Source organism: Dermacentor silvarum, chromosome 2 (genome assembly GCF_013339745.2).
Source record: "Dermacentor silvarum isolate Dsil-2018 chromosome 2, BIME_Dsil_1.4, whole genome shotgun sequence".
In the NCBI taxonomy this organism is placed as follows: Eukaryota; Metazoa; Arthropoda; class Arachnida; order Ixodida; family Ixodidae; genus Dermacentor; species Dermacentor silvarum.
Genome location: NC_051155.1, coordinates 107876113 through 108145841, shown reverse-complemented (window position 1 = coordinate 108145841; position 269729 = coordinate 107876113). Strand labels below are relative to the sequence as shown.

Genomic DNA, 269729 nt, shown 5'->3' with positions numbered 1-269729 from the left:
CTCTATGTTCCTCCAATTACCCTGCCTTGCGCTAGCGTATTCCTACTTGCGCCTGCAAGCTGGAATACGCTTGGAATACAGGAATAATTGGAGATCGCAGGGAGAGGCCTTCGTCCTGCAGTGACCATAAAATATAGGCTGATGATGAAGATGATGATGGTAATGATCACTTCTCACCCGCCGCGGTGGCTCAGTCAGCTAAGGCGTTGTGCTGCTGAACACGAGATCACGGGATCGAATCCCGGCCGCGGCGGCCGTATTTCGATGGAGGCAAAATGCAAAAACGCCCGTGTGCTTCCGTTTTACTGCACGTTAAAAAACCCCAGGTGATCAAAATTAATCTGGAACCCTCCACTACGGCGTGTCTCATAATCAGAACTGGTTTTGGCACGTAAAACCCCCAAAAGAAGAAGAATGTTCACCTCTCTTCAAATTGCTTTGCGTGCTTTTTTTGAACAATGCTAACGACTCACAAAAAAAAAACTACGAAAAACTGTTCTAATAATTTACAACATTTATTAGGGATGGAAACATCCCCACATGCCTGCAGCGGTCATAAATAAAAATAATTTACTCAGTCACCGAAGTGTGGCTAAGCCGGATTCACTCGCAATCAGAATCAATAGCCGCCATGCGCAGCAGCACTTATACTCGCACTAAACGTAAAATAAAGAAAAAAAGAAAGAGGCGCAGTGTCGCCCCAACGGCGAAGCATCGATTGCAATAGAAAATTAGTAGACAGCTATATGAAGTAAGGATAGTAGTTTTATCGGCCGTATAAACTTGCAAACATTTGCTTACTAACTGAATTATCAAGCATGTTGTCAGCGCGCCCAAGCAAACATGAACACAGCACACTCTATGACCTCTGACACTAACCATCAAAACGCTGGCGTATGTGCGGCACCAACAGCAGCAAGCAGTGATCTTCGTACTGTCTATCGCTTCAACGGAAACTGAGCGGCAAAAGCACAGCGCGTACAAAGGTATTAGCAGTCTGCGGATCGCTTTAAGATACCGCGCGCAGATTACCGCCAAAATAAAGCGCGCGACCCGCGTATGTAGTACTCCCCAGGCGCACGGACAGCCGCAGTCACTACAAACTAGCAGATACGCGCGCGCTTGTCCCCCCCCCCCCCCTTTTTTTTTTTTCAAAGCGCACGCTTTATCGATAAAGTGACCGCGCGTTCAAGACTTGTACTCTGCGCATGCGCCGCTGCCTTCTCCTCTGAGCCTTGCAAGAACCCTAAGCTTAGCGCGCTGCCACTGCGCCGTCTATAGTGATGTCTTGTGAGCATTAGCAGGAGGCACCTTCGCGTTTGAGCAGGTGGAGAATCCGAGATAGGAGAACCAAGCGAAGCGCCATTGTGTCCGTTGTGGTTTTCATGCGCACAACTTTGGAAATGCAGAGGACTTTAAAACGCTCGCTGGTTTTTCAACGAGGTAGTACCATCGTGTCCAGGCCCTTTGGATGCTGCCTCACTCGTCTCACTTGTGAAATTAAGCGAGTGCCTGCCCATACAGACAAGTTGACAACTGACGTCTGCGACCTGATCGGTCCGAACAGGTGAGTGAAGTCTTCCATTATTAACGCATACCCCTTCGAATACTCGACGTCTTTAGTAGAGGTTCACTGTCGCAGTAAGCGTCGACCGTCAGCACGAAAGCAATGTGAAGTGCATCGTCATGATACTTTGACTTGCGTGAACTATAATACTATACGCGCGCGATCGTACATGGTTCTTTATGGCAGCCTTGCACATCTGGCGGCGTCAAAGTCGGCTACCACGTCAGCAGGAGCGCAAGTGCCCGCGCTTAAGCCACCCAGAGTGACCAAAAGTGGTCGGCGCTGACTGATTCGGAAAATTGTTCGATCTCGTTCTAATGGAGGGGTGCGTCTTTATGAACATTGCGTGGCGGTAAGTTTTAATAAAAGGAAAAAGTGGGAGCTATCGCATAGTTCTGAGCCGTTCTGTACCAGGACGGCAGTGTTACAGAGAGAGTGCTCCTACAATAAGGCATGTACGAGGTATTCAGTTGGCAAAACTTATCAGGCGCTAATACGAGCCGAGGAGGCAGTGAGGGAACCTTCAGGAACAAGTGAAAAGTGAACGTGCGTGGTTTTGATTGTGTAAGGTAATTACTGTGTAAAACAACTACTGTGTTTATGTAAGGTTCGTGTAGGCGCGGAATGCTTGATCGCGTAGAGAATCGGCCTTTGAGGATTATTCGTTCTCGCAAAATTGGTTCCCAGTGGCAGATCTATTATTCCAGTTTAAGAAATTGAGAGAGTAGCCTTTAAAAAATAGCAACAGTTTGCTCAAGTGGCAATAGGTTGAAAAAATGGCTTTGTATGTAGTTTGAATAATGTATTCCAAAATGTATGGTCATGCTGCACAGCGTATTCACAAACATGCTAACAGCCGCACAACTTATTTCTATTTTCACAACTGCCGTGATCTGCACCTTTGTGGTAGTTCTTTAACGTGTGACACTTTGTTCAGCGTCCTCATGCCGCTCCCGCGCCCAAAAAGTCATTCCTGTGTCAAATTATGAGCCCGAGCTCCTTCGCAGTGAAGCCAGCACACATTGCCATGACGAAAGTTAAAACGCGCATGCGAGCGCCAGCAACGAAAGTGGGTAGACACTCAGGCGTAAGAAAAAGCAAGCTGCATATTCGCTCGGCGCATCGCTCATCGAAACAATTCGTTTTCGCGGCTCTCGGCAAAAGAAACGCGCCGACTGCGGTTTAATGTATACCGCGGTGTCACGGCGCCTGTAAACAAAGTAACTGCACCGTCTGCACGCCTGTGAGAGATCTAACGGGGCAATCATGGCCCGGTGGCACTTTGAGGGACTAGGAACAGGAGATAGAGCGTGTTATCTTATGCCACCGTCGTGCGGCAGTGCGCTCAAAGAATTAAAATAACATGACGTGTGGATGTAGTTCACAAATGTAGCGCCTGCATCTTCTTTTTACATGAAACGTCTTATCTTCTTTATATTTTTGTTTGATGGCAATAATAATGTAGCTGCAGAGATCACAAGTGCCTGGTTATTCGCGACCGATGATTACACCGTGATATTTTTGTTTGTGTTCTGCTTCTCTTTTATTTCAAAAAGAGAAAAGTTAATGGCGCAGTAATGATGACATCGCAAGTTGGACAGCCCAAACAAAAATATCGCAGTATAGGGGGTGCATCATCGCACAGCACGATCAAACCGGACGTGCGCGCCTGTCAATGGTGACAACTGGACTGCGCGCCCTATGCCTTCAGGCTTGTTATGCTTCGGCCACGCGCTCCGCTGTTCGCATTTCTTTTCATCGTGATAGTACGTATATGCCATGTGTATTCGCGTATAGCTTGTAGACAAATGTAGGTTGATCGTCCCATATTCGTTGCCACGTGAGGGTATAAAATTATTCGCATGCTGGTCGGCCCAGATACTGAAGAAATGTATTTCTAATTTGAAGAAGACACATACCTTTATTGCAGCGCGCACTAAATGATATTATGGGTAGCCGAAAATTTTTACAGCTCATTGCCACAGGCGGCGCCGTCATTCAGACTTGGCAAATCCCTTTTTTTTGTGTGTGTGTGTGTGTGTGTGAAAATTGGGTTTTTTTACCGCGGGATAATTCTTCATGCTTCCAGAAATGGTCAAGATTATTTTGTCTTTTTAAAAATTGACCAGGGTTCCTACGCGCTTGACCAACTCTGAATATGAATATTATACCAAACTTTGTATGTTTATGCGAGCGTCTATTCAGAATGTTATTCATTTCCCTTGCAGACTGTTCAAAAGCAATGGAAAAATATCTGATCAGGAAACGGAAAGCCCCCGGTGAAGACTGCGAGGAGAGCCGTCCCTCATCCAGCATTTCCAGTTCAGTCGCTGAAGCTCCACCGCGCGCTGATGACACTAGCACACCAAGCTCTGTGTGCCCTGTGCACTGCAGAAGCCGGTCCTTCCAAAATTCGATCCATCGGCGAGGTTTCTGATGCACCATCTACAGAAAAACAGGGGCGGCGCTTCCAGCCTACCTGGAAAAGTACCTACAAGTGGTTATCTTACAATGTCCACAGTGACAACGCGTTTTGCGAGACCTGTTGCACAGCATCAGAGATGAAACAGCCGCTCCCTAACACTTCCCAAGACAAGGATTCTTACCTGGCATTTGTGAAAAATGGTTTCTCAAACTGGAAAAAGGCAATTGACATATTTAAATCCCATGAGAGGTCTAATTTTCATAAGGAGGCATGTAATTCCGTCGTAGCTGCAAAAGGCAGCGCGAATGTGGCATATGCTTGCGCCAAGGGAAAGGCGAAAGAAATGGACGACGCCCGACAGGCTCTCCTAGCAACACTGTCGTCACTACTGTACCTGTCGACCCAAGGCTTAGCAATACGTGGCCACGAAGACACAGAGAGTAATTTGAGGCAGCTGCTGGAACTCCGGGCTAATGATATTCCTTCATTGCGATCGTGGCTTTTAAGAACCAAATACAAATGAATTTCTCACCAGATTTTAAACGAGATGGTGGAACTCATGGCACATGACATCCTTCGTTCACTCACAGACGAAGTTCGTGCGGCAGAGCACTACGCTGTCATTATGGACGAGACAGCAGGCATTTCTGGCAAATAACTTTCAGTTTGTTTTCGGGTGGTCACAGAAAGCCTGGAAGTAGAGGAGCTGTTCTGTGGGTTTTTCAACACGACGGACACCACAGCGACGAGCCTCTTTGCTATATTGAAAGACATTCTTTGTAGATTTAATCTGCCCATTGAAAAGTGCCGCGGGCAGTGCTATGATGGTGCGGCAAACATGAGAGGAAAGCACCGAGGAGTACAAGCTCTCATACAAGAACAGGAACGTCGCGGGCTATATGTACACTGCCTAGCGCACATCCTGAATTTGGTTTTGCATGATGTCGGCCAGAAAGTAGACATGTGCCGTGATTTTCTTTACGCCGTCACTGAACTGATAAACTTCGTGACCTGCTCTCCAAAGCGCGTTGCTTCTTTTCAAGAGATTCAGGTAAAAGAGGATGTGAACTTGCGAAAATTCTGCCCGACAAGGTGGACGCTAAAGGCTTCATCACTGCGATCAGTTCTTTCAAATTATAGCAGTCTCATAACGTTTTTCTCTGAAACAGCATCCGAAGAGCGAACTGAGGCCGGTGCGAAAGCCAGCGGATTTTTAAGGATGCTGTTCAAGTCTGAATCGTTTTTCATGGTGACGCTTCTGACAAAAGTGTTTTCACGAATGGAAGCACTGAATACCGCCTTACAAAAAAAGAACGCTCAGGTTTGACCAAGCGAAGAAAATGGTGAAATCCGTCACTGCAAGCGTCGCTGAACTGAGGCAAGTTTTCCCTTGGTTTGGGAGGAGGTGTTGGCAGAGGCAGGAAAAGTAGGAGTTGAGGACCCGTGTGTTCCAGCTGCTAGGCGAAAGAAAACTCCACATATCAAGAAGGTTCCTCAGCTCACGTGTTCACATCAGCGGAGGACATGTACCGCCAGAGGTACTACGAAGTACTTGACACTGTACTGTCCTCGTTAAGCGACAGATATCCACCTGAGATGTGGCAGCATATGTCACACATTGAGCAGTTTGCCACAGGAAAGCAAGACGAAGCATACATAACAAAGTTCTACGGCGACGACCTTGAACGAGGACGGCTGATTTTGCACAGAGACATGCTCATTGACATCGTAAGCCAACAAAAGTCGGCACCATTGCATACATTCGAGGACGTCGTGCAGATGTTTTCGGGGGAGAAGGGCGAACACCTGCGAAACCTTTTGCCAGAAATGGCCATGGAAGCTAACAAAAATTGCGTTAACCATACCGGTCTCGTCAAGCACATCCGAGAGGTCCTTTTCTTGTCTTCGGCGACTGAAAACGTACATGCGGTCGACGACTGGACAAGCCCGTTTGAACCATCTGGCCATTTTGCACACTCACAAAGAACTCTCCCGCAAAATCAATTTAAATAAAATTGCCGACGACTTCATAGCTAGAACAAGTGCCCGAATGAACACATTTTCCCTCAAGGTGAAACCATCCCATCAGACAACGAAATGATGTCTTTAATAGGAAAGAGAAAGTTGCCAACTCACAAGTTAAAGCTAACCATTTGGCTAAGAAAACAAAGCAAAAAGTTATTTCCAGGAACGAAAACGGGGTGCATGACAGGGCAAGTAGGGTGAGGCCTTTTGGGTACGGAAAGACGCTTCGTTGCGCTATTTCTAAAGCTTCCCAGTCTATGCTGTGCTTTTTCCTTATTAATATTGCCACGGGGATATGAGTAGCAAAAGGGATAGGAAAATTATATTTACACGATATATACAAAGAGAGACGGCTGCAGGCAAGATGGCAGAACAACAACACGAGCGCTGCTCCGATCGTCGTCTTCACCGCCTTTTTGGCGCATTCTTCCATGCTCGGCATAGCGCGTAACATAGAACCCCCGCCGTCGAGAGCGCCGTCTCGGCGCTTAAGGAGCAGTAGGATCTTGTCCGGCAACATAAGGCTTAAGGCGGGATACGTGCACGATATCAGTGGCGGACGCGGTAGATGAGCGACTGTCCAATGGAGTGATCTCGTACGTGACGTCGGTGACCTGGCGTAGGACCTTGTAAGGCCCGGAGTATCGGGAAAGAAGCTTTGAAGACAAGCCAACGTGGCGGCAAGGCGTCCAGAGGAGGACCAAAGAGCCCGGAGAATAATTAACGACTCTGTGATGGCTATCGTAGCGGGCCTTCTGGGACAGCTGGGAGGCAGAAAGACGATCCCTGGCAATCTGGCGAGCCGTTGCAGCCCGAGAAGCTGCATCGCGGGCGTAGTCGGTAACAGGGCGCACAGGTGATGGTAAAAGCGTCTCGAAGGGCAATGTGGGATGGCGGCCAAACAAGAGGTAAAAGGGGGAAAGCCAGCGGTGTCATGGCGTGACGAGTTGTAGGCGAATGTCACATAAGGCAAGGTGCTGTCCCAATCACGGTGGTCTGAGGAAACGTACATGGAGAGCATTGTGGTCAGCGTGCGGTTGAGGCGCTCAGTAAGCCCATTGGTTTGCGGGTGGTAGGCAGTGGTTAGCTTGTGACGGATGGAACACGAACGAAGAATGTCGTCGACGACTTTGGACAGAAAGGAGCGACCACGGTCGGTCAGCAGCTGTCGAGGAGCGCCGTGGTGAAGAATAACGTCGTAAAGTAGGAATTCCGCAACGTCAGTGGCACAGCTTGTCGGTAGTGCCCGCGTGATAGCGTATCGTGTCGCGTAGTCCGTAGCGACGGCAATCCACTTGTTCCCAGTCAGAGATGTTGGGAATGGCCCGATGAGATCAAGGCCGACGCGGTAGAACGGGACACCGGGAATGTCGATGGGCTGAAGAGGACCGGCTGGCGACAAGGATGGATGCTTGTGACGCTGACAAGACTCGCAAGAAGCAACGTATCGGCGCACAGAGCGGTGGAGGCCTGGCCAAAAGAACCGACGCCGAACGCGATCGTACGTGCGAGTTGCTCCGAGATGTCCAGCTGTTGGGGCATCATGAAGCTGTTCGAGGACAGTGGAACGGAGTGTTTCGGGTACAACTAGTAGAAGCTCTGGGCCATCGGAGCTGGTGTTGCGTCTGTATAAGATGCCGTCGCGAAGCACGAATAATTGTATGGACGGGGCACAGTCATGAGAGTGTAGACGGTGGATAATTGACCGCAAATGGGCATCGCTGAGCTGTTCGCTGCGTATGTCGGATAAAGCGGATATCGCGAAGACACAGGCGTCCGAATCGTGTGCTGACAAGTCGGGAGGGTCCACTGGATGACGGGATAGGCAGTCCGCATCCTGGTGCAGTCTGCCAGACTTGTAAGTGACGTCAAAGCTGTATTCTTGCAGTTTCAGTGCCCAGCGACCAAGTCGTCCAGTCGGATCCTTGAGGGAAGACAACCAGCAAAGCGCATGGTGGTCGGTGATGACCGAAAAGGTGCGGCCAAACAAGTATGGTCGAAACTTGCCGACAGCCCAAACTAGTGCGAGGCACTCGCGTTCAGTGATCGAAAATTTGCACTCTGAAGAGGAAAGAAGGCGACTGGCATAGGCGATGACGCGATCGCGACCTTGTTGCTGCTGGGCGAGAACAGCGCCGATGCCATGTCCACAGGCGTCGGTGCGAAGTTCAGTGGGGGCTGACGGGTCAAAATGGGCCAAGATGGGTGGTGACGTAAGTAACGTCGTGAGCGTGTGAAACGCAGTGGCCTGTTCAGGACCCCAAGAAAATGGCGTTTCCGTCTTCAAGAGTTCCGTGAGTGGGCGGGCAACGTCGGCGAAGTTCTTGACAAAACGTCGAAAATAGGAGCACAAGCCTACAAAGCTCCGGACGTCTTTAGTGGAACGTGGTATAGGGAAGTCTTTCACAACACGAATTTTTTCTGGGTCAGGTTGCACGCCTTCAGCACTCACAAGGTGGCCAAGCACAGTGATTTCGCGGCGGCCAAAACGGCATTTGGTAGAGTTGAGCTGAAGGCCTGCTCGCCTGAAAACTTCAAGAACTGCCGACAATCGGCTAAGGTGACTGTCAAATGTCGGTGAGAACACGATGACATCGTCAAGGTAACACAGGCAAGTTGACCATTTGTATCCACGGAGGAGGGAGTCCATCATCCTTTCAAATGTGGCTGGGGCATTACACAGTCCAAACGGCATTACCTTAAACTGGTAAAGTCCATCAGGCGTAACAAATGCGGTTTTTTCACGGTCTTGATCATCGACGGAGATCTGCCAGTAGCCTGACCTCAGGTCGATAGAAGAGAAGTATGCAGAGCCGTGTAGACAGTCGAGAGCGTCATCGATCCGCGGTAAAGGGTAGACGTCCTTGCGCGTTACCTTGTTTAGGTGCCGGTAGTCGACGCAGAAGCGCCAGCTGCCATCTTTCTTCTTCACCAGGACGACTGGTGATGCCCATGGACTACATGAAGGCTCAATGACGTCCTTGATGAGCATCTTGTCGACTTCACGCTGTATCACTTCTCGCTCGGCATGGGACACGCGATAGGGACGTCGTCTGATTGGGCTGGCATCCCCAGTATTGATCTTGTGAGTGACCACAGATGTCTGCCCCAAAGGACGGTCATTGAAGTCAAAGATGTCGCGGTAGGACTTCAATACGCGCCGCATATCGGCTGTCTGTGCAGGAAGGAGGTCAGACGCAATCATCTTGTCAATATTACCGTCGTCGAGATTGTGCGAGAAAGAGGAAGGGGCAGAGGATAAAGAAGCGTCGGTGACGAATGCAGAAACGGCACACTCATCGATAGAAGCAATGTGGCCTAGAGTCATGCCGCTTGGGATGAGTTGCGTGCACCAGCTAAAGTTCAGTATGGGTAGAGACGTGTGATTATCTGCAACTCTGATAAGGGTGTGAGGAAGAGCGACGTTTTTGGCGAATAAGACGTCAACGATCGGGGTCAAAATGTAATCGCCATCGGGAATGGGCGGACAAGACCGCAAGTTCACATACATAACGGCTTGAGGAGGTAGCCGAACGTAATCCACTGAGCACAAGCGCGGCTGGCGTGTAGTAGGAGCGTCATGGTAGCACGGTAGGTCTAGCTGAAGCAAGCCGGTTCCACAGTCAATAAGGGCAGAATGGGCAGACAGAAAATCCATACCGAGAATGAGGTCATGGGAGCATTTCTCGAGCACGGCAAGGAGTACGTTTGTGGATCGGTCGGCAACACTTATTCGCGCGGAGCACATCCCTAGCACGGGAAACGTTCCGCCATCGGCGACACGAATGAGCGGTACTGTGGGTGGTGTTAGGACCTTCTTAAGGCGGCGACGAAGCTCCGAATTCATCACTGATATCTGAGCCCCAGTGTCCACTAGAGCGACAACATGTGCGTCATCCAGTTTAACGTCTATCAGGTTTCGTCTGGTCTGCAGTGTGGTCAGAGGATTTGGCAGGCGGGTCGTCGATGCAGCATCACCTCTGGGAGCTGCATCGTCTAGTTTTCCCGAGGGAGTCGTGCAATCGGCGACGTAGGGCGGCGGAATTGGGGCGAGCGAGACGATTGGCGACGCGACAACGGCGAACGGGACTGGTGACCACGTGGGGATGGCGAACGACGATACGGCATGGGGGGAGCGTCTTCAGCGGTGGTTTGGGGATGCTCGTGGTAGGGCTGAAATCGGCCATGATCCATGTCGGGGTGACGGTTGTTACGGTTGTTTCCATAGGGAGCCTGATACCAATACCACCGGCTGTTACAATGGCGGGCCACGTGTCCAATACGACGGCAGTTAAAGCAAATTGGACGGTCATCAGCAGTCCTCCATTCGGCTGGGTTGCGAGTACGGAAAGGCGGCCTTTGACCTTGGGCGTGCGAAAGTGAGGGACGGCGGTCGATCGGCTGCGAAGGAGCTGCGGCGCACACAGAGTCCAGGCCAGCATTGGAGAGCTCCCGATGAACGATAGCTTGGACTAGTGGCACCATCTGGGAACTATGATCACAAGTACGGCCGCACGTAGAAGCAGGAGACGCAGCATCAAGTTCACGTCGGATGATCTTCTTCACGTGTTCCACGGTGAGCGGCGCCGACGGCTCAGGTACGTCTTCGCAGGACCACGTTGCTGCCGTGTTCGGAAGTCGAGCGAAGTTATTGGCAATGCGTCGACTTTTGGCGGCCTCAAAGCGCTTGCACTCTTGGATGATGGCATCGATGGTGTCGCAGTCCTTGCAGATTAGCAGGTTGAAGGCATCATCTGCTATGCCTTTTAACACGTGGCCTACTTTCTCAGACTCCGTCATGCTGTCGTCGGCTTTGCGGCAAAGGGCAAGCACGTCCTGTATATAAGTCAGGTATGACTCTGTCGCTGTCTGCGCACGAGATGCCAGCTCCTTCTTTGCTGCTGCCTTTCTCCCTGTGGACTTGCCGAACAGGGAACGCATCTTTTCCTTGCATGCATCCCAGCTCCCAATTTCCGCTTCATTATTCTGAAACCACACCTTCGCGGTTCCCTCGAGATAAAATAGTATGTTGGCCAACATGATCGTCTCATCCCAGCGATTATTCTTACTTGCACGCTCGTACAGGGATAGCCAGTCCTCGATGTCGACGTTGTCAGTCCCGCAGAATGTGCCTGGGTTCTTTAGCTGAGCCAGGACGACCGTTGTCGTTTGTGCCGCCTCGGTGGGCGCAGACACCTCTTCCGCCATCGTGGATAAAGCCAAGCGTCGGCCGCTGCGGAGCTCCGTTGTACCGTGTGGGTACCCCGCACCTCCCACCAAAATGCCACGGGGATATGAGTAGCAAAAGGGATAGGAAAATTATATTTACACGATATATACAAAGAGAGACGGCTGCAGGCAAGATGGCAGAACAACAACACGAGCGCTGCTCCGATCGTCGTCTTCACCGCCTTTTTGGCGCATTCTTCCATGCTCGGCATAGCGCGTAACAATATTTATTTGTCATATGCTGCATTAGCTGCTCAAAAACGCCATCCACGCTCTTACTACTTCCTCTCGTGCCCTTTCCCACTGTTGAGATATCGTTGTGTCTTATTTATTATTTGTTAATATTGTGAGGGCGGGGCTGGGGCGAGATGCTTGAGGCTTGACACGAAGGCAGTAACGTCGACGCAGGTCGACGTCTTTATTAATGTAGGCAAGGCATACAGAACAATACAAGGGCTAACGCGCACGAGCGCGACTCAACACAACCGTCCTACATGACAGCGGGGCAGACACCATCTCAGCTCTCCACTCCAAGCTAAAGGCGGGAAAGCAGGGGAGAATGCCAGACAGGTGCTGTCATCTGTCGGGCGGCTGGCAAAGTGGACGTGGGAGTCTCGGAGGTATCTCACATCCGGCCCCACTTTTATGATCAAAGTCTTCTTTGATTACAACTGTTAACTAAGGCTAGGCAAATGGGAGAAAACGCTAGACATGGACAACAGGCAATGTATGGCAATACTAGGCATGAATAGGTGAGGCAGGAAAATAGGCATATGACAGGCAAATAGCAACAGACAAGGCAAGGCAATAAATGTTCTACATGGATTAAAGTCAAAATTGCGATGACAAACTCTAAAGGCAAAGACAAACTCTAAAGAAATTGCAACAGGCACAAGCACAGCACTTTCAAAAGTCCACTTCATAGTCCTGAAGATGGGTAGGCGGTCTGCGCTGTCTGACTGGGCGCTGAGCGTTCAGCGGCAAAGCAGATGCAGTTTCTGAGCTACGTGACACACTGCTGGTTGATTGCTGCAGGCTGGGCGGTTCGCACTGCTGAGGGCATGAAGGCGAATCTTGTTCAGAGGACGAAGACAAAGTTGACGCTGTGTCTTTTCCAGGCACTTCACAGGCAGTGGCGGCACATAACATTTCACTTGTGAAACGTGCACTGTTCTTGGCTGAGCAAAGTGCCTGGTGGATGGACTTGAAACCTGGATGGCCCTAAATGTGGCAGGCGTAAGACGTTCTGCTAGGCGGTAGATGTCTGTGAAGCGAGGGGACAGTTTCTCAAGCCCTTGAAGCACAGGTTGTTGGCGACGGACCCACACAAAATCACCGACACCGAATGTATGCGGACGGTGTGTTCTGTCATAGATGTGCTTCCTACGACCTTGAGCTTCGCAGTTAGCCATGGCTTCGGTACGATCTGCTTGGACATCCAGAAGATAATCTGTGAGTGAGGAGTTGCTCACTGGCCGGTAGCCTTGGGATGTACCCGTAGAGTAACTCAAATGGACTGAAGCCATTGCTTGTATTGAGTGTAGTGTTTACAGCGAATGCTGCTTCCTCTAACTTAGTTATGCATGACTGACTTTCTGGGGAGGCCTTGCGGAGGACAGATAATAATGAGCTGTTGCTGCTCACACAACTGGAGAAGAAAAAGAAAAAGTACAGCACTAGCAATGCAAAAAGACAGGCAAGTCGACACAGACTTCGGCTGTACGGCACGGCATCGGGCTCTAAGTCTATGCAATGTTCCACACCTTTGAAATGGCCCATGTCATCCTCATCACGAGCAAATGTGAGATGATCTGAAAGGGTCGTAGATTGAGCTACTTGCTGCATCTCTGATAAGTCCTTTGCCACAAAAGCGGGAGGACGATCAGGATGAATTGTTATGGCTACTGTACCTTCTGGAGCAACAGTGGCTTGTTCTGGCAGGCTTTTGCACAAAGGCTTCCAAAGGGGCTCCATTCCTGGGAGAGGTGCTTCCTGGTGATCGTCTGAACATGGCACTTCAGTACATTGAGCTAGGAAAGACTGCCGAAGACTTACTGCGCATGAGGCACGTGGATACAGCTTCTGGTGTGCCTGTATGACTGTACCAGAGGCCAGATGGTGGATTTCAGCTGGATTTGGAGGCTCGAACACGAGTCTTGTATTGCTGGCACGAAACCAATCTTCACCCAGTATCACTGGCAAGACATTATTGCTGATCACAGCGGCTTCCACTAGAGCTGTTATGGGGCCCACTGTAATCTTCAGGCAGACCGTGCCTTCGGGATGCACACTTGATCCACCAACAACGGTTAGGGGCTCGCGTGTCCAGGGCATCAGAGGAAGATTCTTGATTGCAGACTTGGTCACTATAGTTATCTTGGACCCTGTGTCCGGGAACGCATCGTAGGAGCCCAAGAGTGCAATGTCAGCTGTGAAGAAGGAACACTCCAGATGGGAGCCATGGACGTCGTCCAAAGGGCTTGTGTGCAATGCAGGGGCTGCTCCATGAAGTGATGTTGAAGCTGTGGCTGGCTGCTGTGTGAGTCTCTTGCTTTGTTGGGCATTTTGATGCTAGGTGGCCCTTTTCGTGACACTTGAAGCAAACAGCTTCGCTCAATGACTGTCCTGGGCGAAACGCAGGGACACCATAACACTGTGACAGAGCCGAGTACCGAGCGTCCTGTTCAGCAGGCGGTAGATCTGCTATGCGACGGCTATGTGGAAGACTGGCAGGGCGGGACGGGGGCACACGACTTTGCTTGAAACTGACAACTGTTGGAGGTGCCACTGAAGGCATTAATGATGCAGAAGAGACTTGTCTGGAAGGCGTTGTCCCGTTATTTTGACTCCGAAGAGTCTGCTCAGGACGATCAGCCAGGTTGCTTGCGATCTGTATATGTTGCATTGCCCTGTCAAGCTGGGTGCATATATCAATGAAGTTGGATACTGACGATGGGCGTTGCGCTGCTATGCTTGTTGCGGTTCCCGCACACTGAATGCCGTGCAGGAGATATTCCACCTTCTGAGGCTCTGTCAGTGGCGCTGGACATTTCTCTATTACTCGAAGCTTTGCATAGGCATAGTCGCGAAGTGACTGAGAGCTGGACTGTACTTGGGACATAATTTGCTGCTGCCATTGCAGTAGAGTCAGCTCGTCGGCGAATGCGTCCAGGAAAGCTTTACGCCACGTATCCCAAGTCGGGAACTGCGCGCCAAGAGTCAGGTGCCAGTTTTTCGCAGTGCCTCTCAACTTGCTTGCGGCGATGAGGCGGGTTGTTTCTGGCGACCACGAAGTTAGTTGCTGTGTTCGTAGAATCTCCTGAATCCACAAACGCGCACTTTGCTTGTGGCAGTCCTCGAACAATGGTAGTGTAGACGATACGTCGGGCATCGTTGTCACTTGCAGCTGTGGCAAGGAAGGGGCCTGGTACTGCGGTGACATTGGCGAAAATGGCGTTTCAATTAGTGGCTGGGGGTACCGTGGAGCCGTTACAAAGCTGGGTGTTGTTACAAACGGCTGCGGTTGATGTGGCGGCGAAAAAACTTCATGCGCTGGCATGGCTGCGGCGTCGCAGACTGCGGGGGGTAGGACGTGCACGGTGGCGGTGGGACGTACGAGGCGGGCGCATACACTTGCGACGTTGCACCTGGTATTGCTTGACAAACCGTCGGGGGCGAGGCAGGGAATTGCACTCTGGTCGAGGAAGCTGGCGCTGAGGCTGGTCTCGGTGCTTTCGGAATCGCTGCACGAGCTTCCTCCAGGCACGCTGTCAAACGTTGAATCAGGTCGTCTCTTGTACCCGGCAGCATCGATTCCGCGGCGAATGAGCTCAGTTTGCAGAAACTTAGTGCTGAAGCATGCGACGGTGGCAGCGTCAACTTCGGCCCAATTCAATCCCGGCATGGCGCTTACTTGGCGGGAGCAGGGAGGTAGACAATGGCGGCGACACGGCGGGCTTGGCGGGAGCGAACGGCGAGGCGAGATTCTTAGTCGACTGCGCCAAATGTGAGGGCGGGGCTGGGGCGAGATGCTTGAGGCTTGACACGAAGGCAGTAACGTCGACGCAGGTCGATGTCTTTATTAATGTCGGCAAGGCATACAGAACAGTAAAAGGGCTAACGCGCACGAGCGCGACTCAACACAACAGTCCTACATTACAGCGGGGCAGACACCATCTCTCAGCTCTCCACTCCGGGAAAGCAGGGGAGAATGCCAGACAGGTGCTGCCATCTGTCGGGCGGCTGGCAAAGTGGACGTGGGAGTCTCGGAGGTACCTCACAATATGACTGTATTTTTGCGCCTGATAATTTATTACTCTATAATCATTTATTCCGCCGCCGGGAAATAAATGAAACCAGTGGCATAAGGCATGCTTTGACAAGTAAATAAAGTATTGTGTCATGGAGTCACGTTGTTTTATGCTAATAATTGTAGTCATAAGTTGTGTACAGAAATTGGTATATATTGTGTATGTTTTATATATGTTATGTCTTATCTTTTCAACTGACCTTTAGTCAGGAAAATATTTCTTGAATGTGTCTTTGTATATTAAAACTTTCACAAATCGTTACATGGCTGTTTTCATTTATGTGTAGTTGTGGCACAAAACACACATATCTCCCTAACGTGAATAACTGAATCGGCTTTTCGCATAGCTCATACGAGAGACGCGAGTTGATGCGAGGGGACTCAGGTTATGAAATTGAACTATATATATATATATATGACCGCTTAGGCAAGCTGGTCGGGCCCCAGCCCCCCAACCCGGGCAAATGAAAACTTTCCGCCTATTGGCAAGACGGCTTCTGTATTCCACGAGTCCCGAAGATACGCATCCTCGGCATGCATATAGCAGCCAACAGGTCAAACGCAGAAGCTATCCGCAAGATCGAAGGCAAGGTTACAGCGGCTACCCGCCTGATCGAGCGCATTACAAACAAGCACACAGGCATGAAGGAGGACAGCGTCATGCGCCTCATACACTCCTTCGCAATCAGTCGCATTCTTTATGTGGCTGCCCTCCACAACTGGAATGTCACCGAAAGGGAGGAACTCAACACCCTTATACGCAAGACTTACAAGATCGCCCTTGGCCTACCGGAGTCCACGAGCACTGCTCGTCTGCTACAGCTGGAGGTATACAACACGCTTGAGGAAATCGTGGATGCGCAAAGAGCCTCGCAACTCGAACGCATGTCCCTGACAGCCACGGGTCGGCACATCCTGCAGAAACTCGTCCAACACGGTCAGAACAGGTCATTCCACCCGACATCAGTGACACGCTGATCGTCGCCCCTATCCCTCGAAACATGCACCCCGAACATAACGGAGGCCGCGGTCATATCTCCGCGGACATACGCCACCGCATGTACCGGTACAGTAGCACCGCGTAACCAGATCTCGAGACCTATAAACACTCACAAAAATATGTGGGCACTTTGCTCCATACTTTAAGATGTAGGCTTTTCAGGCGGAATGATGACCGCAAGCGAGCATTTTTTCACGATAGAAGCTCGCTGACAAGACCGGACAAGACTGCAAGCACCCACGTCAATGACGTCACCCAGTCGGTATGCTAGTGCTAGTCATGGGGTAAGGGTCAATTAAGAAGACGGCGTAAACGCCACACTCTCCCGCGCAGGACCGAGCCACACCGCGTCCTGGCGGCGGCGGAGGAGGGAGACAAAAGGCCACATAGCATCATGTAGCTGCTATGTAGGACGGAAAAGTAGGCAGAAAACAAAGCGAAAAAATGCTTAGCCAAAGACATGCAAGCAGAAGAGGCTATCGACACGGACAAGCACAAACTTTCAACTAAATTTTCATTCTGTCAGATGCGCACATATGAGGACTTACGCTCACATGCACAATGAAGCAACAAAGATAAACCCGTTGAAATATGAGCATGATCATTACGTCACCGCAACATTCCGCGCTTGAACCTTTCTTCGCTGCTAAACAGATAAATAAATAGAAGTTTCACTAACACATGCCTTCCCGCTCGAGGCAATATAAAACGCTTCTATCAGCTCTCTGTCAGTGGCACGGAGCAAGAATAATTGCTTTTTTTTTTTTTTTTCTGTGGGCAGCAGAGAATCTTGATCCTCCGAAGCCGCGGAGCGCACATGCAAACTCTACACTGAGCCGACAAATGCGCAATACCGTTGTTTCTTGCAGAAATTGCAGAAAATTCCACTGCACGATCATTAAAGCAGCGGTCAGTTTTCCCCTGCTTCCAGTGCTGCTGGGGGTGAAGTGGAAAAACGCCCGCATATCCACGTATAGCACCAAAGAAAAACTATAGAGACTGAAGACCTTGCGGAGACTATCGTTAGTTTAATAACTCCACCGTTCCTAATCGTTATCCCTAGTCCGGCATACAATACTTTACTTTTGCTGTACACGGCACCACCATCATCTCAGGAAGGAATCTTGTCTGCGCTTACCATCTGATTCCGGTGGCTGAAGACGTCCACAAGGCGGGTCACCACCCTTTTCGGCCTCCCGGTTTGTGTGCCATTCTGCGTGCGTAACGCCGCATGGTGATTTCAACGTTTCATCGACTCGGTGACACACCGTCAACCATTCGTTTTCGTGTACGTTGACGACGTCTTGGTGACGAGTACATCTCTCAACAAACAACTGCAGCACCTCCGTTGGAGCAACTGTCCGCACATGCATGGTATCGTCATCACTGAGGCAAAGAGTGAGTTCCGTGTCCTCGCGACGTCGAATTCCTGGGTCATCCCATTTTTCAGTCCAATTGTGATCCGCCCTAATCTATCCAAAATGCCGGCCGCTGCAGATTTTTGCAAGCACAGCACCGTCAAGACATTTCGGGCGTGGTGCGTCATACTGGGTTGTTCAACTTGTCCCGCCACCTTCGTCGCTCTGTTGAGCCGCTTGCTCAGCGTGAAGTAAAACGCGCTCGCTCTGCCTTAGGATTCAGGCGCCTATGAGGATTCATAACGTCAAAGATTCTGCGCGATATAAAATGTAAAATCGCGACTTGAGGCAAACGGAGATCAGCTGAAGCGCTGACGAAGACGATTAATTAACCGATAACTTTCAAGTGGGGGCTTTTATTACAAACGCGAAATATAACACCCGCTCTTACTTTTTAATTTTTCTCTATTTTTTATTTTTTGCCTGCGAAGCGCTTTTCTGCCTTCTCGTGTGGATTTCTGAAGAGGAGAAATTGCCTGCGCCACATGAAATAATAATCAGGGAGATAATTAGACAAGCTTACAGATTTTTTTCTTTAATTATTCACTTTATTGTACAAGTTATAATAGCGAAAAAGAACCGGAGCAGTAGCTTAGCGCCACTTTTCAATCCACGATTTCAGATTTAGCGCCGAGCACTGCCGTTGTAGCGCTCATCATCGGAGGTATCTCGGGTGCCTCGACGCCAGCGCCGTATAGGTGTTCAAGGCGTTCGCTTCCGCACAGCTATCCAAGCTGTTTTGCAGTGTAGATAGCCAACAAACCAATTCTAAAGTATCATTCTGTTCAGAAGAAGAAACGGCAAACCGACAAAACCGGCGACAGCTTGAACGCACACTTCGATTGGCGTTGACAACGCCTTGTAAAATACCAACGCCTCCTATAAAGACAATGCCTGGAAAATGAGCCGTGAACTCGCTGCCCTACCCTCGGATTTTTCTCTCCCCCACTAGTAGGTAGGCGAGCGCCCCTGACGGGCGATCCTTGTAAACATGCCGGCGCGCGGCGGCCGGGAGCCAAGCAGCTGGCTTGTCGCGAGCAGACGACACCTTGCCGACCGCGCGTGGTCACCGCTGCTATATGCAGACGATTACACTCAAGTGGTTTCTTTATCGCTGTTCTGAGATCATGCGAGTCACCTTACAGGGCTTTTTGTCGCTGGTCAGTTTGTTTTAGTACAAAAATTTGCTGGAGAGCTGCAAATGTCCGCGCGGCGTCAGCGGCGCTGAAACTTACGCCGACGTTTTTTTTTTCTCCAGGGACGCCAGCGGGAGCTCGCGCTCTCCGCCGGCGGACAGCGCGCTGCCGACTGCTCCCGGCTACGCCATTGGCTAAGTTGATGGTGTCACGTGACCAGGCAGTAGGTAGGCGAGCGCTCTCGCACGGCGCCTGGTGACAACACGCGGCAGGGACCTCTCTATGGGAAAAAGAGCGACGTTCCAGGCATTGTCTTTATAGGAGGCGTTGAAAATACGCACATTCGTCGGCGTCGGTGGTTCAGTGGTAGAATACTCGCCTGCCACGCGGGTGGCCCGGGTTCGATTCCCGGCCGACGCATTTTTTTTTTTTTTTCTTTTTGCATTTTTTTTTTCTGCAGCATTTTCGCTGAACGCAGCGACTTTTTTCCCCTTTCTTTTTTTTTCTTATTACCACTTATTTCCTTCCGCAGCACCAAAACAGTTCACCATAAGAGTACTTCACGACCTAATATGCTTCACGACCTAATAGTTGGTTATACTTCACTGGTGCGTCCACTACTTGAATATGGTGATGTCGTTTGGACCCGCACACTAAGACTGATACAGATAAGCTGGAAAAAGTACAAAAAAGAGCACTCAGGTCCATTTTTAATGCCTACGGAAGACAGGTGTCACTATCCGATCTCCGTTCAAGGTCTGGTCTTCCAACATTGGAGGAACGCCGTAAGTAATTACACCATCTCAAGATGCTTTACACGATAGTCAACGGCCAAACTAAAATGAATTTTGACAAATACTTATAGTTTAACACGTGTAGAAGCACCCGCGGAAAGCACGAACTTACCCTTATTGTGCCCCAGGCTAAAGATGTCGCTTATCAATTTTCATTTTTTCGTAGAACGATAAGAGATTGGAACAGGCTTCCACAAGAGGTAACGAACAAGCGTACTGCGCCGACTCTTTCTTATCAGCTATTTCTCAGATGTGAGCGAAGCACGCAATTCCTTTCGTACCGAATTTTTATTTAACTCGTGTCTTTAGTTTCGCTGGTATTGTTCTGCGCAGTAGCGTACAAGTATGATCTGTGCTGCACTGTGTATGATCTTGCTGTGTTCGAATTTTATTTCGACATTTTCTTTGCTTCAATAACTGAGGCTAACGGGGCTTATAATGTATTTTTAGACACATTCGCGAAGATTGTATTTCGCTCACTTACCTGTTTGAACGTGCAGAAATCACAGAAAGCTGTACTGAAAATTTCTTAATTCACGTTCTTCCGTTGGCTGGGCTATCTTTAAACTGTATCGCATTGAGTTGAGCGAAAAGCTGTGAAGAGCAAGAACAGAGTATAATTATTTTTAATCTTGATATATCCCGCATGGTCGCCGCGACATACTCTGCACCCGACTTAACACACTGCAACATTCCCATAATTTTCACACCCAACCATTAAACATGCTTGTTGATGGCAAAGAGTTATCTGGAATTGAATTGGCTGAAACATTTAACGACTGTCCTACCAGTATCCCAGCGACCAGTGGCTTGCCTGACGCAATTGATTATGTTCGTGCTCACGCTGATAGCTCTATATTTGTAAGAACTATAGACTACATCACGAAAAATTGCATGTGTTATCCAAAATTTGAAAATTAACGCTATCTGTGACAGTCAAGGACTCCAGGAATGACCTGTTAATTATGTAGCCACTATAATTGATCCAGTTCTCACAGATATTTTAGCACTTGTATAACGGTTAGCATTTTTTATAGAAACTGGGGTTAGCCCGAATCTCTGTTTTTTAATAAAGAGGAAGATCAAAATGGCGTAATTATAGACCAATGTCCATTTTGCCAATTCTTTTTCAAATATTTCAGAAAAAAGAGTTGGACACTCGACTTTACAAAGTTATTGATAAGCACACAATACTTACGCCCCCTCATCATGTATAGGCTTAATAAAAATAAATTAACGGAGTTAGCGTTGCTGCACCAAGAAGAATGTATTCTTCAGCACTTTGAAAATAAGTTATTTGTAATCGATGTTTTCGTTCACTTTTCAAAGGCCTGTGCCCTGGTGAACTATGATATAGTGCTTGAGAAGCTCCAATTATATGGCATTCATGGTCATGCTTTAGAACTATTGAGAGGTTAGTTGTGTATAACTCGCTGTTCTATCCTTATCTAAATTATTTTCAATTTCTATGGGGAACAGCAACATATTCTAGTTTGCAGCGGATTCATTTGGTTAAAAAAAAGTTGTGTTCATATTTATAACACAGCACATGTGTACCAGCCTATGGGCACTAATAGAAAACAAATTGCTCAAATCGCTAACTCAATTTCTAATGTTAGACAAATTTCTTGTGGGGTGCTTCAAGGTAGCGTTTTAAGGCCTCTGTTATTTAACTTATACTTTAACGATATTGCACGTAATAATTACAAAGCAAAATTTATTATAGATGCTGATATTAGCATTTCTTGCAACAGATGTCGAAGAGTTAGTATCACTGTGTGATGAAACAATGCAGTCACTACAGCATTGGTCGGACTCGAACTGCATGGCAGATTAATGAAAGAAAAAGTAAAATAGTACTATTCACGGTTAAAAAAAAACCAATTACACCCACCACACCAAGCAATCGTTCTTAACTCTCGTAATATTTCAATTGTTGACAGTTTTAAGTGTCTCGGAGTTAAATTTTCGTCTAATATGTCCGTGGAGAACCGTGTAAACCACTTCGTTAAAAAAAATTTGCTCAAGTCACGGACGCAGTAGATCTTGTCAGATATCAGCTAACTTCAAGAACAAAACGAGTTGTGTATAACTCGCTGTTCTATTCTTATCTAAGTTATTTTCAACTTGTATGGGAAACAGCAACATATTCTAGTTTGCAGCGCGGATTCCTTTCATTAGAAAAGTTGTGTTCGTCATATTTATAACACAGCACATGGGTACCAGCATATGGGCACCAAGCGCCGATCTTTTTTTTTTTTTCAAATGTTCCAGATGATTAGCAAACATAATTTACACAAGTGTCGGCTAACTGTAAAATTTAAACTAAAGACTCAACATAACGCATATAGCCTGGAAGGTCTGGCACACTTAGATCAAAATATATTGCATTGCCCAGCAAGACATGGTGAGCCTTGGGCTTTATGCACATATCATCTGAACTTCAGCAAACAAAAATAAAGAGGCAAGCGTGAAAGGTTTGTTAATGATTATATTAAATTTATCGTTCCACTGTGACGCGTACAGAACATTATGCCGCCTTGAAAACATAGTTTGAATTACTTGGGTGGTAGATGGCACATATTGGGGAAGGCAGCTTGTTCGGACCACAATTTGGGCCTCTGCGAAAAAAAAAAAAAACTGGCTACATGCCACTTATAGGCTATTGCAAGAATTGAAACCGAAATCAGACCGATGATCGGTTGCACTATGCCTATCCGACTAGGTCGACTAGCGCACTCTACAGATACACTGAGAGCAACACTAAATCAGTTTAGGCTGGCAAAGTATTTTTCAGCGCCCTATTTACATTCATTTGGCGAGAATTGGTTTACTACTCCTAGAAAACGTTAAGGCCAATCTTCCCCATTATTATGAAGTTTGGCTTAATTAGTCCTTCGTTCCTTTAGAATGCCACGCCAAAGATTCTTTCTTTTACCGAAGAACACACTACACCCCAACAGATGATCTCAAAGTGCACGGCGAGCTGGCGCGGGATCTTAAAGGCGGCGTCGCCTCCAGTTTCTGCATTTCCCGCCTTACTAAGCCTCCTCTGATGATAACAGCGGCGTTTGTTATGTTGCATAGGCGTAATACCAATACATTCTAACGTAATATTCTAAACAGCAGATTCATTTTCCCGACGAATAAATACGTGTAGATAAACTGCATGGGCTGTTTTACGCTGTCTTTCTTTTTTCTGGTTATTTCTGATCAGAAAAATGCAGCGGCGTGTGTTCCTCAAAGAAAACGCATATTCATGCGCCAGAGAATCGACGACCTTGACTTGCATTTTCGCGAAACTCTTCACCATCCTGCCAATGAACGGATTTTGTGTGCGTCAGTTGTGAGTGATACTCGTGTCTGTGAAGGGATCAATCGGGCCATTCCATTTTTAGGAGCAAAGCTCCTTAGGCTCTCACGATGTCCGTTGTCGCCGTCGTCGTCGTAGCTCCCCGTCGCGCACGCAGCGCGCATACCGACGCTCCGAAACCCCTCTCCGAGCAAGCTCACGACGTCATGCGCAGAACCGTTCGCAGAGCGCATACCGACCGCGCGCAAGTATTGCGCCGGCGCCGCGCCGCTACACTTAGCACTGCAGTATGGAGAGAGAGAATAAAACATTTATTATTGAAAATTAACAGCCGTTTAGTGGCGAGGAGCGCGAACGTAAGCGCAAACGTCGTGGCTCTGATCCTACACTTCGAGAACGAGACGCGGCAGCCCAACGGCAACGCCGCGAAGCTAACCCCGAGCTGCGAGCACGAGAAGCAGCAGCACGCCGGCAGCAACGGCAGCAAGACCCCGAATCGAAAGCTCGAGCAGCAGAAGTAATCGTCCAAGGAGCTTCGCTCGATCATCAGCATTCACTTCGTGGATCTGCTGCAATTTTTTCTGGTACATCGGGGTGGTGGCATGCAGCCACGAACAAGTCGGGGGTGAAGGTGTATATGTCCTTAGAGAAGGTGCTTTGTGCCCGAGATCGCTGAAATCTCTCTTTATCTCCTTTTATTGCGATATATGGACACTCGATCCAAGCGAAATTTTGTCGTCCTCGTCACCGTTTAGTTCCGTATATATTTAGGTATATGTATGCTATATGTCATGCCATGCTATGTGGCATGCGGTATATGTGGGTTGTAATGCAACACCATTCTATCACTAAAGTTGCTAATACCAGCTAGGTCTTACAATCTTAAAAATTATTCCTCGGAATTTTGAGAATGGCAGCCCACAAACACATATCATGAAACAAAACACCGACAGCGCATGCCTTTTATCTTAAATCTTCTAAGACTTCAATATTAAAAGTGCGAAACAATAAAAGAGCTAGAACCTGAAAATTATGCAATTTTATTGGCACGGCTGTGCACTATACCTCCGGGATCGGCCCAGAAAGGAGGTTTGAAACATACCCGATACGGAAAAGTGGGGGTAAAGTCACTTAGAAAGATGTTGGCTTTAATTAATGAACATAAATGAAATTGTCTGATGGCAGGGTCCAAACAGTGGACCCCTAACACAACAACTCGTTTTTACTTAGCTTACGTTTACTTCAATTCACAGTGCCACTACGGCTACGAGTCTTATACTTCGTGTAATATTCTAGCATGTTGCTATCGCATCCATTGCTTCGCCCTTATGGCGAAAATATGATTTTTTAGACGACCCAGTCATCTGTCCTCGTCACACACTTGGCGATTCTTCCAGTTCGTGCAGTGGTGCGTGCAGCGATGGACCTAGCACGGGCGCGGAGCGATAAAGGATAGCCGCATCACACTTTTTTGGGAGGAGCTTTACGTTGCACAGCAGAGCCGCAGAGAGAACGCCACAATGCAATGCACAATTCGTCATAAGAAGGATAGCCATGCAGTTAATTGCACGCGCGACGCGCAGCTCGAGTGGGCGCCGTTCCCGCGTCGCCACATCGCGCAGACCAACAGCGAGGACGACTGCCTCTACCTGAACGTGTGGCAGCCTCTGCTCGAGGAGAAAGATGGCGGCAGCGCCGAGTGCGGCGTCTGCGGCCACCCTCCACTGCTGCCGGCCGTGGTCGTGCTGCACGGCGGCCGCTTCCAATATGGCGGCGGCGGTGGGCCATACACCTTCTACGACTGGCAAGTACCTCGCCGCCGCCTGGCGCGCCGTGGTCGTGGTGCCGGGGTACCGAGTGGGCGCCTTCGGGTTCCTCAACGCCGCGCTGCAACCCGACGAGGCCCCCGGCAATGTCGGCATCAGGGATCAGATGGCCGCACTGCAGTGGGTGCGCGACAACATACATCGATTCGGAGCCTCACCCTTCCAGGTATGTATACTGCGTGGGGCCACGCCTGTGCGCGCAGAAAATACCATAAGATGTAGACATCACATGGACATGGCATTCAGTTCTACTCGCAGTTTGTGTCAGAGGTTCGAGAACCAGCAAAACCAGCGCAGCACTACGCGATAAAGAAACTACTGAAACGCGAAAGCGCGGGCGGCGCGGAGTGGAGATAGAGAAACATTTCTACCGCCCACGTAGTTGTCAAGGGTAATATCAGTGAGTTCTTTTTTTTTTTTTTTGCTAAAAATCAAGTAGAAGTACACAAGCAGCATTTTTTTTTTCGTCTTATAATGCAATTCAAATATATTTTTATTACGAGTGGTTGAGTGCTAGTGACAAATTTATAATGAGGAGTGCCTTCGTCATCGGGCTATAGTACTTGAATGTCCCGGGGGAGTCTCTAATCGCGTCCTGCATTTGCCGCAACTCCTCGATTACTAAGCTCTGTTCACGATAATTTTGACGCTTTAGACGTTCTCGAGCACTAATCTATCACTTTATAGCTTGACTTAATATTTGCCTTGAGTGTGCATTTACTCTTCTACGTACGCGCAAACCCAGAGGGGAAGTATAATGGTAGAGAGAATGCAGGGAGATGAGGTCGAGAATGGGTATAACCGACGCAGTCGCGAAACGAGTGAGGCTTGCCTTGCCACTCTTCGCTCGCAGTTTCCCATACGGGGGAAGGGGGGGGGGAGGGGGAGAGGACAAAGGTGACGTGAGAAGGATAGGGAATGCTACTGCTATTGACCCTTTTCTCGGCGATCCCGTGGGCGCTGCCATGTTTGATCACGTGGTGACGCGTCCATCGCTTGCCTCAACCGCCTCCGTTGCTTCCTTGTTTACAATGGAAGTGTATGACGCCGGCGCCGCTTAGAAAACCTCTGTTTTCTGAGATATTGTAGACTGTGACTAGGTGGACGACACGAAGCTTTGTTCACAGCTTCAGAGAACATGCAAAAGCGCTTTCGGAGCTGATTAAGCCATGTCTAAACGGCGCAAGCAGCGTATAAGGTGCTTGTTCTAAAAGTGGGGCTAAATATGTATTCCAAGCTATCCAAACATTCCGCTCATGAATTCACTCAGGATTAGTGTGTTTTGCTCTTTGTTCTTTATTCGGCAAATATATTGAAGCAGTGGCTTGTCAGTTTCTGACTCAGTGATGTTCCTCGGTGCGGCAACTATTTGATCATTATCTGCCTAATCGCTCGCGGGTGTGCCCAGTTCCGATAGATTTGTTCTTGCTGCGCACAAGGCTTGAAACATAGCTGTTTTGTACATTGTAATACCTTGTAGCAAATATATATTACAGCTAGCAACTCGCTTACTCTTGTGGACAGTCCCGAAACATTCAGCTTCGACCATTCGTGCGCCATCGATGTAGTCCGTCGTTTATTGTGCGTATATACAGTGCGCATATATTCAAGTGTGCGCCCATTCACTTATTCTTTATACGTCGGCGATAGAGTGGGCGTAGGTTTTCCTGCCATTTATGACAGATGTGTATATATAACGTGTGCGGATCTTACTATGACAGGAAGCGGCGCTACTCCCTTTGTCATTCTTTAACGAGTGGTACTCACTCTTGCCGATGTTCTGGGGATGAAGCCCTTTCTTTGAAGGTTAGCGATACAAGGCTGGTGGATGAGCAAATTTCTGTATCCTCGAGGAAAGCCGTACATCACAAAGTGCCGGTAACACGTTCGGACAGTTGCAGCAGCGGTCCGCGAACTTGGCCACACAGATTCATTCTATTCCTTAACATGCCAGTCACTATTTTTGCAGCCGACTACTGTACATGTCTTCAATCCACATCATTCAATCTAGCCTGATCGGAGCACAGTGTGTTAGCGAAAACTCAGTTGCATTTCCGACAGCTGATCGCACAGAGGCAAGGTAGAAGCGGTAATGGTTTCGTATTCGTGCGCGGTCGCTGAGGAGAGGTATGGCGCGCAGCCGTGAGCGCCATCTCGTTTCTCTAAAACAAACTGCTCCGCGAAAAGGGTCAATAGACACGACAGCGGTTTCGGGCAAACTGAAGGTACGGTAGGGTACGTTTCTCCTATTTCTACAAAATAAACGTTATGCAAATTTGTCAAGCGGACAATTGACACTGGGCGTGCAGACTCATAACTGCATTAAAGCACCGTAGGGTGTAGGCGACACTGCGGTAGCGGTCGCATGTCAAATCAACACTTCTGTGCCCGCTGCGGCAGCTCTGCGGCTATGGCATTGCTTAACGTCGCGGGTTCGAGCCCGACCGCGGCAGCCGCATTTCGACGGGAGCGAAATACAAAAACTATATATCGTTCACTTAAATTTGGGTGCACGTTAAAGAACGCCACGGTGTCAAAATTAATCCGGAGTCCGCCACTACCGTGTTCCTCATAATGCGATTGTAGTTTTTATTTTTTATTTTTATTTGTACATACTGCAGCCCTATAACAGGGCTATTGCAGGAGTGGGTTAATACAGGGGTGAACAAAAAATAAGTGAACCTGAACAAATAATCTTACAACATTAGCAAATTCAAATATTAGTAGAACACGTAAAGCACTGGAAAATTATTTTCTTCAATACAGAAAGCAGCGAAACACTGAAATGCATACACAAAGCATAAATCAAACGTAACTCAAGCAGTTGCACACGCTGCTTTTCATAAAGAGCACTTTCGAATTCGCTTATCGGGAGTGAGCGAAGACACTCCGAGCAGCTCAATAATTCAATTAAACTTTCACACTTCTGCTACGATTTGATGTGCCATATGAGACAATGACAATGCTAAACCGTCTCAGACACAGCGGCAAAGCCTCAAGCAAGCACGTTTCCCTTTGTGTTCTCTATACTACTCAGACAAACAGTGGTGCACGCATGGTAACGTTTAACATGAAATCAGCACTCTCGTATTGGACTAAACATTGAAGAAATTAAACATTCGCTTTCAACATCACCGCTAATTATTGTCAATCAAAGCGAACAGCACAGAAAGCTTCACTTACATCGATTCCCACAGTGCATGGGACCCACTTTTTTTTTTTTACAAACGTTGTGGAAGATAACATTATGAGTAGGTGCAACCCAGCATCATACAAGAACTTCAGCAGGATTCTGTAGTGAACACAGGCCTCACTGAGCGATCGCAGTCCTGCTGTACGTGCTACTGTCTGCATGAAATGCTAATTCTCTCCCTCTTTCTATTCCCCTTTGCCTTACAGGGCCCCGTGTTGGGTAGCAAACCGGACGCTCTTGTGGTTGACCTCCCTGAATGTCTTCTCCTTGCTTTCTCTCGTCTCTTGAACCGAACTGTTAAAGTCAGCAGGCCGGTCACTGTGGACTCGATCCATCCTAGCTCCGATCACTTAGGGCTGCCAGATATATGGTGCATGAGTCTACAGCAGGCGATGCACGTCCGGGTTTTATGTCAGGATCGTACAGCTGCAGCAAGTGGCGTCGACCTTGAAGTCCTGCCACTTGCTGGTGACAGCATGAGTATCAAGCTCGGCAGATGTTACCACCCGAAAGGAAATAATTTGGAGGACGCTTTAGCTTCGCCTTTAAAAGTGGAGCGTGCTATCATTCAAAGATCCTTGACTGCTTCTCGCGCTATCTGGCCACTCCAGCTTATGTAACCGTAATGTTTACCGGAAATGCTGGCGGTGAACGCTATGCACGAAGGCACGCTTTTTGGTAGACACGCGGGCTCTTGCGTGGGCCGATTTCCTGTTATTGTTTCGCACTTTTAATATTTCCGTCCGAGATTTAACACAAAAGGGATGCGCTGTTGGTGCTTTCTTTCGATCATGACATTAGTGGGCTGTCATTCTCAAAATACCGAGGAATAACTTTGTAAAGAATGTAAGACAAAGTGTGAGCAACTTTAGAGGTAAAAGAAGTATATTTACAGTGTCTACAGAGGGCCTGCGTGGTTGTGGTTCGGAATGATTGTTCGCCAAACGACGATCGGCGCCAACACCGTATTTTTTTGTGATACGGAGCCCTTAACGCTATCGCGCTAATAATGCAGAGTTGCTTGCCATACTGCCGTTGTGCAGGTGACCCTTCTGGGCCACGAAGCCGGAGCTGCGTCCGTGGGCTACCACCTGCTGTCCAACCGGAGTGCCGCGTACTTTCAGCGGGCGGTCATGATGGCTGGTTCACCGTACGCTCCTTACCCCGACAACAGCGGCAACGCCGCCGAGCGCAACGTGCGCGCCTTGGCCAGGGAGCTGCGTTGTCCGGATTCATCGGCCGGAAGGGCCGCCGTCGACTGCCTCAGGTCACGCTCTGTCAGGGCCACGCTCGAAGCAGCCGACGGCGCCGGCATCGAGTTCGGGCCTAGTTACCTCTCCCCACAAACAGGCACGCACATTTTGACGATTGCACTCTCATTTAAGCATCCGATCATATGTAGTGGATAATCCGACTGTGAATCCAACGTCTGCTGTCCTTCGAAAATTTAGAAGACACTCCGCGAACTCATCATGGCAACATTCACCTTGTCTGGTGCCCTGAACCTCTGCAGAGGACGCCTCTACTGCACTTCTCAAACTCACGGATTTCAAAGCAACAATTAGAGCCCCAGTACGGCGGCAATGCAAGTTCGGCCTCGCGCGCCATGGCAGCGAAACTTCTTGCATATTGTATACCCGGTGTCAAAAGTGTAGGGACCGCCCATTGTGTGAGTGTATGCGACTCAATACCGCGTTATTAGTGTTTGTTGCATGGCCACGTTCCAAAGTTCCATCAGCATTCAGGATGCACGCACGCGCCAGGTACAACTGCAGTGCCCCTACATTATGTGAGTGATGTGGACAATTTTCGGTGCTTGGGATTAAGGAGATCACAACACAGCAGACACAAGGAATTATATTTGATGCTCTAGCCTTAAAGAGAGCCTGAAACGATATTGATGATTTTGTACAAGCGTACTGAGTCGTTAGGGCAGGTCCTTCTGATCATTAAGTTACACATTTAAGCGCTCCGCATAAAGCGTGTAATTTATTACAGTATTTTAAAAATGTGCATCGCTACCGATCACAGCGGCGCCGCTCCCCGGAGTTTGCAGCCTCCCCATCCCAATTGATGCGTTTGGCCCAACTGACGTCAGTTCGGCGAGCTATCCGATTGGCTACCCAGGTCGCGTCATCGATAATTTTTGCAACTTTATGGTGAACAAATGTTGTTCGTAATAGTTGGAATGTTGGCTAATTGGTTTCTATAAACAATATAACAAAGAGAATACACATCGACAATTCATCACTACACTCAAGCATTTCCGGCACACAGCAAGTGGCTGCTGTGTTACAACGTGCTCCGTGTTGACGCGGGCTGCGCGGTCAATGTTGTTCTCGAGCTTTCTTTACGCGAGCACCATGGTTCGCCCATATTGCGTTGTGGGCTGCTAACGTAGCGATCGGCGATGTCAAGCTGTGACATCGTGTCCCTCTGCAAAGCAACAGACAAGTGCATCGGAATGTCGGTATCCGAATCGGCGCCGGGATCTACGCGTTTGCGGCCGTCACTTCACGCCGGAGGATTAGTACAATAAGAGAGCTTTAGCATAGCCTTAGCGTGTCCGGTGTTCGGGTAAACGCAAGCGCAAGAGGATTGGGCGTTTTAGTGAATGAGCGGAGGCGCAAACGTGAACGGCCTGCACGGTGCCCAGCTGCCTGGTGGCACAGGGCGCAACCAGACAAACACAAAGCTAATATAGCAGTAACCAAATGTGTTGTACTTTGCTGCTGGTGTAAATGTTCGGCAGGAGCGCAATCGTGAACACGTTGTCTTTTTAAATGTTTAAAATGTTTACACTTGGTTGCAACAATAGTAACTCTGTGTTTGGCTGGTTATAAGCTCTGCTCCACCATGTGGCTATACCGTGCAGGCCTCTCAGGGTGCTCACGTTCACGATAAAGCCCTTCCTCACAGCGGTAATAGTATGGAGGGGCTTTGTTTTACGCATCCGCCCATCCGCCAAAACGCCCAGCTCGCCTGCGGACCCCAGACACGCTCGGCGCTAGAACAGAACGATCGCAACGCACGCTGCTTGGATAGCTCTCGCGGAGAGGTTGCGGAAGCTTCGAGCGCTGGCTTCATGACAACCGGAAGTACGACGTCACATCATTACGTAGAGCCAATGAAGGCGGAGCTTAGCCCCGATCACTCGGTGAACGAGTTCAGTAGGAAAAGCATGGCTACGGCGGCTTTAATCATCCGTAGCTCTCTTAATACGAGACACTTAAACAAATATTTTAAATATTGTGTCATTCTTTCTCAATGCATTCTTCATTTCATAGTACACCTCATTAGTCATTGCCATGATTTTAGTGCATGTATGTTTTACGCATTTTACAGCTATTATTTTTAGGCCACTTTACAGCCACACTTCATCTACTTCTCAGAATTTATCGCTCCACTGCACACTCACAAACACTGGCATGGCGCTCTTTGGCCATAACTGGCCCTTGCGCCATAAAACACCATACATCATCATCAATACGAGACACTTCGCTTAAATCGTGGCGCTAATGTTTTACTGTAGCTGTAACCTGTAACCAATCGACATTATGGCCAACGTTGTGCAAAAGGCCGGGCGTATGTCCGTAAAATATACCCAGCATGTCCCCACAATATCCCTCGCGGACATGCAAGGGATGTCCGCAGGACATGGAAAGTGCGGTCAAACGGTCATGTCAGGGATGTCCGCAGGACGTATTGACCCTTTCATAGGCTATCCATGTTCTGGCAGTGCATGTCTATAGGACATCATATATTTGTCATTGGGGTGTTTAGCAACAGCCAATATAATACGAAAACTATTTAGGCCTATAGCGCTCGACTGCGGCAACCACACATATTTCACACCTTTTCACCGAATAAGCGTGATGAGAAAAAGTTTATGCCAATCTTATATTCAACAACAAAAACGAGCACAAAAGAATCCCAGCACACCTAAGCAATTATGAGTTGTGAATGCGAAAGCGTTAATGTGCAATTGAACGCCGATGAGCGGTCCTTCTAGTTATGAACTCCTCGCGGGCAAGCGAGCACATTGAGGCGCTTGTCCAACGCCTCCTAAATAGCACAAGGCCGGTGCACATCATAAAGAGGCGCTGGCTTAGCCCTGTGGGTAAGACACTCGGCTTCTGATCGTAGGGCCGTAGGTTCCAAACTCCTACCGCCAATGTTTTTTCTTTCGAATTTATGTTCGATTTTACAGCGAAGCTGTTAAGGGCTAGTTCCCCCATGATCGTGTCCGCGTGTAGAAAAAAACTATCATCATCAGCATTTCGACTCCATGTGCGCAGTGGCGTACCAACTATTTTCGAGTGAGGGGGCAAATCGCGATCGATGTGACTCTCTCCCTCTCTCTCCCTCTATTATATATATATATATATATATATATATATATATGTTTGAATTACTATTCTACTAAGCGAAAACGCCTGGAAATACTTCTGTCAGTTATGTCTATGTTAAACTAACATAGACCTCTTTATCAATCACACATGGATAACCATCGAGGAGCAAATACTCATTTCAATTTGCATTTACTTCTTGACACACTATAAAATTTATGATACAGGGACAAAAGGTAGTGGGTACCCAGAGGTCCCTGATCCTGCCCAGGAGCAGCAGTGCAGCGCACGTAATTAATTATGGCGCTTTACGTGCCAAAACCTCGATCTGATTATGAGAAACGCCGTAGTGGGGGACTCCGGAATAATTTGGACTACCTCGGGTTTTTTAACACGCACCTAAATCTAAGTACGCGGGTGCTTTCGCATTTCGCCCCCATCGAAATGTGGCCGCCGTGGCCGGGATTGGATCCCGCGAACTCGCCCTTAGCAGCCCAACAGCCACTAAGAAACCACGGTGGGTCGTGCAGCGCACATAAAAAATGCACATTTGTTGGAGGAAATTTTACCAATTAAACAAAAAACTGTACCTGATGTTTAAGTCTACAGCACGAATGTATCGCAATCGTATTGTCGAGGTCATACGCAACGAAGTACAATCCACATAAATGACGTGCAATATTCACAAAAAAAAGGCAGCAGACGTGTGCGACCTTGCAGAATTACAACAAAATTTTCAGCGAAGCTGTTTCTTTCGATCAGTTTCACTAAAAGTTTCCCTCACCTGCGATTATACCGTATAGTTTAAAAAGTTGCCCGTATATGACTGTGTTGTTTGAAACCTTGCCCGTATGTAATGCTTCAAAGCACTTCTTGTTAGAAATTCTCAAAAAGCCAGTAATTCCTGAACAAATCTAACTTCACAATAAAATTTACTGTTTACACCTTGCTATCCCCCCCATTGAAATTTCGCTAGCTTTGGTATATCGCTTGAGTTCACAGTTCGCGCAGCGCAGCAGGCTCACTTCTGCTTTGTTCGTAACACACATTCATAGAGCTCCGGATCGCGTGCTTGCGTAATTTACTGCAAATATCATAACCAGCCCCCTGTCTTTGAAGTTTACTTACGTAGTGCCCATACAGCGCCCTATATTTTCGCCAATTATAAACAAAGTGTCTTGTTTAGTTCACCGAGGACATCGATGAAACCAACTAGGAACCCCTTATGACGCATGAAAATAGGGGGAAACACGACGGCTCAGTAATTATTTGCAATGCAATTCTAACTGAGCCAGGAACGCGAAAGTTTCGTCCCACATTGCACTTACCCTGACCCCCTTCCTTTTTCCACGAAATATAAATCTGTTGTAACCTACAGCTATATCGGAACACTGGGAAGCATAGCTGGAAGCGACCATATCACACGCTCTGGCACTTGAATAAGATTTTTTTTGTTTACAAAGGCCATGTTTGATCCAACCTCATTTAACTTCGCTCAGAGAGTTTTCATAGCTAGCGTATCCCAAATTTTCGATAAATTTGGTCTTGGTGGCGTTTATAGTTCTGTGAGGGCTGTGTGCTCAATTCTGCCCCTTAGACAGGCTCATAAGACTCTAGGGCGCTGCATACGCAATTTATTGCGAAAGCCCCAATTACCCATCTATTTTGAACTTTACCTACACATCAAACATTACCTGGTCCTCTGAGTCACAAAACATAAAGAAGCTGCTTCCTTTAGTTCAGTGAGGACACAAGGTCAGCCCAATATATCAAGCATGAAAAAATGAGGGTTCAATAATTATTCGTAACGCTCCTAATTAAGCCAGAAACGTTACAACTTCGCGACACATTCTGCTGAAAATGCTACCTCTTCTGCCAAAATATAAAATATCTGAAACGCAGAGTTCTCTTGGGACATTGGGAAACCTAGCTAATAATAGCAGTGTGATACTTTCGAATACTTGCTTACAGTTTTTTTAACTGCATTTCATCAACATACATTTACCATCGCACATACACGCATTTTACCATCGCACATCCCACGGTAAAATTGGCGAATTGTTCCCCCTAAGTTCGCAAAATTTAACCTCAGTTGTAGTTAAATCTACGACAGTGAAGTCGTCTATTCTATTGGAAAAAGGCAAATTTAACCCACTCATTTGGGACATTACCTACATATTGCCCATGCTATGCCCCTAATTTTCCCCAGAAATAAACAAGATGCCTTGCTTAGCTCAGCGGGGACACCGGAGAAACAAACTACGCATCTAGTATGACACACGAAAGCACATGGAGAGAACGATGGTTTAGCAATTATCTGCAACACTTGCATTTAAAACGGGACGAGTGAAAGCTTCGCCACGCATTTCACTTGAAATTATCCCTATTTTCACGGAATTTCAAGTCCATATCTTGTGCAGTTGTCTTGGGAGTCTGGGAAACATTTCGACTAGCGGCAGTATGGCACTCTGGAACACTTCAATCAGCAACTTTCTACAAAAGCTGTAATGAACCTAAAGAGAATAAAGATAAATCGCTCGCCACCCAGAACATTGCTTCCTACTTCGAATAGATATAAGCACCGTGCCCCGCATAGTTTACCGAGGATACCGGGGGAAGACAACTAAATACTGTGTATACCGCAGAAAAATTGGGAGAAAGCGAGTATTCATTAACTGTTTTTAGAGCACGTAAGCAACCTCGTTGGGTACACGTCACCAAAAAGTGGGTTCCATTTCTTCAAAATATAAAATATCTGGTGTGCTTGCTCTTGTATACAGAAACAAGTAATAGTGTAGCTTCTATTTAAAAACGGCCTGAAAATGAAACCGATAAAATCACAAGTCACACAAGCCTTTAGAAAAAATTCAGTTCCGTGTTCTATTGGTATTGAAATGACTCTGCGCGTTCGACAAAGGTCATTTTCACGAAGATATATATAAGTCGTGATTACACAATGAAATTCGATAGTTTTACCTTTAATTGGTTTGATTAGATTTTTGATGGTGATAAGATACTGAGACTGCAACGCTATGTAGACTATCTCTGGACGGAGATGCAATAGTTCCAGCATTTGATAATCCAGCGATTTCATGCCGTTGCACACCAATCGTTGGGCGCGGCTGACTGTAATACTTTATCCGGACCTCTCCCTTCGCCCGCAGCTTAACTATAACAAGCCTAATTTGTTTTCAAATACGGTTAGGTGGTCCCAAAAAAGTAGGCATGATGCAAGTAACGCAAGTGTACATTTTTTAGGGCGGGAACTGTCCAGCGCCAGGCCTCTCCGCAATGCAAGCGTGTATGGAGAATCCTGCGCGTCGACCGCTACAGCGTCATGAGGAGGCATAAGAGAGAATCCTCGCTGCCCAAGCAAGGGATACTTAGTAAAGAAAAGCATTCCTTACGTCGCCACTCTAATCAGAAAACAAATTTAGCCTCAGCTGTAGTGTTGTTGGACTTTCCGGCATGCATCCGAAAGTGCCCGCTTTCAAAAGTGTGTGTCTGTGTGTGTGTGTGGGGGGGGGGGCAAATGGCCTACTTTGCCCCCCCCCCACTTGTGACAGTGGGGGGGGGGGGGGCAAGTGCCCCCCCTGCCCCCCCGGTAGATACGCCTATGCATGTGCGTGGTGGTTTGGCTCCATGTGCGTGGCGGTTTCCCGCCAGTTATGCCTTAACACAGGTGTCAAAACGGATGACTAACATGACTGATAGGTCATGACATCAAAACATCACATGCTTGTCAGTTACGTCACGATTAACGATAATAAAATCACTTGTGGTGCATACCCGCATTGGATATGCGAGTTAAAGCCCCTCCATACGCGTTTTCGCCGGCCAGGCAGAAGCGGCGGTGGCGCGTGGATGGAGGGGCTTTAATGCGAGTATGAGCCAGGGATATATGCGCGTGTGAGCCAGGTACAAGAAAGACAGGAAGAAAGAAGGAAGGAAGGTAAGAAATAAATCACGTGTGGCTCATACCCGTGTTGGATATGCGGGCATGAGCCACCGAGACCAGGAGCGGGAGAGATCTCACAGGATCCTGACGCTGCCGTGCAGTGTGCCGCGGCTAGGAACGCTGTCTCATACGCTAGTCTACGACGATGGAGCGGACTTGGTGCAGCAAACGCACTACTTGGCCATTGTGCTGGGCTAAAACAAGACGCTGGTGTCCTTGCTCTTTGACGAACGTGCCGAAGACGCTCAACATAACCAATAATGGTAATGTATAAATACACCGTAGCAATATTCACTAGAGCACACCTACCATAGTCACAGCTCCGCTGGCTTCCGTCTTCACAGTAGTGGAAGTTCTGTGATTTTTATACAATAATTTCTTTATAGTGATTACCAAGGCGAAGTTATAATGCAGGCGAGAGCTTGCACGGACAACGAACATCACTCGCTCCTCGTCAGCGTCATATGTCCATTCCGCAGCAATCACGCACGAGCACCAGCTGGTAGAGAATGCCGTGGTGCCGGAGAAGCCCCCCAACATGCGCGCGCGCTTCAGGCCTCTGGATTTCATTGCGGGCTACACCAGCAACGAGGGCGCCCCCTACGTGCTGGAGATGTTGCGACGTTCGCGACTGCACTTCGGCGACGAGACCAGCGGGCAGGACGTACTCGGCCCGCTCGCCGACTGGCTCCGGAGGCACGGAGTGCCGGAACCGCGCGAGGTGCTCGACTTCTACGGTCTGAACGCGCAGCAGTTCGCGGCCGCTAGGGGCGTCCACGTGCTTGCGGCCCTAGACGAGCTGCTGGGCGACATGCACGTCTACTGCCCTGTTAACTTCATGGTCGAAGAGGCCGCGGCACTTGGCAGCCGCGTGTTCACGTACGAGTTTGCGCACCTCCCTTACTACCGCTGGTGGACCCGCTGGAAGGGAGTGCCCCAGCTGTTGGACCTGATTTACGCGTCCGGCCTGGTGCGCGCCATCCAGGACGAGTATGGTCTCGACCACAGGGAGCTGCGCTTCTCGCAGTACATAGCCGACATGTTCGCGGGATTCGTCTGGAACGGGTCAGTGTGCCTTAACCGGTGAAACAGCTTGCGTTCCCACATTACACTGCAGGAAAAGAAAAAAAATCACTGACGATTACGGTACTCCCTAATGCGAAATTTGAGCCCAGCTGTATACGTGAAAGAAGTATGCGTGTCAATGTTTTGTATTATGATTATATATGTACACGGTTTATATTAGGAAGAGAACACAGTGGGTAGCGTAGCTGGCGCGGACAATCTGTCTTGTGCCGCACATTGCAAACGGAGGGAAGTGTGGCGCGACTGCCTCACTAATCTGGAGATCGCGAGAGGCAGCAAGTGGGTGACGCGTGGACGCGATTCACAACAGCCGCCGCAGACAGACCTCCGCTCATGCAGCGCTTTGTTTCCATATATGGTATCGGTGGACACGCTCGCCGCATGCCTTATCGATGGCGTCATCTGTGAACACAAGACAGCGCGCTACTCTGGCGCCATCTCGTAGCAGTCGTCGCCGCAGAGCCCGTCTTGCGCGGCACTACGCTTCTCACGCTTTCGCCATACCCTTCTCCTCCGCTTTCAGCCTCATGGTTCCGCTGCACTCTACTACTCCGCTTTCCTCCTCGCGTCCTCTTCGCTAACGCCGTCTTTCATTCCCAGATGTGCTCCGCGTTCACTCTTTGCTGTGCTCGTTCGCTCGGTTACGCCGACGCTCAACGCTGAAACGGGCACCTGAGAGCTGCGCTCTAAAACAATCTTAATCTGTCAGCTGTGCACGGGAATGTTTCTTCCATGGCCAGTTTCGAGAGTCATCAAAGCAGTTCAGCTAGACAAAAAAAGGCGCACTTGCTGGGCCCAGTGTGCGACTCGTCCTTAAAAGCGCGCATTTATAGTGTTACAAACACTAAAATGTCTCACAATAGAGATTTTACTGCAAAGAAGCACTTGAACTGAAAGGGTGGAGCATTGGTAGTTCAGAAAGCACGACACTCGGTCCCGTCCCGCCGACGGCATGCTCCAGCCCTGTTCGAGTGTCGCCTCCATGCAGCCAGGTCCTCCAGCACACAGAGTGATTTGAGGTTGCACTGAAAAAAAAAGGAATGTGCAGGGATGGCGTGCTCTGACGCGGAACCTTCTATTATTGCTATAGCAATTATATGGACACTCCAGGCGCATTTCCTTCGTCGGCGGCGGCGTCGCTGTGATGTTCCGTATAAAGTTCAATGTGCCATAACACCGTGGCCGCGCGCCGTATAGGTATCAGCGAAAGCGTGCGCGTATGAGCCGAGGATGGTGGCTTGATCTCGCGCGTGCATGGAAGGAAGCCGAAGAGGAAGCGTGTCGTCTTGCACCGCGCGCAAGGCACCGCGGGGGTCGTTCTACTTTGGCGGCGGCTGTGTATGGCGCGGCCGCGCGGGTCCTGTGTTGAAAGCGATCTGAGATGAGTAGAGTCAGCCGCACGACCACGCGGGCCCTATCTTGAAAGCGATCTGCGATGAGTACAAAGTCTAGGTGCGCCGAGGGCTCATAGCTTCGTGTGCGCCGTGTTCTCTCCGCTTAGTTCGCGTTGAAGCGACAGGCAGCACGAATGTCAATACGCTCGCTGATGCCGCCACTCTTCCTCACGCCAGCGTTTTGATAGCGAGTGCCCGCACTCACCAAGTGAGATGTGTTATGTTTGCCTGTGCGCGTGTGACACCATGCTTGTTAATTTAGTTAGTAAGCGAATGTTTACGAGTTTATACTGCGATAAAGCTACGTACTGTCCTTACTTCGTGTAGCTGTCTAATAATTTGCTATCACAATCGATGCTTCGCCTTTCTGGCGAAACTGCTACTTCTTTTTTAAAAATATGCACGAAAGTACCATCTCAACCGATACCTGGCAATTGAGTGCTCGTGGTTGTTGGTGCGTGTTCAGTCCATGTTGGTTTTGCACTAAAAGTCTAATGCCTCCAAACAGCATGAATTAATGCGCTTCCTTTGACAGTTGTCTGTTTCGCAGTGCTATATATACTGTTAAATGATATGCGCTGGTACATTAGTTTTATGATTGTATGCAACTTATTTCAGTGAGCCACCACCGGAGACCAACTGGACGCGCTGGGAGACCTTCCACCGAGGTCCCCTAGTCTTTGTGGGCAGCGAGAACAGCAGTTATGCGAAAGCAGCTTCGATGCCCCACGAGACAAACTGTGCCTTCTGGAGGATGTTCCTCCACCCTCCAGTCACAAGTGCAGCTACGACTATGAGGCCATAGTCTGTCCATGTGCTATATATATACCAAACACACATTGTTCATAGGTTAAAAGGCTGACCCACATATGACCGCTAAGTGTGCAGATGTAGTGGTCAAAGACAGGCTAGCTTACAGCACACTATGGATTCACTGCTCTTGGGAGGACTTACAACGGAGACGCATTATATACATGAGACTGCAGTTTACGTCAGCAGCAATGACTTTCATTTACTCATTCTTAATAAAAAAGAATACAGACCTCAGTATATATATATATATATATATATATATATATACAGAAAATTGATATCAGACAGCCGCACAATATTTGATTGGTTATGTTAGAGAACAAGGAAAGCAGTTGAAACGCCTGCTTATAGCGGTAGCGTCGTCTGCTACACTGTGCGGCGCATACAAGCCGACGAGAAAGAGGTTTGGTGGAGTTTAAACGGCCCATTAAACTACTATCCTTGCTTCGTATAGCTCTCTACTAATTTGCTATCACAATCGATGCTTCGCCTTTCGGGCGAAATTGCGCCTTTTTTTAATGCGTTTATATTCTTCGTGTACTTCACACACTTTGTGGGGGCCTATACTATGTATGTATGTTTGTATCGAACCGTTTCCCCACCTACCTGGGTCTTTGTACTGTGCGTGGTCGAGTGGGTAGCGCATCGGGCTGTTGTGCTGAGGGAACAGGGCTCGAACCCAACCGTTGGACCATGGCCTCCGCGATTTGCGCGCGCCGGCTGCTTTTCCTCCGGCCGTTCCAATCGCACGGAGAGAGCGTAATTTCAGAGGTGTGCATGGCCGGCCCCTCCTCCGCGTCGCTCGAAACCGATGGCCATTCATGCGTCGGGGAGGCTTTCAGGCGCTCTGGTACTGTTGCCGCGGCTTGGATGAGGCGAGAAAAATAATATTTTTTGCGCTGCTTTATGATGATTGTTTACTGATTTGGAAATGACGGCTCAAGGTGTACGAGGGGCGAAGTGCATAGGGGAGCCTAATTTCGGGCTAGATAGATACGTTTATAATTTTGTGAGCCAGTTTCAAAGCAGTTTCGCCAGCTGGTATCGGTGCTTGTTATAGTTTGTGCCTTTCGCGCCGTCGTGATATGGCGTGAAGCAAGACGCAGTACGACCCGCCCACAGAAACCTGCCGCAATCGCTCGTGTGCTTAGATTGAGGTACACGTTAGGGAACCGTGAGTGGCCAAAATTATTTCGGAGCTCCGCGCTACGGCGTTCCTGATAATCATATTGTTTTACCCGTACGCCCAGAATTCTGTATTGCGTTAGCGATAATATGGAAACTCCAGGCGGTGGCATCGAAATTTCCTCTGAGCTGCGCTGAACGCTAGTGCCACATCCGAACAAGGCAACAGCGCAAACGCTCATTATAAGCAGCATGCGCGGGTTACAAAAAACGTCGCGCGCATGCTGACGCTAGCTGAACCGACCAAACTCGGCACTCGGCATCGAGATTTGCTCGCTTCTCGCGATGTCGCGACGCCTGACCTTCCCCAGTGAACCATTAATGTACCATAGATGTCCATAGAACATCATGTTTGAGACATTGCACACATCCTATAGATATCTATATTTCTCCAAACAACGTTACAAATACGTACCATGGATAATCTAAGTCCCATCCAGATCACGTTGCTCTAACGTTGAAAGGATGTCGCAGCTGGACATAAGTAACCTCTAATAGATGTTCTTTTTGGGGACGCAGGAGGTCCATAGAACATCTAGTGGATCTTTCCTGCTGACGCTATAATGAGCTGTATACCTGCGAGTGCCACAGTAGATGTACTATTGAATACAAATGAAATGCGAACAGCAGAGTGTGTGGCCAAAACGTAACTAAAAGCACAGTGTGTGGCGTCGGCCAGCGATGATTGTACACATGCATGTGGTTTCGATGCGGAGTGCGGGGCTGCTTGTCCTAGTGTGTATTACGTCACCTGTATTTTGTTGGAAGCTTGTATTCTCACCCCGCCATTGCAGTGCCATTCCCATCTGCGATTACTTTTAAGGTGGCTATAGCACTGTTGTTGCACATCCAATGCAATACATTTTTCGTGCTATTCAAATTACGATTAGACACTGGCAGCTTTGATGGTGGTAACAAAAGCAAAGCAATGCACGTTAGCAAGCTGGGTGCATGCCAGCTATATCACGCTACAGATGTAGCGATGGTGCGAGTCACCATAACACTGTACTGCCAGGTGGGTATGGCACTGCCCGAGGAGAGATGAGAAAACATCTTTCGGACAAAGTATGGGTGACGTTTATCGCAATAGGGTGAGCAGCGCTGCACTCTTCCTTGAGAACTACATCCCCACGCACGTGCACAACGACTGGCCGACGACATGCATAGTATACCTTTAGTTATGCTTCAGCCACACACTCTGCTGTTCGCATTTAATTTGTCCTCGATGGTACATCTGCTGAGGCACACTAATGGCACAGTTACCCCCATTGTCGGCATGTAGCTGGTGACTTTGCTTGAAATTTTTTGTTAACGTGTGAACGTGAAAATATAAACTGCAACACTTAAGGTGAAATCCTTAGATGGCTCAATGGTTGAAAAATCCGATATACAGCTTTGCAGCACCAAAATTCAATGGCACCAAAATTGGGGATTGAACCTTCGACCTTTGGTGTTAATTAGGTCGAAGCGAATTAAGGCACAGTTCATTAAGATAGAGTTAATTGAGACACTCTAACCCACGGCCTTTGTTGGGAGTCGAAACCACTTGGAGATATGGGCGAACCGGCCACATTTCCAAATTATCTCCAAGTTGGATTCCAATTGACATGGTGAAGGTAGAGTCGAACCCACTACCTTGGGTGTTCATTAGAGCGAAGTTACTTAAGGCAAGTTAATTACGGCAGAGTTAATTAAGGCACTCGAACTCGCGAACTTTGGTGGAAGTCGAACACACGACTTTTGGTGTTAATTAAGACAAAGTTAATTCAGATACAATTAAGGCACTCAAACCCTCGACCTTTGGTGGGAGTAAAGCCCGCAACCATTGGTGTTAATTATGACGAAGTTAATTAAGGCACAGGTAATTAAGGCACTCGAGCCCGCAACTTTGGTAGGAGAAAACAATAGAAGTAACAACGCATGCGAATGACAAATAATTTAATTAATGCTTCGTGAGTGCGCAGGCTTCTGCCTTCATCCTCTTCAGTGTTTGCTAAAGTGACTGTCAACTTTTATATATAGTTCTAGCGCTCATCAAAATGCGAAAACTATGCTAAGAAAACCGTAAATCCGCATTTTGATCATTATGCATCATTACAAATCCTGCAATGGATAAATGAAAAATAGTGAGTTCAGTAAGCACTAGGTAAAGAACACCAGTGTAACTCACAATGTCATACCAATGTTACTTTTTTATTTATACAACTGATAAAGCTTTATTACAAAAATGATTGGCCCCCAGCCATGCACATGTATGAAATTATTCATTACATGTTCTCGCTGTATACAAACATGTTAAACGCGGATCAAAAAAAAAAACGTAATCAAAAACAGATTCTTGAAAATTAAACTTTATTAAAACACAAGTAACGAGTAGGCACAAAATTACTAGTAGGCACAGTGCCACAATTACAATTAAAAAGAATAAAACTGATTAGTAAGAGGTAGTATCACATACTAATTAATGACCAAAAGTGCATGGCCTGCTTGCCAGCACCTGCTTCTGGGGCCACTGGATTCAAGATAGAAAGCCAGTACTTTCTAGCTGCATTGAAAAATATATGGTAAAATAAATTCCACGCAAGCAGAATCCAGAGATGGAATGTTCATCTTGATAGGCAACTTGGTCAGGCAGCTTCTCAGATCACAATAGTGCCCATAACATAATGCTGCCAGAGACTTAGAGATAGGCATTGCAAATGAGAAATATCCCTGACACTTGAAGAGGAACGCTGGAAACCAAGCGATACAGACATGTGCGAAAATTAACCATCAAAACATTGCCTCCAGAACATTCCCGTGAGCGCTCCGCAAGGCAAACAAACGTACCACAAATAGCAGTCAGAAGCACAGCTCTAAATTTCAGCACGCAACTGTACAGTTCCGCCTAGTATATACGTACTTGGGCCATGGTCAACCGCACAAAAGTCGAAAAGACACCAATAAAGCACATGCTGCTCGCGCGCGGAACATTGCTGCGCACTTGCATCGAGGCACGTGTTGCTGAATTGATATCAGTGGCGATGCGAAGTCAAAGCTATTGCGAGTTCAAGCTTCTTTTTTTTTTTTCTTTATAAACTGTCGTAATACATCAGCAAGTTAAAGGTTACTTATTTTCAACAATGTACTAATAGATATAACTGAAAAATAAAGCATCTTTGTATGAGAAAGAAAATGACGTGACCGAGACCGAAAGCATAGCGAAAATATGGCGAATGTCCGGCAGCAACGTTACTAGACCTCCAGCAGTGCGTGCAAAGGTAGTGCTAAATTGCAAAATAATTGATTAAATGCTTTTGCTCTCCTAGCTTCCCATTGTTATGCATTAGAGACAATTTGCTTGTATTTCTGCGGCATAGTGCGTGCATCTACTCATAACGCACAATGTACGATCAATGCACGAGAGCTTTGAATGTGCAAGAGATGTCCAAATCATAAGGACATTCGACGTCCTCTGGATGACCCTTGACTGCCACGTACTAGTCAAACATACTATAGATGTAAACTGGACGTCGTTAAATGTCTTGGATATTTGGTCTTTTGTGGTACATCCAATGGATATTTGTGGTTCACTGGGTCCTCGCCTTTGTGAGCAGGGTCAGGCGTCGCCAGACCTTTCGGCGCCGGCGGTGGAAGCGAAAGCATGCTCGCATTGCCCAATGCTTCGCGCTCACCTGCGAGCGAGGCTTAATTCCCACGTTTCCCTTCCCAACTCCCTCCGTCGTGCCACGGAGGCGCGAAATGTGGACACAAACTTTTCGGAGCAAGAAGCACAGCCAGCCTCAGATTAGGGGGTCAGTGTAAGTTTGAGTGAGTCGACCCATGAGTGAGTTTGCCGACCTATGCCGTACCCACTCTCCATTGCCCACTCTCAACGCACACGCTCAGATCTCGCGCGGTCTGCCTTCTAGCGGGGCCTCCGCAGGCGTCATACGCAATTAAGGGACTTTAGTAAGCCTCCGCTAACAGTGCCCTCTCGGAGTAGCCGGGCGCACGCGCCGCACTACACTCTTTTTGCTGGGAACCGCGGCGAATGGTCGGGGTGCAAAGCTAGCTGGCGCGCGCCAATCTCGGAGGCCATGGTTGGACCAGCTGTATGCATATGTGCCGCTCTTCAACGAACCTCTCTCACGCCGACATGGGTCACTGCAGCGGAATTTCTATCTTGCGCATCTCTATGAACGCTCGGCGCCATCTAGCACCACCGCCGCGACGCCAGCATGTGGCCTCCGAAATGCATGGCGCGCCGGCGCGTGTCAACGCTGAGAAACGCGTCATGTGCGGCGAGCGGGCTCCTCTAGCTCTGGAGGAAGGGAAATAAACTTTATTGAAGACAAGGGGAGGGGGAGGGGGGAGCCGAGGTCAGGCAGAGGGGGCTAGAGTGGCGTCCAGCTGGCCGCGACCTTCGCCACCCAGTCCGCCAGCCCGGCTTGGGTTTGAGGTTTAGTAGATTTTAGTACGGAGTCCCACGCCTCCTGTGAGGGAGCTTGCCGCAGCATATTTCTTGGGGGAGGATTATTCCTGCAACCCCATAGAATATGATTCTGATCAGCTGGATCTGTGTCGCAATATTTACATTTTGAATCATAGTCGTCTTTGGATAGATAAGATAGAATTTGGGGGGACATAACAGTACATGTTTGTGCTCTGCGGAGATCCGTGGCTTGCTTTCTACTAAGGGTAGAATCCGGTGGTGGATATATCCGCCGGTCATCCCTGTACGCGTTGACAATTTCATTGTAGCTGTGACTGGGTGTCGTTCCACCTGGTAGCGGTCCCGGACATGCCTCCACCGCCCGGTTAATTAATTCTCGGGCAGCACGGTAGGCCATTTCGTTCCCGCCATTCCCAGAGTGGGCCGGCATCCAGATAAGCGTAACCTTGCCAGCCGGTTCGCTCAGTATTTCGGAGGCTCGTGGGCCTACCGACCCTTGCATGTAACTTCTAATAGCTGACATGGAGTTCGATATTATGAAGCTGTATCGCGATGCTGCTATACCAAGCGCAATTGCGGCTTCCTCGGCTTCGTGAATGGAGCCTGCGCAGCGTCCACGTATAAAGCTGGCTTGCTGCTAAGGCGGCGGCCGAGTGCCTCGGCCCGAGCCTTCCTCCTGCCTACATTGTTTTCTCCCATGTTTTTGGGAAGGGGGGGGGGGATGATAATTTTATTCCTAATGCTGTTGGGAATACGAATTCGATCCGTTATGCCGGCAACTGGGCGGAGATTCATGGCTTCTAGAATTTTGTGTCCTTGAGCAGAACATGAGAGGCGCCACAGTTGAGCAGCCTTATGTGCATCAATTATTTCTTCTATAGTGTTATGCACTCCGAGGTCTAGGAGACGCAGGCTACTGGTGCCTTTAGGGATTCCCAATGCCGTTTTGTAGACGGTCCTGATAATGGTATTGAGTATTTTCAAGTCAGATTTTCGGAGGTAGAGATATGGGCACGTGTAGGCCAGCCTTCCAATGAAGAAGGCTTGGACTAGTTTGCATGCCTCATTTTCTTTCACTCCCTGATTCCGATTTGTCACCCTTCTGAGCATAATACTGAGCTGTTGGACTGTTGGCTGTTGGAATTCTGGGCCTTTTCTTGGATGTACAAACCGAGTACTCGAATGGTTGGTACGATTGGTACCTGCGCGCTGTTGATTAGAATTTTATACTTGTCTATGGCGTTAGGGAGCTTCCTGCACTATACGAAGAGTTCCGACTTTGCCGGAGAGCACTCGAGCCCGTTCTTACAAGCATGTCGTTGGACTCCATCTGCAGCCCTCTGCAGCGCTTCCACCACCTCATCTGAAGATCCAGTACGCGTCCATATAGTCACGTCATCCGCATAGATAGCGTGTATTATGTGCGCGATTGCCGATAATTTTCTTGCAAGTGGGTACATTGCAACGTTAAATAGAAAGGGAGAAAGGAAAGCCCCTTGGGGGGTACCGCGAGTCCCTAGGGAGATCTTGTCGCTGCAGGCAGTGCCAAAATGAAGTGTTGCGGTTCGGTCGCGCAGGAAAGCCTTGATATAGGTGTGGGTTCTGTCGCCAACCCCTAGAGCTGAGAGACCCTCGAGAATATAGCTCGATGCGCCACATTATCAAAGGCTTTCTTAATGTCGAGTCCCAGAATTGTTCTGGTTACTCCAGGGATCCCTGGATCTGAAATCTCTCTCTGCAGTTGCCATAAAATATCCTGGGCTGAGACGTTGGGGCGGAATCCGACCATGGTTGGGGGAAAGAGCTGCTTCGTCTCCGTGAACTCGACAAGTCGCCTTAAGACCACGTGTTCCATCGCTTTTCCCAGGCATGATGTGATTGAAATAGGGCGAAGGTTTTCTAATTTAAGAGGTTTGCCGGGCTTCAGTATAAAGATTACTTTTGCGTCTTTCAATTCTGGAGGAATGGAACCAACGTGCCAATAATCATTAAACGGTTTGGTGATGGCGTCAATAGAAACTCCATCCAAATTCCGGAGCATTTTATTGCTTACTCTATCGTTGCCTGCCGCCGATGTGGAGCGTAGGCTGGCCAGGGCCGCACGAATCTCGGCTGCAGTAAAATCTTGATCCAGATCGGCATTGGGAGCACCTTTATACGGTTCATAAGTGTCACTATCGACTTTGGTGTTTAGGTACGTGGAGCAGAGAAGGTCCATCATTGGCTTTTCCCCACCTGGAAAGGAGTGTAAGATCTTAAGCATATTCTCTTGAGAGGCGCTCTTCGATTGGTCTGGATTGAGTAGGTGTTTTAGCAATGTCCATGGATTTTTGCTACCCAGCTGTCCATTATTCCTATCACAGATTTGATACCACTGCGATGAACTAAGGAGTGTCGAGTAGTCCTGAATCTTTTGGTCGAGTTCCGCCAGACGAAGTTTAAGCTGACGGTTATGCTTGTTTTTCAACCATTCTGCTTGTAGCGTTTGCTGTTGTTCCCAGAGGTTAATTAACTTTGAGTCCGGTTTAGGTCTCGCTATTCTATTTGGAGAATATGCAGAAGACAAAGATAATGTTCAATAGCCTGGCAAGGGAACAAGAATTCAGGATCGCCAGTCAGCCTCTAGAATCTGTAAATGAATATGTTTATCTAGGTCAATTACTCACAGGGGACCCTGATCATGAGAAAGAAATTTACAGAAGAATAAAATTAGGTTGGAGTGCATACGGCAGGCATTGCCAAATCCTGACTGGGAGCTTACCACTGTCGTTGAAAAGAAAAGTGTACAATCATTGCATTCTACCGGTGCTAACATACGGGGCAGAAACTTGGAGGTTAACAAAGAAGCTCGAGAACAAGTTAAGGACCGCACAAAGAGCAATGGAACGAAAAATCTTAGGAGTAACGTTAAGAGACAGGAAGAGAGCGGTGTGGATCAGAGAACAAACGGGGGTAGACGATATTCTAGTTGACATTAAGCGGAAGAAATGGAGCTGGGCAGGCCATGTAATGCGTAGGATGGATAACCGGAGGACGAATACAAGAACGGCGATGGGACACTGTAGCTTGCGTTCCCAGGGTTAAGGAACTTGTCCGGTTAGTGATCGTATTCTATTGGACACGCGCGCCATTAATGGCACTGCCGAGAAGTCCGCGCGCGGCACCAGACGAGAAGCATGGCGCGCCGGTGCCTGCGAACGCCGAGAATTGTTGCCTCGCTTGCCGCAGATTCAGTGCACTTGTGGCGCAGCCTGCTAATGCGTCGGGTTGCTGTTCTTGAGGAACCCTTGCGACGTGGTTCGATTCCGCTCAGCATCGAAGAAAACTTAAGGGATATATTTTTCGTCATTTTAAAGCGGGCACATTCCCAGTGGCACATACTTAGTTACCCAAGTCGGCGTCACAGACGTTCATTTAAGAGTGGCACACACCTACTGGCGCATACCCAGTGACCCAAGTTGGCATCAAACAGGTTCATTGAAGTAGGCACAGACGGAGTGGCACATAGCCATTACTCCAAGTCAGTGTCTTCGAACAGCGGTGCCTATACCCATCCCCATCGGGCTCGTTGAAGAGCGGCACGTATACGTAAACATTGGCATACATTGCCATGTGAGTAAACACATGACATGGCAATGTATACGCTCAGTGAGCCAAGTTAGTCTGCCGGTTCGCTTCGTACCGTTACCTCAGAAGTGCAGCCTGATGCGCTAACCATCCGACCGCGGACTCCCCTGTGAACCAGGTACGTATAGGCGGGAAAACGGTTAGATACAAACACAGGTACATAGAGATAAACCCCAGAAACTGAATGATGCACCCAAAGAATACTGAACAGAATCGCACCCACGCCACAAAGCTTCCTCAAGAACAGCAACGCAACGCTTTAGTAGGCTGCGCCACAAATGCACTGGGTATGTGCTGCTTTTCAATGAATGCCTTTCACACCAACGCTATGAATGAATTCTGGGGTTTTACGTGCCAAAATCATGATTTAATTATGAGGCACGCCATAGCGGTGTACTCCAGAATAACTTTGAACACCAGGAAATCTTTAACGTGCCCCCAATGCACGGGACACGGGCGTTTCTGCATTTCGACGCCATCGAAATGCGGCCGCCGCGACCTCGTGCTTTGCAGCGCAACACCATATAGCCGCTAAGCCACCGCGTCGGGTACGCTAGCTACCACAGGCTGTGCCACAAATGCACTGGGCACGTGCGCCGCTCTTCAGTGAACATCTCGCCAATTTGGGTCACTAATATGTGCCACTGAGTCTGCGGCAAGTCAGGGAACAATTCTCAGCATTCGCAAGCCCTGGCACGCCACGCTGCTCGTCCCGGAGGCCACGCGCAGACTTCTCGGCAGCACCATTAGATGGCGCAGCATGCCTAGAAAGAAACGCGAGAAAGGAGCACTGTTGCCGCATGACGGTTTCTCGGCGTGCGCACACAGTTGGAGGCCACGTGCAGGCTTCACGGTGGCGGCGCCGAGTGTTTTTAAGGAAGCGTGAAAGAGGAATCTCACCGCAGCACCCGCCTCAGACATAACTCGTTTTGACGGTGGCAATGCGTTGTGTCATTGTATTGATTTAATTCAAAACGCGTTACCGTGGAGTCAACGTGACAGTGGTTATGCCGAATTTTTATTGTGAAACCAAGGCTTACTTAATTTGCTACATAAGAGGAGGTCAGCTAGCCCTCGGGGCTGGGGGAGGGGGCAGTGCCCCTCTCCCCCCCATCAGCATAAGGTATACAAAGTTATGTTGTTGTGTGGCTCAATTAATGTGAGTGTTGCAAAGTGCATGTCAACTTCTCACGCTGCTATATGGGCAAATTACTGCATAATGGTCCCGTCATACATAATTCTTTCAAACGAAAGACGTGGGTCAGTTCCCTGAATTGGGCCTTAAACAACTTCCCTCCTTAACTAGTGTTGACACTGTCAAAGGAGAAAGGGAAAGAAAATTAACTCCCCCTCACAATAAAATCTGCGGGGACGCTCACCCATGAAATCAGATATCCAAGCAGAGGTGCCATACCTAAAAATCCGGCAGATCCCACGACCTGTGGGAATTGATGTTATGCCAAGCAGTGTGCAGGAGCCTAACAAGTTAACGAAATGACCATGAGAGCACCAAGACGTAGGCGGCTCTTTCATGACCTACATAACACGCTTGTCATGACATTCATGTCATGAGTCCTCAGGAGTCCCTTTAGCTACACCTAAGAGACATTAAGGCGAAAGCCTTAGTCATGCTCATGACTATGAGTTCGACCATCAACCTTTAGCCTTTTCCTTCACTTAGTACCACATCCGAACAAATTCCATTGGTTTTTGAGTGTTAATCTTTTTTCGCTGAGTGATTGTCATTTTTACTGAGTCATGGTACCAACATTGACCTCTACCACAATGGTTTAGTGCTTCCTTCAATTAGTGCCCACGTCCGAACCCATTTCAGTGGTTTTAAAGTGTTAATCTTTTTTCGCTGAGTCATTGTCATTTTTGCTGAGTCATGCTCATGACTATGACCATCATCCTTTAGCCTTTTCCTTCACTTAGTACTACATCCAAACCCATTCAATTGGTTTTTGAGTGTTAAACTTTTTTTGCTGAGTCATGGTCCTGACTATGACTTCTAACATTATCATTTAGTTTCTTTCACTTAGTGCCCACGTCAGAACCCATTCCAGTGGTTTTTGAGTGTTAAATCTTTTTTTGCTGAGTCATTGTCATTTTTGCTGAGTAATGGTCCTGACTGACTTTTACCAGCCTCCTTTAGTGTTTCCTTCACTTAGTACCCACGTCCGAACCCATTTTAGTGATTTTTGAGTGTTAATCATTTTCGCTGGGTCATTGTCATGACCTACATGACACGCATATCATGACATTTATGTCATGACCTATCATTTATGTTCGTCATACACACCTGTCATACTATGCCAATTTTGGTACCTACCAAGTTAACGAAACAACCATGAGAGCACCAAGATGTAGGCGGCTGTTTCATGACCTACATGATATGCATGTCATGACATTCATGACATGACATATCATTTATGTCATGACATGACATATCAGGTATGTTTGTCATATACTCTTGTGATAGTATGCCAATTTTGGTACATACTAAATTAACAAGACGACCATGAGAGCACAAAGACGTAGGCGGCTAGATAGATAGATAGATAGATAGATACTGTCAAAGTAACAAATGTTCGCCAAGAAATGCTTCGCATTTAAAAACCTCTGCTGCCATGTAAAACATTCAAGCCACGGGACTGAAGCTGTCATGCTTTATTAACACTCATTCTTTCAAATGAAAGCAAGGTGTAATACGGCAAATTTAGCCATGCACTAAACTCAAAAGGAAGACAAGTGCAATTACAAAGTGATTACAAAGCACTGTAATTACAAAACAAAGAGTTATTACAAAGGTATTACAAAGCAAATTACCACAGATATCAGATTACGAAACTGTGGAGGACACTGTTGGCCACAACAAAATTTGTAAACAAATAAATGAGAACAAAGAGAAGAAATGACTGGTGTCAAAAGTAAACTGTACCTTGAAAATAACAATAGGAACTTGACTGAAGGGCTTACATGAATATATGTTGGCTATAAATGTCTCAGTTACCCAACCAGTGACATACTTAATAAGCATGCCGTCTCTGTGGTCATTCAGTATGCAGTGGCATTTACACACAAATACATTGGAGCTTTTCACAGTACGATTACAATCAACAAAATCCAGTTAATTTGAGCTTATGCGCTTCGGCAACAAAGCTACCAAAGCAACAGGAAAACAGCAACCTTTCAAATTGTATATTTCAGCTCCACAATGTACTCGGGCCTATAGCACATTTTCTATGACACTAATAAAGCAAGAAAAGCGTGCAAGAACTCCCCTGAAGTTGTCTAAGTATGCATAAGCGTACTCCTAAGTTTCAGTTGGGCCACCCCCATATTTCAATTTCGCCAACCACCCAATTTCAAGTTGGCCCACCCCCAATTTCAAGTTGGCCCACACACAATTTCAGTCGGCCCACCCCCAAGTTTCAGTTGGCCCATCCCCAAATTTCAAGTTGACCCACCCTTACTATAGGCTTCCCCATGCATTTTCTATGGAACCCTATCCACGACCGCTCGATGAAACGCACGAGGTGCGGCCTGCCATGTTGTGCGGCGAAGTATGGGCGGAGCAGTGAAGCAAAAGTTGGCATTTGCCGCCGCTCTTTTAGGGTTGGCGCCACTGCTGCGGGACCCTCTCTCCGGGAAGGCACAGCAGGAGAGATTTCATGTCTCGCTTGCGCGCCTTTCGTCCTCATGCGCACGTGGTAGTATAAATGTGTCGAGGTCCTTCTCGTGTTGCATGTGACACTATCCCGCGCAACTGTTGCATGCCGCTGTGTGCTACTAACGCAAGAAAAGATCCATTAATCCGGTTCCATGAGTTTCCCTCTGATGTAGAATGCCGTAAAGCATGGGTGAAAAACATTTCGTGACAGGAAATAAAGTGGCAAAGGAAGCACTTGGGAATCGAGTGACAGGTTTTTGATTATTGAGTTCACTTCACTGACGGCCACACTGAGGAATTGTATAAGGTGTTTCTAAGCAAATTGTTACAGCTGCTATTGGCGAATTGGACCGGGGACCTGAATGCAACTCTGCAGCGGTTAAAACTCGCCTACAAGCCTCTGTTACAGAAGGTAGTACAATTTTAAAGCTGTTGAACGAGGCGCTTTTCCGTGGCTTCACATCGTGCGCCGTTTGGGGCTATGTGAGCCCATTAGCAGCCCAATACCAACTTCTGGGTATAATGATATCCTTGCAGGCAGCGTTGAGATTTTATTTTATATTTTGGAAACAGAAAGCACAACTCTGGCATCAAGAAAATGTAAACGCAAAGCGCGGCCGCTGCCAAAGGAACGTAGAGTTAATATATATGGCTGGAGCCATATAAACTAACTCTAAAGGAACGCTCCCACCAGTGCCTGCCCCGGAGCAGTGGCTCCGCTGCGGTGGCGCGGAGAACAAAGCGTCTTACACCGGTTTCGGGTGATGTGGCAGGCTGCACCTCTTGCATTTCATCGAGCGGCCGTGCCCTATGTATCGCTATGGTTATGCATAAATCTGATCATATGAGTATTCTCTTGGATCAATTTTGTTTTATTTCTTTTGGTTTCAATTGCTTTTATCGCTTATAAAGTTACCGATCACCTACATTTATATTATAACGATTGAATGTCTTAACTTCGCAAATTACACATTTTTTGTGTAGATACAAGGCATTACACTTTTTGCGTCACAGCCAGATATTCCTGGGGTACTCGCCAAGAAATGCTTACGTATTAAAAGTACACATGGTGCCACAGGAAACTTTGGAAACGCGGGTTGCAGGACCACGGCAGCTATAAGGACTGCTTCAGCTTATGCAATTTACTGATGACATGGAATGTAACTATTACACAGCTCTAAGTGTAACTTCTACAACACTTTAATCTTTGGTTCAACACTTATCAGTGCTGTTCAAATCAGTGTTCTAACGAAGGAGTGTGCTGGCAAGAATTGTGGTTGCAGAGCCAGATGAAAAGGAGCCTAACAAAACAGCTGAGCTCGTAATTATCTTGGTCTTTCCAAAACACAGATCACAATTTGGCAACGATAGCTGCTTTAGATAGTGCCAAGATAGCTTTTGCTCGCAGAGCTGCAGACTGCACAATTATAGCTTAATACCAAACACAAACAAAAAATTGCACTCACAGTCTCCTGTGCTCCTAATGACATCAGAAAGTGCTGATGTAGCAAAGCTGTAAACACCTGGCACACTGTGGCAAATAAACAAAACACTGTTCCTGCTGCAACAACCCTAGCAGGCATGAATGCCTATTCCACAGCCACATCTGTTAGCTCAGTCCCATAAAACCCTGTATAATGCTAGGCCATACAAAGGAAGGCCATGCACTCCTACATAAAGCTCGAGTAATGTCAGTGTATCTGCACTTGCAACTAAAAGGTCTATGGTATAGAACAAAGGACTAGCAATTGGGACTAAAGAACAGGAATGGGAGGCTGGAGACCATAAAGGGAAGCCTAGAGACCAACATCACGAATAGCAACATTCATGCAACTAACGGCAAGAATTTATATTGACATCGGTCTTCCCAAGTCGGCAACATCTTATCAACCACTTCAACAACTCCGTCTGCAAACATGCAAGTAGCCTGTAGCAAGTGGCAACAAATCAAATTAGAATACAAGCAAGTGAACTTGCTAAAAGCAGTGAAGAGGTCTGTAAGCAAGAATCATTATCCTAAGGTGTGCTTTTAGGTGTGCTAGAGGCAAATGTTATGTCAAGCTAAGGATATAAGACTAGCTTTTAAAAATGCCCAAAGCATCATGCCTTGGACAGCGCATCTGTAAGTGAGAAAATGACAGAATTGTAAGACAGAATTGGCAGTACCATTGTGAAGATATACATAGTAGTAACTCCAATGTGTAACATGACCCGTTTATAATTGGTAAATTGCAGTCAAGTGTTGATAGTAAAATAGTCATTAAGTTGCAGTCCTACAGGGAAGAAAATGCAGTTTGGCCAATATTGTTGAATTTCCTTACACAATTCACTGGTGCTACCTCTTCACACTACTTCATTGATGCTTTTTATTGGAATGCAGGGTCCTCTGCATACGGGCCTCTGACTTAAAGCAGGGAGCAACGCATGATATCCGCAATCACCAGCAATCACCAGCATTTGAATTGTGAAATAATTGTGAAGCCCTTTCAGTGTAATTACAATTCTGCAACTGAGTCATCCATAAAGTGTAAACTAACAATCTAGACTAATTCAATATTTGCCTTCAGCATCCCTCTAATGTAAGTACTGTGTAACATCACTGTACACACAAGAAAAAATGTTTTAGCACAATGCAATGCCATTTACACACCGCATGCCACATCGCAAGCAAGACTTCATTCCAAAGCACTTTAACAAGAGTTAATTCACCATGCTACTTGTTATCATCGATCATGTTTGCTTAGGCTGGCATATCTTTCTTTTGATCAGAGATTTATGTTAGCAAAACATTCAAGCAATAAAGGAACCATTCTGCTTTCTTGCAAGCATTTGTGATCCTCGCAGCCTTAAGGAACATTTTGAATAAGTGGCGCTGAGCTGTCACGCACAATCATACTGTCTACAGCTACAGTGAGCACACATTAATTAACAAACAGGCAGGGTACATAGGCTGCCACAGTAAAATTTCTGTGCTCTCAAGAAGAGAAAAGAAATGTCAAAAGTGTATTCACCACAGAGGAACGTCTCACGTGTCCCATACATATGCAAAAAGTGATTGCAAGCACACTTACTCCTCCTCTGTACAGAGGTATAAACATGAAACACAGCACTGAAAAGCTGCTAAACTAATGCATTCAGGATCAATTATCCCTGTTCTTTCACAACCAGTTTTACTCGCACACGCCACAGTTAGCAATTAATAAAAACGCCTCTGCCTACCCACAGGAAGTTTACACATCGATGATTGAAGAAAAAAAAAAACGCTTACAACATCAGTAGGAAGTCCTCGCACAGTCAAATTCTCAATTTCAGCTGTCGCTCATGTGGCACTGCCCAGCATTCGAGAAATATTTTTTTATTTGAAGCAGTTATCACTGGGTTTCACGAGAGACCTTGGAATAGAACACAAACGTAACAGCTTTACCTCATGCTTCACAATATGTGCTAACAAACTGTATCGTGCCTACCAAATGGCACAACTTAGATGAAACAGTGCCAACTTATGCGAGCTACGCATAGTCAGAGTTTTTTTCTACACAGTGTAGTTCTTTTTTTTTTTCACTTGTTTCTTTCCCAGCTATCAATGTCAATGATAGCAGAGTGGGTCAGCAACAAAAGCACAGCCAGTGGAGGCCCTAGAAAAAGTAACAGACATTTTTATGGGGCACCCATCATTGAAGCAATGACCAAGCATATGTCTAAAGGAACTTTATAATAGTCACAGAAAAAAAAAAGCCTACAAATTCTCTGAGCTGACACTTAATTATATTGCAGATTCACCACGCACCTTGTCTCCTTGCACCTCATAAACAGATAAACCATCTCTATCTCAAACTCTATTTCCATGTCATGTGCCGTACATACATTCAAGTGTCGCTCCCTTGTAGCATGTGACACGATGCTTGTCTTAACAGCAACCTCTCACAGCATTACACAAGGCAGACAGTGAGTTGAATCCTCCCTCATGCGGAATGTATCAAACCTTCAACTACCTGCAAGGCCGGTCATCACAGGACATCACAGGACATCACAGAAGCATAAGTTCTGTAGCATACACACGCAAAGCTCCAAGAAGACAACATGTTCTGAATGTGGAAGCATTTTGAGTCACCTTTAGACAAATGCACGCGAGCCACACATGAAGCCAAAACAGGAAGCACTGAATAGCTGCCGCAAAAACTGGCAAACACCTTTTAATCAAGAAACAATGAATACAGCTCCCTATCTGAACCAACCAAAGAAAAAATGATACACTAAAAAATAAAGGAGCCTCACAAGGGTACATACAAACAAATAACTACGCATGAGCAACTTTAACGAAGTCAAACTCCTTGATCGCTATTTTACGCTCACTACAGTTTCTTTGAAAGCTACCTTCAAGATATGCTTTTTGACGAGCATTCAGAGCAGCTTACAGATTAAAATAAAGCAGATTAAAATAAACAAACTTTTACTTACAAGTAACAGATGATTAAAGTGTTGAACACACTATCACCAATCAATGTTTACACTGCAAATTTAGCATGCTGTTGGACCTTCTTGCCCATTCATCCACTACACCGATTGGTTTGAGCAGTGCAAAGCAAATAGTAATCAGCAAAGCCCTGAATGTTAAGATGTGCTACTTAATCTTCACATCCAAGGATATTTTGAGTATTGAGCCAATTATAGTGACACTGGAATCCTCACTTGACTACATTAAAATGCAAAGCAACAAGAAACTACGAATAATGCTGAGAATACTGTGCATAAAGTCGTGAGATTGAACATGGAAAACATTTGGTCATCTGTTTACGTTCGTGTGGCCTTACAAAATATGTGTTGCACGTTCCTAGTACCGTAATCAGAGCATCCTTCTCAAAACATGTCAAGCCCGAATCGCGAGTGTCACGTAACACACATAAAACAATCGCCTTTGATTGTATGTTACAAGTAGTACACCAAAAGCAATCTATCACAGCATACAGAAACACAGCCTATTGCACACTAGGATCTTTGTTTCTAAATTAAAGAAGAAAACGACTTAGAAACAGAAAGCATTGCAAGACATCAATGAGTCACCATTATCATTGCCTTGAGACATAGAAATGCAACAGATAACAGTCGTTCATGTCTGTGCACCACCCACCAGCCCGACTGAATGAATGAATGCATGACCAAAACAAGCATACCACGATCGTTCAAGAAAAGGCCTACACATATGTGCTTCGTGGTCAACACATATAGGCCCCACGGCTACTCAATGCAAGCAGATAAGGCTTATGTTATTCAATTGTTATGCATAACAATTGCCACACCGAGTTAACAGGCATAAGTAATATTCATTATAATTACCAGTGGCAAAAAAAGTGTGTAGCTTCATCAAAGCTCACCAAAATAAAAGCACACCCACAACCTGTATACAGTTCAGTGCACAGAGGGTGCCCTGAGTTGAGAAAAACTGGCAGTGCAACGACAAAGAAAAGGAGCAACAAAACGCATGCATGGCGAACGAGCAAGTCTCCTTGATTCATCCAACAACACGTAAGGTGGTGCCTGCAAGTGCCACACGCGCGAGGGTAAACGCTGTCTACTTGTAGAACTTGATCTCGCTCTCGACAACATCCTTGAAGAGCTCCTGCAGCTCTTGCGTGCTCCCAGGATTGTCCAGGTAGCTGTCCACCTCGCGGATGCACTTGGCCTCCAGCTCGGTCATAAGCGCATGCAGTGCTTTGCCCGACGCATTGCCCGTCTGCATCGCCTGCAGGGCTTGCTCGTGGTGCCGGTACAGGGTGTGACGGCGGTCAACGGTGAACTCGAAGCGTGGCTTGGTCTGTGCACACAGCAGAAAGGGAAGCAGAAAGAACTTGGGGCAAGTGATGCAACTTAGTTTTGGGATCTTCAGCCAGCCTAACTGAAAGGCTGTCTATATATTGGCTATATATGGGCTATATGTGGGCTATATATTGGCTGGCTTCCAGCCCTATGCTAGACCTATGCTAGCCGTATGCTTAGCCGTATGCTTAAAGAGCATTTTCTGTGCTAGTTACTACAAGGGAATTTGAAAAAAAAACAGTTGTTCAGTCAGCCTGTCCTGTCTATGTGTCCCTTTCATTATAACTGACTGGTTTGTACTGAAATCTAGCAATTTATGGATTTGTTCCCATGCAGCATTTCAAGCAATTGTGATGGCACCAGGAGTTATTACAAGGTCACATTTTCTATTCCAGGCAAAGGCAGTTTGCCGGTGAGTGGTGGATAAAACACCTGCCTTATAGTCTACTGCGTTCTGGGGTCCTAGCACAGAAGTTTTCACGGAGCCAAGAAAGAACAAGATCCTGTCATTTCTTGGTTTCCTTTCTGTGAAAATATATATACAGTTAAACCTGGATATAACGAAATGGACAAATTCCCGAAAAACTTCGGTTATAAAGGGGATTTGGTTATATGCAGGTTCGGCGCGAAAATTCGAAAAAGAAATGCTAACCATATTTTACTCGATTCTAACGCGCCCTCAATTTACTTTACGAATTTTCTGACACGATTTACTTTGGAAACTTCAGTTAGTTGAATAAGCAAGCCACTTGTGCTTGGCGGAAGGCCAAGAAGAATGAGCTCGGAGTATATTGCACTAAAGCACTCGTGCAAGTCCGCGTAATGTGTGCACACAATCTCTGTTCTTGATGTGTGGGCGCTCTGCCCGTTGCATCTGTACACAGCGTGCACTGCAACTGAAATATACATTATAGCGAGCAATGCGCAAAAGGCACTGCCTGTAAAATGCATGCACCATGACCCCATAATATCCCTTGCGGACATGCAAGGGATGTCCCTGGGACACAGAAAGTGCGGTCAAGCGATCATGTCAGGGATTCCCGCCAGATGTATTCGACACATCCCTAGGATGTCCATGTCTCAGCAGTGGATTTCGACAGGATATCCATAGGACGTCATTGTTGTAATGGGGTAAACAACTTAATTCAGGCCTAACTTAGATGTTCTGAGGTTATACAGTTAGAGCTTTTAATTTACCTGCACTAAAGTGGGGACTGAGTACATTTACTAAGTACATTATTGCTACACTACCACATGTTTTGGGTTTGGAATGGAAAAGAAACGTAGTTATAGCGATGCCAAGTATCCTCCTAGGCTCCAACAAAATATTCTCAATCACTGTGGTGTTACAATAGTAGTAAACACTGTTTGTACAAGCTCTTAAAGGGACCCTGAAACGATTTTGACGATTTTGTACACACGTACTGAGTCGTTAGAGTAGGTAGGTCCTTCTGATCATTAATTGACGCATCTAAGCGCTCCACGTAAAGTGTGTAATCTATTATAAGGTTTTAAAAAAGTACATCACTACGGATCACAGCACGCGAATCGGCTGAGTTTTGTGACCAAGTGACACGATTTGACCATAACACGTCACTGGGCCAGCTATCCGATTGGCTGCCCAGGGTGCGTCATCGATAATTTTTCCAACATTATGGTGAACAAATGTTGTTCGTAATAGTTTAGATGTTAGTTAATTTGTTTCTATAAAAAAAAAGTAAGAGAAAGAGAATGCACAAGGACATGTATCACTAAACTAAAAGCACTTCCGGCCCACAGCAAGTGTCGTCTGCTTGTGTTAAAACGTGCTCCGTGTTGACGAGAGCTGCGCGGTCAGTGTTGGTCTTGTTCTTTCTTTTCACGAACACCATCATTCGCCCTTGTTGCGTTGTGGGCTGCAAACGTAGCAATCGGCGACATGTCAAGCTGTGACATCGTGCCCCGCTGCAAGGCAGCAGACGAGCAGAGTGGCTGCAGCGCATCGGACTGTCGGTATCCAAACGGCGCCAGCATCTACGCGTTTGCGGCCGTCACTTCACGTCAAAAGATTGCCACAATAGAGTTTAGCGTGTCCGGTATTCAGGTAAACGCAAGCGCAAGTGTACTGTCTGTTTTACCACGTTTTACATAATGAACTGAGGCGCGAACGTGAACTGCTAGCATGGTGCAGCCACCTGGCGGCACAAAGCTCAACCAAACACACAGCTAATATAGCAGTAACCAAGTTTTTTCTACTTTGCTGCTGGCTCAAATTTTCGGCAGGAGCGTAATCTTGAACACATTGTATTTTATATGTTTAAAATCTTTTACACTTCGGGACAGGAATATTAGCTCTGTATTTGGCTGGTTAAGCTCTGAGCCACCAGATGGCTGGACCGTGCATGCCGATCAGGCTGCTCCCGCTGTGGCTCACGTACGTCTACGAAGCTCCTTCATCACAGCTGTATGGAGGGGCTTTAGTTTACGCCTCTGGCTATCCATCAAAACACCCAGCTCGCCTGTGGTTACCGGAATACCGGACACGCTTGGTGCTGCAACAGAATGCTCCCAACGCACACTGCTTGATCGCACTCGCTGGGGATCGACGGCCAGGCAGCTAGTGGAGAGGTTGGAGACCCTTTGCGCACTGGCTCCAAGACAACCGGACGTAGATAACAACACGTCACAATATGACATAGAGCCAGCGAAGGCGGAGCTTAGCCCCGATCACTCGGCGAATGAGTTGAGGAGGAAATGCATGGCTAGGGAGGAGAGTAACTTGTAATCATCCGTAGCTCTCTTAATATGAGACGCTTCACTTAAATTGTGGTGCGAATGTTTTACCGTAGCTGTACCCTCCATGTCTACAAAATTTGTCCCAACCATTTCAGGGACCCTTTAAGTATTGTGAACCTGTTAGAGTGCCATGTGCAATGGTTTAACAGCAATTCCGATATCTCTTGTAAATTATTGTACAAGAAGCCTTAGTCTATAAGATTGTTTTAGTGTTTTTTGTGTGCGCGCAATCGAGCAACATGTGTGGTCTCCACAGGGAGTGTTTTGATGGCCTAAGCACTTCTTGAAATGGGAGCTGATGTGGTGAAGTGCCGAGTGAGGCTTCAAAGATGATAATGAAGTTGCGACAACATGCAAGCACATGCACCAGATCACATGCACCAGAGCATGTGCACCGTCCACAACAAGGCCGACGGCTCGCTGCATGTGCACTCATGGCGTGGGAAAAGAACCAATGAAGAAGAGAACAATGAATGAAGGAGCACCGTAGAAGGGTACGCAGCGATTCCGCAAATAGCACGTAGCTGAAGCACCCTATAGAAGAATGGAAACAGGCCATGTCGGTAGAGACCGACAGAGCTGAGAAGCAGAGCAAGGAAGACGTGTTGGCTTTGTCAGGCGTCAATGTTTGGGAGGCCAACAGCTGTCGGAGGGACCCAGTCGAGTGTCAAAGCATGAGGAGATCTCTAAACGACATGTCTTCTGTCCGTCACCTAGCAGATGTGCAGGAGTCTGCGAGAGACTGCCTAACATCTCCTTAAGCAAGCCTTAGGGTGACACAGCCACATCGGCTAGTGGCTAGTCGTAACAGCACGCTGTGCTAGTATGGACGCTTTGTAAAGACACTTTGCTAGTGTTCTGTGTCCTCGTATGCCCAATGCTTTGTGTTATTGTGACTGTCGTTTTTTCTTCGAATATATGTTTGTGTGCCGTGCCTGTCGCCGTTTCTTCCTTGCTGCCCTCGGAGGCATCTCTGACTCCTAACATTAAGCCTGCTCCCCAAACCAAATCATACCAACCGCATAAAGCAACAGAGCCCAAACACAGTGGGTGCAATAAAACACTAAGAAGCAAGAAGTACTTTTAAACTGAGGCGTCAGGATGAAAGACCTGTGTCGCCGTGTCTCCAATTTGTACACAGGCAAGACCTTCGGAACATCTGGCTGTGTAGTAATTGCTGGTCATACGTCATTAAAAGCTCTGGTTGCAGCAGCTTTGGAACGCGTGCATCCTGTCTCTGAATGAGGAGTAAACACTCTCTGGTGGTCCACATCTGCTCAGTGCCGAACCTGTCGGCTTCCCTTAGTCTCCAAAGGTGTTGCCGCGACAGTCAAAACAGTCACAATGCATGCAGTGAATGATGGCTATGATCTACATGCATTCTGTGCTCATGAGACGCATTGCCCGCCCCGCATCAGTACCAGAGGTAGGCATAAGCTTTTTAGCTTTTGCCATCAAAACGACAGTAGAAAAATTGGGCATGATGTGCCACGGATTGTCACCTTTCTAGAGGACAGCTTTGTTTACCAATGGGCCCAGCCCCGCGTGCTGGGGATGTTCATAGCACTCTGCACCCCCCGTGCATGCATATCACAAGTAGCTTCACAGGTGCATCTGGTTACCAGCAGTCAGGTTCGCCCCACTTGACCTTTCATGAAAGCACTTTGGAATCATGTGTTGCAGACGGCTAAGGTCGTAAACGCAGTACAGGTTTCTGGCTATGATCGCAGCCCTTCATGGCGTGTCAAATAGGCCAGCGTCGTGAGCCACGCGGCTGTCACGTCTCGGTGCCATACACTAGGTTAGGCACATGTCACTGACAGCCAATTATCCAAATGTGTTTATAACGCGCTCATGAAGCAGGGACCCTCAACAACACACCGCCAGTCACCCTCTACCCTTTCTTTACAGTCAGTTCCATTCGGGTGGACCGCAAAGTGGGGAAAGAAGAAAGGAAAACGTGGATCTCAAGACAAAATTAAAGATTATATTTCACTTTTCTTGCAAGAGGCTTACACTCATCATAATCATTACATGCACTGCATCTAATGCTGCTTCAGCCCTACATGCTCTCGCCAAGCTGCAGTGCTAATGGCTCTAGCACAGGTAATAACAACAAGGTTTTTCCGGGACACCCGTCATGTATCACAAGAGCTTAGCTTCAAGGCAGTACTTCCACTTTCAAATTAATTGAGTATTACATTCTTTCAGTTCAAAACACTGCGCCATCTATCTTTCTGTTCCTTTTATTTACAGTGAATGGTTTTTTTAAAAACTGCCCATGAAAGATGGTGCAATTCTGTTTTGATAGGTAAATTATGCTTCAAGAAGTGGACACTACCTGCACAACCAATTGCAATGATCAATTAGCTAACTTTTTTCTTTCTTTATTCATCGATTACCCCGCAGCGCCCAAAGGCGTTACAGCAGGGGGGTTACAACATGGAATAAAATACATCTTCATTCACACAATTCGCTTGCTGTTCACTCAACCTATTCCACTGTTTGGTTGTTCGAACAAAAAATGAGTTCGCATACATGTTCGTCTTGGCAGAGTACTCGAGGATTTTGCAACTATGATCACTTCGTTTTGAAATGTAATGAGGTTTTCGTAGGTAAATTTCCCTATTAATTCCAGTTTTATTATAGTAAATAGAATATAAAAATTTTAATCTCAGTTTATTGCGGCGAGCAGAAAGAGATTTCCATCCTAGCTCAGCCTTCATTGCAGTGATGCTCTCCCTCCTTCCGTACCGCCCCAAGACGAACCTGGCAGCACGGTTTTGTATTTGTTCTAGAGCGGCAATGAAGGTTACCTCGGTGGGGTCCCACACAACACAGCCATATTCTAAGATTGGTCTAACACAAGTTGTATATGCCATATGTTTTAAATTCTCATGTGAACATCGCAGGTTTCTCTGAATAAAATTCAAAGCTTTACCAGCTTTGGCTATGATACTGTCTACGTGAGGTTTCCACGAACAGTCAGACGACAGTAGCACACCTAGATACTTATACGTACTGCCTTGCTTCAATAGTACATTGTTCAGATGATACCGTGACTGAATTGGTTTTTTCTTTTTAGTAAATGAGATATGCACACACTTTGCTATGTTCAAAGTCATTTTCCATTTAGTACACCAGTCATGAATAAGTGATAAGTCGTTCTGACAAACTTTCACTGATTACTGTCTTAATTATTCATTTTATGGCACATAAAGTACTAATGCAATTGCAGAACTGATGTCAGGCAGCTAATCTGGTAGAAATTCTGTGATTAGCATCAGTTTCGAGATATTCATCCCCATGTTGTGCTAAAAATGCACTCGTGTACTAGCTGACTTTTTCCTGCAGTGCCTGCTAAAGCCAAGAGGGGCATGAAATCGGGAAAATAATGGCATTTTGAGCGGCGACAAGAGCACAAAACAGCTACAGTATCACAGAAAAAAAATTACCGGACCATACCTTCGCTGGGTCGTGCTCAAACACAGGCGAGACGATGTGGCGTGAGGGAACCACTTGGTCACAAAAAATGAAGGGCTTGAACACCGAGTGGGCCGGGTCAGGTGTGCCCGTGAACCAGTGGCAGCACAGCCTGTTGCTCGAAGCAGGAGTGAGGACAGAAACCTGCGAAAGGTGTCAGGCAACACAAGTAAAGCAAGCTGTACTTTGCCTGGCAAGCAATAGCTGCCCAAGTTATTGAGTACATCATCCTTAAACTCTGCAGGGCATTCTCCTGTGTAGTCCTCAAAACAGCTAACAAAAGATGAACCTGACAGATTACAGAGGCAGTACCCGTTAATAAGATCTTTTTTTAAAGAAGGCTGCAATGCTTTAGCCTCAACAAAAGCAATTAAAGTTGGCTCCTGTTAAACTGCAGATGCACAAACATCAAAATGTGCACAACACACTTTCCAAACACTGGCACCAGCCTGCTTGGATATGCAAGTCCACACAAACTTCCTCTACAGTACATATGCTTGGGAAAGAAAAACAGCAATAACTTGAACGCTCCAAACACTTGTTCCACAAGAGAGAAACTCAACATAACGTCCCCACGAGTGGCAAAAGGATGCCTGGTTAGCTCTGAGGAACACAAAATCCAGCTCCACGAAATTTCAACAAGCGTGCCAGTGAATGGTTCGATTTACCTGACTGGCAGCAGTTGGTCGCTTGTGCTTGGTGCCCCGACAGATCTCACTATCCTTATCCCTCAGCACGGTGGTCATTGAGCTCACATCAAAGTCACCTGCCAACAAGAGACAGCAACAGGGGGAGGCGACAGAATTGGTGGCACCCTTGTGATGAATTACAGTGGTCAGCATGGAGAGCTCTCTCTGCATAAAGAAATTCTAATTCCACTGGTCTATACTGACTGGGTTCGCGTCTTTCGCTGGTCATTTTGGATCAACTCAAATCCCAGTGGAGCACTTGTTCACTCCTCTGCTATCTGGCCATGGATTTGGGCAGAAATGCATGGCAAGTAGTACCGCTAGGGGATGAGTTTGTCTGGTTTTAGCGCTTTCTAAAAGTGTACCAATAACAATCAGCGTTTTTGCAGAATGGCTGCCTCTCACACTGGTGCGGGGCTCGATCAGTATTCCAAGAAGTTGAGACACAGGAACAACCCTGGTGCCATAATGATCACAAGTACGTACACTTGGGGGCAAATGGATCAGATTTCCAGAACAGGCTGCACATGACAACTTGTGCTATGATTTACTGCAGAGCAGTTTTTTAAAGTGAACTTTTCTTTGCCTCTGCTCCGAGGTGTGGCGTTCATTGCCATTTCCTCGCCGGATATATTTGTGGTTAATATACATAAACTTGGCCAACTGGGCATGTGCCTGAACAGATAACTTCAGCACTCAGTATACGTGCTACTAGGTATATGCCACTGTGACCCAAGGGATACGTATGTATTTAAATGTGTTTTGAACTTCTCTGGGCACACACCTCTCATCACCAGTTCTTCCCTCGAGAAGCATCATACATTGCCTTTGCCCTCATAACGTGGACAGCTAACAGCTATAGACGAAAAAACTGCACCCGTGTCATCCACTACTACTGCCACTTTGCTAACTAAAAACAAGCTTTGCGTCAGTTAGATTTCAGCATTGCATTGGATCGGTGTGTGTGCGTGTGGTTTTTTTTTTTCCGCTGGCACATTCGGGTTTGTGAAATTCGAGCAAACACTCGAGGATACGTCGACCGACCGCTCCAGATCAAGCAGTGGTATTCACCCTTCGGCAGCTTGTCCACCCAGCATCATGGCTACATATCAGGGCTGCCAACCTGGCAATGTGATATTTCACTCCCGGATAGCTGAAAACTGCCTTTTCCTCTCATGCACCGCAGGCAAGATTCATGGTTTCTTGTTGTCTCCCCAAGGCAATGCAAGTATTTTCACAGCACAGATGAAGGCGGCAAAACTGACACCACATGCACAGATGCATGTAACAACCGTACAGACATTTCCGAGAGAGACAGAGAAAGAGATTAAAGAGAGCTGAAATGCAATGTGAAAGTGTTGTTACTTCCGATAAAGGAAACTAAGATGACATAAAAGATGAAGGACAGTTTTAACAGCGAAGCTGTTCTAGCTAACCGTAAAAAGTGGCACCTGCTGTCATAAAACCTCACCGAGATATGACGTCACTGCGTTGCCTAGCAACCACCTTGCAGGGTGGCGTGTGCCTCGCCTCCTCTCCGTGCCGTGCACATGTTGCCTTGACATGGGACTTTAAGGAGAGGGAAGAAGAGGATGCGCGTGGCGAGTGCAATGCTCGGGAGAGGGAAAGAGAAAATGAGAGCGAAATAGAGAGAGAAATTGTAGCAGCACCAACGAGGCGATGCGCAGAGCTGCTGCCGACGCTTCCCACTTTGCATAGCCGCGCATGCGCCGAAGCAGTAGCGATGACGTCACCTCGCGTTGCCTAGTAACCGCCGGCACGGGTGCGCACTCGCCTTCGCCTGGCACAGACATGGCTCCTGCCTGCCTGCATGCGTTTGTGGCATGCCAGGAACGCTGTCGCTCGTAGGCGCCGACGCCAGCGCTAGTCACGCGAAATGTCGCGAAAGGGAAGGTACCTCCGAAAATGATTGCTCGAGAATACCTTCCCTACATGCGTCGTTAAACCAAGTTAAGACCTGTGTTAGCTGAGGGACTAGCGGCACCTGTCGGCAAGCGAGAGAAATACCTCGTGCGACTGGCGAGCGAGGCGGGAAAGAAGAGATGACGTGACGACGAGTGTTCGAGGCGTGAAGACGCGCCCGCCGAGATGCGGATCATGTAATCCAAATGCATCGTAAATAAATTAAGTTATTTTTGGTCATCGATCGCGCCATCATATGCGTCAACCACTGACATGGCGACGAGGATTCGTTAAGCATACCAACACGGACAAGCAACTGGAAAACATGCAAGATTCAATGCGAGCGAACAACGACGGAAATGGCAAGTGACATGGCGGCACAAACAAGCACGCAGCACGGCTGAAGCAACGACGGTGTGACGACAAAGTTGAACGAGGTCAACAACGCGGGACGAAAGCGAATCGGAACGTCCCTGGCCTCCACGGTGTCTGCGAACAACGTCCCATTACCGAAACGAAGCACAGCGTGCAACGACCGAACAACCACCATGACGGATCGAGACGGCGAAGTGAAGCACTCAACACTCAACGATGAGTACGGGAGTGACGAGCCATGCGGAGACGCGCAACGAAGCAGATTTTTCCCCGAAACGCCCACGACAGCACGAAGTGTAAACGCGAGCGGCACAACGGAGCTCACGATGCTCGCGACGACGATGCAAATGATGGCGCGACTGTTGGAACAACAAATGGAATCGCAAGGCAACCCAGTAAACACAGTAAACAGCAACGACGCTACACGCCAGGCCAACGAAAATGCTGCAATCCAGATCACTACAATGCCCGACCTCACAGCAACTCTCCCAACGTTCTCCGGAACAGACAACGAGAGCGTAGGTGAATGGATCACTTCAGTGGAGAGCATGCGTGAGAGATGTTCATGGAACGACATGGTCATGCTAAACGCCGGAATATCCAGACTTCGTGGACGCGCAGCAGCTTGGCATCGCACAGATGGCGTAAGCTTCAAGAGTTGGACGACTTGGGTAGCGGCACTACGAAAGGAGTTTGACAAGCAACCACTGTTTTGCGAATGGGTGGAGAACGTGAACGCACGGCGACAGAAGGAAGACGAAACCATCACTGACTACATGTATTGCCGACTGCAACGCATAAAACGCGGCAACTACGCACTAAGTGATGACGACATCGTGGACTGGTTAATTCAGGGTGTGCGATTGGAAAGTGCAAGGCCCGTGCTCGCGGCTTTCCACGACCTGAGGAAAGGGAGTGTGTCGGTATTCATCAACTACGCACGACAATTCGACAGGCGCATGGCTTCGACGAGAAGCGACGGCACACACGCAAAGACATCCCCACGGAACGAGCCACAAAAAAAGATACGAGAGATGATCACCAGCAAGGAAAGCCCACGAGACTTCCTGCGGAGATTTGCGCTCGCTGCCTGCAACGGGGCCACTGCGCGAAGGATTGCCCGAGACCCGACACACGCACCGAGGAGGAGAAGATAGCCACCGCACGATGAAAGAAAGAGCGAGCAGCACGAGAGCAGCGCACCAACCGTATCGTGACGGCGCGCTCGGAGGATAACGTAATCCTCGAACCCACGAAGATCAATGGCGTAGAGACACTAGCGCTATGAGACACAGGATCAACAGCGACTCTAATATCGTCAGCGTTTGCAGAACAGCATAACTTCGATGTTGTGCCAGACACGGAGTGCATACTCAAGGGACCATTCGGAGACTCAACAGCTCCCGTCGGAGCAACACAAGGGCACATCGCCATCGAGAACACAAGTGCAACCGTCGATGTAAAAGTGGTCAACGACTTGCCACACGATGCCGTCATAGGGACTGACTGGCGACAGTGCATCACATTTCATTACATTGAGCGATACACGAACAGAACACATACGCTTGAATGGATATCGAAAAACAGTTCACAAGAAGCGCCAGAAATGCAACGCGAGAAAGACAGACATCCCACAAAAACCGCTGCTCAAGAATCAAAACGAATAAAATGCTACAGCAGTGTGCAGAACTGTCACCACGAACAGTTGCCACAAGCAAGAGAGTCCTAAGCTTCCTTCACCGGAGGAAGTGCGACGTGCTATCTCACAAGTGCAACTGGCAGACTTCACCACGGATGAAACAGAAACGATGAGGTCAGTGCTAAATGCAAACATAATATTTTTACAAATCCCGGCAACGAACTAGGTCTATGCACGCATGCCGAGCACACGATTGACCTCAACGGCGAGAAACCAGTTCGTATGCAACCATATACGACGAGTGATGTGAACAGAAAGTTCATAAGGGAAGAAACCGAGGACTGGCTGAAAAAGGGCAACATCCGCAAGTCGAGGTCAGCATATGCCTCACCTGTGATTGTTGTGGACCAGCGACACCACGAATCGACACCGAAAAGAATGTGCATCGACTATCGTTTTCTGAATGAGAAAACTGTGAAACGGGCTTACCCAATGCCAAGAATCGACACACTACTCCGCAAAGTGTCAGGATCGCGATTTTTCTCGAAACTTGACGTGAAGAAAGCGTTTCTCAATGTCCCAATACGCGAAAACGACATCGAGAAAGCAGCATTTGTGACCAAAGACGGACACTATGAGCCGACACGCATGATTTTCGGCTTGTGCACAGCACCGTCAGCCATGCAGAGCATCATGAACGAAGGCCTGCAACCGCTCATCGACAGCGGACACGTCATTGTGTATATGGACGATATATGCATCTTTACCAACGACGCTGAGCAACACATCCGAACTGTGAATGATGTTCTGAAGACTCTGACAGACCTTAACCTTCGAGTGGACTTTAGGAAGTGCACTTTTGCTGCTGACTCTCTCAGCTTCCTTGGGTACATAATTTCAAGAGATGGAGTTGCCACAGACCCATGACGTACGAGTGCCATAAAGAACTACGATCAACCACGTCGAAAGAAACCGCCACGATGGCTGGAAGTCACAGATTGCGAGGACGCAATACATTGAAGACCCGGCCGTGTTAGCTGAGGGACAAGTGGCACCTGTTGGCAAGCGAGAGAAATACCTCGTGCGACTGGCGAGCAAGGCGGGAAGGAAGAGATGACGTGACGACGAGCACGTGAAGACGCGCCAGCCGAGATGCGGATCATGTAATCCAAATGCATCGTAAATAAATCAAGTTATTATTGGTCATCGATCGCGCCATCATATGCGTCAACCACTGACACCTGGCAGCAACCAAGTTAATACCTAGCAGTAGCAGCCAGTAAGACTTGAGGATTGACACTTTCGCTGGGCCTAAGCTTTGCACGACTGAGTGCAAACTTGCCCGCTTTTTTTAATACTATAATAATCATAATTTTAAGAAACGAAAAATCAAGTTCAGACGCATGTCCAATGTTAAAGAGCATCTATAATTTCTGACTAGTCTAAGTAAGGCAGCTGGGCCTTGATGGCTCAGACTGCATCAACATTTTTGTCCTAAGGCCCTAGGAAATCAATAATCTGAACTGTCTGTCATATCAAGCGATGTCACTGCTACTAATCACACGGTGGTATACTAATGCTGGCAGTCACCCAACACCAGCTAGTGCATGCCACAATAGTGAGTTTCAAAATGATGTGGCACCCTTGAAAACTTGCAGCGTGTGGGTGAGTAAGGAGTCTTCATATATTTAAGCCACTCTTGAAGAACCTTGCTACATATAATTGATAAAATGATGTACACACGCATTTCAGTCACGGAAGATTAGGTCCAACAACCTCCCCAAGCAAATAAGTCAACTGAACCAGAATACGGGACAAATGAATAGCATTCTGAACAACAATGAACAGACAGAACATGAGGTACGGTGAGAGTTAGCACAGTGGAAACAAACATGCCCTAAAGTGTAAATAATCATATGGGTAGGAGCATGTTGGTTGATGAACAGATGTGTTGCACATACATTACTGCGTGACGCAATAGCATTTACAGCATCAAGTACCCTCAGCATTGCATCGCAAAAGCTAACCAAAAGAAACTTTCTAAAACCATTCATGGGGATAGAGTGAACAACTTGTGCAGATGCTGCCATGCAGCTGATCAAGATTTTCCAGCCTAGTGCTCCAAGCAATATTACTAGCAGAAACTATGGCGCACACAATCACAAGCATTACAAAACACAGTTCACTTTACTGAGAGACAGTGGAAGACATATTCATCGAGGATGGAAGTCTGCTCTGCTGTAGCAACCTGCATTAAAATTTTAACCTGAAATCCTTTGCTGATGCTTCACAGTTAGATTACAAATACTGTAATCACATCAAGCAAGCCCTCCAGTTCTTGTAGCATATGTGCAGTGCCGAATGTCACAGAATTTGCAGCTATCTCACACAACCTCTAAAAAAGAGTGATTGTGCCAAAAGCATGCATAACCTACGTGACAACTTGGTGTAGCAAACTTAATTTGCTGAGGTTCACTTCTTAAGCTACGCTTCTTAAGGTACGCTTCTTAAGCTGCGCTTAAGTAATTTTCACCAGGAGGTGAAGTTTAACGACAATGTTCAAACTAAAAAGGAAAAGAAAAGAAGTAGTCTCATGCACTTGGGGGTGTACCCATGTAATTTTTGTGATGCATCCCTGAATTCTAGGTTCAGTGCCGAGGGTGTATATTCTGAACTTCCCCCTGTATTCCAAAAACTTTGTACTGCACATTATACTGCAACTTAAAATCAAAGCTCAAACCAAATCCAAGTGGTGACAACATAGTTAAAGGAGCCCTGAACCACCCCTCGGGCCTGGTGAAATGACATAGTCCGCGGGTAGCATACGCTGCTGTGAACATCTCAGCCAAGTTTTGCTGTCATACGCGGTGTGTGGAGCTCGCAAGCGGAGCCCAAAGTCGACTTTCTCTTAAACGCTCTCTTTTCAACAGAACCCATGATTCTCACTCTTTTCTGGACGCTTTATTTTGTAATAAAGTGGATTCCCATATGCAGCTTCTATTGGTAGCTGCGTTCGGCTTCTAAGCATAGATACCGCGACCGCTGCTGGTTGCCGCCATGAGTCCACTGGCTAAGCGCATTGCGGCTCGCTGAGGACAACCGCACTTGGCTTACGTTTAGCGCGTCGTAGGCAGCAAAATCGGAAGTCGTGGCATCTACATTAACATCCAAAATGAAATTTGAACTGCGTGCAACGGTGACATTTCAAAGACGGAGCACTGTAGCCACGCCCCACTCTGCCGTAGCCTTTGCAGTGCAAAGCACTGAAGAAGTAACGGGAGCACAGTGGAGGCTGTGTTTGATTGCCAATAACTCTGCCTCTGCTGAACGCATTGAAGTACTTTTTGTGGCAAAGTATTTCTGAAATGGCCTATTTTCACTTCAATATGCCCTTCTCCACTTCAATAAAATGTAGTTCAGGGCCCCTTTAAGAAACAGGGCCTGAATTCAAAAAAGATTCTTACACTATAATTATTTGTAAGAAAGAATTTCAGCCAATCCAGATGCAAGACATTATCTAGGGCGGCTGGCCAATGGCAAAGAGAACTTACAAAAGAAAAGCTTTGTGAATCTGGCCCCAGGAGAGCAAGCTTACAAGAGCAATGCAGCCTTCTTTGTATTATTGCATGAGCAATCGGTTTCAATGCTCGTATTTTGTAAATGTCCATGGCTACAACAGCTGGCAGCACACAGCTATGTGTATCAAAGGCTGTGAACAGGTGACAAAGGCTCAACAGAAAAACCAAAGAACTACTTTGCCATGAGTGCCATTAGGCACTGTATAAAACCAATGCAGCAAGCATATTAGGTTTAACAGGCACACATTGGTCAATATGACCAGAAAGCCATGTTTAAAAAGCTGGCATACGATGAAAACATAAAAGACAGTTTAACTAATATGAGTACACTGAATAATGTCAGTCACAAATGAGCACCTGTTCCATCTTGGCTTTCTCTTGTCTGTGTGTCTGCTTGCACTCTTACATATTCAATACTATCTCTGCTTTGTGTGTGTACAGGTGATTTTCTGAAAAATCTTCAATATTGAGGAAAGCACAGACCAAGCTGTGCTCACTTTTGAAAAACCCCTTGCATTCCCAGTGTCTTCTTCGGAATCGTGCAGTACAAGGTTTTCTTTTAATTGCTTTCACGAGTTTACAGGTCAGCACATCTTATGGCTTATATGGAAGCTGCTCAAATTGCATAGTGGCCATTTGGACATAGTGGACACACTTTCAAAGCAATGTACAGTATAGACCACTTATAACCGTTTATAGTGCAGGACCGATATAGTACGGTCTTTTCATACTCCCGTTAATTTTCCTATAGGACTCCATGTATACGCATACCGCTTACAGTGCAGCCGCGTGAGACGAAATACCGGTTATAATGTGGCTTCCGCGGGAAAATCTCACCGACAAGGGCAGTAGTGAGCACGCTTATGCAGTCAATAAAACTACTAACCCTACTCCTTATAGCTCTCTACTAATTTGCTATCGCAATGGATGCTTCCCCTTTCTGGCGAAACTGAGACTTTTTTTAAAATATTACTTTGTCTGCTTCATGCGAAGATCGTGGGTACTTGGACATAAACCTTTCAACGTTCGTAAATTTAAACGGATGCAAAACTCCCAGTCGCACGCTTCGATTCTTGGATACGCGCGGCTGCTTGGTCTACATGTTTTCATACGTGCAGGGCTTGAAAATCGTTGTTTTGGTTATAGTGCGGTACCGCTTATAGTGCAGATATTCACGACTCCGGCGACTTGCGTTATAAGCGGTCTACACTGTAATTACGTGTGAATGCTTGTCGTAATTAGTGACATCGGCTAATTATGGACCACACACTTTGGTGCTATTGTTGCCAACAACACACTATGTCTGAGTCTTGCATTACCAATGTCATTAGCAATGTCAATTAAGGGAGAAAGCAGGGAGCAATCTTCATTACAGTCAAGAAAGCAATCTTGCATTACAGCTCAAGGGAGCATAGGGAGCACTGTTCTCAATAGGAATCCTCTGACACTGCAGAGGATCCGTACTGAGAACATTCTTCTGTGCTCTGGTCTCCTGCAGAAAGGCAAGGGTCACAATGAAGGTATCTTCGATCGCTACAAAGCTAGGTATGTAGTGATCAGAAATCAGCTGTACCTAGATAAATCATAGAGCGGGCTGTGGCCAGCAAGACTCACGGGTTCCTCAGTGCTCTTTGCATCATGTTGGGGTCATCACCCTTGCCGTGATCACAGGCCTGGTCTGCCACATTGCATAGTTAAAGGGCAGTAGACTAAGACTATGAGGCACGATACTTTCTAATGAGAAAAGCCATCCATCTTTCTCCCAACACTAATGCATCACTCATTAGGCACAGCCAATGGTACATGTGCAGCAAAAGCATACACTAAATAGGACAGCCACAAGCTAAAGCTCCCTCTAAACCAACACAGGTTTCTCTGGTTAAAGAAAGGTCACCACACCAGCTTGACCACCTTGCCACACTGCTTGTTTCTGTACATAAGTTTGACGTGAATCTACTTTCTGTCACATCAATTCACAAGAGAAGAAAACAATTCACACCTTCAGGACCAATTAAAGTTCTTGTCACCGTCACCTGACTATACCTATGCCAGTAGAAGTTTCCACAGAGGCACCTCTTGCCTGGTACTACAATTCTAAAAACTGAGCATTACTGTAGGCAGAACGTTCTGACATGTATTTACATCGCTTTCATTATATACCAGCTTCTAGTAAGGTTTGCTTGACTGGCACCCAAATGCAAAAAAGCAGGCTGCAAAGGTGTCGTATGTACCTGGCTGCCTGTGGACACAAAGGAGCCGGAGGACATGCAAATGCCGCTACGCTTGTCTCTGAGCACCCTCATCATTTCCTGCTCTCCAATGCCTTCTTCTACGAACAAGAAAAGAAAGAACAAAATAAACAGAAGGGACGCCTCCATTACTCAAGTATATTGGACATATCCACCTGTCACGGAAGATAATGTAACCTATGTTATGCAATGCAAACAAGTTCACATGTTTGCGGTAATAAGTATGCAGTGGCTTAAATTGTGCATGTACACAAGAAGCACAGTATGCATGTGCAAATAAAAAGTTATGTCTGATACTGGACATATATGGATTCAAGCTTATGCATGCTTTTGACACAGAAGTGTGCAGTAAATACAGTTCCCAGAAATCTCTCATTCCGCTTTGTCTGAAGACATTACCTGCAAGATTTCCATAGAAGATCTTATGCAATCCTATAAGATCACTTAGAAATCCATAGTTATTGGCAATTAGATATGCAAAACTGGTCTATATCACTGTCCTTTCCTTATCACTGAGTTTTCACATGAATGACACACTTAAAAATACCCATAAGTAAGCGTGTTTCTATTAAAGATTATGGTGAAAAGAACAAACGGTCATTTCTTATTACAGGGTTTGGGGAGGAAGGGGCATATCTAGCAATTCGAAACATCCGGCTCACAAACGTGGTGTGTTCCAAGTTGGTGTGTTGCAAAAATGAACAATAACTGCCATCACATTTAGAACCGCATCTACATCAGTTCAAAACATTAAACCATAGATGAAAGCAATACAAATAGTAAGTCATAGGGACATTTGAGAACACACTGCATTAAGAGCATGCGTATGTTTTAAATAGTACCCTTTAAACCTTAGCCTATGTAAAAATATTGTGCTGATAACACTCATAATGCTCTTAATATGCATTTTTCTCCAATGCAAGCACATTCTTTAATTAATAATACTAAAATGTACTCAAAGCAGAGATCAATTTAAGCTGACTGAAACATGCAAACATGCAACTGGTAAACTTCGCACTGCTGAGATAAATGTGCCACTTTGTAGGCTTGCAGGCACCTTTGGTCGAACAACTGAGCCCATTTATATCATACTCAATACAGTTAAACCTGGATATAACGAAATTGACAAATTCCCGAAAAACTTCGTTATAAAGAGGATTTCGTTATATGCAGGTTCGGCACGAAAATTCGAAAGAGAAACTGCTTACTGTATTTACTTGATTCTAACACGCCCTCGATTGTAACGCGCACCTATTTTCCGTTTACACCGAAGCACTCATCCTTGGAATGTCACACCAGGTACTGGATGCGTGGACACGTGTCATTTCGCACAAGCGCGACGCATCGGAAACAAAGAGCGAGCGTCACGATGGCGTCGTAGCGTCGTATAGTGGTACAGTAGAACCCAGCTGTTACGTTCCCGGGTGCTGCGTTTTCCCGGCTGTTACGTCGTTTTCGGCCGGTCCCAGCACAGCTCCCATAGAACTCGTGCATTGGTAACCCCACTGTTGCGTCGCAACTGTGGGACCATTCTCGCATCATAGGTTGCACACTGCCACCCCGCGCCGGCCCGAGCGACCATTTTGGCTTTTTATATCGCTTGGCTAGGTAGCTTGATGATGGCATCGGCCGCTGAAAGTGCCGGGCGCGACAACTATGACGTATTTTCGGTTTCCACCAGCAAAAGTATGGTCATTGAGATCCATATTTGCTATCTAAAGATGGTGTCTATGACACGTTGTGGCCTTAAAATTGGTTTTGGCTCATAGATGTTCCGTAAAAAGTCCAAGGGCGATAACGCAGTCGCCGCCCTCCGTATGCTGTATGTGCGAGTGAAAACGTGCGAGGGGAGCTGACGACCGCGTCTAAATCTTGCGCGCGCAAGAAAGAAAAGCAGGGAGGCAGTGCACCTTCTTCCGTTGTGCTTGAGGCACCGGCGAGGGAGCGAGGGGGGAGGGATAGCGGGCGGCAGTTGTACTGTACTCTGGCATCAACTGAGTACTGCGTGGCGGCGCGCGGGCCGTATCTTGAAAGTGATCTGCATTGGGGCAGAGTCTAGGCAGTGTAGGTGCATCGGCGGCTCGTAGCTTTGTGTGTGCTGTGTGTTCTCGGCGCTCAGTTTGCGTTGAAGCGATAGACAACAGCATGAAGGTCACTTCGCTCGCTTCTGCAGCGGAGCTTCCACACGCCGCCAGCGTTTGACAGCGCGTGTCCGCACTCATCGAGTGTGATGTGTTACAGCGTCTGCCAGCGCGTAGGCAACATCAACTGGAAAAGGAGACGGCCGGCTTGGCGGGATAGGCCGGCTGCAGCAAGCGGCAGGATTAGGTTTGAATGAAGGGAGGGAAGAAAGCTCACGCTCGCGGCGGCAAGATAGCCGGGTCAAGGGATGCAGGCCCGCCTCGCACATGCTCACACGCACGCACACGTGCGCTCGCTTCGCATTCCGTCGCGGCGGAGAAGGTGCTTCCGGTTGCTGCTCGCGCAAAAATGACAAAATTTAGGCCGAAATCTCTAGGTTGTTGGAGGGGAAATTCGTTATTTCGAAGGGATCTCCCGCTGCCACTTCATTATGTAGAGGTCTCAAATACATGTGCTTCTATGGAGTAACGGCGGGGAATAGAAAAGCTTCGTTATATCCAGGAATTAGTTATATGGAGGTTCGTTATAAGCAGGTTTAACTGTAATTACATGAAACGCAATCCCTGTATCAGCACTGGCTTGTTATATCCAGGGCTGTCACAGTGTAATTTAAATTCATTGTAGTTCAGCGTTATTCAAATTCGGTCCTTACAGCCAGTACATCGTTATACATAAAATAATTACAAGGGGGTCTGATTGCACGTGTAAATAATCTTAGGCATGTATACTCATATTTCTCTATTCTACTATGCTGCTTTAGTTGACCAAAACAAACATAACTGATGAAAACACATGATGCATAGTTTCTTGCATAGAGTTTTCTTTCACCAGAGCAGCTCAGTAAACCAGCAGTAGAAACCTCGTTCATGCGAGGTTCTACTACTACAAGGAAAAGTGTACTAACCGGGAAAGCATACGATCTAAAGTCACTAAAAAATATGCCACATTCAACTGTGGTTGCCATCTACACAATACGAAGTGCTGCGCAAATCGCTGCAGCACGAGATGCACACCATGCTGGTGAGGACCGAGTGGTCCGAAAGGCGCGTTGTCGTTTTTGCAGCCTCTGCAAGTTTACATTTGCGACTTCTCTAATTTGGCCTGAGTCAGTAGCTTCTTTGGGCGGTGTATTTTGGCGGTAAGTTCTTACGTGCCCACTCCGCGAGAGTCGCTGTGCCACAAGGCGCCGATGCGTATACAGCTGGTAGGGCCCTAGTGGCCCGAGACACGATTTGTTGTTTTCCTATTGCATAGTGTGTTAAGACGGCGACAGAAAACTGAAATGAAACTGAGCTAGTGGCCGATGGCAGAATACAATGCCACTGGAGCGAAACGACATGCTTACGTCGCCCCGCCTGCAGCAGGGAACTGGGGCACATTTGGGCCATCGCCTATTAAAATCGTTCAGAACACTTCCAACGGCCCTACGCAACATGCACTGTGAAACAGGCAGGTGAAAATGCTTATAAATTACTTAATAAATGTTTATTCTCTCTCTATATATACAGGGTGTTTCAGCGAACACTTTCAAAAATTCTTAAAGGTTGTCTGTGGCAGATAGCAGAATTCTATTTCATAAGCTGGTCTACTCGAAGAGGCGGACATTACTTGCACAAGCAATTGAAATGCATAATTGAATAATTAACAGAAATTCACCACTTAAGTTTTTAACTAATTACCTGATCACCCATATTGCAATTTACAAATTGTAGCCGTGGAGTTCGCAAGGCGGATCCACTTGGAACGAATTCTTGGGATGACACCAGTTTCGAGATATTAATTGCCGAAATTTGCGGAGAAATGCATTGGCGTTCCAGTGCTCTCGATCGCGCGTGCCTTGCACCTTTTCTTGTTCACATGAGATCTAGCAGCCGAAAAACGTATCATACAATAGCCATTTAATGATGTACTGAACATAGGTGGCCAAAAGATCGCATTTTCAGGAAACGTATTAACCGGTAAAAAAGAAGCGTAACTGTATTGGATCTAAAAGGGTGTGAAACTGAGCTTGTTGGTACCGCTTCATGGCAAAAAACAGTGCAAGAATAACGAGACAATTAAGACAAAACAGGATGAGCACTATCTTTGTATTGGGTCATTTTCAGTGTTCTCAATCACGAACGTTGGCGCCGCGAAATAGTAGAATGAAATGGGATTGTACAAACGAGGTTCTACTGTGTTATGTCTCGACAACTAACCTGTGCTGAAGCTTTGTAAATAAACAAAACATGTTTGTTATATAAAGCACAATGCATCTTGTTAGTAAGCTGGCAAATATAGCATACCATGGGCCCTTAGATATACAACAAGTGACCTAAGGTCGCAACCTTCTCTTAAGTCAATGTCCATAAATGAAGTCAATTAAGCCACAACCTGAAATATAAGCTCATAATCTTTCATGAAGTCAACTTCCTTTGATTAAGTGACAACTTAAAATGTCTACATGGTCCAGGTAAATGTAGTGTGTTGGATACTTTGTTGTTTCTTCGGGATTTAGTATGCACGGGGGATTCTGAGGCGCCCCTGCTGGCTAGTGGCAACCACAGCATGTAGTGCCACATGCCTTGGTTGTTACCACCAAAATGCCCCATGGAAGGCTACTGCCTGTGGCTGTTGCATGTGGTGACGGTGCACGACACAAGGCTACATGACAAGTCTTTATTTTCAGAAGCTCTGCCAGCCCCACTTCGCACGCTCATTCACTGAAAATTTGGCTACCCTTAAACAACCCCGAAGAAGGTGTGCTAACGTCTGGAAAAGGCACTCAATTGACTCCCAATGATTGTGATGGCAGGTATCTTTATTTGGAAACATTTTGAAGGCCAAATCGCAACTTCCCGTACAAAGTAGACAAAAAGTTTGCTATCACATTTGGTACATAAAGCAAACCTGATGTGCAAGAAATAGGGAAACATATCTTATACCATAGACAGGTTTCTACGGCAGTTTGATACTGTTGACTTCCATAACAGTTCATTCATCCATGTTCAAAAGTCCCAAAAGGTGCTCACGCTTCTAACCCCTTAACTTTTAATAACACTCTATGGCCAGTGACAACTGTGCTTCCTCAGGTGTGCAATTTCCATGGTCTATGATAAAGCAAGGTTGCACAACAAGGTTAGCACCCTATCATCATACAATAAATAAAACAAAAGTAAATAAAAACTGACTATTTTGATGCTTTGTTTGGTGAGAAAGGATCTTTGAGGGATGGGAACCCTTATAAGCGAATTTTGGGTCATTGCAATCAGTCTTACACATTCTGAGACAGTTAAATTAACGAAAGTCTGACATATAGGCCTTTCCAACACGAGCTGCATGGATATTGCCATAATGTCATCTGCACTGTTGTGAGCCTGAGTAAGCACTTCGTCAAAAGCACAGAGGACAGCAGAAGCAGCGCATGCACCTTCTGCCTGCGTGTGACAGTCTAGAGCGAGGTGTTCTCTCTCACTCGTGGAAGGGTATATATAAAGCAAGTGATGCAGTAAAATGAAGAAACTGGAGAAAAGTTAACACTGCAGAAACAACACACAATGGCCTGCTTGAATCGGAGAGTAAGAAATGCCCAAGCTTCTACAGTAATGCTTCATGTATGCAATGTTCCAATGAAGCAGGTGTCAAAGCATCATTCAGAATGTCCAGAAGGCCCACCTTTTGCCGAAAGCTTCTCAAGAAGCTGCTTCCCACACGTGTAGCGGCTGTCGATCTCACCCGTACTGAATGCCAGACGAAAGTTCAGGTCCCCTCGGCTGTCATTCCAGAAGCCAAGCTTCTCGGCCTCCTCCTTCAGCCCTTGGCTGCACAGGTCAATCTTGGTCTCAATGGAAAGGCAGTTGGAGATGTTCCTGCAGCCACCTGAGGGGAGACGGTGATAGTAAGTGGCAGTAAGTAATAAGTAGTATAAGTAGAAAGACGGTGATAGGCAGGCGAAAATTCCCATGGGAGGAAAATAAGTAAACTTGAATGAGCAGTGGCATGAAAAATGATGAGCATAATCTCAAGAGATAAGAAAATGGCAGCACGGAAAAGACAACAATCCAGTCAAGATTAAGAGGACAGAGTGGAGTCTAGCAGGTCATGTAGTGCACAGAATAAATAACCGGTGGTCTATAAGAGTGACATAGTGGATGTCAAAAAAAAAAAAAAAGAAGGAGAAATGCAGCCAAGAGTTGATTGCAAGTTAGAGCAATGAGAGCAGGAAACGGCCAGCACAAAACGGTTTCGGCTAGTGCGTGGAGCAGAGTGGTAATAGGAGATCTCTGGGAGAGGCCTTCATGCTGCAATAGATATACCTGTCCACTGCATTTGACATACTTGTGCTGATGCCTTCATGCATGTGTCTGCTGCACCTTTCCTCTTTTTCTTCTTCTCTCTCTCTGCCTGCTCGCTTCCCCTACCCTTGTGTAAAGCACAAAAACTGATTATCAGTTCCTTTCCATTTTTTAACCCTCTCTTTCTCTCTACGTACTACGTCTATATATATATATATAAGGAGCACAGGCGAAACACAACGTAGACAAATTACATCCAGTAGGCCTGAGTTCCCGTGTCCGGAGCTTAAATGGATGCTAAAGAGACACTATAACAAATTTCTTTGCAACACTGTATTTGCATTCCTTAAATGAATAAAGATAGATTATAACTAGGGGTTAGCGAGAGTTGCGCAACCTTCCCGTAACCCTCCAGATTTCAGATTCTTTGACAGGTGGTAAATCACGCTGAACCTGACAATGAAACAGCGTGCACGGCGCCTGCCCTTTATCGTCAACGCCGGCTACGTGAGGAGTGATGATCCAGTCACATTATGCGCGGTCTCTTAGTCTGCCGTGCAGATAGGCCTTACGATAAATCAACATCCGTAAAGTTGGTTTAGCCCTTCTGTATTTTGGAGGTAAACTGGAAATAAAAACGTTCTATGCAATATATTAAAGATTTCCGCAAAACACAGGTCCACTATACTGAGAATCTAATTAGTATTCAGTACAACAGAAGGTCACTAAATGAATAGTTTCAGTGGGAAAGAAAAACACTTCATTCTGTTCGACAGAAATTCTATCGATAAAAAAATATTTTCCAGACCTTCATATACTAGAACTGAGCTGTAATCAGTGCTGGCATACCAGTTTGGTGTTCCCTTTAATAAGGGTAACCCATATTGTATATCTTGATTCCAGTGTATTTAAGATGCTGAGAGCTAGCTACATTCTTGTTATGCAATGCTAGGAGACTCCCGAGCATGTGCAGCCCCATATTTTCTGGCCCAAAATTTGTAAGCATTAAATTTTGTGAAATATTTTCTACTACTCGATATTCGATTCGATATCTGCCTTTATTTTCTTAATTAAATTTGATATTCAATTCCAACTCTACTATGCGGTATTCACACACCCCTAATTATAGCCGAAGAAAAAAAAATGGACCCAATCTTTCTTTTCGAACATTACAAACAAACCACAATACCGCTAATGTTAGTGTGAAGTTTCAGCTTTTGTCATGGTATCCTTGCACAACTGGGCCTTTTTATTTTGATCTGAAATCATCAAATGGCTCATTGATAGAAAAATTCGGCAGTGTCTGTAGCAGTGGAACGGCACCTAAATTCCCATTGGCTGCGACGCCACGTCACGAGCGCCTCGACAGAGCAGAGCAGGCGAATCGGAACACCAGCTGCTGCGATAACACGCCAGGTGTTGCGCGAGGGGAAAATGTTTTTGACAAAGAATACTTATTTTTCATTGGTTTCTAAAATTTCTAAGAATTTTGAGAATAGTCACGTTTATTAATTAAATGTTGTATTGCCTTGACCCTTCACACAAAGTGAAGCCCGTGCATTCAGTTGCGTTTCGCAAAATATAATTCGCGAACTGCAGGAATATCGCCACCGAGGAGATGCAAGAAAGGAAAAAAATAAATGACGTGTCATTATCATAAGCATTAAAGAAAATCAAATTTCCCGTGACAGATGTGTTTATACACACAACATAGTTATTGTACCACATTCTCCCTGTAAATATGTATAGAGACTGCTCATTTGCTGACTTTTCTTGTAATATACATGCACCCAGAAGAACACACTGATGGACTATAATAGTTGGTATTGTATTACACAATGTGTAGGACAAATGGGGTACGCAAGACAAGAGAGAAGACAAAAACTTATTGGTCATTTTTCGTGCTCCCGTTGTGCTACGCATCACATTTATGTGTCTAAGGTTTAATCCTCTTCTGAGGAATCGGGAAGCTGCCTTTGCAGCTGTATATGGTTGCAAGCACATGCAACACCAGAATTTCTGTGCAGAGCTTACCCAAAGTGATTCAGACCTGCGTTGAGTTGCATAACATGCTCCCACAATTATGTCAATTAAATGGAGCAGCCGTGGTTTAGACAAAACATTCTTATCAATAAAAAATAATAGACGTCCTTGAAAGAACCATGAAAATGATGTTGGTGTAACGCCCTTCTCAATTTAGTTCTTGCCTTTAGAAAATTCCGAAGATTCCTCATTCCCCAGATGACATCTTTGTACTATTGGTCTACATACTCTCTGGAAAAGTGGGGTTTGCGATAGGCCTGCACAAACCCCACGATAAACTTTGTAGAGAGCTATTGTCAGTTTTCCATGCAATAAAGAAGAAAAAAAAAAGAATTTCTGACATGATCTAGTGATTAAAGCTTCCATCTCGTGAATGCGAGGATGTGAATTCGAATTCTGCTGTGGGGTGCAGATTGTTTCAGCCTTGTTTCTTTTTTTAAACGCAGTTGTATAAATGGCTTTTCTCGTTAGCTCTGACATAAATGAATTACAATTATTGGCATTGAGCTGATTTGCACATAAAGATAAAGGTCGAAGAGAGTTCTAGAAAACTTCCTTCGAGAAGTTTTCTAAACCACTAATAATGTGGCGTTAGGGCAGCTACAGGAGGTTTTCAAGAAGTTACATACAAATAACGCTTAAACTGAGACTTCCTTTAGAAGTTTCGCTTATTCTCTAAAGATGTATTTTAGACGTTCTTCAGCTCTTTTCGTGTTTCGTGGCCGCGTTCCATTCGTTCGTGCGGGGACAGACACGAGGCTTTGCAAGCTGAGAGCCACAGCCGAATCTAGCTGTCTGCTTGTCTCGTCAACTGTATAGTGGCCGACGATCGGGCTTCATACGCGCGTGACACGTTTGCACGCGATTCGCCATCTGAGAGCGCGTTGGCACGGGGCAATTTCCACACACGCTGGCTTGTTTACACACTGCGTGCGCTTCTACGTTATCTGTAATAAGAACTTGCGACGGAAGGTGCGCGAGGCGCACCGAGAACGGGTGACGCCCGCTTTTGTTGCGATGCTTCCCGAAACTTGGTTTCTGCTCACTTTTACCTGCTTTGTACCAATTAAGACACCGTTGTCGGTGCATGGTGTGTTCAAAACACCGCACCTAGGCGCACATAGTTAGCAAAAGCGCGACAGGACAAATACAACAGAAGAATGCAGGATGAGCGGTAACGTATGTACTGGCAGGCGCGCACGTGCGTTCCCTGTGGTCATAGGGGCGCGCTATGCCAACGCACGCTCCATACCGGTGCACGCGGCCCGCGCGCACTGCCAAAAATAAATAAGGCGTCTCTCCACATGATTACGTATTACTACGGGGAGCACAGATAGCGATGACCTTGGAGGTCAAAAGTAATGCGTCAAACCGTAAACACTATATAGTTTCCTCACACCGCGGCGCTGATACGAATGCCCAAATATCAACTGGCATTTAAAGACGCTCGTTCAAAACATGAAGGGCTACCAGGATTTTTAGTCGGTTTAACCGTATTTTAATTATTCAGTAATTAACTTCAGGTGCAGGCAACCCGGCAGTGACTATAAGTGGCCCTGAGATGCGCACTGTGTCAAAATTATGTGCATGCTCCAAAACCGAGCTGCGGGGGGGGGGGGCAGAGGTTCAATTGCAGAGGGTTCCATTGCATTGCGACTGCCCCCCCCCGCCCAGTATAGACGCGCAGGGTGATACAGAGCTCTAAGCTGCAGTCGACAGCCGACCACTTCTTCTTCATCTCTCTTTTGCACACGGATCTTTCCAAATGCTCCGTAACATTATCAAGGCCACACTAAAGAGAAGCACTTAATCTGTTTAAACTGATAAAGTGTTATTTCAAAAGAATATCTTCCTTGATTTCCCGGTAATATATGTTGATTACTAAAAGAGAAAATAAAAGTCTAAGTTCCACTTGTTTCTTTCTTTTTGTATTTCGCACCCTATAGCGGCGCTATATGTCAGCGCGACGTCACGGATTTCACGGTATGTTCTTTTTTAATTTGGGCCAGGGTTGGCAGAGTAAAGGTTCCCGAAGCTTGAGATGTGAAATCTTTTGCTCCTTTAGTTAGAGCACAATGTAGTTCATTTTTACCAATAAACAATTAAGAATTAAGGCCCCAGCAGACACCGTTAAAATCCATAAAGTCACAGCGAGCTGGTGCAGAAACTTCACGGCAGTGTCGCCACCCTCCTTTCCTCTTTGTGCCTCATGTGGCTTACCAATGTAAGCCTCTTCTCGCGGTAAGAGTGGCGCTATTGGTATTGTAGGAGAGTAATTTATACTCATAAAGGTGATGTAATTGTTCTCTTCAGTGTCCCTTTAAGCATGGGTTTAACAATAACAGAAAAATAACAGCCGGCACTATCCTGCCTACTCCCCCCCCAGCAGCAACGCAACCCCATTCAGAAGAATGCACTTCCGGAGCCCCTAGTGCCATATGTGTTTAATATTCTCATCTCCATACAACATACTGCGTGCAGTCGTTCCAAATGATACATTGCGACATTCACCGAATAAGAGGCCGTACATAAACACATCAGAACCGAAATTAGGGGACAGCACTCTGCGAAGACAAGTGGCATTTCCCGAGGTCAGAAATTTTGAGTATACCTGCGATGAAGCGTATATACTTCTGGTTACACTAAACATGTCTTTCTGACCCGATGATACCCAAATTAGCCATTTCGCCCAGTTTTATCTTTGGCTTATCCTACAGCACAGTAGCTCAGTGGCTGTGGTGTTCTGCTGCCGAGCACGAGCTCGCGGTTCTGACCCGCGGCAGAATGCAAAAAAAAATTTTTTTTAAGCGTAGAACATCCTCAGGGAGTTATCTCAATGATGCGTATAAGCATTTCATAGTAACGATCGTGGTGTAACGCGAGTGCTCACACTCAACACTGTTGGTCATTCTAGCTCTGCTCAGCGGCTGCGGTCGTCTTGGCGCCATTACGGTAAATGCGACAGCGCTGCGGCGACACTAACTGCTGCGGAAGGCGGCGCAACGTGAATTGATGAGGCAAGCAAACTACTACAGGTGGCGGCGCCAGGTGCACTGATGACGTTCCAATCCAAAGCCACGGCTTCTCCATAGTTCTTGCTTACTAAAGGTGCGCCTAGTGCGTGCCTGATTTGCACGCGTCGCGTGGTCTCAGAGATGCTCTTATTCCACTGCTTGCGCATTAGTCATTGTCTAATTCCACAGTTGGCTCCGATGCCGCAGATCATGTCAGCGTTCCCATACTTCCTCTCGTGCTCGTGCTACTGCCCCTGCTGCTCACGAGTTCGTTGTCTTTTTTTTATTCATGTACCCTAAAAGCCCAGAGGGCATTACATAGGGGGGATTACAACTTCCACAACTGGCGAAAACAATGGTGTTTGTTGGCTCTATCTTGAAAGCGATCATCTTACGCGGAGGACGGATGGACGCTCGGACAGTTTTCTCGTTGGGTAACCAAATGCTTACGCATTTAAAAAAGAAAAGAAAGAGCTCGTGTACCATTATCTAAACTTTGCAAAATTATTATAAGATTCTGGGGTATTACACGCGAAAAGCACGATATGATTATGAGGCACACCGCAATAGGGGACGCCCGATATAATTTAACAACCTGGAGCTTTTTTAACGTACACGCAACGCACGGTACAAACGCGTTTTGTTCCATTTCACCCTCATTGAAATGCGTCCGCCGTGGCAGGGATTTGTTCCCGTTCCCTCGTGCTTAGCATTTGAACTTCTTGATTCATGTTACCAAGCACGATAGAAACAGGACGCAAATGGGATCGAGACGATGACATCACAAATGGTGTCTGGGTCTCCCCGTTGCATCCCGTTTCTATCACACCCGGGAAAGTAATACTATTCTAGTCTGTTTTTATTCTAAATCCACCATTATAGTCCTCCGTGATAGGTCAAAATGGCTCGAGCCATTTTCACCTATCACGTACGGAGAGCTAATGGCGGGTTTAGAATAAAAGCGGGCAGATCCCAGGCCCTGTGGGAATAGACGTTATGCGAAGCAGTGCCCGGGGAGCCTACCAAGTTAACGAAACGACCATGAGAGCACCAAGATGTAGGCGGCTGTTTCATGGCCTACATGTCATGACCTATCATTTATGTTCGCCATACACTCGTGTATGCATGTAAAGAAACGACCATGATAGCACCAAGATGTAGGCGGCTAGATTAGACAGACAGACAGACAGACAGACAGACAGACGGACGGACGGATAGATAAATAGATAGATAGATATAGATACTCTCAAAGTGGCAAATGTTCGCCAGGAAATGTTTCGCATTTAAAAACAGACTGGAAAAGTTTTACGTTATCTCGGCCCTGGTAACATAAGTCGAGACTCTTCCCATCAACTAGCAAATTTAACGGCACCACTTCCGTGTTTCGAGTCCCAGGCGGTAGAATTCGTTAATCCGGAATCACCGATGACGGCATCTCTCTCAAAGACTGTGTGCTGCTTTGGGACGTTGAACCCCACATTTTATCTTCTAATGCATGTACATTTCCCTACAAAACAAATCGACAAGAAAAAAAAAAAAGAAAAAATCCGATCTGTACTATAATGGATGAAGGTGCACATGCATAGCTTGCAGAAAGAAAGAGAGAAGCCGCTGAGTGTGGATGGTCCTCCACTCACTCTTGATGTTCTCGGCTGCCCACAGCTTTCCGGCCGTCTCGAGCACCCATGCCTCGGTGCGGTCCGCGATGAGGAAGCTGTTGTGGTATGTGAACGATGGGTCCGTGTCTGAGCACGGTCCGCCCTGGCCGTGCTTCTCCAGCAGCAACACTATGACGTCCAGTGCCGCACGGGCCGTCTTTCCCCTCTCCAGGCCGAGCCTGAAAGAGTGAAAATAAGGAATATATGCGCGCAGTTTTATACAGCTGTCGCTTTTACAAAATATTTAGGAGAAAAAAAAAACAGCAATTTTGCCAGTGATGGACTTGAAATCGAACAGTCTCGAGCACTTCCTTCCTACGTGTATCAAAGGAATCCTTGCACACATTTATTTATTTTTGAGGGAGGAGGGGGGGGGGGGGATTTGCTTTCTTGACCAGGACCAATTCTGTATGACCACACGTAAAAAGCGTCCTCTCTTCGTAAAATATTTGCCACTGTGTCATAGGCACGCACATTTTCGCATAAAGATCGACAAATAAAGCGATAAGTACGTGTACCACTGATTAACCAGGCAAGAAATGGCACGACAATCTGCAAGTCTCATCTACTGTGTCGAGGATGACAGGAGTCCAAACGTGGCGCTGCAGCGTAGCATTTCTCTGTGGCCAACTCGGTTACTTCATCACCTACTGCAAACCCTATTGTCACCCCGACAAATGCACACGTGAGCACTCAGAACCCCACACACAACGTGGCCTTCGAGATCGAGCGGTGCGAGCCGGTTGGGACACTGAGCGCCGCCTGATCTCTTAGGCCATGCGCACAACAGCACGACGCGGTGATGTCACAGAAGAAGTGCGCTCTGCGTAGGTTGCAGGCAGTGAGAGGTGCAATCGCTGCAGCCAGAGAAACGGGGCATATACAGGATGTTTCAGCGAACACTTTCACAATTTATTTAAGGTTGCCTGTGGCAGATAGCCCAATTCTAGTTAATGAGTTGGTCTAGTCGAAGAGGCAGACATTACTTGCACAAGAAATTGAAATGCATAACCGAATCGTTAACAATAATCCACTAATTAAGTTTTAGCTAATTACCTGATGGGCCATATTGCAATTTACAAATTGCAGCCAGGGAGTTCGCAAGGCGGATCCACTTAGAAATAATTCTCAGGATGACACCAGTTTCAAGATATTAATTCCCGAACTTTGCGGAGAAATCCATTGACGTTCCAGTTAATTTTGTGCTTCAATGCATAAAACGATGTTTTGTTAAGATACTAACTGGAAGACATTACTAACTGCGAGACATTTTTTCTGCCACATGATAAGATGCCTTACTTTGTGCATCTTGTCTAGTATTGCTTGTGGCACATCCCTCTGTATTTGGCTTTTTTTTTTCTTGCCTGTGCATGCATGTGCACCGCAAGTATTATATTCAGCGTGTCTTCTTATAATGAATTAGGCTGCTGGAGGTCGTGGGTTCCGTTCCGACCACCGCCGGATACATCAGTCCAGGGACCTTCTGTTGCACCATTTGTCCATTACGCATGTGGGATAAATCAAACACTAATTCTTCCCACACTTCTGCCACGATGCGATGTGCCGTGTGAGACAATGACAATTCTTCCTTTATTGAATGTCACGAAGAATGGCGCGCGACGTTCCGCGTACTACACAGACAAACAGACCACTCTCGTATTGCACTAAACGCTGAAGAAATTATACATTCACAGTCAGCATCACTGCTAATGAAAGCAAAGAGCACAGAAAGCTTAGCCTACATCGCCTCCCACCAGCGCGTAGGATTCGCACAATTTTAACAGCGAAGCTATTCTAGCTAAAAGTAAAAAGTGGCACCTGCTATCGCAAAACCTCGCCGAGCTATGACGTCACTGCGTTGCCTAGCAACCACCTCGCGGAGCGGTGTGTGCCTCGCCTCCTTTCCATTCCGTTCACATGTTGCCTTTACATGGGACATCACGGAGAGGGAAGGAGAGCATGCGCGCGCAATGCTCGGGAGAGGGAAAGAGAAAATGAGAGCGACATAGAGAAAGAAATTGTAGCAGCACCAACGAGGCAACGCGCAGAGCTGCTGCCGACGCCGCCCGCGTTGCCTAGCCGCGCATGCACCGAAGCAGTAGCGATGACGTCACCGCGTTGCCTAGTAACCGCCGGAGCAGGTAGGTGCGCGCTCGCTCCGCTCGACACAGACACGGCTTCTGCCTGCCTGTCTGCGTTTGTGGCATGCCAGGAACGCTGTCGCTCGTAGGCGCCGACGCGTCCAGCGCTAGTCACGCGAAATGTCGCGAAAGGGAAAGTACCTCCGAAAATGATCGCTCGAAAATACTACTACTACTAAGTGGTTCGTTTGAGAAAGGAAAGGTTGGCGCTACCTTCAGCAGCTCTTGAGGGAGCACGGCTCAGCGCCTTCCCTGCATGCGTAATTAAGTTAAACCAAATTAAGACATAGCTGCAACCAAGTTAATACCTAGCAGTAGCAGCCAGTAAGACTTGAGGATTGACACTTTCGCTGTGCCTAAGCTTTGCACGACCGAGTGCAAGCTTGTCTGCAGATCTTTTTTTTTTTTTTTTTTTTTTTAATCTGCGATGGAGCGATAGCTGCTCGATGGGCCAGTGTATTATCGCTCCGCGAAGAAAGCAGACGACTGAAAGCAGGGAGTATACGCATTGTTGAAATGGCGACACCCTCGCCACTTATTTCTCGAGAGCGTCGCCGCAGCCACTGCTCGCGTGTTTCAGCTCATATTGAGCGCGACAGTACGTGAATGCGAATAAAATAAATGTTTCGTTATCACTGACGCTTGAGACAACAACACATGCTTATACAGGTATTAAACTGTTAAGGGCACATATTTGCAATAAAGAGAGAGAAAAAATAACTTTACGAAGTACCGATATCCTCCAACAAATGTGTAACTGCAGAATACGTATTCTACACACACACACACACACACACACACACACACACACACACACACACACACACACACACACACAGTAGAGTAATATGTATTGACAGTAAAGAGGTGAAAAGAAAAGGAAAACTTTACGCTGCAAAAGTTCTGACACGCCAGACAGGCACCCAGCACAACAATGCTTTGACAGGTTACGCAAAAACAGAAAGAAAAGCTTCCCCCGGCGCTACATTGTACTCTGCGTTCGCACTTGTAAATGTCATGAGTCCTTTTTGGCGCTTAGAGCAGGAACTTGAAAAACAAACGGACAGAAGGGGAGATAGACAATGTTGAGACACTCGTACTCCCTGGCTTTTCTCTCTCTCTCCTTCTTTTTCAATTGTTCGTATCATCAGCTAGTTCGCATACCCCTGACGCTCTTCCGCAAGTACACGGAAAGAACTTTCCTCCGTCGATAGCTTGCCCCGAGACGCTCCTCAAATTTACGACTTGGGCTGGGCTTGCCTGGTGAGGACGTCGCGTGGTGCGGGCAGCAGAGAGAGAGCGGACGACTCGGAGCGTCCCGAGTTTTCAAGAAAGGAATTAAACGCAAGCAAGGTAGATGAAGATTATTGCTTGGGGACAAGATACGACCCAAAGGGTGTAAACTTTTTTTTTAGAGTGTAACCAAGCTGTTCAACTAAAAAAATAAAACTAAAGACCCTGGATGTGCACAATCGGTCAGCATCAGTCGTCGACCTGGTGCCGAAACTCGGGACGAGACATCGGAAACGGCGCTACACAAGTAGCGCTTGCGCGTGCCTCGTCTTCTGTCCGTTCGTTTCTCAAGTTTCCGCGCTAAATACAAGAAAAAACATGTCGTACCATCCGAAACTCAACCTTTGCAAAGTTCATTTTAAGCATCCCTCAGATTTTTCACGTCACTTCATATATCATCACCCGCCCGCTTCAATGCTAAATGTCTCAGAATCCTATCACGTACTCATAAATTGTCACAATCATCGACAGCACACCAACGCAAACTTTTATAGCTTAGTCAGTCTTTCCGAGTACGTAGAACGAAAGGGAAGAAGGAAACACGGACGCACGCGCGCGCGCGCACACACACACAAATAATAAATAAATCCCAGGGTCGGCATTCTTCCCTCATGTTGCTCAAACACGGGACTGCTTCCGTGGTACCTTCCCTAGCTATTTTCCCTCTCTTTACAGAATTCATCGGGCGCCGGATACGAGAGGCGCTAGTCGAAGCTTCTTTTTCGTCGGGCGCTGAGCCGTCATCACTGCAGAAAGCTGAAAGTGCCCTTTCCCATCAAATCTCTCTATCAGCACTACCGAAAAAAGCATTTCAAAAAAGGGGACCAATCTTTTGTTCGACGAACCGAGCCGGCCGGAGCGAGCGGCTGCCCGCTCTATCTCCCGCAGTCGAAAAGAGAGGGCGCTTTCGGAGCAGCGAGAAAAACGAGAAGGAAAAGCAGCAGTAGGCGAAGCGCCGGCTTCCCTCCCTCACGCACCCTTCCCTCTCACTATTCGGATACCTGCCCCCCCTCTCCGACAGCAGCGCAGCCCACGCAGCATCACCGCATGCCCAGAGCCCCATCGTTGTCGTCGTCCTTGCCAAGCGCATCGCCAGTGGCAGCTGCAGTGGAGCTAGCCATCGGCGACGAACCGGCCTGTTCGTTCGAAGGCACTACGCTACGAGCCGGCCGGCGAGCTGTCAACGGCGCTTCGTGGCCGCTCCCGCCGCCTCGGTCTACGACGCACGGCCAGTGTTGTCGCCCCTTTGTGTTTGGGTGCTTGGGTATACCAACTACACCGACATGTAGCAGACAGACGGTGCACCGAAGCGAGGCCAAGGCTCCTCCGCGACTCGGCGGACCGCCCACCGCATGGTGTGATGACTGTTGCGGTGTTGCAGCCGACTCGCAAACGAGCGACACCCTCCCAACTCTCGTGTGGTGCCCGCGTGAGTGTACGTCTTACGAGTTCCCGGCAAGCAGCGCTATCGGAAGCAAGTGCGCCGCCGTCACGCGACGACGACCTGACGTGTTTACCTGCCCTAAGACGACGCACGCGGATACACCGATCTCGCGTGCCGCTGCACGAGATGCGCCTCTTCCCCCCATTTCCTTCGGAGGCAGGTGCGCGTTTGTGACTGTTCGAACCACACCGTCGCCGTAAGCCCCGTCATTATTGTGTGGATGTGTACCTGTGCGCGTGCGGAGTCGTAACATTGCGTCAATCAGTGTTGGTCAGTCGTCCGCCGGCCCCAGTTTTAACGCGAATTTCGCCGCACTTGGTCTGTACTGTGTCAGTCGGCGGATGTGCACGCGCTCGAGCCATCGTCGTGGAATACGTGTGCTCTGTGAGTAGACACTTAACCGTGCTATTCCGCAATCTCCGATTGACTCTATCGGGACGATAGCTTCGCTTATTGCGTTATTCGGCGCGTCGAGTGTCAACGTAGTCATCGTGCGGCCAGGCGAGGAGCGTTCCTTTCTGCCAGCTCGAGGGCTTTCAATCCTGACCACCATCACCGCCTATGCCTAAGCCGAGACTGCATGCCTCGCACAGAGAGCACAGGGAACAGGGAGAGAGTAGTCTGGAGAAGAAGTCGCCAAAAGATCCGCACCGCCACCATCACCAGAAAAAGACAGATGTCAAGGATAAGGCGGCCGTCTTAGTGCACGAAACTTCAAGTCGCGGCCAAAGTCTGCTGGGCGGCGCCATCAGTGGTCCCACGCGTTCGGTACACGATTGCTGCGGCACCTACACAGTGCAGTATGTGAGCGGTGGAGTGCGAAGACAAGCTGAACTGAAAGTACCCGTGCTTCAGCTCATGGACGTTATTGCAGGAGAAATTAGAGTCATGACGAGTTCACAACTGCCAGGAGAGGACTCCAAGGCAAAGCAGCAAAATGCAGCTCCTGTGTGCTTGAAGCATAAAGTGCCTGCAGCTAGCGACACGAAGCCCATTCCTGTCAGAGTGACGCGGAATCATTCGCCTCCATTCTGCAAAGCTGGCCTAGCTTGCAAGAGGCTGCAGAAGAAAGTTGCTCCAAAAGAAAACAGGTTGCAAGCTCTGCAACAACAGGAGATCTATGAAGATGTTTCTGATGTTCCACTGGAAGAGTACTGTGATGCAAGTGGTAGTGCAGACTCCACACAAGCTAATGTATCAACGGGTGCAGCTGTGAATAAACCGTGCCAACCTCCACATAAACAGCACAAGGGTGCACCATTAGAAAAGGGTGCAGCTGTGAATAAACCGGGCCAGCCTCCTCACAAAAAGCACAAGGGTGCACCGTTAGAAGACTATGAGGACATCTCTGACACGCCTCTCGATGAGTATGACCCCTCGGATAAGCCGGTCCAATCTGCATCTGTTGCCGATGTCACAAATGGAAAAGTGGCTAAGGCTCATGGCAAAATCGTCGGATCGAAGCCTGGTGATAGCACAAGCAAAAAATTGGCTCCAAGCAGCAAAGTCTTGGTGAATAAGGCTGAAAAGAAGGGACCTCCAGAAGCACAGAGTTCCGTCAGAACATCAGCTGCAGAAGTGCAGCCAAATGAAGCGAAGTCAAAGCTCACTAGCAAGCCAAGTGCTTCCTCGGCTTCTGGCAAGGACATGGTCGAAAAGAGAGCAGTTAAACGACCTGGAATGCCATGCAAGGACCATGACACTAAACGAGTGAAAATTGATGCAGATGCAGCTGAAGACAAGACTGAACCGGGGGCTGGCACTGCCCAGAAAAGCAACAGCGGCTCATCACTCACCAAGAAAGCATCACTAGCCAAACCAGCAAGCAAACTATCACCTTGTGCCAAGAATATCACAGCAACATGTGGCTTAAAAGAAACTTCTACAACCAAGTTAAAGGTTGGTGTAACTGAAACAGTAGCAAAAATTAACACTGCTACCTCTAGTGTTGAGAAAAAAAACTGCCTGCAAGCATTGAATAAGGCAGAACCAGACAACCTAGTGAAGAAACCAATGTCTTGTGGCAAGAGCAGTTCTGATGTTTCTACTAGCAACATTTCTAGAAAAGTTCATGTATCATCCGCTCCTAAAACAGCTAAGGATGTGACTGAGACAAAGGTCAAGCATGCTAGTGAAGGTGCCCATGGAAACAGCACTCCGTCAGTAACTAAGAAAGTGTTGCCAAGTAAACTAGAGAAGAAACCAGCATCTTCCATGAAGGGCAACTCTGACATTCCAGCATGCAAGTCTAGCTGCTCAAGCACCCCTACAAAAGACTCGATCACTGCAAAGATTGTTAAAAGTGTGACTGGAGAAAAAGTCAGTCCATCAGTTACTAAGAAGGCACTGCCAAGCAAGCCAGTGTCCTCTCACAAAGGAAGTCTAGATGTGGCCAAGTCTAGTAGCCAAAGCATTTCTACAAAAGCTGCGTTGTCTACTCCGAAGCCTGTTAACGATAAAGCAAAAGTGAAGCCTGTTAACGATTCAGCAAAGTTGAAGGTTAGTTCTAGTACGCATGTTTCAACAATGGCAAAGGAGGCATCAAGCAAACTTGCAAAGAGACCTGTGTCCTCTGCCAACACCACCTCAGAAGCATCTGCGGCTGCATCCACCAAGGCTTTGAAATCTGCAAAAGAAACGCAGAGTTCTGACACAGCAGCCAAAGTTGATAAAAAACCTCAGTCTGATCTGAAATCCGAGCACATAAAACATGCCAATGATTCTGGGTCGTTCTCGAACAAGGGGGCTGTTAAAAATGTAAATGCAAGTGGGAGCAAAACGAAGCAATGCAGCAGGACTGTGGCACCTGCCAAGGACACTCTGGAAAGGAAGCCACCAACGTGTTCTGCCAGCAGCACTGAAGTCAAAATCAGCCGTTGCAAGCTCTTCAGCAAGCGAAAATCCCCAGAACGTTCATCCAGTTCACAAATTCAAGCAGCAGCCGGAAGGCTTAAAAGTGCTCCAGAGTGCGACGGGAATAAGCAACAGGGCACACCTGAAACTCTGGCAGCTAAACAAACTGAGCAGGTACCAAAAGCAGTGAAGACACAGCCAACAGAAAGCACTGAATCTTCTCTTAGTGTCCCTGACAGCGCCAAAACTACTTCACCGTCCAGCACTTCTAAGGGGCTCTGTGAAAGCAAAATACAGAATTGTCACTCATCGAATATCCTCAAGGTTAACGCTGCAGAAGTAACGGGAGAACAGAGTAGTTTGCAGCACTACACAGTGTACAAAGCTTCACCTAAAGCCACAGAAGTGCTAACCGAAGCGGTTGCACCAACGAAAGACCATGTAAGCAAGGGGCCCACCAGTGACATTGCAGACACTGTTTCAGAAACTGCACCATATGGCACTGACAGTACAGACAAGGATAAAAGTTATCTGCAGAACTCTTGCGTGCCTGCAGTGCAAGAAGTGCTGGCTGAAGCCCTAGATCAAAACGCTACCCTTGTTGTAGCTTCTCAGGATGTTGAAGCACATGTCGCTGGTTGTGTGGAAGACTTGGACATTGGTTCAGAAGTGAAATGCCAAGATGCCTGTCCAGCTAAAAACGAGTCGACCATTCACCAAGATGATGGACACAAGCTGCAACAAGACCCAAGTGACACTGCTGGCCAGTCACAAAAATTCACAGTGCTTACTGCTACTCCTGACGGCACATTCCCTGGTGAATCTACAGTCAATTCCACGTACCATCCATTTGGCCAGCAAGACAAAAACACTTCACAGGTGGTTCATGATGTTGCAGGTTTATTACATGAACCAGGCAATACTGAAGAAGAACAAGACAGTGCCTTGGCAAGAATCAGCACCTCTCCTGCACCTTTGCAAAAGGGCCTCTTTCAAGCAGAATGCTGCACTCTTCCATCCACAAAGATGGATGTGGATCCTCCAACCAAAACAGAATTTAATGCAGGCTCCTTACCTGAGCAAAGCAGTGTCAAACACGCACAAGATGGCAGCAGCGTTTCACCACCAAATAAGACAGGTAGTGATGCGCTTGTCTTGAGAGAATGTGACAAGGCTCGTGATGTGCTCTTGGAAGGTGCTAGTCCCCCAAGTCCTGCTGGTGACATGCCAGCTGGCACCACACGTGATAGTGAAATGCCTTCCAGTGTCATGCAAAAGGGCCTCTTTCAGACAGAATGCAGCACTCTTCCATCCGAAAAGATAGATGTCGAACCTCCGGCTAAGACAGAAGTTAGCGCAGGCTCTTTAACTGAGCAAAGCAGTGTCAATCATGCACGAGAGGGCAGCAGTGTTTCACCAGCAAATAAGACAGGTAGTGATGCGCTTGTTTTGAGAGGACGTGACAAGGCCCATGATGTGCTCCTAGAAGGCACTAGTCCCCAGAGTCCAGCTGGCACCACACATGATAGTGAAATGCCTTCCAGTGTCATGCAAAAGGGACCTCTTTCAAGCAGAATGCAGCACTCTTCCCTCTACAAAGATGGACGTTGACCCTCCGGCCAGCACCGAAGTTAGCGCAGGCTCCTTTAACTGAGCAAAGCAGTGTCAATCAAGCACGAGAGGGCAGCAGTGTTTCACCACAAAATAAGACAGGTAGTGATGCGCTTGTCGTGAGAGAATGTGACAAGGCCCATGACGCGCTCCTAGCAGGTGCTAGTCCCCCAAGTCCAGCTGGCACGACACAAAGTGATGGTGAAATGCCTTCCAGCGTCGGTCAAAGTGACTCACGAGACACAGATTTGGGCACAACTTCGTCACAGGACCCAGCAAGTAACTCTTTTGGTGCGGACAAACAAGGTGCACATGGTGTGAACAGCAGCACACGTCTGGCTAGTCAAGCTGGTCTTCAGCAGATAGACCAAAAAAGGGTCGCTTTATTACCAAAACCTCTCTGCGATGCCAAAGTGGCGAAAGAAGTTTGTGACAGTGCACCGCTTGAAGTATGTGAAAGCAGTGCCAACAAAGTGCCAAAAACAACTATAGTAGCTACGTTGAAGCTTAATGGTGAAGTGGCTATGGGCACTGAAAATCGTGACAGCTGCAGCAGCATAGCTGCCAGAGGCAGTTTCCAAGAATCGGAAGAACCAACATCAAGCCCAATCCTTCCTCAGCAGGACGATGCAGCCGAATACTTGTCACCAAGGCCAACTGGTGAAAAAGAAAACAATGAAAAATGCATTGGAACCTGCCATCCTGCAACTGATAAGGTCCTACGACAGCCAGCAGAAGATTCTGGTGCAGTTTTTCAAGAAGAGGAGTGGATCTCCGACACAGTCGCAGAGCTGCCACAAAAGTTGCACGGTGAAGTTGCTGACACAAAAAATGATAGCAATGAAGGTTGCAAGAATAGTGATCAGGTTCAAGCCCAAAAACCAAGCACAGCCTCTTCTCCCATGATCGAATTGGGTTTAGCCGTGTCCCAACGGCTGCTTGACACCACAGTAGGCGGCGGTTCCGACAGCGATCACCAGCAAAAAGAGGCATTGAAAAATGCTCTGGCTCAAGAACCACAGGGCAATGTTATCAGTGCAGCATCGTCGCTGAGACCCGATACTGATGGCGAGAAGAGTGATGGTGGAAACGCCTTTCCAGCCAGCAAGAGTGGGTCTCAGCATAGCAGATATCAAGAGCTCACATAGCAAGTGCTCAGATTAACACTGGACCAAGCAGGGGCAACACCAAGCCAAGCCATCGTAGTGATGCATTGTCAACCAATGGAATCAGTTCCACTCAGGTGGCAGACACTTCCTCAACCGATGAAACTAGCTCCGCACAAATGACAGACTCTTCGGAAGAACCAGAAAATGTCCCCGAACATGGCATTGCAGTCGTAAGTGACCATGATGCTGCAGTGTCCCAAACCAATTCCACCAAAAAAGAGAAAGAAGCGCAAGAGCTCAGGCACAAACACTTCAATGCATTCTGCGTGGCTCTTCTCACGCAAGAAAAGAGTAAAGCGACCACCAAAGAAAAAGCAGCCTCAAAAGAGCAGCAGCCAGCCCGCTGAACCATCAGTGGCAGTAGAGACCGAGGTAGTGAACAGTCACAAAGCTGCAGACTCTATGTGCTCCAGGCTAGAAGGTGTTGGTAGCACAAAGAAAAAGCCGCCCGTGGCCACTGTTGGAGAAGTTGAGGCAACATCCGACAAAGTTATCCTCAAAGGCATCAACCAAAAGCCTTCATATGCTGCCGCTGCCGACCAAGCTGTAGAAGATTCAAAATTTCACACAACGAAACCCCTCCAGCTTTCCACTGCTCCTTATGCAAAGACAACCAGCTTCTTGCAAGAGGCTATGTTGGACCTCGACATGTTCACCGGCCTCAACATTCTGGATGTGTGTGGCTCTCACACTGAGAATCTCAAGGACCTGAAGGCACGGATAACGAACCGGAGCATCACCAAAAACGAGGCTGTGGCAGAGATTGCCCAGTCTGTGCACACCGCGGTCGTGGAAGAATACTTCAAGCGCGAGCGTGCAGTCAGGACACTCAACCTTTTGGCCAGGATACCGTTCTCGCTCGACCCTCTTGAGGTGCCCAAGATACGTAATGTCACTCAATCCATTGTGGAGCAGTCACAAGTGCGTGCCAAAGTCGAACCGGGTGAATAGGTGATGATGATAATGCCATGGACATGTCTACGTATAAGTGGTGTGTGTGTGACTCGGACCAATCCATTCCGTCCTCGCATCCGTTGTGTGTGTGTCTTGCTGCTTGTTATGTTCATAATGCCAAAGATTGCCTTTGCCACTTAGTGTATGCCATGATGTTGATCTTAATAATAAACTTCCAGCAAAGGTTTCATTTTCCTAAAATGTCATTTGATGTGTTTTCAGGTACTAGGAAAAAAGCAATGGTGACCTAGGCGGGTATAATGTAGGGGTTCCTTTCACTCGGTTCCATTTCTTTCTTACCATTCACAACAGTGGGAATGCCGTTGCGTGTGGGTGCCGAGGAGAGACCCGAAGCGATCGAATCTCGGCCACGGCGGCCGCATTTCGACGGAGGCGAAATGCAAAAACGGCCGTGTGCTTGCGTTGTGTAGTGCACGTTAAAGAACCTCAGGTGGTCAAAATTAATCCGAAGCCCTCCACTACGGCGTGCCTCGTAATTGCAACTGGTTTTGGCATGTAAAATCCCCAAAAAGACGTTCAAACCAATGGCAATGCATTAGAATAGAATATGTGCAGTATCCCAGCCGTAGTCTGCCAGCCCATAACCAGAAGACAAAGCCTCGACGAAAACCAGAATGTTATATTTAATGTGTTTGTGTACACCACAAAGAAGAATGCACATTATTACTGCAATTAGCATTCTTTGGATACCTAACACACTTTCCGGTATCGCAGTGTGTCTCGTGGGAAGTGCGAGAGAGAAGCCTAACTGCAGTACCCGCCTCGTACATGACACGTTTCAGCAGTGGAAATATACAGTGTGTCGTAACATTGCTTCAATGCTAATCTCAATAATGTCGACAGTCATCCGAGATGGTTCATGCAGGAATTTATCTATAAACACTTCTTTGTCTGTGATATACAGGATTTATAATACTCATTTAAATATTTCAAACAATTTTTTTTTCACATGCTTTCTCTAAATTAATACATTATTTTTCGACTGCAACCCTGCTTCCCCAACCAACAAACCTACAACCTGCTAACTTCACCCACAGTGGCTGAGTGCATTATTTGAGGAGCAAGCAAGCACACGCACTATGATGGTCTTCACTGTGGAAGAACGCTGCTGTCACAATACATGAGTTCAGAGCCAAAGGAATCGATGAAGTCTGCCTTTCCTATTCAAGGTTTCTTCTTTAATGGCATGGAAATGCTACTGTTTTATGTTTGTGGTGAAAAATGTGCAGCTTCCCTACGCATACTCATTTGTGCATTATAATGAACAGCAGGACTCCAAAATGCTGAAATCCAGGCTTTTCACTTTGCTGTATGCGTGAATTTGTTAGGCAGTGCCATGTGCCATTGATGGCATGCAAAGAACTTTGCTTACCGATGACCCAAAAGGTGTTTTAACGTCGCTACACAGTCGAAGATAGTCTCAAATCTTTCTCCCCTTGAATGGCCTTGCTTGGCGGATAAAATAAAGCATCATTCACATAGCATTTGCTGACTAAACTATTGGCTGTTGCAAATTTGCTTTGCATTTATACCGCTGAGCATTATTCGCCTCTTACCAGAAACGTGGTAGCTAGGTGGACTCCTGTCTTGCCTCATGTGGTGTCTTATCAGAAATTAAGTCACTTTAGCATACGCCAAAGATGGTGAAGGCCAAAGCCTGCGCACTTAAGGGTCATTCGTTAAATTACTTGACATTCTCATTTCAATGTGTTGTTACTTCTTATCACTTGTTTTTTCCAACCAAAGGTCGCAGGTTCTAGAGCCTTAATTGACGCTATCTTATTTAACTGTGCCTTAATGCACAGTTAAATAATAGGTGGTGGGTTCGACTCCCACCGAAGGTTGTGGGCTCTAGTGCATGAATTAACTCTATTTTAATTAACACGATGACGCCGGTGACACGTGCACCATCAGAATTGTTGTGTGAGCATTTGCATATAGGTAAGACACAATGCCGGGTCGGTGTAGTAAGTGAATAATTACACCGAATCGTCGTCATCCAAGATTTTGCTTCGACGACACGGTTTTCGCTCAAGGATGTTGAATATCGACTGAACGATGAGACATATAAGGCTTTCACCTTAATAAAAAAAAAGTGTGTGTGGTGCTTGGATTTCACTGAGGTTCCCTCGGCACAATAGCCGGATGCACTGTTTACTAGGTGCAGGCATGAAATAAGTGAATTGTCAACCTGATCAGTCTGCCCTTGCGTTGACTAATGCTTTGACGTGATTGGCACGTTGGTCATGTTGCATAACAACACTTTGCTTATAAAAGCAAGAGCAGCTGCATGGACACTGGTTTCCCCCGAGGCGGAAAGGTGAGAACTTGGTGCTGCTGAGATGGCTGCGCAGAAGAGTGGTGGCACACCAACCAAGCGAGGCGTAGGTATGCTGTGAAGCGAGAGAGCGCCTTGGCACAGAAACACGAGGCCGAATGCTTCGTATAAGCCAACTCCAACACAAGTTGGACTTGAACAATTCTCTTTGTCTCTTCAGTTTTTTGCCAGGAAACATGACTGCACTGTATGACATTGCTTGGATGCTCTTTTTAAGTCCCATTCACTGCATGCACTCTGCTATGTCATGCTAAAATGTGCCAAATACCAGTGTTGCCAAATTAATTTTCTTTTTCCTCCACATGCTTGCAAGCATGGGATACGTCATCACCCAAGTGTGAGCTATTTGAGAGAGAGATGAGGTACACAGCCTAACAAAATTCAACAAGTCTGCAGGAAGACAATGAGATTACAAAGACTGGGGAAATCTGAAGAAAAATCAGTAGACTTGAACTAGAAGTAGAAAAAGTTAGCTCACTGATGGTGGTGGGGATTGTACACGAAATCACTGCTCACATTATCAGTTCGTATGTGCCCTGTGGGGTTTGAATTTCTCGCAAAGGTCTAACCTTGCAGTATGCTGACCCCAGCCGTGATTGTGGGCCCACGTGACAGAAGCCAACCACGGTGGGCAGCGCTTTTGCGAATGAAGGAAAGTACATGCACGTGCTTGCAAAAATTACGTTTATTCTGCTTCCTGGTCAGCTAGCCAAAACACGAGTAGTTCGTCAAACAGACCAATCTTAGGAATTCAAAATCGTCTACTTGCGCTCTAGATTAACGGGGCAGTGTAAGCTCTAATGCGTAAGTGAGGCAGTATTTGCAGCAGTCAAAGACTGAACTGCGCACATGCAAGGTTTAACCAGGGTCCTTCAATACTTTTCTCCTGGTCATGAAACTCCCGCGTAACGCTATGGGAGAGCTTCATATAGTGCCGACAGTTGCGACGCTGCGGCGCTGGCGTCGCTAGAAGGGAGACGGGGAAGGCGGCCGCTGCCGCCGGAAAGCGGAGTGTCGGCGCGGCGTGCTGTTGTGCGTGTTTGTTTTTTGTCTCGCCTGAACGTGTCTCTCCATGTAGTGACATGACACTTCGTAATTCACCATATCCGTGATGCCTAACACTTGCTGTGCACCAAGCTGCCGCTCCGAATACAAGGGCGTCGACGAAAAAGTCTCCTTATTCTGTTTACCAGCCAACCCGGAACTACGCGACAGGTGGAAGCGAGCAATCCCGCGACAAGAGACTGCCGGGTTCTCGTTTGAATCAAAGTACTTTCGCGTGTGCGAAAAACATTTTGATGCCGGAGACATTGTTCCTGCGGACGTGTGTACAGTGAATGGAAACGTTGTGTCACTGCCACACGATCGACCCAAACTGGTAGATGATGCCATTCCGAGGATTTTCCAAGGCGTATCTGTGTACTTGTTTAAGCCCAAAGAACATTCGCATGCACCGAAATGGCGCGGTATCTTCATACTGCAGACGTCACCGATGCAGCCGAAGAAGAAATTCACGGTAAGTGTGGTGCACACCTTTGGAGTATGCTACCTGCTCACTATGCAGGCAAACTGGCATCACTCTCATTACGATATTCGTTCTTGGTCACTCTTTGCAGATGAAGTACGAACTGTGAATCGCCTTGGCGGTGCTGATGCAGAGTGCCTAACTCAGCACGCCGTTTGCTTTGCCTCAGAGCTGCAAAGGGTGAAGGACCAACTTTGCAGTGTGAAGCAACAACTTCATTCGTGTCAGCGGAAGCTCGCAAAAGCGGAGGCGCAGGCAAATGAAAAACGTGGCATGCAGGAAACCATTCAGAAGCTATCGGGCCGCAAGATGCTCATTATAGATCAGTGCATCATGAAGGCAAACATAAGTCCACGAATTCAGTCCGGTAAGCCCCCATTCCTGATGTTTTGTTTTTTTGTATAAATCGCGACAGTGTCTGTGTTTTAGAGGTTTACTTGAAGCACGGCATTTGCAATGAACGTGCTTACTTTTTGCCTAATGATCCAAACGAAAAAGTGATAGCGCTGACTAAAGTGAAGATGGGCCACGCCCACTCTTAAAAATGCAAGATCTCTTTCAGCATAAAGAACCTATTGGTAACCAGGTAAACCTTTTAATAACACACACCAAAACAACTTGCAGAGTAGCTGTGCACTGTATAGAAATGTGATAATGATTATCTAACCATTCGATGCTAATGGGCATACACGTCTCGTTTTAAATGCAGTGAAGATCTATTATGCTTTCTGGTGCTTAAAATTTCACACTCATGTCATTCACTGAGTGATAGAGCAAGATATTTGTGTTTCATATTGATACCCTGGCAGTTCTTTTGGACGATATACTACTGTAGCCGGCTGAGTGCATGCAATATATCAATCGTCTGGAGTCAACGAAGGACTGCATTTTGGACTACCTTGGTGGCTAGATTGCAAGAAAGTTTGCTAAAATAAGCTGCAAGGACTGCCTCCAAACACTGAGGAGCACCTCCCGAAAGCCAAGTGCACTGACCGAAATAAAGACTAGGGAAGTTTTGGAAGTGCCATCAGATCAGCTGCTTTGCCTTCTGCAAATTGTGGACGAGCACCTAGAAGTGTGCACCGTGGAAAATACATATAGCCTGTGCCAATGTCTACATGAACATTGTTGAAGACATCCTGCTGGACGACCGTACTTCCTCGGCCAGTGTTGGCTGCGCAACACATTTTGTACGCACTACGGCTGAAGTTGTGCACTTTTTTTTTTTTATTAAGTGCCGTTTGCATTTTTTTTTACACGCGAAAGGAACAGACTATTTCGTGCTGGTGCTTGTTCATCCTGTCCAGCCACGGGAGAGATGAAAGCAGTGACAAATTATTTTTCCTGGTGTTTTGTCTCATTCCCTCTATCCACCAACTTTTCTGCCAGTCTATCAAACGCAATCTTAATTGCAACCATATGTGTACTAGTGCTTGCGGCACTTTTACATTCTTGACGCTTGCTAGTAATTACTCCCTAATAATCGTATACCATGCCTTCCATTCCGCCCTTTTACTAAGTAGACACTGTCCTGCAAGGGGTAGCGTGGTTAGCACAAGTCAAAATGCTATCCACAAAGACCTGCGCAAACTTGTTTTCTGTTAGGCAGAAAAAATAATACAAAAAATTTGGCTCTAATTGGATTAAGAAAACTGAGTATAAAGACAAACAAGAGAAACATGCAAAAAATAATATACTTATTCAGTTTGATCGGTAAATGTAGTCTTGAATGACCTAATGACGATGGAAGCTCCGAGCTGGTTTCAATCTGGGCTGGTATGTTTATAAAAAGACTTGGGGGGTGTTTTCAGTCGACTAAGTGAAACGCCAACCTTGAACTGATGGTCACTGCGACATTAAATGTGAATGGATGAAAAAAATAAAAAATACACTCGCGCAGGTTTGAACTGATCATGTTTAAATTTGTATGCGTAAATGCAAGAACTTTCGCATAGAAACCGCACATATTGCCTATATCTAACATGCGCAGTTCACAGCTGCTGCTGTAATTAGTGGCAAGATTACTTTATTCAGACGTACCTGTTCTGCGCACGAAATCCTCATTGGCAGCTTCGCGATGCCCCAGAATAAACAGGCAATTAACAGGAGAATAAGCGCTGCGGACCGCCAGCGCGCAGTAGGGTGCAGCATAACTTCTTACGCAAGCAATGTTAATCTGTGGGTCAGCTAGGCTTAGTCATAAGGCACTGTATAATTTAAGCATGATTTTAATCACCTACACAGGAATCTATAAACGTAGGTATAGGTACAAGCACAAGCGAAATTGCAACACTTGACGGGCAGCCTTGGGTGAACGATTGCTAACAATCAATGACTTGAAGTAATAAACAACTTGCATGCTATCGCATTTGGTCAAGAGTAAGCACTGCTATGTTCACTTAGCGGACACAGTGAAATAAAAATGTGGGCGAAGTGTTTTTCATGGCAAACATCCACGCGAACGCGTGACTGCCCTTCCAAGCGTGGCAGATCGGTGCCCTTCTACTCACGGCGGCGCCTCTGGTGGCAGCTTTTGTCCCTATATGAAACTTCGGCGGGAGTTTCATGACCAGAAGAAAGTATTGAAGGACCCTGGTTTAACTCACACCAGTAGCATGCTCTGAACTGAAAGGGAAACATTCCACATGTTTACGCCACAAAGCTAACTTTTGCAAGCAATGCATCTATGGAGCTCATGCAAGACATAGACGCAACAAGATGTCTGTTCAGTTCAAAGAACAAATCACTTCATTTCTTTATTTCGTGGGCTCGTGCCGGTGCACCAGCTCTAGCACTCCTCGCACTTGCTGCTCGGCTGAGACGCTCTCAGGTTGCCAATCATGCCGATGACGCTGTCAATACACATCAGTGCACACTTACCTCTTAAAGCCAATGATGAATATCATCATCATCATCATCATCAGCCTATATTTATGTCCACTGCAGGGCGAAGGCCTCTCCCTGCGATCTCCAATTACCCCTGTCTTGCGCTAGCGTATTCCAACTTGCGCCTGCGAATTTCCTAACCTCATCATCCCACCTGACTTTCTGCCGTCCTCGACTGCGCTTCCCTTCTCTTGGTATCCATTCTGTAACCCTAATGGTCCACCGGCTATCCATCCTACGCATTACATGGCCTGCCCAGCTCCATTTCTTCCGCTTAATGTCAACTAGAATATCGTCTACCCCCGTTTGTTCTCTGACCCACACCGCTCTCTTCCTGTCTCTTAACGTTACTCCTAAGATTTTTCATTCCATCGCTCTTTGTGCGGTCCTTAACTTGTTCTCGAGCTTCTTTGTTAACCTCCAAGTTTCTGCCCCATATGTTAGCACCGGTAGAATGCAATGATTGTACACTTTTCTTTTCAACGACAGTGGTAAGCTCCCAGTCAGGATTTGGCAATGCCTGCCGTATGCACTCCAACCCAATTTTATTTTCTGTAAATTTCTTTCTCATGATCAGGGTCCCCTGTGAGTAATTGACCTAGATAAACATATTCCTTTACAGACTCTAGAGGCTGACTGGCGATCCTGAATTCTTGTTCCCTTGCCAAGGTATTGAACATTATCTTTGTCTTCTGCATATTCATCTTCAACCCAATTCTTGCACTTTCTCGATGAAGGTCCTCAATCATTTGTTGTAATTCCTCTCCATTGTTGCTCAATAGGACAATGTCATCTGCAAACCGAAGGTTGCTGAGATATTCGCCGTCGATCCTCACTCCTAATGGCGGTGGTGTGGAGTGGTGGTGGCGTGGAGTAGAGGTAGAACACCCGACTTCAAATCTGAAGGTCGTAAGTTCGAATCCTGCTCCATTCCACTACATTTTCAGGCATGGAGTGGTGCCTGACACCGGCAAAGAAAAAAGATACATATTGCCGAGAGCTAGTGGGGCTATACTAGTTCAGGTGCAACCAAACTAAGCAGGCCCACTAAGCTTCATCAAAGTCACTCCCTCACCAGAACAGGAATTGGCCTCCCTGGTGCAGTATTCGGCCACTACCTCCCTGATGACTCCGACAATTAACCTAATGATGAATATGAAGTTTCTTAAATGCTTCTACTACCTATGCTGTGCGGTGGCACTAGTTTCGGAGCACTTTATCATATCTGTGTTACTACAATGAACCAGTTCTGCCATCTCACTAGTGTCAAGCAGAAAAGATAAACATCAGGTAATGAAAAACAATCAAGCATCCCTGCATGATTATAGTTTCCACACAAATAAGCCACTGGCAGTTGTGTTATTCAATTTTACTGCCAAAAACTGTTTCACAGCTAGTCCAAGTCTGACAAAATGCATAAAGTCCAAGTTTTTGGCACAACACAGCACACCATCAAGTCAAGCAATGCTTTTCACTTTGCATGGTAGCCAGAAAATGGTCACCTCAATGTGTCTGTGCTCTTGAGTATAATAGTGTCTTGCACACGCAGACACACTCCCTTTTTATTGGATACTTTCACCACCTTAACTAACTTCGCCTGTAGATACACACATACATATGCATAGACAAACATTGTGCATTTTGACGCCAGTGAAGGGCGTGAACGAGAAAAACCTTCACATATATGTATGCTAATCCAAGCAACTCGTACATCAAGCGCAGCGAAGCTGCATGAGAGAGTCCTCATAGCTTTCGAATGTCTCAGGGGTGTGCTTTGCCACTGCCCAAAATCTATTTAAGAATCTTGCCAACGATTTACTATATCCGGTGCAATTCCTTCACTATTTATTGGCCGCGAGATCGAGCAGAGTCGCCACCTGGCGAGCACTGTCTGAACCACGGATAGTGTGGATTGCACCACGCATCATCTGCTATGCTTGACATGTGTGCATAAGGCGAGCATATCTTTTAAGGCCATTTCTTCCATTGTTGTAGCATGGCTATAAAAGCTGTTCTGTAGTTTTTGCGATGTACAGAAGCATTTATCCTTGCGCTGTTGTCTTTGCACTGTAGCATGACCAGTGGCGCACCGACAGGGAGGGGTTTCAGGGGTTCTAAGCCCCCCTGAGGCCGAGTTAACCCCCCCTCCACCACGCGTCCAGCCCCACCTGTCCAACGTGTACCTTCAGTGCTCTGTTCACATTGTCATTACAATTCAGAAGGTGGCTTGAGGTCACGTGTGCTCAACGGCATTGCGTTGAATTCCACTGAAGCAGCTCTAGGCAGAAAAAAGATGCCATTTACTGACATTCCCGAGTTCTCCCACTCCATCAGTAATAAGTGACCTCCACTGCCACCACTCACTGCTGCCACGACCGTTTCAGGTAAGAGCTTCAACGGATGACCACGTGCACTGCTCTGCAGACCGGCTTCTTGGACCTATCAAGCTCTTTCAAGAGTAAAATACTGACGAAATAAACATCGTCATCATCCTTGGTATCATTATTATTATAATTATTAGGCATTTTATTTGCTGTTGGATTCCTCTGGCTAAAGCAAGGAAATTGCATATTATGCAAAGTGCTTGCTCCCACCCCCCCCCACAAAAATTCAACCGCCTCCCCCACCTCTGGCAGATTTCCTGGGTGCACTACTGCCAGTGACTGCCCCATGTCAAGAGCAAGATGTGTGACCATCGTGCCCTCTGTTCACCATGATAATATACCTATTTTATTGTCGCTTTGTGTTTCGAGTAAACCGCAGAAAGCATTTTCCCTCATTTTAAAGAAGTCAAGTGGTTGCTGTGGTACATGAATACGGCGCTTTAGCGACTTGCCATTATGTGTTGATCAATCCCCAATCTCTGAGATACCACTAAACATGTATGAGGCAGCTTGAATATCACTCAGCAGTTAAAAAAGAAAAAAAAATTGTTCGCAATGCATTATCATGCTATATAAAGTTTATATTATGATAAATGTGTAATGTAATTGTGATAATTGCATAACTCTCACATAATGGTTATGCGGGGGCCTGAGGTGTTACATTATATGTGGTTCCTATGCCACAAGAGTGAGTTTATTTTGCCTCGCAAGTAAATCATGGGCTTTGGTGTTTTGACTCACTGCAACAAACGGAAAGCTAAAATGGGTTATTGGTGAGGATCATATGCGACAGCTGTATCTAGATGCAGGATGTCATAACACCGAGTTGAAAGGCAGTTATACTATATTTTCCGTTTGCTCTTCAGTGTGGAGTTGTTAGCTGGACGGAAAACAGCGGCTATTATTAGCTGAAATAAAACAGGCTAACGAATTTAGCATTTCAAGTAATTAAAACATTGCGTGTAACAGTTGCATGCTTAAATTCTACATTTTTTGAGTAACTGAAAATACTCTCGTTTAAAGTAACCTGGCAATCCTGCTAATGTCCTGTCACTCACAGTGGCCTAGTATTGTTTAACTGAACTCATGAACTGTTTGTGTTTCGCAGCAAATAAAGAAAGAGAGAAATGGAGATGTAAGCCATTTAGTAGATGTATGCAAAATTAGTGATGTAAAGTGTGCATTTCATTGCTACTTTAACATCATTTTACAGGGATGCTGACCTTTTGATAACCACCGCAAGATTCACAGAGAATCCGGTAATAATTAAGTTGCAGAACAGTTTTAGCAGAGCAGATGGAACGCCAGTGGAAAATGCACGAAAAGTCTCCAGGAAGTGCCGAAATGCACATTGTTTGGCTGAGTGCCAGTCCTCCGTTAAACAGCAATTTGAGCTTATTTCAAGCAAAAAGAAACTTTCAGCTCATTTCGAGCAAAAATGTGGCATAGGAGGGCAATATGTAATTAGTTCACTGTAGTCAGCGCATTTCATTATCATAAAGTTGGGCCAAATCGTCCACAGCGACACGCCGCCGTCTACATTTCAATGCGTGCCACCAACTGTCTATCCGAACTAGCGCAGCAACGGTGCTACCACGTGCTTTACATATATATATCATAGTTTTGTACAGAGACCATGCATTTTCGCTTTAAAATCATCCTTTTAAAAAGATTACGGCACAAACGTCTTCACAAGAACAGATACTAAAACTGATTTTAGCCGAAAGGCCCAGACGCAATACCCACAAATTGTTTGTCGATTTGGGCTCCTCCTAGAGACGCGAGAAACAAAAATTACGCACAGTACTGGTGAAAATAATCTGTTCCAAGAAGTTGTCTATTCAAGTGAGGTATACACAAAGTAACTTACTTTATAATCATTGATAATTATGTTTCAAAGTAAATTAGGGACTTGACACAGGCAGCACCGCTGGCTGTTCTTTGACTGCCATTTGATACCGACCATGCCAGCCTTGCACCAATGGTTTTCACCATCACTGCACGAGAACCATTACGGAACTCAGCTCAACAGTTTCGCTGTAAAATAACGAGTGGCATCTATTATAGCAGAGCCAAGGAGAAAATTAGATTTGCGTGCTGCAAGCGCGACATGGTAGAAATGAAGGGTCAAAGAATTTTGGCTACTGTTGTGGGCCGTTCAGGAAGAGGCAATCAAGGCGCTGCGACTGGTCAGCTACCCTCCACAGAGATATTTATTATGAGAAAAAGCTCTTCTGCGGCTGACACTGGTCCCTGATGTGGTATTGCCAGCTTTGAACCACAGGATCCACAAAGCGATCAAGCGCTCCATGTTATAGGCCACTCAAGCTAGTACAAATAAGGTGATGATTTAGTCAATTGTGCATACTGAATTTATGGAAAACAACAGTACGAAAACAAATTCACCGACAATTACGATACTCCCTAATGCGAAATTTCAGCGCAGCTCTACATGTCTTCATTTTGCGTGTCAATATTTTGTCTTACGATTATATAGGTACACCGTCTATAGTGGGAAGATAACGCTGTAAGTCGCGTAGCTAGCGCAGACAACCTGTCTCATGTGGCACATTGCACGACTGCCTCGCTAATCGGGAGATCATGAGAGGCAGCGCGTGTGTGACATATGGGTGCGATTCACAGCAGTCACTGCAGACACACCTCCGCTAATGCAGCACTTTGTTTCCATACAGACGACACGCGCTACTCTAGCGCCATATCGTAGCCACCGTTGCTGCACAGCCCGTCTTGCGCGGTGCTACGCTTTTCTTCACACCAACGACGAGAGCAGCCCTTCGTCGCGGGGAAATCGTGCCACCAGTGTCAGCAGCAACAAAACACCCAAGGGAGAGTAACATCGAGCCTTACTCGTAGCCGCTCATCATCGCCCCTTACAGGAGCAGTGATCCCCGTCATGCACACTAGTACTGCAGACTGATGATGATGATGATAGCGATCTAAAGAAAGAAATGACGCTTGATTCTGCAACCCCATACAGACCTCGGCAGCTGACGCCGCGAACGATTGTAGCCCTCCCCACCTCACGCCACCCTGCTATCCCCTCTCCCCCTCAGAAGTGTAGATGGGATTGCCCACGCGGTGGCGGACGCCGTGGCCACTGGCAACTTAGCGCATGCTGTCTCCCCTCTACTCCTGCTCTGCATTCCGCCTCATGTTTTCTTATTTCACCTCCCGCTGCGCTCCACGTCCGCTTTCATTTTTCGCTATGCTCGCTCACTCTGTTACGAGGTAAGCGCCGAGGCACACCGACGCTCAGCACAGGAACGGGCGCCTAAGAGCTGCGCTCTAAAAGGTGTGAGTTAGCTGTGTTTGTCTTAGTTTACATTGTTTCTTTTTTTTTTCCCTGACTTCAATAAGCTTGTCTACTTGGATAATCTGTTTCTACATTCAATAACACGCACACTTTTTTTAAACCACATAGTTCCTTGGAATAAAATGTTAATACAGGATGTAGAATGTATATTTTACTTTAAGCTATGAATTAGGACTTGATCACTGGACTCAAGCTGAAATGATATCACAGTGGAAGTTGGTATGCTAACAACATGGCCTCCTACTTGGAGCCATATTCACAGAAGGTTTCAGCACATTTATACTTTGTTGTTGCCTAAATTTGTTTGGGATGTAGACCAAAGTGATACGAAACCTTACTCGAATTGTAAGCAAGATGGGAGCAAGGCCTCCCATACAGAATATAACAGTGTCTGACGTAACAGCACCACACTTACATGCTTACAAGTCATCCGCAGTGAACCACGCAGATGCGCAGCCAATTTTAATCTAAAGCAAGAGTCTTACAAACACATGACCACCGATACCCTGTAAAGGTTGCTTCCTGGTAAATTTTAGCATATGCGTACATAGTCGGTTGTCTAGCACCATAACCACATTGTCGTGCTCGACGATGATGACCACCTTCCCAATGCAGTTGTTGCAATCAAGGACAACTCAAAGTTTCATTCGGCCATATCTGACATCATTGCTCCCTGATACAATTAACTAATCAATATTGCTGTATTAACTAAACCACTGTGGGATGCCGTGTCGATGGAAGGACGCATCCCAACATGAAACATAACGACTGTTTATTAGCGTAGTAGCAGCGGCGGGGCGAGCATATCGCTGCTGCGCTCGAACGGTTAGCGAAGGAAGAATGTTTTGAGCTTGGCAGCTTGGGTTTATATCCACTGTCGGTGACGTAAGCCTCCGGTGACGCTGCGGTGGCGCTGTCCCTTATCGGAGGTGTGGTGTAGCATGCAGCCGTGTCACGCCGGGCTAGCAAGTGGCGAGGCGGAGGCTGCGCCGGTTTGTGCGCAGTGTGCCGCCACACCACTTTTGCTTCTTTGTTATTTACTTATGTATGTTTTTTTACCCACTCCCCTCTGTAATACCTCGGTCTTGAGGGTACAATAAAATAAAATTTTAAAAGTAAATAAAGGTATATATGCCCGCTGACAGCCAGATTTGCCTGTGCTACTTTGTTTGGTGTTGCAGCATACATTTGTTTCACCAGTTACATATAAATGTTTCATTCAGAGTGTACAGACATCGACAGCACAGCTAGAGATAGGAACGGAAAAATCATTGTAGCAGTACTTCGTTAAAGAGCCCAGGGCATTCACACCCTGTCATTTATTTGAGGAGATGCATTCACTGTGCTGCAGTAGGATCTAGTCATACTTCATATTGGAATGTAATCATTATGTAATTATAGTCACAATGGGAAGGTAATTTGCAGTAAAATGCCATCACATTAGCAGTTTTACTGTTTATGTCTACGAGTTTTTCTTTTTTCAGTGCCCTAGCGCGAGATTTCCCCGGATTTGGACAAATCAATCTGTTTCCCTAAACAGGACCACAGTCCCTAGATCCAGGGAAACTTCCCTAGAGTTGGAAGCACGGCATCAAACAAATGACACGACCATCTGGTGGTAACCGAATCTGATGCAAATCCCAGCATGCCATCGCCTCTGAGATTTTCAGTGCACCACAGGCACTGCCCAATCGCTGAGGTTATGCTCATGTGCCAAACTGATTCTCAATGTTTGGGATTCCATGTAATTTCTGGCGAGCAGCAATGGTAGCATTTTCTTGAGTTTAGGTACCAAAAATGTACATTTTCTTAGTTTTTTCATTAAGCATCCACATACATTCAAAACGTAAAGCTTTGTATGGAGGCTGCTCTACCTATGCACTACTCGAAACTAGTATTTTTACATGGTCCAAAGCTTTCATTGTAGTTGTCCTTTAAAGGGGCGCCGAAGCACCTTTCTAACTAATAATAGGATGGGTGCACTATTAAATGACGTCGCCTTAAGAAGCTTCTGCCGCAAAAGTTTTTTATATGCTTCAAGTATAAGCGATGTTAGGTGTAGCTATCGCACCGATGAGTGGTTTCGCTCTCTCCTTTCATCTCCACTAGCGTGCTGGAAGCTACATAGGGCAGGTGGCAAGAAGGCACGGCTCCGGCCAAAAATTTTGCGTCTCACCGGCGACGGGGCTCGTCGCAGCACCCCATAGTGGCCATGGCATCTACACGCTATGCAACACGCCGCTGCTCTCTCAGAGGCCACACGGATACGTCCAACTGTCATGTGTTGTGGGGATTGAGGGTTGCGCCGGCATGATTGCGCGGGCTTCGTCTGCTCTGCCATCCCTCGCCATCGTTCCCCGCTGGCCTTCTTCTCCGCCCGCGTTCCCGCGGTGGCGCTGCGCACGCGGCGGTTGGCGGTGAGGGCGGGGCGCTGACGTCACTACGCGGCCGGTTGTCGGCTGCTAGCGGCAGAGCGTGCCTCGGGTCTTCTCTCCGGGACCAGCGCACGGTATGTTCATGCTTTCCTCTCGTCCGCCGACACCTTTGTGACTAGGACTGGAGCTCGCGCACGGTGCCTTTGCCCGTGCGGGGAGCGCGTACTTTGTGCTGATCCTTTCCCGACGCTAAGCCGACGAGCGGTGCCATTAGTGCTCGCGCGAGGTCGTACCTCGCCGAGCCGCACTTGCCGAAAGCCTAAGCCGAAGGATATTGCCCGTGCTCTCGCGAGTTGACCCATTGGTTATCGCCAGAGCAAGTAGCATAGCCGCCGGGACTTTTCCTAGCGGCGTGTCCCAGCTTGAGCCTGTGCTCTCGCCGCGACGTGCTATAGGCGCCTGTTATTGTATTTTCGCCCTGGTGCGGGACCCCTTTGGCTCCCCTCCGTGCGGGCGTTTGTGCAGTGCTGGGGCCGACGGTTTCAGTAAACGGTTTCCGTCAACTCAGGGCTTTACTGTGTTTTTGCGTGCGTCGCTCGGTAGCCCCTTGCGGCCTCTGAGCTCGCGCGCGAGCGGTGCTGGAGGCAACGGCTGACGCGGCCCTGTGGCTCGCTAAGCTCGAACCCGCAGTGGTTGGTCTCCTGTGAGACACCAAGAACCCACACTGGAAAGGCTACAGGAAGTGTTTTGTCGGTTTGGCTTTCCGAAAAGACTGATTACGGACAACGCGTCCTATTTCACTGCTCGGGTGTTTGGTGCTATGTGCCGTTCCCTGGGAATTAATCACTGCACTACTTCGCCCTACCATCCCCAGTCCAATTTGACGGAGAGACTCAACAGAACTCTTAAACCAATGTTAGCGGCCTTTGCCGAACGTCAGAAGGATTGGGCAGACCACTTGAGTGAGCTCGCATTCGCAGTTCGAACCTCCGAGCTTCCTCAATTTTGGAAGGGAGTTGGCTAATCCGGTGACCAGTGTCATGCAATTCCAGCTCGGGGACGATGAAGCGCCGGCAGACTGTTCTGCTTACGCTTCAGCACTTCAGGACAGGCTTTGTCGGGCTCTCTGTAGAGCAAGGCAGAGTTTGGCGTCGGCCAGGGCCCAGCAGAAGGCTCAATACAACCGGAAGCATCGCCATCTTTCATTTAAGGTAGGTGATCTTGTCCTGAAGTGCAACCACGCTCTTAGCGATGCGACCAAGGGGTTCTCAGCCTCGCTCGCTCCTAAGTGACTTGGTCCCTACCGAGTAGAGAAAGCTTGGTCTCCGCTCGCGTACTTGCTGAAGGATCCCCCTTCGGGAAAACTCAGCCATGCCCATATCGCCGACCTGAAGGCCTTTGCGTCACGGTCCAACGAGCTCGCGCCAGTGCCCAGTGGCATTGTGCGCAAGCAACGGGGCACACCCGGGGCAACGGACCGCATTCGGACCACGCACCGGTACAATCTGAGGAAGCGGTAACCTGTGTGATTTCGCGCCGGACGACGGACTTTTCCGCAACCGAAGGCCCTCAGTAAAATGCGTAGCCTCAGTGGGCTAGCTTCTTTACGGCCAGTGCACGAAAAGATGCTAGTCCCAGCCCAGCATATTGCAAGTGCTGTTTATGTAGTGTTTAACAGTGTGCATTTTTTTTCTCTTCTTTTTCGAGTGCGCATGCTGAGTGTTTTTTTTTTTTAAGTATGCTTTATCTTCGCGTGTACAGCCTCTTAGTTTAATTCATTACGTGTTTTTGTTTTTTTTCTGGTACGCAGACGTAGATTTTTTTCTTGTTTTCTTTTTCCTTTTTTTTCTTTGCAGAGAAGGGGGTTGTTGATTTGCGCGGTCGTCAGGCGCGGGGGGGGACAATGGTCCCATTGACTCGTCGGTGTGAGGGGGGCAAAGGACGCTTTGCGCCTTCTATGGCGCGGCGCGTTGTGTACGGCGATGAGCATGGCGGTGTTTGGGAGTGTTGCGCAGCTTGGAGAAAACTGCAAGGAGTGTGTGCGTGCGTGTGTGCGCGCGTGCGTGCGTGGTGCCTGTTGCTCTTCGAAGCAACCAGAAGTCGCACCAACTGCAGCATCGGATCGTCGTGGACACTGAAGGTGGACGGGGTCACTGACCCTCTGACGACAGACCGAGAGCCCGGCTCTCTGCAGTCGCCGCCGCTGTGCAAACGCCTTGCAGCCACGGTTGTGGTTGCCCCTTTCATCTTGGCTCCGGCGGCGTGGCCAGCTGACCCGGCAGTGTCCTGCCCCATCCAGCTGGAGTTCGGGACCGCCACCACCACGAAAGCAACAACTCCGATCTACCAACGGTGAGCCCGTTCCTGCTATCAAGACTGCCCTCGAGACTCCTACGTCTTCGGCCACCGCCCCTAGCCACAGAACCTTACGCGCCGTTTCCCCTTCGCACCTTGGACACTGTCCCGCGCCAGCGGCCGACTTTTTTTGTTAATATTTCTTCCCCCTCTCGCGACAATTTTTTTGTATTATAGAGCGTAGCAGCTAAATTTTTTTCCCCACGATCCTTGTATATAATTATTATTATTATAGTGCATGAAAGTGTTTTTATATGTCGGAACGCGGTGTTTTAAGAGTACTTGCTGGGCTGAGGTTAGCATTTAGCTTGTGCATGAAAGACTCAATTGTCTTTGATGCATAAGCCCCTACTAGCTGTTTCGCCAGGCTGGTAGGGGGGCATTTAAGGAGAGGAGGATGTGGGGATTGAGGGTTGCGCCAGCATGATTGCGCGGGCTTCGCCTGCTCTGCCATGCCTCGCCATTGTTCCCCGCTGGCCTCCTTCTCCGCCCGCGCCGCCTAACCAGTTCCCGCGGTGGCGCTGCGCACGCGGCGGTTCGCGGTGAGGGCGGGGCGCTGACGTCACTACGTGGCCGGTTGTCGGCTGCTAGCGGCGGAGTGTGCCTCGAGACTTCTCTCCGGGACCAGCGTACGGTACGTTCATGCTTTCCTTTCGTCTGCCGACACCTTTGTGACTAGGACTGGAGCTCGCGCACGGTGCCTTTGCCCGTGCGGGGAGCGCGTACTTTGTGCTGATCCTTTCCAGATGCTAAGCCGACGAACGGTGCCATTAGTGCTCGCGCGAGGTCGTACCCCGCCGAGCCGCACTTGCCGAAAGCCTAAGCCGAAGGATATTGCCCGTGCTCTCGCGAGTTGACCCATTGGTTATCGCCAGAGCAAGTAGCATAGCCGCCGAAACTTTTCCTAGCGGCGTGTCCCAGCTTGAGCCTGTGCTCTCGCCGCGACGTGCTATAGGCGCCTGTTATTGTATTTTCGCCCTGGTGCGGGACCCCTTTGGCTCCCTTCCGTGCGGGCGTTTGTGCAGTGCTGGTGCCGACGGTTTCAGTAAACGGTTTCCGTCAACTCAGGGCTTTACTGTGTTTTTGCGTGCGTCGCTCGGTAGCCCCTTGCGGCTTCTGAGCTCGCGTGCGAGCGGTGTTGGAGGCAACGGCTGACGTGGCCCTGTGGCTCGCTAAGCTCGAACCCGCAGTGGTTGGTCTCCTGTGAGACACCAAGAACCCACAGTGTAGACAAGTGTAGACAGTGGTAGTGCAAAGATGAAATGCCTTTTCTGTCTTTTTGAGATGTTTTGAGATATATTTTTCATCTATTTACCTCAAGATTGGCAATAATAGTATTACTGAGAATGTTCTCACGATCACAAAATTAGCCAATAGCTGTTGATGGGCTTCACTGCTTGTGATTGTGACACTGCAAAGGCGAAATTCAGCTATGTTTTACTGTTTTTGAAATGAGATTGTAAATTCCCTGCTACATACAGTGCAATATTGGCTCACTGTTCACAGGAGCCCTTACCACAGATTGGCAACGTTTTCTTACTATGTTCCAGAAGTGTATCGGGGCTCCTTTAAGGCAGAATGTAAGCCTACAAACGACAAAAGTCCATGACGACGATGCGGGCACAATCAGTTGGTTTCTGCCGCCTGTGATATGTAGCGATGCGTGCAGGGCAGCGCCATCTGGTGGTGCTCCAGAGAACCGAGCTCTGCATCACCGTGACCAAACTATACATGTCCTCTCTCATTAGTGAAAGAGCATGCATCATCATGTGCACTTCAACCAAAGGAAGCACTTTCTGCTGAGCTGCCATATTTACTCACATAATGAACACAGCCCCCATTTTTCTAATGAAGAAGCGATTTTTCTTTTCCTTGCACAATGATCGAACCCTGAAGTTGCTGCCGTGAAGTAGTCTGGCAGCAACTGCGTATTGCGCAACAGAGCTTAAGGGGCGCCCACGATCACGGCTCTATCTCCCGTGTGCAAGGGAGGAAAGCGGGAAGGAAATGCGCCGTCTTTCGTCGCACGCATGGCGCCGGGGGGAAAGAGGGGGCGGCGTTGTGCTCCAGCAGCAATTAAGCGTTGCGCGGTCGCAAGAACCCTATTTTGAAAGCGATTTGCGTCGGGGGCTGAGTCTAGGTGCGACGGCAGTTCATACCTTTGTGCATGCTGCGTTCTTGCCGCTCAGTTTACGTTGAAGCGATACACAGCACGAATGTCACTTCGCTCACTGCTGCTACCGCGCTTCCTCATGGCAGCGTTTTGACAGCGAGTGCTCATGGTGATCGAGTGTGATGTGTTCATGTTTGCCTGTGCATGCAGACACCATGCTTGTTAAATTACGTAGTAAGCGAGTGTTTGCAAGTTTAAACAGCCAATAAAACTACTATCCTTACTTCGTATAGCTGTCTACGCATTTGCTATTACAATCAATGGTTTGCCATTCCGGCGAAAGTGCGACTTTTTAGAGGTGGCCACAGAATAAGAATTGGTCAAAATTTTACCCGCATAATGACTGCACCACCCGACGTTGCGCATATATTTTTGGAAAAAAAGTGTGTTCATTATGCGAGAAAATGTATTGGCATGGCTGTTAAGGTCTGCTCCTGCAAACAGCACAAAACTTAGCAGCTTGGCATCACAAACTTTCTTTCGCTCACCTCTCTCACTGTGAATGATGCCAACGGCAGGAAACTAAGCAACGAGCTAAGAAAAGCTAACGCTTTAGAAAGTGATGACCTAAATCGGGAACCTACTTTGAACACCCAGTGAATATTAGCTTTCTGTTTGAAATACAAGAAGCCTTGTTAAAATCTGTTAGATGAGTGGCGAACAGAACCACTTCTCCATTTCCAGCCCTGTACTTAGATATGAACTCCCGAGATAAAGCTTAGTCCTAATCAGAAGAAATAGCGATCTTGAGCAAACGGCAAGCAAATTTGCACTCACCTCACCAAGTCCATGCCCAGCAGTCGTTCAGTGCGGTCGTCTGGTCCGTTGAGGTGTGTAAAGATGGCCTCGTTGCCAATACAGACACCATGCTCATTCGCTCCCATCTCGGCACCCCACATCCAGGCCGGCTTGCTCAGCATGACCGCGCACGTCTCAGCCACCTGGTCAACTTCAATGTAGGTGCACTGCAGCAGTTAACCGAGAAAAAAAAAAGCCACGTAAGTCTCTGCTTGTGCTCGGAATCAGTTGTAAACAGGCAAGGCTCGTTTGTTATATCAACAACACATTGTTACGAAGCTATTTGTGGAAGAAGCTCACGCATGGCAAAGTGATGAAGCTAGACATGCAGTGCCCTACTTGAGCGAGCTGTTGGTGTACCATTATGACGTCTTTGCCAGTGTGCCTGCATGCATAAATAGTTTGTATATACAATTTCACCATCGTCTCACTTCTTGCAAAAGTTGCAGGCTCATGCAGGCAGCCTGCTGCACCTTCATCACCTTTGCCTTGCTTATAATCACTAACCTCAACTGCACGACTGTAATACAAGTTTTTTTTAACGAAGGGCCTGCTGTTCATGGCGACGTTTCTTGCGAACTCCTTAGTGGTGAAAATACATCATCGCAGACTGTCACTGTGGTGTATTTTAAAAGTAAAAAGAAAACAACAGAACGGCACTAAACAAAAGTCTTGCAGGTCAAAAGGTCAGTGCTTGCTAGACCCAACATTGATTTCTTTTTTTCATCATTGACAACTTCAATGTGTGACATCATAACAAGACGCACTGTTGGGCAACTTGGTTCATTATATTTAATGAACCCATGACACCAAATTTTCAAGCTTAAATTCTATGCATTGCATTTTAAACGACACCTGTCCCACAGGAAGCTGGCAAACTTTGAGCACATTCGGTGAGGCAGGAAATCTGTACTTGAATTTCTTTTATATGGTGATTGCCCTAGCTGTGCCGTTGAGTGCCAGAGCATGAGGAATAAGGAGTCCAGCACAGCATGCGCATGGTTTCAGGATGTTTTGTAGCGAACGACACAGTGGTGACTGCACATTTTTTGACGTCAGCCAAGCCATGCCAAAATGGCAGTTGCTGTCAGTGTATTGAGTCTTTGAGGCAGCGATTTCAAATTATAATTTCGGGTAGAAATGTGTGTTGAGACGCCAATTTCTTCTCTGTATACAGTTAAACCTGCTTATAACAAACCTCCATATAACGAATTCCTGGATATAACAAAGTTTTTCTATTCCCCACCATTACTCCATAGAAGCACATGTATTTGAGACCTCTACGTAACGAAGTGGCAGTGGGAGACCCCCTCGAAATAACGATTTTTCCCCGCTGACAACCTAGAGATTTCGACCCAAATTTTGTCATTTTTGTGCGAGCAACGGCGGCGTCACGCTAGGCGCGCTCGAATTCACGGCGACTGCGAGCGCACGTGTGCATGCGTTCGAGCATGCGCGACGCGGGCCTGCATCCCTCGACCCAGCGATCTTGCCGCCGCAGGCGTGACCTTTCCCCCTCCCTTCATTCAAACCTGATCCCGCCGCTTGCTGCAGCTGGCCTAGCCCGCCAAGCCATTTCGCGTGAAGAAATAAAGGCGCCCACTCCGCTTCGCCGACGGTCACAAACAGCCGTTCAAAGGGGCGCGGGGGCTTGGGATCATTCTGCACATGCTCCAATGATAACAGCCGATGGCGCGCGCGTCATAGTATAGAGGAGATGGCGTTTCAGCTGGCGCAGCACAACCGGCGTAGCGTGACTGGCCACAAACGACGCTGGCCCGTGCGCCGATAACGTCGGACTATAAACAGGCCTTATACGACGCCATCGGTACACGGTAAAAATCGAGTAAATACGGTAAGCGTTTCTTTTTCGAATTTTCATGCCGAACCTGCATATAACAAAATCCTCTGTATAACGAAGTTTTTCGGGAATTTGGCAATATCGTTATATCCAGGTTTAACTGTGTAACCATATTTGTCCCTCTACTCTTAGTTCCAATAATAAACATAGAATAGTTGGACGACCATGTCGTGGCCTTTTTAGAAAATTAAGAGAGAGAAAAAAATGACATGGACAAGACTGACGACAGAGCTTCCTGCATTTTGTTTGTTTTATTGCGATAGCAACTATATGGACACTTCAACCGGATTTCTGCCGTCGGCGTCGCCGTGAGGTTCCGTATAGATAAAATCTTCGCCGCGCGCCGTATGCCCCAGCGGAAGCGTGCGGGGACGCGCGCTATCACGGAGAGCGAACGCACTCAATCTCCCACGCGCAAGCAAGGAAGCGGGAAGCCAGCGCCGGAGGGAGCGGGGGGGGGGGGGGGCACCTTTCTGCCAACAACCGAGCTCGTCGCTCGCCCGCACAGTCTCTTATCTCTCCCACGCGCAAGCAAGGAAGCGGGAAGCCAGCGCCGGAGGGAGCGGGGGGGGGGGGGGGGGGGGCGCACTTCTACGCTGCCAACAACCGCACTCGTCGTTCGTTCGACCGCACCGTCTCTTATCTCCACACGGCTCTGACCTTTATGCGCCGTGCATTCGCTGCTCAGTTTCCGTTGAAGCGATAGACCGCACGTACCTTCGCCCGCTGCGCGGCGTATGCACTCGCTGCTAGCGTTTTGACAGTCGTTGGCTGCAGTCATTCAGTGTGATCTATTCATGTTTGTTTGTGCGTGCTCACACCACGCTTGTTCATTCAGTTAGTAATAGTCGGGCCACATTTTCCAACGCACGCTACACATGCTATGCTGCCCAGATCGGCAGTGCAGCGCTACAGGTGTGTCCCTTCGCACGCGCTGCCCACGGTAAGCGCTTCTCATCAACACCACCATTTCACACGCGCCTTCTCGTGGTCATCGAGTCTCTCTTCATGTCGGTCTACTTACGCCGCAGCACACCTGCTTACTTAATCAGCTCATGTTTACTACAATTCATATTGCTACCAAGGCCGCTCACCTTACTTCGTATGACATTGCTGTGTTGCTATCGCATTCATTGCTTCGCCCTTAGGGCGAAACTGTGACAATTTTTTATCCCTTGCGGCATTTCTTGCTGTACATGTGCAGACAATGGATGCCTTTTTTACTTCTTCCCAAACTAAAGCAGTTTGTAGCTCATAACCGCACTATTGGGTGTTTTGTCCGCATCTGCCTTTTTTTCGTTATTTTGATTTCTTAACTCTTTACTGCATGAATTTTTATTTTCTCTTAAAAAATTAAACGAGCCTTTGTTTAGGCCTGCTATGCCTAGATAAACCTCACTTTTTTTTTTAAATGCGTGGTTGCGATTTTGTGAGCCAAGCTTGTCACGTAGGATAACAGTACGCAGTACGGGTATATTTTATGTCCATGAATAACGACATTCCCTTTGCAGAAAACTGTGTGCCACACATCTTTTAGTCAACACACATGCATTACAATGCCTGTGCAGAGTAACTGCTAAATGATGATAAAGGAGGAAGCCAAACCATCTCTTCATTGCACATGTGTTTGCTATTGCACGTCCCGGGAATACAATAAACGTCAGCACGCAAGGCATCCTCAACTGTTGCTGTGCACATTCTGTGAGCTATGCACAGGGCTGTGAATATTTTACAACACCATCCATACATTTGTACGTACAGCGGAGGTTGTCTAAATTTTTGTTCAACACTCAGAACAGTTGCAAGGCAAACCTCACTGTCAAGCCTGAAAAATGTTACTTTGGCTTCCAGGAACTCAAGTTTCCAGGCCACGTGGTCAGCTCCCAAGGAGTATGACCAGACCCAGAAAAGCTCGCTGCCGTTGCCGAGTTTCCTCATCCTAAAGACAAGAAGGCTGTTCAGTGGTTCCTGGGCCTCTGCGCTTACTACCGTCGTTTCGTTGAAGGCTTCTCCAGGATTGCTGAACCTCTCACGAGACTGGCGCGACACGAGACCGACGCGAGTTCGTGGTTGCGCGCGCGCTCTCCGAGAACCAGCCATTTCTAAAGGCAGACGTTTTTTTGACAATCTGTCGCTGGTCAACTATTTTAGCTGTACTAGCTGGGTGACAATATAATGTTTTAATGGATTCCAGTGCACTGTGGCTTACACAGAAACGAGCTCACTGACGAAGAGACAACGATAGCCCACAATAATGCTATGCAAGTGTCCATTCCAGTTTCTCAACCAGACACTGAGGTTCTAGTGTATACACACACTATTGCACAAAAACAATGAAACATACTGGGCACTGCTGAGTCAGCGCCATCACTACCTTCACAAACTCGACCCTGGCATGATGATGATGTGTGGTGTTTTATGGCGCAAGGGCCAGCTATGGTCAAAGAGCGCCATGCCAGTGTTTGTGAGTGTGCAGTGGAGCGGTGAATTCTGAGAAGTAGATAAAACGCGGCTGTAAAGGGGCCTAAAAATTATCGCTGTAAAGTGCGTAAAATATAAATGTACTAAGATCATGGCAATGACTAATGAGGTGTACTATGAAATGAAGAATGCATTGAGAAAGAAGAATACTATATTTAAAATATTTAAGATGCAGTAATTGGCAGGAAGCACTACTGCCTAAACAGAGCCCTTGAACCACAAGGGCCTAGAGGCATGTGCTATAAAAAACTATCACAGCGGCATTCTCTATAGAGAGGATGCGCTACGAACTGATTGGGCTAATAACATGTAGCACAACATCGTTCAAAAAGCCGAGGATTGCTTTGGCGTTAAAAAGTGGTTCTTCACCAATAAACATCATGGGATGAAGAGGGATATGATAGCAGTATGCTACAGGAAAATATTTTCTTCTCTCCGTTTCGGCTTCCCGACACTCCAGCAGGACGTGGAGGACGGTCAGCCTCTCACCACATCTACCACAGGTTGGTGGTTCATCACCAGTAAGCAAAAAATTGTGGGTGCCGTACGTGTGTCTTATTCTGAGAACAAAGTTGGTCTTTGATGCCAACTTTGTAACTAGGTAGGTGAAAAAGATCCCTTAAATTTCTCCTAAACTGAGTGGAATCGACCCCCCCCCCCCCATCACAAGGGTTCCTCAAAGACAGGAACCCGACGCATTAGCAGGCTGCGCCACAAATGCACTAAGTAATGCTGACGCATTACCGTTGACAGTCATTGTTACATCAGTTCTGCCGCTTTATTTTTTTTTGGTATAGCATCATTCTATGGCCGAAAAAGCATTTGAAGCTTGCCATGTGGAGTCTTTGGCTACTTTCATTTCATTTATTAGCACCCTCAAGGCCTGAAGGCATTACAGAGAGCAGTGGTAGAATTCATAAATAGTCATAAGTGGTAATATAATATTAACCCAATATTAACAAAAACGAACAATGTCTATAGAACAAAAAATGTCCTTCATTACAGAAGGACATTTCACCAGACCCGAGTAGACACTGTCAAAACATTTGACGTCATGACAAGCTGGCGTACTTGACACACTTCCCAGTAGTTATCAATCGGTGTCTCTAACCATCTTCCCGCCAGCTTGGGTCACTGAGTAGTTCATTGTCTAATGGGTAGAGAATGGGACTGCATTGCTGAGGGAACTGGGTCCAAAACCAGTCGTCAGATCAACTTTGGTGACTGGGTATATAGCGCTCTTTGAAGAACCACTTTGACGCCAACTTAGGTCACTGGATGTGTACCAGTGCTATGTGCCACCACTTCGATGACAAAACGAATTCTTTAAGCTTCCTCCGGTGCAGGGTGGAATCATACCCGCACCAAATATATACAGGAATTTTTTTCTCAATATATTCAGAAGGCGCCACGAATGGACTTTTGCACCAGTGCTGCTAGATGGTGCAGCGTGTCTAGTATTGTGCGAAAGCTTGGCTGAATACACGCCTCGTACATGACGCATTTCGGCGTTGGCAATACGGTGTGTCGCTGCGTTGCTTCAATGCGAATTGCATTAACGTCGGCATTCATCGTCAGGTGGGTTCTGCCGAAATTTCCCTGTTGTAGAAACGTAATTCACTAACACACCTTCCCTTAATGGTTCTCTTTAGTGTCACTTTAACAGTGGCATTCAGTCTCTGCTTCAGTGGGCCTTCACAACTTCCTTTTCTTTCCACGGCTGTTGCTTTAGCCTATTACTTTTCCGCCGCAGGACAGCGAGCTCACCTGCAACTTGGTGGAAGTGCTGTGATGGGTCTTGGGCACGTACACCACCTCCTGCACCTCCCCCGCGGGACGGTCAGAGTTCTTGCCAAACACAATGCAGTCGTTGCGTGTGGCCGGTGGCAAGGCCACGAAGGTGTCGCAAGATGTAGGTCGGTTCCCAAGAACAGACTCTGCAGAGAAGAACAAGAACGGACAATCATGAAATGAACAATGACTCCCCCATGTATAGTATTCCAGCTTGGTATGTCAGAATGCTGTGATGGTTTCGCCTATTCTGTTGCATTTCAGATTAGCAGGTGACATAAATTTAGCTGCGTAAGCAATGCACATTTTACTGCGCAGGCGTACTATATGACGACATACTATATACAACGGGCGAATGGTCCTCATTTTCAAGTGCTTAAGCTTCCCAGTAGCATGGAGTATTATGGTCCTCACCACCAACAATCAACCCCCAGCATGGCATCACCATCCTCAGCTAGTGCCCACAGCATCCAATGCACAAAATGGGGCAAGCACGAGACTGTTAGTGACAGTAATAGTGATAAGATATCTGAAAACCTCATTTCATGATATTTTTGATCAATTTATATTTCCACTTGAAATGAGAGGAACTGGCACCTAGGTCTGAAAGGATGCGAGGCCAGCAAAAATGGCCAGTATAATCCATACACAGAAGCCATCTGAAAGTCAATCCTAGTATATCCAGGGATGTAGGCCACAGTACTAGTGATGAACCAATCTGCTAAAGAAGTTGCAGCAGCAACTGCTGAACTAACATATGCAGTGGCACCTGGGTTTACAAATGCTTCTGTTCACAAACAATTTGGTTCACTAACAGCGGCGTTTGCAAAATTTTACCTGGCTTCACGAACTCTACTTTGGTTAACGAGCTTATTGGGCTCACGGAGACCACGTGTGTGACATTGAGATGTTTATTTTTTTTTTCTAAATAAAAATCACTTTATTAATGACAATTTTACCTCAATACTGACTTTCTAGCTTAAAATATAATTTTGTGTTTGATGCTCCAGTCCAAGAAGAAATATTCAATTAATAGTACTATGAAGCTGGCCAGAACTTCACTGAGAAGCACCACTCACTCCAACCTAACAGTAACAAACATGTTTAAACATGATGAATCACAAAGTGGTTTTCCCATTTCCAGAGGGTTGTGCAGTACAGGAAAAAAACAAGCAACATTGAACAGATTTCTTGCCAGAACTCAGCTTGCAGCTTAAAGCCCAAAGAAGAGAGAAGGAAACCCCTGAGTGAGATCCTCATGATGTACTTATTGAGAGTGACTCTACCTTGAACTAATAACCACCTACCACCCACCTACCTGCCCGTTTCTCCCACCAGACAAGTGTAATAGCGTTGCCCTGTTCATAAGCACTGAACAGGGCATTTGTTTTCGCATATTTGTGTTCGAATAAATTTTGTTCGAAGCCCTAGAGTCTGAATGGATTAACTGCATTCACATGGCTTCCTATTAGAAAGTCTGCTTGGGTTTGCGACCAATTCGATTCGCAATCAGAGTCACGAAACGAATTAAGTTCGTGAATCAAGGCGCCACTGTATATCTTGTAGCAGACAAGGGTAGAGGCTTGGTCGTGTTGGTAATTCATCGTAACACAAGCACAGCGCAAAAGACGGGGACAAGATAGAAAGACATACACGCCACTGACTTCCGACATCATACGTTGAAAGTCAGCTCCGTGTGTGTCTTTCTACCTTGTCCCTGTCTTTTGCGCTGTGCTTGTGTTACGATTTTGTAGCAGCAGTGACCATGCCGAGTGTCAGAAGGAGAGGTACATACATTGAAATAGCTTGCGGGAATGAACACCCTTGCTCACATGTTTATGTTCAGAGAGGCTGTGGTTGATAGGAGTGTTTGCATAGCTGGGAAACCTGGCCGAAGTAGAAGCAAGTCACCGAGAGACTCACAGGTAGCATGTGCAAATAGATGAACCTGTATGTATCACTGTGAACCAATCGCTTAGGCAGTTCTAGCCAGGGCTGTAGTAGAGAATTTCGTAGCCTAGCAGCGGGTCACGTTGAACCAATACTTGCATTGCATGGCGTCACACAGACTCCATGAGATAGAGTTTGCAGCTTCCCTAAATTTACACGCAGCACACAAGATGAGGGAAAGATAGGGAGGTGAAAAGTGTAAAGGAAGATATAGCTAGGACACAAAGCTGAATATGCCACCAGCCTTGGCTGTCACCTTAGCTACATGGTGGCCAAAATGCAGAATCGGTGCAAGGGGTTGCTCTGACGACGGCAAGGTCCTAGCCGCACGGAGCGTGTGCAACGTCACCAAGCTTCTGTGGGGAAGTGTGACTTGCCTTGCTGAACTAAAGCATATGACAGCAGAGTGGTAGTTTGAACTGATGTAGTAACAGTTTTCTGTGAAACACTGCAGTTGAGTTTTGAAACACGACTGCAGTAACACACAAGTGGAGGGAGAGCAAATGTTCATTGTCCAAGTAGTATAATCAGCACATTGTGTCTTGATGACTACTGTTGAAAGGAGAACGCTGCTTGCGTAAACACTGAAAAGAATGGAGCCCCAGGATGGATCATTAAAAGACTCCAGAAAGTGCAGTAACGCTGCTGCAAAGGTAGAAAAGTGGACAGCTGAGTAGAAGGTGGGAAGCTTGCTGGAACAAGGTTTTGTAAGTGCTTGTCACGTCTTGTATCATTGCATGTCTTTGTTTGCACTTTACCATAAATGCTCGTGGTAACTTTGGTCAGTCAGAAAGGAGATTAGCCACTGGGGCACAGCACTGGAACCAAGTCTCTGGACAAGTTGCTTGGGGCTTAGTTGCAAATGAATTGCTGTCATCGAGCTAGATGACACTGCAGGTCAGCAGACAAGAGCCCACGCTGTCACTGATCAAGCAGTAGATCAAAGCAATAAGAGCATCCCATATATTAGCTCAAGCTTGAGAAACCATAATGAGAATTTGGAAGAAGCTCTAGACAGTTGAGGTGAGAACAGTGATTCATGTTGGCAATTCATTCAAGAGCTGAACACAGGGTGGATGCATTGAAAATGGGACAGTAGCAAGACATGCCACTCGGGAGACATAGGACTTGTCCTTGCCCCAGAAGACGGGAGTGATGAGGACCCTTTGCTAAGCATTCGGGGAGGACTGTACGATCAAATATAGTTTGGAAGAAAGAAGAAAGAGAGAAGCATATACGACAGACGTGCTGCAAGCAAGTTGTGATGTCCTGCATTGGGAGGTTCATGCCTCATGTCCCAGCCCGCCTAAATCGTGTGTCAGAGACTCAACCTGTATTCATGCCGATCGAGAAATGTGAAAGCTGCCACTTAACTCAATTGAAAGTTTAGCATGTGCCCCGCTGTCCTCCATCTGCTTGTATGCGTGTCTTTTTCTCCTAGGACATATTTTAGAATCAACATTCTCAGTAGATTTCAACTTTGACGGAGCGAAAGCATTTCCAATATCAAATTATATATTATTTCTGATTTATGTTTATTATTTTGCAATTACCGGCCATTATGTTAAAATGTTCTTGGTTGCCTCTCCCTGCATAATCCCTCGGGGCTTTAGGGCCAAATATGGAAATCAATGAAACAAAGTTTCATCAATATTATTAGTATTGATATTACTAAAATACTGCCACAAAATGCTAAATGAGATAAATCCACATGAGGATGATGGCAGTGGAACATTCTCTGATATTATTGCACATCAAAATGTGCATCAATTTATGCATTCCGACAGGTAGAATCATCATAAAACGCCGTTACCATTGTAAATGCATTGTTATCAGAAGAAAAAAAAAAACATACATTTTGCAACAGGTGAATGCACGCAAGGGCACGTGCACTCGTCAATTTCGAAGGTAGACTTCGCTGCACAACACATCAGTAATGCCGTGAAAAAAGAACTCGAGCTACTGATCTAGCCGTTATATCGAGATAAGAGGGCCAACGTTCTCGTGTTTTTCTATCGCACTTCTTTTTTTCATTCTGGCAAGATGAATTAACTTATAAATAGGCCAAGACATTCACTGTCAAAGAAAAATACATCCCTGGTAAAAAAAAAAAAAAAAGAACTTATAAAAACTGATAATTTGGCCGCGGCGTTGAATGAATGAAAATTATTATTATTATTTTATTTTTTTTGCACAGGTAAACAGGCGCAGGACTGTCGTAAAAATGATTTTATTTAGAATGTGTTTCTTTTTCCTGCAGCGATTGCAATTAATTACTTATGTGTCTTGCTAAATGAGAAGATACACGCTCGAGAGAACGATCACATAACGTGACAACACTTAAGCAGATTAGCACGGATCACACGCGCGAAATGGACAGCGCACGAACACTCGATTAGTGTACGGCTACATTAAGTTAACCACGGTGTATCAATTATTATTATTACTTTATTCGTATAAGCTGTCGTCGCGTTGCGGCTTTCATTGCGACGCGCATGCACGTTCTCGTAGAAAAAAAAATTGTTTTAGCATGAATGTATTATTTATGAATCCACGCGCGTTTCCAGCGCTAGTTCTGAAGCTGAGAAGCACCAACTGCCTGTTTCTGCGAATACTTTTTAAAGGCCAGGCCGATCCGCACGGACAGCTGCTCGCATGTAGTACGGGCAGCAGAACGCGAAGGAATAAACTAGCCGGCTACGTTAGCGAACTCTCTGCGGATATGCCTTTTTTGTGGACAGCGACGCCAGAAATGTAGGTCGTTTGACCAAGAAGAAAACGGCGAAAAAAATTCGACGTACGAGAAAAGAAACTGGGCCGGAAGCGTGCACGACCGAACAGTACGTCAAGAGGGAAAATGCCTGCGATATCAAAACCCTTTTAGACACGTGTAAACTGCGATTTAAATTAACAGTGAGGGACGATTACAAACACGAGGTTGCATGTTACGTCCGGGTACGCGAACTGGATCATCGAAAACGCCGGCCAAAAAAGACCGTCGAAACATAGCTGAAGTGTGAGCCGCCGTTCAAGATAATAAAACAAGAAGCTGATCGACCCCTTCAAACGCGTCGATCGGGGAGGCAGACCGCAATACATTAAAGTATGCGGTTGCAGCTGTGGTCCTCTCGGTTAGAATTGACTACACCCAAAACTCACCCAACTGTATCGATTGGTACGCGGCGTACTACACGAAAGTAAAGAAAACTGCAGACTGAATGAGATGGTCGAGTGGACGGGAGAAAAAAAAAAAAAAGTTGCTCGAAGCACGTACCCATGTTGAACAGCTTAAGGCAACTTTCTCCGCGACCGTCCGATGTTTACTGCCTGAATTTTGCGGATCTTTGCAGTGGATGACCGATTCGCAAACTCGCGAGCAACACTACACAAGCTTCGCCTCGTACGGGAAAAGCCGCTCCGCTGCCGCGCACGCAGGTGGGTTGGCACGAGACCCTCAAAACGTGGGGCACCACTCTACAACAAAGTTTTATGACGTTACAGCCGCGAAACCTCACTTTACAACAAAACTATACCCTGTAAATATTTTTTAAAATTAATGAACTTATGCGTTACCTATAAATATTTACAAAAACCAATATTAAATTTATTTACTTAAACAATACAAATAAATAGTTTATTTATATATTCATAGATGGCGCAACAATCGGTTATGACTTTTTTGAGCGCAAGTATGTTTGCAGAAGTTATGAAGTTTCAGAACGTTTTATAAACGTCTACCAAATTGCACTCAATCGATAAATAAAAACTAACTATGCAACAAAATAAAAAAAGTTTTTATATAATTTATTAACAGCGTGGTTTATATTTTCAAATCAAGACGTCTTAGTAACACATTTTTTTGAATTTGGCGTGCGTCGGGCCTCGCATTTTTGACGTACCCTACTCCTTTTCCCATCGTGGGCTTCCAAGGGCTGCTGCGACCGGCCAGTTTGGACGGTGCTTGCCTGCTAAAACTCGTGCACCCCGGCTTCCCTCCAGGAATTTTGTCGGCATGGCCCTCTTTCGGTTACTCCCGACTCGCACAGTCGTCCAAACTCAGGTGAGTCAAAAAGTTTGTCTCCACACTTCGCGGTCTCCGACCGAACGCGTCCGCTCCGCAGGCCGACCTTCGATGAGCGCATGAGAGAGCCATCGGAATGAATGACTGGCGTTGACACGGTTAAAAGTGGGCTTAATTTGCGCGGAGGGGCATTACGCTGATCTAACTGAAGATTTCATTCATCGACGACAGCTTGAAGCATATTGAATTAGACGCGGCACACACACTTTTCCTCGTTTTGAGGTCAACCAGGTCGACGCGCGTGTGTTCGTATTCGTGCTTCGCTGATTCTCCGATCGACGTGGCCTTTCGTTTCGTAAACATCCGATCTTGGACACGCGAGTTTCACGAATGGTTTAGTTTGGCCGTGCGGCGCCGTTCTTAGCGCGTCTTGGCGGGGTCAGTGAGGGGGCCGGTTCCTTTCGCCGGCTTCTCTGAATCGAGCTTCCAAGCTGGTAGCGGACCTTGCGCCGGCTCAGTGTAATGTATACCTACTCTCGTATTCCGCTTGATGTAACCGGTCATGCGTGCTCTAGACAGGAAGGAAAAAAAATTAAAAAAAAAAAACGTCCGAGTGCGAGTAGCACAATTTGCGACTAATTTTCTTGTCCCGTTAATGCACGCAGCATGGTCTCTTCTTTTTTTCCCCGCTAGAAGACCAGTCCGTGGGGCTACCCCGATGAGGAACGGGTTGAAGACTTGCCGGTGGCACGTTTCACCACATGTTCCTCCCCTCGCCCACCCTCTGTGACGCTCATAAGCGTTGCGGGCGCTCCCTTGACGAGGTTGTTGATTCCGTTATAGACGTGTGCTCTTTATAACTTTTTGTATTTTTTGTTCTTTTCCTTCCGCCGCTACATCGCGCCTGTTGAAGAAAACTCGCAGGTATACGATCTGCAGCGGAGAATATATCTCTCGACTGTCTTGCTGAAAAAAAAAAAAAAGTATTTGTATGATTGCTACGCGGTGTCGTTCACTCATAGTAATATGCGTCGTGTCATATACGCCCTGCTCTCCGGAGAACTTTCTTCTCGTGCCCGAATTGCAGAGAGTAAAAAAGAAATCCAAAAGCAAAAAGAAAGTGTTCGACCTAGCCGATAATACAGGCATCCTACTTTTGTTTACCACCTTTGGCTGAATTTTACCTGTGAATGTTTTGGTTAAATGTGTTAGTTGCACACGGCTGTTGAGTTACACATAATCTGTGCTTATCAAGCTTTGTGACCTTTAACACATCCGCTAGAAAAACCTTTGCCCATGGTACTGATTACGCGTTAGGTGTGGTAATGAATGGATAACTGTTCCACTTTTTGTGTGTGTGTCTTGAAGTAGGTCACTCACACCCTTTTTCTTTTGCTATCAGGCTTGCTTAAATATGCAATTCAGTGTCTCCTATCTCAGTTCTTAGTAGCATTGCTTGACAACAAACTCTCATCTGTATGCTTGACAACAAAATCTCATCTGTAAAGTTATCCATGTCCCAGTAATGACTAGAGCAGTGACATATGCAAAACTGTCGCAGCTTCATATGGGCCAAAAATAGCCGTTATACGGTTACGCAGCGCAAGAGTCCGAAGGGGTCGGAAGGAGGTTATTGCTTCATGCAGTGAACTATCTCTGCATTAGTTTGAGGTGGGAACGGGAAGTCCTCGGCTATCGTTTGATAAGCATTTGCGCATGTAAGCACACTGAGAATGTGGGTCTTGACGCTGCGATATGTGATGTGCACTGTAACGCCATGCAAAGACACGCACACCTGCAGTACAGTTGTTATCTTTAGTGCGATACCTGGCGTGACATTGGCTAGTGCGTGGATGCACGAGCCGCTATCTTATCTCGTGTAAGCTTTTTTTGGGTCACTTGCTACAGACTAAACATGCCTGAAGAGGCTCATGACCGTGCTAGATAGCTCTGGGACCTACCTTGATTTTTTTTTTTTTTTTTTGCCAGTGTACGGAGAGATATGGAAATAGATCCTCCTCTACAGCCAACTGGGGGTTTGCACCCTGGAAGCTGTTGGACATTATTCACTGTTCACAGATCTTGTTACTTTTGGTGATGTGAGGCTATGGCTGGTGGAGATACAAGGTCACTCGTGCAGTAACTTCTGATTAAATATATATTTTTTTCCTGTATAACATTATAAGCCATTTGCTTTTATTTTACCTGTGTTAATCCACTTAAGCACCAACTCTGCAGCAAGAATGTGCCGTGTTAACATTTTATGGTCCCAACCACCAACGAAAATAATGACCTTCAACATGCTTCTTAAAAGGAAGCTTTAGCCGAGGCCCAACTACGGTACCACCTATTCAAATACATGTAAAACGATGAAATGATTTTCGGAGATAACCCTTGCAACTATTTTAATGAAATTAGTTGCATTTGAAAGAGAAAGTTACATTCTAGTGACTGTATGAAGCTGAATTTTCATTTAGGACGCTGATTCTTTTACAAAAAGTGCTGAAAATTAGTAAGTTTGAAAAAAATGGAAGCACGAATTTTACAATTTCATAACACTGTATCACAGATATGGCAGGGCCGGTATTTTGTAGCGATGCGTTAAGGCTTATTCTGTACTAGTCTTATCATCCACTGCTCATGGCCGGCTGGTCCTGTTGATAACGTGTGCGGTCCGTTGCTCTGACCACTGAGCAAGTGCGAAAAGGCATTAGCATCGGAAAGGTATTGCTACAAAATACCGGCCCAGTTCTGTACACTCTAAAGTATCTAAAGTGGGCATATCTGTTCAAATAATTTAGTTTACATGGACTTGTTACGCTTACCAGTGTTAGTCATATATTTCACAGGGGTTTATAATACATCGATTTTGTCCGCTTTAGATGCATAATTAGGTGCAGTTTACACATTTTTTTTTTTTCAATGCCAACTGTGAGAGTTGTAAACTTGATAGTATTTCTTCTTTTTTTTAATTTTCAATTACTTTTATGTAAAAATGGCCCGTCTAGATCAAAAATACTTTTCCTGGACTCGCTAGATCTTGAGTTTTTTTATTAGGTAACATACCTCGTCAAATTTGATTTGCCGCAGGGATTGTTACCAAGAAAAGAGAAAGAAAGAAACGTTTATTGTTGAAACAGTGTCCCGAGCGAGGCCCGGTATCACCCTGAGGTGGGAAGGTTCCATTTCTCTTTTCCTATGTATTAGATAGGAGCCTCCAAGCCAAAGCTTCCTCTTAGGAATTCTCACTAAAATTGTTAATTTGGGCTGCTATATTGATCTTATTTGAATTTGTGCTCTTTTTTTTTTTTTTTTTTTGCACCTCATGAAAGTTGCAAATCTATATGAATGTGCCAGTCCAGGTCAGCTGGAACATGAGGCCACGCTAAAAGTCTCTAGAAGGCAAGCGTACCCGTCGAATTACTCCTTTCTGTTTTTTTTTTTTATTTCCTTTTTTGAACAAGAAAAAGAAAACGCATGCCAACAAGCCAGCGAAAGACATGACAGCCTACAGAAATCTTGCGAGCGACACAACCCCAAATCCCGCTTACATTAGGCAATGCTGGTCACTGTGTCATAGGATCACTTGGCTAAAATCTCTCATATCACTGATTTGGTGTTATGAAATTGGCCTTTAGTTGTAATGGTATTAAATGAGCATTGCATTTTTGGACCACTTTGGCGCATGGCGACATTTCTTGGCTATTCTGTATATATATTTTTTTTTCATTTTTCTTCAATAAATGTTTACTCCTCCCTCCTCATCACGACTTCCACAATGCAAAAAAAAAACTGCCCTGTGAAAAGGTATTGTGGCACAGTTGGCCAGGAACAAGAGTCCTTATCTAAAGCTGCCGCATGTGCAGAAAACCCATCAGTATTCAACACACGCTGCGCTCTCATCCCTGTGGCACAAAAGCAACTGTCACGCGTTAGCGTTACAGCGCGTGTTTGTTGCAGCACGAACATGTGCAAGCGTTATCTCACAGCTGGGAAAAGGCTGTTGTCCTGCCTGGAGCTTTTTTATATGGGCTAGTTGCACTCGCACACCTGGGAAACATTATATGTATATAATCTTGCACTGGTGCTCTTCATAAGCTACTGCTGTGAGCTAGCTGTTTTAACTGCACATTTAGCGGGTTGTAACTTCAAACTGGCACAAATGCCTTAGTCACATTTCTGAAATAGTCATTGCATCGTGAGAGGGCTCCTAGACTTCAACTCAATTCTAAAGTTGCGCTGGTTGTTGCATTGCTGGGTATCAAAAGAACACGGGTGCTTTTTAGCAGGACACCAAGTAGGTAACACACGCAAGCATCAACTCGTATCAGCGCTAGAGGCAGACAGCGGCAGATGACCCATATCGCTCTGTGTGATTCCGGCCAGTCAAAAGAGCAGTGTTTCATATTTTAAAATTTTTTCTGCTACTCCTAAGACTGACACATCCTCCAAGTAAGAATAGAAGTAGTCAGCCGTGCACTTTTTTATTTGATAAGCGGTTAAAGTGCTTTGCAGTGTTGAGGTTCCTGGTGTTGTACTGTGGACTACAAGGTTGCAGGTTTGATTTCTGCCCACTGTGGTGGCATCTTCAAGGAGGGGGTGTTAAGGGAACAGAAGAGCACCTATGTGAATATTTTTGTGCAAGACACGTTCCGGTCTTATGGGGAGTGCAAATCGCGCAGAAGGCAATACATTTGTTTGAACAGGTTCAAAATGACAGGGAGGGTATGCTGAACAGGAGGGTGCACTTTCGCTTGACAATGTTGCATCCGATGGCTCTTCTTTGCATACCTATGAAGTTTTATCATAAATATCATATCTTTCTCTTGTGCAACTTAAAAATGTTAAGTTGCATGATGTTTTGGTTAAAACTGACTTAAAAGTACCAATACTGGTGTTGTGGTGGCAGTTGAATGCATGTAACATACTTTCAAAACCCGATTTTAGATGCCGATGGAAAGCTTACGCGAAGTTCTGTCCTGTTATATGTAATGCTATTCCGCAATTGAAGTTGGCAAAATTGAGAAATCCAAGAAAATGATTGCCGCTTTGCAGCACTGCAGATTGATGTGCCATAAAATTGAGCAAAGCGCATGGTGCCCAACAGACACATGCGCGTGGGGTACATACATGGCAGACTTGTACGCAAAGCATTCGATTACAATTACAATTACTTCTTTCAAAAATGCAATTGAGTACATTTACCAATTACCACCCTACAAAAGTAATTGAGGAGTATTAAAAAGCAATCAATTGTTCTAAAATTACTTTTTCCATACTTCATTTCGCACACATAGAGTAAATACAGGCTGGCCTGGCTCCTTCAGTGTGTTCTCTCCAGCCCTTCACACATTGGTTGTCTTCAATAAGAATTGCATTTCAAAAGTGTCATCGGTACTTTTCGGTCTCTTCCCTCATTTTCTCACGAAGATATCTGCAGCAGTACTGAAAACTCACTCGATGTGAGCACTAGAGAAAAGGATTGTGTTGGTAAAGTACGAACACCTTGCTCATAAGACTGTGGTTTTCAAGATGTTGCGATGCTCGGGTCTGGGTCCTCTATGAATCGTAGCGCTTCATCGTTGTTCGGTCTATAAGGGAAGACGCTACTGATGGAGCGAGTGAAAAACGGTAAAATCGTCCTTAGGTAAATCCCTGGCATCAACGTTCCATGTGGTCATCGCATTCGAGCCATAAAAGTGCAGTTTGAATTTGTCGGCCAACATTTGCCGAGCCTCTTTCCAGTGCCCTTCACTGGTTAGCCATTTAGACATGAACGACTAAGTGTTGCAGATTCCAGCAAACGTTCACGTTCCTTAAGAAGGTGTAAAACCTGGAATGTAATTTAATATAAAGCTGCATATTAGTCCACCCAAAAATACTGTTCGTGTGTTACAATCACAGAAATGGGTGTGCAGTGGAAGCTCACCATCTTCACGGAGAGAGCAAAATTAGCATTCTGCAGAGCAGCACCATTTGACACCAAGCGAACCGCAGCCGATGCACTTTTATTAAGCGACATTAAAATAGCTCGTTGGTTTGCGCTGATCTTTCTTCTCTTCAGTGTCCGTAAAGAAGTTCTTCTGGAAGTTAAAAAAAACAGGAAGCCACCTTTTCCTCACTCAATCGAGCAGCGGCACGCCGTCTGTCGGTGTGGCTGAAGTGCCATAGCAACGTTCTACAACCGCCAGCACGCCACGTGCGTTTTTCCTCCAGTGTGGCTGGGGCTTAACATGTTGTTTGTGGGTTCGTTGGAATGTTGTTTAAAAGGACACTAAAGCAAAACAATAAATCAATTTAGGCTGATAAAGTATTCCTCGAAAACATGTAATTGTTAATTTCATGATAATAGGATCGATTAGAAGAGAAAATAAAGCTAAAAGTGTCGTTTTTTGAATTTCGTGCGGAAACCCCAACGCTGGTATGTCTGCCTGATGTCACGGATTTAAAAGTATCTTTTCGTATTTGGGCCTCGTTGGCTCACTGAAATTTCCTGAAACTTGCCATGATCAATCCTTGGCTCCTTTAGAACGCGGTGTAGCCAATCTTTGCCGCTAAAGAATTAACTGGGCTCTAGCAGACACTGTCACCTCATGATGTCACGGGAGCTAGTGCGCGAACTTCAAGGCAGTGTCTCCACCTGTCTTTTTGTTTCCTGACTTACCAAGCATCTTTTCACAGTAAGAGTCGTGTTCTTGGTATTGTGGAAGGGTAATTTACTGATGCAGATGAAATCATTTTTCTCTTTAGTGTCCCTTTAAGCTAGTACACTAGAGTATAAAGCTATGAGCTTTATAAATACCAGTAGGAGCCCACTTATGCAGTCGTATTATCAAATTTCAGGTGAGAACGTGATCGCAATAACAATATCAAAATGCATTGCCCCATGGGAAGTTGGCGGGGGAAAAAAAAGAAACGTATTAGCCCAGCAAACATATTAAGCAGAATCGTGTCAACGAGATTCCACTGTATATGAGCCACGTATTTATCACACAGATACATAGAAACATATGCGCTTAATGGCCCACTACTTCTGTCTACATCAGAGAAGTTGTGCATAAATGGCGTCAAATAAAGCATTGAGCTGCAGCTCCTACCGCCTATAAAGGCCGCCTAAAAGCACTTCCAGGAGAGAGAGAGAGAAACTTTATAAGAGAAAAGCTCAGAGGTCAGTTTTAGAAGAGAGATGTGTAAATCTGCAAGCCTGCCATGTTCAGACGAAGGAAGCTTAACTGCAGGACACTGATTGTGGGAAGGAGGTAACCCATGTACAAGTTTCAATCCTTTTAGACACTGGAGTTCTAGTCAAATTTAAGTGCTCAAAGTCTCGTCACCCATCATAGCTTGTTTCGTCAAAAATCGAACTAGTTACTGGTAATTGGTTGCTGAAAAAAAGCAAGAATTACTGTGAGTGTTGCATAGTCAAGAAAGTAATTGTTACATTACAAAATTACCCAAGAATGTAATTGACTGCAAGTAATTAATTACGTGTAATCTGTTAAGTACTAGTGTAATACATGGTGACATACTTCAATGAAGCTGCAGCCTTATTTTAATGGCCAGTGGGCTTCACTCTTTCTCTCTCTGTTTTTTCACAATGCTGCACAAGCAACTTGACAAGTTAACTGGCAAAGCCACATGCCCTGTCAACTGTGCATCCACCCGAATGTTGACAGTGCTTACTCCATGTAAACAACAGGCAGTTTTCTTTTCAAGCACGGAAAGTGTTTCCACAGGCTTGTGTTGGTAAATGTTAGTTGTATCATGGCTATTGGGCTTGTTTCTGCGCGTAACTAGGCTATAATAATAATGTAATGGATGTTCTTAAACTGTTTCTACGAGCAGCCTGTTTGCTTTACAAAGCAATAAAGGTAGCCAACCAGTGTTGGCTGCAACAGAAGCACCAAGGCTCTTTGTCAACAAACAGCAGAGATGAATGAGTCTGGCCCTCTTTCTCTTATCAGTGAAAGAATGGCGGGATTGCTTCATTGGCACATGCTTGGTCTGAAAATAGACTGTACTGCGTTGCCTCACGCTTTGAGTGCACTAAATCAGTCGCACAAGCGGGCGTGTTTAGCATTGGTGGTGGCTAGACTTGGTGGCCTGTACCTTTGTGCTAAGACACTTTCAGTTTGTTCAGGACGACCTCTTTTTGGTAATTTTTAATGCAATACAGTCATTATAGCAAACTGCTTGTGACCTCCAAAATTGTTCGTTCAGGGTTGTTACACCTCCTTAAAATCCTTGAAAACCCTTGAATTTTGAAGAGATATTCAAGGGCCCTTCAAGCTCCTTGAATTCCTTGAAAACTGGGGTTGTAGGCAACTTTTGAACATTCAATGTAACAAACTACACATTGGGGCTATGCCATGGACACATTTCTATCAGGAAAAGATTGTAGATATTCTCTTTCCAAAGTGTCACCAAATGGTCCAATGTGGCGTGCCCCAGCCACCAATGATAGGCATGTTTAAATTACTAGTGCCACCATGAAGCTAGACAAAGCCAGATAAAGTGACAAAGCTGTACCACTATTTTTGTTGTTTTGCTGGTTGGTTCACACCACAGCCTTCATGGCTCCATTTCCTTGGCAAAAGTTTCAGCCTTTGGGCTTTAATGTGACAAGTATCTTTGGCTAAAGCTGTATACTACTAACCATCATGCTAGAAGCCGATTGCCATTATTACAATGGCAAAGTCAAGTTTGAAAAGCTACTTGAAGAGCTGGAGGCATGTGTTATACTAAGAAATTGCAGCTAAGACGAGCAAGATTTCACTATTTTTCAGTGTATGTGTACGAATAAGGTTTTTTTTCCCCTCTTTTAAAATTTGGCCTTTGTCATCCTTGAAATCCTTGAATTGTCCTTGTATTTATAGTCAGACGTTCCGTACCAACCCTGTTCATTGTAAAAGTAACTTTATTGTCAAGATTGTGCACCTTGCCGCTCCCTCGCAATAGAGCATTCTAGGAACATTCAGCAAAAGAGGATGTTTATTTTAATCATGAACTCATGGGATACCTGATGGAAGAAGCTGCTCTCCTACACATTTTGTTAGACTGAACGTGGAACACCAGCTGACCTTACGGCATTGAGGTTCACGGCATGCTAATGCCATTCATCAATGTGTTGGTCCATTTTGCCTGCTTAGCCTATTGTTTTCTTTCGGTATTTTTCTTGCATCAGGGTGGGGTAGAGCTACACTGCTGTGGTGTCTGCACACCCTCCCGTGCAGTCTTTCTTGGAATGTCAGCTGGTGCTTCCTACGTGCACAGCAGCTCAGTGGAGGGCTGTGGCGGTGTCGCTGTGTGCATTCACTGTAAGGCAACAAATCGGCCCTTCATTGTACAGGCCAATTTGTCGCAATGTCTTTGCTGTAGTGTAATTCACAATAGATATGCAATATAGGAATTCTGCTAGAACACAGGAACTGTTTGTTGCAGAGATCATTTCATTGTAGAGGTGGTTGACTGTACTTACATGTCCAAAGGTCTGTTAACATTTCCAGCAGGGTTATTTTCGTAGCTGTTGCACAAAATTCAGAAGTTGCTGGCCTGTTGATGTTAGCCTGAGGGTTCGCACGTGGAAGTTGGAACTCGACAGACCTTAGGCATCACATGATGTTGCTTAACTGATATCTGAGCTTTGGCAAAGCAGGTGTTCTCCTAATTTCCTTAATAAATTGCTATTATCACTTTCTACCTGTACCTGTTTAGAGCTTCACTGAGATTAGCATGAAACATGGTAAGGTTAGAATTATTGAAGGTTTCACAAATCTAGTTTACTCTGTTGTTGTATGCTTGTGTCTGGGTTGGTAGTAGGTGGTGTGAATCTAGCGGAGTTATAAAAGGGTGCTGACTTAGTCCGGTGGGTGCATATTGTGGACATGAGAAAAACAGCGCAAGCACACGTACTTTGTGTCCATTTGTTTTAACCTTGCAATATTTTCTCGTGATCATAGCACAAATGGTGAGCAAATTAAAGTCATGCATCTTCAAATTCATTCTGTTCAGTGTATCCTTTCGTTTTTGTAGAAGAATTCATCTACACTGTGCATAACACAAGGACACTGTACCGACAAACTGCTGCTTCCAACCATGCAACTTCAAAACTTTGCCAAGGAGTAAAAAATGGTAAAAAGGAGCATTGAGCTTTGATAGATGCTGAAGGGACTGCCTGTAAGAAGGACATTTACCAACTCATTGGCATATTCAATAACTCCCTTTATATATATATTTTTTTTGTCAACATATTTGGACTGCTATATGCTGTTCTCTGATAGTTCCATTACGTGTCTCATAAGTTGCACTCGAAGAACCACACAAGGAACCTTTGCTATCTGTAAACGAACAAATGACCGGCATAATTGCAGCAAGCTCCCTACTCCCAGTATTGTCATCTGTTACAGGAGTTGCTTGCGGAGGTGTGTGGCTCCACCTTTTCTCGCCACTTCCTGCAACCTGCTTTCCAAATGGCCATGGCCTCCCTGTGTTTATTGCCAAAGGTGTACGCATGTGCATTAGCCAGAGCCACGAGCATTTCTCATGCCTCGTTGACAGCATACGAAAGTAGGAAGAAAAAAAAATAGAACGAAACCCCTGCTTTCTATTCTGAAGCAGCCCAGGGGGGAGGGAGCCTGCAGAGCGTCTGGCTCAGCTCCAGCGAGAGGAGTGTCGTTCGTCTCTTGTTCAAAGCCAAGTTGCGCACTGTGCATATGCACAGCTGCTGCGGCGGTGACCTCCAGTCGTCTGTCCCGCAAGCTCGAGAATACAGGACAGACGCGAGCACTGCACTGGCTTGCTCTAAACTCATTGCGTTCTTGCTGAGAGAAAACTGGCGCTAGCGACTTGTGTATTGAGGACTTTGACATTGGCTTCGTGACGCAAGCACACACTTGCGCAGCAGACGATGCTGCACCTTTCGGACGGCGACTTGTGCTGCCCTCCAGAGGTCTGTGCGTGTGACGACCATGCTGTAGATAGATGGTTCCTCCTTTCCTTCCTTCGTTATTGCCAACAGATACTCTCTCCCCTCTTTCGCATGGCCTTGTGGGAAGGTCAGACCCAGGTAGTCGGCTCTTAAGTGTTCTTGTGCATCATCTCTATAGCTTCTGTCACTTTCTTTGGGCTTCTTGTTTTTGTCTTTTGCATGCTCTGTTTTACTTAAATATAATTGAGTGCAACAGATGGGAGAACTCTTGACTAACATTTTATTTAAGCAGTATTGAAATTTAAGCATGAAAACCAAAGCTTGAGCAGAACTGCAGTCAAAAGATGGGATGTGTCTCTTGAAAGCAGACTTAAAACAAGATGCGAGGACAAAAAGACTGAACGCAGTGTTTGTGTCGTCCTTTTGCCTTTGTATCCCACTTTGGCATTGTTTTTTAAGATGTGACCTTGCAGCAGGTGGCCCAACTTCATCGCAGTGTGGAATTCTTTTTTGGATTCCACTCCTGACTGCACTAAACCTTTTGATTTATTGTGCAGGCTTGCTAGCTGCTTAAGTAAAGGACTTGTTAAGGGCTATAATAATAAATGTGCTCCTACTAGGTCTTCCTTGCACCTCGCTGAGCCATTGCATGCTTGCGAAGGTTGAGTTATAGCATGCATATTGTTGAGCTTTAATGTTGAGCACTATGTCTAGCCATTGGGTTTCAATGTCCCAGTTGCGCAGCAGATTGTGATGTTGCTGCCAATTTGTACATATTACATTTGTTCATAAAAACTGGCATTGGCGAACATAAGTTTGCAGTTTACAGGTTTACAGGTAATTCTGTCTCTGAGGGCCTTCAGGCTTGAATTTTAATATAGGAGGTTCTGAAGGAGTACATAGTTATTGGTTTTTTCCTATTTGGCTGGAGTAGGGAAATGCAGTGGCATCCACCTCTATCAACGCATCGCAAATGTGGACAGCGGTGCAGCAATAACTTGGATATGCTCTTTGATATGCATCATTTCCTCTGGAGTTTAATTTAAATAAGTGTTTTAAGCTTTGACGAGCATGTACTGTTTTCACTTCATTTTCAAGTAAAGTGATGTATTGGTAGTTGCCCCAATGCCATTTGTTAATAAGAATGACAGCTTTGAAAATGCTGTTTAAATATATGTGAGAATTGGATGAATAAATAATTATGCATCAGTTGTTTGATAACATGCCCTGAACTTTTTCTGTTTGCTTGTGTTGCACTTATGAGAGTTATAAACTTGGGCTGTGTTGTAATAGCTTGGTTTTTGCGGGTCAAGTAGAGGACACTAAGGAAATAAATCGGGATAAAATTGCTTGCAGCACTTCAAGAGGTAGCACATTTCTATGTCACGTATACTAGTTACGCAATACATAATCTAGTAGCTTAACATATGTAATGTAAACAATTGCGAAGCAATTTAAATGGCTAACAAAAGTGCATGTGCTGTTCCAAAGGCACCATTGAATTCGCTATCTTGGATACTACAGATGTCCATACTTGAGTGTTGCTGTTCTTTGCAATAGGCCTGCTTTTGCAATTTGTAAAGGAATGCTGGTTTAGGAGTTTATTTTAGATTCAGTGCCCTTCAGTGGAACAAAACTTGCCTAACTGGAACTGACAGCTGTGGTTAAAAGGGCTTTTCATATCTACTGCCCTGACCTTTAGCGGCACTCACCAACACTCCCAGGGCTAATCTTATGCACAAATACCCATGGAAGTGGCCAGAAAGGTGGTGCCACACTAGCTCAATTGGTAAAGCACCACACATGTAATGCGCGGGATGTGGGTTTGATCTCCACCTGTTGCAAGTTATCTTTTCATTCACTTTCATTTCCATTTTCCTGATTATTTTTACATTTCAATTAAACATAACAATTAACTTACCCCATGCTTCCTCTGGCTTCATATTCTGTCACTTGGCATGGTTGTGACTAACAAAACAAACGAGACGCATGGTTACCCTTATTCTTCTTGTTCGTTAAATGTAACTAGCTAACTAGCAGGTAAATGGAACATGGGCACTGAATTTGCTTTGACAGGCACAGTGGTCAGATATTTTGGTTAGACAGAACCCTTCTCTTGGTGACCAGTTAAGCAGAACTAGTGGCGAAACTATCATTACATTGCGTATAAAATGGCAGTGGATGCTAAATTAACTTAGAGCCAATGAAATTCGCTCCATCAAAACAGTTGCTCCCGCTGGGATATAACAACACCTCATTCGTGGCGTTCACTTGCGCAAAGGCACATTACTCTGCCCTTTCCATTGTGTGCTGCGATAAGAACAGTGAAATGGCAATGACACATTGCCTTATGCTTCTTATGATAACGGACATTTATCAGGTGACGATTTAGATTGTGCAGATGCAAAGTCTCGTGATGAATACCTGGACACTTTGTGTGACCCAGAGTGCACTTATTGTCAGACTAAACCATGAAGAATGGCATTGAAATTCTGCAGTATCACATGTAATTAACTTGCTCGGATTTCTTGTGCAACCGTTCGCCTATGTGTAGGTTGCATAAATGAAACTAAAAAACTTGAGCAAGGTTTTTTTTTTTTTCTGTTTAGAAAATACTATATAGGCTCATTTCTTGACGTGATATGCCTTAGTCACATGGTTAGTAAACAGAAATATGTCTGCGAATATTGTGGGAAATCTAATCCAGCAAAGTGATAATGATAGAATGTCTACTACCACCTACATTGGGAGAAGTGCTGGTCATAAGCCAAAAACTGACAATACTCATTACGAGCCGAGGTCATCAGGATCCTAGGGGCCCTGCAACACTTTTTGCAAGCCTGCATATTAGCTCTAGATCTATTCCCAGCATGTCCGAGCAAAAACCAAAAAGAATGCTATTAATTAACGCACAAATACCCAAGTTATCGCTCAGACAAACTTCAAAATACAAGCCAAATGAGTTACCCTCAAGTCGTATTCTCGCAGTTCTAGTTGCCAGATTTCACTCTCCCATGACATTGCAGGATAGCACCAATAGCAGCAGGCCATTAGCCGAAGTCATGGTTGCCGAGCCCACTCAGCCTGTTTATGCTCCGCGATGGTGCGGCGTGTGGTTCGATCATGGAAGCCATGGCATTACTGATATGGTTACAACAGCTGCCACAAGGCGACCGTTGGTGCGCCATGTGCTCGGCATGTTGATGCATCGTTCCCATGGCTGCAACACCTCACCCATGAATGTGTGCCAGCCAGGCAATACTCAAAATGGTTTTAAAACGTAATGCCATAGTTTTTTTCGCAGTACTCGCAGCATCGTGCCAACGTAAATTGCACATTACATTTGCGACTCGAGAGCATTGCAGGGCCCATTTAAGGGTACAGCGACACTTAATTTTTTCTTTCTTTTTTTCGAAGGAACACCAAAGATAAACATAGGTTTAGATAGATTGGTAATTTACATGTTCACATTACAAAAAAAAAAAAAATTCTTACCATAGGCAAACGCTTGTTAAACAAAAAAAAAAAAAAACATACATTGAAGTGACACCTTGAAGTGCTCACAGTATCTCCCCTGGGACAATATGGCGTTGTAGATTTTGATAGTGTCTACTTTGGACCAAGGCTGACGTCTGTGGTAATCCAAGTGTGTAATCTAGCAGAAAAGCTAACATTTTTATGTGGTGTCACTAACTTTTGGAGCAGCAAATTTATTACCCCACAGCTGTACACCAAATTCAGCACTGTTCATAGGATATTAAATATAGTGCCTGTTATAGCCATCTGATATAGATGTGTGCCATCGTGTCACTGGAAAAAACGAAGGATGCCCAAATATTGTAGTGCAGTTCAGAAATCGCGCAAAGCGAAACGCAGTGTTTGATAAAGCACGCAAGAAACGACTGGACACGTCTCATCTTCTGCTACCGGGCCATAATATGGTATTTATAAATGAGCACCTATGCCCGACGCTCAAGAAGCTTCTAGGCCAAACTGTTGCACGTAAGAAAGAGGTAAAATGGAAATACGCCTGGACCAAAGACGGAAAAATCTTTGCGTGGAAAACTGACACATCGCGAGTACTGCGCATCGCTTGCGTCAGTGACATTGACAAAATAGCATAAACACTTTGTTGCGGCTCTGTTTCGCGCATCCAAGTTGAAATCGGCAGATATGGCGGGGAAATTCCTAACTCCGATAGATGTATGCACGTTACACAAAACAATCAAGTCTAGCTTAACTTTTATTCATCTAAACGCACAGTCTGCGCGGAACAAAGAAGACGACTTGCATGATTTATTTTCACGTTTTAGCTTCACATATGATGTGGTTATGATTTCTGAAACCTGGTACCAAAATGATTACGAAGTACTTAAGGTTGCTGGTTACACCACACATTTCTTAAACCGAGCAGTGAAAAAAGGGGGCGGTGTATTACTCATGGCCAAGAATTCGTTGAAACTAAATATCGTTGCTGACTACTCTGAAATGACTGATGATTTTGAAATCCTAACGGTATCAAACGGTGACAATGTTTTCTCTGTTTTTTATCGTCCCCCAAATGGCAGGGTTCGCACAGCCCCTTGAAATCCTTGAATATCCTTGATATTGACAGTATAAGTTCAAGGGCCCTTGAAACTACTTGAATACCCGTGGGCTCCTTGTAATCCTTGAAAATCCCATGGGATTTGTTCCGCTAGAGCATGGGTTCTCAAAGTGGGTTCCGCGGAACCTACGGGTTCCTCAGGCCCCTGCTCGGGGTTCCGCGAGCCACTGATAAATTTTCCCTGGTCCCGCTCTCGACAAATGTCTAAAACGGCGAATGTGAGGTGCGCTTGATCCAAAGAACCTCCATTACTCATGCCCGGTGCCCGAGTGTCAAAAAGCACATCACAGTGCGTAACAGCAACGCGCGAACTGCGCAATAAATACGCAAGCAGCTTGTAGCCACCCAACCTCTGAGAACGGGCAGCGCGCCTAAGCTTTCGCACTTGAATCTCGGAGGCCGTAACTTACCACCATGCGCCTTTCTCCTATTTGTAGATAGGGTAGGTGCCGATAGCGTGCGCACTGACCTATACGTTGGAGGGGAAAAAAAAAAAAAAAAAAAAAAAAAAAAAAAAAAAAAACGCGGAGCACCGCAAATGCGCGCCGCAGAAGAGCAAGAACGGCGTAGCGTCCAACCGAAACGAAGCGGCGCAGTCCGCATCGCCGTGGTCCTCCGCTTGCACCGTGATCCGGCAATCGTACGCGGCACGTGACTGACAGCAACGCCGAAGCGCTTCGTGCCTAATTGTGCCTTTAAAGCCTCTATTCTTGCGTTTATCGCCACGCGTAACACCGTGCTCGCGGCTAGTCGCGTGCCTCCGTAAGTGCGTAGTCGCTATCTCTGATCGCGTCGATAACCACCGCAGTTTCGTCCGCAGCGGTTGCGGCAAATAGTTTCATTTTCACTCGATGCGCGCGTCGGCTGCGTGCCTTCACAACTGCGTAGTCGCCTCCCATGGCAGCGTCGATAGCGACCGCAGTTTCGTCCGCACTTCTTGCAGCGAAAGGTAGCTTCGTTTTGACTTGGTGCGTCTATCAGCCGCCTGCCTTCTGAACCGCAAGGTCGCCGTCCATGATCGCGTCGATAGCGGCCGCGGTTTCGTCGACAACGGTTGCGGCAAGCAGTAGTTTCGCTTTTACTCAGTGCAAAGCTGTCGAAGATAAAAAGCACCGGCTACATCGCGATGGACGGACAATTTGTTAGCGAGCAGCTGAGTTGCGAAAAAATAATCGGGATGTGCGCCCGTTGGTGCAAAGCGCGTCTCAGATGAAAACGCGCGCCGCGAAGCATGTCGCGAGCCCTTCGCCGCTGCTAGCGCTAATCAGTCATGAGAGAAGAGAATTTCAGCTTCCGCACTGGTCTTGTGCTAAATAGAAACAAGATTTGACGATTCATTGAGTAAATAAAAGCGTGTTGACGTAGTGCAGCATTTGTTTGTTTTCTTGATACCCTCGATAATTCGGTTAAATCGGGGGGGGGGGGGGGGGGGGGGGGTTCCTTGGCACTTTATGGAGCTTAGCAGGGTTCCCTGGGATGAACGTACCTGAGAACCCCTGCGCTAGAGGAAATTAACGATGTACCTCCGCAAGTCATGCTGATATTTAAGGCCCTTTCGCTTACGAATGCCCATGAAAACAAGCTGTGTTGACTAAAGGGCAACATCAGGAAGTTTCGGTTTTAAATCTCGCAGCCCCTACGTCGTCTGGCAACTAATATGCATTGTAAATCCAATCCAATGCGAGACATATCGCTCGCTCGGCTTGCGTATAATTATATTCAAGGGACCATAGTATAATATACGCTTGCCTAGAATATACTCTAGTGTGCCGTCCACCGAGAGTCTCCAACGCGGGACGGTGGCGCGGGCTGTGATGCCTGCCGCCGCGGGCCACCAGACGGCGATGCCTGTCGGCACCATGCTAAATCCTGCGGTGTTCGACTCGCGTTCGTTTGCGATGCGTTGATTGCTACGCGTCGATTGCAATGCTTAGTTCATTTCTCGCCTTGCTGCCGCTTTCGTTGCAGTCTTTTCTTATTGTGAGTGGGTTTTTTGCATCTATGTGTGCACTCGTCTGTCTAAAGAAACTTTGAACAGGTCGCGAAACAGCGATTTCCCAGAGACGCGGAAAGAAACGGCTCATCTCATTACCCAGCGCGTCCGCAGACCCCGAACGTATTGCGGATTGGGACAAGAACATAAGAGGCAGATCGCCGGGCAAATGGGGAGACTCTCGTCGTCTCTTGCCTGAAGTCCGCCCATGTCTCAGCATGGTCCGGCACAGTCTCGAAGTGCAGCGCACCAAGCGGCCGGCGGCGGCAGGCATCACACTCGGTGCTACCGCGACACCCGCTCTCGGCATACTAGTATGTGTCTTTTAGGTACTATAGTCGGGCCGTTTGTCGGCCTCGTGCGCGCCATTTCAGTGAAGTTTGCGTTTGCATTGTGTGTTTACTTTGACAAGATGCCAGGCGGGAAGTGCAAGTTTCAGCCTGTGTGGCTGCAACATACGGACTATCGTCACTGGGTGAGACCGGAACCAAGCGATCTTTATCGAGCAATGTGCGCATTATGTCAGAAGACGGTCGACATTGCAACGATGGGGGAATCTGCCTTGAAGAGCCACAAGAAAGGCGAAAGGCGACGAAGTTTCCGTCGAACAGCCAAAGAAAAAGAAGCGGAGATAACAGCTCTTGAAAGAGAATTAATGCGAAAATAGGGCTCCTTTCCTAAGTCATGTGAGGAAATAAAATTACGCTAACACTCCTTGAATTCTGCCTTTTTGCATCCTTGAAATCCTTGAAATGTCCTTGAATTTCCAGCCAAATATTGTGTACGAACCCTGAAATGGTAATACAGCGGCATTCCTTGCATTCCTGGATAAATTTATTAGCTGGGCAAACGAAACTGGATCAAAGCTGGTTATAGGTGGTGATATGAACATAAACTTACTACAGGCATCACCGACACAGCGTGATTTCCTAATGGTGCTCGAGTCAAATGCTTGCACTAACACTATTAATGAGCCCACTCGTGTCCAAAACAACACTGCAACGTTACTCGACCTCTTCATCACAAACAACCCCACATCCAGTTTGCTTTCGGGCGTAATTGGCGTACACATCAGTGATCGCCTCCCAATCTTTCTTATCTCTGACCTGCATAAACCATGTCGCTTATCCGATAAAGAAGAACCAATCTCATTTCAAGATATCAATCCGATTTCACTAGAACAATTCCGAAGCGATGTACTGAACATAGACTGGTCGGAAATATACAATGAGATTGATCCTGGTTTAGCCTATAACTCCTTTTTACATCTGTTTAAATCCACTTACATCAAACATTTTCCAAATAAAACGATAACACGCAACAGAAAAGTACGAAAACCTTGGATTACAAAGAGCCTTCTATCCCAAATAAAACAAAAAGATAGACTGTATAGAAAATTTTTGCAAACGAGAGACGCAAATGACTTCAAGAATTTTAAATCTTTCAGAAACAAATTGACGCATACGCTCAGAGAGGCTAAAAAGAATTATATGCACAATGTATTTAATCCACAGATAATGAAACGTAACGACCTCGCCTGGAAAAGGCTAAATGGTGTGCTAGGGAGAGTAAACCGGAATGCGCCACAGTCTTATGAAATAAATCTAAATGGCACACCAATGTCAGGTTCTTCATTAGCAAATTCGTTTAATGATTACTTCACTTCTCTTATAAACAGCCCTCATCATCCTGCTAGCTTAGACCATCTTAGATCTAATAATCCTGTCAGTGCATTTTTAACACCTACCAGTGCTCAGGAGATATATAATGTATTCTTAACTTTTCGGAACAGTAGAAGCACTGATGTTGATGGCTTGCAAGTTCGCCCTGTTAAATATGTCATAGATATTATCTCCCCGGTATTAGAGCATGTCTTTAACCTCGCATTTTTAAATGGTACATTTCCAAAAGCACTGCAAGTAGCGAAAGTTACTGTTATTTTTAAAGGCGGTGATAAGAACCTATTATCCAATTACAGACCTATATCAATCCTACCGGTCTTTTCTAAATGTATTGAAAAATTGATTAACGTTAGAATGCTTTCGTTTTGTGAAAAACACCACATCCTTACCGACGATCAATTTGGCTTCACGAAAGGACGTTCAACGGAACAGGCACTCTTAACCCAAAAAGAATTTATACTTAACGCATTTGAACAAAAGTTATTAACACTAGGGGTGTTCATAGACTTTTCCAAGGCCTTCGATCGTATTAACCATGAAACACTAATAGGAAAACTTGAAACCTGTGGCTTTAGAGGCGTATTTTTAAGTATAATAAAGAGCTATCTGGAGCACCGATGTCAAGTGGTTGTAATAGGAAATCATACATCAGATCTTAAATTAGTAACAAGTGGGGTGCCTCAGGGGAGCATTCTTGGGCCGCTATTATTTAATGTTTATATAAACGAACATAACAAACATTACTTCTGCGGCTAAATATATTATTTATGCCGACGATACCACCTTATTATTTAGGTCTGCTAGCTGTAGTGAACTGGTGACTTGCGCAAATTCAGCATTAAATAAGCTTAATACATGGTGTCAAGTAAACTCATTAACCATTAACACAAACAAACGAAAGCCATTCTATTTCAACCTAAAAATTCTAGGGCTAATATTACTGACCGTATATTTATTGGAAACTCAACTGTAGATGTAACCTCCTCAGTTAAATGCCTTGGCGTCATTTTTGATGAACATTTAACCTGGAATAAACATGTCGATTCGCTCAGCGGTAAACTTGCAGGCGTCGTGGGTGCCCTTGCAAAGGTACGCTCTTTTCTGCCCACTTCCGTCAAATTATTAGTGTATAACTCTCTTTTTTTCACACCTTAAATACTGTCACCTTGTCTGGGGAAACACAACACAGTCAAACATTACTAAACTTTCTCTACTACAGAAAAAAGCTGTGCGTGCTATTAGCAACTCGGCTTATGACGCACACACTGAACCCCTTTTTAAGAAACTTCAAGTTTGTCCTGTAAACTTGCTATTCAATGAACTGCTCTTGCAACGGTACCTCACAGAAAGAAAGCAAGGGAGTCACTTTATTGAGCACCTATCTAGCCTACGCAAGAACATTAAAAAGTTCAACACTCGTCATAATGCGACCTGGTTCATACCCCGCGCACGCACAAATTATGGAACACAGCTACTCTCCCACTCATTACCGTCCTTGTTAAATTCACTTGGTTTCTGATTACTTACTTAATTCCTTACAGTTCTGCGACAACGATGATTTTCCCTGTATTACATTGCTTGAACCACACGTTTCTCATTGTATATATTTAGACTTCTTTCCTGCCACTGTACAATGCTACCTAACAATGTCTGATTGCTGTTGCTAATTATTATTGTTTTTTACGCAATTTTGAAAGGGGCGCAGACCCCTGTCAAGCCGAATTGATTTTGGCTTTTTGTCTGTGCCGCCTACATCATGTATTGGATGTGAAATAAATTTGATTTGATTTGATTTGATTTATTCATGGTTGTTGGCGACAAAAAGCTCTTGTAGAGCAGCATTAACCTTTTCAGTGTTACTTACGTAACTGTATGTTCTCTGCTGTCTGGAGTCAGATGTGCGCAGTAACATGTAGTTGGCATGTGTCGAGATAATACCGCTATCTGTTGTATATTTCTAGAAGCGTATTTTCTTATCTCTGGGTTTGCTCAGGCTTTGTTTTTGTTAGCGTGCTGCGGAACGCACTCCTCCGTTGGCATGATTGTGCCACGCGGAACGTGCATCTAAAATGGGATTCAGACTTCGTGCACCACTACCGGGGTGCTTCTCTGTTCAAGTATTCGGGCTGTAGTGCAAGGCTACCCCTCTTGCGAGTTTCTGCCGTCTGTCGTACGTTTACAGAATTTTCGTTTCTTTTTCTTTCTCTTTTTACGCTTTCAGGACGGCATTGTCACGGACGCGTGCGTGTGAGAACGAAACTGGGTAGAAGATAGAAAACAAAGATAGGAATGTGAGGACCATACTAAGAGGGCACTTGCCATTAACCGTGTCATCTCCTTCTCTTCTGCATAACCGAAAGTAAACCGTTGTGTACGTTTCATGATATCAAAAAAAAAAAAAAACTCAACACTGGTGGTACATCACGTCCGAGAAAACCCGACACTCTGTGCCCGTCACTGAAAGGGCTAAGACTTAGAAAGGGCTATAACATAGAATGTTCTGTACATATCCTCGGTTGTGCTTGGATGTAGTGAATGTTCTTGTGCAGCTTCTGTAACTGAGAAAGTGGTGGCAGGCTGCATGTGAACAGCTTTATTATTTTTTTTATTGCAATGTGCCCATGAAAATGTCTTATTTGTTCATTTATCAACATGAATATTCAATTGTTCACCTCATAAATTTCTTATATCCTTGTTTGACATGAGAAAATTACTGTACACAGCGGTGTTGATCAGCTTTTATATATGGCAGGATCAGTTTAAGTTTCGGGAATTTTTAAAAATCGACTGTTGCAGATAACAATTCTAGTAGTTTAGCTGGATTAATCAGAAAGGCGGACATGCACGAGAATTCAAAATATGTATTCAACTAAATAAAGAACTTCACTAAATACCTTTTTAATTAGTTACTTTACAGAACACATTGCACTTAACAAATTGGAGTCAGTTAGTTGCAAGACGTATCCACTTGGAATGAATTTCCAGAATGACACCAGTTTGGAGATATGCGCCATCAAATTCGCCATAAATATGCATTGAAACACAAAAGTAACCGGAATGTTCATGTCTTTTGTCCCACACTTTCGGAAATATCTCGAAACTGGTGCCATCCTGGAAATTCATTTCAAATGTTTACATCTGGCAAACTCGCCAGCTTCAATACGTGAATTGCAATATGTGCTGTAAAGTAATTAAGAAGTTAATTAGTGCCTTTTCGTTAATTAGTGGAGTGTGTTTCAATTTCTAGTGCTAGTAATGTGCACCTCTTTGAATAATCCAGCTCAAGGACAAGAATTATGCTATATGCCACAGGCAATTTTTAACAATTCCAAAAAAGTTTTCAATTATCACCCTGTATATAATACGCAGTTATTTATGAGGGGCACTTTAGTGGAGTTTAAGCGCAACAATGTAAAGCTTACAGGTTCTTTGTTTCTGAAGAGACTACTGTACTGCAGTATCTGCGTTGCAGTCTACTTTTTATTTTGATGTTTCACTGAACAATAAACATTGTGTCTTATTGCATTGTATCACTACGGCCAACAGGTGGTGTCTGAAGTACATACTGGAGGTGGGGTAATATTCAAAGTTGCGGATATGAATTGCATATTACACATTTACTATTTATTATTTTTTAATATTGGAACTAACCACATATTTTGCAACAACGAACTGTTAATGTCCGGTTACTGTTCTGTCTGCTAAATAAAGTATCGCAAGTTATCAGAAGTGAAACGACAACATTTTTTTAAACAAAGCAAAGAAAAATAGGTAATAAAAGCTTGGTTTTTGGTTTTGCAGCGGAGGCCTACATGACAACCTGCAATTTTTTTTCTTGTAGTTTGTAATTTAGTGTTTCTTGCAGTCTATTGGTGTAGCAGTTTTATCTTTTAGGCTACAACTAGTGATGTTTTGCTTGCATTCGGCCTTTTTACATGCTTCCACAGCACGAAAGTCCTTCACAAGCTTTTTCTTTTCTTTTTCCACAATTTCTGATCTTTCTGCAACCTCCATTGATTTAGTGTTTTTGGAAAGCTAGTCATTAATTCCTGGAAAGCGTGTTTGCAGCCAGGCTCTATAAAGATGTTGAGGTTATTTGTTTAGTTCTTTTAATGACAATTAGTGATATTGCATTTAAAACTGGTCCTAATTTATCTTGATAGTTTGTTGTCTTTTCTTCACTAGTCAGTACAAGTGTGGTGCCTAATTATGCCGAAATGAATTTGCCTGTTGTAAATATGTGTGTCTGCATTTGAATATTTGATATTAAAATCGATATTCGACACTCGCTATTTGTATTCGAAATAGTTGATATTCGCCCACCTCGTTCGCTCACAATATACCCAAATTAGACGCAACAAGTGTGGGTTGGCGGAACGATACACTTGCAAGTCACAAGAGTGAACCAAGACATGTCACTGCATTATCTGACATGTAGCATACTTCTGCCCAGATGAATGTTGTGCATGTGTGCCTCCTCCCCTTTTTTTTTTTCTGTTGCTTTTCTTTTTTTTTTGGGGGGGGGGGGGGGGGCAGACATGTCGCACACACTGCAGCTGGCCACTGTACGCGCCTGCGTTGTTGGAAGTGAATTTCATTTTGTCTCTTAGGAGGCTTCGCACCTGTTTTTAGTGTGCTTGAGCACTATCGCTCATGCCACTTAAGTGTAAAAAAGCAGTGTAAGGGCACTGCACTTTCTTGTATCTTTTCTCTGTTTATAGTTCAGAAAGCAAAAGAAGTGACTTGCAGTGAGTTAAAGCTGATCAGTTGACCTCTGATGTGTATAAAGTGCTGCACAGATTCATAGTAGTGCGGAAAGTAGAGGTGTTCGAAAAACACAGTGGCCGGGATGCGTTTCCAGCACTTGCAGTACACAAAAGCGTGGCCTTCGAGATTAATTCCCATTGCTCTAAGAAGGAGCCATTGCTGAAAGGTGCAATGTAGGCACAACCTATGACAGAAACAGTTCCGTAGGCAGGGGTGGGGGGGGGGGGGGCAATCACAAGGGACAAATAGGTCTTCAGTAGATGTTCTCTTAAAGCAAATAACGATCTACGCTGTGTGCCTTTCCTATGTTGTTAATCGTGTGTGAACCCTTTCTATTTGCAGAAATGCCTCCCAGCACTCTCCGTGTTCTCCAGGAACATTTCGGCAGACTCCACGGTGAGCAGCATTACTGTTTTTTCTGCTTTGTCTGTTGGATAAAGAACTGTAGCTCATAGTGTTGAAGCATGCAGTAACGCAGCACTCCGTATTGCTGTATCCTGGTTCATTCACTGTTTGCACTTTTTCTCCTTGTCAGTACAAACCAATATGCCTTTTTCTTGTACATTTGTAGACGAAGGTGTAACAGTTAAATGACGTTGTTACTACTATGAAATGGCACATATAGGGAAGGGTATATGTTTTGTGAATGCAGTTACAATGTATCTTTAAGCGAATTGGCTTGTTTGCTGAAATAACTTGCACAGTGGTGCCACTGACAAGCTGAGATTTGGAGCAATTTTTGGAGCAGCAAAATGTTAATTTTGCGGCAGTTTGGAGCACCCAAATACAGATTTCGAAGCACTTTGGAGCAAATAAATGCAAACTGCTGGACACATCATAGGCTATTTCGAACACTTAAAATTGGCAAGCGTTGTTCCAGAAAGTATTTGCTTGCTGTAAAACGATGTTAACAGCTCTGCCTCTAAATACAAAAAAAGGGGGGGGGGGGGGGGAGACCTAAATTTGAGTGTCCCTTCAATTTAAATGAAGACAGCAAACCTATTCACGCAGCATGCTGTAATTAATTTACTTCAACTTGAGTGAAGCTGCTCAGGCATTGCCTTTTACGTCATTGACGGCCAGCTGATACCATTGATAACGCAGGCAGAGCGCCTTTCTTACCACTATCTGTAGCAGCAGCATGACAATGATAGAGATACGGACTGACCAGATCGTAGGCAAGCGTACGTGCACACGTGAATGTGTTGATAAAGCTTCAGCTTTATTTTTGGACGATCCCTTTTGGGGATACTTTCACTTTCGCAACATTTCGCCTGACTAGCGCCAGACACGTCATCTGATGATAGCATTCCTTGGCACAATGCCAAGAATATTGTCACTCATAGACGCCGACGTGTCTGACGCTAGTGATGCGAAATCTCGCGAAAGTGAATGTATCGCCGAGAGCGGTCATCCGAGAATATGGCACTTTTTTTAGCCACTCGTGGAATAGTCACTTGTTTTGTGGTGAATTTGGATATTTCCGACTCCGGATTCCGACTTTTGGGTTGTGTCCGTCGAGCCTGAATTATCGGTCGGCGACGTATAGGTAACGCAAGTTCAGTTTATGGAGCCACTTTAGTCATGCATGCTGTGCACATCTGCAGACCACTGCGGCCATACACACGTAATGCGCGGTCGCTAATTTTAGCTGATTGCGGCCTAAGATCGTGCTTTTTTTATCAGGACAGCGCAGGAAATCTCGTTTGGCGCATTTGGCACAGGTGTGGAAGCACTGCCTACAGGTTCCAATTATGTTGTGTAACAAATAGATGAGAATGCCCATTCAATTCTTGGCCAGTTTAATGTAAGGATTGTTTTCACTCGATTCTATTGTTGTCTTGTCATTCGCCATTTGCAGCCGGCTGATCCCAGTGGTAATAATGTGAGAAAGTCACTGAGACCACTGAGAAAGCGTGAAAAAGAATAACATTGGAATAAAATCGTTACATTATGCCAGCCTTTGTTGTCACAGCCTCACATTGGTGGCACACATACTTTTGTGCCACAGTGTGCACTGCTTGCAGGTGGCATGCGAATGCCAACCCAGTTGTACTACTCTGTGCTCATAGTTTTGGCAAACCTCCTCCCGTAGAGCTTTCTGCGTACGAAATGGCAGCGATAATCTGAGCCCTCGTGATTTTCTAGAGAAACAGTGTTGACTTTTGAAAGGCTAAATTAGGCAAGCAGTTCTAGATTTATCTGGTACCTCCTGTCATGTGTAACATGTTCAGTTTGTATAAAATCACAAAGTTTGTTTCAAATTAGATGGAAAAACACACACATAAGAAACTGAATGAAGTGGACAGGCCTCTAGCCGTGACACAAGGAGCGACATTACAGTATGCACATGCCAGTAATGGGAGGGGTAGGTGGTGACACTTTGAGGCTGTGTGTCCAACTGCAACATTATTTTTTATGTTCTTTTGTCGTATCACTATCGGTGGAAAAGCTAATAAAACAAGGTTGCTTTAGGAAGGCAATGTTGCTACAACACCTTTAGCCAACAGATGCGTTAAATGCAATCGCTCGTGATGATAGCTGTTGCATACGCGTGGCTTAATGGACAGCTTCACAACATGTGAGCACTAGCACTGCCACAGCTATGCCACGGATGTCCTGACGGGCAGGAGTTGGAGCTTGTGTGTCAATATCACCAAATTGTATACGGAGCGCTTTTTTCCTTCTAAGAAAGTTGAAATGTGTGTCCTTTTGTGAACATAGCCAAGGTTTATAAACTTGGTCTTGCTGTGCAGTTTGATGTGCAATTATGACAAGGAAAGCCGCTGCACAACTGAGAATGGCTACATAGTATTTAGATGCTTAGTAACCACATAATTGGGAATGAGTCATGCATATTTTTAACTCTGAATGGATTACGCCCATAGGCAACCGACACGAATTCTGGGCTTGTGAATTGCCGTTTCTGATCTAGCCAAGAGTTTCTAGTGTGTGCAGGTAGTTTTGTAGTTTTGTCTGTAGTTTTGTCTTTTTGCATACACAACTTTTTGTTGAAGCCAGGCTTGTGGAGGCATGAACGTCTATATGCAGCATATTGTATGCCATTTGAGTACATTGATGCCAAAGTGTGCTTGTGTTTCTTTGAGGGGTTAAAAGAAAAAATAATGCATGCAGTATGTTTATGCAGTTATATAATTGGCCGTCTAGTCGCCATACTTAGCAATTTTTATGCTATTGTTTCTCTAATGCGGGGATGTGTGGTATTTCTTTAATGTGGTATTTTGCTGCTGTTGCGCAGGGAAAGATAGCAGAACTTGCTGTATTCAATCTTTGGCTCCTTTAGAATACAGTGTCATCCCTCTTTGCCGATAAAAAGACTAACTAGGCCCAAAGGTATTCCCTTTCAGTTGGAGCAGTGCAGATAGCAATGGTCGGCCTATTGCTTACTTTTTCTTCCTTCTGTGGTGCACTTGTGGTAACCCTTCAGAGTTGGCGCCTAACTAAGGTGTCCTAGAGTGACAAAGCAGCAGTGACAGGATGGTCAGGACACTTTAACCACAGCTGCTACCCCATTTGCAAGAAAATTGAAGGGGTGTGCATGCATGCGCAAGCTTTTGCTCAAGAATAACTCGTGATCGGGAACAATTGCGCATTCACGGGCATAGGTGGGGCTTAATAGAGGGGTCTCGGGAGCCAAGTGAGCGATCTTTTATGTAAGACACCAGGGGGGGCTTCATGCTGCAAGCAGCGGAATAATATTTGGCTCGCACGTTTACGACAGTATTGTCTGCAGATCATGATTGTTTTCTTTCAGTGTTCAAGAAGTGTTGCAGTACCCCTTTAAAGAATGCAGAACGAGTCCAGTTCATTGTTTTTAACATGTTGAGATGTTTAACTGACCTGTTGCTTGGCTGTTCGTTCTTCTAAGAGGTAACGCATTGTCATGCTTGTTTTGTACCTCTCTTATGGCGTATGCATTCTTTGAGGGAAACAAAGAGTAAAATGTGTTTGTGTATGTGTGCAGGACCTGAAAGGCCTGATGGCCAGCAAGATCAAGACATTCCAGTCTCAGGTGAAGGAGTTCCGTCAGAAATGTGGCAGCCAGGTCGTCGGTGAAGTCACCATTGACATGGTGCGTTTGCTGAGGTTTTTTACTCTAGGCAGCGGCCTGTTGCTACTATGGGTCCATGGGACAAGCAACTTGTTCCTGAAAAAAAAATGCCTGCTGTGACAGCATGTGTAGCTTAGGGCATTGACAGAAGTAGCCAATGGCTACAGTATGTTTCGTTTTCAAGAACTTCATGAAAAATTATTCTGCAAAGGAAGAGTATATAGTAGCAAAAAACCGTTGTCATGCTCAAGGCTAGTGTACAATACATCTAACTGTGGCTCTCATGTATTTGGTTTCTTGTAAACAAGGCCCTCAGACTGGGTGCTGGAACATCAATATATATATATATATATATATATATATAGTTTATTCTGTGTTTGTTGGCTAGTGTGATTAAAGACCATAAGAAATGGCTTGGCTTGGTGAAGTTTAATGTGGGCAAAAACTGAATGTGGGGTGTAATTGCAGTTTTTTTACGTGGGCGGCCCTTTATTTTTCTGAACTGGTGCTGCTACTCAGACTTCTGATGGGCCTTGGCTACTCAATTCTAGCTCAAGGCTTTAATAACATTTGAGACAAGCCAGGCAGGTTTGCTGTGGTTTCCTTTTGGGTTGCCAACATCGATGGGTGTGTGAAAGAATAGGGATACTAAAAAAAATGGTGAAATGGAAGGTCCAGTTTGATGCTTTTCTTTATTATTGCAGCCAAGGCTAAGGTCAGAGTGATGGCATGCAGTATTGTCCATGTAAAGTGCACATCAGACAGGAAAGCCAAGAGCTTTAGGGGTATTATTGTGGACAGTGACAGATTCCATCATGTTTGAGTTATGAGCCATCAGAGAAAGTGTAGCCATCCCCAATCGTAATGACAAGGTTGTAAATTTGACAAAATGGGGTTCTTTGACAGTGTCCAGAATGGGTGTCCCTGCACACACACGTATTGCTTGCTTCTCCCCGAAGTCGGGCTTCCTGCCCCAAAACTTCCTTGACGAGGGGTGAGCTGCGAGTTTCATCGTGCCACTTCATTGTGTGTTGTGCCGTCACTGCAGATCTACGGTGGCATGCGGGGCATCAAGGGCCTGGTGACTGAGACGTCGCATCTGGACCCCGAGGAGGGCATTGCCTTCCGCGACTACTCGATCCCTCAGATCCGCAAGCTGCTGCCCAAGGCGCCCGGTGGCGAAGAGCCCCTTCCTGAGGGCCTCTTCTGGCTCCTGCTCACAGGCGATATCCCCACACCCGAACAGGTTCGTTGCTCCCTCGGCACGTATTTCAGTTGGCTCTGAAGTACACGCTGCTTTTGTTGCCGTTTGCTTTGTCCATGTCATGTTATCGTTTCAGGCGAGCTGTATACCGACAGAGACGGCACTCCGTGAAAAGGTTAAGCACGTTAAAGACACTGACCACGCTAGGTCTCTGACCAAGTACTTTACCGAATATCCAGAAAATCAAATAGATATTTGATTTGCGAATTGGATTATTAAAATATTTGCTATTAGATTCGTATTCGAACATCCCTAGTTTGAAGTCCAGGGTGGGCATTGAACTAGCAATAGCTGTCCACCGTGCATGAGTGTATTCAGCATACTTCATGCTAGAGCACTGTTTTGTTTGCAATAAGACACTGGCAATAATTGTTCCAATTGCGGGCAAGATTTCCTATAATAAGTTGATTACTGGCTTGCATGGAAGCAACTGTTATTTGTTTTTCCTCTGTCATGCACATTGCACATTTTATTGCGATAGCAATTATATGGGCACCCCAGGCGTATTTCCCCCGTTGTCATCGGCGTCACTGTAATGTTCCGTACAAAGTCCAAGTGCAATAACATTGTGGCCACGCACTGTATGCTGTGGGTGCGAGTGAAAGCGTGTAAGAGAGAACCAAGGATGGTGGCTCTATCTCTCGTGCGCAAGGGAAGAAAGTGGGGAGGAAGCGCGTCGTCTTCCATTGGGGGCGTGCCAGGCACCGAGGGGGGGGGGGGGGGGGCGTTTACTCTGGTGGGGGCTGCATATGGCGCGGCTGAGCGCGGTCGCACAGGCCCTATCTTGAAAGTGATTTGAGGTGGGTCTAGGCGCACCGAAGGCTGATAGCTTTGTGTGTGCTTTGTTCTCACCGCTTGGTTCACCTTGAAGCGACGGGCAGCAAGGAGTGCAATTCACTCTCCGGCGTTGCTGCTTTTCTTCACTTTGGCATCTTGACAGCTAGTGTCCACGGTAGTTGAGTGAGACGTGTTCATGTTTGCCTGTGTACTCGTGTTACTTCTTAATTACTGTGTTGCCTCATTTAAGACACATTTTTCCATGAACTTCTGTGGCTGTCAGCAGCATTGAATGGAGTTGAGTCTTTGAAGTGTGTTGAAAGGCTCATTGCCCTGTTTGCAGGTGAAATGGGTGTCCAAGGCGTGGGCGCAGCAGGCGGACCTGCCCTCGCACGTGGTGACCATGCTGAACAACTTCCCCTCGCACGTACACCCCATGTCCCAGCTGAGCTGCGCCATCACTGCCTGCAACACCGAGAGCAAGTTTGTGCAGGCCTACAACAAGGGCGTGCCCAAGACCACCTACTGGGAGGTGAGCACATTGAGATGCAGCTTCTGTGCCCATCCAAAGTATAAACATCATAGGGCCATGAAGAAAGTAACACACAAAACCAAAAATATTTCATGAACGTCGAAGCTTATCAGATTGCGAAGAAATAGAGTAAAAGGGTGACCGATTGAAAAAAAAAATGGGGAAAGAGGAAAACTCGGAAGATGGAGATTTTTTCCTACTGCCTTCACCTCACATCCCTTCCAATAGGTGTCAGAAGGGATTTTTTCCCTCTGGTTTTCCTCTAAGTTAACTTATGCATTATCATTATTTTCATAATTAAATTTATATGTTAGATATTTTTTTCATTTTTGTTAGGTTTGTATCAGCTTTCTCTTTTTTTTTTTATTCCCACATTCCCTCTTTTTACTTCCTCTTAAAGCTAATTGTGGGGCAGGCGACAAAAAGTTTTTTTTTTTTATATTACAGTAAGACCTTGTTAATTCGGATTTCACTGGACCAAAAAGAATGTTCAAATTAACCAAGTGTTGAATTATGGAGGATATCGGGAAAGCAATAAACAAATGCTTACTGCGTCAACACATTTTTATTTTCTGAATTACATAATCGGCAAAGCTTGTTTCCATTTTGACAGAAGCAGTCAGCAAGCTGCAATTCTCTTCATCTGATGACTGATTAGCTCTCGCATCGACAAAGGCCTCGTGTGACTTTCTTCACAGCACGGCTGTGGCACGCATGTTCATTTGAGACATGCTTTTCACTTTTCACTACTGTGCGCACTTCCGAATGATTTTTTCGCCAGTTAAGCTGGTGACTAACAGATTGTTCATTGCAATGTAGCCGGCGCTTTTCATCTTCAACAGCTTCCGCTATGCTTGTGACATTGCGTGCACAGCCATTGCACTGAGTCAAAGCGAACTAGTGTTTGCTGCAACCGCTGCTGATGAAACCGCGGTCACTTTTGACGCAGTCATGGACGGTGCAGTCCTGAAGGCACGCAGTCTATACGCGCACCGAGCCACAACGAAACTGTTTATCACAACTGCTGTGGACAAAATTGTGTTCGCTATCAACATGATCATGGATGGCGACGATGCAGTTATTAAGGCACGTGGCCAACATGGTGTTATGCGCTGCAGTAAATTCAATAAAGGCTATAAATGCATGATATGCTCCGGCATTCACATACAATTTCTGCTGATGACGATGGCAGCGTGGACTCCACCACTTCGTTTCACTTGGATGCTTGCGCCACTCTTGCTCTTTTGCGGCGTTCCGTGCTCGCCAAGTCCGAATTAACCGGCGTGCGGTGAAATACATCTGAATTAACGAAAGTTTCATTAGATTAAATTATGCATACGTCTGTTGGGACCAATCCGAATTATCAGATTTTTTAAAATAATGACGGGTTACTGCAGCATGATGTCAAACCGAAAAAAAAAAAGAAAAGCTGCGCCACTCGGGCAGGCTGCTACAACTATTAGGTTAGTAGCACTTGAAGTTCTCAAACTCTATGGAACTCGTAAGAACTCGTGCCTGTGCACTGGTTGTTTGGTGAAAGTGACAGCCGTTTAAATGTTTCATCTGACTCCAAGCATGTGTAGCACCACCATGTATCGTATTTATTCAAATATAAGGCAAGGTTTTCCCCAGAATTTCTGGCCTCAAGTCACCCCCCGTCTTGTACGCGAATTCTGCCTTTAGGTGCGGCTTCACAGCAGCGCAAATTTTGCCTTGAGGCGCATACACACTAGCGGGAAAACGCGCACGGTGCGCCGGCGCCAGCAAAATGCAGCTGCGGCAGGGCGGCCACACCAACTGGTGGCGCACCGCTGCGGCGGTCACGGAACTATCAGTCAGCTCCGTCTGATGCGTGCAGACGATAGTGCGAAACCAGTTTCCGGCTGACACCGGACGCGAATACAAAACGAGCGGTCGGGCGGGTGCACATGAAACCAGTTTCCCGCATACACGTCACGGAAGCAGTTGCTCTCATTGGTCTCCTTCATTCGCGGCACGTGGCAAACCACGAAAAATCGGTTCAGGAGCGATCCCTCAGTGGCAAGAAAAACCTGCTTCACAGCTGCTCGCACGGCGCGCGTTTTGCTGCTAGTGTGTACCTTTACAGTGTGCTAGTGTGTGCCTTTAGTGTGGCTTTACGGCAGTGCACTTGTGTGTACCTTTACAGTGTGCTAGTGTGTACCTGCTAGTGTGTGCCTTTAGTGTGGCTTTACGGCAGCGCACTTCATGGTGCCGTGAAGCCACACTATAAACGGAAATTCGCACTGCTGTGAAGCCACACCTAAAGGCAAAATTCGCATATAACCCACACTCCGCATGTTGAAGCTCCTTCTCCCCCCATTTCACAGTCGCCATTTTGCATTTTGGTTGAGTTAGTAATTCAGTATTTCAGGCGATCCCCGTCAAGCCTCGATAATCCGTCGGCTACTCTGTATCGCTTTGTGTTCGTGTGTATACTCAAGTTTTGTTTCTTCGGCCCATCCCAATTGCACCCTAGCTTTGTAATCATGATTGCCTTATAACTGAATAAATATCGTAATTGCACGTAATGTGTTGTAATCGGCATTTGCCTGTTCACATTTTAATTTATGCTGATGGTTGGTCTTCTGTGTTTTTTTTTTTTATTTACCTGATGGCGGTGACCCAGTAGCATGGTGTTCAGCTTCTGAGCACAAGGTTGTGGGTTGAATTCTCAGCCCTGCAGTACAGCATCTCTCAGTCCCAGCTGATAATGGTATTCGGTGCACATTTTCACTGAGTATGGCATTGTTGCACTGTAGACAGCGTACGTGTTACCATGATGCAAGCCACCATATTTTAGAGATGATGGAAAAATAAATTTGTCGCACTTTTGCGACCAAGAGAAGTTATGCTTCCTTCTCACAAATTGATGCTTGCGAAAGACTGTTTGCGCCTCACCGTTTCTTCCCTCTTTGCATGTGCAGCACACGTTTGATGACACAATGGCTCTGCTGGCGAAGCTGCCCCCGATTGCGGCGACTATCTACCGCAACCTGTTCCGGGACGGCAGTAGCATCGGTGCCATTGACGTGTCCAAGGACTGGTCGGCCAACTTCACCGCCATGCTGGGTTACGATGACCCAAGCTTTACCGAGCTCATGCGCCTCTACCTCACCATCCACAGGTGCTTGGAGGGACACCTTGTCAGACTTTGGGGAAGCGTACAGTCAACGTCTGGTTTTTCGGACTCCTTGGGGGCTGCGAAAACATCCGGAAAATCGGGCAGTCCTAACAAATCATTGCATGCCTTTTACTGCCCCCAATGGCTCAAATCGCCTCAGGCATGTCCAAAATAACTTGAGGCCTGCCAGTACACTTACTACGCGGATCAGGTGCTCATACTGTGATAGGAGGCAGCGGGTGCACACTTGTATAATTCAGGAAACATACCATGTCACGTGACAATTACCCCTTCCCACTCTTGGTATGCTTCACTGCAATACTTTGTGTATGCTTCACCCTGGAACATTGCTGTATTAAGGCAAAGCCGACTTTTGGGAACAGGCACTATACAACGCTCATGCTTTCCGAGCTTAGAAGCCATTCGCAGGGATTACAAAGGCAGAGTCGGCGCCATTGCCAACAGCGGCGAATTGTTTCTATGAAAAACACGGCACCGAACAGCGAAAAGCTTGGGAGCGAACGTCGAAGCAGCTAGGCCTAGCGTTGCTGTGGTGAGGGCACGGAGAAAGAATAACAGGAGGCGAAACTCGGGGCCGGCGCCAGCGCGAGCACTGGTCGTGATAATGTCACGCTGGGAGAGGAGGAGACGCGCTGGTGGTGAACGTCGGCGCAGCGCCCCTTGCGGCGACGGAAGGAACTACTTCTCTCGTGGTCGCAGCGGCGCGCGCATGGCCGCAGTAGCCGCGGTCTCCGACGGCGCCCGGCGTCGTCTGCTACTGTCGGATACCGCCCAAAACGTTTTGCTCCAGCGCGGTTTGCAATCCGGGGATAGAAGACCTGTAGACCGTGTTAGTAGGATATTTTTTATAGATTATTATTTAGGATCACATGCTATTTATGTGGCAATAAGACCAAGAAACTTTAAAGATCAGACGATCTGCGATAGTAGCCAAGGCGGCGCACTGGCATCAAGCCGTCGCGTGCGAGCAGACGACAAGAGCCAACTGGAGGCGTTGCAAGAGCGCGCTCGCCGCGCCACGGATCCACTGCATCGCTTCGACAAACCATCACGTGACCATACGTTATGCGTCCGGCGTTCTGTAGGGGGCGCTGTCACGACGTCCGCCGCCGCATGGTAGGTCCTGTGCTCCTGTGTGACATTATGACGACGCGGGAAGGAGCCGAGTTGCGCCTCCTGTATTCTTTCTCCGTGGGTGAGGGCTATGGATACCAGCGGATCTGCATGTGGGAGCGCCAGTTTGAGGCGGCGAGATAATCAAAATGGCGGCAGTGGTGGCTTCGATTATTGCCGTTTCGGACCTGCGGTGTTGGCAAAAAGTCTGGAAAATCGGACGCGAAGGTTTTTTTTCCATCCGAAATTTTGGACGTTCTTTTACATTGACTCTATGGGGTACGCGGTGGTGCCGCGAAGGCGTCCGAATTATCGGGCATATCCGAAAAATCGTTGTCTGGAAAATCGGTCATTGACTGTAATGGCTTTAAAACGCCTGATGCTACTACTCTGAATGTTATTTGCACATTACCACACGAGTAATTAACGGCATTAAAGCTTTAATTTTAAATGACCTTAAAACTGTGATACAATTGTTTTTATAATGTTTATATCAATACAGTATTCTTTAATTCAATTTGTCCGAAGGTCCCACCCGGCACTCGTACATTACTATAGGTACTAACATTCGTTATATTAATCCTGAAATTAGCTTTCACTGTTTAATTCAAACTTGGCTGGTAAGCATGCTTGCGCCTGAGCCCAAATGGTGACCTCAATGGTGACTCCAGTAGCGGCTGCATCTGTCTTGGCGGTGCTTAGGGTACAGTGAATGCGTTGAACACACATCGTCTCTCACTGAAGGCTCCTTCTCGGCCTGCCCCAGGATGATTTTGAAGCAGAAGCGGCAGCCCACAATGAATTACTACTGTATTTAATAGGAGTGTGCAAATGTAGTCGAACCCACTTATAACATTATTCAGGTGCCACAAAAATTCCATTGTTATAACCGACAATTGTTATAACCAGGTTGCATGAAAAAAAATCAAAATTGGGGCATGGCAGAGCTGTTGTGAGAAAACTATAATGGCGGGGAGGCCACTGCCCTTCCCCACCACCTTCCTCCATCTGGTTGCTGATTGTTTTGACTTGTTTAACTGTTTAACTCTACTTCCTGCGTGCTCAGATCGCATGTAGCAAGCCACGGCTGTCGGCATTCAAGAATGGCACTGCTATAACAACTGCAATGCAGGGCCAGTTGGCGGCAAGTGACATGCGAGCTCCGCCGAGGCATCGCTTTGGTGGCCTCAAAAGGGGCCTTTTAAAAAATGCGAGAAGGTCGCTGCGGCAGCCTCTCATTTGGAGAAATCAAAAAGAAATGCTGGGGTGAGATCGACACAGCACAGCACGTCCCTCACGAAAACGACGGCCCAGAGGGACTAAATCATGTGCAGGAACTCCTGCGAGGACTACGTTGAGGCAGCCTGTCCTACCGCGTCATCGCTGCCATTGTCACTGTCGCCATCACTATCCAATGCAAGCACGTTCGCGACGATTGCCTCTGAAGCACTTCGTTTCCGAATACGTAGCAGTGCGCTTTCTTTTCACCGGCAATGTCGTGCATTGCCGGTGATCAGTGGGCGGATCAGCCATCTTCTTCTAACTGTTCTGTATTTATCTCCTCTTCTATTATGCATTCAAACCAATCATCTTGCTTTATTTCATGCATTAATGTTTCGGCGGTGAGTCAAACGAGGCCTGGAACGACTTCTACGTATCCAACAATGACGAACACGAGCGGCCAAATCCGTCGGCAGGAATGCGCAGAATAAGGGTCCAGCAAGACACCAGCGCCCAGCGCTGTCTGCTGTCAATGCAGTTGGCGTGGTCCATTTGTGTTTCGGAAGGTGGGCCAGCCTAGAGCTATGGGCGCAGCCCATTCGTGTTTGGAAGGGTAGAAGGGCGACGGGAGCGAGGCGTGTGAGGCTGGCGATGCGGAGAAGGCTGGAAAACAGCGCGCAGCGGCATGCAGCTGCTCGAATTTCTTTATTCTTTTCAAGGATTTCGCATGCCATTCCCTTTTGGCACGGACACCCATTTGCCAGACTTCATTGTTATAACCGATAAGGCCACACGGGCACGCACAATCTAGGGTCTCTTATGTAAATGCAGCTTCGGATAGGCGTCCTCATTCCAGAATGCCTTGAGCTCGGGCCGCGTCCTGGGCCCTCGCAATCAGCCGTTGCTGCATTGTAGTAAGCGAGTTATTTCACCATGGAAAACATACAAAATTTGACAAGACAGCAGCTTCTCATTGTTATAACCTATGCAGTATAGACCACTTATAACGTAACCGCTTATAGTGCAGGGCCGGATATAGTACGGTCTTTTTAGACGCCCATTAATTTTCCCATAGAAATCCATGTATACGCATACCGCTTACAGTGCAGCCGCGTGAGACGAAATACCTGTTATAATGCGGCTTCCGCGGGCAAATCTCGCCGACAAGGGCGGCAGCGAGCACGCTTCTCAACAAGGTGCGCGCTGCCGGCCGGCGTATGCATTATTCAATGCAATCAAACTCTCGTTAATTCGGACTTATTTGGCTGCACATTGGTTAATTTGGACTACTTTCGGACCTCGGTGAGCGAGGAGCGTAGCAAATGTGCGACGAAAAAGAGCAAGAACGGCGCTAGCGTCCAACCGAAACGAAGCGGCGGAGTCCGCATCGCCACAGCCATCAGCTGAAGTCGTACGTGAATTACAGCAACGCCGGAACGCTTCGAGCCTAATTGTGTCTTTAAAGCCTGTATTCTTGCGTTTACCGCCATGCATAACAGCGCGCTGGCCGCGGGCTTTCGTAACTGCGTAGTCATCCACGATCGCGTCGATAGCGGCCGCGGTTGTCTCCGCAGCGGTTGCGACGAACAGTGGTTTCGTTTTTACTCGGTACGCGTGTCGGCCGCGTGCTTAAAAAACTGCATAGTCGCCATCGATGATCGCATAGATAGCGACCGCGGTTTCGACTGCAGTTGCTGCAGCGAATGGTAGTTAATTCGTCCAGACTCGGTGCGTGCATCGGGCGCGTGCCTTCAGCGCTGCAAAGTCGCCGTTCATAATCGCGTCGATAGCGGTCACGTTTCTTTCCGCAGCGGTTGCCGGCAAACAGTTGTTTCATTTTGACTCTGTGCATAGCTGTCGAGCTTGAAGAACACCGGCTACATCGCAATTGTGTTTTCGCCAGCTCACTGGTGAAAACGTAATCGCGATGTGCACGCGATACTACAAAGCGTGTCTACATGCTTGATTTACATGTTTTGAATACGTGCAGGGCTTGAAATTCGTTGTTTTGGTTATAGTGCGGTACCGCTTATAGTGCAGATATTCGCGACTCCGGCGACTTACGTTATAAGCGCTCTACTCTGTATATTGTTAAAACCGGTGTTGTTATAAGTACCAAATTGTAGATTTTGAATCAAATATCGAATGAAGAAAAAGAAGCCGAATATCGAATACCGTATTTACTCGATTCTAACGCGCCCTCGATTGTAACGCGCACCCGCTTTCCATGACAAAAAAAAAATCCTTTACAGTACTGCGCACCTCATGCTTTCAAACAGAAATAAAACTATCTCTCATTTGGAAAAACGCATTTATTGCTGATGCACTGAAGTTGCAATGAATAAAAAAAAGTCAGTTTCACCCGAAAGGCAAAGCATCGAATGCGATAACAAATTAGTAGACCGCTATACGAAGTAAGAATAGCAGTTTTATCAGCCGTATAAACTTGCAAACATTCACTTACTAAATAAGTTAACAAGCACGGTGTCACGCGCGCACAAGCAAACATGCACACATCTCGCTCATTGACCACGGAAATTCGCTGCTAAACGCTGGAGTGACGAAGCGCGGTGAGCGAACTGACCTTCGTGCTAGCATGCCTCTCGTTTCAACGCAACCTATAAACGGCGAAAACATAGTGCACGGCGGACTTTCCCTGTCGCATATCGCTTTCAAGATAGGGCCAAGGCGTTGGTATCACCGAAGTGGATCGTCGCAGAAAATGTCGTGCTTCGGTTCACTGAAACCCTTCCGCGTTGCTTTGCTGGCGAAAATCCTCTCCTCCTGTTTGCGCCAGTCCCGCACGCAAGTTTTGGATTCTCCGAACGCCCGTGATGTGGCCCGATTTCCGTCCGTCTCCGCACACATGATCACTTTCCTTTTAAATGCGGCATCATGATGAACTCGGCACTTCATGCTGGTAGAGCAGACGCAGAAAACGGGAACAAAGACGGTAGACTAATGCCTCACCACGTGTACTGCAACACATGGAGGAAGCTACGGCAGCTAGGCTAGAGTGTAGCTAGGCTCGACGCATGTGCGAGGTGGTCATCTTGAAATGCCGACAGCTATATGGTAACGCAGATTTAGAGTCATACTCGATTCCAACATGCATGCAATTTTTGGACCTGTTTTATCGAAAAAAATGTGCGTTAGATTCGAGTAAATATGGTACAGCGGAACCTACTTAAACGATTCCAGATACAGTGGAACCTCGATGATACGATCACGGCTAATTCGAATTTTCGGATGATACGAATTTTTCTGTGGTCCCGGCCAAGCCCCATTACTTTGTAACGTGCTAGAAAACGGTTGTTACGATTAGATTTTCGACCCGCGTCGGTTGATACGAATAAATGCCGCCCCACTCGACGGCCGCGAAAGAGAACAGCGCGCAGTCACGCGCTTTCTCCCTTTCTCTTTTGGTGCGGACGCGACGCCGGACAGCGCGGAGGCTGCGAATGGGCGCGAAGAGTTCGAAGCGGTGGCGCTTTTGTTGCTTTTGCTCCTTTTCCGCGTGCCATCAGGCGGAGTGGCTGCCGTGCTTCGGGCCGCGTTCTTTTTTGCGCCATTTTGCATAGTCGCAGCGAGCTATGTCTACCGAGATACGATCTCAGCTGATTCACGCGGCCGTACGCCGAGGCGTGGGAGCCTCCGTTGGCGCATCTTCCGTCGGCTGCGTTATTGGTGCCGATGGCACAGGGCGATTGTGGGTTTCACTGCTGGAGTCACACGGTGCAAGATAGCGCGGTGCAAGGTTGCGCTCGTTCAGTCGGGTGCTCCTTTGCTTCTCCCGCTAATCGCCGTATTTTTCTTGCCGTAGGAGGCTTGTGCGTCCGTATTCCGAAGGCGTGCTTCGTCCAAAGTTTATTCGCCAACGAGCGACGATCCATCACTAACCGGGGAGTTCTCGGTAATCCGAATTCTGTGTGTCAAGTGAAGACGCCGGCGTGGTTTACGAAGCGGACAACTGCGGTTGCCATCTTGCCCCTGCCACAGCAGCAACCAATGGAGAGACGCCTTTCAGCACGGCAGCCAATCGGAGGACCGCGTTTATCAGAGGGCCCGTGTGACTACCTATCACAGACCCGCGCTTCTTTGGTGTTTGTGCGTTTTTTACAAGTTGGCGACGACGGACGAATTGAGAAGCGGGACGGCTTAACTTTGAGCTTTCGAACGATACCAAGATGGTGGCGCTCGGTGGCAGGAAATACGAGATATGGCTCCGTGAACTGCGGTGATTTTGCGCGATTTAAAGCTGTTTTCTCACCCTGCGCACTGACGAATTTAAACTTTTTCGGGCACTTTCAGTGCGTTTTCAGCCAAACCATTTTGATGCAGCGTAGATTAGGCGTTGCAGATACCCAAACGCGTGGTTTTCAAAAATCGATTTTTCTCGCGATTTTCGCAATCTGATCCCCGCGTCCCCCTTAATTTAGCTAGTTTTAATTGTGTTTTGATGATACGAATTTCGGCTAATACGAATATTTTTCGTAACCCCGTGAGATTTGTATCATCGAGATTCCACTGTATAACGATCTATCAGTTATAACGACCACATTTCAGTGCACTTGCAATTTTCTGACCCTCCCTATGGAAACTGCTTCCAGATATAACAAATGTTTCTTTAAATAGCCGTACTGCTACAATGAATGCTTCGAACCCGGTCATGGTAAAAAGGGCACATGCGAAGTGCCGAAGCACGGAAACATGACTAAACTTGGCGCATGGCAGCGCACGCCCCACTCCAGTCCAACCGCGACGATGCCAAAGTGCTTCGAGATGAGCGAGCGTTCACCTCGTGCAAATTTCGGAAGCCGCGAAGAAGTCGCGCGTTTTCAAGGCGCGCTTCCAGGGTGGAGGCGTGCCGCATACAGCATAAACAGCATGGCGAGCAGCGTGCGCCGGTGCAATATCGGATGCCACGATGGCGTCACACTCGTTTTCATGAATTGTCTGTGCAGCATGGTGTGCATTATGCCGTATGCCATAGATCTATGTCTTCAACAATGGCCGCTCAAGCGTTCCTGTCGACGCGGCCTGAGTCAGCGAGAATGCTGCATCACGCGCTGCCGCCACGCAATGTTGCAAAGGGTCAGCGGTTACTACGCCATTATCAGGAGAAATGGTTCGCAGGGATGTTTTTCTTTTGTCACATTGCATATTTTTTCGGCCGAAGCAACATAGGTAACGTAATTTTACATCCAAGACCTTCGCAGATTGGTGGCATGCTGCAGTAGTTTCCGAAGTTTACGCTTGCGGCCAACTAGAACGCTTCACTCTCCGTGTGCAGAATACAGTCGTGTCCCGCTGGTAGTAAAATATATCGCAAGCTCTCGAATAAAAAATGGTGGCTATGGTTGCAGTTCTTAAATAACAGGTGATTGGGACCTGGCTCCGGTTTAGAAAAGCTACACGATGCTGCATTTCGTTCATTGGATGGGTGTTTCTAACAGAAGTTTGCTGATAGGTGCGGGAACGTGCCGGGAGCAAAAATGACACTGAAAACCAGGTTTTCGGACCAAAGTGCTGCCGAATTGTAACTGCTGACGCCAGCTTCAGTGCAGTTAAATTTTTGAGTGTTTTTAAGGGTGAGTCCATATACATAACAAATTACCGATATAATGGCCACTTTTCGCAGAGCTGTTGAATTTGGTACAAACGGGTTCGACTGTATATAGGTTTCGGAAACTGTCCTGTCTTTCTTTTTTCTTATCCAAGTCGTGTTTGCACTGTGTTCTATTGGAACCTGTTCCATAGCAAATTCCACTGGTCAAACTGAAGGAGTTGCCCATATCTTTGAGTGAACACTCTGATGTCGTGAATTTGTATCCAACAGTGGAAAACAAACAGCTCCCCGTTGGATTGTTCTAGGAGAGACCAGACACAGCCAGTTTGTGAAACGGTATCTAATTTCTGCAGAGTCTGTGTCTGACTATTGAGGCATTAGCCTAGCTATAGGGCTGCCGCTTCTGTCATCCATAGTTCTTGAAACGCCAATCAAGTGATATGTTGCCGAGGCATGCAACCCCCATGCAAAGGAGTGCAGCATTGTGCACCGATGTGTGCATAAATCTCTGAAATCAGATGCATGCGTTCAGTCATCGGGCTGAAGGGACGTGACATGCTATTGAATTTCTGGCTGAATCCATGCCCCTATGGCTGGGTGGGCTTCATCCATCACAGAGTGAGTTGACTCGAAATTACCAATGAACACGAACTCTTTCATTCGGAGTAAAAATTTGCTTTGGATCTGCTGGTGGCATTAGCCATAACAGAGAATTTGTGATTAACACTTCACTTGTGCTTCAATCTCCCTGCCTGCAGTGACCACGAAGGCGGCAACGTGAGTGCACACACAACCCACCTTGTGGGCAGCGCCCTCTCTGACCCGTACCTCTCGCTGGCTGCCGGCATGAACGGCCTGGCTGGACCTCTGCACGGCCTCGCTAACCAGGTGAGCTATTGTGCCGAGTCATTTTACCTTAGAACTGCGTGCAGTGTAGGCCGATTTGTAAACACCGTTGAGGTAAAGCTAACAATTCTGTGATCTGTCAACTTTGTAACTGTGATCGTCTTGATGTCTGTTGCAAGCTATGACGAACCAACTAGCCAAACAATATGTTTTCAAACATAGGAAAGTCTACCTGGAGATCGCCAAGGGGGTCTTTGGTCCTGCGGTGGACTCAAGATAAAATGTGCAATCAGATGTTTAGTCAACTTTCTCCAGACTGTGTTTAGAGCAATCCACTTTTTGCACCTGATTTTACCTTACTGGTCGGAAGTGCAGTGCCTCTGTTTATGAATGTGTGAGTAGCTCAACAGTTGGATATTTTTCTTTGTATCCATTTTTAGTTGTATTCAGGCTGCAAGAAAAGCGTCAATTATTATTTATTTATTTTTTTGAAGAGAAAGAACTTGTTGGTACAAGAAATGCATGCTGATTAACTGATCATCTGTGCAGCTACTGCTTTATCAATGCAGGCATAAAAAAAAGCAGGAAAGTGCTGCTCTCGTTTCTTTGGTCTTGTCACACAGTTTAGAAGGCAGAAAATAAAACGCTGTTTTAGTTGCTCGCAAGGTGCTGATAAGTGCTAAAGGCGGACTGTGGGAATGCTTAGCACAAGGCAGGACATCAAACACATGGCTGCTCGATTCGTTCTGCTGCCCATTGTGTTTTTTAAAAGGCCCCTTGCCATGTTTTGGCACTGCAAACAAAAGCACAGCTTGCCGATCAGGCAGTAACGATCGTGTCTGCGTAGTGTTGCCAAGAAACTGCTGAAAATTCCAGCGAAGGACAGCGGGGCCTTCTTCCCAAAGCAGCCAATCTCCCTGAAAACACAGATGTCACTCATGTACCCACTGTAGTGATGGCATTGTACTGCTGAGCTTGAGGTCGTTGGTTTGATCTCAGCCATTGGAGGCGGCGTTTCGGCGAGGGCGAAATGCAAAAACGCTAGTGTACTTATTTTAGGTGCACTGTAAAGAACCCCAGATGATCAAAATTAATCCAGATTGCCTCATTATGGCGTGCTTCAAAATCAGATTGTGGTTCTGGCACATTAAGCCCCAAAATTTCATTTAGATGTCACATACATATTGCCTACAGAGAATGAATAGCCAGCTGGAGAGCAAAGAACCTCAGGAGTCCCGTAAAATGCAAGAACTGTCTTCGGAAATATGCTGCACAGCTAGAAGGGAGACAGAAAAGCATGTGGGGGTCGTAATATAAATGTCAGGTCAGTCTTCAGCTCCAATATGGGAGAAGGCTGGGAAGGAGTGTTGTGGGTGCTAGTAATGGCAGGGAGTGGAGTAGCTCATTGGTTATCAGGCTTGAGATCATGCATACAGGTTAGACTGATGGCCTTAAACATTGCCCTTGGCTCTATGCGGGTAACCAGCCAACAATTACGGTGGGCACACCTGCCAAGTTCGTTTTTGCCATTAATGGACAGCAAGGAGTATGCTCACATGCATGCAGAAAGCCCCGCAGTTAACTTAAACAGCCTCAACTGCCGGCATCGTAACAACACACAACGCATGTCAAGCTGTACGATAGGCAAAGGCGCTGAAGGACGACACTGAGCAAAATTCTGCTAATTAGGGGTGTGCGAATATTGGAAATTTTCGTAAATGATCGAATTCAGTGGAACCTCGTTGATACAATTCTGCTTAAGACGTTTTTCGGGATGAAACTTTTTTTTTTTTCGTTTCCCAGCCGTAGGAGCAATGTATTTTCATGAGGTTGATACGATCGCGTTTTCACATGAAATTGGATTATACGACTTCAAACTGGTATTTCTGAAACTCTTAGCTTTATATTCAAGTGTAATAAATTAAATGGCATTCCAACGACCCACGAACAACGTGTTAAGGGCCGGCGACACTAGCAGAAAAATGTGCGTTGCGCGCCGGTGGCGGCAGAACACGCGCCACAAAAGCTGCTGCAAAGCAGGTTTTTCATACCATGGGAGGAATCGGTCCTGTACCAATTTAAATTATGGCGCGCACCGGCGGCGAACGAGCCGCTAGCGAAGCAGCCCAATGAGAGCTGCCCCCTTCAGTGAAGTACGCGCGGGCACGGCCGGTCTGGAGGCGTGCCCTCGCTCTTTAAAGAAGAAAGGGAGCGCATGCCTTCTGACCGGCTGTAGCACGGGAAACTCCTGCGGGCCCGCCCGACCGCTATTTTCACGCTCGTAGTATCGTCTGCTTGCGTCAGCTTTCGCGCGCGCTTGTTTTGGCTGGCTTTTCAGGCGAGATCTTCATGCGGTCACGTGGCTGAATGGAGCGCCTGCCCTCGTCCGCCAGTCGTATCGCTCGTGTCACGCTGCTCTACGGTGTTTTTTTTTTTTTTTTTTTTTTCGGAATTCTTGGTCTCGTGGTGCCGTGACCTATGTAGCTATGTCACGCAACTTGCTTCAAAAGAACTCGTTTACGGACTTTGAAAAAAAGAAAGTTCAGCGAAAACTGACAAGCTGTTTTAACGTTGCTCAATAAAAGTGTTAGCTGCAATTCGGTTCGTGTGGCATCGAGTAATGCTTCTCTGCATAACACGCGTGTTATGCAGAGCAGTATCACTCGACGCTACAGGAAGCTTTGCTAGCGAATTTGTCACCAAGTAAGCCTGTTTTCTTACGTTTTGGGGCTTGCTTTGGATGATACTATTTTTAGATGATACCTTTTTGTTTTCTGGTTCCTGCGAAGATCGTATCAATGAGGTTCCACTGTATATATTTTTACTATTTGTATCCAACTCGAAAACTACGTATTTGAAAATTTTTGGATATTCGGTTGAATCCGAATATTCCAAACAAATAGATGATATTGCTGGCTCTGCTGGAGCAAACATGATTCTTAGCGTTTGCTTCTATCTAATCTAAGAATATGTGTCTGATCTTGTGCTGAATTCTGTGATAATGTGCTGCAGGGCGAAATTTTGCCTGTAAAGCATGTTCAGCCACTGAACGTATACGCTTGCGGGGAAGCCAGCTTCTCGGTAGCAAGGGGCATGGGTTTGTGGACAGCGAGGATGCACTCTTTTACCGCACTACCCCCAGTCCTGAGCTTATTGCTTGACAGCTAATGCACTGAGCGCCGGTTGGCACAGGGTCAAATGCCTCTGAGCTCATGGGCATTTGATGTTGTATAATAAGACACATTGATGGGAACAGACAGCTAGCGGGAATTGCTCAATTTTCCGAGTTAACATGTGCTAAACAGGCAATATTTTAGTGTAACGGCTTACTAGTCTAATTTTTTACCATGTACAATTTAATTTCTGTTCCAACTTGTTAACGAAACTTCTTAATAAATGCATCTGCAGATCATTCGATATTCAATCAGATATTCAAAGCTATTTGTCTTAGAAAATTTTGATATTCGCACACCCCTACTGCTAATTAATTTTCTGTGCAACTTCTATGGTAAAAAAAAAGAAAGACAGAATTTGCTTTTCTCTTGAATATTTTTTTTTTCTGTACTGCCAGATTTTCCCACCATTTTTGGGGCCTTGTCAGTATACGAAAAGAAAAATCTGTCAGCAGCTGTATTGTTCAGTGTAGCAGGGTTTGACTAGTGGAATGTGGCTATGCATTCTTTTCCAGCAGCACTTGAAGAATTAGAACACTCTTGCTAATCTTTTCATAACTGTCTATTAACCTTCAGTTCACCATAACCCATGCATTCTCTCCTATTTTTTTCTATGAATCCAGGAAGTGCTGGTGTGGCTGACCAAATTGCAGAAGGAGCTTGGAGGTGAAGTGAGCGACGAGCAGATGAAGGAGTTTGTGTGGAAGACCCTCAAGTCTGGACAGGTGCGTGTGTCATCCAGGCCTTGTGGGGCAACACATTTGTTACAGCTTCCTCCTTTGTCCTACCTTTTTATGCTGTAGTGTGTCTAGCAGATGTTTGTCTAACCAGTAGTTCGACGCTGTAGGAAGGGCACCACCATATTTATGTTAACGTTTTCCTGGCTTTTGATTCAAGGAGCTGCATATATCATTTACAGCTTGATGTGAATGATACAGCAAAAGTTAGACAATGAAGAAGCACAATGAGAATTCATGAAACTTATGTGTAGCTCGAAGCCAGGCAGGATTTGGCTGCATTCGACTACAGTCGAATCTCGTTAATTTGAGCACGAATCTCTCAGCCACTTGGAGAAAAAGGGCAGTGAATTCTTCTGCTTCTGTTTTCTCATCACATGTTGATTGAACGCTGCGGCTGCGGCACAGAGGGAAGCAACGGCGGAGGCCCAGTCGTGTCGTCATTCTTTGTGCTGTGAAGTGCGACGCGTTGGCTAGGCTTCGGAAAGTTCGGTTTGCAAGCATCATGGCGAGCCGGGCCACCTATTGCCCACCAAAGGACCTCAAAACGAAGGTGGAAATTCTGCACGAAGTTGAGAAAGGCGCCCTTTGCAAGACATAAATCGCCAAGAAATATGACATCACTAAGAGCACTCTGTCAACTTACATCAAGAACAGGGAGTCCATCATCACTGTATATGAAAAGCAGCAAATCCAACCATCGAGGAAGAGGCTGCGGACATCAGCACATCCCCAGCTTGAAGATGCTCTCGTCATGTGGATTAAACAGGTTCGTTGCCGGAATCTCCTACTCAGTGGGCCGATAATTGCAGCCAAGGCGAGGGAGTTTGCAACCAAGATGGCTGTTGAAGAATTCTCAGCATCAGACAGGTGGAGGTCATGGTTCAAGGAATGCCACGGGCTCACTTTCAAGACTGTTTGCGGTGAGAAGGCAGACGTTGACACAGTCCCATTAGGAGGATGGCGCTCTGGGGAGCTGAAGGATTGCCTTGCCTCCTACTCGCTCGATGACGTCTTTAACGCGGACGAGACGGCGCTCTATTACAAACTGCTCCCCCCAAAAATTAGCACTTTTCAAGGCGACGATTGTGTCAGAGGGAAGAAAAGCAAGGAAGGGCTAACAGTGATAGTGTACGCAAACGAGGTGGGCATGGAGCATTGCCGGTTGCTCATAATTGGCAAAGCGGCTAAGCCTCGCTGCTTCAAAGGTGTGAAGACAAAGTACTTCCCGCTCACTACGTTGCCAACAAGAAGGCATGGATGACGATGAATATTTTTTCAGACTGGATCCGTGTACTGGACAGAAAATTCGCCGCAAAAGGCCAGAACATCCTTCTTTTCGTTGACATCTGCACGGCACACTGCAGTATCGAAGGCCTACATGCGATTCGCTTCGTTTTCCTGCCTAAGAACCCGACGGCTCTGCACCAGCCCATGGGCGTCGTCCAAAATTTGAAAACCTTGTACTGTTGGCATATCCTGGAAAGGATGCTGTTATGCCTTAACAGTGAGAAAGCATATGTGATCAGTCTCCTCGGCGCAGGACACATCCTTGCCACTGCGTGGAACTCGATTAAGCCGGAGACCATTACCAATTGTTTGCGAAGATGTGGTTTTGTTGAACCTGCGGCTAATGGTGATGTGGAAGAAGAGGCGGTGCAGATTTCGTCTGGCGATAACTGCTTGCCTGAAAGCATCAGTAGTGTTCTCCCAGGTGGCGTGACATTTGAGAGTTACGTGCAGGTGGTAGTGGTGTAGAGACATCCGGCATTATAAGTGATGAGATAATTGAGGTTACGTGCCCTCAACAGGCTACATTTGAGGACCCTTCTGCCCTCAGCGGCGAGGATTCTGATGACAGGGATGAGATGCCCCCCCTCCTCCACCTAGTGCAATTGAAGTAGCATTGGTGCTGGACATAGCTGCGTGCTACTTCTCTTGCCATCAGAATGCGGATGCTGGGTTGGAACTGGTTTTCAATCTTCATGCAATGTTTATCGAGTGTGCAGGCGCACATCACCGATTACTTCTGTTAGTGACGGGTGTCCTGTAATTTGTAAATGCGTGTGAATAAATCTTCTGAAACTTCCCACTCATGGGTTAGCTCAGTGCACGTGCGCCACTGCAGGTAAGTCCTCCATTCAAATATCTTTCTTTATTTTGAACAAATTTTCGGACCCCTTCGAGTTCGAATTATCGAGATTTGACTGTACTACACGGAGATACCCTCCAATGCTTCATGTGCTTGCACTGTTAAGGTGCTTGTTAAAACTGCTTTCGGGTCCCACTGCATTGGAATCGCTCATCAGTAGCACCTTTAAAGAGAACTTTTACTATGGAGATACTGGAACATGAAACCCAGCTTTGTGGTAATGGCAGTGCTTGTCCTAAAATGCTTTAATACTGCTGTTAGCATTTTGCAATGGTTATGAGCGTTGAATAAATGTTTAGACAACCTCCACACAATTTAGCTGAATCAACCGTTGAAGGTAGCTGACCTTGTGGTACAGCCTGCAAACGCGTCAGGGGCTGAAAGAACCTGCAAACAGTTAGCTACGCAAAATATTCTGCGAGCGCTGGCGACATCTTGAGTCTGCTAGCTGTTTACGGAACAGGTGCTTCCCGCAGTCGCTGTTGCCCAGTGTGCCAGAAAGCTCTTGCCTTCTGTACACCCGTCTCGTGTCGATTCTGATATCCCATGTGTGATCGTCAGGTGGTGCCTGGCTATGGCCATGCTGTCCTGCGCAAGACGGACCCACGCTACACGTGCCAGCGGGAGTTTGCGCTCAAGCACCTTCCCAACGACCCACTCTTCAAGCTGGTCTCGCAGCTCTACACAGTGGTGCCTCCGATTCTGCTCGAGCTGGGCAAGGTCAAGAACCCGTGGCCCAATGTGGACGCGCACTCCGGCGTCCTTTTACAGGTACGTTGCCTCCTCTTGGAGTGGCGTCCACGTGGACGAAAAAAAATAAGGGACACCGAAGGGCTCAATTTTTGTTTGAGGAAGTAACCGCTTGAGGTCAGCATACAATCTAATCCTTTTTATCTAGCTGTTGAAGCATCTATAGATGAGGCCCACATGTGCAACAATCTGACTTTTCTTAATGAAAGGAACTGAAAGTGGAAGTAGAGAGAGCCTTGGTTGCTCATAACCTTCACATGAGGCTTGCGGTGCTGTACACATTGTGCTACAGCAATGGCCTTCCCTTTGTCCAATTTGTCAGATCCTCATGTGCGTGATTGGATTATCAGGCCATGGGAGTGTTAGCCAGTGTCACTTGTGGCCATTGCAGCAGATGTGAAATATCTGGCAAACTGCCGGCTTGGTGCTTATTTTCGGGACACACCCAGTGTGGCACCAGCACATTTAATTATGCAAGCTGCCCGCACAATAACTACAGCTTAACCCTGCGGGATTTCTGCTATACAGTATAGACAACTTACAACGGAACCACTTATAATGCAGGACCGGATATAGTACGGTCTTTTCAGACTCCCATTAATTTTCGCATAGCACTCTATGTATACACGTATCGCTTATAGTGCAGTTGTGGGAGATGAAATACCGGTTACAGTGCGGCTGCCTGGAAGTTTGGCAGTCAACTGAGACGGCGAACGCTCCCCTCAAGCCGCAGGTATACTCCAACGTAACGCGAGTGCACACGTCGAGCTCCGCGACCTCACGGTGGCGAACAACCGGTGCATCTCGCGCCATCGGGCATGTTCCAACGCTGCTGGCGTGTAAATAGCTCCAGTCATATTTCTCGCCCGGCGCACCAAGCCACGCCGGCCACGCATCTCAGCATTCCTCACGAGGTGCAGGTAGAATGACGTAGTGGCGGGAGCGCTCGAAAGCACGTCCGCCGCCGCGGCTCTCTGCGCATTAACAAGCATGGTGTCACGCACGCACAAGTACAGTGCACGGGGGACTGTGCCCCCCTTGCAGATTGTTTTCAAGACACAACGGCCCCTGTGGGCGGGCGTGCCCGCTCAGAGTAAGCCGCGTATATCCGAGAATCGAAGTGTGCGACTGAGAGTTTTGCATCCGTTTAAATTTATAAATGTTGAAAGGTTATTGTCCAAGTACCCACAATCTTCGCATGAAGTAGACAAAGTAATAATTTTTTTTTTTAATATCTCAGTTTCGCCCGGAACGCGAAGCATCAATTTCGATAGCAAATTAGTAGAGAGCTATAAGGAGTAGGGATAGTAGTTTTATTGGCTGCGTAAACTTGACACATTCGCTTACTAACTGAATTAACAAGCGTGGTGTCAACGCGCGCAAGCAAACCTGACCGCAGACAACCACTGTCAAAATGCGGGCGTGGGGAAACGCGGCCGCTGCAGCGAGCGAAAGTTCGTTGCGGTCTATCTCTGCAAAGGAAACTGAGCGGCGTAAGCACATCGCATCCAAAGGTCGGAGCCGTGTGGAGATCGCTGTCAAGATACGGTGTGCGCGATAACACCGACAGCCAGCACCAGCACGAACGCATTTGGTGGCAGAGTAGAAGCCGCCCCCCCCTCCCGTGCTGCCTTCCCGCTTTGCTCCTTTCGCGTGGGAGATTGCGTCGCCAGTTCCCATTGCGCCAGGTTGCAATATACGCATTTGGTGCCGCAGCACAGCGTCGCCCCCCCCCCCCCCCTCCCTTCCTCCCTCCCATACCTCCACGGCCTTTCGCGCGATGGAAGTCGCTTTTGCTATCCGCTGTGCGTTCGCTCTCCGTGAAGGCGCGCGTCCCCCGCGCACTTTAACTTGCACATACGGCGCGTGGAGGCGATTTTATCGCCCTTGGACTCATGCTCCATGTCTCATGCTCCTACTCCGCATCACCCTCGTTGATCTCCTCTCCCTTCGGTGGGCGCACTTCGTCGAGAAGCGTGCTCGCTGCCGCCCTTGTCGGCGAGATTTTCCAGCAGAAGCCGCATTATAACCGGTATTTCGTCTCGCGCGGCTGCACTGTAAGCGGTATGCGTATACATGGAGTCTGAAAAGACCGTACTATATCCAGTCCTGCACTATAAGCGGTTACGTTATAAGTGGTCTATACTGTAGCAAATTCCCATATGCGGCTGCTATTGGCCAATAGCTGACATCAGTCGAGAAGGGTGTTTGGATCAGTGTGCTCCTTCCTACTGTTACTGTATATATTTATTGATGCAGTTTAATAAACAAGCTGAAGTATGCGAAAATTTGCGTTTCAAATTTTGGTAAGAATTACACACTTCTGGAAGTACGACTATCGTACTAGCTCCGACTATCGTCTGGTAACGCTCAGCCACACGCGCCCACGTAGGAATGACACTTGGCCACACTGCTTATTAGTGTCGTGGCCGTCGGGTCTCGTTAATTTCTGTTAGTTTTAAACACTCGACTAGCCACGTACCACGCGAAACTTCGGGTCAGACTACACATACACTAGCTGCAGCGCGCGCTCACTTCTGGCTGCTGTTGGCTAGATGCCTTGCCAGACTTTGCTTCGTGTTGAGCTATTGTACAAAATGTGCAATTTGGATGTGGCTACTATCCGTCTGTCAAGCCTGTGCAGGACATAGCCGCGCCGCACCAAGTAGCGTGGCCAGGCTAGGGCACATGAGCACCCGCCATGCTGCTTAGTGGCTATGGTGTTGGGCTGTTAAGCATGAGGTCGCAGGATCAAATCCCGGCCCTGGCAGCCGCATTTTGATAGGAGCGAAAGGTGAAAACACCCGTGTACTTAGATTTAGGTGTATGCTAAAGAACCCCAGGTGGTCCGAATTATTAAGGGGTCCCCCCCTATGGTGTGCCTCATAATCAAATCGTGGTTTTGGCACATAAAACCCCATAATTTAGTTTCTAGAGCACATGATCTCGAGCACGCACTCCAGCCCTGTTGTACACATAGTCAGCCACTACAGTCGCATGCAGCTGCGTCTGAAGCGAAGTGTAGATACCGCTGTCGCCTCAGGATGCTGTGACAAGCGAGCTCGCTGAGCTCCCTGCAGCTCCCTCTGGACAACAGCGTGCTCTGATAGGTATCTGTGGGTGACATGACTCAAGGCCCAAGCGCCAACATCTGACGAACAGGTCGTCTGCTTCCCAAGTTGCACACCCTCTAGGTGTGTTGCCGTCATGGTCGAAGCTCGTTAAATAGGAATCCTTTCAACGGGAGTCCGAAGTGCGGCGTCCATTGCTTAGCTGATAATTGCGCTGTCGACCCTCGGAATTTATGTAATTGTTGTAGAGGTAAGTGTGAAAGGAAATGTGCTACTCATGTCACTCGTGCAAAAATAGCCGCATGTAGCTATTTAGTACACTGTAGCACAGTAAAGGGATCAGACACTGTGAACTCAGTCGTAAGCCTAGGGATAGCCATCGAGTTTGGCGCATCATATCCGGCAAAATCGCAAGTAGTGGCATATATGTGAATATTTAAAATCAAATTTGAACTGCGCGTCATGATGACGTTCAGTACGCGGAGCGTTGTGGGCACCACCCCACTCTGCTGTATGTAGCCTTCGAAGTGCAAGGCATTGAAGAAAGACCGGGAGCACCGCGAAAGGGTTCACAGGTGATCTTTGATTGCCAATAACTACACTTCTGCTGAACACATTGAACTGCTCTTTGTGGCCAAGTGATTGTAAAATAATCTGTTCTAACGTCAAATTACCATATTTACACTATTGTAAGTCGACCTATTTTTTTTTTTAATTTGAAAATATGAAGTGGGGGGTCAAAACCAGAACATAGCTCCGCCAGTAAAAAGGAGAAACGAGTTATCACGGGTGCTACAATGTAATTACAATTTTGTTTTCTCTACAGCTCTACCCGTAGCATTTGGCTATTCTGTGCTTTTGTTCGGAAGGGTTTTTTCAAGATTTTAAAAAGTTTTACAACGCACACAGCACTAATGGTTTTGCTGATAGTTGATGGAAGGGCCGCTGTTCCAATTGCGGTGGCACTGACTCTGGGAATGTTGGTGCTTCCGGGGGGGAGTATCGATAGTTAATGGAAAAGACGCCGCTCACATGTTTCTCTTTATAGCTCTACGTTTTACTTGACTGCCGGCCATGTGTTACTTTCTGTTATGGAATGTACCCATGGGTATACCTTTTTCTTTCCTAACATGTGATATGGCGGGGTCGACTTACATTCGAGTCGACTTACAATCATGTAAATACGGTAATTTCTCAACTTCGGTAAAAAGTGGTTCAGGACTCATGTGCGCAAGCCTTTATTCTGAAAAATCTAAGTGGCATGTGGGAGATGGGACCTAAATGTTTTGCTTGGTATCAAGCATAGACAGTGGTATAGCTACACCAGACAAATATGTTTTTCTAGCTGGAGCTAAAACGTGTGGCCTTACGTATTTCATATTTAATGTGCTTACATACAGAAGGATGAGTGCAAGCAAGAAGATATATTTTATGCAATGATGAATGCAATACCAAGTCATTCTCTTGTGGCGAGACATCTTTAATGCTTTGTGCCACGTACAGTCGCCAACTGATAATTCAGACATGCTTGATTATTCAGACAGCTCTGCGGCACCCCCACTAGCCCCATAAACTTAGTGTATAAGGACAACTGAAATTTCGGACACTTTACGACACAATGTTCGATAATGCGGGCTCTGACTGCATGACTAACATGGCTAATTAGCCACCATACGAACATGGTGGCTAATTTGGCCACTGAGTCGAGCAGAAATAGCTATACAATAGACTTCTGTTAATTCGACTGGTCAATTAAATCTCGACCAAAGGTGCCGGCAGGTGCCCAAGCATTTCGATGGGCCCAAGCTTTTGTCATTTGAATTTATTTCAATCCTAAAATTAGCCTTCACCGGATAATTCGAACTTGATCAATTAGCATGCATGCACACCCCTGCCCCATATGGTGACCCCAATAGCGACCCTTTTACTGGCAGTGCTCGTCTCGGCAGAGCTTAGGGGACAACGAACGTGTTGAACACACGTCATCTTCCCTTGAAAACGCCTGTTTTTGGCCATAACGGTAGCTCGCAATGTCCTAATACTGTATTTACCCAATTCTTAAGCGCACCTTTTTTCTTCCTTGGTAATTAGAACTAAAACCGCGTTCGCATGCTTTGCCGAATAACACTGCTGTGTTGCGACAAAGCCGACTTTAGAGTATCGGTTGCCACCGTGCAGCTCTGATTAGACCCTTGGCCATTTTTCTTGTTTAAAAATTGGGTGCATGTTTGATTTCTACTTTGTTTGGGAGCTTTAGTGTTATCTGTACCTTAGTTTTCTACTTTGTACACATGGAAAGCAAGCGCGTGTTTGATTCGGGGACATGTTAGAATTGTGCAAATACTGCCAAATGAATCAGCGGCGTGTTTTGAGGTTTTTATGCCTTCTGTTTAATTTGACCCGCCAGATAATTCGATCAATTTCATCGGTCCCGTTGGGGTCAAATTAACGGCAGTTGGCTGTATTTTTTTTTATATGTCGCCGGCTTGGTTGTCGGCCATTTCGCCAGAGCCTCCTCGAAAGTGAAGCTATTGAAGCCTAGTTGATCAGGTAGTGGCCGACTGCATTCAAACTGCAAGGCAAGCTTAGGACAAACTGTAGGACAAGCGGCAGCGTTTCCAGCGCTGTGATAAGATAGCGGGCTTAGGTGCCAAGAATGCTGTCGCTTGTAGATGCCAGTGTGTGTTGCGCTAGTCAGGCTGAATTGAAGGTATCCCCAAAAGTGACGATTTGAGAACATGGCACACATTTTTCAGCCACTAGTGAATTCAAGTAACTTATTTTCTGACGAATCCGGTATTTCAGACTTTTCGGCGGTCTGCATCGAGTCCGAGTTATCGGTCGGCAACTGGATATACTTTATCTATGTTTGTCTTAACGTACCCAAAACAATGTCTAATAAGCATGTAAAATTGGGTTCGAGCATGAGTAAAAACATTATCATTCCTGTTCATTAAAAGGTTCCGTTCACCGCATTGTCTCATGAATGCATTCCGCGTGGGCACGCAATAGTGCAGCTACTCAAAAAAATTCAGAAAATTCTACAATTTTAGTAGTGTGTCAACATATTGCTGCAGTTTTTTAGAGTTCCTCAGGGGGCACGTAGTTTTTTCAAAGTTCATCAGTAGTACTGTGGAGGTCTTTAATGCCAAGGTCACTTGGATGTCTTGTGAATGTGTGAAGCAGCTATGTGTTTCGCAGGAATTGAGTCAGAGGAACTAGAGTTTCACTGTAGTCCGGGCCTTTCTCTTTCTACACCTTTTACAGTACTACGGCATGAAGGAGATGTCATACTACACTGTTCTGTTCGGCGTGTCGCGTGCTCTGGGCGTCCTCTCGTCACTCATCTGGGACCGTGCCCTGGGCCTGCCCATCGAGCGGCCAAAGTCGCTCACCTCCGAGGGTCTCATGAAGCTGGTCGGATACAAGTGAACCCGAAGCCCGGCAACGAGGAAACTGCCCTCCACCTTTTTGTTCCCCTGTCTCCACCCTCCTCCTCCAGCATCGCCATCCCATCACAGTGAACCACCACGCTACTGAGAAAGTGCTTGTTCATTATTGTTTCATGCACCCTTTCCGCAACTTTTCTCTGAATGTTTCCTTCGCTACCTTGTAGTGGCTTGTTTCCTTTTCTTTCTCTCCAGTACTATTTCACCTTGCCTCTACTGTTTTGTTTTGGTTATCGGTCATGATTTTGTTGAAGATGCAAACCTGTGCGAGCACATAACCACCACCTCGCAACTCGTTGCAGGCTTTGACACAACTGCAAGTGACAACTTTGTTGAACCTTTGCGTCCTTGCTGAACAGCCCAGAGTGAAACCCATTTTCGGAGTGGAAGAAATTTTGGTGCATTTAGGGAATTCCAGTCCGAGGGCAAGCATCCTCTTACACACATGCAGTGTTTTGCGAAGAGTGCTGCGGGTTCTCCGCGACCCTGAATGAGTGTTGAAATCCTTTAGGAAATTGTGCTTGTGCGGGTGCCTATGTTGGGTGTTCATAAGTTAAAAAACTGTTGCACTTGCATCATCACAGCGGTGCCTGTTGACATTGCACATAGTTCACTGTGTGCTCGTTGTTCGAGTTGTAGCTTGTTGTGGCCATTGCCCATGGGGGAATTGTGTATACTTATTTTTTTTTCTTCGCATAATTAGCATCGTTGTTCATTTTATTGCCCTTATTACAGTGCTTGGACAAAAAAGGTCGTCTAAGCGCTCCAGCAGAGTCAGTTTTTTTTTAAACAGAGGGAACAGCCTTTGGGCGTGAAGTCCGGAGTCAAAACGATGAGCAATTTTTTTCTTGTGCAAAAAGCGACAGCTGCCAACATGGTGCGAGCAGTGAATAGTGTGGCCTTTGAAATGGCATGTACAGTAGTATTGGTGGAAAACTTGGATACTGATTTTTTTTTCTGTGGTTTTGCATTTCTGCACGAGTGATAATACATATAAACCCTACACGTGCCTCCTTACTAACTGTGGTTCAAACCGAACCTTCTGGCAGTTGATGGTGAGACATACACATGGGTAGTCGACATGTGACATGCAAAGCATGTTTTGGTGTTGACATCTCTGGCCACTCTCTAGAGAGCTCTGAACCATGTCTCTTCTTTCTTTCCCTCCCCTTCTCACTGCACTATCTCAGACATCACAACTTCATTGCGAGTGTGTGTGCATGTAGCAGATTGCACGTTGAAGTGGCGTCGATTGTTCACCATGCTTTGTTTAAATCAGCGTTTCTTTTATTATGTGTCTTGCTTTCCTTTGCTGGGCCTCCATTTCAAACCTGACACAAATTGTCAGTTTAAACTGGTGGCACGCCATCATCGCGCGCACGTCATCTGTCGCGTGTTGTCATCTGCTTGAAGGCACAGACGGAGCAGACTTCTGCGAGCTGTTCGTCTGTCTTTCTTGATGTCGTCGTGCTAGCAGTGATGCTTGGCTCTGTTCTCATTGCTCAAGGGCAGCAGGTTTCTTTCTGTGCTTTTCACAAATACGTATCACTTGCAACTATAACCAGCCCTGGAGTCTCTCTTGTCGGGCAGAAAGGTGGCACGTTGTTTCCTTCTCCCTACTCGCATTGATCTGTTCCTGAAGACCCAACGTCCAGCTTTACACTTGCGTCGTGCCTGGCAAAATCAACTTAGAAAAGGTACACCAGCAGGATGTTGGGTCTTCCAGTGGAGCAGCCTTTCGTGACACTGCCAGAGGTGTTTTTTTGGGTCCCAGTGATGCGTGTAATGTGCCCCCCCTCGTCTAGAGGCCACCAGTGTCGAGTCTTTTTGTGCTGGGGAAGCACGCACTGCACATCTCATCCGAAACTGGCAGCCGTTATAATATAACCCTTCCCATCAACTGTCGCGCCTGGCTGCTGAGACTTACGTTTAGAGGAAGTGTATTTTACAGCTGAGTGAAAAAAAAATGATGTTAGAGACAGTTGTGAGTGTTTTTATTTATTTGAAAGCGCCTCTAGTTTTCTTTCCTCTCTTGCAACACTTGCTCTTTGGAGATGTGGGATAATTGTAATTCCTTTTTTTTTTTCGGTTGTGTATCTGTATGCATAGTTATACTAGCCCAGCTTGGAAAACGAGCCAGCAATACTACCAAGCAATGAAAGTCTTAACTTCAGTAGCCCCTCTTCCGTGAGGGCATAGGAAGCTGTAATTAGAAGAATGCTGTGTAAAAGGAAAGAGACGCAATGTTTATTCCATTCAGTGTGATATCTGGTAATAAATGATACAGATGAGACCCTGGGTTTGTGTTGGTGTTCGTTATTTAATAACTGCAGCTAAACAGGAAGGTGTGTTTCATCCCGAGTTTGAAAGGGCAAATATAAAATAAAGCAAAATGTGGTGGATCACTTTTCCAGGGTGTCCAAAGCCTCAATTCATAAAACACAGATTAACTTAAAGGGAGGTGTGGCTCAGGGATCCACTTTTGTTAATGAAGCTAACTGAATGAACTGTAAGCACATTACAGAGTTCAATCTAGTATTTTTGAACATCTTTCTAGTTTTTCAGTATCTTATCTGGCTATTTTTATGTACCCTTAATGTGGGAAAAGTATGGTCTCTTGTGCAAGATTTGGGTTTCATGCCAGGCACTAGAGTGGTCTGTAAAACAGTGTATATTGTTTCTTATGGACAGCTAATTGCAAATAAGCTCAAAAATAAAAGAACATCTTTGACTTATTCACAACAGTTTTCTTGAAAATCTTGTGACCAAAATTGTCAACTAGAAGTTTATTCCTAGTGAATTGCAAATAAATTGAACTTGCGCATGCGTGAACAAACAAAAGGTGGCAACCCCCCCAAAAAACTTTTAACGTGTGGTTGTGCACCAGTATTTGAATATGTGCACACGATTTCAGGAACAAAGACTAAATAGCCTGCCTACCAGGTAAAACCAATGGGCAGCAAGTGCAAAAATGAGGCTTAAGTGAGTGTAATGATCGAATCCTACCATCTTGTCTCTGGTGGGTCTTTATGGTGTTATATTCTTTTGTGTATGGGAAGCGGGGGGGAGGTTGCTTTAGTTATGTTGGATTGCACACATATGAGTTTCTTTTGCATGTGATTTATTCGCAATACATTTCCAGTCGAGAGTCTGCACTGATGTGTCATCTTTCCTATGTCTCTATTCGTTTCGAAAGCTTCGTGCACCGAACACCACAGTGCATTGAACCTGCTGCGTTTTTTTTTTTTTTTTTTTCGGCTATCCAAGTGCTGCACGGCCTCTATAAAGAGATCTTTGTTGACACAGCATCAAAGCTGCGACTATGATGGCCGACTCATATTCACAGAAGCATTTTTTTTTGCATTCAAATTTATTAATCCAAACTGCCAGATTATCGGACATTTTTTACGACACCTTTCATGTAACAAAAATCAGTCTGCGACTGTACATCTTTGAATGGGTGGTTGAACATGAGTGTAGTAAAATTTCGATAAAACGAAGTGAAGTGCCGATATTACTGACTTCGTTATATCGACATTTAACTTTATATGTTCTGTAAATTTGGCCACTGTGAGACAAATTACAGACCACACTGTCGAATGTCGGCAGCACAGAGGAGAAGTGCTATAAAAGTGCCCCCGTGGCAACTGCTCAACGCAGCTGCCTGGGACACCCCGTGAAAATAATTATATGCTTGCCTGTGTGTGTGAGGGGAACAGGAAGAACTGTGTTAACGTGAGAACTTTTTTATTGCGATAGCAGTTATATGGACACTTCAACCGGATTTCTGCCGTCGCCGTGAGGTTCCCTATAGATAAAATCTTCGCCGCGCTTCGTATGCCTGAGCGGAAGCGTGCGGGGACGCGCGCTATCACGGAGAGCGACCGCACTCAATCTCCCACGCGCAAGCAAGGAAGCGGGAAGCCAGCGCCGGAGGGAGCGGGGGGGGGGGGGGGGGGGGGGCGCACTTCTATTCTGCCAACAACCGCGCTCGTCGCTCGCCCGCACCGTCTCTTATCTCCACACGGCACCTTTATGCGCCGTGCATTCGCCGCTCAGTTTCCGTTGAAGCGATACACCGCACGTACCTTCGCCCGCTGCGGCGTATGCGCTTGCTGCCAGCGTTTTGACAGTCGTTGTCTGCAGTCATTCAGTGTGATCTATTCATGTTTGTTTGTGCGCGCCCACACCACGCTTGTTCATTCAGTTAGTAATAGTCGGGCCACATTTTCCAACGCACGCTACACATGCAATGCTGCCCGGATCGGCAGTGCAGCGCTACAGGTGTGTCCCTTCGCACGCGCTGCCCACGGGAAGCGCTTCTCATCAACACCACCGTTTCACACGCGCCTTCTCGTGGTCATCGAGTCTCTCTTCATGTCGGTCTACTTACGCCGCAGCACACCTGCTTACTTAATCAGCTCATGTTTACTACAATTCATATTGCTACCAAAGCCGCTCACCTTACTTCGTATGACATTGCTGTGTTGCTATCGCATTCATTGCTTCGCCCTTAGGGCGAAACTGTGACATTTTTTTCTAAACTGTGCACATATGTACATGCACCCTGGAGTTGGGGAGCTCAATGTGCAACCTACTTCCCTACAAAAAACCAAAGCAGAACGACTCCCTCAAAGTAACAGAAACCATTGGCACTAAAGAAGGAAGAATAAATCTATTGTACACCATATGGCTTGATCGACATAGCTTTATCAATCAGCTGAGGAAGTGATGGGCGCGAAGGCAGGCTTCCTAACTAAAAAAAATATATGCATATATCCAGCACGCATGTTATCATCTACGTGAAGCAAAGCTTTAGTAAAGTGGTTAATTAAATCAGCTCGGGAAGTGATATGGGCCCAAAGGCATTTGGCAGCCTCAACTGTAGTTGACACTACGTAATGCAAAGCATTCACGATTCGTAAGGAACGGTTGTACTAATAACGCAACTGTTGTGTAGCGAACAGTTATGGAGATTACAGTAGAACCTCGTTGATACGTTCCCGTTTTCCCGACGCCAACGTTCGCAATCGAGAACACAAAAAATGGCCCGATATAGTTACGCTCATTTTTTACCGGTTCATACGTTCCCGGAAAACACGATTTTTTTGGCACCAACATTCACTACGTCGCCAAACTGCGATCTTATACGTTTTTTTTCCTGCCGCTAGATCCCATGTAAACAAAAAAATGCGCAAGGTGCGCGCGATCGAGAACAGTTTATTGGTGCCCGCGCCGTCGGCAGCTTCACCGCAATATACTCGCCCGCCCGTCTCGCGTGAAAACGCCGGTGCGCACTCAATTTCTCATTTCGGTACCAGCAAATCTCCGAGGTCGTCGCTCGCCGCATTCACAGCTATCACCGCCAGTCCTATTGCGATAAGCATCCTCGCCTATTTGTTACACAGCGCGTGGTGCCGTCGGAAGCGCAGTAACCGAAACGCGCCGCCGTTCCCTGCTGCGATCTTGTACGTTTTCCGACCGCTAGATCCCATATATGTGAACAAGAAAAGGCGCGAGGCCCGCACGATCGAGAGCAGTATATAGCCGCCCGTCTCACGTGAAAACGCCAGCGCGCACTCAGTTTCTCATTTCGGTACCAGCAAATCTCCGGGGTCGTCGAACGACGCATTTACAGCTATCACCGCCACTCCTATTCCAGCGGTGGGACTCCTCCGCCAATTGCGCCATTTTTATCATCATCATCATCATCATCAGCCTATATTTATGTCCACTGCAGGACGAAGGCCTCTCCCTGCGATCTCCAATTACCCCTGGCTTGCGCTAGCGTATTCCAACTTGCGCCTGCGAATTTCCTAACCTCATCATCCCACCTGACTTTCTGCCGTCCTCGACTGCGCTTCCCTTCTCTTGGTATCCATTCTGTAACCCTAATGGTCCACCGGTTATCCATCCTACGCATTACATGGCCTGCCCAGCTCCATTTCTTCCGCTTAATGTCAACTAGAATATCGTCTACCCCCGTTTGTTCTCTGATCCACCCCGCTCTCTTCCTGTCTCTTAACGTTACTCCTAAGATTTTTCGTTCCATTGCTCTTTATGCGGTCCTTAACTTGTTCTCGAGCTTCTTTGTTAACCTCCAAGTTTCTGCCCCGTACGTTAGCACCGGTAGAATGCAATGATTGTACTTTTCTTTTCAACGACAGTGGTAAGCTCCCAGTCAGGATTTGGCAATGCCTGCCGTATGCACTCCAACCCAATTTTATTCTTCTGTAAATTTCTTTCTCATGATCAGGATCCACTGTGAGTAATTGACCTAGATAAACATATTCCTTTACAGACTCTAGAGGCTGACTGGCGATCCTGAATTCTTGTTCCCTTGCCAGGCTATTGAGGCCATTTTTATACAAACGCAAATTCCTGCGCCAAATAGAAAATTGACCGAAATTGCGCCACGCTGCGCCAGAACGGTCTCGGCATGCGCGCTCCGGCAGTGGCCGCGAAGAGCGAGCGGATTCGTTCTAAAAAAACGGTAGGCGACCCTAATCTATGACTTTCGTATCTCTTTTAGTGGCACTTGCACCTCAGCATTGGTGTTATTCAGGTTAACTTTGTATGTGTATGTTTTGAAAAAACGACAGAGAGAACCATCGTCTGTAGGTCTTCTGCTTCTTGTGGGTAGGCTAGCTGTGCTTGGCCCGGCGGCTTCTTCGTCGACCACACCTCCACCTCCCCTGCCTGCCCCTACAAATCTTTCCACCCCTTGCCGGGTGGCTGAAAGAAGCCACCAGCGCCGACGACTATCGGTACCTTGCTGCGTTTATCTAGATAAGCTGCACTGAGGAATGCCGCAAGCGAGGCTCTGGACTGAGGGCCTTTTCACCCAACATAATTTTTTTTTTTTTTTTTAACAGCGAAGCTGTATATACCTCTCGTACGTTGGTCGAAAAATTCCGTGGCGTAAACACAAAACGCCAGGATAACAATTGAAGGCAAATGGCATAACTTTCTTTTCAATCAAGCATACAGGGCCGGTATTTTGTCGCGATGCCTTTCCTATTCTAGCCCCCTAGCGAGCGGCGCACGAAGCGCACCTTACGCGCCCTCTTCGGTGCTGACGTCAGAGCATGTAACGAGCGCGCGCGCGCAGCTGTGCGAGCGAGCAGGTGCGCGCCGGGAGAGGAGAATCGATAGAGGAGGGAGTGACTTCACATTCGCTCTCCTAGGCAGATGTTCAGTCTTGCCAGGCAACTGTTTTGCAATAATCAGCCGGTTAAATATGTCCATCGTGTGTGGTAAGTAAGCCATCGAAGTAAGTAGTATGGGTTGATTGGTTATTTCAGCAAAATTGGATGAGCTGATTGGCTCGTTGAGCCCGACGTCATTCAATTTTGCTCAACCGGCCAATCAGTGCGCGCCTGAAGGCGAAAGGCGAACTATCGCCGATGTGGAACGTTTCACAATACGTCCCCAGGTGGAACTTTCATTTTCAGCTCGCTTCGGCGCTTCCGAAGCAGCCGACGCGGCCGCTGTGTACACGTGATCCCTCATACCACGTAACGCCGACGGCGGCGCCAGCTTCTCCAGTGGGGGAGCTCACCCCCAATAATAAAAGGCAGCTAATTAAACCCATGAAGTTTTGTAATGTACTATTCTATTGCTATATTTTTCTGATTTATTTTGAATTTCATCCCCGGTAATCAGTGATTTCTAATTAATTTTAATTATTCCAGACACGTCAGTAACTCAACTTGTAACTAAACTTGTGCTATGATATCATATCTACAATGAAACCCATGAATTTTGTACTGTACTATTGTTTTTCATTGTTTTTCTAATTTATTTTGAATTTCGTCCCCGGTCGTCCCAGGAGGTGAACCGGAAGTGCTGCGCAAGAAATAAGTGTTACTCGATGCTCGTGCCACTAAAAGAGTGCAGTCCGGTCACATTACGCACAGCGCGCAACGGCGCCTGCTGCAGTGTCTCATAATTTTCGCGTTTTAACTCTGGGTGTTTTGGCGCTTCTGGCAAGTGGCCGGCGCTCGTGCGACCACTCCCGGCTGTTGTCGCTACTGCCGGAATGGCCAGGGCGGGTGTATTTAGAGTGTGGTAGATAGAATACGACTGAGCGGCGCGGCGCTCCCTAGCTGAGGCGCAAAACAACGAAAAGTAGGCTGAAGGCACTGCGAGCGAACTAGATATCAGCAGTATTGAAGGACCCTGGAGGTGCGCCTTGCAGGGAGTCAGCGAGCGGGCGTCTGTGTCCCCATGGCCGGTAGAACGTAAAACTATTTCAATCTGTTTTAAGTGCGAAGCACTTGAGGGGCCCGGGCTGTCGGCAGCGTCCGTCGTGATCACGCTCACAAACAAGTACTCAAAACAGGGTGAAAACAAGTGCATAATTGATCAAAACTGGTTCAAAATAAACTAACATAATTCAGAAGAATTTAAAAGGCAGGAATAATCAAGAATTAAGCACATAATTAACAGAAACTCGTTAAACTCGGTTCCGAAACGCCAGACTGGTACTAGCGCAGCGCAAGAGAGGGCGCCACCACCCCGCAAGCGCTCGATTCCTTCTTCCTCTAGCGCTACTCCTGCATCGGCGCATCTGTGACTCACTTCCCCAGGTTTCACGTTAGTGGAGCTGAATTGGCGCTGGATTTGAACTACACAAGCGCAGTATTTGAGCAGGATTGGAGCTACATTAAGCGCTCGATTTAAGCAGGATTTGAGCTGGATTAGAACTGCATTTGAGCTACATTGTGCAACTGCACGGAGTTGCCACAAATCGTCCGACCGCAGCCGAAGTCAACGTTGGCGCGCTGCAACCGTTTCGTGCGAGTTGCGCGCAACGCGCCGTTTGGCTTCTCTTTCGTACGTCTGATGCCCATAGGGGAGAGGCCTGAGCCATTTTGATCTATCACGAAGGGCTATACCCACGAAACACAAAACGTCTTGAAAACTTCTCGGAACGGCTACAAACGGCTATAGACGTCTTGGTCTACGCGAAGATGTTAAACAGATGTTCTTGGAAACATTATGTAGCAGGAAGTACGGTTAATCAAATATGCTATTGTGTTTCAGCTGTGGTAACAGCCCACCTCTGGCGTCACCGGAGTATACTTTGGTGAACGCCTTGAGAGCGTATAACTCAAGAACTTTTTTAGATGTTTTTTTGTCGGAAAATGTGCGACATGCTTGGGTGTGCGCGCGAAAGTGAAAAAGATTTAAAATGCGCGTGCCCGACGCGCAGCGTTACATTCCGTGCGACTTTAACAAGCCATATGCAGTCCGTTAACGTCGCATCATATAGCCTTTCGCTGCTTTGCCCCTTTGGGTGAACAAGCAGAAAAAGCCTGTGGGGTTAATTGAATCCTTTCCGATTTTTTCAATCGATGAGTCTGTCACGACAGTCAAAGTTTAGAAAAAAGAAAAAGAAAAGTTCGGCGTCCTTATCAGAGCCGTGCCTGAATTCCTTTCTCTTTGCGTGAACAAGCGGTGAAGAAGCCGGAATAGCGATACCAGCTATCGTCACCAACAGATCTGGCCGCGCGCAGTCGCAAACGTGCGCTCCGTTTGAGCGAACTGTTATCTGCTTTTGGACCACGTGTCTTGGACCGCACCAGGGGGGCGCGCTGAAGTTTCCGCGAGCGATTCAAATGGCCGGGCTCATGCTCGCAAGCGTTCGCTCGCCAGTGCCCATGCTTGTCTTCCCAAGTCTTTTGCTCACGTTCAAGCCTTGACCAGCGCTTACAGATATGGTGCAGTTCCTTACGCTACGTATACGTTTACCTGCTACAACTTGCAGGCCACTTTTAGGGGCGAAGCTCCTTATAGCGGCACCCGTTCGTCCCCGTCGTAGTAGGTAGCCACGTCTAGTTTTATGAATTGCTCAATAGATGGCGTTGTGTGTCCGTATATGTATGTATACCCATATATACATATATATGTATACGTATAGTATAACCGGAAGCCGACTTCCGCTTCCGGTTCCACTTCCGGCTTCCGGAGAACGCTTCCGGCGTTTTATGAAAAAAAAATTCCGAAAGTTGTGTCCGTAGCGCGGAATCGAACCAGGGACCCCTCGCTTCCAAACGCGCGGTGCTAACCACTACGCCACGAAGCGCACATAGACGCACGCACCACGATGGCAATAAATACCCAACATTAACGAAAGACCGCGTTTTTAGCGCGTTTCTAACGCGTTTGTGCTAGCGCGTTACGGCACGTGTAAGAAGCTGGTGTAAGACGCCGTGGCCTCTCCGCCTTACCTTCAACGCGTTTCGAACGCGCTGCCCAAGGCGGTGGCAAGTGGAGTTCAAGTCGAGGAGCGTTTATGAATACGGGGTATACTCTCTCAGCAGTCATGTGATGGCGTCGGCAAACGCGGTGCACGTTCCGGCATGTGTAAATGGCTGCGTAAGACGCTGTGGCCGCTCCCCCTTACTAGAGAGTACTGCACGTGCACGTTTCTAACGCGTTTGTGCTAGCGTCCCCTTAAGCGGTAGATCCGATGATTCCCTCCGGAGCTTCGCCCACTCATCATCATTCACCCCGTGGATATGCTGTGATTTTTTTTGGCGGGCCCGTGCTGGCGCGAAGTTTAGACTCGAATATATTTGCATGCACGGTATGTAGCAGAACGTTCTTTTGTGATCTGGGAGGTAAAGCCAGAGTTTCACATAATTGGTTGAATGATTACAGAAATTCTAGCTGCGTGTGGCCTTTAAGATGGCAGCAGCGTGCTGCATTGCGTAGTATATACCGGGATTTTGCTTTCTTGGCTTCTCCTCTGTGTAGCTTCCAGCACGCTAGCAGGCAGGAAAACAGTCTTGCATTGGTGTGGCAACTTCACTTATAGTTGGAGGATTGGAAAAGTTTTTGCGGCATGAGATTCGTGAGACGACGTCCTTTAATACAGTGAGGCCATTCTATGATTAGTTAAGTGTTTAGGGTCCCTTTAGGAAGAGAATGGTTTTATTTACATGTGGTACAATACCGCAGGGATATTGTAAGAGACACTCGGAAGGAGCCGTTCACGGCCTTGATTGTCAGGCTAAGCCCACCTGTTGCTACAACTCACCAACACCACTACTTAAATAAAAGTAGCATACCCTTGTAAGAGATTTGTTTGCAAACCATTTAATTGCTAATGACCTACTGCAAGTCGTGTGTGGATCAAACCATTTGCCAGTTTAATTGCACTCTACAGTAGCTTTTTCATATCATATCTGCAACATAATTCTGAACGTCATCGTACAGCATAAGATTTTGAGAGAAAGTATTGCTTAAATTTATAAAGTAAATGTGACCGAGGTAAAACAACGGCACATATGTTGCTATTTGAAATACCGAATCGCACATCTTTATTGTAAATCAAGCGTGGCTTGCTCACTTTTTTCTTCACTGTTGTATTACAGAGCGAACTTCTGTGGGCAGCCAGCGGTATCCAAAAGAGAAGGGACCTGGATTGCTGTGGTTACTGCAGCTACGTCTTATTTTCTGTGGTCACCTTTTCTACTGCATTAAAAAAATTGTAAAATAATTCTGCGTGTCCTTTAATTTAATAGACAATAAAGCCGCTTTCTCACAAGGTCAGGTAATTTTTTCTGCATGTTGTTATATTTTTCTGCAAATGTGTATTGCACATTTGATATATGTTAAACAATTTTATTCAAGTTATTATAAATAATATAACGTAATGCTTCAATTTAATTTTCATTTATATATAGTAACATGTGTACTATGAAGCTAGCATACGGATGCGTGGTATGTGGAAGAAGTGGCCAATAATTTTGCTTACCACGTCACTGTAGAATGACAATCTATAAATGCTTTTATAAAAGCCATTATACGTTATGACTTCGGAAACAATATGCATGCTTTTATAGCTTAATTAAGAATTTTGTTAGACGTCCGCAGAATTCTGTTATAATTTATGACATCATTTTGGGAACGTCTAATAAAATTCTTAACTTGTTCTTGTCAAGATATTTTATAAAAGCCTGCATAATGTTTCCAAAGTCATTATTACAGAATTCTGGGAACGTCTAATACAATTCTTGAAGTTGTTCTTGTCAAGATTTTATTAGCCAACTTTTAGCGTAACGTTAGCAGGGCTTACTGAAGTACCTGTAGACGTCTACGGCTAGAAAATGTCTTGACCAGGACAGCTATTAGACTTTTGAATTATCCGTTCAAGACATCTTTTAGACATCAAATAGCTGCTTGTGTGTTTCGTGGGTAATGACGGATTTGGGATAAAAAATCGCAGTTTCGCCCGAAAACGAAGCATCGATTGCAGTAGCAAATTAGTAGACAGCTATACGAAGTAAGAATAGTTTTATCTGGCAGGCGTATGGACTTACAAACATTCGCTTGCTAACTATATTATATATTAACAAGCATCAAGCATGCTGTCGCGCGCGCACAAGCAAACATGAACATATCTCACTCGATGACTGCAGAAACCTGCGGTCAAACGCTATAGAGTGAGGAAGTGCGCATCATTCAGCAGCGAGAGAATGGACCTTCGTGCTGCCTCTCGCTTCAACGCGAACTAGGCGGCGAAAACAGCGTGCACGAAGCTATCAGCACTCGCACACTGTTCCCATCGCAGATCGCTTTGAAGACAGGGCCGCCGGAGTAGAACTCGCGCGCCCCTCCCCCGGCCTGTGTATTGCGCGCGACAGAAGACGGCGCGCTTCATCCCTGCTTTCCTCCCTTGAGCGCGAGATTGAGCCGCCATCGTCGGCTAACCCTCATCACGCTTGCACTCGCACATACAGCATACGGCGCGCGGCGACGATGTTATCGCCCCTGCACTTTATACGGAACATCACGGTGACGACGACGGCAGAAATGCGCCTGAAGTGTCCATATATTTGCTGTCTCAATAAAAACACATTTGAATAGTTTTACGTTATACCAAGAGGCATGCGTGAATATCTTGGGAAACATCTACAAAGATTCCACAGCTACATTGGTTCTCCACAAGAAAAGCAGAAAGTTGCCTATCAAGAAAGGGGTCAGGCAAGGACACACAATCTCTCCAATGCTATTCACTGCATGCTTAGAAGTAGTGAAGTGAAGCTCTTAGACTGGTAAGGCTTAGGAGTGAGGATCAGCGGCGAATATCTCAGGAGCATTCGATTTGCAGATGACATTGTCCTGTTCAGCAACAATGGGGACGAATTACAACAAATGTTTGAGGACATTAACCGAGAAAGTGCAAGAGTGGGGTTGAAGATTAATATGCAGAAAACAAAGATAATGTTCAATAGCCTGCAAGGGAACAAGAATCCACTATCGCCAGTCAGCCTCTAGAGTCTGTAAAGGAGTACGTTTATCTAGTTCAATTACTAACAGGGGACCCTGATCATGAGAAAGAAATTTACAGAATAATAAAATTGGCTTGGAGTGCATACGGCAGGCATTGCCAAATCCTGACAGGGACCTTACCACTGTCATTGAAAACCGTACAATCATTGCATTCTACCGTTGCTAACATATGGGGCAGAAACTTGGAGGTTAACAAAGAAGCTCGAGAACAAGTTAAGGAACGCACAAAGAGCGATGGAACGAAATATGTAAGGAAGAGAGCGAAGAGAGATAGGAAGAGAGCGATGTGGATCAGAGAGCAAACGGGGATGGCCGATATTCTAGCTGGCATTAAGAGAAATAAATGGAGCTGGGCAGGCCATGTAATGCGTAGGGTAGGTAATCGGTGGACTATTAGAGTTACAGAATGGGTGCCATGAGAAGGGTAGCGCAGTCGAGGACGGCAGAAAATAATAGGTGGGGTGATGAAGTTAGGAAATTTGCAGGCCCAAGTTGGAATCAGCTAGCGGCCTAAAGCTTTTGCCGCAGTCGTCGACTTTTGTAGCGATAGTTACATTACTCCAGGTTTTCGCCTCTTCGCCGTCGCCGCACTTGGAGCCGTGGCCGCACTTTGACGTCACACCACAGCCCTCGATTCTCCAACAACTCGGCTCGTCGCGGTCGCCGCGCGGCCACCACTCCTACAGGCGCGGCTGGCGGGCGCGCGTACCTCACCGTGCAAAGAACCGCCTCAATAAGAGAAAAGTATTAATACATCGCGCCAGAACAACTCTCCTCTCTCCTCCTCCTGCGCCCCTTGCGCGTTCACAAATCTCTCTTCTGTCGACCGTGGTTTTGGTCAGTCCTGATTTACAAGGAGTATTCTCAGAAACTTCTCAGATTAGCGGTCGTATCGCATGACTGTCGTCAACTAGGGCAGCTCACGCGTTGTAAATAGGGCTGGACGGCTCTTTCGAGTACTTCTAGTACATTCCTTCGTGGCAGGTGTTCGGAGGCTTTATCGAAAAAAAAAAACGCTATTATTTATTTATTTTATATAATACTGCAATCACCATGCGATGACGGGTGGTACAATCATAACGGATACATTGGTATGTACAGAAAATGCACAGTTAATAAAGAAAACTCTTACAAAGCGTACAGGTTGGGCACACGCAACTCACTACAGAAGTAAAACACTGTCACTGCAAACATGGCACAAACAAAATCGTAAACATGATAAAAAGAAGTTAATGTTGGCGCAGAGACGACGTCATTTTTAGCTGGTTCCAGTCCACTATTGTGCGCGAAAAAAAAAATAATACTTAAAAGAGTTGCTGCGTGAGGAAAAAAGAGTTATAGTGAACTGTATTTGCCGAGTAGCGCATCCGGAAGAAGGCTACGATCTTTGAGTCCATCTTATAATTCCCCTTCATTAGTTGACGCATAATTGTCCAAAAGCGCTATGCCGTTGCGCTTAGATGGCAATACACCATCACACAGCAGTTATATACCGATGTGCAATGAACGGTGTCAAGTCTTGGCTGTGGCCGCGCGTACTAAAGGCTGTACGACCGTCTTCAGGAGTCCACAAATTACTCCATACTGAACAACACAGGAGTGAGGATCAACGGCGAATATCTCAGCAACCTTCGGTTTGCAGATGACATTGTCCTATTCAGCAACAATGGAGACGAATTACAACAAATGATTGAGGACCTTAATCGAGAAAGTGTAAGAACTGGGTTGAAGATGAATATGCAGAAGACAAAGATAATGTTCAATAGCCTGGCAAGGGAACAAGAATTCAGGATCGCCAGTCAGCCTCTAGAGTCTGTAAAGGAGTGCGTTTATCTAGGTCAATTATTCACAGGGGACGCTGATCATGAGAAAGAAATTAACAGAAGAATAAAATTGGGTTGCAGTGCATACGGCTACGGCAGGCATCGTCAAATCCTGACTAGGAGCTTACCACTGTCGTTGAAAAGAAAAGTGTACAATCATTGCATTCTACCGGTGCTAACATATGGGGAAGAAACTTGGAGGTTAACAAAGAAGCTCGAGAACAAGTTAGGGACCGCACAAAGAGCGATGGAACGAAAAATCTTAGGAAGAGAGCGAAGAGAGATAGGAAGAGAGCGATGTGGATCAAGAGCAAACGGGGATGGCCGATATTCTAGCTGGCATTAAGAGAAATAAATGGAGCTGGGCAGGCCATGTAATGCGTAGGGTAGGTAATCGGTGGACTATTAGAGTTACAGAATGGGTGCCATGAGAAGGGTAGCGCAGTCGAGGACGGCAGAAAATAATAGGTGGGGTGATGAAGTTAGGAAATTTGCAGGCCCAAGTTGGAATCAGCAAGCGGCCTAAAGCTTTTGCCGCAGTCGTCGACTTTTGTAGCGATAGTTACATTACTCCAGGTTTTCGCCTCTTCGCCGTCGCCGCACTTGGAGCTGTGGCCGCACTTTGACGTCACACCACAGCCCTCGATTCTCCAACAACTCGGCTCGTCGCGGTCGCCGCGCGGCCACCACTCCTACAGGCGCGGCTGGCTAAAACCCCTCAATAAGAGAAAAGTAGCGCCATCTCCTCTCTCCTCCTCCTGCGCCGGCGTTCACTCTCTGTTCTGTCGACCGTGGCTCCTCCTACGCGGTGCTGAACTAGCAGACGCTCTCCGAATGAAACGCTGTGGCTACGTGTCGCTCGCGCTCTTGAACTCGTATTTTGATCGGAATTTTTCGCGTTATATTATGACTGGCTGCCGAAACAACGAGAGGACGCATAAATGCCGTTGCGCTTAGATGGGTGTACTATTAGCGGTGATACAGTGAGCCTAAAGCCTCTAAGTCGGGCTTTAACTGAGCCATGCCACGTGCGACCTCGGCGTTGGTTGACCTAGCGCCGTCATCTCCGCGTTTCAGTAGCTCCAGTCCCTCGTTGGCCAGCGGCTAACGTGCACAGCGGGCCTCTAACAATGACTACGCTGCGGGAGTGAATGATCCACCAGCTGTATATATGCAGTTGTCTTACAGGTTTCACTGACTAGTGAGCTACCGATCATTCGGCGGAAGCGGTCCGTCGATAATGAGGCTAGTGGCTTCGCTCGCTTGCAGGAAGCCTTACACTACTCTACACATTTTTTTTTCTTTTTTTGCGGATTTGAGTAGCGCGGCAGCGGTCATCTTACAGGTGTATGCGAGGCTGCTTTTGCGGATCATATTGCCGCTTGCATGTGCTGCGCGCGGGTCCGAGAAATTCTGCCCTGCGTATTGTATCTACTATCTTATCAAATGCAGAGCAGAAACGATGAGTTAACATCCGGGTTTGTCCTGGCCACTGACAAGGCCACGCGGGAATGAGTTAACTCTATAATCAAGGGCGTTGCAATGTGGATCGCGTTGCTAGCAGTTCTTCCGGGAGATTGTTCGTTTTCCAATATTGAATAACTGAATTAATGCACCCGCAACAGGGAATCTGTCATAAAAAGCGAAGGAGCAAGCTGCCACAATAATGATCCCCGGTTATATCAAATGTGGAGCGAATACTTTTTTTTTTTTTTTTTTGCTGGAGGCGCAATGTCGCCCTAACTAAATAGCCCTAATAAGTTCGTCTTTCCACAGGTAAGCGCCCATTTTTTCGTACGTACCGTCACCGCTTCATAACATACTGCGATACACTCAAAACGTGCCGTTCGCATACATTCAGGCCACACAAACACAACGCCATGGATTGTATAACCCAGTCAACAAAAACCACGTGCGTTTGAAAACATGATGAAATGCGGCCACGAAACTTGCAAATGCAGCGCGAACATGCAGCGCGAACAATGCGGCACTTAGGAGGGAGAAAAACTAACGAAGCCTCACACAGCAAGTGGCAGCATGTGAGATTAGGGATCATTGAAGAATCGCTCGCTTACCTCACACAGCCGGGACCATTGTGTTGGGTTGAAACCAGCCCGGCTGATTCTTTGAAGCCAGACCTTCCTCTGCGCCGCGTCTCGAAGAGTCGCTTGCCGTCTGTTTCGCGTTTTCTGCACCCGAATGCCGAGCAACACGGCATCGCGAACACTACGCCTTAAAAGCGCAATGGAGACGCGATGCGTAGTGCCTCTATACACCGCTCGCAATGGTCTGGCACCGCGATGGCGGCGGGAGCGAAAAACAAGCAAGAAAAAAAGCGCGCCAGAGCACGTGACAGCATTCGGTCAATCGTGGGGCTGAGCGCCGAGAGAACGGGCAGGAGAGGAGGAAAGCGGCTATCTTCAAAACATGGCGCTACTTTTTCACAGCACACAACGGTTTGCCTCGCCCAGCCATGGTGACGACTTCACCCTATCCCCTTTCTCTCCCACGTTCCCCTCCCTGTTGGCGCTGAGCCGTGCTCTCTCAAGGGCTGCAGAAGATAGCTTCAACCTTTCCCTTTCCACGCGAACCGCTTACTACACCACGGGCCTCGATTCTCCGGCAACTCGCCTCGTCGCGGTCGCCGCGCGGCCACCGCTCCTGCCGTTGGTTAGCCGTTGGGCCCCCGCTGCGCCCTCTGTATGAGGTCACACCCCGCGCTCCGCAGCTGTGATAACAGCCATAGTTGAGGCCTCAGTATGGATGGTGAGAAGTCGACCAGCCTGAAGGAGGCCAGGGATCGCCGTAGAAATGAAGTGAGAGGAGACAGCGCGCTCAAGAGACTCAAGAGGAGCGTGCCGAACGGTTGGCCAAACGTCGTGAAAGCGATGCCGCTAGACGGGCTCGCTTAGCCTCTAACGATGAATCTACAGCGCCGACCTCTGATGATGAATGCTGCTCGAGTTCTGCGTCTCTGAAGGCAGCCCGCCTTGCAAGACGTGCTGAAACTTTGAAGAAACGTCGTGCCTGAAGAGACCGAAGGGGAGCGTGCCGAACGACTCGACAAACGACGGAAGAGAGATATGGTTAGAAGAGCGCGTTCACAAACCGTTGATGGGGTCGACCAACGCAAGACTGACTTTACGATCAGACTGAGTGCGAGTCTGTTACCCGTGAGTTTCACCGCCGTTTCACCAACAATCCGTTTGGTAGTGTGTGTGCAGTGTGTGAGAGGTTGTGGCATCAGAATGATTTGTCGCCGGTGAGTGAACTCATGTACTGTACTCTTCTCATGGCTTATGCCGATTGGGACGAGGAAAAGTCACAGACAGTTAAAGTGTGCAACACGTACCGCAACAGCCTTAGAGAGCAGAAAGTGCCTTACGTTATACAGTGTGTCTAATGGGTATCGTTACCCTCCTTTGCCTTTGGGGTTGCCGCCGTTAAACAGTGTGGCCGAACGGTTCATTTCGCCCAGAATACCGTTTCTGCAGATTAGGTGCTTAACGAACTGGAGGAATGGACAGTTTGGAATTAAGGGCCCCATTGTAAATGTGCCGGTTGAGCCAGACGAGATGCTTAAACAGCTGCCTAGAAGCATTGTGAACATCAAGAGACGGCTGTTTGCGAAAACTGTGTATTTGGCAGATGAAGTTTCACGTGCGGTCCTCGATCTTGCCGTGGGTTGAAGTTCTTCGGGATTCGCCTTTTTATCGCCATTACGGCATAAACATAACATGTCTAACTACAAGCGAAGCATAAGCGCAGCCGGGGGTTTGTAGCTATCGCTGCTCGACTAGGTTTAACCCACGACCTTCTCTAAGGAGGAGGTCGTGGTTTAACCAGGGGCTCTATTCTGGACACGCATGGCGGCTGCACGGCCGCCATTATCCGCCATCTGGGCTGTCTCATTGGCTGTCCAGAGGTCACGTGTTTTGAAATTTGTGCCGGGAAACGGAAGTTTTGCAAAATGCTATTTTGCGTTTTCGTCAGAATGACGAAACGTGACGTGGAGCTGCAAATTTTATCGACTAATACTTTTGTGTGGTCCTTAGCACCTATATTGCGACTTTAGCGCTTTAAAAAGAAAGTGTACGGTAGCGTGCAGAAGCCCGTGGAATGCATCTGCAATTTCGCGAATATGTGGTGGCGTTTCAAGATAGCCGGCATGTCAGTTGTTGATTGGCTGAAAGAATATCCCGTGAAGAGCGTCACAGGAAGGGCCGTTTCGTAAACGTCAATTTGACGTTGCGTGACGTTGCGCTGGGCCGCCATTGCACTGATTTTCCGCCATAATTTGTGGTGCGACGAGCCGCGCGAATTATGGTACAGTGTACTAGACTAGTACACTGTAATTATGGTAATGAGCGGCCATATGCAGTGTCAGTCGAGAGGCATGCGTATCGCCGCATTTTTCCTGTCATTTGGGGCCATGAAAATCTTTTGTTCACAACGCGTGCTCATAGCATTTGCATCGCTCTCGGGTGGTGTTGGCATTTGTGTTTTGAACCATCATTTCTATTAAAAACACGTTTATTTGAAATAATATTGGTTGAAACTAGCAAACTTTCTGCGACATTTGGTACTTTTCACTATTGTGTTTGTATGGTAATCAATATTAATGACTTTTCGCGTCATCAAAGGCTATGACAACGGTGACTTTTTAATTTACAAAAAGAAATGTACGCAAGACGGCGCCTTGAAGTTTCCTCTCGCGGTGCGAGTACAGTGAACTAGAAGTAGTGCGAGTAAGCGGCGAAGTGCACAAGAGATGGCAGTGCCGGCGTTTGCGTCGCTCAAGCGGATAACTGTGGCGCGCGCAACGCTATCGATGATATTCGGCCGCTTCTCAGCCAGACGAGTCGGGCTGAGTCACTTGCGGATCACGAGATAGCGATAACGCGGCCTAGAGCGGGCGCAGTTCATCACTGGCAGGTCGCGTATGTTGTCTCAAGGTAGAAGCGCAGCGAAACTGCTCTTGTTCTACCACTGGATGACGGCTCTCCCACTCCTGTTCGACCACTGGAACACGTCGCTTCTGGAACGAGCACTTTCAGCGTGCTTTTGAGTGCTCCTGTTCTCCCAATGGAATTCGCCAATAGAGCAGTGCCTGCATGGAGATACACTCTAATGGACATGCTAATGGATATCTTGAACTTGTGTTGATGCATTTGTCGCTTTGTTGCCACTCTCTGCCGTAGTTGCAGCTCGTGACGGCAGCTTAATGGTTCTTTGCGTCGTGTTCTCCGCGCGAGTGTCCTGTTCACGGCCGCGGTTCCGTTGTGCTCGGCGTTGTAGGAAGGTGATGCTTTGAGTGCGCCGCAATGACTGCAAGTGTGTGTTAGCTAATGCATTGATTTCGGTATTGAACATGTCGAGATTTACCTGCTGCGTGGAATACTGCTACACAAAACAAGGAGACGGTGTAGCAATGCATCAGTTTCCTACCGTAGAACCTCTACGAAAGCGGTGGATTGAGTTTGTGCGCGCCACTAAACGCGATGGATGGAATCCGGGGCGGACCAATCGCATCTGTGCGCTCCATTTTGAGGCTACTTGCTTCATGCAAAATCCGCGATACTTAGCGCAGTTTGGTTTTGCCACGAGTAGACTTCGTCTCGAGCCTAATGCCATCCCGAGCATTTACCCCGGCGTTAGTGGCTCGCAAGCAAAAGCAGCTGCTGCAGCCCCCAAACATCCTCGCCGCGAGGTTTGTATATGGTGTGTTCGCATGCAGTGCAGCGTGTGACGATGTCATCTATCGTGCAGTCTGGCGAAGGGGAGCCAGCAGGAGAGCCTGCTTCCTTGGTGCAATTGTCGCTGAAGCGCCGCTTCGCGGACCCGATATCCAGGCCGACTATTCCGGGTATGTGTTGACCGATCGTATTGGAACGATGACCGTCTTAACCGCACGCTACTTGCTACAATTTGCGCTGCGGCGGCCGTAGAACCGTAGATCCTGCAGAAGCCACGTCGTGCGCTGCTGTTTTAAGTATGTTTATGGTGGGCTTTGATGCCGAAAGCCCCTGGAAAAATATAAAGTAGCGCCAACTGCGCTCCTTCGCCTCTGCCTCCTCTCCTAGCAGCTGCAGCAGCGGCTCTAGGGTGTCCACAAGGAAACTGCGAACGCGAGAGCCGCGAGCACGACCGGGCGCGTCCGGGCTTTACTGGCGCGTGTTCGCTAGCACGGGAGCTGCGTCACCGGCGCCCACGGTACCACTAGCACAGCAGGTGGGCATCCCGAAACGCGCAGAGCCACCGTGCAAACTGATTCAGACGCGGTCAACAAAACTAAGGAAGACGCCATCCCCCGACCTAGTAAACAAGGAAAAAAAAAAAAAACTAAAGAACTGGGGGACACTCAAGGTGGCGCTCTCTCGACCTTCTAAAAACGCAGTGCGTCACATCTGAAACCGTGCGATTTCTCAGTGCCACCGTACTTACCCGGATGGCCGTTTCAAGTGCAGTTTCGCTGCCTTCAGTAGCGTCAACGCTGCGCGTGTCTGCATGCAAACGCACTCGCACCGGGCCCTGCTTGCTTGCGGGGATGGTTTTTCCCAGTACAAGCGTTTACTTAAATCTTATCACTGCACTTCCATGACACGGTGTACCCCTAAAATAGTGAACAAGTTGTAACCACACTATCGGCAGAAACTTCTCAGTTTAAAGAGCCTAAAAAAATACCTTTCTTTTTCACAGGCTTTATGTCATGCACCTAAACACAATGCGAGCACTTCTGTTTATTGACTGACTGATTGAATACCGCATATTTTTACACTTTCAGCCACGACGCAAATCACGCCCCTTGTTTCTACATACATTCCATTGCCGTTCTCAACGTTACCATTTTGCATTTTTCCTTCTCTCGAAAATACACCGCTGCGAACCGCACCGCCCTGCTGTGCCCTAGCGGGATAATTGCACGAGCCCATCTTTCCGGTCAAGCGCCACTCTCGACTGGGCTTCGCACCTCAACTAACTTTGTTTACAATCTACAGAACACACAGTGAGAAGATGTGCTGCACATTGACACGAACGGCACTACTTTATTTTTCAGGGGCTTTATTGATGCTGGCCATGTGGCACCACCTGCGTAGAGTGGCGGCGAAATTACATAGTAGCAAGAAAGTGGAGCGCGTGGTGAAAACAAGTCACTTCCATGTGCTTTTGTGCCTACAGATCTGACGACAAAAACATTAACGCTGCCTTGAAGCAATCAAAGGTACAGACAGCTGTTATGAATTTTAGAATTTATAAATGATGATGCTCACCACTGAAATATTGTATTCAATTCTCATAACTACTATAATGTTTGCTTCCTTTTGGTTGTAAGAAATTAGAAAAATACCTTTTGACAGCATTACTAGGCTGACTATTACACTTGATGGTTGGTTATTGAGCATATTGGCTGCATAGTCAATGCATAGCTGATTTCAGTGAATGTAACATATAGCTGTGTGTTCACCCTAATGACACAATAGTTGTTACTAGAGGAGTCAAGTTTTGTTGCTTCCCACTAAACATTTGTTCTTTGCCTACTATCTCTTGTTTAGCGTCCGATCATTTTTATCTGGCAGCAAAATAAAGCTTTTGCATGATGCAAGTTGGCTGCATAAGGATGCAATGCGGCGTAATGCTAGGGCACTCGAAAGTTTCATCTTTACTGGCTATGCAAAAAACAAGTGCTCATTGTCACAACAATTTAATAGAAGAAAGCTAGATGCTTAATTTAGGGTGCCTTTCTACTCGACTAATGCTAGCCAGATGAATTGGCGTCGTCTGTTGGACTAATAGGTTATGTTAGATATTTGGGAATGTACTTCGCTGAAAAGATGTCCTGGTGTTAATGTTAAGCATCTCCGACTGCTTTCTGGCCAATTATATCGAACTAAGCGCAACAGTTCTGTTCATCTGCGTAAAATTGTGTTCGAAGCCATGGGCAAATCTATTTTGCGGTACTGTGTAATGGTGTATGGTTCTTGCGGTCAGTCACGAGCTCGACAAATTGACAGAGTTTTACATAGACTGCCGACTAACATGTGTGGCACAAACTGTGATTGGGTAGACACCATTTTAACAATAATGGCTGCTGAAGTTAATTCTTTACTTCATTTATTCATACTAGTAGTGGCTATTAGGAATTTTTTCTCACGTAAATCCAAACGTTTAGAAAGCAAATCGCGAGCTTTAAAGGGCCCCTCACCAGCTCTGGTAATTTTGAGCTGAAGAGTGCAGAGCATACAATGTGCGCTAACGATCGTGTCTACTAATACCCCTGACACATTGGGTGTTTTAATGTCATTCGAATCTAATGGCATTAGCATCGAATGACATTACTTGGCTGCTACACAGTGATATTTAATGCCATTAGAATTGAATGACTTCTGCAATCGAATGAGTTCGAGAAACTTCCCATTCGGCTTCCCATTCAAAGTGAATGTATTCTCTCTAACGCAGATACAAAGTAAAATACGACATTCAGCGTAATTTGAGAAGCGCTCATGTAAAAGGGTAATTAATTTTGTGTCTTTTAAGGTGTCTGCAATTTTAATGAGAGAAAAGCTGTATGGAAGATTGTCAAAAATGTTTTTTCTCTCCACCTAAGTGGCGTCTGGCCGCCGTCGCTTTACCAGTTGGGCATAATGTAAGCAATCGGGCGCCTGTGTGCAAGTGTGTTTCCGGTGTCTCGAATGGCAACAAAGTGAGCGCCAGTAGCGCACCCAGGATCTCTGCCCGGGGGGTGACAGTTTGCCAATACCATCTAAACAGCACTAATTTCAATTTATTCACAGGAAATTGTCAAAAAATCTGCTTTTTGCGAGTGTGCAGACGATTGCGCATCTTACATCTTAGTTGCAGTACTCAATTGCGCAAGGAAAGCAAAGGGGTTAAACAAAAGGGGGGGTTAAGTCGGCCTCAGGGGAGGGTTACAACCCTCGAACCCCCCGTCGGTGCGCCACTGGCGAGCGTGCTGGTGCCAGGCGCAATGGTGCGCGATGTAACGTACACCGCTACTAACCACTTCACCTGCTGCAACTGAGTGATGCCGTTCAGCGCTGCCATACCAGTCACATTGTTTGTGTTCAATTTATTGGCTATGCATGCTACTAAGCTGGCTCAGCCTTGTCTTGGCTTATGGTGGCCAGACATTCTGAAATAGAAGTTATATTTTTGTGTTATTTCAGTGAAGTGATGCCCCATATTTATGTTAAAATAATAGATTCACTTTTCATACACTCTACATATACCTTGTCCTATTTTTCTTGCCAATTCTTTTGTAATTATCACCATTGATATCATGACCGAATTACATTAATTTTTACTGTGTAGCACCACCACGGTCGAATGGCATTCGTTGCATCAAATGTAATTCGAATCTAATGATATTAAAAACTTCCAGTGGGACAGGGGTATAAGTGTTACACCCCTACGTGCCGCGGAAAGAGCTGAAATTTCAAACTAAATGCCATTTGCCCTTCTCGTGGGCGCCACACTCGAAGTCGGGGGGGGGGGGGGGGGATGGCGTATATCAGCAAGTGTGCCTAGGTGCATGTATATGCTGTGACGTCGCTCATAGTGACACGTGATGAGCATTATTCAAGGCAACATCCATTGTTTAGGTAATCTGTTGCTTCAGTAGATGAATTAAAGTTTGTTTTACTTCGCACCGCAGCAAGAGAGATGTACTTCCATTTCGTCTGCTTGTCCCCACGTCGTGGAGTCACGTGCGCTAATGAAACTGTCATTTTCTACCATGTTCCAGCATGTGATCTTGCTCTGTGATCTGCTTGCATCTCAGCTATCGAGTCGTCAGATATGCCTGAGCGAGGCAATCCAAATGCAAACAGTCTCTGAAGTCAATAGAACACCTTTTAGGCTTTCAGACTAAAGAATCAGCAGATATTGAGAATTGAAGCCAGGTGTTCTAACCTCATTATTCATTGCATTCCCGAGAGCACAGACGTTTTCCAGATTAAAATGGGAGTCAAGTGTGGAACCATGGCGCGCATTCACCGGGTTGGTAGAAAAGGCGGGAAAAGACCTGTTATATTATACCTACAAGATTTTAACAAAAAGAAGACTATTCTAGAGATTGCGCCGAAAATGAGAGTAAAATATTTATCCAGACTGACTATTTACAAGCTACATTACAAAAACAAGCTGCTTTGGGATAGTACAAAAAGCGACAAACAACAAGGGAAGAGTTAGCTTGGTGAACGGCAAGCTGAGTACATCCGAGATGACAAACCGAGTGAAAGAGTCAAAATAAGGAGCGAGCGGAGCGAACAAGCACAGTAATGATGTGATACGATCGCAATGCAAAAGGTGCTCCCCTTAATTCAAACTCCTGCAGCGTTAAAAATAAAACTGAGGAATTGGAAATAATATTGTCACGATGCACGGCGCAGCCGAAGGATGTGGGGTCTCACATGTGCTCTTGGGACAAAGGAACGACAACACAGTAGTGCAAACAATCACAAGGGCATTTATTGCACCTTTCATACACTAATGCACACTAGCCGAATTACAACCAATAGAACATTCACACGGGCGCGCGACAAATCAAGGAAGTCCGACTCACCGCGACCCGATAGCGAGCGAATACGTTCGCCCCATGCTATGACACCATCGCCTAGTCGTTCACTGTGTACAGTCACGCGAACGGTGGCGCGCTCGAACGAACCGTGTTCGTCCATACCGGTGTCCTGCTCTAAGCCTCGCGCGACGGTCGCGCGAAGCGGGCCGGCGCACGCGCGAAGCGTTCGTGCGTGTTGGCCGCCGATCCCAACCCAAAAAGGCAGCGCCGTTGACCTTTTCTCCCAAGTCACCCCGCCATTCAGTGGCGTTAGCATCGCGACACTCGCGCCATCTCTCGCAACGCGCCGCAACCACTACGACCGCCTCCGCCGTGCGGTGAAGCCGGACCACAGGAGACGCGCATCCCCACAAGGAAGAGAAAGAAGGGTGCGCTAGGAGCTGGCCGCTGCCTGTTGGGCTTGGATGACCGTCCTGTCCCTTGCGCTACACTAACCATCCATCATTCTTGTAAATAAATCCATCCCATCCGTTACAATTTGGTGGAGGTGCGGGGTACATCACACTGGACGACCAAGCTCTACTACCCCTTCGACGCAGCGGTTGGCCGGGCTACCACCGGGAGACGTCGACATGAGCGATTCGGATGGAGGCGACGTTCACGAGGAAATCGCGGCAGAAAACATTCGCCCGAGGCAAGGCGGTTACTGGACACCTCATCGAGAAGCACGCACATTCTCAGGCAAAGCGAATGAGGACGTCGAGGACTGGTTGAGACACTACGAGAGGGTGAGCCGCCTCAATGAAGAGCGCGGCTGCGCAGCTCTCTAACGTTGTCTTTTTCCTCGCGGGAACTGCCCTCATGTGGTTCGACAATAATGAGGGCTCGCTCAGAACTTGGGACAGCTTCGTCGAAGAGATAAAGAAATGCTTTGGCGATTCACTTTCGAAAAAGAAAAAGGCTGAGCAGACACTTTCACGACGAGCGCAGTTACCGGGAGAGACGTGTACCACCTATATCGAAGCTTTGTGGAATTGTGAACGCAAACATGTCGGACGAGGACAAGGTCGGACACCTACTCAAAGGATTTGCCGAAGATGTGTACAATTTTTTGATCTCTAAGGAAGACCTCACTACCCCGTCCAACTTAAGGCATCACTGTCGTACGTTCGAGGCTCTGAAGACACGCCGCATTCTCCTGAAGTTTGGGCGGCTGGACAACGTGACCAACATAGCAAGTGTGGACGTAACTGCCTCTAACGACCTGACTGCTTTGGTACGGCAAGTTATTAGAGATGAACTGGCTCAATTTCAAGGCCCAGATGCCAACCGCGTGTGCCACCAATGCTCCGTTGATGAGCGCTACTTGGAGGCGCCGGCGGCCTGGCCGCGACCTGCCTGCGGTGACCGCCCGGAGAAATTGTCACGCTGCACGGCGCAGCCGAAGGAAGAGAAAGAAGGGTGCGCGAGGAGCTGGCCGCTGCCTGTTGGGCTTGGATGACCGTCCTGTCCCTTGCGCTACGCTAACCATCCATCATTATTGTAAATAAATCCATCCCATTCGTTACAATATTATTGCAGCATTATCCCCATATCACTATCATTACTCAGCCAATACCTGGTTACACAATGAAATCGCTGATGACGTCTTCCCGCTGTCACACACTGTTTTCCGCAGATAGATTAACAAGAGGCAGTGGAGTAGCAGTTCTTATTGAAGAGCAGTTGGTGCTGTTTTGCTGCACTATTTACGTGAACTGGAATGCCTACGCATAAAACTGTCTTGTTGTAGCTGAACCTTTATTCTGTATGCGATGTACAGTCGACCGATTCTTTAACAGTATCGAGCGAGCGTCGACTGGCTGGCCGTTCAGTGCCTTCTAACGGCACGAAGCGACGAGATCATCAAGAGTAGCGCATGTGCACAAAGTTCACTTAAAGCGCAAGTTTCGTCTGCTAGGCTCTTCCCACAGGCGCGACACTGCCCCTGTCGCGATTAACTCAGTGGAAGCTTCCCTGCTTATCGGAGAGAGCAAGTGCGCATCAACCCAAACGCGTCTCGTTTATAACATATGACGCTGTAGTCCACATGCACCGTAAGATAAAGGACAAAGCGTGAAAAAAAGGAGAAATAGTTGATGTGCTACGTTTGAAACTATATCGAAAAGTTGATAATCCCCTCTTGCGCTACACTCTCTTGCCCGTATGATGCAGGTGCGTTGCAGCTCTGCACATTTTGTTCATTATTTTCCGGTGCGCACTAGAGCAGCACACACTAAAAAAAATAAAAGACGAAAGCCAGGGGCACACACCCCTGCTACCTCGAATAAGCCGGGTAGCTTGTGCCGAATCAATCGTGCCAGAGGCTGTGTCGTGCGGGTATTGAATAGCCTAGCAGACGAAACTTGCACTTCGAGTGAACTTGGTACGCATGCACTACACTTGCTGATCTTGTCGCTTCGCGCCGTTGGAAGGCGCTGGCTGGTTGGCCAGGTGACGCCCGCTCTGTATTGTTACAAGAATCGCTCGACTGTACAGGCCACCAGATGTGTCACCCGATTATTTAAGTACATCACAAGCACATATGCATCAGTATGGGAACAGTAAAATGCTTTTAATTGGTGATTTTAATATACCAGGTGTTGACTGGGAATGACTACATTCTAGAGTGTATCAATGCAACCATGTTAATATTCTTTGACATTTCTTTGACATTATGTTGTCACATGACCTTATTCAAGTAGTAAATAAACCAACTTAAGTGCAGGGCTGTTCAAGCTCTTTCGTAGACGTAGTGTTTATTCAATACTGTTTTTTTAGTTATTCCACTTTCGTTGAACATGAGATCTCGGATCACAACATTGTCAGCGTTTTCTTACCCATTTCTGGTTTTAATGCGCAGAAGCAGAAAACATTGGCTCAGTGCTTTAACGATTATTCCCGGGCATATAACACATCCATAATTGAACACTTAGAAACATGTATTGTCGAATTTGATGACACTGACATCTTTCGTCTCTGTGGTCGTTTTAAGAACATATGCCATTAAATTTTATACCTGACAAGAAAAGAAAGTGCGTAAGCATATGCCTTGCATGATTGGAGATATCATTCATCTGAAGCACTAAACCAAAAGATTAAAACATATAATGCATCACCTACGGCCATAGGTGCGGTACAAAGCAGTCTTATGCATGCACTACATTAGTCAAAGAATTATTCTTTCACGATAACGCCATGTAACTTCATCAAAACGGCCCCAAACAAGTTGGGGGACTACCTCAGTGAGGGGGGGAGATCGGTGTTGCAAATTTCTGCTGATGGTGTTGTGACCACAGGTAAAAAAAGACGTTGCTCAGCGTTTCATACTGATTTCAATAGCATGTTTTCAGAGAAAGCTTCATGCACGACCAATGCCATAGAGTGCAGTGTGGGATGTGAACTTTATTAACTATCAGAATCTAAATACAGATACAGATTTATTTCTCTGCAGAGTTTCAGTATCACAAAGTGAAGACATATAGGCTGCTAAGCACGAGGTCGCGGGATGAAATCCCGGCCGCATTTTGATGGGGGCGAAATGTGAAAATACCCGTGTACTTAGATTAGGTGCATGGAACCCCAGGTGGGCCAAATTATTCTGGAGACCCCCACCTCTCGCGCCTCATAATCAGATCATGGTTTTGGCATGTAAAGCTCCATAATTTAATTTTAACAAAGTGCAGATGATGCGCGATAAGCTGCTTTCGGAAGCTTGAAAACCATCTTGTACCCGTGGGTCACACATAATCCGAAAAAGTGCATTGTACGCACAAATTGTACCTTTTAAGGGCCCCTCACCAGAGCCACAAAGCAAATTTTTGTGATACACTGGAAGTTGCTACGTGCCCTCTTGGGAGCATTCTGCCTCAAGAATTGTTGAAATTGGTTCATTAATAGCCGAGATAGAAATATTTCAGTGCCGTGAAACCATGCTTTCAAGAGGTGAGCGTGACTGCCAAGAGAGACACTCTCTCCCCTTGCCCCATCTAGCCTCCGCAAGCAAAATTCCTTCCCTGCGTTGTCCCGTACTGGAGCTGGAAGACCACGTGACACATACGTCGCGGGCCCCCGCCTTCTTTTTTTTTCTGTCGCTTTTTTCCTACACGGTGCACATTCACTGGCAGTCGTGCGCGTGAGCTGTTGCGCTTGTGTTTCGTGCAGTGCACGATTTTGCATGTTGTGCACGAGAACATCTGACTGGCAGTATAAGTCAGTGCTAAACAAAACTGAGGCAGACGCAAGCGGATCATAGAGGATGATCGCATGCTGGAACACAGTAGAAAGTGACATAGTTTCGCTCTCAGTGCGCGTGACTGCACGTTGTGGGAACAAGCAGACGAAATGGAAGTACATTTCTCTTGCTGCAGTACGAAGTAAAACAACGACATGCAGACATTCTCTAAACTGTAATTAGTCTATTGAAGCGACATATCAAGCAAATAACTGCTGTTTCCTTGAATAATTCTTGAAGTCGCGTTTCACTGAGAGTGACGTCACAGCACATACATGTACGTAGGCGCAACTTGCGCATATACAGTCAACTCTCTGGCTGGGAGCTTGGCGCCCACGAGGAGAAGGGCAAGCGGTGTTTGGTTTGAAATTTTGACTCTTTTGCGGCTCGTTCTGATGTAATACTTAGCAGACATGATCGTTAGCACAGATTGTATGCACTGCGCTTGTCAGCTCAAAATGGTCAGACCTGGTGAGGGGGCCCATTAACCCTTTGCGGTCCGAAACTGTTTTGCCAGTTTCTGGCGCCGCTAACAAAACTACCAACTGTGGAAGAAAAACTCTCAGGATATTTATTTGTTCTCTTGCATTCTGCAGGCAACTCCTCTACCGATATCTGAGCAGCGTGTGATACCGGCGGGGGGGGCTCGAAGCATTATCCTGGGTGCAGGGCAGGGTTGTTACTGCAGGTTTTGCAGAAAAACACAGTTTCCCTCCTGCCTCAGTTTGTTTTTCGATCGTTACAAGCAGCACAGTCCTTGCTGCTTTGGCCTGGGAGCTTGTAGATGAAATGGCTCTCCCATCTAGCGTTTCCTCGCAGTCCTTCCACGCAGACGGGCCTCGCTTTTTGGCTCTAGCCCTCACGTCACCCACCAGCTGTAGGGTGAGGTTGCGGCGGTACTGCAGGTGTCGCTGTTCTTTCTCACCATGATTCTGCAGCTGTGTGCGCCTCAAAATAAAGCTATTGACAATGGAAACCCCTAGAAGCTTTCACTAAATGCACCACCGTAAAATGCACGCGGGGAAAAAGTGGTCATGCTCTCAGCGAGCCGCGCGAACGTGCAGTTGCGCGCGCAAGTGAGAACTCTCTGGTATCCAGAAGCCGTGCTGAACATTGTGCTGTGCCCTAGTGCAAAGAGAAGTAAACTTCAACAAACCAAGTTTATTTATCCCTCAAGAGATGGCGCATCATGTATCGCGCATCATGTATGGCGCATCATGTATCATGATCGCAGTGAGAAAAACGGCGAAATTTAACCCCCGAACACCCTTGTCGGGCGGTGCCCGACAACGGACCGCAAAGGGTTAAGGCTTCGTTATAGATACACACATACATTTAAGGCTTCAATACCCCTTGTGTCGCAGTGGCACATGCCCATTTTGAAGGAATGGTCAAAAATGGGCACTCGCCCAGTTGCACGCACCAAATGGCCCAAGAAGGATAGATGAATTTAAAAAAAAGATCGAAGGAGCTATTGCAAATTATGTGCCATTCTATTAAGAGGTATGTATGCTTTAAAAAGATAGCTATGAAGCAACGGTATATGGTTTTATATCCCGGTTAACTTTTTATTATGCAGAAAACAGGTGCGTTCACTGGCACTAATTTCTTGGTCAAAATCGTTATGTAAGCTGGAGTACCTGTTGGCACATACCCAGTTGCACTATGATGTTGCCCAATTATTAGAAATTTAAGGAAATTAAAATAGCCGTTGAATATCATACACTCTTTTATTAAGAGTACTGTGTGCTTTAGAGATTTCTATGAGATGACGTTATATCTAAAGGTTCTATGTTAAAGGGGGCCTGCAATACTCTTTGGACATGGTAAATAAATCATGCTAGATGTGAGAGAATGCTTCCATGAACACCTGAGCCAAGTATTACTCAATTCCGTGCAGTGGGACACGTACAATGTTTGACATAATAAAGAATTACAAAATACCACTGCATTCAGAGCTTTGTACTTCCGATATTCAGGGGCCGCTGTCTGCTTGAGTTGTGCTGCCTCCTCCACAAGGCAAGATCGTGCCATCGCTGAAGTCACTCTGACCGCTATTACAGTTCGTGTGTTCCAGTGCGTCTTTTCCTTTCTGTGTAATGCTAGTGCACACATAGACTCCATGAACGCAAGTAGACGTGCAGTACGGATGTGGCGTTTGCTGCTTTCGCATCTGTGGAATTTGTGGGAGACGCATTTCACTAGGCCTTTGCTGAAAATGAACACGAAACTGCGACGTCAGTGTGCAGTTGTTGGCTGCAGCGAGAGTGCTAAAAATGCACTGCTCCGGTTACTGCAAGGCGAACAGCTTCGCAAGCCTAGTTAGGTGGCAGCCTCTGAGTTTCTGAGTTTAGTTTGACATGTCGTAGGCACCAAAATTGGAAGTGGTGGCATGTACATCAACATTTAAAACCAAATTTAAGATGCCTGCCACTGTGATGTTAAGTGCGCGGAGCATTGTGGACACTGCCCTGCTCCGTCATAGCCTCTGTAGTGCCAGCAGTTGGATACAGGAACGGAAGCACCGTGAAGAGGAGGAAGGGCAGTCTTTGAATGCTGCTAGCTTTGCTTCTACTGAATGCATTCTAATACTTTTTGCTGCAAAATATTTGTAAAATTGTTCTTTTATGTGAAGTGATTTTCACGACTTTGATAAGACGTCTTGCAGGGCGCCTTTAATGTTGTTACACAGAACACAGGTGTGCACACTGACACTATTTTGCGGGGTTGTTTCGTGCTCTGTGAGACAGACAGACAATGAACTTTTATTGAGGTCCTGAGGGACTAGCCAGCGGAGACCCGTTGGTGCCCCCGGCTTGCTGCTCCCATGTCGGACTCGGGAGGCCAAGCCTCTCCACTGTTTCACTGCTCTGTAAGATGTTCTTTTTTTTGTGTCCTATTCACCGACTGACAGACGAGAGACTGGGGGTTTGGCAAGGGACTTTAAAAGTTGAAGGGAAGTGGAGTGCTGAGGGGGGTGAGGCACTGGCCAAGAGTGACAGCCTCCACACAGTGGGAGAATAGAAAAGATTAGGCATGGGGCATAAAAAATAGGGAATGTTGTGAGGATTTTGAATGCAAGGCTTTTGGGGCATACCCTTGTCTTGAGATGCACTCATAAGTGAATATTGTTTGCATATGCATGTTTTCTTATCTACTTGACCTTGAAAAATCTGTAAGTGCACCAGACTCCTTGAATTGCAGAACTTCAAGCGCTACTTGGCCTGTAGCCTATGTCTTCACCTCAAAAAGTGGCAGTGACCTCTGCCATATAAATTGCTAATCACTTACATGGTTCAAGGGACAACTTTGCGGAACAGTTCTCATCTACAGAACAGAGAGAAGTTTAATGATGCGAAATGCAGAGAGGTTGGCCTGAGGTAAATTCCTCTAGCCAGCTACTCAGCGTTGGGGGAAGGGGAAGGAAGAGGCACATGATGGGTGACGATGATGAGAGAAGGAGGATGTAAAACATATGGCCAGCAATTTGGCATGCTCAAAGCCTACAGTCCAGGCCCGTACTTTTTAAAAAGTTCAGTAACGCCTGGATGGCCTTGAAACTCGATTGAGCGTCTGGCCAAGGGCCTAAAATAACTTCCTCCGACAACGGTGGGCTGTCAAGACGTGTAAGGTCATTCTTCAACCTTTGATGCTCTTCCACGTGCTTACGGCAGTCACAAAGCACATGACCTATAGTCTCATTTACATGGCACAACTCACAGTCTGGAGTCACATGCAACAAGTAATGCATTGATGCTACTCAGGTTGTTTGTTGCAACTGCAGCAACATTTGTCAGTGCCAGCGAATGTGTGAAGCACGAAACAGGATGAGGAAAACGTGAAAGTAGGGAGACACTGAATGGAGCTGTTTCACACGAGCGAGAGCAGGGAGGAAAAGAAAAACCTCTCGGCAGTTTTGCGACATGCTTGATGTACTCACCCTTCTGTGTTCCCGAAATGTTACACAGAATGTAAATTACAGATCTTGCTTCTTTCCTACAGGACACATAAAAGTGGATGCACAGACACAGTATGCTGTCGCAGTGGCCTCCAAGACTGCTCAGGTGGCTATGATGCCAAAGCCAAGGCCTGTACATACCAAAAGAAGCCGACTGGTAAAAGACATGGGTGAGTAGGCTTTCTGAGGTAATGGTTGTCAAACAGTGAGCTGTTTGACAGCTGTTTGTTTAATAACTCCATGCTTATGGAGTTATTAGGGCCCCTGAGGTATTACGTGTTCATTTTTGCAGCAAAAGCACGCTCAGGAGACCAGCTGCCATGTTGAGGACACAAGCACTGAAGCATGTTATGCTTCATTCCACACTAGATTGTTTATTGCTTAATGTGTAACTTGCTGTGCCTTATAATCGATGAGAGAAGTGATATGTAGCATGCTGGAAATGATGGCGCTGTCAAATTTTCTTTGAGGACAGTTAAAATCTGAAGCGCATTCATCATTGACACTTTCTTGCTTCACTTTGACCGAAATCTATGTGGTGGGCATGGCTTCTGACAGGTTAACTGTCATAAAAACCTTGCCATGTGTATGTATCACTTGCTCTTTTGATGGATGATGCTTATTAATAGTTCTTTCGAACCCGTTTCGATTTTATAAGGGTGTGTGTAGTTGGTTGCTCTTATTCTGAGGCTCAGAGTCAGATGAATATCTTACCAGTGCAAAATCAAGCGGTTTGCAGAGTGTGCACCAATACAACACATGCTTGACTACAACTGACATTTGTTTAAAGAGACACTAGAGGCAAAGATCTAAAAAAGCTCAAGTGAGAGACTAATGCTCAAAAACGTCTAAGGCATCAAGTTACCGAGAACAAAGCTTTAGTAAGTCAGAAAATGAAGTCAGTATAGGACACAATTTGCGACTCAACAAGAACATTCCAGCAAAAACTTATAATTTTATAAAGACTTCTAATTTTGTCGCTAGCAGTCAACCACTGATAATGAAAATATGATCCATTGCCTTTTAACACGGAAAAACATGCTACTTGCCACTTATTGGTGTTAACCTTGATGATGCTTTGGGTAGTCAAAAGTCTTCTTTTTGCTGTCCCACCTGCACTTTCACGTTTTGGTAGTTTCAGTATTGAGTGGTGCATTGCTGATTCTGCTTGTTGGCAGAGCTTGAGCTGAGTGCAAGCAGCTGAAAATGTGATGTCATGTTCATGGGAGGGTCATAAGCTTAAGTCTTTGGAATGGAGTCTAGTTTTATGAGCCAGAGTATCGTTATTGGGGGAATCATAAAGGTCTGTGGCAACAAGCCTTCGAAGATGATCACAGGTTGTGTTCACAACAGGCGCGCGCTTTGTTTCACTTATCGTTCAGTGGGGGCACTGTGAGTTGGAGGCTGACACTGAGAATGCACTGCTGCTATTCATGGTGGGAAAGAGCAACCACCTGAATATGCATAAGTACCGTGCATGTCCGTGGACTGCAGTTTGAGCAACATTGATATATATCATGCATTATGAACCTTGCAGGCACTTAAAAGAAGATTTTAATATCTGATGCCTGCTTTTTGCTTAACAGTGTTTTTTTTTTATTAGAAGCATAGTGTAGTAAATCTTAACAGAGCTTCGTGTGTGCCACTTTTCTCAGGTGCTGTAGTTCGGTCTTTTTATAAGCTGTCATATAAGTTCAAGATGGATACTGTAATGAAAGCACTCTGCTATAATGAAAGCACTACTTGTTGTGAATCATCTACAATGAGTGTATGCATGCTCGATTGTCCTTCCAGAATGCCAGACCGACTTATAGTATCAGAAGAGGTGCGTCAGTGGGCTCTCTACAGTGATAATGTTGAGACCCATCTTTAACATGTATGTTAGAGGTGGCTCTGGACTGCGGCAGTACTTGTCATGACAGGCAACGTGTGTTGACTGTCATGGCTAGTACTGTCACTTTGAGAGCTATCTCTAACGTATACGTCAAGAGATGGGTCTGAGCAGTGCCATTGTTGAGAGCCCACCACTGTCGTGACTAAGACAGACGAGCTCTACAACAATCATCCCAACCATTCTGGATGAAACAGGCAAGTAATTCACTGAAACCTGTTATCTTAAACCGTATTAACGAAGTATTGCCACTTGGTATGAGATTTGAGTATTGTCACGTAGTAGTGACGGGGTTGAAGAAAACAGTAGCAAAACTGTCAATGATGAAACGGACTTCTTATTGGGCGAATCTGTGCCCACAAAAGCAAGTGTCATTCGAAGCAGTACGATATCGGCAAACACAGTCGGTGATCGTCGAAATCTGATTAGCGAAACGAGTCTGCTCTTATACATGAGTCATCGAAGGTTCCAGAGTAATCTCTGGTGCCCGCATGTCTTCTAGAAAGTACTAGACAATTCGTGTCGCTCATACAGTCAGATTACATAAGCGTCAGTGACGACAACGGATAGAAGCATCGATAATGTTCGAGAAACTTTCGATACATGCAGGCGCGTCCTGCGCCGAGCGATAACGCTTAACATTTGTTAGCCGGTGTAAAGTGGTCACCGGTGAAAAGATAAACAAGTACACTTGTCAATACCCTCCCCTTAAAAAAACATCGTCCCGATGCTACAAACCAACACGAAAGCGAAAACAAAACCACGCGTAATAAAGAAAAAACAACAGCAAAGCAACAAAGTCCCTAAGTTTGTCTTCAGGCATAGAAAGGCTTAAGACGCACCACATGGATGACTTCAGGTCGTTCGCGGCGCCGCTGTGATTGCGAAATGCCGTCTGGTACGGCCTCATAGTCCAGTGCGCCAATATGTCGGATGATCTTATAGGGTCTGAAATAGTGTCGTAACAGTTCCTCGCTAAGTCCTCGTCGGCATATTGGAGTCCAGACCCAAACACTGTCGCCGGGCTGGTACTCGACGTAGCGTCGTCGAAGATTGTAGCGTTGGCTATCGGTCCTTTGCTGGTTTTTGATGCGCAGGCGAGCAAGCTGTCGACCTTCTTCGGTACGCTGCAAGTAGTTGGCAACGTCGAGACACAGAGGCAACGTCCGTTTCGTCATTCACAGTCGCAAAACTATGAATGACGAAACTGACATTTTATTGGGCGAACCTGTGCCCACAAAAGCAAGTTGCACTCGAAGGAGAACGATAGCGGCGAACACAGTCGACGATCATCGAAATCTGATCAGCGGCGAAACACGTCTGCTTTTAAACATGAGTCATCGAAGGTTCCAGAGTAATCCCTGGTGCCCGCGTGTCTTCCAGAAAGTACTAGACAATTTGCTCATAGAGTCTGATTACATAAGCGTCAGTGACAACAGACAACGGATAGAAGTATCAATAATGTTCGAGAAACTTCCGATACATGCAGGCACGTCCTGCACTGAGCGGTAACGTTTAACATTTGTTAGCCGGTGAAAAGATAAACAAGTACATGTGTCAGTATGAATGAGCCATCAGTTTAACCAGAAGAGTGAAATACTATGCTTGCAGTGGCGTAGCCAAGGGATGGCACTCCAGGCACGTGATTCCTCCCTCCCTCTCCTCGTGATATTTCTGTATTAGTATCTGTGGCTTGACCAGCCCCCCTCCTCCCTCCTCCTTCCAGTCTCCGGTCAAGTGAGTGCCTTCCTCCCCGAAAACATCTAGCTATGCCCCTGTACACTTGGTGAATGAGTTCTGCAGAAGCCTGCAAGATGGAGGAAAGCTTATGCAAGGGAAACATAGTCATTCATCCACCCGACAATAGCATGAAGCTACAAAGGAAGCCCATATGGGTTTCTCAGAAAAACTTTGTAGATGAAGAAAAATTCGTCCCGATTCCGTACGCTAACAAATCTTTCTTCAACTATGAAGTTTCATTTCTGAGAAAATCATACAGGTTTTTTGTTTGTAGCTTCGTGCAACTGTTGAATGTGTGACAGTTTTTCCCTTTCATGTCCTATACGTGGTGCTCATATTTACAGTGTCCGGTACATGGAATCAATTGTACTGTATTGTAGAGTGTGTCTAGACAATGCATACCTACCGACTTATACGACTTTACAGCAAAATGACGAAATCTCGGAGCTTGTTCATGATTGAGATATTGACATCAATAATTTTAGGATGTCATTAGCGCAGCCACGTCGGTGGCATTCTGATGGAGGTGAAATGCAAGAACGCTTGTGTACTGTGCATCGAGTGCATGTTAAGAATCCCAGGGGATTAAAATTAATTCGGAGCCCTTCACTATGGTGTCCCTCATAATCAGATTGTGATTTTAGCACATAACACCACAGATTTTAATTTTGATTTCATTAGCACCTAGTTTCAAGCGAAATTGATTTCAGAAGGATACAGATACATTGGCTGACCAGCTTTTCAGACCCCCTCTATTATGTGGGCCGAACAAGAGTAGCGCCGCCCACTCACTAGAACCAATGTATACTGAAATCCGAAGTTTGAACACTCAATAAGTGAATATCTCGTGAATAAATTGCCTGAATATTCCCATCTTTAAAAATTTTTCTGTGTCACATACATTGTCATACATAATACAGTCAAACCTCGATTTAGTGAAATCTGCTATTTAACAAACTGTTTTCATTTCCCGACCTTAGTTCTATTGAAAATCATGTATTTTCTTTTTTGGCGATTTAATGAAGTAATTTTGTGGCATGTGATTTCGATTTAATGAAGTTTTCGGCCAATTCAGACATGTGCTTGGTGCCTGTATGGCTTGTAAATATAGCAAAAAATAATAAAAATAGCGGTGGAGGCAAAAGTTATTTCAAGAGTCTTTCTTCGTAAAAAGTTTGAGTGGCAAACATGCCGCCATAGCGCACGCACTGGAACGTGCTTTCGCCATTTGTCACATTGGTAAACATCTTGTGGAGGCCGCGGGGCTTACAGCAGCTCGGAGAAACACGAGAGCTGATGATTCCTTCTGCACAAGTGGGATGGAGAGGGGGTGAACGCGTGGTAACGGTAACGTGATCTTGCAGCTAGAAGATAACGGAGCGGGGGGGCGGCGAGGCCCTCCTTCGTACCCTCTCCCGCTAGTGTGCTTCTCCTCCTTGCATGTGTCCATACAAGGGCCACACGCTGTACCTGGGAGGTAATTGGTGGCAAGTGCGAAGGGACAAGCTGAGATGGTTGGTGCCTTGATACGCATTGTGTTCCCACACATCTAGTGTGGTGGTTGCATAATCTCAAGTTACTGAGACACGGTGGTGCAAAGCGTTCGCTCACATTGTGACAGCGAGTTCATGGTCATGCAGATCTGTTCATGTTCGCCTGAGTGCGGTCAACCATGGCGTTTAAAATTTATGGTGCTGTGCGACGCGCCACATGCGAATCTCAGATGCTATGAGCCACGCCATTGCATTGCTCTTGGTGCGATCTGCACCACATGCTCTTGTGCTCATAACCTTGCTGTTTTCGCCCGACCTTCTTTCGATTTGTGTATAAGTGCTTACTGACAAGATACTATTCACCAGGAAAGCTCTGGAAATTTGTGAGGTTGTTTTTACTCCTGAGAATTTAAAACCGCAAATTAATGATAATTCGCGATTAAAAATTTTTTTTCGCTGCGAGTGCAGCTTTGTTATAATGAAGTTTGACTACTTCGCAGAGATCATTCTAGCTGCAAATATAAGGCTAGAGGGTCGGCCTGCTTACAGTGTTCCTTCAGAGGCCCAGCCTGCAAATTTTTTAGTAAACAGTAAACATTTGAAAAGGTGCTTAAGATGAGGTGCATGGTGAAGAATAATGACAGGACACGAGCTCAGACTACAACTAAGTGTTTACTTCTCTGAAAAGCAGAAGGTACAACAGAAATATACAAACGCTGCGCATGCACTAGCCGGACATCATCAATCTCTCTACGTTACAAGATCATTAAAAAATCATGCGAACATAACTAAATCTCTTTGAATCTTCATGTGTCTAACAACTTACATTCACTTTCATGCAGAACTACGGCGGAACAGCTGATGCGAAAATTTCCTGCTGGTTGGATATGAAAGGCACTGGCGATTTCCCTTGCTCTCTGGTCACGGTTTCACCAAGTGAACCAATACCTACTTGCCCAGTTTGCTTTTATTTTCAAGAGTAAAAATGTTGAGTAATAAAGCAGTTTTTACTATCTTTCACTAAATATTAGTATTTTGTTGGCTTTGACTAGTATTTTAACGTTTTAAAACTGGCAGGTCTGACAATGGCTTGTAGATCCAGTAGTAGATCCTACATAGCATTGTAGCTCATTTTAGGGCTTCTTAGGAGCATGCAGTTTTATGCTGCGGCAAGCGATATCATAGACTTCTTGCTACTTCTTTTCTGAGATAAACAACCTTTAGTCCTGTAAAAGATATTTCAATAATTAGTTTTTGAACAGTTCGATATAAAACACATAGTTCCATGCACAGTAAATATTAATTGCAATGAAACAGTGCACTACTAGAATTTACTACAATTATACTAGAATATATGCTGCTGTTTGGGGGGTACTTGGTGACGGCTTTACAAATTAGCAATATTTCAGACAAGAATCAAAACCTTCATTCCAAAATTTTTACATTGTTTTTTTTTGTAGCTGCTTTTTATGACTGTTGAATAAAACCATCTTCAGCCTCCATTATTTACTGAATTCAGCTTCGATAACGGCCACATCCATGTGTCAGATAGTGCGTGTCGATATTCGGAAGTGGTTCCATGATAGCGGCCTTTGGCGAGTTGAGTGTAGTGGGGCTGTTTTTCTTTTTCTTTTTTGCTTTTTTTTGTCTTCCTCCGAGTGATGCTACCCAAACATAGCATTGTAGCAAGTTTATAGTGGGAACTAGGACGCCACATTGAGGGTGACTTGGGCTGGTATAACCGTAAAACTATTCCTGTTTTTATTCCAAATCGGCCATTAACCCACTGTGATAGGTCAGCATTGTTCGGGTCCAGCCCATATGAGCGGGCGCCACGCCCATATTGTCAGAGACCAAGCCATTTTGACCTATCACGGAGTGCTAGTGGCCGATGCCGGCCTTGGTCACGCAGGCCTTGTGGGCGCAAGCAAATACATCATTAGGATTGGTGCCTAATGACAATGTGGAGGTAACACATTGTTTTGTCAGGTGTGTAAAGCTTCATTTGCCTTCAAAAAAACAAAAGGCTCCCGAGTTGTGTATAGTGCGACACCGCCAGCTTGTCACATTGGTCTCGTACGATGCATTTCGATGGGCTGTGTGGCGACATTCTTCTTTCTGTTTGGTCCCACATAACTGTATAGCTATTTCCACCTGCATGCGCTAACGCGTTCTTCAGCCAATGGTAAAAAAACCCTGCGATATACATACCGGTAGATTAAAACATCACCAAGACTGCTGAATCAGTTGGAGGGTGGCAAGTGAAATTTAATGTTCACAGCGCTGGTGTTCTACCGTTACCGTTACCAGAACACAGAACTCGCTCAGAAAGAATCACGTGATGGCTCACTGGTAACATAGCGTATTTGTAAATTGACTGTGTGCGCCACACCAGTATAATACGTTCAAGATCCCATGCCGGTTTGTGCAATCAGCAGTACCGCAAGTGTCTGGCATGAGACTCTTCGCAAACGCTGAGCCTATTCCTCCAGCGTTAGTTCACGGAGTTGTTTTCGTCGACTAAACTGCTTGCATTTTTCCTACAAATTGCTGATGTGATTCCTTTAAGCATTATTCTCGCCCAGAACAAGAGCAAAGTTATTGTTCAGTGCTTCAAGCTCAGGAAATTGCCGGGGATCATGCAAGGGATCACGCATTCGCTCCACACACATGCCCTGTGGTAATGGCGGCGCAGCTTGGAATGCAGCTGGGGTGAGGGTTTGCGCATGCACATAGCCACATGTGCAACAGGCTATTGCACCAGCCGAAAACTTTACCCTTTTCGATTTCTTGTTTAAAATTTATGGGCATTTATTAGGTCTAAAGAATTCCCGTCTCAATATGTTTTGTGCAAAATAAGCTTTTCCCTGCGTGAATGCCATTTCAATTGTACCCTTAAGAGCAAAACATGATGTGAAATAAAAAAATGGCTCTTGGAAATGTGTATTCTAAGCAGCGGCAGCTTCGTTGCGCATTCACAAATACTAGTCCATAAATGTGCAGTCTAGCTGCAGTTTCGCTCGAAGGGCGAAGCAGTGACAGCCACAGCAAGTGCGCGAGGCCTGTGCTGCATACCTCGGAGCCTACCAGGCGTCATAGGTATATCCGACGCGACGGTAAGTGCGTATGTGGCAAAACTACGTCGTTGAATGGGATCTCTGACGGCATCGCACGTCCGCGTCGTGTTCTAAGGTGAGCCGCCGCTGTGCCACCGAGCGGTGATGGTTGTCGAGGATCACCTCCGAAGAAGCGCCAGGAACACCGTCGCCCATGGACGCCGACTGAGTTAGACTGCAGGACAATTCGAAGCAAGCACTACCATCCATCTTTTCTACAGAATTAGTGATGAAACAACTGATCTACCCACTCTGGTGGCATAGCGGCTGTGCCATTGCGCTTTTAGCAGTAGTTTGCGAGTTCAAATCCCGGCTGTGGCGGCCACATTTCGGCGGGGGTGAAATGCGGTAATGCCAGTGTATTTAGATTTAGGTGCATGTCAAAGAACCCCAGGTGGCCTCAAACTTAAATGGTGTACCTCATAATCGGATCGGGGTTCTGGCACAGAAAACACCAGAATTCTTTTTTAACATGATCCCTGATTACCATCATTGCAACAAATTTACGTCCCTCCCAAGAGCACAATTACTTAATAAAGTAAACCTCTCTATGCCTACTTAACCGTTAAGTTGACACAAAGTGGCAAATTATCACCACCACACGGATTGGCATGATTGCATGACGTACGTACTACATTGGACATATTTTCGGTGGAGCCCGGCGTAAAACACAGTCGTGTTAAACAAAAAAAGAAGCCTGATTCAAATAAAGTGGACATTTCGTCTCAATACATTAGAAAGGTTGTGCTTTACTATGCACTGTCCTTGTAGGGCCCGAGTTAATTTTTTGTGAATGTGGACAAAAAGGCCTATCTGGGACAGTCTTAAGATATTTTATAAAAACTTTAAATTTATCTGTAGTTTCAGTTTCAGTTTATTATTCATTCAGGATACATAGTTGGTTGTTAGTAGTATACAGGCGAGGGTCCCAAAGTCATACGACTGCAGCGGGACCTAGTAGTGTTAACTATTCCTGGCAGTTTTGTGTCCGAATAATCGGCTGAAATATTTTGGCATGCAACAACCCCGAAATGATTGAGAAAAATTGCCCTAAACTTTCAAAAAAAATTCCATTTAATGTGTCACACCTTTAGTTTTAAATTGCACACCAAGGTGGTCCACTTATATAAAAGTTTGCGTGTTTCATGGGAGAACGCCTTACCATTTGTTTCAGGAAGTTTATCGGAGTAACCTAGTTTAGGTGAGAAAAAAATGTCGCAGTTTCGCCCGAAAGGCCAAGCATCGATTGCGATGGCAAATTAGTAGAGAGCTATTCGGAGTAGGGATAGCAGTTTTATCGGCTGCATAAACTTGGACACATTGGCTTACTAACTGAATTAACAATCGTGGTGTCAGCGCGCACAAGCAAACATGAATAGATCCCACTGAATGACCGCAGCCAACGACTGTCAAAACGATGGCAGCAAGCGCAGGTTCGCGCGGTATATCGCTTCAACGGAAACTGAGCGGCGAATGCACAGCGCATACAAAGGTCAGAGCCGTGTGGAGATGAGAGACGGTGCGGACGACCGGCATCCCCGGGCAAAGCGCAAAGGAGAAGTTGGCGGAGGAGAAGCTGCCCCCCTCCCCCCCTCTTCCCGCTTTGTTGCTTTCGCGTGGGAGATTGAGTGGCAAGATACGCCTTTGGTGCCAGAGCACAGCGCCGCCCCGCCTCCCTCCCTCCCATACCCCCACGGTCTTTCGCGCGACGGTCACGTTTGCTTTCCGCCGAGCGTTCGCTCTCCGTGATAGCGCGCGCGGGGGGGGGGAGGGGGGGGGATTCGCCCCCTGTGATAGCGCGCGTCCCCCGCGCGCTTTCGCTCGCGCATACGGCGCGCGGCGACGATTTTGTCGCCCTTGAAATCTATACGGAACCTCACGACGACGGCGACGGCAGAAATCCGGTAGAAATGTCCATATAATTGCTATCGCAATAAAATGTTTTTTGAAGCTGGCGCCCCTACGCGATATGGGTGTGATTGACCAACAGTGCATCTTGACGGCAATGCATGCCTTGGGGTGGCGGGAAACTACGTGCCGACTGCGTTTTAATGCGAGCGCGTTACTTGGCTCATTGTGCGACCCCGCTGTCATCAGAAAGCCGTGGCAGAAAAACAGCACACAAATTACGTCATCGTCATCTAACTAAAAATATCACAGTTTAGACATACAGGCGATGCAATGAATGTGATAGCAACATGTTAGAATGTTGCATGTAGTGCAAGATACATGCATAGCTGTAGTGGCAATATGAATTGAAGTAAACGTAAGCTAATTAAAAAAAATGTCACAGTTTCGCCCTAAGGGCGAAGCAATGAATGCGATAGCAACACAGCAATGTCATACGAAGTAAGGTGAGCGGCTTTGGTAGCAATATGAATTGTAGTAAACATGAGCTGATTAAGTAAGCAGGTGTGCTGCGGCGTAAGTAGACCGACATGAAGAGAGACTCGATGACCACGAGAAGGCGCGTGTGAAACGGTGGTGTTGATGAGAAGCGCTTCCCGTGGGCAGCGCGTGCGAAGGGACACACCTGTAGCGCTACACTGCCGATCCGGGCAGCATTACATGTGTAGCGTGGGTTTGAAAATGTGGCCCGACTATTACTAACTGAATGAACAAGCGTGGTGTGAGCGCGCACAAACAAACATGAATAGATCACACTGAATGACTGCAGACAACGACTGTCAAAACGCTGGCAGCAAGCCCATACGCTGCAGCGGGCGAAGGTACGTGCGGTCTATCGCTTCAACAGAAACTGAGCGGCGAATGCACAGTGCATAAAGGTCAGAGCAGTGTGGAGATAAGAGACGGTGCGGTCGAGCGACGAGCGCGGTTGTTGGCAGAGTAGTAGTGCGTCCTCCCCCCCCCCCCCCCCCCCCCGCTCCCTCCGGCGCTGGCTTCCCGCTTCCTTGCTTGCGCGTGGGAGAGATAAGAGACTGTGCAGGCGAGCGACGAGTGCGGTTGTTGGCAGAGTAGAAGTGCCCCCCGCTCCCTCCGGCGCTGGCTTTGCGCTTCCTTGCTTGCGCGTGGGAGATTGAGTGCGTTCGCTCTCCGTGATAGCGCGCGTCCCCGCACGCTTCCGCTCGGGCATACGGCCTCGGGCATACGGCGCGCGGCGAAGATTTTATCTATACGGAACCTCACGGCGACGGCGACCCCGCTGTCATCAGAAAGCCGTGGCAGAAAAACGGCACAGAAATTACGTCATCGTCATCTAACTAAAAATATCACAGTTTAGACATACAGGCGATGCAATGAATGTGATAGCAACATGTTAGAATGTTGCATGTAGTGCAAGACACATAGCTGTAGTGGCAATATGAATTGAAGTAAACGTAAGCATAAAAATGTCTGACGATGACGATACTCCCTAATGCGAAACTTGAGCGCAGCTGTATACATGTTTTCATTTCGCGATATATTGAGGCAAATAATTTGAGACCGAAATCGCCAAACTGACTGGCAATGGGTCAGTGCCGTCTGCATTTCGCAGAAGGAGGGGCAGTATGGGAACGCTGGCGTGATGAGCGGCATCGGAGCCAGCTGTGAAAGAAGACCGACGAAGAATGCGCGAGCAGTGGCACGAGCGCGGTTACGCTAAGAGACGCCGACGCTCAACCCATGAACGGGTGCCTAAATATTGCGCTCCAAAACGAGCTGTTGTGCTAGGGGTCCTCTGTTTGAATCCTGCCATCGGACAATTTCATTTATGTTTATCCATTAAAGCCAACATCTTTAATGACTCTATCACCACTTTTCCGTATCGGGTATGTTTCAAACCTCTTTCCTGCACCGATCCCGGAGGCAGGGGTTTATCCAGAATTTCGACTATGGGGGGGGGGGGGGGGTGTTACTAGAACGTGGGGGGGGGGGGGGGGGGGGGAGGTAAGAGGTTCAATGGGCCATAAAGGCCAACATTTTACCATGTTGTTTTATTTAATTCAGGCTTAACGCTTTTTTGCAACAAATGGTGATGGTACAGCTAATTAGCAGAAGTGTAATAATTAATCTTTTAAGCAAGCATATGAAACCACATCTTGCAAGGGAGTTGATCCTTGTTGGGGCATGTAGAGCTGATGTGCAAACAATACTGCAACGAAGGTGGAGACAGGCAGGCACGAACCGGCGCTGTATAGAAGGCCGAAATGTGTGCCTAGTTTTTCGGGAATATAAATTCAGTACTATATTTAAACACCCATGGCATTGTGTCACCACGTTTGAAATTTGCAAGAACACAAGTGACAGCATTTAGAGTTTTCATTTGATTGCACCAAGTTTTATTTTTCTATGCAGAACAGAGTGAAGCAAGTCCTTAATCTACAAGTACGTCTTATTGAAAGAACAAAGTGCAGACGTTTTCAAAACCAAGTACGATATCACTTTGCACGAGAAAAAAAATAACAAGCACAATAGGCACGGAGAAGCCATATACCTTAAAAAATACAATTAAAATATAACTATATATATAAGAAAATAAGCCGCCAGATCCCACACCCTGTGGGAATCGACGTTATGCGAAGCAGTGTGTGTGGAGACTGAGTCTACGAAGTTAACGAAACGACCATGACAGCGCCAAGACGCAGGTGGCTGTTTCATGACCTACATGACACGCATGTCATGACCTATCATTGATGTTCGTCACACACTCTTTTCATACTATGTCAGTTTTGGTACATACCAAGTTAACGAAACGACCATGAGAGCACCAAGACGTAGGAGGATATATAGATACTAGATACTCTCAAAGTGGTATATAATGGCCAAGAAATGATTTACATTTAATAAGTATATATGCGCATCATGTCCACTACAATCCGGTACATACAATATCCAAAGAAACTACTGGGCCAAACGTGGCTGCCGCATTCACAAAATAATACTTAAAAAAGTTGTCGCAGTTTCACCTGAAAGGTGAAGCATCAATTGCGATAGCAAACTTGAAGACAGCTATACGGAGTAATGATATTAGCTTTATCAGCTGTATAAACTTGGACATGCAGCAGCACCGGCAACACGCAGAACTGTTGTCGACGACGTCGGCGTTTTGCCCGCGCTCGCTCAAAATGCGCGCGGCGTTGGTGACTGTTGCCGGAGCCTCTGATATAAATAGGCACTTGGTGCCGCAGCTAAACGTCGTCTCCCTTCCCTCCCCCTCCCCCCCCTTCCCCCACGGCCTCTCGCGCATCGGAAGAAGGCGCGTTTGCTCTACATATATGGTGATTGTAAAGGAGGAAAGAGACGCCTACTTCTGCAGCCCTTAAGGGAGCATGGCGCAGAACGCGCGTTTGTTCTCCGCCGTGCGTTCACTCCCCGTGAAAGCGCGCGCCCCTCGCGCCCTTTCACTCGCACATACAGCGTTCGGCGCGCGGCGACGATTTAATCTCCATTGACGTCATACGGAACCTCACGGCGACGGCGACGCCGACGGCAGAAATCTGCTTTTGAGTGTCCATTTAATTGCTATCGCAAAAAAAAAAAAAGCTGGGACTACACAATTGCACTGTGTCAACCCGCACTTATCTACAATACACTACGGGGTTTCTTTGTTCACACCATATAGGTTTGGTTTGGTTTGGTGCATATATGTATAGCACAACCCACTTCGGGGGATTGGCCATGAATCGGGGGACAGTGAAAAGAAAAGGGAAGAATACTTTAATAGGATTTTCTTATTTAAGGATGAGATGGCATATTATCTTAAAATTTGAAGTTAATATTTTTGTTTTCGTGTAGGCTTGGTCCACAAACTGCAAATATTCATCCTTTTCTTCGTCTGTTGCGTTCCTAATATTGGGGATACTGGGAGCTTCGATAGAAATTTTCATCAGCGCGTCGATATGCGCCGGCGTCATGCGACATCTATCTGATGTTAAGAGCCTGTTCATGGTGGAAAAACTTCTTTCAATGGCAGCAATTCCTATGGGAAGAAGCAGTATCTTAATTGCAGCTGATGACAAAGCAGGGAATATTCTTTTTCTCTCGACCTCGCACGCAAGCATTAGCAGTGCTTGCTGTGAAGCCAGCTCTCCAGGATACCGTCTGTAAATTCTACTCATTACCCAGTCTAGTCGTTCGGAGCTTGACGATAACGAGAGCAATGTGCCACATTGTAAATTTTACGACTAAGCACAGGAGTAGTGCTCGTACTGTACGCATTGTGCATACGAGTACGTTGACTTAAACATGGAAAAACAGAAAGACCAAACATGAATCTAGCATCTCATTCATTCGCAAGCGTTTACCAGTAAGGATTCTCCACTCCCTGCAGGTTGCAGTGTAGCACTGTCGTCTGCGCGCTGAACATCAAAATTGGGCCTCAAAATTAAGGCCACGTAGCGTCCACCTCCGCAAAGACTACATATTCCTTAAAGCGATTACCACAGTGCATGGGTTCAGCGTATTTTTTTTTTCAGGATGAGTGCCTGTCTGAAAGAGGGGGGAAGGGGGGGGGGGGGTTGGTCGGGAATAATTTTTGGGGGGGAGTTAGGGGTGTGTGTAGAAATCCCTGGATTCCAACATGTGCATTGCACCTGTATGAGCTTTTTTTACACAAAAATTCAGTCCAATGTTCCTCCTATTGCTGACATAAAGAGCACGTACATCAACCCCAGCAGGAAGGTATCTTTGATAAATAATCTATAGGTATGAATAAGCTCCGGTCTTGGTTATATGAACAAAATTCGCCGGACAACAATATATAGCCCCTAGCAGCGTAAATTTCTACCTTATCTTCCAACTATCCTTCTGACTTATCTAGCAACTAATTTTATCTTCTGTCTGAAAAAAAAAAAAAAAAAAAACCTGCCAAGATCATCACTATTTCAAGTCCCGAAAACAAAAGTACTATAAATAGCTGTCGCCTTATATTTCCAATAAACATCCCATGTAATACAGAAAATATACCACCGCGTGTAGCTCACACATTCAGAAAATAAGTTTCTGTCATTCTAATCGACAGAGTTCTAAAAAGGGCACACGAGATGCCCTTCTTACAGAAAAAAATAACCGATTAGAATTACAATTACTTCATTCAAAAACGTAATTGATTACAATGACCAATGACTGCCCCGCGAAAGTAATTAAGCAATTATTGAAATGTAATCTATTACTTTTACGTTATTTTATTCCCAACATTGCACAAACACAGTATACATAGTTTGCACGTGACGTCATGTCCGCCGCCTGCCCCGACCGTCCGCCATCGCTAGGCACCTCGCTACTAGCCGCTGGCCCGCTGCGCTTGTGTTCGGCGTTCGCTTCTACGTGTCAGCGCCGCATGTTTGTTCTTGTGAAAGCTTTGCGATGGCAAAAGTCAGGAGCCCTGAATTTTTCCCTTCCTACATGGACGAGCTTGTAGGGCCGACGCGGGCTCGCTACGAAGAAAAGGTCGGAATATGCGACGGCGTGGACCCATACTAGCTGCACGTTGGCGTGGGTACCAGTTCAGACCCCGAGGTGCTCCCGGCCACGATGTACGTGGATATTATTATCTTGTCCCGTCCACGAGCTACGTGACACTGAACGAAATAAAGGCTTACAAATCGCTGAAGGCGCACAATTCACGAGCGGTTGGGTGAGGTAGGTTGCAGCGAAGCGCCTGTCGTCGGGTCTTACCATCGTCCTCGGCGAGGTGAGTCAATGAAAGCATATGTTTCTTAGCGTGCGGCAGAGAAAACTATCTCAGTATTTTTTGTGCTGCTCCATTCAGGGACAGCTTTCTTGCCACAAAGGTTCACCTATATGCACTTTTTCCCCAAGCTTCAAAACGTGTGTTCGCTTCTTTCTGCGAGTTTTGGTTTACAGTTCGGTGCATGTCCGTGCATGTGAATTTTGTTGCGTTAAATAGAAGTAGCTCATTGAAAGCATGCAGACATTCAAATATTGCTTAGCATATCGCTAAGCGAAGCACACATACCAAGAAATGACGGTGCGAAGCAGTTTGCAGGCCGTTAAAAAAAAATTCGGGTTTTCCGTGCTAAAATCACGATCTAATTATGAAACACGCGGCGGAGGGTTCCGGGATAATTTTGACCGCCTGGCGTTCTTTAACGTGCACTACAACACACGTACACGGTCGTTTTTCAGAGCGGTAAAAGCGACCATGCGTGTGCGAGCAGGCAGTCGCCAACCAGTACAGGGGATTTCGCTGCCGCCCTTTTACGATCATGCATGATGTGCAGTGTTTCGGCGTGTTATATACTCGCCCGAAACAAAGTGATGACACGCACGTTGTTCAGGTCCTTCCGATTTATCCGGGAAAGCCACAGGCATGGACGTTTCTCTGACAGCATTCGACCTTGTGCGTTCGCACTGCCATGTTATTACTTTTGGTGCGGACCTACGCCCGGTTCTGCGTAGCTCGGCTTCGCGGCAGTGGTACTTCTTGTGCAGCAACCGAAAATCGCAAGATTGGCATGATCACGACGCGAGAAAGAACTTCGGATCAACAAAGCGTGAGCGCGCGCAGCCTGCTCCAGCACGCTTCCACAGGCGCGCAGGTGCCTAAAGATGGCGGACAGGCTCGCGGACCGGTGCGGAAGTGACGCACGTGCAAACTATGTATATATAGAACGAGCTGGGGTCGCTCTTTCAGTGCGTCTTCTGCAGACCTTCACATATTGTTTATTCTGACTAACAATAGCTTTTCAAACCTTTGTCAGTACTGTTCCCTCGTTTCGTTCTGAATACACCAGCAACGTCACTGACAACTCGCTCGATGAGCGCGCTGGGGGGAGGGCGCTGTTGTGCGAACACCTTGCGCACAAAGTTTCGATTATTCAATGCCACAATCCTCGCGCCCGGGTCCTCCGCGAAGCGCAGTGCTTCATTGTTGCTTGGGCTCAGAGAACAGGCTCTCGGTAGGGCCAGCGCAATGCTGAAAATAGTTTCGGCAGAACTCATATCTCACGATGAATGCCGACATTAATGCGATAAGCATTGAAGCAGTGTCAATACACACCGTATTGCCAGTGCCGAAACATGTATGCAGTCAGGCTCCTCTGTCGCGCTTCCCACTGCAGACGCTGCGAAATCTAGCGGCGCCGCCGAGAAGTCCGCGCTTGGTGCTGGTTCGATATTGCCGAGCACTGGGGAAAATTTTAGTGGCACTTTTTTGTCAAAGCTGCCACAAAAATAGGACCACCTGAATCTAACTTGAAGAAATGCGACAGCAGACTTCTCCACATATGGGAAGCTAAGCAGTCGCTGCAAAATAGACTTAAAGGTCACAAGCATGACCGAAAATTGAGAAAGCGCGTACACTCCTCAACAAAGAAATAGAAGAATATGCTGCGCAATTGAGCAAGCAACAATCGGACGAGATATGTAATTCCATGGACGGACAATTAAGCGCCGGCAAAACCTGGCACATGCTTAGGTTCCTGCTGGACCCTGAGAATAACAAGAAAAACCACAGACAAGCTATTAATAAGTTAATACACGCCTATGAGGGCACAGAAAAGGAATTTCTCAAAGAATTAGAGCAGAAATACATAACAGAGGCACCCCCTTGCAACAATCCTAGCTACAATGGGAATATCAACGCAATATTAGACGAGGAATTCACGGAGGCAGAAATCCGCGCGGCCCTACAAAAGTTCAATACCAAATCAGCCCCAGGCCCAGACGGTATAACAAACAAGACTCTCAGGAACCTCGGTGATGGATTGATCACCAACCTAACGGAATATATAAACGAGTGCTGGATAAAGGGAGAAGTACCAGCTCAATGGAAGAAAGCGACGATAACGCTTATTCCAAAACCTGGTAAAAAGCTTGAGATCGACAACCTCAGACCGATCTCCCTAACATCCTGCGTCAGAAAATTAATGGACCATGTAATTTTAAACAGAGTAGATAACTTCGTAGAGGATAATAACATATACCCAGATACAATGATATGATTTCGCAAGAACCTTTCGACACAAGATGCAATGCTTCAACTTAAACATCAGATAATCGACTATAAAACGCGCTCTACAAGGGCCATCTTAGGGCCTTGATCTTAAAAAAGGCTTTTGATAATGCCAACCACGCAACCATATTGGAAAACATCGAGCGATTAGGACTAGGGCAACGGACGTATAACTATATCAAGAGCTTCCTATCAGATAGGAAAGCAGTCTTCTCCAGGACTCACGTCACCCGAAATCGACATCGGAGGGGGGGGGGGGGGGGCACGCCGCAAGGCTCTGTCATCTCCCCGATGCTATTCAATCTCGTCTTCATGAGACTCCCCGAAGAACTAAATCACATAGAGTCCCTCAATCACACAATATATGCGGACGATATTACTATTTGGGTCTGTGATGGTAGCGACGGATCAATAGAACAACGACTCCAGACCGCAATAAATACAGTAGAGGAACACCTCATAGGAACAGGCCTCACATGCTCTGGAGAGAAGTCTGAACTTCTCTTATACCGCCCCACACTAGGGGCAGGCCTCCCAAAGGATACGACAGAAACGAGGCTCATGAGGAAATCAAGCTACACACCAAGAACGGGCGGAATATCCCAATAGTCAATCAGCTCAAGGTACTGGGTCTAATAATCGAGAACAAAGGTACAAACGGGGAAACCATAAGGAACTTAGACACAAAGGTAACGAACACCATGAGATTAATCAAATGAATTACTGACAAGCACCAGGGTATGAAGGAAGAAAGTATCATACGGCTGATACAATCATTTATAATCAGTCAGATCACATACATAGCAGCCTTCCACAATTGGTTTGCAGCTGAAAAGACCAAAATTAAGAACCTTATAAAAAAGGCATACAAACTAGCACTAGGGATTCCAATCAGTACGAGCACAGATCTCTTCCTAAAGTTAGGACTCCACAACACACTGGACGACCTCATAGAAGCGCTACAAACATCCCAGGTGGAACGACTAACCAAAACAGGACGGCATATACTACGCAAGCTAGGAATGAATTACCACAATCAATAGGGGGAAAAGAGGACGATAACGAGAGAAATTCGCGACAAGAACATGCATCCAGTTTACAACAAGGGCAGACCCGCGAGTAGAGCAGAGAAAATGATCCGAAGCTATGGCTCAGACGACAGAGCAGCCTTCGTAGACGCGGCTGAATACCCACACAGGAATATATAGCTACGTGGCAGTAGTCGTAGATCACACCCAAAAAGCCCCTTACAAGCGTGTCAGTTAATACCAAACATTCCGAGACAGCAGAGGAGGTAGCCATTGCACTCGCATTGGTCTCCACGAATGCTCAATACATAATTAGCAATTCTCAGGCGGCCATTAAAACTAATGCTAAGGGTAGGATCTCTCCTGAGGCGTGGCACATCATCATAGTCAACAAAGCAAAATTCTCTAACGCAGAGAAGGGCAGGCAGTTGTTCTGGTTCCCAGCGCATACGACTCCAGGCATTCACGCAATCAACCCCAACGAGGTAGCACACCGCGAAGCTCGAGGTCTTACTCGCCGAGCTGAGCAAGGAGTGACTTCCACTGGTCAGGGAACGCGGAGGAGGAGATCTGGAGAGAAAAATACAGATTAACAAGATTTAGCGATATTACAAAATTCTATCAAAATGAGAGGCGAATATTACCACCGCCTCACACTAAACTGAACAGAACTAAGTCCGTTGCTTGGAGGCGATTACAAACAGAAACCTATGTGAGTCCCGTGCAGTTAAAGACTTTCTACCCCGAGATATACGCCAGCGATATATGCAAGCTATGCAAGTCTGCTAGAGCCACCCTTCAACACATGTTGTGGGGATGTAAAATATATCAAGAAAAAATGGCAGTCTCCGCGGAAAATCTACGGGCGCGGTGGTCGGCCACGCTACTCAGCTCAGAACTCCTAGACCAACTCTGGGCCGTCCAGCGAGCCATGGATGCCGTGAGGGAGCAACAGCTCCCAGTGGCCATCTAGGCGGCCCCAGGCCCGGGCCTCCCAATCGCCGGATTTCAAATAAAGTTATGTCACTCACTTTTTTTGTCACTGAAAAAGGGCAAATACCCATGGAGTGGCACATACCCAGTGAGCCAAGTTGGTGTCAAGGAGGTTCATTGGAGAGCGGCACAGACCAAGTGTCACAATACCCAGTCACCAGGTTGGTCCGAGGGTTGGTTTCGAACCCTGTTACTCACCACAGCAGCCCGATACGCCACCCAATAGACCATCAATTAGACCACCTGTTACCCAAATTAAGTTAGCGGGAAAACGGTCATATAGATAGACAGATAGACAGACATATAGATAGGCAGACATATATTTGGACAGACCGACACACAGTCAGACTCCGGCAATTTCGGGAAGCCCCCTAAGAATGATAATCGCATTAAAGTAGTCCGCAGATGATTTCCCGGCATCAACGTCCGCAGTGGTCACCGTTTTCGGACAGTAACCTCGTCGGTTAAACTCGTTGGTCAATATACAGGGTGTCCCAATTATCATGCACCAAGATTTAAAAATTTCCAAATGCCACGTAGCTGGACAGAACCAAGGTAATTTTGTTTGCCGTCGCTTGGGGATACTTAGATTGTTTTTCGCAAAATTGCCGCGCGACTGGTCGCTCGTGGCACTTTGCGTGTATTCGCGGGCTTCTTTCACGCTCGGAAAAGCACTTTTATGTAGCACGTATTGAGCGACTGAAAGCTGCATCGTGAGTTTTTTTCGTGTTGCTCTACAATTTTCGCACTGATACTTTTCATCTCATTATATTTGAGAAGTTGATTAATTAATTAACGCTAATCATGTAGTTAGGCGGAATGCAAAAAAAATAATCTCAGTACCTCTAAGCGACGGCAAACAACATTACCTTGGTTCTGTCCAGCTACTTAACATTTGCATATTTTTAAATCTTGGTGCATGATAGCGCCGTGCATATGGTGGCGCGTTAAAACGAGGAAACGAGTACTGAGCGCTCGGGCCTGCCTGACAGAACATGCGCGTATGTGAGGCTGGTGCATGACAAGACAGCCAGCCATTCTACTATATTTTCCGAAAAATTCAACCTGCCAAAGCTGTGCGTCGCCTGTTACAGCTTGTATCGTCAATAAATTAACTGGTTCTATTTAATCGATCACTAAACAAAGTAACTGAATTACAGCGAGCTTTGCAGAGTTGAAAATGTAATGAATCAATTACAATGTTAGCAGAAATTAATTACGCGTAATTCGTTACGTACGAGGCTGCTCGCGAGTGGTACCCAGTAGGATTAACTCGTGAATCATGAATGTTTTTTTTTTTCTCGAAATATGAACTAAGATTTATACGCTCGTATTTGTCGACTTTTGTAGAGCACTTCACCATGTAGCATATCCCCGTATAATAGCTAGACAATCATCGCGTAACCTCTATTATTTGGCACTATTTTGGCTAAGAAAATTTCTGACGTTACACAAACAGTTCACCTGTGTGTAGCAGAGAGCTGCTGTTCTTTTCTATATGACATTACGACCGGTGCTACACAAGGCAGTATCTTTGGACCTTTATTATTACTCATCTGACCGGCGACCTTCCATCCCACATAGCACCATTCGTTATTCACCGACCACTGCGTCACCTACAGTCAAATTAACACTTATGCCGGCCTTCTTGCTCTCCAGCAAGATCGCCACCGAATCTCGAGCTGGTACTCTAGTTTGGCAAAGGACCATAAAAGTTCACCGCAGGAACTCCTCTGGGAGTTGTCTAAGTATGCGCAAGCATCAATTGTGCCGCTTGCTCGTCTCCACGCAGCCTGGTGTCATTGTCAATGGTACGAAACTTGATCCGGCCAGTATAAACGACAGCGCTGCGGCGACATGAATTGCTGCGGGTGGCGGCGCAAGGTGAATTGATGACGCAAGCAAAATACTGCAGGTGGCGCAGAAATGCTTACGCATTTAAAACCAAATGTGAACGTGCAACCGAAAGCGGCGTAGTTCATCGAACAACTACTCGCTTAATATCAATATTATCGCGTTAACGTGCTACGAGTTCCTCAGCATATAGTTTATAGATCTAACTTTCCCTGGTCCATTAACACACGTTAGAAACATTGCTAATGCACCGCGATCGCTAGGGTGCGTAAGACGTAATATTCAAGGGGGTGTCGCCTAAATGGAAAACTAGCTTACCAGACATCCCTTCGTCCACAATTCGAATATATGCATCGCACATGTGGCCTCCGCATCAAGTCTGTTTAATCAATTCTCTGCAATCCTTATAAATCTGGGCAGCACGTTTCTTCACCCGGAATTATAATCGCCGCACGGTAGTGCTACTAACATGGATTTTTTATTCTCTTCCATTCTTGTCGTTAGACTGCTTCACGCCTTTGTGCTATGTCACTTCGCCTACGTTGCATCCATGCACGAGTGGCAGAGATCAGAAAGAGACTAACTTAATGCATTGTTAAGGAAGGTAATCAAGGTAGCTCTTGGGCTACCTATGTACACGGAAACCGAAAGACTCATGCAACTAGGGATGCACAATACACTGGAGGAAATAGCCGAGGCACAAGAAAGAGCCCAATTCTTTAGACTCTCTACCACGCGATCAGGAAGACAGATCCTCAAACGAATTGTTATACCAAATACAGCAATAGATAATAATCATAGAGAAATTCCCAAAGATTTGCGGAAGAATATCACAGTCATGCCTGTTCCAAGGAATGTTCAACCAATTCATAACCTGGGCAGAAGGCAAGCCAGAGCCAAAGCCTTGCTAGAGAAAGCTCAAAATCAGGCTAAAAAATGCTCGTTCGTCGACGCGGCTTTTATGCCCAATAGATGAGCCTTCACAGCAGTCCTTCTGAACGGCAAAAGTGAAGTCGTCAACTCGGCTTCCACGCACACCACGCAACCAGACATTGCAGAACAAGTAGCCATCGCATTGGCACTTTTAGACCAAAAGAGATCCAGGATCCACAGCGATTCTAGGGCAGCCGTCCGAGCCAGGCGCGGATCCAGGGGGGATGTCCGGATGTCCTGACCCCCCCCCCCCCCCTCAGATTTCTGCATCGCCCCCTCGCTGACAGGGGGATGGCCCTGTCGCAAAAAAAATATGGCCACCAGCATTCTTCAAAAGTATTTTTCGCGAGTACCAGTGATATCAGCCATGTAGAAGTAAAGCTAGCTCGCTCACAAGCTTAGTTGTATTCCATAGGAGTGTGGTGTCGCGAAGTTGCCGTAGCTATTTTTTCTCATGAACACCTTGGACCTCCTGGCGCCTGCCGTGCCTTACTCGTCCCGTCGGTGGCGCCGAATGAACGAGGGGACGTCCCTTTTGCCAAACACGCCGAGGTCCGCTCGAGCGCCTTCGCGCCTGATTAACTTAGTTTCCCCTTGGGGTGTCAACGGTTGCCTCATTGGCTGTCATTGGTTCCGCGACCAACCTGCTTAATGAAAGAGATCTCTTGCTGAAGTGTTCATATATAAATAATAACAACTAACAGCTAAACTAAGAAATACGCATAGGCAACTTTTTTTAACTGTAGCACTCATTGTGATCACAGTTACACGTTGACAATATCCAGTACGAGCACAGTACCGTTCGTACGCTACAAGTTTTTCATTGTAACTTCGCACTTTTATTGTCGTACATTAAGCATAGGAGGCTCAAGCCCGCCGGATCCGTTTATCTGAGTGAGCGTTCTCGCGAAGCGGGGCGAAGCCTCGAGCCGCGGCTGCGAAGTGGGAGAGCGTGACGTCAGCGGCCAACGCCAGCGCGGGCCTAGGATGGCGTCGCGTGGTTAGAGAAGCGGGAGCATGATGCGCGCCTTGTATAAAAGGATGACGTCGAGTGGAAAACAAAACATGAAGATGCTGGCTTGCGCTCTCGGCTAACACGCCACATCGTTCTTCTTGTAGGTGGCGTCGTGAGTCTTCATACGCGGTGATTCGAATATCGTAAACACCCAGCTTTGTGGTTGCTGCGTTGAGCAGGGCGTTACGCCCGTATTCAAGAACGTTCCTCTAAACACACCACCACGACTCAAGAGTGAAGATGCACCGCCATCCCTCCACAGAAGTGGTCACTGAGCTTCATGATCATTCACGGGAATTCATGAGAATTGTCGCGTCCTTATTCTCGATTATTCTGCGCAGTACGACAATTGAAATTTGGAGTCTGATATCTCGGAGCACGGACACGCTAGAATAATTCTCTCGACTGTCTCGACTGTCTCTAAGTTTTCAATACAAACATACCCACTTACTGCAGTCATCAAAAAATAATTGTTCAATTTTAGTCAATTGGGCTGCTCACAGCGATAATTATCATCTCACTTTGTGCCCCCCTGGCCACATAACTTATTTGTACAGGTGGTCTTCGCGTACCTCCCAGTGCCTAACTTTAAGAAAACCATAAAGCTTAGTTTTGAACACCCTGTATTATCAGGCGCAGCCGCCAAGCACATGGCTGTATTGGGTAACGTCCTTTTCCTATGAGCTCGGAGAAACCGATACTTGGCTTCGCTACATACAGGTCTTCGTCCTCTTTCTGGGGTTTTACGTGCCAAAACCAGTTCTGATTATGAGGCACGCCGTAGTGGAAGGCTCCGGATTAATTTTGACCACCTGGGGTTCTTTAACCTGCACTACAACGCAAGAACACGGGCGTTTTTGCATTTCGCCTCCATCGATATGCGGCCGCCGCGGCCGGGATTTGATCCCGCGATCTCGTGCTCAACGCCTAAGCTGACTGAGCCACCACGGAGGGCTACAGGTGTTGCTTTAGCCGTGTAAAACGCGGGTTTATCGTGAGGAAAAATGGTAAATTTCGGTAACTAAGAAAGGCTACTATCATCATCATCATCATCATCATTGACAGAAGCTGACCCCCCCCCCCCCCCCTCAGAAAAAACCTGGATCCGCCCCTGGTCCGAGCATTTGCCAAAGGAGTCATCTCTAGACAGGCCCTGGCAATTCTCGACGGAAAGGTCGTCAAACCCCACACGATCATCTGGTTTCCTTGCTCATATGGGAGAAATCAACGGTGCTCCCGTGAGCCTCAACGAATCTGCCCACAATGCTGCACGAGGACTTGCTAACCATGCAGCCACAAGGCAAGAAGATGCTGAGGTTCCTGATTGCAAGGACCACCTCCTCACAACGAGCTCACCAAGCAACCTTCAACGCAGGGTCTTCCCCCATCCGCACAGTAAACTAAATAGCTAGAGCTCAGGCCATTACGCTAAGGCTCTCACAAACGAGAACTTATCCGAACCCTTTATTAATCAACAAGATCTATCCGGAGATCTCTACTCTGCATACAACATGCCATAAATGTAACGACACCATAGATCTAAGTCATATGCTCTGGCGTTGCTCCGCGTTACGCAGCGACAAGGACAACACTGAAGAGCGGTGGGAAGCAGCTCTACGCAGTCTCACATTAGAAGAATAGCTATGGGCAGTCCAACGGGCCCGCGAAGCGGCCGATATGCTAGGCCTTTCGGTCCCAACATGGGAGCGGCCCGCTTCGGGCTAGGAAACTAGCGCGACCCAATGGACCAAAATAAAGTTTTTCCATCCATCCATCCATCCATCCATCCCATCCATCCCATCCATCCATCCATCCATCCATCCATCCATCCATCCATCCAATCCATCCATCCATCCATCCATCCATCCATCCACCATCCCATCCCCATCCTCCATCCATCCATCCTCCATCCGTCCGTCCGTCCGTCCGTCCATCCATCCATCCATCCATCCATCCATCCATCCATCCATCCATCCATCCATCCATCCATCCATCCATCCATCCATCCATCCATCCATCCATTCTTGGAATCGCAACGGAAGACAGTCCATCTTTGTTTATTTCATAAAACAATGTGCAGTACTAACGGAAGTACTTTGCACTATCACTATACCTTTCGTACATCACGCCGGCTGCGTAATCGACGGAGCTTTCAGTGTCTTTTTAGGCTTTCACTTCGTCTGCGCTGCCATGTGCAATAAGTTATTGAAACTAATAATACTACATTAGTAAAAAATTCGCGATCACGTTGCGTTTAAAAGAACACTATATGAACCACGTATCACGATGCGCACCGATGGTTATTATATCAAGACTGCGTGTTATAAAGTATTTATTGCATAATGACTTTTTCCGCGCTGCAGTGACAAGTTGATAGCTAATGGAGAGAAACTGATATTAAGACGGACAACTAATAACCAATGCTTCTAGCGCTGTATTGACTTTAATCTGTGTAATGCCGGTCGCATTTTTTTCTTTTCATATTGCTGTTTTGATATCAGTGTAGTGTACACCGTCGTAGAGATACACCATTTTGGAGCCAGTGAGAAATAAATATCTAGTATACAAATAAATAAATAAATAAATAAATAAATAAATAAATAAATAAATAAATAAATAAATAAATAAATAAATAAATAAATAAATAAATAAATAAATAAATAAATAAATAAATAACGAGACGTTTCGGAATTTGACAGCTACACAATCAGTTGAAGGTTTAAACACTGTTCGAATAGCAAGCGCACAGACAAGTGCACTGTACAACAAAGATATATATGTATGTCTCACACGCAGTGCGCGAAGTGTCACAGCATGCTGCTGATACGTCGCACGTCCCCCGTATCCTTGAACGCTGCGCTCACGAAAGCGCAAGCACACGAAGTTCCTGTGCAGCGCAGAAAGGGAGGAGTGGTAGTGAGAGAGAGCATAAATTTTCACTAACGAGCTGTCATCGAACACGTGGGAGTGGGTGTCTTTGGTCGCCGACAATGGAACGCCACGAGGAAATCCTGCGAGACAGATGCGATGTACTCGACTTCTTTCGCGAGATCTTTTTTCGCGCTCTTTCTGCCGGGACAGTAGTGGTGGTGGACGAGCAGGTAGTAAAATAGACGATTCCTGGACGTTGTCCACAGCGCATTGGCTGGGAACTTCACCATCCACTGAGGTCCCCTGACCACTTCGACTGCCGTATCGATGCTCATGGTTGTCAGACGGAAGAGCAGGAAACGATCGGCCAAGAAAGTCCCGAGATTTGTCTGGCAGGTGTCGTAGCTCGCTACCATCCTCGTTGTTTCGGCGCTCCAAACGTGATTTAGCAAAACGTCGGTCCAGATTGCGTCGGCAAGTTGCACTCCTACCGCGGACATGAACGCCACGTCATCGGCGCTCCCGTTGAAATTCAGTGCGCTGTAAACGCCAATGGGGATTACTGCAGCACGATTGATTACGACAATATCTCTTAATCTGGCGGCTCGAGAAACGTTGCGTGTGATTCCAGGTGGCTGCTTGTAGGAGTAATACCCCCACCCGGATGTGAAGAGAGCGATGAGGTTGCGAACGTAGTCGCTGGACAGACGAGGAACATTGCGAGCCGGGAATATCTCGGTGGGCAAAAGTATCTTCAGCGACTTCAGGTAGGCGGACACGTTGCGCTGGTCCTTAGGCACCAATATTGCGGCAGCCTTCACGGAAATCGCTTTGATGATTTCGCCGAACATAACGTGGAATGTGTCGTCATGTTCGCGGCCTTTCGCGTTTCGCTCCAGAGCGGCGACCACAGATACAGCAGGATGGCGCGAAATGACGTGACGACAGAAGCGAAATACCGATTTCAAACGATACACGCTGCTGTGCCTGATGTGGTTGAGCAGGAGGTCTGAAACCGCTTTGAAGATGAAGAACGCTAGCGTCGCCGGTTGCCGAGTGACGTCCAAGAGAACGGACAGCGTGCGTTGCGTGGCCTCTGTGTTCGTGTGGTACAATTTCGCTGGTAGGTCACCGCCGCTGACATCACGCACGGCTGCTCTCCAGTGATCTAACGTTAGTGACGGCACAAGGTGGGAAACGAGCGTCGCACTAGAGATGACATAGGCTGTCGTGTAACGCACGTCAACCTCTCTCTCGAGGCCTTCCATGACTTGCAGGGTGACGCTGATATTCAGCAGTCGGTTGATGCTTTCCAGGCAGTCTCGGCGTAGGCGATCGTACATGTCGGTAAGCACCGACTCCACACGCGGCCTGGGGTTTTTCAAAGCGATAGCCAGAAATTCGCCCTCCTTGTCCATGCCCGTGAAGGAAAGGAAGTCGGGGAAGCCTCCGCGACCGTAGACGGCGAGGGTGGGATGGGTGTAGATGTCGTACTTGACGGTCATTCTCAAGAGAAATTCGAGAAGCTGCTGCTTGGTCTCCGCTCGCACAGCTTCCTTGGCTCCCAGCACGTCAACGTACGTGGCGGCTGTCGAGCCGCCAAGCTTGTGCGCATTTTGCGTGTCAGCCAGACAGGACTGGAAGAGGGAGTACACGGCCAAGCCCGCTGCGCTCGCCGGCTTCGTGTAGAAGTCGCTTTCCGAATAGTATTCGAACGTCCTGACGACCGGAAGATCCGGATCCTCGTCGAAAGAGCCGCAAACGTGGTCGTAGAAGTGGTGGCAGGGGCTCACGGAGAAGTTGAGTTGCCGATACAGTGCCCGGGTTTCGCGCGAGCAACAGATGGCCTCGTTGCTCACCGAGGCGCGTTGCGACTTGCCTGCCACGCCGAAGAAAGCAAACGCCGCCAGCAGCAGGAAAACCAAGGCCAAGGACGCAGCGATCAGTACTGGCGTAGAACAGACGGTGGAATCGCTTCGACGTGGCGTTGTCGGCAGACGAGGGGACGGAGATTCCGGAGTGCGCGGAAAGGACGGAGAGGCCGGTGTTGCGATCTCCATGCCCGACGTGGCCTCTTGTTGCAGATGTAGTTGTAGATCCTTGGAAGTACTGCAAGGGTTCTTGTGGCCTCACCAGTAGTCGGCAAGCCGGCTTCTTCTTCATCTCCTACTAAAAGTATTGACTCGGACAAACCGTAGTCGACTTATTCTTCATGTTTTAGTTCCTAAGCGATGACATTTACCCCCTAAGGCGAACAACCCAAGAAGTTTGGGGTCGAAAAATAGTTTTACAATGAATAACTTGTAAATCAAAATAAGACTGAGTACATTAACATAAGGGCGCACACAGTTACCAGCAAGCATAGAAAAAAGAAAGAAGAAAAACGAAGTTGGAGAAAGAGGAATTTTCAGAATTAAATAAATGAACAATTCAGGTCACATCGAATGCGCAATAAAAAAAAAAAAACTAACTGGCAAGGAAAAAAAGCATAAACATTTCTCTTTACGCCTCGCGATTATTAATCCTTGCGTCTCCCGACACACGAGCGCGTGCGTGCACATGCACGCACACAAACACACGTGCCCTGACCGCACCCCCCTTCACCTTAAACACAAACGCACGGACCCACAAGGAAAGCTATGAACAAAAGCTTATTTTTGGACTAAGTGTGCAAGATTGCAAAAACTGTTTTTCTAACATTGCCGCAGTGAATAAAAAATGGCTCCACAATCTACTTACATTTTTTTCAGCCATAATTTACGTCCGTGAAAGATATTTCGTATTTTCTTGCGGATGGAACACAAAGAAGAAAGCAGACGCGACAGAATTTGTACATACATGTGTAAAAAGCTTGAATTTAGTATTGTTTACTGCAGGTCGTGTCGTGTTAGAAACACGCCACATTTTCAACACCCGCGCACATTGTTCGTATTCACATCTGAAAATTTGTAAGGATAGCATATATTGGGGGGGGGGGGGGGGGAGTGATTGCTTCATATCAGCTCAATATGACCTCCGATCTATAAGTGGTTCTTTTATGTACTTACGTTTGCTTATTATGTATGATATTTACTGCAAAGGGCAGTCGTCACTAGAAGCCCTCATTGAAACGCCGATGCAAAGGCGCTCTGCAAATATCCTTGTGGACTTGAAATTGTTTCCTGCAAACAAAAGTAAATGTCTAATAAAACCGATCTTAATCTGACACGGGCAGTCATTTTAAGGCGAGTGACATTTTTGGAATTGCCAAACCAATTTTCTTTTCGGCTATCTAACTAGCTGACCAAAAATATGAGCCAGTCCCGAAGACAGCGTATAGTCTAAAAACAACTTGAGTCACTGGTTATGTGCGTCTCGGTATGTGCCGCTCTTAAACGAACCTCTTTGACGCCAATGTGGGTCACTGGATAATTGCCACTGAGTAAGTGGCAATTCGTAATACAAAGTCATAATACAGAATGATTATTCATAATAATTATCATCACAATTTGTCATCACCAAATACACACCCATGATAAGATAGATTGCTAATAATGTGTACATAGAACAATGCACACCCCATTCAGTGTACAGTAAGTACATTTTCACCTCAATAGAATGCTATTCGCATACGTAGATAGCCATCGTAGATTAGTTCTGCCCGAATATTTTTTTATATTTACGGAGATGAAAACTGTCTCCGCCCCCCCCCCCCCCCCCCCCAAAAAAAAGTGAGCATTTTTCGTCGTCTTCATATTTTACGGGTGAACGCTATCGATATCAATGGAAGCACCTGCCGTGCCAAAAATATAGTGCAGCTCAACAAAGATGACGTCGAAATTGTAACCACTTCGTCCAGCTCGGCACTGGAAGCATTGATCGGCTTTAATGATTCCAAATTTCTGGTAAGTGCAATAATATACTTCTAGGCTATTCTCGGTATTTGCGACTACGTCTGTAATTGCGCGGGCCATCTGCGGAGAGGCCACGAAAGCTTCCGCTACGCTACTAGTAAACTAGCGCATTGGCTCTAGAATCGATATCAAATGCAGGGAAAAACTTTGATTTTGCACAGAGCGCACAGTCAAGCGCCTCTTGCAGTTGACACTACTTTTGGTTTCTTGTTCCTCGGGTGTCCAGACCGTGCAGCGCCGGCACGACGCCGCAGTGATGCCGTGACGGGTTCCGAGCGAGACGCAGTCGCGCCCTGCCTCGAGAGACAAGGCTCGTCAGTCGAGAACGCGGTGCTGCCCGTCCTCTCGCACCAGAGGCAGCGTCAGACATGAACCAGGAGAAGAAGGACACCTCGCAAGCGTCCGCGGCGAGCGTCGCGTCGACCGACAGCGTCGCGGCGTCCGTCCACGACGAGGACACGGTCCCGCTGCACGCTGTCGAAAACGAGAGTGAGGCGCGTATGGCTGACGATGAGGTTCCCGGCGCGCTGGAGTACGTTCCGCACACGGTCGACGCCAACGAGCAGGCGACAGGAGGCCCGACCGCGGAACCTTCCGTTGTAGGCACTCCCGGCTCGAGTGCGATGCCGTCGAAGGGCATGTCTCCCGAAGGCGGCGTGACGCCAGAAGACTTGTCCAGGACGAGCTTCACGAGCATCGATGGCGCCGAGGGCGGCAGCCGTTGCAAGAAGCCCCGGCGAAAGAAAAGTCGCCGCAGCAAGGAACACCGTCGCGAAGCCGTGGTGGTCGTGTCGCGAAGCAACATCTTGCGCGACCCATTGCACGTGTGCTTGGGCCGGCCGTTCCCCAGCGACGACGATGCCGGAAGCGCCGCCAGGGCGCCTGACCCAAAACCTGCCCCTTCCGCGGCCACGGACAGCGTGGTCGCGTACGTCACCTCGACGAACGTTGACGACCCTGGGCTGTGCAGTGCGTCGAGCGCGGCGACAGTCGAGAAAGCCGCGGAGCAAACCGAGCTGGTCAATGAGAAAGCCGTCTTGAACGCCATCCTCAGCGATCTGATGGAGTGTCTCGAGCTTCGCTCTTCTTTCAAGTACGACATGGCCGACGAGGACGGACAGGAACAGCGGAACGGCTTGCGCGAGCCCCGCGGGGAGCGAGGAGGTGCATCCTCGAAGGGCGAGGGCAAACGCGAGTCGAATCCGACAGACACCTGTGAAAAGGAGAGCGAAGAAAGACGCCCCGATGTTTCGATGGGAGAAGCGAGCTTACTGCAGCAACTCTGCCCAGCCGAGGAAAAGCAGGCTGTCGAGCCGCATGCGCAGCGGTGTATCGCCGGTAGCGAAGAAGCGCAAAGAAGTCCGGTCAGCAGCGCTCTAGATAACAAGGAAGGAGACCGCGGAGTCGGCAAACGCCCGGGAAGCCCAGCCGCGGCGACAGAGCTCGGAGACCTCGAAGCTAACAAGCAGAAACAATCGCAGGACGTCGTGGTGCACGAGGCGCCTCTCGTGTTCGTCAGCATGAGCCGCACGGAGGCGGGCGAACGAAACCAAATCGCGCGTTTTAAAAGCAGGTCGGCCTGCGTGACGGGCGCGGAAACGAAAGAGCCGTTCGTCTCGAAGCAAGATGATGGTGACGACGACGAGGAAGAAGAAGAAGACCGCGGATGCCTGGACATGGCGTTCGGTGCGGGTTCTTTCACCGACGACCTCGACCTCGGTCAGCTGGGGCCTGGAAACGCGTCTTCGCCCAATACTGCGAGTGGCATCCAGGGCTGTTGGCACGACTTTCTCGGGCAGATCAAAATGGTCTCCAAGTACATTCAGACAGAGTGCTGGAATGAGCCCGAGTCGGAGTCGTCCTTTTCGGAGGTGGTGCGCAAGCAACGCAGCGGTTCGACCAAGACACTGCACAGAGCCTGCTCTCTGCAGATCACAGTGCCTGAGCGGCGACCAGCCGCAGCTGGCGGCCTTTGCTCCGAGGAAAGTTCGGCCGAGGAGCTGGCCAAGATATTCGCCGCGTACTCGTCGTCACCTACGGCGCGCGTGGGGAAGGACGAGTCCGGAAGGGCCGACGTCAAGGGCGTGGTGCGCGACCGCAACTTCGGCGTACCTTCGCCGACCACAACCGGCGGCGGCGGCGGTGGCACGACCACTGCGTCACCTCCGGCCGCTGGCGTCGTGCAAGGCAGCGCGTGCGATGGCTGCGGGTCGGCTACGGTAGTTTACGGAAGCGCTGCCGAATGAACCGTTGTGTCTCTTGGAAAGTAGACAAAGTACTCTCTTTTTGGGCTAGAATCATAAGAGGAAGACTGTGCGATAAAGTCCGTGGAATTCGTTCATTCATGAGAGGTTTTTTCATGGTAATGTTGCGTGGTTCAAGTTCTGATTGCGCCTAAAATTTTCTACACATTTAATTGCGGCTTAAAGATGTGCTGTTTAAGAAACATCGAAATTCTTATAGATTGTAACTTGAAGGTTGGTGATACTTTCTGTGACCGCGAATTCTAGCGCTGGTAATTGCTTGTGTGTAGCCATGAAAAATATTAATTGTAAACGCGTCCTTCCACCATAAATGAGGCCTCCAACTTCCTCCTTGAGCGTCCACGGTGTCCATCTCGACTGCTGAAAAGATGCCTGCTTTCTACTGCAGTATATATATATATATATATATATATATATATATATATATATATATAGTTATAAGCTATAAGCAATAAGCCCCATAGAAAATTGGTCTGCGCTATCTGTTTGCCATGGCGTGTGACAAGCTGAGCCTCTGCTACAGAGACCAGGGAAGGCGGATGCGTGCCAGCCAAGCATTTAGGTTGTCTGAAGTGCAAACGTAAGCTTAAAGACATCGGCAGGAGCAGCTTGCTTATGTTGTATCTCGTGCTATACCGGTAGTCCCAAATAACGCGAACAAAAGTCGTAAACTTTAACAATGAAACGTAAGCAGATGAGCCTGATGCATCGTTGTTTCAAATCTGCAGTAACCTTGCGAAACTGCGCATTGCTTTAATGTACGTGGTTGCTTGAATTGCAGGTAGAATTAAAGAACCGCTTTCAGAAATATTTCTCAGTGATACATTTCAGTGAAAAAGTTACAAACCGTTGTAGGGAACAGCAAATTCAGTATTTAGTCCTATAAGGCTACCTACCGTGGCGTCTTTTTTTTTTCGGCTTTTGATAGAAATCGTGGGAGAGTGAAAAAACACGAGCGGGATAGATCGAAATTGGTTTGAAATTCTTTTGAACGGCTTGAGAAGATTGCCAAGGGTTTTGACGTAAATGTTCTTTTTTTCAGCTCAGGGAAAAGTCGGAAGAGCTTGTGCCGCAGTAAATAGATAAAGAACAGACCAGTCACAGCGGAACCTGTACTCTGTCAATCATCGTAATCGATTTGTTTCCTGTGCATGTGGTGTTGTTTATAACATCCCACCGTCGTGTGGAAGAACGTATACATTGGACAGACTGGCGCCTGCCTTCACGAAAGGTTACACGGGCACAACAATTTTTCCGCTTTATTTCGTAATAAAGCGGATTCCCATACGCTGCTGCTTTTGGTAGCTGCGGTCGGGTACGTAGCGTAGATACCGCGCCCGCCGCAGGGTGGCCCCACGATTCCCCTTGCTAAGCGCGCACTGCGGCTCCCTGAGAAGAACCGCGTTTGGCTTATGTTTAGCGCGACGTAGGCACCAAAATCGTAGAGTCGTGGTGTCTACGTTAACATCAAAACGAATTTTGAACTGCGCGCTACGGTGACATTTAGAAGGGGGAGCGTTGTGGCCACGCCCCACTCCGCCGCAGCCTTCGCAGTGCAATTCATAGAAGAAGGAACGCGAGCACAGCGGAGGCCGTGTTTGATTGCCAATAACTCCGCTTCTGGTGAACGCATTGAAGTACGTACTTTATGCGCTAAAATATTTCTGAAATAGCCTATTGTTACGCGAAGGACGAGTCAATTAAACGAGAAATTATTTGCAGGTTATATTTACAGCTGCGGTTGCAGCGATGACTGGTGGCATTCAGAGCGCGAGCCCAGTTCACACTTCCTACTAGCTCTTCGCTTGGGTGATGGCGCCCGCGCGCCTCATTCAAACGACCAAGTACAACACGCGTGTAGCATAATACCGCGGCAGCAGAAGCGACCTCTCGGAGCGTCTGAAACTCATCACTGGGAGGGTGATACTTCCTCAGTCGTGTAACGTGTACGGTATCACTGGACTGGGAAGCAGATGGGGCGTCAGGGTCGATTTCGTAGGTAACTGGAGTCACGGCACGAAGCACTCGGTATGAGCATGTGTAGTGAGACAGCAGTTTTATGACAGGCCGACCTGATGCGACGGAGACCACAGAAGCACCAAAGAACCAGGCGGGAAGTGCACGTCTTGGTGTCGCCGGTCGTACAAACGCCTTTGACTCTCTTGGGAGTTCAAAAGGCGGTCACAGGGCAATTTCGCTTGCGTGGGCAGCGCGGGCGATGGCGTCAAGTGCATATTCAGTGGTCGGTGGCGTGCGAACAGGGAGGATTGTGTCGAGGGGCAGTGCTGGTTGTCGGCCGAAGAGAAGAAAAAATGGGGAATAACCGGCTGTGTCGTGGCGCGAGGAATGATACGCAAACGTGACAAACGGTAGTGCGAGGTCCCAGTCAGTGTGATCTGAAGAGACTTACTTCGCGAGCATGTCTGTGAGAGTGCGATTCAGACGCTCCGTGAGGCCATTTGTTTGCGGATGGTATGACGTGGATAGCTTGTTCCTCGTTGCACAGGACTGCAGGAGGTCTGCGATAACTTTTGATAGGAATGTCCGGTCACGGTCTGTGAGAAGTTGTCGTGGAGCTGCATGTAATAAAATCACGTCGCGTAGAAGAAAATCGGCGACATCTGTGGCGCAGCTTGTAGGAAACGCTCGGGTGATGGCGTAGCGCGTGGCGTAATCCGTGGCCACAGCGATCCACCTGTTCCCAGAGGTATTGTTGGGAACGGGTTAGCGTTTAGGCATGTGATCCTTCAGCCAGAGGGATGAGTACGTCCGGGAGTAAGAGCGAGAGAAAAAAGGATTTATTTTACATATTTACAGTGGCTCCAAATATGGAAGCCCACTCCACGGGGGAGCACTTCGAAAGTCTCAGCTCACTACATGTCTGAGCACATATCAGAACACGTCAGGACACCCCACTGCACGCAAGGTGTCTCCTTATAAAACATCATTCTTCCCTAGTTGACCCGACTAGGGAATCAGATGACCTTGATGCGGCCAATCAGACGGGCCGTCTTGTTCGCTGAACTCCGCCTCTAATGTTGCACCTTCGAAGCAGGGACGAGGCAATCCGAAAACAGGGGGTTGACACTCCTTCCACGAAAGTCGGTGACTTGTTTCTTGCCCTCCGACGGTCATCTTGCCAGGGTCGGGAGAATGTCCTTTGCACTAATCCCCGCGTCTAACGAAGGGTGGCGGTTGTGGTCGGTCGCTTCTAAGTGAGCTTCTTTGTCATCGCGTCACTGCCGCTGTCGGGCCGCGTCGCCAGGTAGGCGGCCGCTGATGAAGGGGGTGGAACCGGGGGAAGCACCCAAAGAATGTGCACTGCCGAGTTGGGGCGCTTGTTTGCCCGTCTCGTCGGTGTCGGGGACTGTCGCTGTCTGGGCGACGCCGATGAAAGGGCCTGCCTCGGTGGAAAACAATCAAAGAATGCGCCCGGCCGATTTGGGACGCAACAGACTATAGAGGAAAAGGGCCAAGTAAGTGGAATGCTCCCCGGGAATGTCGAGTGGTTGAAGGAACCTGGCAGGGAGCGTCCATGGTGCCTTGCGTCCCTGGCATTTCTCACACGCTGCTACGTATCTTCGAACAGAGTGAGCAAGCCCTGGCCAAAAGAAGCGTCGGCGGATCCGGTCGTAGGTACGTGATACACCGAGGCGGCCGACAGTGGGGAGGTCGTGAAGTTCGTGGAGAACAGCCGAGCGAAGGTGTTTGGGTATTACAAGGAGTGATGCTGGGCCGTCCGGGTGAACGTTGTGGTGGTAGAGTACGCCATCTTGAAGAGTGAATAAGCGAAGGGAACTGCCGGCAAGTGAGGATTCCAGGCGGTCAATGATGATACGCAAGGACGGGTCACGGCGCTGCTCGTCGGCGACATGGAGCAGTTGGAAAACAGAGAGAATGCAGGCGTCGGTATCAGTATCAGACGTAGCGCTACGGTCGGGTCTCCGACTGGGTAGCGAGAGAGGCAGTCTGCGTCCTGGTGTTGGCGTCCCGACTTGTATGTCACTGTGTAGGTATATTCTTGTAGTCCTACTGGTCGACCGAGCCGGCCAGTAGGATGCTTGAGTGACGAAAGCCAACCGAGCGCACGATGGTTTGTGATTACTGAGAAAGGCTTGTCAGATAAAAAAGCCGGCAGATCCCACGCGCTGTGGGAATCGATGTTATGCGAAGCAGTGTGCGGGGAGCCTACCAAGTTAAAGAAACGACCATGAGAGAACCAAGACGTAGGCGGCTCTTTCATGACCTACATGACACGCATCACATAAAATTCATGTCATGAGTCCTCAGGCGTCCCTTTAGATACACCTAAGACACCTTAAGGCAAAAGCCCTAGTCATGCTCTTCACTATGACTTCGACCATCAACCTTTAGCCGTTTCGTTCACTCAGTGCCACATCCGAACCCATTTCATTAGTTTTTGACTGTTAATCTTTTTTAACTGAATCATTCTCAGTTTTGCTGATTCATGGTCATGACTATCACCACTAACACCATCCTTTAGTGTTTCCTTGAATTATTACTTACGTCCGAACCCATTTCAGTGGCTTTTGAGTGTTAATCTTTTTTCGCTGAGTCATTGACATTTTTGCTGATTCATGCTCATGTATAGAACTTCTACCACCATCCTTTAGTGTATCCTTCACTCAGTGCCCATGTCCGAACCCATTTCAGTGGTTTTTGAGATTAATCTTTTTTCGCTGAGTCATGCTCATGACTATGACTTTCACCACCATCCTTTAGTGTTTCCTTCACTTAGTACCCACGTCCGAACCAATTTCAGTGGTTTTGGAGTGCTAATCTTTTTGCTGGGTCATTGTCATGACCTACATGACACGCATATCATGACATTTATGTCATGACCGTCATACACTGTTCGTCATACACTCCTGTCATATTAGGCCAATTTTGGTACCTACCAAGTTAACGAAACGACCATGAGAGCACCAAGACGTAGGCGGCTGTTTCATGACCTACATGACACGCATGTCATGACATTCATATCATGACATATCATTTATGTTCGTCATATGCTCTTGTCATAGTATGCCAATTTTGGTACATACCAATAAGTGAACGAAACGACAATGGGAGTACAAAGACGTAGGCGGCTAGATAGATAGATAGATAGATAGATAGATAGATAGATAGATAGATAGATAGATACTCTCAAAGTAGCAAATGTTCGCCAAGAAATGCTTCGCATTTAATATGGGTGGAACTTTGAAACTGCGCAGACGAGAGCAAGACATTCGCGCTCGGTAATGAAATAGTTGCGCTCTGCAGTTGTCAGGAGCCGGCTAGCGTAGGCTATAACACGGTCGTGTCCGTGTTGCCGTTGCGCTAAGACTGCGCCGATCCCATAACCACTGGCATCGGTTCGGACCTCTGTAGGTGCGGACGGGTCAAAGTGGGCCAAGACAGGTGGATTGGTGAGCATTTGTGAGAATTGTGAAATCAGCCTCCTCGAAAGATGTGGCAAACACCAGTAGCGTGAGGGTGCGCGCGCAGTCGGACTGTTTGTATTTATTCCTATGCCTGGGCAATAAGAGAGTCAGCTGTTGGTTCAGCGCCTGTCCTGTGTCTTTCTCTGTCTTGTGTTGCCGTTATTCTTGCGCTGCTCTTACCATGTTCTTGAGAAATTCGTCGCTGATCCTCACTCCCAAGCCTTCCCATTCTAATAGCTTGAATACTTCTAAGAATGCAATCAATAGCATCGAAGAGATTGCGCCTCCTTGCCTGACCACTTTCTTGATAGGTAATTTTTTACATAGATTCTGTGGAGAAATAAGGTTGCTGTGGAATATTTCTAGATAGTTCCCAGGACATTCACGTATGCCTTCCGTACTCCTTGGTTACGCGATTCCTCCATGACTTCTGGTATCTCCATTAAATCAAATGCCTTTTTATAATCTATGAAATCCATAGAAAGAGGTTGATTGTACTCTGCAGATTTCACAATTACCTGATTGATATAGCACTTACCTTTCGTTTATCCATTCCCGCATACGACGCAACATGTGAGTCGTAACAATCTGCTTGAAGGGAGCGCCGAATGAAGAAGTAATCATTTTGAAGCCCCGCTTGCCTATTTAGTACCTGTTATCGCCCTATATGCCCTATATGCTTTCACCGTTTCGTTTCAAACCGGTAACCGTTAAGACTTGTTTCGGTTCAGGTTCGGTTCGGGCTGAGGCACGTTATAAAAATATCGGTTCGGGTAAGGTTTTCGGTTCGATTTCGAGCTCGGTTTGACAGACTGACTGAAAGAAATGGCAAGGTTTAGCATTGCGCAGCACCCTTTCCGGCGATGGTCTAACAATGCACAGGTACGACATGGTGCTATGCAGCAGGCGAGAAAAAGTTTACAGTCACTTAAGTGTCCTTACGTAATTTCAAGGCGAAAACATGAGAGCTTGTCTCAGTTATCACCCTAAATTAAAACTCCACCTTTATCCACCTTGCTCTAATTTGTACCACCGTTAATCCACTTTATTGCACCTTAATCTATCTTAATCCACCTCAATACACTTTATTTGACCTTAATTAATTCATCTTCATTCACTTCACCGTGGGATTTCGCAGTGTGAGCAGCAGCAGGTCCAGCGCCGAAAACGTGACGGCATCACTTGGTTACGTGAGTTTTGATACCATCGGATGATAACGCCGGACAGACGCCGGATTTTTCGCTTCATGTGGCATATAAGGATTTCGCCTTAAAACTACTCCGCAGCTGAAACAGCCCCTTCGCAGACACCAAACATTCCACAACGTTGGCGCGATGAGAAACGCTGGCAATGGCGTTAAGGGCGTTGTACCTCGATGGTGCACGAAATAAGACCGACGGAAAACCGTCGACGTGTGCAGTGACAAATGAAGGATTAGTTAGCTTTAGGTTATCGTTGTGGGGCGCTGACATCGACAGCGACCATCACCACAGCGACCATCACCATCATGATGCCCGCTCCGGGGCATGCGCCCGTTGCTACCTGGATACGGACAGTTGGATACGCTGCAGTTGCTACCTGGATACGACCAAGTAAAGGTGGTGCTCCATGCTTGTCTGCCTGTGTCGGTCTGTGAGAGCCTCAGCTGGTCGTCAGGCTCAGAAGCCACGGCCCTGAGTCCACAACCTTTACAGTCCTTTCAACTTAGACCAACGTGTGGACCATAGTGTGGTACCCATGGTGTGGTACAGCTGCTCAGCAGGAACGGTCTTGTGCGTGCTCAGAAACGCTCGTGGAAGGCATGAACGCTGCCTTGGTTCCGGAAGAGCCGATTGAGCGTAGCGTGACGGTGCGTTGAGCCTTTGGCATGGAGCAAAATAAACTCAGCAGGGGAAACTTAATTCTTCCCCCTCCCCGGCGGTCGGTAATTTCACGATTAGGAATCGCCTCGCGCTCTGCGAACTGGCGTGCCCTACGCGCCATCTGTCGCAAGTAGGGAAAAATGTCGCAGTATCACCCGAATGGTGAAGCATCAGTTGCGGTAGCAAATTAGTAGAGAGCTATACGGAGTAAGGATAGCAGTTTTATCAGCTGCATTTCTACCTTCATAACTGCCGATGCCGACGACCCAACGGAGCTTGAACTCCGGGAGATAGGCTGGGCAGTAGACCAGGTCTCAAGCAACACGCATGCAAAACACATCGATATATACACAGACTCCCAATGTGCGCTGCATGCTTGCAAGTCTCGCCACACAGCCTCATCAGAAGTTTTTCTAGTCAAGCAGGCCTTCAGGCGTGCGGAGGTCCGCGGGGTCACTGCAACACTTCATTGGATCCCCGGTCACCAGGGCATCCAGGGAAATGAGAGAGCCCATGAGGCGGCGCGCGCCCTTCTTTCCAACCGCGTCATCTCCCGGGATCCTTCAGAGACCCTCAGCACCAGCATAACTAGCACGACAAAAGGACTACCGTATGACCAAGACAGAGCTCTGAGAGTAGCAGCCAACCGACGCAAGAAGGAACTCCGTGCGAGTGTCCCGCCAGACCCAAACCCACTTCCCGTGGGTCTTCCCAGGTCGGGGCAGGTGCTGCTGCATAGGCTCCGTTCCGGCTTCGTCCTCACACCGAACGTGCTGGAGCGGTGGCGGCAGTACCGGCCACGCCGGGAGAGAAGCCCTCCTTTCCCTTCTCCTGACTCCCTTCCGTCGCAGGATCCTGGCCCCTCGACAGCCACTGAGGACGAAGAAGCACCCCAGGAGCCGCACAGGTGCCCTGACTGCGGCGTGGTCACGCGACCATCCGCAGCCCATTTGTTTTGGGACTGCCAGCGCTACGCTAAGCAGCGGGACCACCACCTGAGGGCGGTGGTCCTACGAGGAGTGTCGTCCTACGAGGAGTGGATTAGGCCGGCAACTGCATTGGCCGATACCGACAGGGCCATTCTGGACTCGCTCTTGGGTTTCGCCAAGGGCACGCAGCTTCAAGGACGACTTTAATTTCTCCTTCTCTCTCCCCTTCCTGTTCCACATAATAGGCCTTCGAGCCATCCTACAATAAATACATTTTCATAATCATCATCAGCTGCATAAACTTGGGCATGGAGCAGCACCAGCAACGCGCAGAACTGTTGACGCCGTCGGCGTTCTGCCCGCGTTCGCAGCGAACGTGCGCGGCGTTGGTGACTGCTGCCGGTGCCTCTGGGCGCGGCTCGGAGATTTTCGACAAGATCAGAACGGGACACTCGTCGAGCAGCGTCGGAAGTCTTTACCACCTTCTCGCCTGGCAACGTTTTAGATGCGAAGCAGCTTATGGCGGCGGCTTTGTCCGTCCTGCGTCCCGCGGCGTCCAACACCCCCCACAGCGCATGCCCGTCCCCTCCCCTCTCTCTCCTCTCCTACGCTCCCCCTTTCTCTCCTCTTGGAATCCTCTACTGTACGGAGCGGCGCCCGCGTCCCACATCCCCACAGCGCATGCGCGTCCCCTCCCCTCCTCTCCTACGCTCCACCCCTTTCTCTCGTCTAGGAATCCGGAGCGGCGCGCACGACAGGTGGTGCGACAGCTGCATACTCTGCTGGGGGCGCCACGGTAGTTCCGCGGTATGAAAATGACGGAGCGCGCGCGCCTCATTCTCTTTCCTGTGCAGCGCCGCGATGAGCGCTCGGGCCGCTGCCGCGAAACCATCTCCCGCTCAAGCTAACCATCTCCCCGCTGCTTCGCATCCACACATGGTTCCCTTTAGCGGTAGATTGAGTAATTTTTTATATAAATACGCATTTGGTGCCGCAGCAAAATCACAAGGTTTTGGTTAGCTGTAACGTGGTCAATGTGCTTTGACTAATGTAGGGTGTTATTGATCACATGCCCTAAATATTAAGCAAGAAGCAGATTACTTGCGGAATAGCTAGATTTTAAAGGTTTCCGTTTCAAAGTAGTATACGCATAAAAAGCATTTTCAAAATTGATTTCCATTTGACAGAATTGACGCAATTCAATATTTGAAGTCTTAATTCAGCTTGCGTTTGTCTAAAACACTTTTGATCGAATAAAGAACAGAATCATCAGCGTACAAGTTAATTTTAACTGAAATATCGGTTACTATGTCAATAATAAATATGATAAATAGAAGCGGCCTAAGCACGGATTCCTGTGGGACGCCAGACCCTTCTGAAAGTTCTTCTGAAGAGTGGTCTTTGTAAACAACATAACGCTGTCGGTTTCTTAAGTAGGCGGGCAGGAAGGTTATCAATTGTGTATTTTGAGGACTTCATTTATTTATAAAGTAGGTTATATTGTGCGAAACTGTGAAATGCTTTGCTGAAATCCATAAAGATTGGGTCAGTTTGGTTGCCATTATTATTTGCTACTGCGAAATCAGGAACGGTTTCAATTAGTTGAATAGATGTAGAATAGTCTTTTCGAAACTCCTGTTGTTATCTTACTAATATAGTTACATTACAGATATTAATAGCTAAATTTCTGTGTTACCTTTCAGAGCGTAAAATTGCAAATGCAGTTCGATGAAGAAGAACACGAAAAACATAGTTTCCCTAGCACTAAAAGACACTTTAAATCTCAATTTATCTGGTTGTCAGCGTTCGTGATAGAACTAAATTCTTCGATTTTTCGCCGCATTTTTAAACATGGCGATAACATTTATCCGAGTTTGTACAGGTCAAACACTACGCTCCCGCCGTTGATCTACCTGAAATCCGCCGTGAAGATTGATTGGTCTGAAAGCAATGAGAAATGCAAGTGATTTGTTTCGATTCACGTGAACCAGCTCCGCTGCTCCGATATACGCCATTATATACAGTTTGTCTGTTTTATTTACCTGCTTTGTTCTTCATGTGAACATAACATTTATTCCAAAGGATCTTGTAAATTAATTGGCTGCTAAACTTGCGAACGTCGACCAATCGAATGAATTTAGTGATGCCGCAAAGCCTGCTCCGTTTAAACCCGTTTAAATCGGTTTGGTATATAATAAAAATGGAGAAGATCCAACGAGTTGGAATCTACGTATACAAAGCGAAGCATGTGTGAGTGTATAAAGAGTCGGAACACGCACGCGCGCACACACACACACAAACACACACAAACTCGCCCATGCACACACACAGGCACGCGCACACACACGCACTCACACATGCTGACAAACATGCACACACACGCCCGCGCGGGCGCACACAAATTATACCGAACCTTTTTTTAAGCGGAGTTGCTGACTACTAGCGAGTACGACGGATGCCTTGAACGCATCATGTTCTGCAGAGGCAGCATGCGCATATTCTACGTAGCGCAATTCTAATCTATTTATGCGCAAGACATTTTACTTGTTCATTTTCCTGCAGCCGCGGATGCACGAAGGCGAGCTTTCTGGTACTTTTTACAGCGTTATTCCAATAGCCGTTTCGGGTCGCGATGATGCCGCCGCCGGCGGCTCCCGCCGCGTAACCGCTATCGCCGGAAACGCGAAAAAAGTACCGGATTCCCGCCGGGATCGAGCCCGAGCCTGCTGCGTGGGAGCCGGATACTCTACCACTGAGCCACGCAAGCGCTTGCTATCGGGTCGCGGAAAATACCCTTAATGCAAGCACGCAGGAGGAGACGACTCGAGCCTCGGCCAGTATGGTGGCTGCCATTTAGGTAAGATGCCTGCAAACGCAGTGTCCACAGGCGCTGACGACGATATGCGATTCAGACGAGGCACGCAATCAACGTGCTCCCGAGCTCCCAGAGTGGTGGCGCCATCTGGTTAAGGTGCCTGCAAACGCCTGGCGGACAGTTCAGATCGTTCTGGTCAAAACAAGCCGAACAGACCGCCGCGAAGCCTGTTGTGCGTGGTGCCCAAATTGGAGCTACTCTTGAGCCGCTCCACCAGCTTACGCTGTGACTGTGACTTTTTTTGTTCGTTCCTCCGCGCGGCCGGCGTCGCTGCTGCCGCGGATGCGCGGAGGCGAGCGCCATCTAGTGGTGGTGCAAGGAACCCAACAGCGCGCGCGGCGCGCGCACTCATCTGTGATTGGTTGGCCTATTCAGCAAGGGACGCAGCCACGGTCACGAAACCCGGCGAGGTTCGCAAAGAAAAGCATTGTTTTAGAGCGCAGCTCTTAGGCGCCTGCATTGAGCGTCGGCGTCCCTCGGCGTAACCGAGCGAACGAGCACAGCGATGGATGAAAGAGCGAACGCGGAGCGCAGCGGGGGATGAAAGAGGGCGAGAGCGAAGAGAATGCGAAGTGGAAAAGGGCGGAGGAGAGAGTGGCGAAAGACGTCGCAAACGGATCCGAACGGTCCGGCCGTGAGCAAGAAGACTCGTCAGCTGAAATCGGCTCGTTCGATCGGCGTCCCGACGCACGCTGAAGTCTCCTGGCAAGCTCACTGCGCGGTGGTTTGGCTGAGTTTTGGGTGGTGACCTACTCATCTTAACCATCTCATATTTACAGGACTTACCTAGTGCTTGAAGCAGCGCTGATGTCTAAAAACTCTCCTGGGCAAGGGCCCAGCCCTTGGTCAGCCTCCCTTTCTCCTGATGATTTACCTTTGGAATCTTTCTTCCGCAGCGGTGTTAGCAGCATCCCTGTCGCGCTGGTGCCCTCGAGTGGTGGATTCATCCGGCTGAACAACCCACAGGCTGTCCAGGCCGAGCTCCAAGCCATGACGCGTCACTTCCAAATGATAAGCGATGTCCGACAATTTGGAAGAGGTGGGATAGTTTGTAGGTCATCAGATCCGACCTGTGTTGCAGACCTCCTAAAGAGTAAGATTTTTGCATCTGTGCCGGTGAGTGCGTTCATTCCTCCCCATCTAGCATGCACTAAAGGCATTGTCCGGGGCGTAGACTCTCGATTGAGCCCAACTGAGACTCTGAGAGAAGTTGTCTGATGCTGGTGTCATAGCCGTATACCGATGCAACCGACTCGTAAACGGGGAAAAAGTTGCCACTGAATCGGTCATAGCTACGTTTGCTGGTATGTCCTGCCCATCTGAACTAAAAGTGTGGCCACTATTTTTAGAGTGGATCCTCTCCCTTCCCGTCCACTACAGTGTCGGAACTGTTGGCGTTTTGGCCATAGTGCAGGAGGCTGCAAATCAAATGCACGCTGTCGCGTCTGTGGTGAGGATCATTCCCCTAATGAGTGCACAGCTGAAACCGAAACATGCTGCCTGTGTGGAGGAAACCATGCGGCTGACTATGCAAACTGCTCGGCAAAAGCTAATGAAGTGCAGGTACTCGAGGTAATTGACAGGCGAAGATGTTCGCGGCAAGAGGCTATTGCAGTCGTCAAGGACAGAGCTTTTGGATACGCTGGCGTCACTGCGAGGCAGTCGACTTTAAATGAAGACAACTTGTCTAAACTCATTGAGTCAGCAGTGGAAAAAGCGATGACAAAGGCTATGCAACATATTGTTCACTGTACAGAATGCATTTCCCAAGTGTTTACCGCTCAGATGACACAGCTGTTGCAAACAGCCGCAACACCAATCACCAAATCGCTTGCTTGTGCTGCAGAACAGGTAGCCAGTTCAGTCCTAGCGCCGAATACCAGATCGGACCCAACGTTTGTTGGATCCGATCCTTGTTCTTCGCGTCAGACAGACTCACAGGATGACATGGAAACAGGTCATGATACCAGGCCGCATAAGCGAACTGGTTCTCCAGTAACAGCGTCTTGTCCCTATTCCAAAAACAAAAAGGGTAATCCTATTTCTCATTCTGGCATTCAAGAGAGTACATTGCGACGGTAATTATATCAATTAGATCATCACCATAGCTTCTTTAAAAGTGCTACAGTGGAACTGTCGTTCCTTGATTTCTGCTTCAATAGACTTAAATTGCTTAACTACACATCTTAACCCTGACGTAATAATTTTACAAGAAACCTGGCTTACTCCAGAGAAAAATTTAATTTTAAAGATTTTCGACCTTTTCGATTAGATCGCCTTTCACTAGGAGGTGGTTTAATGATTTTGTTGTCATCTAAATTCTGTCATAAGGCTAAAATAGCTTTCAAGTTAATGTCTCCGGAATGGTGAAATTTTGGCAGTACACCTTAGCATACCAGGCTACCGTACTTTTTCGATTATAAATGCTTATTTCCCTACGGGCGTACACAGTACATACCAATTGGATAGTGCGCTTGCTAGCTGCAAAATCAAGTCATCCTTACTGGTGACTTCAACTCGCATCACGTATCATGGGGTTACAGAACAGATGCATGTGGGACGCGTCTATGGGACTGGACCATAGATAAAAATCTTTCATGCCTAAATATGAGACGACCCACATTTGTCCGTGGCCAATCTCGCTCAGTGTTAGATTTGACGTTTTCTAGCACAAGTATTGCCGTGACATCTTGGACTACGATTGATTTCTCTACAAACAGTGATCATCTCCCAGTATACTTCGAAATTGCATGCCCATTAACATCAGTTGAGCGACAAGACAGAATATGTTAATTGCAAAAAATTTAAAGACTGCTTACACTCTTCCATTGCGTCATTAACTAATACTAATGACGAAGAAATTGGCTTGAAAATTTGTTCAGCGTTACAGATGTCCCGACAAAAGTCTGAATTCGTAATTCAGACAGCTAAACGTACATCATCTAGTCCCTGGTGGAACAATGAGTGCTCACGAGTTTATCGCAGAAGAAAAGCTGCTTGGAAAAAACTTCTACATAATCAGAGCCCACAAAATTGGAAAGATTATCAATTTATTTCGGCAACCTTCAAACGCACTGTCAAACACGCAAAGATGAGTACGATAAAAACATTTTGATTATCTATCTGAATCCAAAACAAACGTGCTTTATTTTATTTCCTTCGATCTAGAAACAGACTCCCACTGAGCGTTAATGTAGACTCAATTGTCTATACCGCACAGGAAATGCAGGAGTCCTTAGACCTATTGGCTAAAGGATTGGAGAGCCGGTTCACAACGCGTCTTCAAATTCTGTTCTTACTCCTACATTCTCGGACTACAAAGAGATATCCTATTCGAACTAGCACAGGTCATGTTACGGTTACCAACTACAGCGCCTGGCCCGGATGGAATACACAAATGCAATGTTAAAATTTTCTTCCAAGAAGCCCCACGTGAGCTTCTGAAGTTGCTAAATTACTCTATTAGCAATGCATGGATTCCACATGAGTGGAAGATCGCCAAAATTATTCCGTTACTTAAAAAGCAAGGGGCAGGGATACTATCGACAACATCAGACCAATTGCGTTGACATCAAACATAGCAAAACTTATTGAAAGAGTGCTTCACGGGCATATAATGAAGTTTATTGATGAAATCAATTGTTGAGTCCTTGTCAAATTGGATTTTAGATCTGGCTATT

The 269729-nt window shown here is 46.8% G+C and overlaps 8 protein-coding genes and 1 non-coding gene across 14 annotated transcripts in view; 7 read left to right on the top strand and 2 right to left on the bottom strand.

The window, feature by feature from the left end:
• Window positions 1-15150, bottom strand: part of LOC119440282 (uncharacterized) — a 58172-nt gene extending 43022 nt beyond the window's left edge. The window contains exons 1-2 of the mRNA XM_049662850.1: window positions 14913-15150; window positions 13302-13630 (exon numbers count right to left, since the gene is read on the bottom strand). Coding sequence (XP_049518807.1) covers window positions 13302-13630; window positions 14913-15150 — 567 coding nt within the window. The remainder of the gene's footprint in view (window positions 1-13301; window positions 13631-14912) is intronic.
• Window positions 15151-19458: 4308 nt separating this feature from the next.
• Trnag-gcc (transfer RNA glycine (anticodon GCC)) lies at window positions 19459-19529 on the top strand. The gene has a single exon. It is a non-coding gene; the product is annotated as a tRNA-Gly (tRNA).
• Window positions 19530-24736: 5207 nt separating this feature from the next.
• Window positions 24737-39827, top strand: LOC119440281 (acetylcholinesterase). The gene is made up of 4 exons (XM_037706273.2): window positions 24737-25024; window positions 29279-29585; window positions 37022-37607; window positions 39641-39827. The coding sequence occupies exons 1-4, from the start codon at window positions 24737-24739 to the stop codon at window positions 39825-39827; spliced, it is 1368 nt and encodes a 455-aa protein (XP_037562201.2).
• Window positions 39828-51646: 11819 nt separating this feature from the next.
• On the bottom strand, window positions 51647-131595 carry LOC119441674 (secernin-2). 3 transcript variants are annotated; one of them, XM_037706270.2, is made up of 8 exons: window positions 131423-131595; window positions 126175-126344; window positions 120045-120232; window positions 88391-88590; window positions 81077-81280; window positions 75263-75360; window positions 64810-64971; window positions 51647-58567 (listed from the first exon to the last, which is right to left on the bottom strand). In XM_037706270.2, the coding sequence occupies exons 1-8, from the start codon at window positions 131424-131426 to the stop codon at window positions 58325-58327; spliced, it is 1269 nt and encodes a 422-aa protein (XP_037562198.1). In that variant the 5' UTR covers window positions 131427-131595; the 3' UTR covers window positions 51647-58324. The 3 variants fall into 3 exon arrangements, with proteins under 3 accessions (XP_037562198.1, XP_049517478.1, XP_037562199.1); XM_049661521.1 differs by having other exon boundaries at window positions 75263-75357; XM_037706271.2 differs by lacking the exon at window positions 75263-75360 and adding an exon at window positions 65496-65593.
• Window positions 92853-99119, top strand: LOC119441673 (muscle M-line assembly protein unc-89). 2 transcript variants are annotated; one of them, XM_049661515.1, is made up of 2 exons: window positions 92853-97423; window positions 97704-97983. In XM_049661515.1, the coding sequence occupies exons 1-2, from the start codon at window positions 93851-93853 to the stop codon at window positions 97794-97796; spliced, it is 3666 nt and encodes a 1221-aa protein (XP_049517472.1). In that variant the 5' UTR covers window positions 92853-93850; the 3' UTR covers window positions 97797-97983. The 2 variants fall into 2 exon arrangements, with proteins under 2 accessions (XP_049517472.1, XP_049517471.1); XM_049661514.1 differs by having other exon boundaries at window positions 92855-97574; window positions 97856-99119.
• On the top strand, window positions 99098-100077 carry LOC119441675 (uncharacterized). Its single transcript, XM_037706272.2, has one exon. It carries the CDS (start codon window positions 99103-99105, stop codon window positions 99871-99873), a length of 771 nt encoding a protein of 256 aa, XP_037562200.1. The 5' UTR covers window positions 99098-99102; the 3' UTR covers window positions 99874-100077.
• Window positions 131596-132049: 454 nt separating the features above from the next.
• Window positions 132050-190326, top strand: LOC119441672 (probable citrate synthase 2, mitochondrial). 3 transcript variants are annotated; one of them, XM_037706265.2, is made up of 10 exons: window positions 132050-132208; window positions 156487-156540; window positions 160130-160237; window positions 161265-161462; window positions 162601-162789; window positions 165735-165934; window positions 174614-174743; window positions 178498-178599; window positions 181325-181534; window positions 187852-190326. In XM_037706265.2, exons 1-10 carry the CDS (start codon window positions 132161-132163, stop codon window positions 188014-188016), a joined length of 1404 nt encoding a protein of 467 aa, XP_037562193.1. In that variant the 5' UTR covers window positions 132050-132160; the 3' UTR covers window positions 188017-190326. The 3 variants fall into 3 exon arrangements, with proteins under 3 accessions (XP_037562193.1, XP_049517476.1, XP_049517475.1); XM_049661519.1 differs by lacking the exon at window positions 132050-132208 and adding an exon at window positions 135502-135571; XM_049661518.1 differs by lacking the exon at window positions 132050-132208 and adding an exon at window positions 143043-143117.
• Window positions 190327-208265: 17939 nt separating this feature from the next.
• On the top strand, window positions 208266-224012 carry LOC119441671 (THAP domain-containing protein 10-like). Its single transcript, XM_037706264.2, has 4 exons — window positions 208266-208871; window positions 208931-209027; window positions 221974-222099; window positions 223724-224012. The coding sequence occupies exons 1-4, from the start codon at window positions 208533-208535 to the stop codon at window positions 223741-223743; spliced, it is 582 nt and encodes a 193-aa protein (XP_037562192.1). The 5' UTR covers window positions 208266-208532; the 3' UTR covers window positions 223744-224012.
• Window positions 224013-252579: 28567 nt separating this feature from the next.
• On the top strand, window positions 252580-255237 carry LOC125943122 (uncharacterized). The gene is made up of 2 exons (XM_049661516.1): window positions 252580-252663; window positions 252899-255237. Exon 2 carries the CDS (start codon window positions 253041-253043, stop codon window positions 254916-254918), a length of 1878 nt encoding a protein of 625 aa, XP_049517473.1. The 5' UTR covers window positions 252580-252663; window positions 252899-253040; the 3' UTR covers window positions 254919-255237.
• The last annotated feature ends 14492 nt before the right edge of the window (window positions 255238-269729 follow it).

Excerpts from the sequence above, each read along its gene's own strand:
- LOC119440281 (XM_037706273.2), top strand. The coding sequence starts at position 24,737 with ATGCAATGCACAATTCGTCATAAGAAGGATAGCCATGCAGTTAATTGC. Across the intron at positions 25,025-29,278 it reads ACACCTTCTACGACTGGCAA|GTGACCCTTCTGGGCCACGA; the intron begins GTACCTCGCCGC and ends GCCGTTGTGCAG. Across the intron at positions 37,608-39,640 it reads GCGGGATTCGTCTGGAACGG|TGAGCCACCACCGGAGACCA; the intron begins GTCAGTGTGCCT and ends AACTTATTTCAG.
- LOC119441673 (XM_049661514.1), top strand. The coding sequence starts at position 93,851 with ATGCCTAAGCCGAGACTGCATGCCTCGCACAGAGAGCACAGGGAACAG. Across the intron at positions 97,575-97,855 it reads TTCACCAGCAAATAAGACAG|GTAGTGATGCGCTTGTCGTG; the intron begins GTAGTGATGCGC and ends AAAATAAGACAG.
- LOC119441675 (XM_037706272.2), top strand. The coding sequence starts at position 99,103 with ATGATGCTGCAGTGTCCCAAACCAATTCCACCAAAAAAGAGAAAGAAG.
- LOC119441674 (XM_037706270.2), bottom strand. Across the intron at positions 81,281-88,390 it reads GGCAGCCGAGAACATCAAGA|GTGGCTGCAGGAACATCTCC; the intron begins GTGAGTGGAGGA and ends GTCTCCCCTCAG. Across the intron at positions 64,972-75,262 it reads TTGTGTCCACAGGCAGCCAG|GTTTCTGTCCTCACTCCTGC; the intron begins GTACATACGACA and ends CACCTTTCGCAG.
- LOC119441672 (XM_037706265.2), top strand. The coding sequence starts at position 132,161 with ATGGCCCTCTTTCGGTTACTCCCGACTCGCACAGTCGTCCAAACTCAG. Across the intron at positions 178,600-181,324 it reads AGACCCTCAAGTCTGGACAG|GTGGTGCCTGGCTATGGCCA; the intron begins GTGCGTGTGTCA and ends TGTGATCGTCAG. Across the intron at positions 181,535-187,851 it reads ACTCCGGCGTCCTTTTACAG|TACTACGGCATGAAGGAGAT; the intron begins GTACGTTGCCTC and ends CACCTTTTACAG.
- LOC119441671 (XM_037706264.2), top strand. The coding sequence starts at position 208,533 with ATGTCGAGATTTACCTGCTGCGTGGAATACTGCTACACAAAACAAGGA. Across the intron at positions 208,872-208,930 it reads CCAAACATCCTCGCCGCGAG|TCTGGCGAAGGGGAGCCAGC; the intron begins GTTTGTATATGG and ends TCTATCGTGCAG. Across the intron at positions 222,100-223,723 it reads CCGACTGGTAAAAGACATGG|AATGCCAGACCGACTTATAG; the intron begins GTGAGTAGGCTT and ends TTGTCCTTCCAG.
- LOC125943122 (XM_049661516.1), top strand. The coding sequence starts at position 253,041 with ATGAACCAGGAGAAGAAGGACACCTCGCAAGCGTCCGCGGCGAGCGTC.